Source organism: Diabrotica undecimpunctata, chromosome 2, assembly GCF_040954645.1.
Source record: "Diabrotica undecimpunctata isolate CICGRU chromosome 2, icDiaUnde3, whole genome shotgun sequence".
NCBI classification, from domain to species: domain Eukaryota; kingdom Metazoa; phylum Arthropoda; class Insecta; order Coleoptera; family Chrysomelidae; genus Diabrotica; species Diabrotica undecimpunctata.
In genome coordinates this window covers 18820600-19051888 of record NC_092804.1, presented here as the reverse complement: position 1 = coordinate 19051888, position 231289 = coordinate 18820600, and the positions used below count along the sequence as shown (strand labels likewise).

The 231289-nt window shown below is 32.8% G+C and overlaps 6 protein-coding genes across 9 annotated transcripts; 2 read left to right on the top strand and 4 right to left on the bottom strand.

Moving 5' to 3' along the window:
* Positions 1–23852: 23852 nt before the first annotated feature.
* On the bottom strand, positions 23853–36291 carry LOC140434286 (lysozyme-like). Its single transcript, XM_072522437.1, has 4 exons — positions 36029–36291; positions 31883–31971; positions 30226–30289; positions 23853–24082 (listed from the first exon to the last, which is right to left on the bottom strand). The coding sequence occupies exons 1-4, from the start codon at positions 36168–36170 to the stop codon at positions 23928–23930; spliced, it is 450 nt and encodes a 149-aa protein (XP_072378538.1). The 5' UTR covers positions 36171–36291; the 3' UTR covers positions 23853–23927.
* A 2972-nt stretch (positions 36292–39263) lies between these two features.
* On the bottom strand, positions 39264–59464 carry LOC140434285 (N-acetylneuraminate lyase-like). The gene is made up of 7 exons (XM_072522436.1): positions 59315–59464; positions 55129–55187; positions 47415–47485; positions 45987–46301; positions 45582–45727; positions 42989–43160; positions 39264–39462 (listed from the first exon to the last, which is right to left on the bottom strand). The coding sequence occupies exons 1-7, from the start codon at positions 59315–59317 to the stop codon at positions 39320–39322; spliced, it is 909 nt and encodes a 302-aa protein (XP_072378537.1). The 5' UTR covers positions 59318–59464; the 3' UTR covers positions 39264–39319.
* A 16576-nt stretch (positions 59465–76040) lies between these two features.
* Positions 76041–124307, top strand: Epg5 (ectopic P-granules autophagy protein 5). Its single transcript, XM_072522435.1, has 27 exons — positions 76041–76223; positions 78368–78713; positions 80788–81024; positions 84203–84534; positions 87299–87582; positions 87705–88050; positions 89629–89826; positions 92159–92563; positions 94337–94554; positions 94754–95013; positions 98327–98847; positions 99136–99369; positions 99802–100266; positions 103396–103878; positions 104022–104158; positions 104674–104824; positions 105264–105455; positions 108921–109240; positions 115392–115609; positions 115976–116212; positions 119044–119204; positions 119278–119621; positions 121072–121502; positions 121631–121838; positions 122080–122321; positions 122847–123031; positions 123957–124307. Exons 1-27 carry the CDS (start codon positions 76191–76193, stop codon positions 124053–124055), a joined length of 7287 nt encoding a protein of 2428 aa, XP_072378536.1. The 5' UTR covers positions 76041–76190; the 3' UTR covers positions 124056–124307.
* Positions 124308–126666: 2359 nt separating this feature from the next.
* ZnT63C (solute carrier family 30 member 1) lies at positions 126667–202812 on the top strand. Of its 3 annotated transcripts, none has more exons than XM_072522434.1 (7): positions 126667–127067; positions 183639–183820; positions 191171–191393; positions 193813–194060; positions 196616–196875; positions 196937–197168; positions 199217–199374. In XM_072522434.1, the coding sequence occupies exons 2-7, from the start codon at positions 183644–183646 to the stop codon at positions 199253–199255; spliced, it is 1179 nt and encodes a 392-aa protein (XP_072378535.1). In that variant the 5' UTR covers positions 126667–127067; positions 183639–183643; the 3' UTR covers positions 199256–199374. The 3 variants fall into 3 exon arrangements, with proteins under 3 accessions (XP_072378535.1, XP_072378532.1, XP_072378533.1); XM_072522431.1 differs by lacking the exon at positions 199217–199374 and adding an exon at positions 202313–202812 and having other exon boundaries at positions 126669–127067; XM_072522432.1 differs by lacking the exons at positions 126667–127067; positions 199217–199374 and adding exons at positions 145120–145426; positions 202313–202812.
* LOC140433626 (protein FAM200C-like) lies at positions 146305–147703 on the bottom strand. The gene is made up of 3 exons (XM_072521608.1): positions 147602–147703; positions 147183–147548; positions 146305–146892 (listed from the first exon to the last, which is right to left on the bottom strand). Exons 1-3 carry the CDS (start codon positions 147701–147703, stop codon positions 146305–146307), a joined length of 1056 nt encoding a protein of 351 aa, XP_072377709.1.
* Positions 202813–211746: 8934 nt separating the features above from the next.
* Positions 211747–228814, bottom strand: LOC140434282 (uncharacterized). Of its 2 annotated transcripts, none has more exons than XM_072522429.1 (4): positions 228562–228814; positions 225455–225614; positions 216273–216589; positions 211747–212461 (listed from the first exon to the last, which is right to left on the bottom strand). In XM_072522429.1, the coding sequence occupies exons 1-4, from the start codon at positions 228589–228591 to the stop codon at positions 211769–211771; spliced, it is 1200 nt and encodes a 399-aa protein (XP_072378530.1). In that variant the 5' UTR covers positions 228592–228814; the 3' UTR covers positions 211747–211768. The 2 variants fall into 2 exon arrangements, with proteins under 2 accessions (XP_072378530.1, XP_072378531.1); XM_072522430.1 differs by lacking the exon at positions 228562–228814 and adding an exon at positions 225759–225863 and having other exon boundaries at positions 211748–212461.
* Between the last annotated feature and the right edge of the window lie 2475 nt (positions 228815–231289).

Sequence of the window (231289 nt, the reverse complement as noted above, 5' to 3'; positions counted from 1 at the left end):
TGTTAGATTCTTCTATTTTATCTTTAATTTTCACACATTTTGCTTTAAGGAAAATATATATTGTTAAACTGTCAATTTTTTTTATTAATTTTATTTTAACTTCATTTTCTTATATAATAATTTTATATAGGAATAAGATTTTTGAGGTTAGGACCTCAGGGCTGTGCTGACAATAATAATTGGTAGGTTCGCCTACCATGTCTAAGATAATAAATAGGATTAAGATGTTCGCGTGTTTGTGTGAATGGGTAAAACTGTTGTCAGAAGATATGTGAATAAAATGATCTGTCACTACCTTCAATTTAAAAACATTTAATTAACTGATAAATATTTTTATAAAGTCAAATCTTTACAAGAAGAATATAGAATAAAGGAAGTATTTCTAAGACAATTTTTGCATTACTCTGAGAGGTTTTGCTGTGGCTACTGAAGAGTAAAGAAGTTCCCGCCAAATTTGTAAAAACTAAAGGATATACCTACTAATATGATTTAAAAATAATCAGATATAGTTTAAGGTAGTAATTCTATATAAAAAAGCGTGTACCAGGATTTAACATATTATATCAGTCTTGTTATTGGTGAAAAATGTAACGTTAGAGGAGTATTTCTTACTGTCAATGTATGCTGATCATTGACAATGATTATTTTTGAACAAAATCTTATTTTGTTCATTTATTTTTGAAATATTATATCAAATTAAAGCTATTTTTTTAGTATGATGATATAAGGTTGGCTGAAAAAAAATGATCGCAAATTAGGGTTGCCAGTGTTTAATAACGCGTGGTACCAAAGATAAAGTAAAATAGAGCTAGCGGACAACGCCACTGGTTTGAAGTGTCAGATGTGTTAGTTTTTAAATCATTCGTCGATAGATAGTGTAATATTGCAATATAAACATATAATCACTTGCCTAGTTAAATTAAATAAAAGATTATACATACATAATGGATTTAAACAATTTAAATGAATTTTGGAACAAAAATCTCACTTTAAATAGACCAAAGAATTACATAAAAACGTTCCCTATCTATTATTTTGACATAAAACTGACAGATAGAAGTCAGGAGTTGCCACCAGACAAACTTTGTATGACTTGTTGTAAATACGAGGGATAAATACGTTAAATATACCAAGTGTAAATGGGAATAGAACTATGTAAAACAAATAAAAATTGAAATTTAAGAATAAAGATTGAACAAAATATTTAATTGATAGAAAAGTTGAACGCCAACTATTTTTAGAATAAAAATAGTTGGAATAAAAGTTATTTAATGAATATAATCAAAATACTAACCAACGAAATTTAGACGAGACTGAAGAACATCTTCAGGGGCATCTGAAATAAGCCAAAAACGTTTTTCAAGTAAAAGAAAAGTAGCAAAATTTATAAATTGGAGCCAAATTGTCTAAAAGTTACTAGCCACGTCGCTATTTTTCAAAGTTTATAAAATTTAAGGCCACCACTTTTAATAAAAGTTGTTTTCTTTGTTTGTACGATATCAAAAACGACGAGCTTTTTGCTCAAGCTACAGAAGTGCAGGGAAGAGTTAGGAAAATTGTTTTTACTTAAAAATTGTTACGTAATTTTAGAGTTTAATATCGAAGGCTGGAAAACATGTAACAACTTTTCATACTCTTTCATTGCTCGAACTTCTTTTACCAAAGCCGTCAAAGTCAAATATTTTTTATATTTGTAGATATGTCTAGCTATTTTACCAACTAATAATGCACAATAATATGTCGTACAATCACGGAAGATGTAGAAGTAGCAATACCAAGTCGCGAAATCTGTAAATGATTTAATGGCAGTACAACAACTAAATTGATGATTCATATAGACGTTTTATTCACGTATCTAATCTGAAGAATATTTAAAAGGTATCATGATTGAAGCCTAGCTTAATAAAATAAAGATATATACAATATATTATAGATGTTCGTGAATATTTGTGCAATTAAAAATAATTAAAACCTTATGGTCAGCGTATTTATCAATCTGAAACCAAAATTTAATTAATATTTGGCAATGTTTAATGTACACGATAAAATAAGATTTAAAAAAGCATTGTTGCATTTAATTAATTAAGATACTTTGGAACAAGAAGTAAAATAAAAATTTTTCCAATAAAATCCTTTATAAAAAGGTACATAAAAAGCCCAGTCGGGCTATGTTAAAAAGACAAAACGTTTTCGGAATAAGTATTCCATCATCAGTGTCAATATATTACATGAATGTAGCCACTAAATATGAGAGTAAGAACCCTTTAAAAATTAATATATGAAGTTTAGTTTACATTATGTCGTGTTTACAAATAGGATGGTAAAGTTACCGTTGGATTGGTAACATGGCGACATATGACTCTACATTAAGTTGCAAGTCCTGAGACGGTATGTCTACGAGGACTTTATTAAAGCAACTGTAGACTAAACTTCATATATTAATTTTTAAAGGGTTCTTACCCTCATATTTAGTGGCCTCATTCATGTAATATATTGACACTGATGATGGAATACTTATTCCGAAAACGTTTTGTCTTTTTAACATAGCCCTAATGGGCTTTTTATATACCTTTTTATAAAGGATTTTATTGGAAAATTTTTTATTACATGGTATACAGCCAACTACAGGAACTTAGTTTCCTTGTGGAAGAAGTAAAATAGTCGTACTGACACAATTTATATACTAAAATTTGCGCAGTCGCAAAATTATTTGAAATTTACTTATTTTTGCGAATGGCATTTCGACTCATTTAAACTTTTGCTCTATATATAAAACATTTCTAGTTATAGAGGTTATGTATATAATTTATTGACTCTGGTATCGCAAACAGTAAATCTTAAGGATATCTTTCGCATTACCGCTGATGTCATTCTTCTTTTACTTATTCTATTCAAGGAAATACTATTTCTTCTTGACGCGCAGTTTCATATCAAGATAGTTGTATATTTGCAATTTAACGTTTAAAGTCCAGTTGTGACATTTTCGTACCCACAGATGGTCGATGAATAATCCAACCAACCATGTAAACATCCCTCACCATTATTTTTAAAGCGTAGCTTCTATACTGGCATTGTATTACTTTTTTTCTATACAGTAAAATGCTAAGGCCAGCATCACAGCATAGAATAGTGGTTTTTGACATCGATTCGAACTTAAATGAGAAGTAGAAAATTAAAAGAATATTATGTCAAAAGTTGTTGTGTAATACAATTTCAGCATTTGAGAAGAGTTGTCATCCTGGCAATCGATTTATATCAAAATCATCTTCTTCGCCTCCCGGCTGTTCATTTGTTAGAATATTAGGCTCAATAAATATCTACTCCACACCTAAATCATCTTCAAATGCTATTTGGAGAGCTTCCGGTAAAGTAAACGTCTGAAAAAAATAAAGATATAAATACAAATAATTAAATAGTAGATGATAGTAGCGTATTGACCTAGCGTTGCTATATGGCAACACCGAGATCACGGTCACTATGAATGCACCTCAAATAATAATTTTTGTATTTTACAACATTATTACTAAAGTTTTATCTGTTTGCTTGATATGTGTTGTAAAATTACGCAAAAAAAATATAACTTAACAAAATAATATTAATTACTCGAATTAATTGTCCATTTGAATGTAAACACAGAAATTCGCTGATTACAAAAAATGTCTTTTGCCAACGTATAAATTCACAATAAACAATTATATCAGAAAACACGTGTTCCGACAATATTACTGAAGCGACCTATAGCACCATCTGTGTTACAAAAGACAAATTTTATACACTAGGAATATTTGTATAGACACATGATTCGCGTTGCCGTATGGCAACACTGGGCTGAAATTGGTTGAAGCTTGTTTTATCTAAAATCATGTCTAAGTATTTTTGGATATTTATTATGATCAAGTTAAATGTTTATAAAGTAGACATTACATATAATTGATTTATTTTATAATTTTTATATAAACGAAAACTGGTTACTTCGAATTTAGAAGCTTTAGATTCCAGTTTTTGTCATCGAAGGTAACTTTTCATAATTAAAATAACTCTAGCTCCATAATTCTAGATTTTTAGTCAGAATATCTTCAGTTTTTTGTGAGGATTCTATTTGGGTTGTTTTGTTGTTAAGTATATATTCTATCAATCTGGCTGTGAATTTACAAGCATTAGTTCAAATGGATTTATACGTTACTTCTTCTCTTAACATTGTATCAAATGCAACTGACAGATCTAATAAATCATCAGAACTCTTCAATTTTCGTTAAAATTCGGCTTTTATACATGTACGGACTGATAAAACTGTATACAACTTTGTTTTGATCTAAAATCTACTTGTACAATTGAAGTAGTTCCAAGTGTTATTGGTATTGTTTTATTATATATTATGTTTTATTATATATCTTTCTAGTAACTTATGTTTTCGAAAACATTTTGTGTAGTCAATTGGTTTACCCGGTTTTATTAGACCTATTATTTTTCGGCGTTTAAATGATCGTGCAACAGAGTACGTCTCAATGATGTTTTTAATAAAATGTGCAAGTCATATTTTTGCTTAAATCTGACGGTTAGGAAGTAAGGAGAACACAAGTCTTTTGTCCGATCGTCGCAGCTGAGCTTTAGTTGAAGTTAAAGCAGGACGTTCAATAAACGTATGAAATATTTTATTATTGATAACTAAATAGTATGGTTTGTTTTTTATAATTATGTTAATTTTATTAGTAATATTTTATCGATAACAATTGTAGGCAACCTGCGACTTTTAGGTCCAAGGTACACGGCGTAATTGTTTTAATATTACGGTCTGAAACCAATTATACTCGCAATTATTTTGTTGGAGATTCGCCCACGAGGAAATCCGTATAGGACTAATTTTCCACTAGTTTCCAACAGTTATTTTAAAACAGTTGCGTCGTTGAGCTTAACCTTAGTTCACAGGTAGGTTTTTAAGTTACACAAATTAGTTAAAAGCTCGATAATTTTATTATTATTTTAATAAATTTCGTAATTAAATCATAACATAAACATAAAATCAAAACATGTTCAGATTGATAAATATTTGCTGATCATTCTTAGAAAATATTGTATGTTTATTTACATAGTATCTTTTACAAACAATGGTCAATTAATTTTAGATACTCACATAGTAGTTACATGTGTTTCTCAGTAAACAGCTACTAGTAGAAAACTGTAATTTTTCTTCTTAAAAATGCACCTTTTAGTGGGATAAAGAGATCTTTTCGCAAACAAATTCAGTTTAGCAGTCTCCTCATTGAGTCGAATTAATATACAGGGATAGCCACTCAAAAGAAATTTGACAATATTCATTGGATTTTGTGAAACTGCTAAAACAGGTCGATTTTTGTTTTAATCAGGTCATCTTTTAACGACATAGATATCTGTCAATTGCCAATATCCTTCCTTTCAGTACCCCAACCCTATAATTTTAAATATGTGTACATTGTTAACATGTTACATTATTAGACAGGTATTTTGCTTGGAGAATTTACAAGTCTATTCTTGTGAAAAAGTATCAGTTTCACACCTCTTAAAAACTAAAAGTTACGCCTATGTTTTGCTAGTTTTAATTTCCGGTCATATTAAAAACTACAATAAAACGAAATTTGCAACATTAATAGGAAACTATATTAAATGTAACATAAATAAAATAAACTAAATTTTAAGTTAATGTATCCGTAATTCCAAACAGTTTACTCATCAGCTATAACTATGGACTTAAATGTACAAAATGATATCCACCAACGTCCATACAATTATAAAGTCGCTGTTGGAAATTACGAAAAATATTTTAAAGCATTTTAGAGGCAAATACATTACATTCGTGCAATATTTGTTATTCTAGTGCTTCCAAGGAAGCTGGAATGGTATTGTAAATCTTGCTTTTTAAATATCCCCATATGAAGAAGTCCAGGAGATTTAAATTGGTGACTTATTGAATGGAGAGCAGGATCTCACAAAATCCTATGAATGTTGCCAAATATTAGGGTGGACTATTTTGAGTAGGCAGCCCTGTATATTAACATAAAGAGTATATTATTGATTTAGTGTATTGTTGGCAACTTGTGCTATGTATATAAAAATGTGCATATATTTAATAAATATTAAATAATAAATTTATTGTAATCACGGTACAAAGTTAGTTATATTTTGTTTATTATTAGACTTCATTTGAAAGTAGTAGAGTAGATTGTATTATTGGTCCGTCCAAGTGGGATCTTTTTTAAATTGGATATTTTCCATAGGAGTCTATTTTTTGGCTGAAATCACTTCAGGATGTACCTTGTATCAATAATCACGAAATGTACTAGTCGCAAACCTTATGTTAATTTTTTTAATTAACAAAATCTAAAAAAAACGAAAATTTTTGTTTTTCGCGCCAATAATTTGGCATATAATTCGAGAAATATTATTTCTAAAAATAATTAAAAAAGTTAAAAGTTTTGGTTTTTTATTTAACATAATATTGAACTAGCTATAAATTGAAAATTTAATGTTTATTATGTAAAAATAGCAATAATTAGGAAAAAAACTGCAACAAAATAGAGTTTTAAGTTATAAATAATTTTCTGGCTTATAAATAAATAAATTAACATACCAATTTCAAAATTTGTACACTAATAGAACTTTAAATACAGCTTCTTCAAAAAACACAATACATCTTAAAAGGCATCGGTAGCAAAATGCGACTTACCTTAAATAAAATTTATACTTGTGTTTTAAAACAGGTTTGCAAAATAAGAACTTTCAACTGTTTATGCTGCCATATACTCAATCAGCAGAAGTGAAGCAGAGGCATGGAAATTCAACGAATTTTTCAGAATGGGAGTGGAAGCTCGCTTAAAATGGCCGTGAGCCTATTCAACTAGAGCACTACTTGACTCGTTATTAAAAAAAAAATTCAGTTACAAATGTTCAAAATATTGCACGAAAACCTGAAGTTGTGTCACTTAAATGTTCTGATTATTGACTACAGAGGTTCATGGTCAGGCATGTAAAAATATTGATATAAATAAACAAATAGAAGAGGTCGAACAAATCGGAATCTTTGGAATCTCCAGGAATTTTAGATGAAACTTCAGAAGGAGGGAAAAGAGAAACAGAAACCATAAATATCCAATTCGACGATGGAAGCATTGAGATACAAATAAGATTTTGAGGAAAAAATTAACTCTAAAAATAAAGGGCCCTCTATCACTTACGGTTAGGCTGAAAATGCATGGAAGCTTCAGGCTTCGATATCTCGGCAACCAATAAACCAAATGCATTGTTTTTTTTTTAAGAAGTGTCTTTAGTGTACAAATTTTGCAATTGATATATATGTAAAACTCGCAAGATTATTTTATTTATTTATAAGTCAAAAAATTGTTTATAACTTTACAAAACTCCTAGGCTTCCTTAGTTAACCGAGTTTAATTTTTTAAAGTGCTTTCGAAATCCTGAACCTTTCGTTATGTGTATAAAAATTTTGGGCCCAGAATAATTTTTTGCGGACCCAGGATTGCAAAATTATTGTGCAAAAACTATTAAATCGATCCTAACGATATTTAGCACTCATTTCAGTCCTGTTATAAAGTTTTTCTATGCAGAATATGAAGCCTGTAAGTTATGTTTAAATGGCCTAAAAAATTTAAAGAAGAAACTTCTATCTTTTGCACTCTTCTTCCCAATTATTGCTATTTTTTAAACAATAAACCTTAAACTTTTATTTTTTAACTAGTCAAATATTATGTAAAATTAGAAAACAAAACTGTTCTCTATTATAATTTTTTTGTTAGAGTACTATTTCTCCGGTTATAGACGAAAATATGGGCGCAAAAAACTATAATTTTTGAATTTTTATAGAATTTGTTAAATAAAAAATTAAGCGCAAGTTTTGCAACTCGTAATTATTAATACAAGGTGACTCTAAAGTGTTTCCAGACAAAAAATAGATTTCTATGAAAAACGTCCATTATGCTCTGCTTTTCGACAGATCCCACCTGGACTATTTGGTTGTAAAAGGAAAAAGATCTCCTTATTTCCATTTTTATCTTTGCTTTGAACCTATCTGTTTCATGAAATTTTGAATAAATGTTAGACATTTCTAAACATACCACAAATAATACTATATTTTTAAGATTATCAGTTTAAACAATGTTTAATAATTTTGCTTTTAAAATAAAATACTCTGATAACAAAATAAATATTCTACATTTTGTGGTTAAAAACAATGCAGACTTAAGTTTGTTCTGCGTTTCTAATTAGCAAACAATACAAAATATTATTTGTTTAAAATTTCTCAAAGAAAGGAACTGTTCAAAGTTTTGCAAAATTTGGCAACTATGTAAAAGCGCCTTAGTTCAAATAAATGTTCAAAAACATCGTACATGTTTAAGACTCACCGTTTGTAGTTTAAGCAACCACAGTGGGCAATTTTGTACAAAACTGTATCATGTATAGGATTTAGATCATGGATCCTGGGCATGTATCATGCCCAGGATACCCAAAGGATATCCTGGGCTCACGAAATGTAAAATAAAACCTCCATACTAATATACATTATGCCTATTCTGTTTATCTACTATGGGTAAGGTCGTTTATTCCTTACTGCAAAACAAACGTTTTTCGTTATGCTGGAATGTAAAGTAAGTAGGTGGAGAGTTCACAAAGCGGCCTTCCATAGGGAAGTGTTTTAGTACCAATGCTCTTGAATATATACACAAACGACCAACCTACGCCGACCGAAACCAAGCACTTCCTCTTTGCTTACGATCTTGCAATATGTGCTCAAGGAATTAGTTTTAAAGAAGTGGAGGAGAAATTCGAAACTGCCTTAAAAACAATGACAGCGTTCTACCTGCAAAATTCCCTGAGACCCAATCCTCTAAAACCCAAGTCAGTGCTTTCCACCTTGGCGCAAAGGAATCCAAGCGCAAACTCCAAATTGCGTGGAATGGTAATACATTAGAACACACAAACCAACCTATGTATCTTGGAGTTACTCTAGACCGGTCTCTCACCTACAGACAACATTGCATAAAAACGAGAGGGAAAGTAACAACTAGGAACAGCATACACAGAAAGCTAACGGGAAGTAAATGGGGTGCACGTCCTGGCGTTTAAGAACAACGACACAGGCACTGTGTTTCTCAACTGCTGAATATACGTGCCCCATTTGGGGCACATCTGCCCACACCAAAAATACTGCGCTAAATGAGACATGCAGGATAGTAACGGGGCGCATGAAACCAACGTCACTCTCAAATCTATATAAAGCAGCGGGTTTTGCAGAACCCTCAACACGCAGAGGCGTTCCAGAGCACATAGAGAAAACTAAACAAACCGCGGACAAGCGGCATGCCCTATACAAAGCTCGAACACCACGAAAGCAACTCAAATTAAGGAAAAACTTCCTTGGAACAGTGCAGGATGAACCGCCAGTTGATATCGGCGATAGTTAGGACTCTTTGACATTCCAACATCAACTCAGAGTTAATTCTGAGTGCTTGCAGGATCTTTAAAACCACCTGTCTCTCAGAGAAGATGAAGATGGTCCTACCAAAATAAGCCCTATTAGCTATCTCCTGAGCACATACCGAGATCGCTTAGATTTCAACCTGAAAACCGGGAGTGAAAAAGAGTGAAAAAGAGAGAGAGAAAACTCGACTTAACCCCTACTCCAAGTCTGTATACTCCAGTGTATTCCACCCATCACAATCACTAAACGGAACCAAAACGAAGAATGTAAACTTATTGTGAGGGACTATGCTGTCCTGCATTCAGCGTGGAAAGCAGTGGACAGTACTTGATGGCCTTTCTACAAATATCGTAATGAGCAGTCCTATTGGTCGCTTTCAACTGCTACACAGAACAGTTAAACCCATAGGGAAGAAATGTTTCCCACCCGAACCGATCTATACAGCAAAAGCAGAATCTTACGTGAAATGGAGAAAAGCAGAATCTGTTTATTTTTCCACCGCCAAACTAATCAATCAAAGCTTTTTTATAGGATTACCAAATTTTGCAAAATTTAAACAATATCTTTTACCATTAAGTAGATAAATTAGTCAAATATGTGGATGTTTCTCATAACTTATGTTATATTGTAAGATCATAATAAAATATTGTAAGCCTTTTGCAATTACACAAGCATTCTACTCATACAAACTTCATGTACATTAAATGCGCCATATAAATCTTTCTAATATTTATCTGAAGTAAACTTCAATAATAGTTGTAGTAATTATAGAGGTACATGAATTAAATTTTCGTCTAATAATCGTAGATTTTGTTAAATTTGAAACAATATCAAACTAGATCTTCACCATACCAACGTTGGTTATAACATATTTCAGAATAATAATAAGAATAATTGTTTATATCTGATACAATTTACCAACTACACTCTGAGTAAAAGCGTGTACTTCGGTTAACTTGAGTCTCCATAAGTGACTTTGCGGCTTTATAAGCATAAGAAGTATAGAAGGACCAGACGCATTTGGTTTAGATTTTAGCTAAATTTAGATTTCTGAAGAACTATATTGTTTAAAAAAATTGTATCCAAAACAAAGAAAAACTAATAGAAGAAGCAGGCTGTCTTACAACTATCAATATTACTATTTAAGTTTTCTGTACATGTTTTCATATTGGGTTCTTGTAAATAAGTACTTATCCAATGAATATATATAGAAAGAATGTACGAAACAGTCTTAATCAGAGTGAAAGAGCAACTTGTCTAGTTAATTTTTCTGATTAAACATGTAGTGTCTCTTTTTCTTTGTGAGACTTCTAAATGCGTGAATATTCAACAAGTTTTAGTATATTTATTGTAAATGAATTTTTCAAATATGTTATATTTTCTTATATTCCAGTTATAATTACATACAAAAGAGATGTCACAGATTCTTCTTATATTATTCTGAAAACATTTCATCTATTTTTTTTAACACATTGTATAAGTTTATATTATTTGTATAAAAAAACTTGTAAATATTTTTATTAATAATAATAAAAAGCAACTTTTGCAAATAAAAAATATTTATATTTAAAAACATCCATAGAAGTGTATGTATGTTTTATAAATATATGTACATATTAAATCAAAAATACCTCTGTTTTGTGACAAAAATCAAAATATGGTTGTGTAAATAAATGTAAATCTTCAGTTATGAATTTACTGTTAAAGATAGTGTTATTGTGAATGAAGTTGTTGTGTTAACACAGAAGTACAAATAGGGAACCGATTTGAAGGATAAAACAGGCAACAACCTGTCTAAAGATTTTTTTTGTGGAAAAGAGTTCGATTTTTACTCAAAAGGGGATATCTATTAACGATATAGATATCTGTTATTTGTTAATTACCTCTTCCTAATGTGTTATTATTAGACCAGTATTTTGCTAACTATTTTTTTTTTCATATCAACTCTATTCTTGTAAAAAAATATTCGGTTTATTAAAGTGTTACTACTTATATAAACTAAATGTAACGCTTATGTTATACCAGAGTCAATTTCTAAATTCATCTATAAAACAAATAGTAAATAGAAAGTTTGGAACACTATTTATTAAGTAAGTAAGAAATTTAGCCAAGTGTTGCTACGCCACTGGTAGCAAACAATTTCTAATTTCATAAGATCTACCGAGGTAACTTTCTTCCCCGTTAGCAATCATTCAAAAAGTGGTTTTAGCTACCTAATAGAAATTTCGAAGAAATTTCCCCTGACCCCTGATAGATGAGACAGTGATACTTTGAAAGTAGTCACGTAGTCAGTGTCATATTGTATCCCAGCTTAGCTGGTCGCGTCTTGGTTAGAGTTTTAACTCTCGCATATTATTCAGTGTCAGTTTAGTATTCCATCACAGGAATCGACGCATTTCTAATTATAGAGATATACTATATACATTAATAATCAAATATATTAATACTAAAGAAAACATCCTTGGTTTATGTGACAATTTCATCAGTAACTTTAAACTGTAAGAGTGCTCTCGTGGTGTTTCGCGGACTCGTGTAAATTGGACAGTCATCGGTGGTTTAGATATAAATACTTTGCGCTAAAACTTTGGCTAAATCTGAGCTATCAAAGTTAATCATTAAATTACGTATTGTTTAATGCTTGTGTTCTTATTTCTCACTTTAGTGGGTGGTCCTACGAATTGGAATTAATTATTACTTAGTACACTCTAAATAGTAGTAAGATTTTCTATCTTAATTTTAAAAACAAATCTTCCGTTTATTTCTACCAGTATTTATGAAAAGAAAATCATGGATGCCAGAATTCTCTAGCAAGATAACTCTCTGATTATGTGCCAAACATTGTCTATTTCCCATTTAAAATTAACAGTTTTTAGTACTGGATGGTTGACAAATTACAGATGTCTATATAGATGATCACTTTAGAATAAAAATCTACCTGTTCTAGTATTTTCGCAAAATCCAATCAATATTTTGAAATATTAAGGTAGAGTCTTAAGTGGCAAACTTTATTTAGATTGCATTATTGGACGTTTTTTTAGGAATACACGTTACCAATATTTAATCAATAACATTATCTTAACCCAAAATACTTAAATTTTTTAAAATATTTATAATTAATTCGATTAAAAGTCTTCAAATTTTCGTTTTACTTGTTATTTATTTAAAAGCATTGTTGTTATTTGTTTTGTGTTATTGTAAATTAATTTGTAGATAATACTAGTTTTTATATATAGTTAAGACTTTCATCAATGTGATGTTAAAAATATGTATATCAAAATAATCTTGATGTATAGAACTTTAGAAACTTTAATTAATAAATTTCACCATACTTGAGGCTTATTAAGTCTGGAAAGTTTCGGGTATAGTGAAAGTATGTACAGTGCACTTTTGTCTAAAAAGAGAAATCTGTTAATATTGTTTTCTCATCTTCCAACCTACAAGTATGTTTAAATGAATTTTTAATATGTGCTCTTATTAGTTGTGTATCAAAAAGTAAAGTGTTATGTTATAAATGTACTGTTTGCTCTTTTTATTACGCTAGTATGGTGATATCGTAAGCTTAATTTTCTAAAGCCTAAATTTCTTTTTTATTATTTCTCTTTTTCTGTTTTATCGTACATTTCAAGTTAGTATCGCAGATCGCTGCTGAAAGAATTTGGTATCTTGTGAAAGATATCAATCTCTTTTATCTTCTCCAACATTACAAGCTGTTTACAGTTGTTTTGAAAGGTTTGTCCGAAACAGCGTATTAGTTGTTTGGTGAAATGTTTCAGCATACCATTATCGTTATCATCAGTTATGTAACAGCAATAGTTGAGCATTTTTCCTATCTTATCTGTTTAGTCAGTAATTCCAAACTACTAACATCACTATAAACTATTTATAACAGTACGCATTTAAATGGCTAGAGTGGGAATTAAAGGGTATTAGCATCGATGGAAAGATATTCAATCATCTCAGATATGCCGATGATATTGTTCTCATAACAGACAACTTAGGAGAAGCCAGAGTTATGCTACAACAACTACAGCAAGTAACCCAGAAAGTCGGTTTAAAAATAAACTATGGAAAAACAAAAATGATGACCAATCTCGTCCCCAATGAGCTAATAGAAATCGAAAAGTCGCCCATAGAACTTGTGGAAAAATATGTGTATTTGGGTCACGAAATAAGGTTAACGCGAGATAACCAAACATGCGAGCTACTCAGAAGAATAAGTCTGGGTTGGGCTGCATTCGGAAAAATGAGAGACGTATTTAAAACAAATATACCGATCCATTTAAAAAGAAAAGCTTTTAACCAGTGCGTTCTACCAGTCCTCACATACGGAGCAGAAACCTTAACTCTCATAAAAACATCAGCCGAAAAATTGAGAAGGACACAACGAAAGATGGAGAGATTAATGCTTGGAATAAGCTTAAGAAATATAATAAGAAACGAGGAAGTTCGTAGACGAACCGGAGTGGAAGACATTATCGAACATATTACAAGGCAAAAATGGAGATGGGCAGGACATGTTGCAAGAATGAAAGACGACAGTTGGACAAAAAAATTGCTTGAGTGGAGACCACGGGCTGACAATCGAAGCCGAGGAAGACCCCCAATGCGATGGACCGACGACCTCAAAATAATCGTGACCAATTGGATAGCAGAGGCGCGGAACAGAAGCAGATGGAAAAGTCTAGAGGAGGCCTATGTTCAACAATGGACAACTCAGGGCTGATTGATGATGGTGATGATGATGAACATCACTATAGAACTTTCCATATCAGTTTTGGCCTGCTGGTACCCATATCTCCCACATCGCTGTCATTTGTCATTACTATTTAAATTTGGTATAGATCTCAACGCCATTTCCAGATGCTGTTGTCATAGATTGCATCAAATCTTATTTTGGAGATCTTTCATTCGAAGACGAGTATATTATTCATTTGTTTAATAATAATCTAAGTGTCCGATCTATATGTCAGCACTTCTAGGGTGACTGCCGTTGACACTTTTTATTATCTTTAAATATTAACTTAATACTTCCTTTTTATTTTTTCCATGGAGGAGCTGTCACAGTTTATTAGGTGCATAAATTTGTTTACGACTTTAAAATTGTAATTTTTCACGCTGAAGTATTGACTTTACTATTTACTTGCGAATTTTTTTCAAGTTTAATATTGAATTAAGAAACCTAGAAAAGCTATTAAAATGTAATTATCAATTTTTGTTTGGCTTCCTGATAAAAACAGGTAAAGAAGTCCTCAGGTGACCCTTGCCCCTGAGGACCATTTGAATGGATTTTATTAAAATAAACTTAAAAACAAATGGAAAAGAATGTGTGTACACTTTTTTTATGATGATAATTATAAAAACAGTTTTTGGCATTAGAACAACATAAATGAAGATCACATTTGCTACACACACATTGAGTTTTTGACACTTTGCAAAATTTAAATTTTTTTAACAATCCCCTTGTTGAGCCAAAGTAGAAAGTGATCAATACCGTTGAAGCGGATGTCATCAATGGGATGTTTTGATTTTTTTCCAATGCCAGAAGTAGTTGGTTGCAGTGAGTTCGATTCTGATTTTGATGTTGAAGGTCAAGTACACGTTTTTCACTGAATACAACGAGAGCAGCAGCAATTTGTCTCTGAATTCTGGTAGCTGCAACAACTTTTCATGTTCCTCTGAGATATTGCTCGAATCATTACATTTTTCAGCGTGTATGCGACGGTACAAAATATAAGCATTTTTTGCAGCCATATAAATCAAGTGATAGAAAATTCGAACCATTGCACTACGTATCTTCGCTCTAATATGGTAGCGACCCATCAATCCATCCATCAGATCGACTTCTCCCATATATGTCTGTTGTATTCGCGAATGATCTGCGGACATTTGACTTCGATGTATTTCTTTTTCATTCGATCATATCGTGGTACTTTTGCAATATGTTGATTTGGATTTGCTCTCACAAACGGCTCAATGCCAACGTATGTCGATGCCAGCCGCACGTTCTTGGCATCCTTCCATGACATTGTACTGAAATCAACACCGTACGCAAATCCGAAAAGACGGCCTTTTCTCTAACGCTTGCATTACGCTGTTTATTTCTATCATATCTTGTTTTGCAAAAGTTTAGGAAAACCATAAAACACACAAAAGGTAGAAAAGCTCCAGGACCGGATAATATAAAAATTGAACTATTGAAGATAATTGATGAAGATAATATTGATGTCTTGGTATACCTTTTTAACTCCATATACAAGACGGGACACATACCCACAGAATGGCTTCTCTCAACTTTTGTAACGATTCCAAAAATCACAAATGCTAAAGATTGCAATGACTATCAGACAATTGCATTAATAAGCCACACATTGAAAACCTTCCTTAAAATCATACATAACAGAATCCACATGAAATTAGAACAAGAAATAAGTGATTCACACATGGGTTTTAGAAAGGCTCTAGGAACTAGAGAAGCATTATTCGGAGTCAATGTTCTGACACAACGATGTCTGGATATGAATTAGGACATATATGCTTGCTTCATAGATTAAAAAAAAAAGCTTTTGACAGAGTTCAACATGAAAAGCTTTTAAGTATTCTTAAGACCAAAAACATAGATAGTAGAGATTAACAAATTATATCGAATCTGTATCAAAATCAGAAAGCAAGAATAAGAGTCGAAGGAGAACTGACAGAGGAAGTAAATATACTTAGAGGAGTTCGACAAGGGTGCATACTTTCACCACTTTTATTCAACGTCTACAGTGAAGTGATATTTCAGGAAGCGTTATTGGATATTGTGGAAGGTAGTTTGGTTAACGGAAATAGCATTAATAATATTAGATATGCGGACGATACGGTTATATTTGCAAGTGACATGGAAGATCTACAGTACATAATATAACATGTATACAATGCATGTGAAAGGTATGGACTGCAAATGAATCTCAAGGAAACGAAATCAATGATATTCTCAAGAAAACCACAAAATGTAGATAACCTGATCATCGATAATACAACAATCGAAAGAGTAACAACATATAAATATTTAGGAACATAGCTAACCGAAGATGGAGATCAAACAAAAGAAATCAGATCTAGAATAGAAATGGCAAGAAACACGTTCATAAAATTGAAGAACTTACTTTGCAACCGTAACCTTAATCTAGCGATCCGCATAAGAATGCTACGTTGTTACGTTTTTTTTACTTTGCTATACGGCATAGAAGCGTGGACAATAAAACAGTCTGAAATCAAAAAATTAAACTCCTTTGAGATGTGGTGCTACAGGAGAATCCATAGAATATCGTGGACTGAAAAAGTAACTAATATAAAGGTGTTACAAAGAATGAAGAAAGAATGTGACGTCATAAAAACTGTTAAAATTAGAATGATTCAATATCTGGGTCACATAATGAGGGGCGAGAAGTACGTATTACTTAGGTTAATTATGCAAGGGAAGATACAAGGGAAGAGAAACCCAGGAAAACGTAAAATATCCTGGCTAAGAAATTTGAGAGAGTGGTTCCGTTACAGCTCATTAGAATTAAAGAAAATAGCGATGATGATTTCCAACCTCCGATAGGAGAAGGAATCTGAAGAAGAAGAAGGAAAACCAGAACGAATAGTCGGTTGTATTTAAAGGGTTTTTCTATAATCCTGTTTATGCAGTGGAGGTGGTCGTTAGTGCCAAATTTATTTCTTAAACCTAGGTATTCTAGATATACGGTATACAATACATTATTTAGTTGTGTTAATCAGTTGAGCAAAAAGTATCTTAAACGAATGAAGGCTAATCTAATTGTAGGTGTTTGAAAATTACTAATATAGGGCACATATTTCTAAATGAATTAAGCATAGAATCAATAAAACCCAATCTGACTCTATCTCTCTAACTTGTCAATAAAATAGGTATTCTGAATATTTAGATCGATTTTTCTTCCTACAATCAATACCTATTTGCTTAGATTAAACAAATTCTAATTAAAAAAATTTTAATTATTAGAGTTTGTTTAAAAAGCCCCACAAGATGTCTTTCATAATTTTTTTAATATATATATATATATATATATATATATATATATATATATATATATATATATATATATATATATATATATAATTTTGTTATCTGTGTTTTTATGAACGTTATGTTAAAGCAGTATGTGCTTTTGAGCTTGAACTTGTACTTTTAGTTATCATTATAAAAGAAAGGAAGTTTGTCAAAAGTTTTTGTCAACTTTGATAAATTGCTTTTCTTTATAGAGCAGAATAGTGTATAGGCAATAAATTACGAATATAAAACTATTTAGTGTCGAATTTTTGCATATCTATGTGTTACGAATATAATAGTGTTGTTGTTAGCACAACTGATGTTCAATACCAGCAGAAATATATCTACCCTATACTCGTATAAGCGTTATGAAAATGATTTTTTACGCCACTGTACGATCAAAAGTCGCCACACGACTACTAAATGTTCGTTTAGTTGCCTGTGTTACATACTGGCGTAAAAAATTATATTATTTAAACCTTTCATTCATGAGTTATGAAAACTGTGTGAAACCTTTGTTTTATGTTTTTAATGCGGGTGTTTTTAACAATAATTTAAACCAAATTACATGTTTTCTTGTCCTTGAGTATTCAAGGTCAGACATGTACACTGTGATGTACATAGTGACCACGGAAAAAGTTAAACATAAAAAAGGATAAAAAAAATATTCATTAAGTTTGCATAAAATAATTTATTTAATATGAAAATGAAAACAGTTCTTGTCTCTACTAACAAACGGATACATTACATTTTGTGCATTTTATGTATGGGCGAGATTTACAGTTCGCTTCTTTGCACCTTCTTATTTTCTCACAAAATATGGGGAAATTGCCTAAATTATCAAAACGAACATCTGCCACATGTCTTAAAGGCCCGTTTTCACACTACGTCCTATTGTACGTTTTGTGGGTCATATAAAACGTACGACAAAATGTACGTTTTGTCCAGTGTATACACACTACGTTTTTCCTTTCGTTTTCTACCTCATTTCTAATTCAGAGTCTTGAGTTGTGTGAAGTTTGTTTTTTTTTTATTATGGAGTAAACACGGCTGCTTTCTTTTATTTTTTCAACTATAACGATACTACGACTGAGGAAAAAGGGGATGAAGAGGGAAAAGACAAGATGGTCAGGAGAGTGGGCTTCTAAAAAGACACCAGTATTCCCACGTCTCGTTACTAAAAGAACTGAGAGGCGAACCAGATGACCGGCGAAATTATTTGCGAATGGACACCTCAGCCTATTGTCAATTGCTAGAGTTGGTAACACCATACATATTGAAATAAGACACCTCATGAGAAAAGCCATTACACCCCATGAAAGACTCACAGCAACTCTCAGATATCTTTCAACAGGATGCAGCGTCAAGGACTTGGAGTTCATAATCATAATATCCAAACCAGCGTTAAGCCAAATATTTTCTGAAACCTGTAATGCAATCTACTTGTATTTTAAAACATAACTACTTAAAAACTTTTATACAATTCAATAAATTCCCCGAGAAAATCGTGGGTGTATTGCCGCAAATCTGACATTATTAGTCTTTTTTTGAAAAAAATGAAACGGACTGCAGTGGAACTAGTCGTCAAATAAGTCAAGATCGGACGACTTGTCTGAACATGTATTTTCACGTAACGTTTTATCCTATCAGTTCTCGCAAAACTATGCTTCTCCCATCATTTCTACGATCTGACCTTGGATTTCATTTCGATTCGACAAGACGTACGTTTTGCTGTTTACATGCCACGTTTTATTGAATAGGATTTGTTCTCTCCAACAAAACGTACAATAAGACGTAGCGTGAAAACTGGCCTTAATAAGTGCTTCTATAGAAATTAAAGGGCCACTGAGAGAACTCGCTGGAGCCGAAGATGTCGTCGGTCTTCCTTGTTTCTTTGAAGGCAATTTCCACATAATTTAAGGGTTTCAGCCAAGTTTTGTCGAAAGTTTATTAGACTTAGAACGTGTTTTTTGGATAAAGCAAGATTTTCAGCAATTTTTCTGTATTCTAGCCATGAGTTAACTACTGTCATATCTAGAGCATGTGAAATAAGACGGACTATCCATTTTTTGGCCTAATAAGCGATCTGTAAAGTGAGACCAGAAAATCACACTTATTGACTTCTCTCATCCCATTATTATAGAGTGGAATTACTTTTGGACGTGGCACATTTATATATTGTTTGGTTTTTTTGTCCCATCTTTGACATGATCATCTGGAGCAAAGATAAAATTGGAACCAAGGGCTACGACACTAATATATACCCATTTACTCAAAACAACACCAGAATTTCGACAAATAAAATTTGTCATAAAAGCGGTCTTTTCGAATTATTCCAGCTGCATAGTGTTTTTTGGGTTAGCCACTTAAATAGCCAGCAAGAACTGAAGTAATCGTCAAAGAAAAGTTCAGAAAGTAATGACATATTTTCTAACAAATTACAACAGCAGGTCCTTGACCAAACAACATGTATATAGTTTTTAATTCCGTAGAAGCTCTCTGATAAATTATAAAGTCATAAATAGTCCCAGACACTCCACACAATAAAAACAACTTTACGACCCACTTTTTTGGTGTGTTCTTGATATATTGCTTGATATTTAAAGATCTTTTAAAAGGAAATATTTGCTAATCGACGCTTGTCACTTTTTCGGGATTCAAAAAATTGCACCTTTCTCTTATGGTGTTATACAAAGATTTTCCATAGCCGATCGGCATAATTTTTGTCAGCTTCTGTAGTAGAGTATGAATAATAATGAATACTTTAATATATTTAACCCGTTTCAGTAACATACTTTTCCTCAGAAACTTTAAAATCACACCTTTACAAAAATGTAAATAGCCCTTGATTTTGAAATTTGTACTCAAGATGACATATCGAGTTAAATACAGTCGATCCGTCGAATCTTTGCACATCGTTATCATTCTTATTATAGGAAATAAACCAAAACATGTGAGCCAAACGTACGTCGGTTATAAGAATCATTATAGGAATTAGAAAATGGCTAATATTACAATGGACGTTTTTAGCATGTTAATTTATTGTCAGTAGATAAATCAATCAGCGATCACCGTTCTATGGTTGTGTTTGTTCAATGCATTATATTGTGTATGGATAGCCGGCTTAAGTTAATCGTTTTATTTTCTGTGAGTAGGAAAGATACGTAACATACAAAATAATTTGAGAATAATATCATACTTGTGCAAAGATCCAGCGGATCGACTGTATACATTATAGCACTGTAGTGTACAGCATTACCGAACGGAAGTTGACCAGTTAGCCATACACTGAGGTGTACATCATGACTTTAGGGTTAATTAAAAATTGGTGCTTTCTGTAAAAACATAAAATTTAAAAAAAAAATTTTCTATCGTCTTAAAGATCCTAACCTGCTGTTTAATTTTTTTTTCTGTTACGACATTTTAAATAGTCTTTGTTTTGAAATATAAATATTTCAATTGTGTGACTAATGTTTTAGTTTAATATTATATTATTCTTATCCTCTGGCGCTACGAATCTTGTAGAGACCTGATCAACTACAAAGTCTCTTTTAATTATTACAATCTAAAGTCTGTCGCCCTATTCCTGATACTAATCTGTTGAAAGTCATCTTACTACGGTTACACAATATTAAGTGGTCTATAGAGAATATTTAGTACTGCATATGAGCGTAAACGACATTGACCTTTGCTCTTTTTATTCCTCATAGGTCCTTTTTAAAATTTTATCCTTCCTTATAAAGCAGTTAGTCATGACTCGTGTTTCACAGTCAAAAATTATCAAACGTCTTGTCAATTTTACCATTCTTGTTATCAAATTGGTTAGAAATATCTTCAGTTGTGTACGAGTCTAGATACCTAAAGTACCATTTATTTTTTTTTCTATTATGTATTCTAGATCGAATCCATATTGCATTTTAAAGCATTCACGGCTATCACACCACCGTTGCTATTCTTTCGATGGTATTTCGGGCTTGATCTTTTTTGTACAGAATTTAGTATTTGAAAGATGGCACATTATAGAATTACACTTTCATTACCGAATTAGAGTTTTTATCCGTAAGTTTGAACATAAAAATCCTATTGATTAGAAAAAAACTCTTACTTAAGCCTCAAGAATTTGGTCTTATAGTTCTTACCTGACTTGAATCTACCACTACAAAGCTCTTCTCTATGCTGATCAGGCCTGTTGGTCTTTGCATTTAATGACTTTAATTGATTTAGTGTGCCAGATATTTGAAAGTATCTACTTATAGTATGGTATTATTATCAAAAGTTATATTTTAAGATACGACAACATTACCCAGAAATTTGGTTTTCTTAAAATAATCTTTTATCCAGAGTTTTCTGGTACAAGTTTTATATTGGTACTACTTATATAGTATGTAAACGTCAAACTTTAAATAGGTACCTAATCTGTTTTCGGAAATCTTTTGGATACGTTTTAATAAAATTTGTATGTATCAGTATTTTTTTAATAGCTATCATTCATTTCAAAAAGCTTTAGGACAATTTAAATCTGACATATAAGAACTAAGGTATTTGTATGTCTGCTGGTATAGATAGAAATTTTGTGAACAGTTTTTCTTTATTCCTAATAAAAAGACATGTATATAAAGATGTACTTATATTAGAATTATAAAATTGTGATTGTTATAAATATTTCAGTGGAAATATTTAAAAATAAGTCATATAAATAAATATGTTGCATAAACGTTCATCTTTTTCTTTCTTTCTGTAAGCTGAAGACCTTGAAATAAAATCAGCAGAGTGCTAAGAAAAAAAAAAGTTGCATTGGAAAATCAAGGTGTATACAGAATTCCGTGTGAGGACTGCGATAAATCTTACATCGGACAGACAAATCGAAGGATACAAGATAGACGCGAAGATCATTGAAACGCCATCGAAAGAAAAGAGAAGACTTCATCTCTAGCACAACATGCCATAAACACAGGACACAAAATAAACTTAAATGGAACAACAATGCTAGACAACATCGAAAATAAGGCCAAACGTGTAATCAGGGAAGCCGTAGAGATGGAACATCAAAAAAATTGAAATACCAGAGATGATGCCCAAAGACTCCCAAATACGTGGAAACCAATTCTGCAGAAAAACTTAAACTTAAAATAGCGAAGAATACCACTCTGCGCACAGGACCAATCACAAGAAGCGCTAAAAGGTATTTAAACAGAGAGTGCAACGACCGATAAATCCGTTCACACCAGAGAGAAAACAAAACACCAGAGAGAAAATACTTCAAAAAACAACAACAATGCACAACGAAGACAGTTAGTAGCTCAAAAACACCCATGGACTATCGCCAAATACAAAGTGGGCCCGGTTGCCATAAGGAGGATACGCTCTATATTATTATATTGGCTCAGAACTGAGTCTGGCTCAGAGCGGAGAATTGAGGCCTAAGTAAGCAATTTTAATTGCGTTTTTTTGTTGCGGTTTTTGCATTCGGTTTGTTGGGGTTCTATTACCCAGGGCCTCCACATGAAGAGCATTTGGCTGATAGCTGTGCCTCTATCGCGCATCAGACTGCTAGAGGGGGGAAAGGGATGGAAGATTAACAAGAAAAAGGCCATTTGTGTCAGTTACAAAGGTAAAATAGTAGGCTTTGAAAAAATGATAGTTCAGCACTCGTGAAATTTCACGTCAATATGACATTAGTCAAACTTCATCCTTACCGCATACAGTTACATTAAGAATTATTGACAGTCGATGCTTATCACCGCAGATTAGCTTTTTGTCAATGGTCTCAGCAGTAAGTGCAAAGAGACCGATATTTTTTTTTTTTTCGATTATGTGCTTTTTGGAGATGAGGCTACATTTCACAAAAATGGAACGGTGAATCGGCATATTTTTCATTACTATGCATTAAAGAAAAATTAAAAAACCTGATCTACTCTTCTGGAATACCTACCAAGAGATAATAAATAAAATCAATGAAGCCACTTATGTAGCACTCGGTGTGATCTATAGGAACAAAAAGGATACTCCATTGTGGTGGACAACATGATTACTAAAAAGCTAACGAGAGGAACAACTATAGGAAGAAGAAGCAGAGGCCGACCGCGAATTAGGTAGTTAGATGGAGTAGGGACCGACTTAGGCATATTAAACATCAGAAGATGGCAACGCGTTGCTAGAAAACCGAACAGAATAGCGACTAATCTTAGAGCAGACCAGGATCCACAGAGGATTGTCAAGCCAAAAACGATTATGATGAAGTCATTTCACTTAAATCGGTGACGATTTGTCAGTTTAACAGCCAAAGAAGAAAAAGTAAAAGGAAAGCAATATTTTTAAAATAAATAGTAAATATAGTTTTAAAAGGTCTATATTTAATATACGGAAATAATTGTATGACATATACATTCTATTATTTACTAATCCCATCTATCCCGCGGTTGGAAAGCACAATGGAACTATGGTGGACGGGTATGATCTACCGTAACAGCTTTGAGTCCATCCATCCCAGTACCGGAAACCTAACTCAGCTTGGATTTTTTTTGCACATGTAGCGTCCTTGGTAATTTCATCATCAAGGAAATCTAAAATATAACAGATTATTCCTTTGAAAAATTTCATTAAAAAAAACGGATTACGACTTTCACTTTATTTTATTATGAAACATTGAGAAAGTGGAAATTTTAGCAAACACAACTCGAATAAACTCACAATTTACAACAAAATTTAGAAATAATCTATACACCGACCTTAAAAACCTAATTAAAGCTCTCTTTATAAATATATGACAAAACTACTAGAAATATGCAATAATTCGTTAAATAGAAGAGACCTAATAATAATTATTAATCGACTAAGAAGAGGACAAACTGCAGTAACCCATAACTACTTAATCAAAAAACAATCTTAGCTGACTTAGCTGAAAGAAACTGTTCTCTCCCATTGACGGTGGAACATATTCTGATTGACTGCAAGTAGAGGAAGTTCGCTGAATATGGAAGACCCATTCCTAATATGCACTTATAAATAACAACAATAGAGTAAAAATTAATAATAATAAGGATATGGGTAACCAAATGCATTCACTTTATTGAGAAAAATGTATTTGATAAATAACATGGAGTCGAAAAATAACAAAAATATATTTTTAATATCATATGTCATTTTTAGGCGCTAGAAAACTGGCGAGTAATATGGAATAGTATGATATGGTAATATAAGATAACGACAATATAAAACAAAAATTATAAAGTTGTTTATTTTTTAATTGGCAACGTTATGGACTACTATTGTAACATTTTTTTATATAATTAAAATATTAATTATTTTTAATTCCTTTTACCCATGTGTATGATATGCTGATGGTCGTGTTTACGATCAGAAATTTTTATTGGGAAACTACCGAAATATGACTGAAGAATCTACCTACGTATTTATTTAAAGACGCCGGTTTGGCTAATCCTTAGTTAATCCTTTTCAGGGTTCTTTTTCATAAATTTGGTAATTGTCGTCGAACGCCCGTTGTAATGTTTTTCGGGAAAAACCTAATCTAGGAGATTTTATATTTCATCACGTGTGTAGCTAAGAGGGTACCGTTATGTTCGATGTAGTTAGAACTTTTTACCTTCTCAAAAATACATACAACTGGCCTATGATTTTTAAGTGGGAGATATCCCTTCTTCCTTTTTTTGTAGTTGGGTAAATTTTCTTTATAAGTCTGTTTACACTTGTTTATTTGAGTTTTTTTTTTATCTTATACTATATTAGATTAAATATAGTTATAAAGTACCTTTAATGTTAATTAAATTCAGTGTTTAATACCAGTATAGTATTAACTTCAGTGACTTAATGCAGCAGTCGTCAGGAATTACCGTAAGTTAGCATAATCTTAGTTCTCCACTTATCTGGGCGAGTAATATGGTATGGTATCATATCATCTTCCATTATCTGGACGTATCTAAAGTTCATACATGTCTTCAAATGTAGTTGAGAGTAGCTACTGAATTTTGCAGTCAATTAAAGAACATTCTATATTTTTTTTGTTACGAACCAAATTCCATCAGACTAAGAAATTTCAATAAGTAATAATTATGAACATTTAAGTCTCAAGTTATCATTAAATAATAGTGCGAGATAGCTAATCGACTTAACCAAGTGCGGTTTGGTTAAATTTTTATGTTTTCATTTCTGTAACCTTTCTGTATTTTTGTAAATTTAGATTTGGTTAATTTTTGTTATCTTTGGTGTTTGTTATAATTTTTATTCATTTTTTTTTTAATGTGATATCTCAAGATACGCCAAAACTTTATTTGTGCATGATTGTATTATATATCTTTGTAAAGGTATTTTCTAATTATATTTCTGCTTATTTTTATATGTATACCACCATTTCATAGTTGTTGGTGTATTTTTATTACTTGTGTTGCATTCAGCAGCGTCATAATTTTGTTGTTGAATATATTGTTATTGTTTTATGTATGTATTTTATTTGTCGACTCCTAACAAAGTTTCCTGATATAACCATAACTCTGATTATTTACTTATTATATTAAATTATTATTATACTTTCGACCAGAAGAAAGATCAGGCTGATTAAGTTTAGTAGGTAAGTAGGTATAATACCTAATATATTTATTATTTGTTTATGTAGAGTGTTGACCAAATTTATTGAATAATTAACTGTTGATATCTTTTCTTGGGTTTGATCTCTGAACCTATATATCTTTCCTTATCTCTTTTCTTTTCTAAGGTTTCTTAATTTTCTCCTTAAACCCCAAAAAAATTAATTGGCGCCCTGTTCCCTATCTTATCTTATCTTTTAATTTTACCCATCTATCTTTTTGTTTATTCTGTATCTTTTCCAATATCTCTTATCGTATATTTACTTATTTCGTCCGTTGGACCCATTCCTGGTTCCAAAAGCTAGTTTCGAACCCACGACTCGCTCTCCACCAACCATCTGGCTGCCGTCCGCAGTGTCTCCATTGGTGACCTTTCTAGCACCATCCAAAAAAGGTTTCCGAGATTACACTATTTATAAAAGTCGCGTATGTTCATTTCGTGCTCATTCTCTGTACAGGCTTCATGTGCCCAGTATTCGCACACGACACATTAAATTCATATTTCTCGGCTTTTACTTTTAGAAAATAATTCTTTACAGAACAAACAAATCACATATGAGTTAGGGTCTTTAGAAGTCAAATAGGCTACGGGAATATCGTCGTTCGAAGAATCTTATCTTTTATTCTGAATTTTTTTCCAACTATCTTGGTCAATGGGAAATTGTGATCGGATGATTTTGAACTTGACATTGTTGGCTTGTGTCATTTGCATATCTTCTTTAGTATGTGTAACGTGTCATCATCAATTCTTCTCACAACCATTTCTTTCTGCTTTGAAGCAACTGAAATACTAACTCGTCCATATTTGGTGTCGATGTGAGTATCACCGACTTGCCACATATTCTGCCACGTGTTCATTCTTTTTAAACTGACGTAATGGAATAATATCTGAGGAAAGAACAGTGAGATTTAGGTTCTGGACTGATTCTATTCTTGCTTCGTTTTGCAGTTGACTTTCTGCTAAAAAAGTCTTGTTTCGAAAATATATTACGTCCAACTGGATAAATTCCAGTAGCATTGAAGCCTTTCACTTCTGTTTCTCAAGGTATTCCCGAATAATTAACGTACGTCGAAATGAGTTATCGCTGTATGTATCGTCTCATAAAAACTCTAACTGCTTTACTGTAATAAGTTTTGTGCTCTGTATAAGGAGGCAAACAAATAATTGACACAAAATGATCCTTAGCTTTCAGAATGACGTCCAAGTTTCTCATGTAAGTATGATAACCATCTAATACCAGCAGCATAGACCTGCCTTAAGTGGGTTTGGTGTGTACCAAGAAATGGTCGGTTTAGCACTGGGTAAACAAGCCCAGTAAAGAGTAAAAAAATTATGGGTAAAAGATCCATAGGAAGACGAAGAATTTCCTGGCTGAGAAACCTAAGAGAGTGGTATAGTTGCAGCTCAGTAGATCTTTTTGGAGCAGCCGCCAATAAGGTACGGATAGCTGTGATGATAGCCAACCTCCGATAGGAGAAGGAACTACAAGAAGAAGAAACAAGCCCAGATCCACCCAGATGAGGGTGGAAGCGAAGAGATACCCTTCCTGGGAAAAATGGAATCATCGGAGGAACTAAAGTCTGTAATTAGGGATCCCTTTTCCGCTGAGGAAATTACGCTAACTTGCTGCTTTTCTTGCCTGGCAATGACTTCCGGACATCCACTTTGTAGTATGCATAAGCCTGTCTCGTCGACGTCATAGAGACGATTGGGTGTGAAATTGTGTTTTTCCATGACCCATTTAAACAAGTCAAAGAATTGAAAGACATTTTCCCTATTAAAGCCAACTGCTCTTGCCACTAAATTGCCTATGAGCTTTCTTCCACTGAGAGTGTTTTATTGCCGTTCCAGCAAGGCATACAGCTACTCCTTGTTCTCAGTTTCGTTCAAAAAAGAAAACGTATGCTTTAAATTATTACGTGTGGGCATTCTACATACGTCCCGGTGTGTGACCAAAATATTTTTGCTCCGTTTCTAGAAGATATGTTACCAATTCACTTTCTAGTGCTGGTGCTAAAACTAGCTTTTTTCCAAGTAAAGTTTTCTGAATACAATCACCACCTTCCACCTTTCCTACCAAGAATGCCAAAATTCTTTATCATCATCATCCAGCCTTCATTTATCACGTCCACTGCTGGACATAGGCCTTTCTTAAACTCCTCCATTCTTTGCAAATGTGTGCTCTTTGTTGCCAATTTTTCATGATACGCCTAATGTCGTTAGCCCAACGTCTAGGTGATTTTCCTCTACTACGTTTGTCTGCTCTTGACCAAAATTCTTGGATGCTGCTAAATACCCCATCCTTTTTTTCCTACAGTATCTATTGCTGTGCGCATATTATCGACATTCTAGGTTAGTCTTTTAGCTTTAACAAGCTTCTTAGGTGCCATTATAAGGTCTGTAGAAAATGTCTATATTATAGGTACTTTGAAGCATCGAGTAATATCGGACAATATGGAATATCGGCTAATATTGAACACTCCATAATACCTTCATCACTTGACGTTACATATTCGTATACTGAGGTGATAATAATTGAATTTCCAAATGTTTAAAGTAGCTAATGGATGAACTGATATCTAGAGTGTACGTACCTAATCGCCAAAATAAATTTCTACTTAAAACTTCCAAGCTATGGGAACAAATTTGCAGAATTACCGAAACTCAGAACATGCTCCGTATGCTCACCGAATAAACTTTTGGTAACGGCTTCTCCACGAAAGCAGATCGGAATGATCATGATTCCATATTCACCGAACTTCCTTCACTACTCCAGAAGGAAATATAATCAGATGACATTAAAACCCCCCTCGGTTTTTCGAGCACGACGGCGCTGCCGGAGTGCTCGAAATAGAGCAAGTGTTTTAAATACCAGTTATCCACGAATACTTTACTATTTTTTTTATTGGTACGCTTTGAAATCATGTATTATTACTACAAAAATTTGAAATAAGAGCTAATAATGTAAAATGATTAAATTTGTAATGTACATTAGTATACCTTTCGTTATTATGGAAATGAGAAAAACAAAAATTAATTTGCAATCTGTCACATTAGATTAATTGTTATCACTGGTTGTATATTGCTTAAAAGAAGAATGTTGAACATTATTGGGAGTGCCATTAATGGAAGTACAACCCCATTGGCTTCCGAGTATGTCGGTAGTTTTAATTTGAACAGCATTTACTCTAATTTAAAAAACAGAAGTATAAATATTTCAAACAATACCAACTGTACTTTTCACATTTATTTAAAAGATTAAGATTTCCAAATATTTGAATAAAGCTTTTGAAATATTTGTTAGTAATATTCATCGAGAATCTATGGAGAAGCTATGAGCATATTAACGTATGTACTAAAAACGGCGTAGGTAGGCGTGGCTAACTGTGATATCAATATGGCGGTGGGATCATGGCCGGACTCAATAATATTAAAACTACTATAAAAATATGACTAGTTATTCAGAAGATTTAATCATAATCTAAAAAAGTGCAATACATTTTTAATAAACTATGATTTATTTATCCCGCGGTAAACACTAAAAACACGATATATTATACATAAAGATAAATTAATACAGTCAAATACTATTAATTCATTCTCTGAAGTACGGGCCATTACTTTGTTTACATATTTGTATACTAACCTGTAGAACGTTATTCCTGAAGATTTTTTATTAACATTGCTTCTGCCACTGCAACTACGTTGAGAACAAGAAACCATTATTATGCACTATCACAATATATTATTACAGTTTCTATAAAAGTATTATAAAACTAAAAATATTCGAAAAACAACAAACTTAAATAAACATATACGATCTGTCAAAAGTGTCAAAAAAATATGGCCGAAGTGAGGTCGTTTTTAGTCACGTGATGCCCTCTCCATAGATTCTAACTCGATGGTAATATTTTATTAATATTGTATTTATTTGACTTTACAAGTTATGTACTTTTGTCAGGTCAGATAAATATTTAAAACTGTTGATGTTGCCATGGTAACTTTAAAACACGCGCGTTTTTTAAAGTTGAATTTACGCTACGGCGTACTTTAAAAAATAAGCAAAATGGGGTACCAATAAAAAAAATTTTTAACATGATTTTACCTTCGCATTTAGCATTACATTTTCCTCCCGCTTTTCCAAATGTGCACCAGTCCTTACTATTTATCTAAAAATGAAATATTGTTATTATAATACCTCAGTTGTGTGCTAAATTAAAAATAAAGAATGAGTTTCTATGATGATTAAAACCGAAGATATCGTCAAAAAACGAAAAAACAAGTTTTAATTTTTTTTGGGGTTATGTTTGGGTCTAGGGGTCAAAAATTTTTTTTGTTCAGTGACTTTTAGATATAGAATAACATGGTGTTTTTATTTTTAAATTATCGCTGGGCGCCTTTTCACTATCTTAACCAGCTAGACCCTTTGCATTTAACATATTTCGTCATAAAAAATAACACCAGCACCGTTTAAATAAACATTTGATAGATGTAAACTCTGATAGTTAATTAATATGTTTATTTAAATAATAATCATGGCACTTTGCTGTGCCGAAAAACTACTGATATGCCCATAAATAGAAAAGCGAAGTCAATAAAGCCATCTGGCGTGGCTACTGGGTTATAAGATTTTTTAACTTAATATTTATTTAACCCATTACCGCATATTGTCCCATATTTGGCACAAGTAACTTATATTTAATTTTATAGGAAATGTCAAAACAGTTTAAGGGGGTATGTTCACGCCGCATTTAAAATGAGTGGCATTCAAATAAACTAACGTTTAACAATTCTTTAAGTAGATGGCAGCACGTGCATCATATTCTAATATTTTAATTTTCCCGAAATTCACTGAACAGCGACATTGTTGCCAGCGAGGCCAAGTACTGGGACTTATAATATATATACGATCGGCACAGATCGCTCTCAATCTGCAGTCTTCTTCAATATATCTAAGTTGATATTAGCTATTAGTTAAAGTTTCACAAATTCTAACTTTCGGATTGGATCATTCGATATAATTTTTTAATTTTTGTATTGTGTTGTTTTGTTGTTTATTTACCTTTGGGGTTAAGTTGCTGTTTTGATTTTGTGTGTTGTTTTTTTTTTAGTTTTATAAACATTTTAAAACATTAATTCAAGTTAAAGTGGAACCTCGATTATCGATTTTTCTATTAACCGTCACCTCTGTTAACCGTCAGAGTTCGTACATAAGTTGTATTGACTAGATAAGCAAAAATTGAGTTATCAATTCATTTTGTTTGAGCATTGCGATAAGCTAAACGCAATTCTGTGAAATATACAGTTATGCTTCTACCGCCGCATTTGTTTATATAAATAATTTTTGTTTTTATTCACGGCTCGAGATTCAATCACAATTTAAACAATGATAAATGAGAGCGGTGCTTTTAGAGTTATATTTTTAGAATCGCGATCCGAAAATAAAAACGCACAGTACAATTTACAGTCAATATGTGTTATTGTGCCACCATAATTTAGTTAGATTCGAACGTTGATTGTGTCAAGTAGTCGTTTGATCAATTAAGTTTGGAAAAATAGAACCTTCCACATTTGGAACTCCAAAAAGAAAACATGTTGTTTTATCAACTGAAAAAAAAAATTAGAAATTATTGCAGAACTAGAGAAAGGTATTTCTGCTGTCGCATTGAGCGAAAAGTATGATGTTCCGAGAACAACAATCAACGATTTAAAGAAAAATGCTGAAGAAATTGAAAAGTTCTAGTAAAATAAATGCTGCCTACTTGAAATAATCCTAATGCTTTCCCTCCGTTAGCTTTAGCTTTCTGTTTAGATGTGTCTCTACCACTTTCACTTTCTATCATGCAAACCCCTAAAAAGAAAATATTCTATTAATGTTTAAAAAAAAATTAAATGATTTAAAATGAGAAAATTGTTTTAAAAAATACACTTATTTGCATATTGTATTCTAATCTCTATTTTATTTTCTATACTCGCTAATGCTTGAAGATAACTGTTAACTATATATAATATATGGAAAATCTTAGCAGGCATATTTAAGAACTTTCTAAGATCGAGATGCATACCAGACCACTGGAATGCAGCAAACATAATTCTCATTCATAAGAAAGATAGCAAAGAGGGTATCAAAAACTACAGACCTATAAGTCTACTACCAATCATATACAAGATATCCACAAAGATCACCAACAACAGATTAACAATGCTGCACAGCCGAGAGAGCAAGCTGGCTTTAGAAGTGGATTCAGTACCATGGATCATATTCATACACTTCGAGAAATAATGAGTAAAGTTAAAGAATAGAAAATACCGCTAGCATTAACCTTCATAGATTTCGAGAAGGCTTTTGAATCTATATATCCCAAGACATTAATAGAAGCTTTGACCAACCAAGGCATTGACAAATCATACATAGAAACTTTAGCAAATATGTATAGACAAGCAAAAGCTAAGATACAAATTTATGAAAATATGCCAGAATTTTCCACTACCAAAGGCGAGACAAGGAGATTCAATGTCACCAAAGGTCTTCACTGCAACTCTAGAAAATATATTCACCAAAATGAATTAACAGAACAAAGGAATATCCATTGATGGAGAGTTCCTCAGTCATCTAAGATTTGCAGACAACATCGTTCTGATAATCCTGCAGAGCTACAAGAACTTATAAGCAATCTAAATGCAGCTAGCAATGAAGTTGGCCTAAAATTAACTTGACAAAAACAAAAACCATGTACAACGAGCTAGTGGATGTCCAAGATGTAATAATAAACAACACTGTACTCTTTACTCCTTACTTCCAGATATCAACAGAAGAATGAAACTAGCTTGGATATCGCATGACATACGGCTGCGAATCTTGGACACTAAAGAAAGAGGTAATATCGAAACTCAAAGTCACTCAAAGGTCAATGGAGCGATGCATGGTAGGTGTAACAAAGAGAGATCGAAAAAGAATATAATGGAGCAAACAGAAAACCTAGGTTATTGATGAATTTCATAGAATTAAATCTTTAAAATGGCAGTGGGTAGGACATTTAGCGAGAAGAACTAACAATAGGTGGTCCACTAGAATTACACTGTGGTGTCCAAGAGACGTCAAAAGACCAAGAACACGTCTAAATTTAAGATGTGACTACGACATAAGGAATTTTAGACAATCGTGGGCAGATATGAAGAATGAATATGTAAGGGAGGCTACACCATAAGTTATTGTGGTTTTTTTTATTCAAAGAAATAAATAATTAAATTAAATTAAATTTATAAGTTGTTTATAGTTTGAAATGAATCCGAAAAAACACTTGAAAATTAAAAAATTATTGGGCGCTATTTTTTAACTGGAATATTTGGGGGAAGTCAATAGAAAAGGCGTATTATTTCGCATTTATTTCGATAATTTTCTCTTGAGTTTTCCTTTTCTTAAGAAAATGTTAACGTGTGGTTTGTTCTGATGTGAAACTTTTAGAATAAGAATAAATCGTTAAGGCTTTTTAATACATACGAGAAGGGGCAAACAAATAAAAATGTAAAATACGATTCAGGAACTTAATATAGAGAAAGAAGAAGAAAATCTGGAAGACGAAAAAGATGAGGTAAGGGGAATAGACGAGAGGGAAGAGGAACCACCAACGATTCTTGAAGTTAAAGATGCAGTTAAAAAGCTAGCCAGAAACAAATCATCCGGAATAAATAATCTCCCAGCTAAACTATATAAATAAGGTGTCCATGATACCATAACGGCATTACAGCAGCTATAAAGGTAATATGAACACATAAATCCCTCCCCAATGATTGGAATATTGGAATACTTTGACCCATACAAAAAACGGAAATATCTTTGAATGCTCTAACCACAAAGGAATTACGCTTCTAAATGCAGCGTATAAAATATTTTCCACAGTACTATGTCACCGTATGGCACCATATGCAGAACAAATAGTAGGAATATACCAGGCTGGTTTCAGAGGTGGTAAATCGGCAATTCATCAGATTGCAACCCTAAAACCAATTTTGAAAAAAACACTGGAATATGGCATTGATACTCATTACATATTTATGGACTACAAAGCAGACTCTGTGAATAGAAGAGACATGTTCAAAGCAATGAAAGAGCAATGGAATTCCAAAAGTTGAATGTAGAGTACGAATTTAGGGGGAACTTTTTGAACCTTTTAAAACAAATAGCGGACTGCGCCAGGGAGACCCTCTCGCCTGTATACTGTTCCATCAAAGCCACTGGTTTAATATATAATAAATCAGTGCAAATCCTAGCTTATGCTGATGATCTCAATACTATTGGGAGAACGGAAAACGCTGTACGAGAGGCGTATATAGCATTAAAAGAATCAACTATAAAATGTGTTTAATAATAAACACCAACAAAACGAAGTATATAAAAATAAGCACGCAACCTCAAATCCTACTACCAATTGTTATAGAAAACGACGTCATCGAAGCAGTGAACGAATTTGTATAGCTGGAAGTGTTCCTTAATACTGAAAATAATACTGCCGCAGAGATAAGCCGCAGAATTTGCAAGGCCAACAGATGCTATTTTGGGCTCAATCTCCTCCTTAAATCAACAATTCTATCGAGAAATAGAAAAATAAAACTCTACAAAACAATAATACGCCCAGTCCTAACATATGGGTTAGAGACCTGCACTCTAACAAAAAATAATGAAAACATGTTAGGATGTTTCGAAAGAAAAGTACTAAGGCGAATCTATGGACCAGTGAATGACAATGGAGTGTGGAGAAGACGATACAACTTCGAACTTTATAAAATATACCAGGTACCTCCCTCCTCGATGGATCCATTGGTCAAAGAAGAAGAGGAAGACCCAGAACAAGGTGCCTTAACAACATCGATAAAGACATGAGAAATATGGGAATACGTGCTTAGCGGAGAAAGGCAATAGATAGGGCGAGAGGAGAGACATTATTGAGGAAGCTAGAACCCACGCAGAGTTGTAAAGCCAGAATGATGATGATGATGATATGGCTGTTGTAAAATGGAAAGATCGGGTCGCAAATTCGTTCTAGTCGGCAGTACTATGCATAATTCACTTGAAATAACTAACTGTCCAAAAGCCATAAATGATTACGATCATTATATTGATGAAGTCGATCCATTCGATGAACTTCATGCTTCTTATCCAATTTCATGGAAATACCGAAGATGGTATTTGAAGATTATATACTGTTTAATGGATGCAACAGTGAGATACAATGAAAATGAGTTATAACAAATCGATAAAATGAGTCACCTGTATTTCAGAAGTGTATTGTCCAACGAGCTCATAGGGAATTTTCAGAACAGAAAGAGGCCAAGGCCTAAGGTAATAATAGGAAGAAATAAGCTGAAGAAAATAGCAGCAGCACATATTGATGTAAACGTTGAGACTTAGCGATATTGGTCATCACATGTTATAAAAAGAAACATCAAGACGTTGTACACTCTATTCAACGAGTGCGAAGCCAAAACGTTCAAGTATTAAATGCTCAGATTGCCAGATTGTATTATGTATTGAATGTTTTCTATTATTTCATAATATAAATGTTTAATTATTGTGTTTTTTTTTCTGTGGTCGATAATGGAACCACAACTACATGTACCAAAGTTAACATATCTAATCAGGTTGTGGCCAAAATTTCAACCACCCAAAGAAACCAACAAGGAGTGAAAATAAAATGGAAAGACGAATTAAAGTATAAGTTAATTAACAATATGCAAATAATTTGTTTATATTATCAAAAAATAATTCTGCCCCATACAGGTTATACTTAACAAAGCATTGATATTCGGCAATACTAAATATTCATGATTTTTCTATGTTGTTACCTATATTTTGTCATATTTATATCGTTCATTATAACAGTAAATAAAGAAGATTAATGTGAACTTACAGTTTCCAACCATCGACCGATCGAATCCAATCTTAACCAAATCCTGTGCCAGTCCACATTTGGTATACACTTTGGCATCTACTTGACAAACAAAATTATTAACTAAAAAACAACCAAGCAGAACAACTAAAATCATTTTCATATTAACAACGATTTTATTCGACTATGATACTCTTACGGAAGATATAGTTGTTTTAAGTGTTTTGAGACAAGATAATGCAAGTGAATATCAATTTGGAAATTACAGACCTTGACATTACTGAACTTAATATAAATACTTTAATAAAACCGAAGCAATTCCGCGTACTGTAAACCAACATATTGAAATTAATATCTTCATCGTAAATATAAATATTAAAAATTTGATACATAATATGCTTACAAGGGTGTTCCATAAATACCCATATCTTTAATATTATTCTATTGAATCTTGTATACCTATATATTGAATCTTGTATGTAGTAAATAAAATTATGCACAAATACATAATTCATTATGCGCATATTTAATTTTAGGGACAGTACACAAAATTTCTGAAATTTCAATTTATATAATTAAAATTTTCGGCAAATACTTGGTTCTGCAATTTGTATTTATTTTTTATATAAAAGTAAAGGGGTATCAAACCCAATTTTCCAGAGGGCCATATATTAAATTTAAAATGAGTAGGAGAGCCAGCTTCAAATAAAAAAATGTACTGAATTATTATAACATTTTATTTATTTAATTATTATTAATTAAGTGTAAATATTTTGAGTTCGAGGATCAAGATACCTGATTTCTCTTGTTTTTGACAAGCTAATTAATTTCAGATATATTCATTGTAATTACCTCTTTAAATATATATAGTTTTTAAAACTATCCGATTAAAGATCTATCAACTCCATTTGCAAATGAGCTGGTGCTTATGAAGCTTCAAAATTGACTGGATTGTTGAAAATTGGTAATTCCGTTTCATTCGTTTTGTGGAAGTTGTAACGAAAATATTTTGCCTACCACATGGGGTATTATTGTAAGGGGTAGAACATTGGGGTCAGAAACTACTGGGGGTGGAGATAGGGCAAGCAAAATAATCAGTACTTGTGCGAACGGCACTCAGGGTTTGTTTGGAGAGCTGGGGTCGTGGATAAGTAAATGACAAGGGGTTTGGATTGGGGCAACTACAAAAATATGAAACAAAAGGACATGAATCTCTTGGGACTAGTAAAACAAAACATAGAAAGGAAACAGAAAACACCTCTAGTAATTTAAAAAGGACGCCACTTCGAGGTGCCTAATTAGTACTATTACAACAACTAGTTGTAACTAGGGAAATAATTATTAGAAATGCAGAACATATCTTTTTCAAATGAAACTCAAAAAAGGATTAGTTATAAAAAATAAACAAAATGTTAAAAAAAAATTAACATTTATTGTGTCTTACCACAAATAGTTATAAAAATAATGACACAAATTACTATATAGATTAATAGTTACAGAGTACAAGAATAACAAAAAAACTTACATGTGTCCTAGCCGTTTACAAACTCTGTTGCTACAAATCTTACAAAATTGCTTGGAGGTTAACCTTCTTTAAAAATAAAACAAACAAAGTCAAAAAAAAATAATAATAAAGCGAGCTGTCTTATGTTAACATTAAATTTAAAACAGAAAAATTAAAATGACAGCTAAAGTGAAATCCTAAAATTTACAATTTTGAATATTACAATTTTTTTAAACTTTAATGAAAGCAATATATTTAAAAAAAATGTCTGTCTTTACTTTAAATTTAAACACAAAAAAGTTACCTGGACTGCGTTAGGGTTTTACAGTAAAATTCTGGAACTATAACTGGAACTAAACAAACTTCTTCAGGAACAAAACAGGAATAGCGAGATGGAAGAAGCACTTATGCAACTTTAAACTGAACTTCTTAAAAAAAAACAGGAAACTGGACATCAGAATTGCTGCAGACGACACAAATCTCTCAAATACTTTTTTAACCTCCTCTGTAACTACACATACTTCACACTTTAGCCAAAAAGGAGCAAAAACAGAAAACTTTACAAATTCGACGAATAAATTTGGATGCAGACCTAAGCCTTTTACAGTGACTCAAGTAAGTAAGAATGAGCAATTATCTTCTAAAATTCATCGCATAAGTTAGAATAAACAAAACGCTGGGTATAAACAAACACAAACGGAAATTGAACTAATTTGAAAACGCAGTATCGGGCGGTTTAACAATCAAAGAAAAAATATCGAAGAATTTGCGCCTGTGACATAAACAAACAATAACATGATTTATTATCGACTTGGCGACGTGAAAATAGCGAAATATTTTTTGGGTTTTAACTTGAAAGATACGAACTAAGAAACATGGAAAAAATTCTTCGTTATTATAATGCATATATGAGGGGATTTCAATTTAATACATATACGAGGGGATTCCAATATATATATATATATATATATATATATATATATATATATATATATATATATATATATATATATATATATATATATATATATATATATATATATATATATATATATATATATATATATATATATATATATTCTATAATGAGGGAAATGATCCAAAGTTTGATTTTTTATCTGATTTTCTCACAGTCTCAACTTTGTTTCAAAGCCTGAAATACATTATTACATTATTACAGTTGAGTGACAATCAGATGTTTACCCTGTAACTTTACATTTAGATCATTTAAGTGTTTATTTATATATATCAAAAAGGTACAATCAACCCACCAAAATATTTTGAGAACGATTTCCGAAGTGGAAATTGAAACGTCAATAAACGTACTTTAACCTTTAATTGTGACTTATTCCCATTTAAATAGTAATTACTTTAAAATGCCACAAGAAAATAGCTTCAGAACAATATATGCTTCAACTTCGTACAAAAAGATAACATCTGAGTATGTAAGCTTCGGTTCTGAGTAGTAAATAATGGCTTCTGAAGATATATTTCATCTTTACAAATCCTTAATAACCAAAAACTGTGTATTTGGTATTTCACGTGCACCCACTACCATGCAGTTTGTTTTCATTGTGTTCCGATCCAGTCCTTTCTATCTAATATTAGACACACTCCGTTAACTAATATGTTTGCTGATATTTTTCCAATGCATGCGCGAAGTACGTGCAGAGTATATAGGTTAAAATGTTCCCACTAATAATAAATGCTTAGTTAGGTGAATAAAAATTATAATTAAATCAAACACATATGGGCTGTCAGTTTTTTTGTTTAATAATAACAATAACAAAAACTCTGAAAGGTAGAGCTTATAAAAGATCTAATTTCTTCAATGATTGTTCCATATCGTCAATTTGTGCCTGGGTTAGATTTACAAGTGGTGGTCTACTTTGGCCAACATTGATAGGTGTCAAAAGATTCATCGCTACCTTCATGGTAGGTACCCAAGCACCTAAAATAAAAAAGACAACAATTTATTATAAGTGTAATTATTTTTCATAAATATTAAATATTTTTTATTCACAAAGGTATGTGATACACAGGCCATTGGGCTGGAATATTTTTTACTATTTTGCTTTATTTTTTAAATATTCTATAATGGGACATTATTCCATATTCGTCAATTTTCCTTTATACTATATACACTTTATATTGTAAGTTTATTAAGAAATTATGTGAACATTTAGAAAAATTATTTTCTGTGCATTTTTGCTCTAAATTGCATCCAAAATTATTCGATTTTGTCATATTGTGTACTCGTATTTTATACTCGGCGATAGAGAAAAATAGAAAATTCAAATTAAAAACGCAACAAACACGACAAGCGACGAAATAAAAAGACGCAAAGCAATAGCAAACAGAACTGTTCACGGTCTCCAGAAACATTTAAAAAATAAAAATATAAAACGTGCAGTAAAGCTTAATATATACAAAACCTTAATAAGACCGGTTTTAATATGTGGGGCTGAAATGTGGACCTTATCTCAAAATGATGAAATACTTTTTGGTATTTTTGAGAGAAAAATTCTTACTTCTTCCTCTTCATTAACAGCTGTATATGTAGTTCCTTTATTCTAAAAAACATAACCTCACTTTTCAGTGTTTGACTCATACGCTTTTAAATATGGGTCGTCGCGGTTGTAAAAACTGTCTATTAAATATATTTTGTTACATATGTGGTGATTTTGTTACGAAAAAACATCAGAGAAACATTGCCGAGTTTGTAAAAAAGGTGTATTTTGTATATTTTGGTGTGAAAATTGGTGACCAAGAAAAAGGTTGGGCTCCTCATAATGTATGTTATGTTTCTGTTAATTATTTAAGGAAGTGGTCAAAGAAAAAAAATGCTTTTAGATTTGCGGTGTCTATGGTATGGAGAGAGCAAAAAAATCATACAAATGATTTTTATATTTGTACTGTCGATGTTTATGAATAATTTCAAATAAATAAATTTCTGGATGGATTTCAGATAAGAAAGTGATTGTTTATCCTAACCTTCCGTCTGCTATCCGTCCGGTAGAGCATGGACCTGAACTTCTAGTCCCTGAGCCTCCTCTACGTATTAATGATATTTTAAATACTAGTGAATGAAAATCTAGTGAAAGTGATAGTGAATTTCAGTGTCCTTCAGAAAATTCACAACCACAGCTGTTTGCACAAGCTGAGTTAGATGACTTAGTAAGAGATTTGGGTTAAACAAAGAAAAGATCAGAATTGCTTGGCACAAGATTAAAAGAAAAGAATTTGTTGTTGCCTGGTACATTTATGTACAAATAGAGGTACAGAGATCAACAGTTTGCTCAGTTTTTTAGGTACGAAGGGGATTTGGTGTACTGTTATGATATTGGTGGTCTAATGAATGAGTTTGTTATTAAGCATAGTAAGGATGATCGGAGGCAGCAAAGATTATCACACATCACACATTTGAACATTTGATGATATGGATGGAGTTTATGAGATGTTTTGATTCTTTATTCTTTATTTACTTTATTTCCCATTTCTCTATTACGAAAATTTCTCCGTATTTAAAGGTTTCTTAGCTCTATGGTATATGATCTTTATGTGGAGCGAAGATTGCAATATCGTTTATAAAATTTGATATCCTTTCGTGTAGCTGGATTAACTTATATATCATCATCATTAGCTCTACAGCCCTTTCCAGATTTTATTCCACTTGTTCCATATCTCTAAGTTTGAGTCTTGCCTTAATATGTTCTTTAATATTTTAGAGTAAAGTCAAATCTTGATAAATGTTTGATGGATTCGACCGTTACTTAATGGAAATTCATTTTATGTAACAATAAAACACTGAAAACTTTGTTTTCAAAACTTTCACAAAATTTATTATAAAATCTTATCACTACAGCTGTTTCGGCAGAGTGCCTTTCTCAAATGATGTATTTTTGGCATGCGTTTACACTTTATAGCCTTTAATGAAATAGTTTGAGGAGGGGAGAACTGTTGTCTCAATTTGTTCATTCAGAATTCTATCTGCGTTTTTTAATTTGTTAATTTTCATAGATTCTAACAAAGATAGCTTAAGACCTTTATTTTGAATGTGAAGAATTTGAATTTCGTCATTAAAATGATGATTTTGATCTAGAAGGTAAGATACGTACGTAGAATCTGTTTTGCTATTATTTAAAGGCCTTTTATATCTAGGAATACAAAGGTAAAACTCTACAAAACAATAATAGGTTCAGTCCTAACACATGGTTCAGAGACCTAAAATCTAACAAAAAGTAATAAAAATATGTTAGGATGTTTTGAAAAAAAAAGTACTACGAAGCATCTATGGAGCGGTGGATGACAATAGAGTATGGAGAAGACGATGCAACTTCGAACTTTATAGAATATACCAGGAACCAAAGATCGTAAAATATATTAAGATAGGACGTTTAGGGTAGTTAGAGCATGTAATGCGAATAGAACAAAATGATCTAGCTACAAAAATGCCCCTTGAGATACTCATTGCATAGAGAAGAAGAGAAAGACCCAGAACAAGGTTCGTTGATAACATCGATGCAGACATGAGAAATATGGGAATACGTTCCTGGTGAAGGAAAGCGATGAATAGCGACGACTGAATAACAATTCTTGGCGAGGCAAAGACTCACACATGGTTATTATTTTTGTTCTAATGTGACTATCGGCGAAGATCGTCGTCTTGGACACTTGAAAATTTGGAGACCACCAGCAGATACGCCTGAACAAGTGCTCAGTAACCAAATAAACTATATATGTATAAAGAAATGGTACAAAAACTTAGTAAGAGCAGTAAAAACCTAAAACAGATCACAATATTTTGGTGGGACTAAAAATCAGACTGAAAAAAAAACTTGAAGAGAATGAAAAATGTGTTGAAGGACGTTTAGGAAACAAGATTGAGTACAGTAAAAACAAGTAGAAAACAGAGGTGGATAATAAAAGAAATACTGAGACTGATGAACCAAAGAAGAGAAGTCAGAAATATAGATAAAACTAATACAAGAGAATCCACACATTAATCAAACAGAAGATAAAATATGAGAGCTCAAAATTTTATAGAAAATTATGTAAGTATCAAAATTAAAATACCATGAAAATAAAAATAGTACATTTCACTTGCACAAGAAATTAAAAGAGATTGCTGGCAAAAACCGGTAATCATACCAAAGTTTAGAAGACAAATAGGGACACAGAGTACTAGATATAAACAAACAATTAAAAAATGGAAAAACAACATTTATGAATTATTTGAAGACGAAAGAATAGAACAATATGCATTACCATAACAGGTACATTAATAACAGAACGCGAACTTGCATCGAAGAAGAATAACAAGACAGAACGATGATCTATGAGTATTAGCTACAGTCTGAAAAATTAAAATCTTTATATAAATTATATTGTTATCAATGGTAATATCGTCTCTCTTCTTTTGCGTCTAACAACTTGCCCAATGCCCATGACATTCAGTACATATTTAAATTACTTACCATCTTTAATAACAATGTTAACGGCATCTGTTAAAACATTTTGCAATCTCTTTGCTTCGGTAATGTTATTCTCTTTAACTGCTTTAACAATTTTAACTGCGTGCTGAGGCATCATGTTTAAACTGGTAGCGATAGCGGAGTCAAATCCCATACCGAATGCGCTTGCTAATAACTAAAAAGAGACTTAAATTAAAGCATATCATAATAAGAGAAAAGGTCAAGTGGAGTAAAACTTTAAATAGATATATTAAAATTTAAATACAGGATACTGTAAAACTGCCCAATTGCCAGGGAAGTCCCATTTTTTACTTAAAAGTGGAATTTGATCAATATATAAAAAAAGTTGCTCAAAAGAGTCAACGCAAGACCCAATCCGGATCATACGGGGCGAGCAATGCACTCACCCAAGGTCTAATTAAATCTTTATTGACTCTTGAGTGTAGGCAGCATAGACATACTAAGATTAGACTAGGAATCGTATGCAAAATAGTGAAATGCGTATATTACTTTAATAGATCACGCGCATCTGACAAACAAAGATCTAGACCACTCAAAGTGAATATTGTCGTTTCACCTCTTATCACAGTGCGGCCCATACCTGATCTAGTCTATTCTTATTATATCTATAGTAGGTAGTCGGATTTGTTTCACAGTCGCTTGTATCGCTGAAAGCGTGGATTCAAAATCATCATTGTAGCCGTATTTACTACTATACAATAATACTCTACGCCTAACTCATAAATTAACGCTCTGTACAAACTATTCACAGTACGTTAAGTTTTGGATTAGATATTGCAAACTACTTAAAGCGCTGAAACCGGCAACATTGCCTCGTACGAGGTAATTGTAATTCTCCGATCACCTCCGAAACTCTAGATTCTTAGACTCCTAGACAGAAAACGAGAAAACGAAAACCATTTAGTAACACATAACAATGCAAGCGATATTTATCGCCGTCTGTCGATTTTTGTTTTGCTTACGTACACCCGGTCCATTTCTTATAGCGTAAACTCGATAAAAATACACTGACCATTATAAGCTCTAGCCCCCTATTGGGCTCTAGCCCCCTTATTGGGCTCTAACCTCAGGATGATCGTAGATTATGCTTTCAAAGTATCTCCAAAAAAAGAAGTCCATGGGTGTAAGATCTGGAGATCGCGCAGGCCACTTAATATCGCCTGTTCCACTGATAATTCGATTTGGGAAAGTATTATTTAAGTACTCCCTCCTTATTCTACTAGAGTTGTGAACTGCACAGCCATCTTGATGGAACCAAACATTCTCCAGATTTACATCAGGAAGATTGAGAATAGCGGGAAGAACATGATTTTATAACAAATCAAGGTATACTACTACTACACACAAAACACAATTCTTCACTAAAAACGGCCTATTCACAAACTTAAGCACAATGACTTTTGCTCCTACTACATTGACGGGTACTAACTGATTTTTCATACCATATCAGTTAGCCCTAGACTCCAGCACAGATCAGAGGTAATGTAAGTCGATAAAACCTCACCAGCTACAGGGGGTCATGTAAGATGCCCCCATTTTCAGTTTTTATTAATCAACAAGTTAACAGTCTATTGCATTTACCTTTATAAATACCATGAGGATTGTTTTTGAATATTGATGTCCTTCCAATGTTTTTATGTGGCCATACAATGTTTTTTAACAACTTTTTATGTAAGTAGTAAAAAACCAACGTGTTCTTTCTATATATTTAAATTTTAACTTACTTGTTTTTTAATATTGGTATTTTTACTCTCTCTTTTAGTAAACTGATGATGGAATGATTCAATTCCGAAAAGATCTTCTTTAAAATAAAAATTTTAAGCTTTTAATAAGCATTTTTTATACCTTAATACACACGAACACCACGTGCTTTATATTCAACAGGTATACTAGCCACTCCTGGATATCTCCACTTCATGGTTTGTTCCAGTTTCACTTTTAAGTACATAAAATGTTTTTAATAAAATTGGGTTCATCATTAGCCTTCGTTATTAGAGTTTCCATTCCAAAACTCCATTCTTCGGAAGTAGTCGTCTGGATAAAGTTGCTGCGTTTTAGAATATTTAAAATTTTCGTAACCGTGCTTTTTCCATACTTTCGTTACAGTAACATTGCTAACCTCAAACTTTCTAGCAATGCTTCTACTTGAACGTGTTGAATCTACCTCGATTCTGGCACAAATTTGTGTATCCCGGTATTCTCTATCCTCAACTTTTTCTGGTGACACCTCAGATTGTTTGCAATTTTTTGAGGCAATAACAACTCTCAAAACTTTTAACAATATTATGAACTGACTTTGCGTAAGGAATTGGTCTCCCCTCAAAAAACACAGAAAATAAATCTACACACTGTTGTCCAGAATTACCACCATAAAATCATTTTATTATCTGAACCTTTTGTTGTCTACAAAAATAAATTAAAAATCTACGCTCTTATTGCTTTAGACAACCACTGCATAATAAAAAATTATTGGCGACGGGGCAACGGAGGCTCGTGAAAAGTCGACGGCGCGCAGTGTTGCCATTTATAGTGTGTATATCTAATTTAAAACTTATCGTACTGTATGTATACTTACTGTATCTGCTCCTAAAAATACCGCACTTTTGCCTTCGCTTGCCCTAAGAGCTGCAATGCCTCCTTCTAAATCTGTAGATGTATATTTAATTCCTCTAAAGGTAGGAATTTTCTTTAGAGCTTCTTTTATAAACTTTTCCATATTAACTAAAACATAAAATAATCTTTAAATATTCTGTTGTACTACATAAAGTAAATTGGTAATGTATGTGTTAAGTCATTGCCTTGTTGGGTAAATGTGGACTTCCTGGTCTTTATAGAGAGTCTCTTATTATATCCGAATAACAAGTACGGTACCCCAAGTAAGTAAAGATTCGACAAAGATGAGAATTGTTTCCCACCAAAATTACATTTAAAAAAAAGAATGAGCTGATTTTAGTAATATGCATCTGCAAGATAAACTTACTGTTAATGCCTGTCCATCCAGGAATGTGATAATATAATAACGGCGTCTTTGGTGCAGCAGCTCCAACATGTTGCAAATAGTTCACTAGTTCAGTCGAATTTGTTGGTTTAAAGAATAATTCAGAGTGACAAAGTAAGGAACCAACACCGACGGATTCAGCGTGCCTGGCCATTTCTATAGCATCTGGTAATGGGCATCCTCCAACTTGCACCATTAAATGTTGTTTTGTTTCCCTTACTACCTTCGCCCATACCTCTACGACGGCTTTTCTTTCGGACACAGTCATTGAAACACCTTCCCCTGATGTTCCATGTACTAAAAATAATTTTGTTTATGATATGACGATTCAGATACATAAAAAATTAAAAATAAATTCACTAATATAATGAACTGGGTGTTCAGGTGCTACTTAGGGTTGATCATTCCGCATGTTAGGTTAAATCTAGGTAGCTAGGGCGGGTCATGTGGTCAGAATGGATGACAGGCGGTGGACCCAAAAAATTACAGTGTGGAAACAACGAGCAGATAGAAGAAGCAGAGGTCCACCTAGACGATAGACAGACGACGTCAAAAGAATCGAAATTTGAACGCAGAAGACTATATGATGATGAATCCACTTTTCAGACCAGTAGAAATTCTGAATACCTTTCCTAAACTGGTTGTTGCATTCTTTGTTGAAGATTTCATTTCATTTCTGTTAAAGAGGTGAAACTTGTAGGTGTAACAATAGAATACGGCTTAATATTCAGAGTTATTGCATGAAAGTGCTTTTGATTACTCAAATAATCATTCTCGAAGTGTTATGCAGTTATGCTTCCATCTTCTTAATATAATATGAGCTCTTTAGCCAGATTAAAGCACAATATTCAGCAGCCGATAAAACAAGTGCTAAAGCAGTACTATTTCAGTGTTTTGTTGTGGGTTGTATTTTACATGGGTTTCACCTATTTCTGTTATACTATGGTAAATTTTTAAAAAACATGTTCTATAAATGGAAATGGCAATTGTTGTATGAACGACAATATAATGGCTTTGTTATGAAATTCTTATTTATACAATTCAGATAAACAATTATTCGTCATCATCATTTATTATTCTACAATATATTTGAGCTTTTCCTTAAAATATACAATATTCTCCAAGAGTATTGTAATGGACATAATGAATGGTTCCTTTCGCTGGTTTCTGTTTATTGTTCATGTTTTACCGTGTCACCGTTGTGCTCAATTTGAGAAGCACTTTTCTATACACCTTAATACGCTTACCTGTAGCAAAATAACATATCTATCTAAGAGCAAAGTGCGTTCGCGTAGTTTGTGTTCTCACATAGATAATGATAAATGAGAGCATAACTCAGTGCATCTGGATGACAGTAACACAGTTTATTTATATTAAATAATAGACCTATTAATGAAAAGAAACTCTTACCCAAAACTCCATCGATTCCATTCTTAGCCAAGAAATTTGCATATTCTGGTATGGTTGCTACATTGACCGATCTAAAAGATATATTATAAATTTAGTTTTTGGTATGTTGTTACCTTAAAACAAAAAAAAACGTATTTATATCTTTTTTATTTTCTACCGTAATTGGAACAAAATTATATCCCAAGTGCCACATTTTAGGTTTGGTAAATTGAATTTTTAGCGAAAGCGTTTGGGAGATAGAAAAGGTCATAGCGTTTACAATAAAAACTATATATATATATATATATATATATATATATATATATATATATATATATATATATATATATATTAAACCTACAGCTAAGATTAATACTATTACAGGAATTAATAATCATTACCCCGAAGAGTTTTAACGAAGTATTAACCTGAAGAGTTATCAAACATTTGTGATAAAATAAAAAGTCATCAAGAAATAATACTGTTAAGAGACCTAAATGCCAGAATAGGTTCTCAAATAGATGATGACGTGATGGGACGGCACGGAGAAATAGTTAAAAATGGTTCGGGGGACAGCTTAATTGAGTTCTGTCAACTTTTTGGTTGAAAAATAATGAATATCCAATTCCAACATAAAGATATTCTTGAATATACTTGGGCCCGACCTTCACTCCAACAAAAGTCGATCATAGACTATATAATAATGAGACAGAAATCAAAATTTAAGTGCCAAGACTGCAGAGTAAAAATAAGATCTAAGTAGGGGGCATATCACTACAATCTTTTAGCTAATCTTTTGTGTCCCTTTAAACAATACTACAAACAGGACACCGAAAGTGAGGGAAACAATACTACATAATACAAAACGGAGAGATATAAATTGCACCTTTTATTCCAACAAAGTATTAAACATCATTTTTAATCTAGATTAGAAAAGGAACTAAATGAATGGAGAGAAATATAGATGTAAAACAAGAATTCAACAACCTCAAAACGATAATAAATAAAATTGCTTATGAAGTATTAGGAACAGATAACAACTACAAAAAACACTACGAACCACCATGAATGACAGAAAACGTAAAAGAAATGATACAAGAAAAAAACAAAATATATAAGAAATGGCTAACAAATAAAACATCTATCCATAGAGTAACATATCAAAGGAAAAACGGAGAAGTAAGTAATCAAATAAAAGAAGCAAAAAGCAATTTCTAGAACAAAAATGTGTCCAAGTTGAAAATTTAAATGGTGGTTCTCAGACTACGGAAGCATGGAGAACCATCACTAAAAACACCCATAACTCCTTAGCAACTTAATTCCTATAGGAAAGTGGGAAAATCACTATAAAAATTTACTCCAAGAGTCAAGATTGGAATATATGGGAGAGGAATACAGTTTAGAGAGACAAACAAATAGTAACATTAATACTACTAACAATGAGGACCGTACTGCGTTAATTAAAATGAAAAAGGGCAATCTCCAGGACTTGGTAATATAGCTGTAGAGTTACTTAAAGCAGGAGGCCCAATCCTAATAGAACGAATAACTTTTCTAATGAATCAATGCTGCCAACAAATTAAAGTACAATCTAAATGGAAAACCGCTCACTAAGTGTCCATATTTAAAAAGGGCAATCAAAAAGATCCTAACTGCTACAGAAGATTAAGTATCCTACCTACTTTCGGGAGATTGTTTGGAAAGATAATAAATGAAAAAATACAAGAGGATGTAGCACATCTAATTAGCAAAGACCAAAGTGGATTTACGCCTGGTAGATCTTGCACTGATAACTTGTTTATACTCCAAGAATTAATAAAAAAAAAAAAGAATAGCGGTTGGGGTACCGAAGTACATCTAGCCTTCATCGACCTATAAAAGGCGTATGATATAGTTCCAAGACTTAAATTCTGGCCAGCTTTACAACAACTCTGCATTAGTCCATACTTTTTAGGAATATTCACAGAAGTACACAGGAATAACACTACTAACCTAAAAATCAAAAATAGACTATCAGAGCCAATAAAAGTAACCAAAGGACTAAGACAAGGATGCAGTATGTCACCCTCACTGTTTAATTTATATATTGAGGAAGACCTCCAAAATTAGAAAAACCACTGCCAGAGAATGGGAATGCCCATAGGAAATGGACGTACTGTTCTCCCTGAACTTTGCAGACGACCAAGTCGTCCTAGCTCAAGATTCTTATGATCTAGAATTTATCATAAAACGTCTATACTGGGAATATGTAAAATGGGGGTTACAAGTCAGCATGAAGAAAACAGAATATTTACTCATCAATTCGCATGTAAAGTTTGAAGTGTTGATAGGCGAGGACGTGGAAATAAAACAAGTAGAAAAATTTAGAAATTTAGGTGCACTCATTAATAAGAGCGGCTTGGGAGAAACCGAAATTAAACACCGAATTAGTCAGGGACGTAAAATTGTAGGATATTTGAACTACTTATGATGGGATCGTAACATTTCCAAAAGGAACAAAAAAGAATAGGCCAAACCATGGTTGAATATGTTCTGTGTTATGGCTCTGAAGTATGGACAATTAATGCAGACCTGAAGAGAAGGTTGTTAGTAGTTGAAATGGATTATTTGAGAAGAAGTGCTAGAACATCAAGGCTGGAAAGGAAGACCAACGAATCTATAAGAAATAACAATGAATGCTACAGAAACGGTCATTGGCAGAATAGAAAGAAGAGGTTTAAAATGGTTTGGACACCTATTGAGAATGCCTGACGAACGTTGACCCCAAAAACTTCACAGATGGAAGCCCCCTGGAAGAAGGAAAAGAGACCTCGACGCTCATGGAATGAAGGAATTAGAAGAACGATGGAATCGAGAGGTTTGGAGGAGAAGCATGCCTTGGACCAGGAGGATTCGCGGAGGAGAACGGGAATACGACGATAGCCGTTTCCAAAATGTATTATATTTACAAGTTGGATCCTGTAATATATAGAAATGTAACCATAAGCTCCCCTACTATTGAGACTCAGCAGATTCCGATATCCGACGTTATAAATAGGAAGAAATCAATATTTTTATTATTATTGTAAGTATTATGTTTCAATAGTCAATTTTAAATCATCAAATGTAGTAGTTTGAAGAAATTTTCAAAATTGTAACTTTAAATTTTCGAAATAAAGATTTTTTTGGGAACTAAACATTTTTATATATAATAATACCGCGTAATATTAATAAACTGCGTCGATTATCATTGCGCGACGCTTTCGACATCCTCTTCGATGTCTTCTTCAGGGCTTCCGACCTTTCCTTTATTTATAAAAATAATCGTGGTAAATTTGAAGTTTGTAGCACCAAAAATATTTAGTATATGTCTCATTCCATATATTCACTGTGCAATATAAATATAAATTTATACTTACGTTTTTCTCTCAAAGACAAAATAAAAACAAAATCAAAAAGTTTTAAAAAATTATTAAGCCTTCGAATAGCGTTATTTAAAAGTATGTATACAAAATTGAAACAAAAAGTGATTATTGTTGTACTTGTGAAACAAATAGTTAAATGTATTCCAAGAAAAAACAAAGTTGTAATTATTTCGACAATAGTGTACTTTGTATAGCACTAATAAATACTTCACTTTTTTTTAATTAATAATTATGAATTTTATTTCACCAAAAATAATTATTTTTTTTTAATATATATCTGTAAGTTGAATATTAACATATACTTATCGCGTATTATATAAGTTACTTGAACTTCACATTGATAACGATACATTTGTATAAAACATTGTTAAAAAACTCGGATTTCATTGCATAGTAATAAAGTACTAACTGAATGATAATGTTACAGAAATAGTTATCAAATAATATAGTTATATTTGTATAGGATTTTGCCATTTATTTTTCATTTAATTTTCATTTCTAAATACTTTACAGAAACAGATGGATTTTTTTTCTATTTGATAATGGGTTAGGTTGTCAAAATGTTGAAGTTTCCAAAAATAAGCTTATGCGATAAACCATAATTTTGCAAGCATTCCTGAATCCCGCTGATATACTGACGGAAAACTAAGTCGGTTGATAAGAATTTATATTTGCTGTGATAAAAATAACAGTACCAAAATTAACCACTTCAATAACATTAAAACCGGTATGAATCATACCAGTTGAGTGGGCATTGAAGTACATGAGAGGTCAGTCGTTCTGAACAATCGTTGAGGATCACGTGTTTCAGTAGGCCTAAAATATTTTTGGAGTACCATGGTTTGTTAGAGATAAAAGAGAATCTTAGTAAAAGGAAATTAAACATACCAGAGAGATAACAAAATACCAGAGAGAAAACACTACAAAAAACAATAACAACGCACAAACAATATAGTTCGTATCTAAAAAAACTCAGTGTTATAGTATAGACATTGTACTAATTATGAGTTTTTGTTTCAGGCAACCTACAAAAAAAATCAAAAAAAACACAAAAAGCGGCCTCGGCCACCAAAAACATTAAAAAACACTAACAAAAACCGGCGCAAGCCTACACGCAAGCACCAAGTCTCCGAACTGAGCCTAGCTCAGAGCGGAGACTTGAGGCCCAAGTAAGCAATTTTTAGTTCGCGGATAAGCCACAATAATATCATAGCGACAATACGCTGTCCTGAGTTTGATTTCGGTTAGGAAACCATAATGGAGTTTTATTACCACCATGTTGGACTCACACATGAAGAGCATTTAGCTGATAGTTGTGCTCCTATCGCGCATCCAAGTACTATAGGGGGAAAGGGATGGTCTGGAGCATTTAAGTGCGGTTTAGTGACTCCTGTTTTTACTCGAGTTAATACACCTCGCTGCAATGAATTGTTACACCCGAACGTAGTTCTTAGGGCTGAATATGGCTCACAGGCTGGGTTTAATTAAATTGCTTGCTTGGAAATTTTAATTCGAGATTTGCCATCGTAATAAATTTGAGACATTTCAATGGGGTTTTCGAGTTTAAACTAGAAAAGAAAGGTATTACAATTTACTACTGAATAGTGTTAACACAACACGTTTAGAATTGCGCACAGGATAAAAAATAAGATTTTACGATTTAAACACAACAATGACTTATATAATTTACAATAGTTTCCACATCCTAATACGGCTTTTCGTTCCTAATCGCCAAAAGTCTTGTTCCCTAAAATTTCTTTTAAAAATCGCCTTGTCGTTGCCCTCTATCCATCTTGTTGCCGGTCATCCTTATTTCCATTTTTCTTTGGCGGGTCAGTCTAATATTTTTTGGGGATTGTGCTCTTTACTCTATGGGGGTACTTTTAGGGGGGACAAACTATAGAAAAATTAAATAGATTGGCGGAATACTTCGAAGATCTGTTAAATGCAGACCAACAAGAAGAACTTAAAGAACTTAAGAGAAATGAGAATTGATAAGAAGAGGAAGGAGGGATGTGCGAATAACAAACTTTAAATGAAGTTAATAAAATAAAAAAAAAAAGTGCAGGAAACAGTAATATCTCAGCTGAGATTTTTAAAGGAGGCGGCGAAACACTGAAAAAAAGAACATTTCCCTTGACATTAACAGTTTGGCAAAAGGAAGAAGTGCCAAAACAATGGAATCTTATTTGTCCGATCTACAAAAATGGCAAGAGACAAGCTCTCATCCAAAACGGTTATCTCAAAAATCACATCGATAGTAGTATTCGCAGACATAAATTTCACACTTAATCTCAACCCAACGACTCAGACCCTCACCATACGAAAGCTTTTCTTGCTTACATTGAAGGAATTACTGACAAAATCGACAAAACTCTAAAATCAAAAGGAAAAAAAACATATTTAGCCCCCAATATTAATTTCACGTCATGCCGATCAATCAAAGACAACATTTCAAATGAACAACACGGACTTTATGAAATTCCTTACACAGACTGCCCCTGACCTTATATAGGCCAAATCTATAATACGTATAGGAACAGATACTGCACTTTGATCTTATCCAAAGTCCGAGAAGCGATCTATTTATTATTTATAATGCATATAATGGATTTCTGAAATGCCAAAGCATGGATGGATAAATGGGCAACTACAAAAAGCATTTAAAATGTCTTTTCGTTTCCAAAAACTTTGTGCTTTGTAGTCAAATGACATGATTTGATTGATGGCGAATTTTTTATTGTTAACGTACATTAACTTTGTAATATTTTTTTTCCGTTTTCCGTGTATCTGATAAATGGTTGTAATATCATTTGTAGCCTTTGATTCTGCGATAAGTTAGCGACAAACTAGGATTCTTATCTTATGACATGTGTACCAATACGGTATCCCCGTCCCGAATCCCTACTGTATTTACCAGTTGGTATATAACTACATTAGTGAGGAACTTTCTGAATCTATCTTCTTAGCAAACACCTAACATTGTCTGCAAATACTGCGTCCAAACCAAACCTAACCTAACCCTCTTTTCTATGACTGCGTCACAGTATAGTTGGTTCTATTTAATTTACGTTATTGTGTTTGGCTTATGCTATTTTTATAGAGCTATGATTTATTATATTAAAACTTGTTGCGTAAGTGGTTTCACTTTACTACGGTTGCATAACTAGTAGCAATAATTGTATTTTTAAGTAAATAATATACTTTGAAATCCTCTTCTTAGATTTTCTCATATTTAAAAGTATTCATCGTTGTTTATTATTTTATTTTTATATTAGTTTACATAAATTAGCTGGAGCTGGTAAATTCGAAATTTTACGAGGGGTGCGATAGGGGTGTATTTTGTCTCCTATGCTGTTCAACCTCTATGTGGAGAATGTTTTTGCAGAGGCACTTGAAGGCACTGATTGTGGTATAAAGGTCAACGGGTACCCGATAAATAACATTCGTTACGCTGACGACACCGCAATAATCACAGATAACGAACATGATATGCAGTTGATACTAAATAAAATAAACACCACAGGAAAAACATATGGCCTGAAGATAAATGCTGGAAAAACAAAATGCATGACAATAAGAAAGGGCGCATTTTTCAGAGTACAACTGCACGTAGATAATGCTCCAATCGAGCAAGTGAAAACATTCAAATACTTGGGAATGATGGTGAATGACCAATGGGATCCTCAACAAGAAATAAAATGCCGTACCGAACAAGCAAGACAAGCTTTTCTTAAATTTAAACCGCTACTTTGTAACCGCAATCTTTCCTTTAATCTCCGTTACAGAATGGTTAAGTGCTATGTATGGTCCATATTGTTATACGGCATGGAGACATGGACGTTGAAAATATCTTCCATTAACAAGTTGGAAGTCTTCGAAATGTGGACCTTGCGAAGAATGTTCCGCATACCATGGACAGATAGGGTGAGAAACGAGGAAGTCCTAAGAAGAGCAAATACTGAGAGAGAATTGCTCAGCTTGATCAAGGCACGAAAGATTGGATACCTGGGCCACATCCTGAGAGGGAAAAATACGCATTCCCTCAACTAATTATCCAAGGAAAGATTGAGGGCAAGAGAGGAGTAGGTCGCAAACAAATGTCGTGGCTGCGAAATATAAAGAACTGGACAGGCGTAACTAACACTGGCGAACTTTTGCATGCCGCAAAAGACAGACGTCTGACCTTAAGATAATTCGCCAACGCACTATAGGTGCGCGGCACCATAAGAAGAAGGTATAAATCTTATATTTTAGGTACGTAAAAAAATTAATAAATTTTAGGGAAATTATTCATTATTAGTAAATTTAGTTGTCTGTTGCGTACTTACAAATCTTTATTGAATATTGTGAAAACTGGTGCACATAATCCTCTATACGTAAAAGAAACCTGAAAAGAAAAAAAAAATACAATCAAAATTTATGGAAATTCATGTTAAAAAGTATATGAACATAACCTAAACACTGTGTTGGTTGATAAACATTTAGCTCCATCGGAAGGAGTAGCGTAAACACGAACTTTTGACAGAGGACCAGAAGGCGACAACCACTTACTTTATTCTCTTAAGTCCCGGCATTTTAGTTATCGAATTTTGGCCAGATACCGTCGATTGCATTTTCATTTGCAAGTAATAAAACTTTGAACTTTTATCGATAGGAGTCAGTCTGTACATATTAGAAGACGTTCCATATTTTATATATCACCAAAGTCATAGTTTATTTACATCGTATTGGTCCATGTTTTTCCATCCTATACCTTATTTGTCGTACTAATCATTGGGTTTGAGTTCTGTATAGGGTATGCCGATCCTCAACTTTTACTTCATTTATATGGATTGTGAGATTTGTAAAAACCACTGCTTTATACAAATTTGTGATTAGCTTCGATTTCATGCATCCCGCTATACTCATTTATGTCTCATTTAGCGCCATATTCGGTGCGAAAAGATCTGGTGCCAGCACTGGCACCACACTCGGGAAGCGTGGTGCCAGTGCTGTTGTTGTTTACATACTATTAGATGAATCTCATTCGCTATTCGTTATTTTTATAAGTACTGTTCCTAATTGGTACTTTGTCTTTCATTTTATGCAACGTTTGGCAGATAAGTGACCAATCCAGAGTTGGTCCAAGATATTCAGTTTTGTTCAGGTGTTGTAATATATTTCCATTCCATGTAATTGGAAATTATTGCTTGCCTTCCATTATACGAAGCAGGAATGTTGAAAAGTATTGGCGCTTCAATGTTTCCCTGTATTAGGCCGTTCTTTTTGGTGTCCCCATCTACCGATTTTGCCCACCAATATAATGACAAAAGTTTGTTTTGTAGCAAACAAAGAATGTAGCAGGTAATCAATTTCAATTACAAAAAATTTTCTTCGAAGCCACCTTCAATATGTTCTATTGCTGCGAGAACGTCGTTTGTACAAGACTTGCTATATAGACCTAAATCCTCTTTGGTATAGGATGGGATGATTATCAAAATATTTTCTTATTCTAGACATAATGAGCCCCTTGTATAGTTTGAAGAAGTGACACAGAAGTGATATGGGTCTGTAGATGCTAGGATTCTTTCAAGAGAAAACTGGTACGATCAAAAATATCGGTAAATATGCGAGAAAAGAAATAAAGCTACAATAAAACTGTCTTCAAATAGAAACATAGACATACAGCTACAATAGGCAGCTACAAAAAGAAAGAGATTCTTCGAGAAAATAAACTTCTGTCATGAAACAAAACAGTGCAGTCATAATAAGTTGGTAAATATGTCGTAATGTATAGATAGAGAAAAGGAATTGGTTAGAAGATTTGTAAGAACTTAAAGAGTAATCAATAAAGCTAATCCTTTATTGATTATTTAATCAATAATTTAATTAATAATTATTATTTAATCGATCCTTTGAGCAAACGGAAAAAAAGATATAAATATTCCAGAACCAACTAAGCCAAAAGTAAAAATGATAAACATCTAAAAAACAACAAAATTCTAGGCTCTAGGCGAACCCAGTATTTCGGCTGACATCCAAAAAAAGTAGGTTCTCTTTATTTAAGGTGGTCAGAAACTTAAATCACAGTTTGCTGCAATAACTTAAAAGCCAATAATTACCAAAAATAGAAAATTTTTTTATTAACTCTACCTGATACAGCCTGCTACATCCCACCATTTCTAAACAAAAATGGCACAAGAAATTTAATATTCAACGTAGATTTATGATCACAATTGTCAGACTTAAATTTGTGCATGCTTTCTATCATCAACATCTTTTTATAATAATATTAACACATGTCCCTAAAGTTTATTTTATTAACTAAACACAGGAAATTACGTCTACATATTTAAGGTTTATAATGTACTTTTATAGAACAGAAGGAGGTCCGTGATCTTTGATGGCACGTAAATTTGGTCTTGCATGTGCAATAAGCCTTTGGACTATTTCTAAGTCGATCTCACAGAATTTTTGCAAAATTCTTCGCCTTAGCTGATCTTCATTTTGGACTTCCAGCCATTATTATACACCATTCGACTCAAACCAGCACAGAACTCTTCAATAGGCCTAGTCTGAGTCTGAGGCACATTTAGAGGTTTGTCGAGCTTGGGAACAAAATTTATATTTTGAGCAATTAATCAATCTGTCGTTCTCCTGGTATAATGGCATGACGCTAGGTTGGGCCAAAATATGATTTCATCATTGGGGTGATGAGTATTTATAAATTGAACAAGCTTTGTTAGACACATGTCAACGTAATTGTCAGCATTGAGAGCTTCACACACGCCCAACAAACGGCTCTGAAACATCAGCTTCTGAGATGGCACACCATACCAAAATTTTATCGGCAAATTTCACTTTTCCCTTAAACCAAACTTTGTCCGGTGCATCTTGTACATTGCGTGTATAAAATCCGTTGTTGCCCTTCATTTCGGAATTGGTAAAGTAAAATTTTTATCATCAATAATAAGAATTTTACCAGGAAAATGAATACGTCTCAATGCACGGCAACATCTAGGATTTTTTTCTAACTGGGCTGGTGTGTACTTGGGAGTTTTTATTTTTTTTTCTTTTATATCGTTTTAAATTATTTCTAGAAATTGTTCTAGTTACAGTCATTCGTAAAACATTATATCTTTGGCCAACATTTCACAAAGACTTTCTTAATTGGTTCGCCATATTCTGAATCTCTGTTCCCGATCAGGATTTAAAACTCTTGGTCTTCCACTTTTGGGCAAATTAAGGCATGATATACCATTTTCGCACTCTTTAATTGTCTGGTAAATCGTTGACACAGAAATATTTTAAGCACTAAAAATTCTTACAATATCGCGTTTCGGTACATGTCCAACTAAACGATAAAAAATACTTTGACCAATATTAAGTTTGTACGACATCTTCACGAACTGTGTTTGTCAAAACTGATATTATTTATATTGTTTAAGCTGTTTACTAATGGTTTCCAATGGCAACTTGACCCAATGCTTCCTACCAATAATCCTTTTAAATCTAAAATTTTCTGAAAACTTTAGGGACATACGTTATGTCAACTGAAAAATGTGAATACTGCGATAGAAAAGGAGAGAGAAAAAGAGAGAAAAAGAAACAATAAGATAGATGGACAAATTAAAACATCTACAAGTGACAATCTAAATATGCCGACAAAACCTACACAGTACTCTAAATACCAATTCTTTTAAGAGACAAGCGCCAAATTTAACGACCTCGCTAATCATGAAAATACAAAATATTCATAAAAAGCAGGAACCAACAGAATATGCAGACACCAGAATAAATAGATGAGTAATACTAATTTATTTTTTCTTTCAGAACACGGAAGCAGTCAACGCGTAAGAAACTGGTTGATAAACTGTCCATAAAGGAGGACTGTCCAAGACGAACAACAAAAAAGAGATCTTCTTTCACAGACAAACCATCATACAAGATGACACTCCCCAACACATTAGGGATGGGAAATACAACCTATCAAATAAAATTGGACAAACAAAAAAAAATCCGAGAGAGACAGGTCTTATGGGTGATCTCACAAAGGTCCTTGTACAGAGCGTAAGAGGATGATAGAGTACCTAAAATTTCGAGCCCTTTCAATATGTAATCTGTGAATCATTATTAGTCAGGAGGAGACACGTACGACCGTTGCCGAATCGCTTTTGATAATGTCTGCGCAGCTTCAGAAGAAACGTTGTCAGGAAGAAAGACAAATCCGCCTACAAATACAAATCCTGAAAACAATGTATCATTAGCAGCAACCTAAATCTCTACAAACTTGAATAGAAGTGAAGTTGAAGAATGTATAAGAAACAGGTGGATTAACATAAGAAAGTATGTGTGTGTACGTGTGTGTGCATATGCGTGATATAATTATTTATGACTGCAGATTGCTAGATCCATTCGCCTTATTACGAGAAAGAAAATGAAAGATAGAAAAGAATTGAGGAAGACAATAAAATATATAAAAACACAAATGTAAAACCTTCTTACATATGACAAAAATACAAATAGCAAACTTACCATTTTCAAAGCCTCGTCGAGTGTTGACTGCAGCCACTAATTTATTGAGATATAAGTCGAATAATTTTAATATTATTTATATATACTTGAGAGAATTCAATTACGCAACTATCATATCTTCATTATCAGGTATATATTTAAAAACATTTGTATTAGCTTGTTTACATTAAAGAAATCTTAAAGTAGCTCCTTATCTCACCAAATTTTAACACGTCGAATGCTTATATCAAAATTTTAATAGATATATAATTATATATCAATTTTTATAAATGTTCATTTAGTAACTAAATACCAGATTATATAAAACAAATACACAAATATACGTATTCACGTATAGAAACACAAACATTTAACGATTTTCAAGGTATTTGATAGAAAACCGCTGTAGACAAACCGTAATTTTAAAAATAGACGTAAATTTATACATACAGTAAACATAACAAAAATATTGCGTGTGAGCTTCTTGTCATATTTTGAATCTGTCAGTAATAATATTTTTTGTATTAGATATTATATTATTATTAACACTAATCTGGAAAAACATTTTCCTTATTGTTTTCATGCATGATAACGTTATTTTTGGCGATCTAAACGCAGAATTTACCATGAGAATAAATACAACACATAAACTTTCATATCATTCATTCATATAATGATCATTTAATCAAAAAACCATATTGTTAGAGTAACAACAGCTATAAAAAGTACTATGTTTAAGATTCGCAGTAAAAAATACTATTTTTCAGGTACGGGTCATAAAAGTTTCAATAAATCTATCTCATTATGATGATAAAATCCAAGGTATTTTGCAGTTTTCTTTCTTTGATTTTTTAATTGAAGTTTTTCGTTAAATTTATCAACAAAAATCGGTAAGCATGGCTTCTGACCATTTCCCATTGTAGTGTCTTTATCTGATACAGCACCAAGATTTTCAGGAAAAAAATCTTTGTTCGAATCGAAAAAATTAATTTTAAGTGACATATTTTTCTTGATAAACAGTAAGAAGCCAAGGGAATTGACACATTTCTATTCTTCTTCTTATTAAAAGCTACATCTGTCATAAGCTCTCGTATTTGCGGACCAACAAAAATTCCTTCTTTCAACTTTGTCGCTGATTCTGTGAAATTAAGTTTTAAGATATTGAAAGCCTTTATAATTTTTGTTCACAGTCTTTACGAAATTTTTCATGAATCCCCGCTTTATGTGAAGTGGTGGCAGGAAGATTGTGTGTTTATCTCTTACACGGCTGTTCCGGTCACATTAAAAAACAGTAAAATTATATTCTCCCTGTCATCCAGTATGTATAGATAGTTAGAGGTCGCTGGTTAAATGAATTTAGAAATAATAATGAAGAAAAAATGCAATATTTTGACTGTAAATAAATTGAAGACACAAGTGCATAAAGGATCTATGTAACATTTTTTAAAAAAATCAGTTTTTAGGCTCAGTAGGTCTGTTTTAACCCCTAAATTTGCTTCATAAGATTTATTTGGCTTAAAAACGTTTAGCAACGATTTATTTAGGGGATAAAGGATCTATGTACCAAGCAATATTTTATTACAAAAGTGCATAAAAGATCCATGTGCTCAATATTGTACATAGATCTTTTATGTCTGACCAAACGGATTGCTGTTGTCATGTCATGTTACATAGATCCCTAAAGTTAGGTTATGTTGTTCTTTACATCTAAAATCGTACTGTGTACTTTTATAGTGAAAATAGTGAAATAAGTTGCGAAAATGTCAGCAAGAAGTAGACTTTTACTTAATCTGGGACAAAAACAGTATGAAGGTATGTTGAATTAATAATAAATCTTATTTTTTACTAAAATATGCTTCTTAATATTAATTTGAGGTTAAGAGTTTACTGGAACGGTAACAAAATACCTGCATAAAACTTGTTTTGAGCAATGTTTTTATTATTTAAACATTGTAGAACAACTTGATCAGATAAAAAGAGATTAAGCATAACTTTATTGTCGTAGATATTGCCGAAACTTTACCTGAACAAGATAAAACTCCACCAAGAATCGAGAATATCCTGCATGAAAAGCAGATATCTTCACCGGAGTTGCAAGATACATTTAACGGTAAATATTCATTCTAAAATTAAATTGTTTAAAGATTTTGGTCTACAGATAAAAATTATAAAGTAACCTACCTACCCTATATGTTTAAACAAAATTTTAAATTGTAGATTCTATATCTGAAGATGAAGTAATTTCTCCAGAATATACTTCATACGACTACAATCCAGAGAGTACTGATTCGAGCGAAAGTTTTGAAGATTCTCATTGTGAGGATGAAAGTCATCCCGTATCAGTACCACATGTCACAGCAGAAGATTCAGTTTTACTTATAACTCAACATGAAAATACTGAAAATCTATTGGACAGGAAGGAAAGTCTTTTAATATCTAGACATAATGTTAAGAGAAAGGTATTCAATTTGCCAGAAAAAAAATCAAGAATAAGGAAACGCCGTCCTGAAACATGGAAGAAGAATAAGACTGCCTTAGCGAGACAGAGAGGTGAGACATACATGTCATTAAAAAGTAAAAGAGAGATGCCAAGCAAAAGTCCCGAATTAGGATCTGTATGCAAAAAAGAAAATTGCAAAAAGAAATCTGATGAGCAATTTAACAAGTTTGATAGGGAAACAATATTTCGTAAGTTTTACGCATTAGATCAAAATGCAAAAAACTCATTACTTTTTAAATCTGTTTCGATTATGCCAGTTAATCGCCATAGAAAAAACATTAGTAAAAATAAATCATATATATTTGGTTACACAATAACGTGTCAGACACGTATCAAAACTGTCTGTAAGACTGCCTTTATCTCCCTTTACCAAATATCAAATAAAAAGGTGCAACTCATTCAGAATCAAATCAGGGACTACAGCTCCTTCACCAGATGAAAGGGTTCATCATAATTCTAGATCAAATAAAATAGAAAAAGATGTGGTTGATGCTGTAAAAGGACACATTCTTTCTTTTCCTGCAGAACAGTCACACTATTCGCGAAACAAAAATGCCAATAAAATGTATTTGTCTCCCTTGTTAAATATAACAAAACTGCATGAATTGTATCAAGAATATGTTCAAGAAACTAAGATGGACAAACGGTTTTTGGTTTCAAAAAGTTTTTATACGCACATTTTCTCATCAGAATTTAATTTGTCTTTTGGCCAGCCCAAAAGTGATACATGCAGTATGTGCGATGCCAATTTAGGGGATGATATCCACAAAGAAAAATTTAAATTTGCTTTTGAGCAACAAAAAGTCGATAGAGAACGGGCACATAATAATAAAGAAATATGCTATTTAACCATGGACCTACAACAGACCATGCCTTTACCACGCCTTACTACTTCTAAGGCATTTTATTTGAGGCAGATGTGGTTCTATAATTTTGGAATCCACTCAATAACGTCAGAGGGTGATAAAGCCTACTTTTTTAATTGGACCGAAGATGTAGCAACGAAGGGCAGTCTTGAAGTTGGCAGTAGCTTGCACACATTTGTTCAACTTTTAACAAGCAGAAAGAAAGAAATAAACCATCTTCTCATATGGTCTGACTCGTGTGCAGGGCAGAACAAAAATTTTAACCTAATATGCCTATATCAGTACTTAATTTTAAAGGGATACGTGAAGATAATAGACCATAAATTTCCAGAAGTAGGGCATTCCTTTTTAGATTCTAACAGAGATTTTGGAATAATTGAAAAGAAATTACGAAAAGTTGAGACCATATATGCCGCAGATCAATATAGAGATATTATAAGAGAATCAAGTAAAAAAGGTTCTGTTATTATAAATATGACCGACCATTTTAAAAATATAGCAGACATAGAAAATAAATTACACTTATTAAATAGAAAAAAGAATTGCTGTGGAGATAAAATAAATTTTAGAGTTGATATCAAATGGATACGTGTGGATAGCTACGGTGAATATTACTACAAAAACTCCTTAGACCCAAACACGCCGTTCTTAAAAGTGGATATAATAAAAAATGTAAGGGCGAATTCAGGAGAAGGTTTTGTATTAGAAGTTATACCAAACAAAACGAATACTCTGTCCGTTGAAAAAATTAATAATTTAAAACAACAACTTTGTTTTATAGAGGAAACTTATAGACATTTTTATACTCGTCTATGGGAAAATAAAGAAGGCGCATAAATCGAAAATGAAATAAATAAAAAAATTAAAAAAAGAAGAACGAATTATAAATAACATTTGGTTTTACATCGTTTTATTGTTTCTTGTATCCTTTATGCATTTTGAATTAAAAATGTTTGCCTAAGTTACTTAGGGAATAAAGGATTTATGTACATTTATAATTAAATATTTTTCTTTAGTTGTGAATTATTATTGTTAAATTATCATTATTAAAAAGTGTACTTTAAGGTCTAAGTTTCTTCAAAATTGTATCATTCTAGGCTTATTAGAATATTAGACCCTTAGACACGGGTCTCCTCCATTCTGCTTATGTGGTTATTCCATTCTTTTTTTCTATTTTGTGTCCATTCATTTAAACACTGTACGTTACATTTTCTTCTAATGTCTTCACTTCTCTTTTGATCTCTCAGCGTATTTCCTATAATTCTTTTCAGTACTCTCATCTCTGCCGTTTCCAGTAGCCTTTGCGTTGTGGCTGTGTCGGGTCTTGTTTCTGAGGCGTATGTAATTATTGGTCTTACACTGGCTTTATAAATTCTTGACTTCATCTCAGTGTCAACGTGTTAGTTTCGCCGTATAGTGTTATTAAGGCATCCTGCCAGTCAATTTGCTTTTTGTATTTGATCTCTCGCTTCTTTGTCCAGGTCTCCATAGCTAGACAGTTTAATTCCCAGGTAATTTATTTCCATTACTTGTTCAATACTGATGTCATCTATTTCTATTTTATATCTGGTTGGTTCTTTGCTGATTACTATTGTTTTAGTTTGCTGAGATGAAATTGTCATATTAAATTCTTTTGCTATTATGTTAAATCTGTGGACCAGTCTTTGCAGACTATCTTCATATCAATATTGCGTCGTCTGTGTAACAGAGTATTTTGATTGTTTTGTTTCCCATTCTGTATCCCCTTCCTTTGTTAACGGTTTTGATGATTTCATCCATGATCAAATTGAAGAGACTGGGTCTCAATGAATCCCCTTGCCTTATTCCGCTATCTATTTCTATGCAACTAATTTTACAAGGAAAAATAGGAAGAAAGTGAGTACCAGGAAAGCGAAGGCTTTCCTAGCTGGAGAATATACGTACGTGGTTCAACACAACAACCACAAAACCTTTCACATCAGCAGTATGCAAAGTACAGATTATCATGATGGTCGCCAACCTCCGAGATGGATAGGCACTACAAGAAGAAGATCTGACAACGGTACCTTGATTCCAGCTCTCATTGTTCCATGCAAAATGATTTCGGACGAAAATCAATCTTGTGATTCGATACCTACGTTTAAATGAAAGACCTATACCTATTTATAGTACCTTGATCTAGCTCTCATTATTCCATGTAAAGTGACGAAAACCAATCTTGCAATTTATAGCGGCATTTTAATGATGAGATTCTACTATCTTTCAACAAGAAAATACAGTTATCTTCTTCTTTCAAGAGTCCATTGAGCAGTATTTAAATTTTTAACTTCTGGAAGTCCATATCTGCGAGAGGAATCTGTGAGACTGCAATTTTTGTCACAACAATAGGATTACAGTTTTTGCAGCTGGTAAAACATACTCTACAAGTACCCCTAATTTCTCTAAAAACATTACACAATGGCTTCTATAATTGTCGCTATTTTTATTATTTCAAATAATTAGAATATACTGCAGAGGCATTTAATAACCATTTGTTCAATTACCACCGACATTTCATTACATTTTCTTTTTCTGATCGTCCCTATTTACTCCGGATATTGATGATCAGTAATGCAATTCTCACTTTATGTAGAGCTCCATGGAAGAGTTTGATCGAAATTAGCAAGAACAGTTTTCTAAAAAATTTTAATTGCTGCTATTAAAGTTTAATAATACTATTACAACAAATCTCTTGTCTTATATAATCTACATTTTTAATCATTTTAGAAGATTTTAGAAGGTTATCAATTTTCTTATAACTTGTAACGGAGGTACCCATCTTTAACCTGCTAAAGTATATGTATATAATGAAGGTTAATTTCTATGAATATTTTAAGAATGTATAGACCAATAAGTTTGGTGTTAATGATAAAAATAAATAATATTTTTACTGAATATTAAAGTTAAAAGCTTTTTTGTTTTAATTACTTGGCTAATTAACAAAAATATAAAATGTAAATAAATCAATTGCAGTAATAAAAATGCTGTATATATAAGAATTCACAAAATCGTGACGAAATATTGAGACATAAAACAAATAGAGTTTTATTTCCTACAGACCGATTGCTGAAATTATAAATCAATATATATATATATATATATATATATATATATATATATATATATATATATATATATATATATATATGGTTTCAGTTGTTTTCCGGGTTTGACTCGGCGTTAAATATTTTTGGTTATTGTTTAGGCGAACTGATTTTCCAGGATTTTCCAGGAACATCAAGACGAAGCAGAATTAATCTGACTTGACAATGGCAAGTGTGACCTTGCCGAAACGTCGCCAAAACAATGGTTTTTCTAAAAACCAAAAATATTTAACGCGGAGTCAAACCCGGAAAACAACTGAAACCACATATAGCTCCCGCGCAAATTTCAAATTCAATATATATATATATATATATATATATATATATATATATATATATATATATATATATATATATATATATATATATATATATATATATTGTGACAATTAGGGTTTATAGAAAATAATTTATAAGTTATATACTACATAATATTAGATATTTGGTTGTTTTAAATAAGTTATATACTAGAGAATTTTATAAAAATTATTTATGTGAGGGCATTTTAAGAAATTAGCATATAATAATTGTAAAAAGTTGTATTTTAGTAGTTATGATTTTGTAGATATTTTTCAGTGAGCCATGTGACTAGGCAACACACTATACCCTCCATTCCTAAGTGTCATTTTAAGAATTTTACGAATATAAGTGGGGTTATATTGTTTGAATTGTGTAATTTATTAAATTAGAGTGTTAGTTACTAATTTGAATGTTTATTCTGATCTGAAAAGCCTAAATGTCAACAAAATTATCAATGGAACATTAACGAATTCTTCAGAGTGCAGAGTGTGACCATTGTTTACAGTCGAACATTCTGGAATAATGATTATGTCGGTGGATAGAACAGATATTTTTTTTGAGAACATCGATATCGAAGAAATAGAACAAATTGGAACATGATCTCTTACCAGATGGTTCTGGAATATCCAAAGGGATATAAATACCCGTGATTTGGATTCAAGATGGCAGTTTTTAAGTTTTTTAGTCAGAAGTCAAGCAGTTTATTATGAAAGTTAGTAGATTAGTTAGTGAAGTCAATTGTTCACAGTTTTAGTAAGTCAGTCAAGCAGTTTAATAAGAAATATGAAAGTTAGTTGGAGATAGTCCAATTGTTTAATATAGTGAGTTAAATGAAGATTAAAAATTATGCATATATTTAATGCACATTTATAATTATACACAAATAATTATTGAAGATTATAAAAGTATATTAGAAGAATATTGGATGGACATTGCAAGGAATTAAAATTATATTATGATTGGAGATTAGTATAAATCAACTTATAATAATTGGATATTGGTATATTGAAAAGAAGAATAAATATAAATGGTGTTTGGTTGGTGGTGTATAAATGCTGGTGAAGAAAACTATATCTTAAATTGGTAGAAGCTGATAATTGGAAAAAGTAATTTCACAAAAACAAGGATAACCGAAGTACGAAGACATTCAGTGGTGATTAGAATCTATATAGTGGAAAACAGTTCATTTAGGCATTCAGTGAAAGAAAGGTACAAAATTTTGTTAATATAATTTAGTTAGTGTTATAACAATTTCAATTTTGAAGATAGTTTGTTTAAATTTAACATTGTCTATAGAATTTAATTAGTTTTATAAGAACATCAATTTAAAGATAGTTTATTTTAAATTTACATTGGCTAGGTTAGATATATATGTGTGTTTCATAATAGTTATAATAAAGATAATTTAAAAAAGTACTTACAAGCTAATTCTTTGAGAACCGCGATAAAAACCCTATATTATTAAAAATACTCATTGCTCATCATTCAAACAAAAAATACATCATAACAATTTGGCACCCAACGCGGTGGCTCTCTATTTAAAAGAATTAGTTTGGGAAGATAAGTGCTCTCATATAATTAAATTAATTATCAGTAGAAAGAAAAAAGTATAGATTTTAATTTTAATTATATTTGAACAAGTAAAGTCTCAAAATGTCTCAAGGAAAGAAAGGTACAAGAAGCAAAAAGAATGAAGAAGATGTGGAAGTAGAAACACAACCTATACAAGAGGAGAGTTTAGTTCAAGTTCCACAAGATACTGCAGAAATAAATCCAGAAAGAGAGGAAAATGTCAATATGGCAGCTTTGATGTCATTAATGATGCAGATGAACAAGACAATAGAAGAGAATTCAAAAGAAATCAAAGAAGACATAAAAAAATTGGAAGAGAATTCAAAAGAAGTCAAAGAAGACATGAAAAAAATGGAACAGAAATTGGAAGAGAATTATAGAAAATTAGAAAAGAAAATAGAAGATAATAATAATAAAATTGTAAAACAAATGGAAAAACAAATGGATAAAAAACTTGAAGCTGCAGAAAAAAAAGTTGCAAATGAAATAAAAAGTATACGGAATGACTACAAGAAAAGGATAGACAATGAGAGGACAGAAGTAAAGAGGATTATTCAAGATAATAAAATAGATATAGAACAGAAAATAGAGTTACAGAAATGTAACTTAGAAGTAAAAATTAACGAAGACAGGAGAAACACAGAAGAAAAATTAGACGATATACAACAAAATATCCAAATAAATTGTAATCAAATAAGAAATGTGGAACAGAGAATAGATGATATTTCACAAATGAGAGACATAGGGAGACCTTACTTAAATTTAACAAATGAGACTGGGATTAAATTCTCTGGTAATATAAAAAATTTGCATCCTAGAGTATACATAAATAGTTTAAAACATAAATTAAGATTTGTGAATAATATTAATGATATTAAAGATTATATTAGAGTGACATTAAATGACAATGCAGCAACTTGGTTTGCTAGTATTGAGAATGATTTAGATAATTTTCAAACATTTGAAAATAAATTTTTAAATTATTATTGGGGTGAATTAGAGCAAGCCAAGTTTAGAGAAATTCTATATTTTGGAAAGTATAATCAAAATTTAAAATCAAATATGGTAGATTATGCATTGAAATTGATAACAGTTGCAAAATATTTAGAACCACCACTTAGAGAGGATGAAACAGTCTTAAATGTATCTAGACATTTTGATGCTGATGTTGTGCAAACCGTAACTGTACAAAATATTCAAACAATAGATAGTTTTATTAATTTTATTCAAAGAATACAAAGAGGCAATATGACAAGTAATAATAACAACAGAAAAAACAATAATAACTTTCAATATAATAAAAATGATAATCAACAATATAGACAATCATATAATAATTATAGATATGGTAATAATTTACAAAATTTTAATAATAATAACAGTAATTATAATAAACAACATTTTAATAACAGTACTAATAATAATAGACAAGATTTTAACAATAGAAGAAATACAGAGCGACCTAACTATAACAGACAGGTAAATTGTGTTCGAAGGAATAGAAGCTGCGAAGACAGGGAACGAAATAGTACAAGGCAAGAAAATGTGAGTAGAAGTCATAGTAGGGAAAGACATAGGACATCAGATCCAAGTGGTCAGATACAATCTGACAATTCTAATAATCAAAATTTTGTGCAGTAAACTTTCTGAATTACAATTTAGGCCATTGCTATTATGAAAAACCTTCTGAATTTATTTCTTTAGATGAAGAGAAAATTATTGAATCTATTAATTTAATTTATATAAATGCTTTGGCCAAAAATAAAATGATTAAAATTATGATAGATACTGGTTCAGAAAGTACTTTAGTCTCGGAGAATTTTATTTTGAATACATTAAAACTATCAGATATAATAAAGATTCCAAAAATTAAAATTATTGGTGCAAATAATAAGAAGTTGGGTGAAATTGATAAACTAGCCAATTTTAAAATTAATATTCTTAATAAAGAAATTAATATGCAAGGATTTATTGTCAAGGATTTATGTGTTGATATATTAATGGGAAATGATGAATTGGAAAAGAAGAAAGTAAAGATAGAATTTGAAGAAAGAATGGTAACTTTGGAAGGGCAAATAATTAAATTTATGCAGAAAGATGAGGTAGAAGAAGGAATAAGAGTTGATAGGATATTATTAAAAGAAAATAATGATGTTTATGAAGAAGAAATGTATTTTGATGATAGGGAAATGTCCCAAAAGAATGTAAAGAATAATTATTGTAGTGAATATTTAAGGAATGGAAATTTTAAGCAGATGGATGCCTACGAGGCGGAGTGCGTAAAATTGGAAGCAAGGAATAATGAGTACATATTGAAGAATAATGTGATTTGTAAAGAAGAAGATATGATGAAAGTTTTAAATTGCCCTGAAGAATATAAATCAATAGTCATTTCCATATTGCAGCAACACAAGGGACTTGTCAATAAAGAAAATAGAATTGCACAAAATTATATCCATAGTATAAAAGTTAAAGAAGAAAAAGATTTTAAAACAAAATCATACCCAATACCATATAAATATAGAGAAGAAGTAAACAAAACAATTAATAATATGTTAGAAGATGGAATCATTGAGAAGGCAGACACACGTTTTATTAACCCCATAGTAGTAGTACGAAAAAGATCAGGTGAAATCAGGTTATGTTTGGATGCAAGGAATATTAACAAGATTACTGAAAAACAATTTGAAGCACCAATGAGTATAGATGGAATATTAGGAAGAATTACAGGAATGTCATTTTTCACTAAAATCGATTTACAGCATAGTTTCTGGTTAATACCTCTAGAAAGAAAAAGTAGACAGTATACAGGATTTCAGATAGATGGAGTAGTATATCAATTCAAAGTAGTACCATTTGGACTTCAATCATCTTGCAGTGCTCTATGTAGATGTCTTCATGATATTTTGGATCAATATGAACATTTTGTAATTCACTACATTGATGATATATTAATTTTTTCTAAAACGGCTGAAGATCATGAGAAACACCTAAAAATTATAATAAATAGATTAGACAAAGTTGGACTAAAAATAAATCAAGAAAAATGTACATTTTTTCAAAAAGAAGTCATATATCTAGGTTATAAACTTAACACTAAGGGAATCGAAATGGATCCAGAACGGACACAAGTCATTCAGGAATATAAAACACCACACAATTTAAGAACTTTAAGAGGATTTATTGGAATAATTAATTATTATAAAAGGATGATACCAGATCTAAGTATAAAAGAAATTCCATTACTTGAACTACTGAGAAAAGGTGTAAAATGGAGATGGGATCAGAGAAGAGAACTAGCATTCCAAGAAATTAAAAACATTTTTCTGTCAAATTTGAAAATATACTATCCTGACTACACACAGCCATTCATATTAAGAACAGATGCATCAATAGAGAGATTATCAGGGGTATTATTACAAATACATGATGGGGTCGAATACCCAATACAATTCATTTCAAGAATTACAAAGCCACATGAAAAGGGTTACTCAGTTTCAGAATTAGAACTAGCAAGTATAATACACTGTGTCACAAAATTAAGATTTTATTTGTTGGGTAATGAATTTACAATAGAAACAGATCACCAAGCTTTAACGTCTATATTAAATAACAAATATGGAAACAGTAGAATACATCGGTGGAGTCTAATATTGAGTGAATACTCATTTGAAATCAAATACATTTCTGGAAAATCCAATATAGTGGGAGATGCTTTATCAAGGTTAGAAAATACATCACAAAAAGGGCAGCGAACAATAAAAATTGGATTAAATCAATTAGTAGAAAGTACTGGATTATATTCTAAAGAAGAAATTATAAGAGATCAGATCAATTTGAGTGAAAAACAAAAAGTCCTTAGGAAAGATGGAGTATATTATAAAATAATAAATGGCATAGAAGTATATGTAATAACTAGAACTTTAGCAAAGAAAATATTGAAAAATTTACATAACAATTATATGCATATTGGTTCAAGAAAGCTATGGATGCTATTTAGGGACAATTATTTTGCAAAGAATGACATAAGTATAGCAAAAGAAATTACTAACCAATGCCCAATATGTCAACTAAACAAAGAAAAGAATTTAAAAAAAAACTTACTAATAGATCCATTTCATAGATAGATGGTAGATTTCTTTGTTGTGAATAAATTTGACATCATACTTGTTGAATTTTGTACATATGGAAATTGTTTGGTACCCTAAAAATCATAATTTGGGGTTAGATACAGAATTGATTGTGTAAATGTCTTTATAAAAAGTGTAAAACTTACCAATTTATATTGATGAAAGTTATTTTGAATGGAAATAATTCCTAGATTTTGTCTATAAATAAACAGAACACAATATAGATTATATTTTTAATTAAGGTTATATTTTATTCTCTGATATAGCATCCATTGTTCCATTTGACATGACAGTTTGACCATAGAATAGCCGAACTGTGATCCGTTGTTCTCTGCTTTGATATAGACAGCGAACAGGGATGTATTTAACACATTTTAAATAAAAAAAAAAAAAATTTGATTTATTAAATTTAATAAGGTATGAGAAAATTAATATTTAAAAAAATAATAAGTAAATTATTTATTTTAAATATTATTTTTGGGGTATTGTGACAATTAGGGTTTATAGAAAATAATTTATAAGTTATATACTACATAATATTAGATATTTGGTTGTTTTAAATAAGTTATATACTAGAGAATTTTATAAAAATTATTTATGTGAGGGCATTTTAAGAAATTAGCATATAATAATTGTAAAAAGTTGTATTTTAGTAGTTATGATTTTGTAGATATTTTTAAGTGAGCCATGTGACTAGGCAACACACTATACCCTCCATTCCTAAGTGTCATTTTAAGAATTTTACGAATATAAGTGGGGTTATATTGTTTGAATTGTGTAATTTATTAAATTAGAGTGTTAGTTACTAATTTGAATGTTTATTCTGATCTGAAAAGCCTAAATGTCAACAAAATTATCAATGGAACATTAACGAATTCTTCAGAGTGCAGAGTGTGACCATTGTTTACAGTCGAACATTCTGGAATAATGATTATGTCGGTGGATAGAACAGATATTTTTTTCGAGAACATCGATATCGAAGAAATAGAACAAATTGGAACATGATCTCTTACCAGATGGTTCTGGAATATCCAAAGGGATATAAATACCCGTGATTTGGATTCAAGATGGCAGTTTTTAAGTTTTTTAGTCAGAAGTCAAGCAGTTTATTATGAAAGTTAGTAGATTAGTTAGTGAAGTCAATTGTTCACAGTTTTAGTAAGTCAGTCAAGCAGTTTAATAAGAAATATGAAAGTTAGTTGGAGATAGTCCAATTGTTTAATATAGTGAGTTAAATGAAGATTAAAAATTATGCATATATTTAATGCACATTTATAATTATACACAAATAATTATTGAAGATTATAAAAGTATATTAGAAGAATATTGGATGGACATTGCAAGGAATTAAAATTATATTATGATTGGAGATTAGTATAAATCAACTTATAATAATTGGATATTGGTATATTGAAAAGAAGAATAAATATAAATGGTGTTTGGTTGGTGGTGTATAAATGCTGGTGAAGAAAACTATATCTTAAATTGGTAGAAGCTGATAATTGGAAAAAGTAATTTCACAAAAACAAGGATAACCGAAGTACGAAGACATTCAGTGGTGATTAGAATCTATATAGTGGAAAACAGTTCATTTAGGCATTCAGTGAAAGAAAGGTACAAAATTTTGTTAATATAATTTAGTTAGTGTTATAACAATTTCAATTTTGAAGATAGTTTGTTTAAATTTAACATTGTCTATAGAATTTAATTAGTTTTATAAGAACATCAATTTAAAGATAGTTTATTTTAAATTTACATTGGCTAGGTTAGATATATATGTGTGTTTCATAATAGTTATAATAAAGATAATTTAAAAAAGTACTTACAAGCTAATTCTTTGAGAACCGCGATAAAAACCCTATATTATTAAAAATACTCATTGCTCATCATTCAAACAAAAAATACATCATAACAATATATATATATATATATATATATATATATATATATATATATATATATATATATATATTGGACAACTATAGAACTGTGAGTATACGGTTGGGGAACTCCTCCAGAACTTCAATGTCTATAAAGATGAACTTTCTCAGCTCACAGTAAAGACCATTCTATCGACTTATCTATAAAAGTATTCCCAACCCAAAAGGCAGCTTCTAGACCTCAAAGATTTCACGGCAAAACTTCGACATATCATCGGAGATAGCAATATTTCCATAAATTTAGGATTCAATGTCAAAAACCCAACTAATCCGCAACCTGTGTCAAATTATTAACAAAACTTTTATTTAGTCATTGCCGGCGTCGACAAAAAACTATCCCAACAAATCATCGAGGATAATTTATCCGGAAAACAACTTCCCATTCACTAAAATAGTTCGTAAAATGGCCAGCTCTACAAACCAACCCACCTCTTTCATTAGAGTTTTTACAAACTCTGAAACTAAGTTCGACAATGCACTCTTGAACGGTATTAAGATCGAAGAAGAACGATTGAAATGCGAGATTCCAAGATCCAACAATTCCGTTCCGGTTCGACTAAAATACTGTTCGAAATGTTGCAAAAGCGGACACCTCAACAACGGATGCCAATCCGTTGCAATCCGATGGACGAAAAATCAATTATCTGTCCTTATTGCGAACAACAACACAGGTCTTCTGCATGCCCCACGACAGGTGTTTCCAAATGTCCCAACTGTAATTGAGGACCCAATTACACCCGGCGATGGCGGCCACCCGGCTTTTTCACAAAAATGCCCACACCGAAGAACACAACCAAAAGACACAAAACAAACCCAACCCGTACACATTCCTAAACAAATCCCCTCATACGACCTATCCTCTGACATAAAATCTTTAATCCACTTTACGTCCATGATCCTCTTTAATGTCTTCCCTGAAAAGAGGAGCGACGCAATCCGCTATCTAAATCAAATGTCCAACACATTGTATGGGTACGCCATATCAACCTCCTGCTACAACAATTCCATAAACCAAACCTTTACTCAACTCTGCACATAAACACACAACACAACATACACATTCATTCATATATACACTTACTATTTACACACACATTCTACACCTAGGAGAGAACACAGCCACAGCTATCCTCCACGAACAAAACAAAAAGGCCAACAATCTGACAAGGACCGTTTTTCCAAATGGAACGTATACTTTTGGTAGTGGGCTTGGTCCAACCGGCATCCAAAAGGTAGGAAATCCTTCTGACACTTCTGCTTTACAGCTTCCACTTAGTCCCGGAGAGAGGCAATATGCAGATACACGATTCGAAGAGGAACACTTCTATCAGGACATTCGAGTAATGGAAGAGGGATACCAGGGCCGCTTGGATGTGAATATGCTTGCAGACTTCTGCTGGTGTTTTAAGAGGGACGTTACAGGTGAAAAACATGCCAGAATGTCTTTTGAATGATCAATTATTAACAAATAGCTATTGCAAAAAGATAACTTTGACTTCTACTTTTATGGTCATTATTGAACTGTTTTGTTACATATGTTTTCTTTTTGTCTCAGGGTATGACCATTATTATATGGATGACACTATACCCACAGACTACTAAATACCAGAAAAGTATAGAAGTACGCGAATTATTTCCTTTAAAAACAAGCTTTCAGAACCGATTCATGCAAAGAGACAAAAACTGATTACAAAATTTTTCCATCCTTCATTTCTTGACGGAAGAATATCTATCAAAGAAAGGTGATTTCAATATGGGTTTCAAGCACAAAGGAACCTAATGATATTGATGTCTGGCTGATCCTAGCTGGGTCTGTAAAACCAATTATCAAGATTACGTCCATCGTCGTATTATTACATCAAGATTTAAATTGAGCGTTTACACGACGGTCACGAGGTGATGCTACTACTGTGTGTAAACAATCAAAGTGCTCAACGTGACAATATTGGTTTGCCTATAGAGATATGACACAGTACACTTCTGTCGCATAAATCATATACTTTAAACTATTTTCTCTTATTTTATAATTTAAGTTTAATACTATTAAACATTAAGTTTGTAATATTATTGAACAATAAATATATAACTAAATTCTAACTTTTAGGTTTATTAATAGTGAGGCTGCATATTTATATTAATGGTCCAATTGTTTTTATTCATCCAATTCATCCAATTGTTATCGAAATTATTATCTCGAATTAATTATGAAAACAAAGGCTATAATATAGAAAGTTTAAAAGTTAAGCGCCTCCGCCTATGGAATGTGACAATTGACATCTCACTAAGGAATTTAATTTGTCATTGTCATTCAGTGTGTCAGAGTGTCAGCTGCAGTTGTTTATAAAAAGCAAAATATTATTGTTTAAATTTTACGTATCCCTTCTTTAAAAGTTTTAGTAAAACTAATAGATATTACTTCTAATAGCAAACAAACTTATTGTTTATTAATAAATGAGCCGCATTCGTCATGGAAATAGCTAAAGAGAAGGTACAAACTAAGGTAATTGATTCTGCTGATTATACAATTTGATAAATTGTTTATGGTTGACAATCACCGCTCTTTGCATAAAAATAACATGGAAATAACCTGATATGTTTGACTTACTTTTACGTTTTAAGATGTTAGTGAAAGGGAATACATAAAATCGTATGTGAATATATGCCTTTTGTATGAGACAGCTTCCTTCTTCAGGTCCCTCTTTTCCTGAGGGAAGTTGAAGATTGTTATAGCCATTTTGACGGCATTTTTAAGAACTTTATTAACATATTACCCTATGATTTTTACAATTTACGTGCGATAATATTGTTTCTATATTTATATTCTTTAGTTTGTTTTCCCACTCATAATCAATCTTTAACATTCTTATTCTGAGCCCATTATAATATGACCTTTGTACTGCAGTTTTTTTGTTTTTATGGTCGCATATTCTTTGTTAGTTCTACATAATGTATAAATATCACAATATAAAGTAATCACAAATCCCAAATATTTTGTGAACTCTTTTACTTAACAATTTTCAAATGTATTCATTTTCTTGTATGTATTGTTTAAATTATCATTGTGCAATAGATGTTTAGGCTTTATGGAGTTATTTCTGGAAATCTCAACTCTATATCCAATTTCTTCCAAGTTTTGGGAACATAGTTAAACGAAAATGATACCAGAAAAATAGGTTTAGAATGAACAGATATTTTTATTAATAATGTTATACAAACAATTTAAAGGTGAAAAATATCTGCAAAATTTTAATTTGCAACAATAAACCTAGTTAATATTTAGTAGTCAATATACATGATTGACTGAGGAAATAAATATGTGGCATGTATATTTCCCTCATTTGACTTCAAATCTCTTTGTGAACAGAATTGCATATTACCAAACAATAATCAAGTTAATGGATATTTGAAACAGAATACTTATATAAAGTTTATAAAACTATTGTTATTTGTGACATGAATTCATATATTTTATATCTTCAGAATATCTAAGTAAAATAGTTTTTGTATCAACTATATCCTGGAATTACTTAGTATTCTTATCATTAACATAATAAAGATATGAATAATATTACACAAAGTATAGTCAATATTGTACATAAACATTAAGTTAAATTTATTGATATTAGGAATATACCCTATTTTATTCCCCTTTTGTTACATTTACTTATTTTCAATTAAGTGCAAGAAACAAGTAATAAATTCACAAAATTCATGTTATTGTATTATACAAATTTTACTGAAAGATAGGGGAAACCCACAACTCATTGAATACTGTTAAAAAAGTTTTTTGTGGCATTCTTATCTTAAATAAGCCTGTCCCATTTTAAATTCAAGTGGTATTAGTTATGTAAGTTGCTTAAGCATTAAGTCCTCAACATCAAACTAGTTTTATAGTATTTTTGATCAACTAAGTTGCTCTTATAATGGTGGATACCATCTTCATTAATTTCTCAAATACCTGTGATGTAGTTAATTTTAAAATGAAATATATCACTTATTGCTAAACATAAGGTCTTCAGTTTAAAACAAGTTAAACCGAAGGCTTCAAAGTGTACTGTCTGGGAGTTCAAAGGCTGTACAGGTAGGAAAGAAAGTTTTTGATGCTTTTATAGTAACAGTATGGGTGCCACAGAGATCTCACTGTGCTCCACTGCTCTTTTTATTGTTGATCAATGTCGTAGTACTTCATGCTATCATGCAAATCTGGCCTAAGATGACAATTTGATTTAATCACATTTTATTACTATGACATAACTTGTAGTTGGCATCCTAGAGAAGAATACAATCTATGAGTTAGCTTGTAGTTGGCAGTCAATGTGTTTAATATGTTTTTAGCCATTTAATTTGGATTTTAGCTATGTATTTGTACAAATCTACAAAAACTGCAATAAATGAATTAAAATGCATTATTTATTAAATTGATAAATATAGTATAACTAAATAGTCAAATATCAATCAAAACATTCTCACAACTTAGAATTTTCGAAATTTGTACTAAAAAATGCCAAAACCATGGAAGTTTTCTAGTTGTTTAAGTATGTATACCATTATGTTAGTCCTTCATTAATTTTAACATAGGCCTGGAACTCATATATTCCTCACTGATTGCTAGTTGGTTACATTATCAAACTGTTTTCCTTTTAGAAAAAGAAGAAAAATAAAGCTAATGAGGGCAGTTCAAGTCAAAAAAGCAGTGAAGATTTCTTAAAAACAATTTCTACAAGCACAAGCAATGTTGAAGAAATTCCTGCAATTGAATGTAGTACTTCATCATTGGAAGATGCCAAACAGGTAGAACATGATCAAGGAACAGCAAAAAGTGATCAGGAGTCTATTGAGCAGAACCAAAAACTTGTTGAACAAAAAACAATGCCACCAAATGTACAAGAGTCTTTAGAGATCAACACCACTAATGACATAGAAGATGAATTGTCTGTTGGTATAAAAAATGAAGTCTTTATAAATAAAACTGTTATTGAGGAGACATCCGGTAGGTATTTTAAAAATTGTTTATGTAGTTGAACTTCTGGGAATATATAATAGATGTCAGATCTATAATTAAAAAGTTCGAAAAAATAAAAAATTTTCAATTTATATTATAATTTTCAAGAAAATAATATGTATTGTGGGTGTGGTTATTATAATGTTTAGTAAAAATGTTAATAAAACTAAACTATTATAAATTTTATTGTTAAATTTATTAAAATATAGAAAATACTAATGTGATGTGATGTAACACTTCTTTGTTAACAGCTTTACAAAATTAGTTAGGGCCAATGAGCCAGTAAAGTTTATATTATAACACTAATTAGAAAATAATTAAGTTGTTTATTTTCAATTTTTACTACACTTCTATTATTCATTTTTACTCAAAAATTATTAGACTTATTAAATTTTGGATTTTACTGAGAATTCAGAAGTGTAAAAGTTATCTGACATTGTTGCAAAACGGCTGGTTTCGTATCTAATGCTTTTTAAACATATGGCAATGTTTTCTAGAACGACAACGAAATGTCTGGCCACTTCGTTTTAAAACAAAAATGTCCTCGGCGGCTGTACCTATTCCTGTCTCATTATAACATAGTAGATATTTGACTAATATAGCATAATCACGTATGTCTTATTTATTCATTCTGTAATTTGTATTAAAACAAAAGTAACTGTGGACTTTACATAATTGATAATAAATCTTGTTTGAACATTTAAAGTGAAGAAGAAGAAAACTTTCAATTTGATTAGAATACATAGCAACAATGACACGGTATTTTTTAAGCTGTTTAACTGTATAAATATTTTAATGATTTTAACATTGTGGTACGCTCTGAATATTTGTACATTATATTTTCATGATAATTCAGATTTCCTTGCAGTACTAACCTATTACTTCCTACAGCAGCTGTAGATATACATTTTTCTTCTCTAATATATGTACTTAAGTTAATTTTTTGGCCATATGAAGCAGGTTGTGGTACTAAATGTTGCAGAAAATTTTAATTCCATTACATATAAATGATTAGGTTACTTTGCTCTTTGCTACTTGATTGATAATATAGTATAATAAAAATTCACGAGAAGAATTCATTGTTGGCTCTGACAATGTAAATCAAATGGCAGATAACGATACAGCGTTGCGCGATTTCTTAGTTCACACTTGTCACACAAGTGAAGCAATTTTGACATTTTCAGTATCAAAATTTAGCTAATAAGAAACTGATCCAAACAAATTATTAGATATAGGGTCATATTATAGTCTACCACGGATTCACTGGGTGGTCTGTGTTCGAAATATCCAATTTTTTATGACTGGCGCATAAATCAGGCTGAATTTGACTGATGGCACGGGTTATGTTGGCTTTTGGGGTTACTGTTCTTTGTGGCTTATTCACATAGACGTCTGACTATGAAGAAAACCCCACAAGAAAGCACATGTTTAATGTGGCATGAGCTGTGTGGAATGTAGCACTGTCCTGTTGAAACCACATGTTATTGGTGTCCATATCAGTTCAGATGAAAAAGAAGTTAACAACCACAGAGTTGTCTTGGATTTGTGTCACTGTGTTGAGTATGTAGAAAGAAGGGGGCTCATTTGGATGTTCATAGTAAAAGATTATCGTTGTTGTGCTATTTTCATGGTTAATGTCATCTGTCAAATAAAAGATATCGGGAATTTGGAATTGTGGTCGATTTATGTGGGGTGGACTGGGAATATCTTTATGGATTAGGATGTCATTCCTGTGATAGACCTGTCTTTTGTCAAAATGGATTACATATATTTAGAAATATACCTTAGTTAAGAAACAGCCACCCATTCTACTTGTTCAAACTGATTTTGAAACTGAAATCAATTGCTTTCGGTTTCCTTTGACGAACCCTCATAGGAAACCGCACCTTAACGCTGAATTATTCACGTGAATTTTACTATAGATGTAATATTATGTAATCGACATATGTGTGAGGGTATTTAAAAAAGTATTCTATGAATTAATTTTAACATTTTTAAACCCACCATTTCGACAAATCGTCTAAAATTAAACTAAATAATATTTTGGTCTTATATTTTACAGGTAAAATTTCTGCTGAACTGGAGACAATTTTAAATGAAAATAAAAAACTTGCCAACGACATAAAAATGACTGATAAAATTACAGAGAACTATAAAACAATCACCAAAAATTCTGAGACTGAAGTTCATACTGAGATGAAACCGTACACGGAGACACAGTTAAGTGCATTGTATTATAATCAGGAACTTGAAACGTTGGAAGAGTTTATAGAGCAATACGTTAATGCGGAATTAAAAGGTAGGTCTTTTTTGAAATGCTTTGTAAATACAGACCTAAATTATATGTTCGTTAATACAAGTATTAAAGGAAATGTCAATTTTCGCACTTTACCTACCTTCTGTTTTCTTTTTCTCCATCAGTTGATATGCATCTTTATGCATTTTCAAATCATCCTCTAGCCCTCGATTTCTACATCATACATTCATGCTTACATTGCTTACTTAAAAATGTTGTTGGCTGTTGCTCTGAAAATCCTCATATAAGGATGTATGAAAACATATAAATATGAGAAAGTTCAGGCAATAGCTCTCTTAGTTTTTGGACCTTCTGCCTGGCCAGACGCCCCTTACTATAAGATTTCTATATCTTGGAGGCTTGTGCTGGTTCCTCTCACGCCTTTCTCTTTCGAGACTCTTTCGCTGAATCAACCTTTCTATAAAAGTTTGAGTTTCATTTTTATCAAACCTTTTTCTCACTGCAATAATATGGAATGGTGATGAATAATGCCTTGATGTCGGTCCTTCTCACTACGAGAATGGTAAATATAAAGTTAATTAAAGTGGAATGTAATCACTGACAATATGGAATAAATAATGGAAATGTGGAATAGAAATAATATCGATAAATAAATAGAAATATGGAATAAATAATGATAATGTGGATTAATAATGGATGATGACTTTATGTCAGACACTTTTATCTCCTTTACACTTTAATCCTTCCGTTGATGGATTTAATGCAGAGGAAACAGCGTCCTAGCTGTACGAAGTCCTCTGTAAGGCACCTTTGGGTATGGAAGAAGCTATTTTTGCCCCAACCTCCCAAAAGGTCATACTGGGTATATGTATGTTGTGCGCTGTCCTAGGTCGTACTAACTGAGCAGGACATTATTAAGCTTGTCAAGATGTTAAAGGTGACACTGAAAAAGATATTTTTCAAAAACTTGAAACAATAATTAAAAAAACAATGGTTTTTAGAAACTTAATGGGGTAGCTGACATTCTTGTTGGTAATTTTAGCGAAGAAATAGATTTAGAACCAAATATTTTTGTGAATTTAAAATATGCTCTCGTTGCATCCGTTGATGTGGAAAGAAGTTTCTCAATTTACAAATACAGTGGTTGATCAAATTTTATTAGAGCCACCGAGTAAAATTCAGTTTTTTACAAAAAGGGTATATAATTGAGCTGTATAATTTATTAATGCGTTTGTTTCCATTTCATTATCTTGTAACACTTTATGAAAGTACAGTAAATAGTCTGGCAACAGTGACAACACAGCGGGCGTAGCAATATGTGACTCAGATGCCACTGTTTGTCAGTGCTGTCAAGCCTAGCTTGCAGCATATGTGCATAATATTTTGTATTATTGGTGTTTAGAGTTATAATAAATATTTTCGTTGGTCTCTAGTGATATTCTGAGAGTCGTATACTATTTTTTGTGAATTTAGCAAACATTGCATGTTCGTTACATCAGTGGTACCAGGACATCATAGGCAAAGCCAAAGACATCTCACCAAGGAAAATAGCGGAAATAGAAACTTTATTACTGAACACTAATCACTCCAACAGAAAAATACCATCAATTTCCAAAGTCTCAAGGACAACTGTGCACTGTTTAAAGAAAAACTTGAATCTGACTCCACGGCGCAAACAAAAATGTGGTAGAAAAAAATTACAACACGGCGAGATGAAAAAAGTTCGAGATATTGTCTTGACTAACAGAAAACAACCTCCATGGATTTTAACGAAAATGATGCAGGAATCGGGCATCAATATTTCACCCATGACAGCTCGTCGACGAATAAAGGATCTGGGGTTTTCAACCTGTCGCCCTGCGCAAAAGCCGCTACTCACACCAGCTATGGAAAAAAGGCTTCAGTGAGCCAAAAGACCATAAATATCGGACCATTGCTGATTGGAATCAGGTAAATAAAATGACTTAACATTGTTTCTCTTTTTTATAGTTTACAGTTGATCAATTTGTCCGCAATTCTAAAATTAAAATATTATTCTAGGTTTGTTTTTTGGAAATATCTACCGTGCAGATCCCCATGGATAGAGCTGAATTATTTGTGAGGAGAAGACCTGGGGAAAAATACAAAGTGGATTGTATTGTAAGGACGGTAAAGGACCCCTGGGCATCATGGTGTGGTCTATCATAAGCAGTCAAGGAACCAGTCTAGGAGTGGTTTCAAGGTCCAGGAGTGTTTTCTGAAATAAAAGTTTCACGTTTATGCATAACTTGGCACCTTGCACCTTAAAACTGTTACAAAATTCCTTGCTGACAACCAGATAAAGGTGCTCGACTGGTTTGGCAGTTCGCCAGATCTAAATTAAATAGAAAATCTTTGGAAGCTGATGAAGAAATTTCTAATGAAATTATAGCCACAAAGCGTCAATTGTTCGAGCACTTAATAGAAGTATGGCACAGGAGGGGAACAATTCAACAAAACTGCCAGAAATGCATGAAAGTATGCCAAGAAGGTGCCAGGCAGTCATTGCTGCAAAGATTGACACTACAAAGTATTAGACTTAAGGCATAATTTTAAGTATTTTCCTGTATTTACTTGTTCTTTTTTTTTAATATTTGTAAACTTGATAAGGTTCTAAATCACAGTAAAATAGGATTAAGCACAAAAATATGTTTTATAGCTCAATTACATACTATTATTAGTAAAATTTTACGGGTTGGCTCTAATAATTTGATCACCTACTGTATGTACACAGATAGAAGCCATAAGTTTTTGTAAGAAAATTTTGAAAAACATTTGATCATTTAGTGGTTCCATAATTCTATGGAATAGTATTTTACTTTTTTACTACTTTCATTACAATTAATTAGTACATTACAATTACCTACTTAGTTTTTAAATTTATTTATATTGTTGTCTAATTATTAAAATAAACATTAATTAATATGCCAATATTAAATATGTTTTCATTAACATTATGCTTATTTTCTAAACAAATGCATATTTTATAAAAGAAATGCATATTTTTCACTTTTTTTATTTATGAAGAATGGATGTGTGAGAAAGCGTTTAGATATCTATATGTGTGAGTTGTCTTTTAGTAAACGTTATATCCAAGTGTTCCATTCTGGCACTTAGATGTATTTACAACTAAACGCCAGGCTGGAATACTTGGATCAAAAGCAACCCACTTTTTTGTGTTTATAATCGAATATATTTTTAGGTCTGGCAATTAAACAACATCCTCTATACGAACTTTTAACCAGCTATCTACGCGTCCAAGAAAAAATAACAGGCAACACTCTAGAACTAGAACAAATCCGCAAAGAATACAAAACCTTACAGAATGATCTCTGGACCATTGAAACTGCAACCGTAACCGGCAGAGGAGAATGTCAAGATGGTAGCGTAGTTTCAGCCGCTCATAGCTATAATAAAAGCATATTTCATAGATCTGTTTTTCAAAGTATCGTAAGAATTTTGGGGAATGTTCAGATGTTGACCTATGAAAATCATACGTTGTATTCGTTTTCTGCTGAAGATTTGAGGATACAGGTAGAGTTATTTATATTTTTCCAGATTACTCAATAAGTCTTGGGTGGGTAGGGTCAGTCAAAGTAATTGGAAACACTATTTGAAATTTCATGATGTCTAAGCATTTGAAATTTATTTAAAAATATACTGTTTCATATTTTAATAAAATAAAAGCTTTTGGCTATTATACGAAAAGTTTACGGTAGAGTGTAGTAAGAAAAAGTAACAAAAAAAGAAGATATCCAATGATTTCATTTACCCCACAAATTAAGAAATACACTAAAAAAGGGGATAAATGTAAACAACGCTCTCTGGCTCTGTTAAACATGTAAACAACGCTCTCTGGCTCTGTTAAACATAATCTAAACTAAACTTTAGTAAAATGGTAGATACATGGTTTGTAATCTAAAAATCCTACAAGTTGGTTCCAGTAAACACGCCAATTTTTTCATTTAACCCCGAATATATCAAATGTGCTAAGGAAACTTAAAAGAATTTATCAAAATAAAAAACATAGGAATACAAACGTTCAAAAATATCTAACTTATTAGGAAACTTGTAAAACATTATTTTACCTTTCATAAAAATATTTGGCCCAGGGGCTATACCAATAATTTGTTCGAAGTTGACGAAACTAATGTCAGTTTCCTGTATGGCAAATTGCTTGCAGGTACCATTTATACATTTTAGAGCTATAACCTTAATTTCATTTTCATCCCCATCAATATCTTCGATCTTACAAAGATATCTGTAAGATGTTGTTAGCCCTTTACCGCCCTTGAATTCTACTAATACAAATTTCCCCTTCTAGAGTTTGTGGTGTTATGCAGCCTCTAGTTCTTGTAGCTCTTCTTCTACCTGTTCATCCCATGGACGGTCATCACTCTCAGCATAAGATACTTCTGTTTCACTTGCATCAGATAACGACAATGACTCTTTACGTTTCTTTGTATTTGTATTTTTAGTTGGTACTGGAGTTTCTAACAAATCAGCAATTTTTCGAACTTTATTTCTTTTTTCATTTCCTTTCTACTTTATAAGATCCTCCTGTTCCTTCATTCTGTTCAAAACGTCACTTGCAGTTAATACCTCTTCATAGGCCAACTGTTTTAGCCGAGGGATTATCTTTTTCCCTGTGGGAGCAATTTCTTTAAGTTTGTTTGTTCTTGTTGACTCCACATGAAATATACAGTCCAGAGCATAGCCTCCTGCCAAGTTTTACTTAGAAGTTCTACGAATTTGTCCTTAGATAAACTCCCAGTACCCTCCCCCATTTTCGTCTTTCCATATGCTACTAACTTTCGATCCCATGTATATTTAACTGATTTGAAAACACACTTATCGAGTGGTTGCAATCTGTCCGTTAAATGGCTGGGAAACTTAATAAGGTCAATGTTATGTTTTAATGCTTGTTCAATTATTCGAATACTTATATGACTTCGGTGGCCATCATATAAGAGTACAGCTTTTTGATTTGGTAAATTCTGTATCTCTCGAATTGTTCGCACATGTGGTACAAATCTATTAAGAAACCAATGGTAAAATTGAGGTTCCTCCATCCAACCATTCTTGCTAGAACCGTAAAGAGTTCCTGGCATGGCCTATGGTGATACCCATCTTGCTTGGACAGCAGCACCCTTAAAAACTATGAACGGTGGTAAATATTTTCCATTTTCTGAAACACATGCGAGCACTGTCGTGGACTTCCGTCCAGAACCACCAGAAACTCTGCATATAGCTTTACCCTTTGATCCTATAGCTCTAATTCTGGAGGGATCACTATTAAATCCACTCTCATTAGCATTAAATACAAACATGGATTTACTGATGTCATTAAGGCCATTATTTTGAACAACTTCTTTTAGTTTATAATAGAAATCATAAATGATTTCTGGCTTTCGAGCATCTTTTCGAAGTTTTTGAATACGCTCAGGTTTCTCTAGCGAAAGTGAAGGATGGTGTTTCATAAATGCAAGATACCAATCTTCACCAGAGATGCCATCTTTGAAGCGAGTTTTTGGGCAATTGTTTTTAGACAATTTAAGGATAGCAGACAATTGCTAGGGCTGTTAAACATGTCGCAATATGGTTTTCAATTTTGTCTGACAATGCAGTAGACACACCAGCTCCCATCTTATCAATGAGTATCTTTCTACCCTTTATGCGATTGTAAATAACGCAATGTGGAACACTGTAGTAAGCAGCAGAGTCCCTATATGTTCTTTTTTTTTGTTTTGACGTCTGCCATGGCATTTACTAAATCATTCAAAGAGTATTTTAGTGGTTCTCTCTTTCTTATGTACTTCCTCGGCATTTTGAAAATGGCAAGCGCCCAACAGATGTTTTCATTTACCCCATGCTCAATAATTAAGGGAGTAATTGTAAACACTTAATATACTTACTTCTTGTAGTAAATAACCTTCAAATTAACATTTTAGGCAATATAAGGATTCTCATAGTAGCTATAAATTATATAATCACTATAATTACCTAATACAGAGAGAGGGAATTTGTAAAATATTGGCACTGTTCTAAATCGATTTATGTGTTTAAAACAATCAAGTTTAAGTTGCACAAAATGGGGATTCGCTTGGCCTGTAAACAACTGAATGTCATTTCACAGAATAAGCAAACATGGAATTACAATTCTGTGTATGTGACATTTTTACCATATTTCATTTCTAGCCGTAGGGAATACTGTTTCCAATCACCCCTGTTTCCAATTACCCACACTGACCCTAATGTATAATAATAATTCTTTGATTAATAATGATTTGATTTACAGATAGAATCGTATCTTCAAGGAATTATAATGAACTGTTTGAACGTAACTCATCTATCAAATACCGCTCCAGTTGCGTTAACAGTTCAAGAGGAACCGCCTCATCTAAAACCGTACTTAGGGGAGCTCCGAATATGTATTTCGATTTTGTTTTCGTTCCAAAGGAAACTAATCAGGGAGATGCAGTTCATCAAAGAAACAAGACTTTGGTTGTCGAGACTGGTTGCTGTTCTATTGAGACTGGCTAATTACCAAGACCATCTGTTCGTATTAAATCATGTTTTAAGGTAAGATAAGTTTTCAATGTATTTAATCAAATAATAATAAACTGTTTAAAAACGAAAATAGAGTCTAGTTTCATAGAATTTTAACGAAAACTTTTGACGTTGTTCTCTTGTGTTGCTTTCAGATGTCCAGCTGGAGTTGGTTCCTGGGCGTCTGCCTTTATTCAAACACCAGTACACGTTAACCCATCAATATCCCCATTTGCCAACTTTGAAATCAACCACGTACTTACCATTCTCGCTGCCATTTTAACACCGGTCAGTGGTAGAGAACTATTTTTGGACGATTTAAGTCAAAAGTCTGACACCGCAGTAGAAGCGATTTGGGTTATGGTTGATTCCGAAGGAGAAGAAGACGAGGATAGTCCGATAAAACCGTTAAAGGAGAACGATCTAGTCGCTCTCTTGAATCAATTACCTTTGGATGATTTATTTCGAAATATGTTGGTTATAAAGCAAAAAAACTTTCAGGTATGTAGTACGAGGGTTAAGTAAGAAAATTTCGGAAAAGTGGCGATTAATTTCTCAACGTGGTCCCCTTTTAGCTCGATACACTTGACCTGGCGATGCTAGAACTTATTTAACCTGTCTGCAAAGATGTGAGATTGTGAGAAAAGATATAAATTCTATTTTAATCGGACTATTTAATTGTTTTCCTAACGTGTAAATGTTGTTTATTTCTGTTTCGTTAATATTTAATTTTAATAGTCTGTTTCATCATCATTATCATCCAGCCTTCATTTATCACGTCCACTACTGGACATAGGCATCCCTTAAACTACTCTATTCTGTACGATTTTGTGTTCTTTATTGCCAGTTTTTGGTGATACGCCTGATGTCGTCAGCCCAACGTGTAGGTGGTCTTCCTCTACTACGTTTGTCTGCTCTTGGCCTCCAAAATGTCATTTGCGAAACGGAGATTGTTAAGCTTTTCGCCGTCTATTCTTACTTCTCTGTGGTCCCAATTGACCATCTTAAAGGCATACTCTAATGCCGTTATGAATAATTTCGGTGACAATGTATCTCCTTGCCTTATCCCATGTTTTATTTTTATTGATCGGGTTTTATCGTGTATCTTAACACTCATAGTGGCATTTTTGTAAATATTGTAAATAAGTTCACTATACCTATGGTTTATCCTGCTGTCATTCATTGCTTCTAGAAGGCTGTCTATTTGAATCGTGTCGAACTCTTGACCATTCCATAAATGATTGGGTGCGTTCAGACAACCTCAGCGGCTGGACAGCTGACTAAGCGGTAGCGTTCAGAAGCGTACAGCACAAGCCGCTGGAAGTCAGCAGCTGTCAAATTTACTAAGCGTATTTTATTTCCTCTGGATGAACTCAGCGGTTGTTGTATTTTAAGAGTTAATTAAAAATTTCGATTGATCTAAAAAATTGATTTACAATTGAATAATGAAAGTACAGTTTGGTACTGAACGAGAATATTTATTTATAGACGTATTTATGTAAATATTGAAGTTAGATACGTCAAACACGAAATGAAATGTCGACAAATACGTTCAGAAGTTTTTGTCTGCTGAATCTAAGCCGCTTGGTGCTTAAAGTCAGCCGCTGAGGTCACCTGAACGTATCCATTATGTTGTAAGTCTACGTCTAATATTATTTTTAATTCTTTCTATCTTTTGTTTTAACTCCAGATTTTCTTTTTCTAAATGTTTTTATTATATTCAGTTTCTGCAACCTTTAGTGATAATCGAGTTTCTCTTTGACCTTTGATTACATTTTTTAATTCAGTATTTTCTTTTCTTATTTCTTGCAATATATAATTGTTTGAGACTTTGATCTGTTCCATTATCTAGTGTCTGGTCACCTGTAGACGTTGAATGTACAAAGGCAATTAAGAATGAGAGAGAATGAGACCAATATATGACATCATACCACAAAACGGCCATTACCATTTCATTGTTACTATTTTGTTATGACTGATTGAGGAATTGTTCTAATATTCTATGTTAATTTAATATCAAAAAATTATTTCTTTAGTGACTTAATAAAATAGTCTTTTCTACCAATACTCCTTTTTCAGGATGTTTATGATGTAGAAGCGGTTACCGAACACCACATACTGAGATATTTGGCTTTCTCTACAGTAGTTTTGAGAATATTGCATAAAGGAATACAAACGTATGACCAACCAAGATATAATCAATTTTCAAAGAGATTGAGCCGGTTTATTCGTCATGTGGCGCAGTATGCCACTGATCAGTGGGAACAATTTTTGAAGGTAAGTGAAAAAAATGTACTTTTTAAATAGTTTAAATAGTTTTAAATAGGAATTACAAAATATAGTTATTAATTTTGGTGTGGTGTATTAATAGGTATGTGGTCACCTGTTACAAGCAAGTAGGTTTAAAAGTACTCTCGAAAAAATTGTGAGTTTGGGTATGTACACTTTATATTTCAATTGAAAACTTGCACTCAACCGTTATACCTATAGATGCAAAGAAGAGTTTGAGACTAAGGAAGCCCAGAAATAGAATTTCCTTCATTTTCAATAAAGAGAAGAGTCCAAAATTAATATTTAAAATTAAAGTAAAAGTTTTTATAGTATAATCAATTTTAAACGGACGACATACATTAATTTTTATATTGTAAGTAACGTTTTTGTTCAAAAAAGAAGTTACGGTTCGCTGGAACAGAAAATTGATGCGATCTTTGAAAAACTATTACAAGTTAGATCTACTTCTTCTTCTTCATGTACCATGTCCTTTCAGAACGTTGGTTACCATCATAGCTATCTTAATTTTATTCACTGCCACCCTAAATAGCATGCTTGTATCAATACCATACCAATCTCGCAAGTTCTTCAACCATGAGGTTCTTCTTCGTCCTGGACTGCTTTTGCCTGCTATTTTTCCTTGCATGATATTTTGTAGCAACCTATATTTGGGACCTCTCATTATATGTCCGAAATACTCCAGCTTTCTCTGCTTGATGCTTTTTATGATCTCAGTAGTCTTGCTGAGACGTTCTAGTATTGTGGAGTTTCGAATCTTCTCCACCCAGGAAACTTTTAAAATTGTTCTATAGCACCACATTTCGAAAGCCTCAAGGCGATTTAGATCGATTTTATTCACAGTCCAGGACACCATAAAGCAAGACCGAGAACACGTAGCATCGAAGTAGGCGGATCCTCAATGCCAATTTTAGGTCTCTGTTACATAACACCTTGGACATCCTTCTAAAAGCCGCTCTAGCCTGCTCTATCCTAGATCTAATTTCGCCGTGACTTTCTGCGTTACAATTTAATTGCTGTCAAAGGTAAACGATTTTATCAACTTGCTCAAGTTTTACATATACCTATAGACGGTTTTATATGCTGTTGTTTACTTATTACGAGTATTTTGGTTTTCCGTATGTTCAGATCCAGACCTGCCTCCCTACAACTCTCAACGACACTATCAGTGTTTGCAGATCTTCTTGACTAGAAGCTAGGAGTACTGTATCGTCCGCATATTGCAAATTATTTAGTAAACGTTGAAAAGCAGGAGTGACAAGAGGCATCCCTGCCGTACTCCTCTTTTAATATAGGTGATCTACTGGATCTACTGGAAAAATAAAACATGAGAATGGAAGACAAAATCGACACAATTACTAAATAGATGGCAGAATTAACAGAAGAAAACAGAGATTTAAAGGAAAAGAATCAAGAATTTCATATAATACTGCAAATTCAAGAAAGAAAGGTAGAGCTATTAGAAAGAGAAGTAAGGAAAAAGAATCTGATCATCCAAGGAATAGAAGAGATCAAAAATGAAGACGAAACGCAAATCAAATATAAGATCTCAGAAATTTCAAGAAAATTACAAGTAGAACTAAATACAGATCAAGATATTATAGAAATACGAAGACTTGGTGTCAAAAATATTAATAAGAAAAGACCCATCATCATCGATATTTTATTGAGATATCAGATAGATACTTTTCTATATCATGACGTCACTCTGCAAATATTTGTTAAAAATGTAACCCTTAAGTTAAAGATTATTTTTGAAATTTAATAAAGGGCGAACAAAAATTTCTTGGCTCCATTTTTTAATTGCGGATAAGTGACATACTTTAAAAATTACGAGGCTAAAAATTACTGTGGTATCTAGTGTCTAGAAAAGCAAATGTAGACATGCAAAATGAGGTAATATAGTTCTCACTGTTGTCTTATGGCTATTTTATGAATATATTTTATAATAACGTATTTTCAATTAAAATTGTCATTCTCGTCAAACAGAGTTGATAAAATAAGATAAATGAGATTTTTACCAAGTGGTTGGATGTAAATCATGATTCCAAAAGTACTCTTTATGCTTGTGAATAGCCGCTCCGAAGATTCCTTTTAGGATGAAATACGTATAAGTGGATACACAGACGCACTGTACGTGAAATCAAATCTTAACTGTCTTTCCTTTTACTCTTTAATATTTAAATATATCCTTTCCTTAACCACCTTTCCACAATAGACCTCTTGGGGCGAGTAGAAGGTCCGCCGGCCCATATTGAACCTAACCTAACTTTTATTGCCAAATAAATGTTTACCATACTTTAATAAAATCTTATTCTAGGTCCAAAAAATTGAAGACAAGGCGATGTTAGAACGCCTTCAAGTCGAGTACGACGCATTTTTCCTTCGAGCCATATACTATCTCTATTCTTCCCAAAAACTCGGCGCTTGGCAATTTCTCGCCGTAATTCCATACAATATGGTATCTTTGAAAGGTTTGTGGAAGATTTTCTACTTTTTACACAGCGTAGACAGTCACGCTATAGATATTTTAAATCCGCTCGACACGGAGGATTATAGAAAGAAAATCTGGGAAACGGAATTGAGGAGTCAGTTTGAGGAGAAATTGGGCAGTTTGGAAGATGCCGAGGTGTACTATTTGTTGAATACTTTCGCTAATATGGCTTTGGGTCGGGACAAGGAGGATATGGATTTTATTTTTTCCGCAACGGTGGATTTATTAAAGGTAAGTTTGAGAAAAGGTAAATTTTTACGTTCGTCAAAATCAATTTGTCATTTCCTTTATATTCTAGCTTAGAGTGATCACTGTTAATTTTTTTTAATATTAACTTCAAGGTGTACCACGAGTCTTCGTAGCTGTCAGTTTCTCATAATTTTATATTGCTAATTGCGATGTATTGGTTGTTGTATTTATGTAACACGTTTTTATGTATCTACGTAACAACAATTTTAGAGTATTTATCCCAAGTTTATGTTGGTTATACTTTAAATATGAATATAATATAAATATAAAAAGCCTTTAGATGGTACAAAATTTAATATGTCTTACATTTTATTTAAAATTATGTTGTTATGATTGAATATTTCTCGATGTCTGAGGTTCAGCAGCAACCCCTAGTAGGAGTCCTACGTTGCCATGTAGGTTATCTGAGAAATATTGCTTATATTCAAGCGGATGACACAGAATAAGAACTGAAAAATGGTATAAAATCTCGCAAAACGTAAAATTGTGAAATAAAATTAAGAGAATGGCCGCGCATGTAGTGCTCAGAAGAGAATTTTTGTTTTTCTAAGTTTTACATAAAATTGTGAAATAAAATTAAGAGAATGGCCGTGCATGTAGTGCTCAGAAGAGAATTTTTGTTTTTCTAAGTTTTACATAAACCGTACAATTATCCATATTATGTATTAAACGTTTCTAGGCCATATCGTAAAAGAAAATAAAATGGGCAATTGGAGTTCCTAACGCCAGCGTATCCTAGATAGGAAGCGTAATTACCTATGTCCAGGAGTGTCGCAATGTCCACTGTTTTGTTAGCGACAAATTTGTGAGATCAGTTTACACCTCTCAGTCGGATTTTATATTTCTTAGTTTGTAGGAATGTACCACAAGTAAATTGTAGGCGCATATTTTAATAGATTGACAAATATAGGGGATTCAGCAATAACTGTCGTATATTGTGCACATCTATTGGTCTTTGATACGAGAACAGATGCACCAATTCACCAGGTAGTTCTTGTGTAGGCAACATTACACCAATTTGGATACGAATTGCTTAATCACCTTTCATATTCTCTAGATTTAGCTCCGTGTGACTATTTTCTAATCCCAAAAGTAAATGGGATACAGAGAGGACGGCCTCATTGGTGAAGGCGCCCCATGTTATTTCCTATAGGAAAATGATTTAAAAAAACTAAGGTTAATTTTGTCATTTTTGGCGTGTTTAAGATCATGCCTTAGTGGCATAGTGTAGTGACGTATGAGGTCACGATGGAAAGGGGACGGAAGACCTCGGTATGACCCCTCTGGTGCGAAAATGTCACATTTCTACGTAAAATGTTACTCTTTATGGCGTAATACATTTCTAGAAAATGGTCATGCATTTGTCTCTAAAAACTTGTGCGTCGGCTTCACCATGACATATTCTCTTCTACTTGGAGCTCAGTAGATGGTGGTAGGCTCATGACAAAATGGAAGACAGAAAGATTTTAACAGTTTATAACTAGTTGACAGCAACCCAGCTGTTTCCATTTTTTACATTCCAACATAGATGGCGCCTATATACTGGGAAACATGGGTAAGTTGGTTGCCTTCTCTGTTCGAATTTGTTTTAGACCCATCATTGTCTAACGAGCTATAAGTACGATGAAATATGTTTACACACACATTTTGAACTGAAATGATCGTACATTTGATCGTAAAAAATTTGATTTATATGATCTACTGAATATTGTGGTTCGAAAACTATTTTTTTTAATTATATAAATTGATTTTTAGGTTGGTTTTATAAGTGAAACTACTCAAGAAAACTGTTGTAAATCAGCCAGGATATTACTCACTCATATCACGTCAAAATACCCCCATTTGCTGTCAAATATTTTAAAAGAAGTCAAGGACAATATGGATAAAATAGGGTCTTTATCATTATATCTCTACGAGGAATTACCTTTGTCTGTCTGGAAAATCACTGAAAGTGATTTGGAATTAATATCAAGGTTTGTAAATTGAATAATAAATATAAGTAGCTTTATACTGAGGAATCGAAAAAATTGTAATCGAAACAGGTTGTAAGATTTACATTTAAATGACTCTGACTGACTGTATGACAATTCAATCATTTCGAAATAATAAATGTCAGTATATTAGAAATTAGAACAGTTATCAACTGAAATATACAACTTGTATTATTTGTAGATTACTATTAAACAACTCAATGTCGACTTACGAAAATAAAATGTCGAGAATGATCCTGTCGAGACTAAACTGGGATAAAATACCTTATGAAATTCACTGTGATGTAGCAATCTTAGTAGTTCAGTCTGTCTATCAGGAACCCGGAATAGAAAATTGGGCGTGGCAGACTATTTTGAGGTTAAAGTTGCATATTAGCGATAAGGCTTTTGAGGAAATTGGCAGAGTACAAGATATGGAAAGATACGATATTTTGATGAAAGGTAAATAATTTTTAAATAATCTTTTTGGTAAAAACTTAATAAGCTCATCTCCTTTGTTAATTTATTATCAAAATGTTGGTGCGTTGAGTACGTTGATTTTTCCTGCGTTAGTTACAACAATTCACTGCACTGTAGAATTCAACCATTTTCAAACAGTTATAATAAAAAATAAAAAGCTCTTGAAGGCTGTACTGTCTAAAAATGTTTATAATAATCACTAGAATTTAAATAAAAAAAATTTTAATCACGAGAAACTACCACTATCAATTAAAAGCAAAAAAACAAATCAATCTAAACATAAATTTAAACGTTGCTTACGAAAGATGATGATTTTCTGCTCTGACTAAAGCTATCCTTTTCGTCTCATTCTAATCCCATTCAATTCGCATCGTGCCCATTCCATCCGTATTGAAAGTTCATTCATCCGCCATTACAACTGCTGTCAATGATGTGCGTGTGCGTAGTGCATACTTTTTGGACCAATGTTGTCACATTTTTCAAATATATTGTTTATTGCGAGAATACTAATTCTCGAGTACCATCATAAGGAATAATGATAATGAGGATAATTTCAATTTGAGTATGACATGTTTTTGCGACAGTACTAAAGAGTCCAATTTCCTCTTTGCGCAATTGCTATCGATCTGGTGAATATTTCGTTTTATGTTGTGTTTAATTGGATGCATAGGTTAGTAACTTCTTTTTTAATTTAAATTTTTATATGTGATTGGATTAGGTTAGGTTTTATTTTGTTATTAAAAAATTTAAATTCAATATATTTACTTAGCAAAATGTATATGTGGCAACATTGAACCTGTGCAGAATATTTCATATTTTGCTTAAACGCGCTTGACTTCTTTTTCCAAATGAATGAATTTTGGCCATTTTGCAATATTGTATATTTTTGTATAATTTAAGAGGGAAAAAAATCATTGGTTTATACATTTTATACCTATAACTAAAGCTATTTTGTATTTTGATAACATTTTCGTATTCCTAATTTTCGATTTCTTACTTTTTATAATCTTTTTTTTATTATTTTTTTAATATTTTTACAATTTTCGTATTTTTCCGTAATAAAAAACATAAAAATTTTGCTTTTTTTCCATTTTCCAGGCTAGCTAAAAAAAATTCGCGTTTTTAGCGACCCTTACTAATGTAAACAAATACTCTCTTTTTATTTATACTAAGATTTTTGCGAAACTAGTGGATAGGGGGATATCTAGAAGAAAAACGGAACTTTACTAGTGAAACCATGTGTTCTACATAAATGTATAAAAACCAACAATATGGTCATAATTCTACAGTACATACAGATATATCAGCAAACAAAATAAAATCTGCAAGTTACTCGTCATCGTACACAATCTATTGTATTCTATTTGTGTGTATGTTTGTTAAAAATTCAAAAAAAAAAAAAAAAAATTTTTCAATCTTCAGTTACGGTGCCGAAACATGGACAATAAAATCAGAGGATAGGAAAAGGATTGACGCATTCGAAATGTGGTGCTGGAGACGAATGCTACGCGTCTCGTGGACGGAGCACAGATCCAATCAGTCGATTCTCGAAGAGCTAAACATTCAGACCAGACTCTCCTCTCAGTGTCTTGCAAATGTTTTAAAGTTTTTTGGCCACATTGCGAGAAGAGACAATGACAACTTAGAAAGACTAATTGTATGCGGAAACGTAGAAGGACGTAGAGGCAGAGGACGCTCACCTATCCGATGGTCAGATCAAGTACAGAAAGCCACTGGAGAGACGTTTTCCGAGCCAAAGAAACAAATATTTACTCAATCTTGTTTTATATAAATCAAAAATTGTAGAATTCATAACATAATATAAACAAAATGTACTTTTCTAAAGCTTTATCTTTTTTATTTGAAGCATACAGCATCTACATTATAAAAACATGCCAACACTGCTAAACCGATAATTTTTGTTCCATGTTTGACATTTGCGGCTGTAATCAGCTTGTACTTTCGGTAAACTTAACCGTTAATTTTAATATCAGTTTTTATCTGTAAGTAAAGATGTTTCAAAACCTCGTGGACCTCGTAAATATGCATGCCCGAAAAAATAAATGGACCCTGAAAACATTTTCCATTTTAATTTCATAGGAAATTAGGCGACAGGGTAGGATTTGCACGTGCTAATGATGTCGAGTATTAATTTAATAAACATGACATTTATTATGTTTCTCTAATCTTAAACATTCCAGTTAGTCATCGCATTTTTATTTTATCTCACATTGAAAGATGTAATAAAAATTTACGACTTCCCTTCTTCACTGCCGATAAGAATTACTGTGTAAAAATGTAAAATATTTACATTGCACTAATTTGGCTTATAAATAAACCTTTTAAGAACTGAAAAAAATTTAGAGGACAAATAAATAAATAACAAATCAATGTATTATAGAAAAATAATAGGATTTTGGTTTTAAATTCAGCAAAATATGTTTATACGAGACGAAAAAACCTCGAATTCCTTGGGAAAAATATTCCCATGAGATTTTTTTGCATAATCACTTTCATAAAATACCGCAGAATAATGTTCAAGAGGTCGCTTATACAAAAAGTGGTCCTAATTTATTAAACAGTTTTGTATAAATCCATTTTAGGTTGTAATAAGGGCCTCAAACAACTAAAAACAATGTTTTTAAATTAAATAAGCCCAAACTAAAGTATCAGAAACTGATAGAACAAGGTTTGGTGAATTCAAAAATAATTGTGTGTTTTTTAGCCTTCAATCATCATTTTTCGTTTGTTTTTTTCAATTTTAAATTGTTTATAAGTTTAAAATGATCAACTTTAGAGAAAAATTACAATTAACCGTTTTTATTCAGAATGATCCAAAAAATGATAGAATATTAAAAACGATTGTTCACAAAAAAAATAAAAATATTAAAGCTATTTCACTAACGCAAAAACTAGTTCGTCTCTGTCTGTCTACGATAACGCACTGAAGAGAACTGCATGTTTTTAGCAATGCCTGATATTATTGTTTCGTTCGTAGATCGACGTCACTAAATGATTACGTCAGGTCCACGACATTATGAATTATCCCTACTGGATAACGACAACATGTTTTTATTATACTTTGCCATGCAGCAGAGCTTTGAAAAAGTCATAATTAAATGTCGAAACGTCGGCAGTTAAATGAATTAAAGTGTTTTTCTTCTCATTGTCTCCCTACCCACTACTTTCTGAAAGAATGGGAAAAATTTGGACGCAAATAATGGAAATATACTAAGTACTGAATAAATGTGGTTCCATTCTATAAATCGAATATTTAAAAAAATTTTGTTTTTAGGTGTAAGAGAGCAAAATTGCTTGGCAGTATTCGTCACGCTGTTAATGACCTCCTGGGGTCATCTAGTGCCTTTAATATGTACTAAAGGTCTTCCACAACTGCTTTACCTCCAAACGCAACAAAAACACGAAGCTGTTCTATTTGTTCTATACGTAGTGATACCTTTGTTCATAAACTCACAGGAATGTATAATTAACCTGGAAAGATTCCAAGATATCTTAATGAATTTGCTGAATGCTGATAGAGGATATATTTCCATGGCAAAAAATTTGGTTTACGGCCAAAACACCGTTCTGCAACAATTTGGTAACATGATAGAAAGTCAAATAATGAATTACGGGTACTATAATCTAGAGAGTCCGAGATGTCTTGTGCGATTATGGTGCAACTCTTTAGTTTCGATACCAGGCTGGAATAAAGATATGGGTATTATGTATCTACTAGATGTTATAATCCGAACGGGTTTCCAGCATCCGGACGCCATCGATGCTGTCTATGAAATCCTAAGAGAGCAATCTCAAGTAAGTATAATGGTAAATCTACAGGGTTAGAACTCTAAGAAATGAACATAGAGCAGGTATATCTTGCAACTCAGCAAATCTACCACAGTTTATAATCTGAGAGCTGGCAGACAATTTTTTTAATAAAATTAATGTAAAAATGCTAGTGAACATTCTGTTGTAAGTTAAAACATTGTATCAACAAAAAACTACCATACAGATAGAAACCTTATCTTTTTATTGTTGATGGGAGAGTTAGAAACTTGGTTATTTAGCAATAAACACGTTTTTATACCATTCTTGTTTTAGTGCGGCACACCTCAAGAGAATGTAGGAACAATAAGTTCTTTGTTTAAATGGGTCTCCAGTAACAACACAAACGGCAGCTTAATATCAAACTCGCTATCAACTTATACATGGCTTGCTTATGTTATAATATCAGTAGAACATGAAGAAAGGGAACGACGTACAGGTCTTTGGAATGAGGTGTTAATACAGTTGAGTAAACAAAAAGGAAAAGTCAACGTGGATCAGGCCATTAAGGTAATGTTTGTGTTTTATAGTTAAATAGTTAGAATACGTATATTATTAAATACTTAAGCGATAAAATATGTCTTAGTCAGTCTCTACATTTGAAATTTGAATTCGTTTCCGAAACACAGAAGTTGCTTCTTCTCGACTCCTATTAAAAACTAACAAATTATTGTTTTTGCTTGAAATATTGACAAATGTCATGTGTTGGGGATAACAGGTGTATTAATTGAGATTATATTGTTCTCACGAAGCGCCATCTATCAAAGTTTAGATTAATCTCAAACAACGCTCCTATTCTGGAATCTACAGATTCTTTGTTATTACTTTACCTTGTGTTACAACTTTACATAATAGTGCACAAATAAAAGAGTTCTGTATAAGAATTTTATTTATATTTTAATACTTACAATTTTATATCTAAAATGTTATTTGTTTTTGTAGAAAGCAGCAAGTGCCTTGAAGATTCCTGCCTTTACCTCAGGATATCTTTCCATCTACCGATGGGCTCAACAAGCTTTGGATACACCCTTAGATCACCCTTTACTACCTCTGTTATGGCAAAAATTCTTCACTCTACATCTAGCTCGTATTCCAAACCCTAGCATCGTAGAAAAAGCCTGTGTCGGTGAAAAGTTTTTCGAGGGCATGGTTAACTTTACATTCCAGAAGAAAATTAAGAGGAGACTTCAAGAATCTGTGGATTATTTCATGAGTAAACTTGATGTGAAGGATGAAGACAATCCGGAGTTGAGTAAAAAACCATTTTATCAGAAATCTCATAGGATATTTAAAGCTTTTTCGCTGTGGTTAGAGGAGCCCACACTGCAAGAAAACAACATTTTGTTGAAGAATTTGCCTCCACAGTACGAATCTGGTTATTTGGTTAGAATTATGCAAGGAGAACAAGTAAGTAATATCATATTATTTAGAATATATTTTATAAGATGTATCCTTCCTGTCATGACTTATATAATAGAATTTACTAACCAGTCTCTCATTAGAATAAGTTATGAGAAACGAAGATCTAAGAAGGAAAACCAAAGTAGAAGATTTTGTCGAAGCTATCGTAAAATCTAAGTGGAAATGGGCAGGACATATGGCAAGAGAGAGCGAAGAGAAGTGGGCAAAGAGACTAATACAATGGCGACCAAGAGCACATAAACAATGCAGGGCGAAACTGACACCGGCTAGCTTAAGACAGACGAACATGGAAAGCATAAGGCAATGTATATGTCCAGGAGTAGACCAGAATGAGACATACGCTGCTAAAAAAGAAGAAGATTCAATAACACCAACAGTATACAGTGCGCATGTAAAGTCCACTGCCTCAACTATGTTCTGTGCCATTAAAATTAAATTAATAATTTTTTGGGTAATTTAACTAAAGTACATTACGATGTTTAGAGGGAACTGAGAGCTTGTCGTGTGGAGGGCTTGGTGAGCTGATCACCACCAAGTAGAAGCAAAGAACGATTTAAGATCGGTAACATCCAGATTTCCATTAGCATTCTCCCGAGATGTGGGGCTTTTTCGAGAATAGTTTTCGATTATCTAATTTATTATAGTACAAGAATGTTCTATGAACAAACAAGGAAAAGGAACAGACTCTGGAATTGGATCCCGTTTCAAGCTATAGGTACTTCCGAAAATAAAAGGAAACTACTGAAAAGTATGAAGGAAAATCATTATGAGAAAAAAGAACCAACAAATAAACGAAATGAACGAAAAGAGAAGCGCAGCGAGAAGAAATTGTAAGTTACTGTTGAAGTAAAGCTTGAATAATCAAAATAAGCACAAATGCATATCCGAAAATGACGTATATACAGAAAAAACGGGATGTGGCACTCCAAGAGTGACCGAGGATAGAAAGCATAACTTTCTTATCGTCTACGCACGAAGCGATGAATCTATGTATATGTATATATCAGCAGGGAAAAACAATGGAATGGGGTGAAATCTCTTTCACACTATAACTCTAACTGACTAAAGATATGTCAGATACGGAGGAGAAAAGAAAAATACGCTAAGATGTTAACTATTTCATATATGTATTAGCGGAAACGTTTCTTTTCCTATTTACAAAACAGCATTAGTCCATATCTGTAAGAACAAAGCTGCTCTTAGAAGGAAAAAAGTTCTTTTAACTTAAAAAGAGAATGCCAAATAAAAAATGACATCTCATAATAGAGTGAGAAAAAGATAATTAATGTAAAAAGTGACTTACATGTAAAGTAATACAATTCCGATGGTAAACAAACCAACACAGTTTTACAAAAAATTGGTCATGATAATCAAACATTCACATAATGTATTTGTATTTGAAAGATTAACAGTAAAATTTACTTAATCCGTGTATAAACAGATCTAATCAGATGCAATTGTAATATAAGTATAGCCTTAGATGTTACACTGAAGCGTGAAAAAAGCCGTGTGGCAATTGTTTTATTATTTAAAAACAGAATTATTAACAAATGGTCAAACGAAGCACGTGTCACATTTAAAATATTAAATTGAAAACCAATATAGTAAAAACACAAAACTTTGAGTAGTAAACTTGTTAAAAAATTATTAGATAAACAATTAATATAATATAAAGCAATCCAACAGGTTGACAGCGACAACGAAGCAGAAAAGGAACCAACAAATTCAACAGGTGGGGAGGGATGGCAGATGCCGCGAAAATTTAAAATTGGCAATGTATGTTGAAAATAACTATTACTATCAATTTGAATTAGAAAAGGACCCAAAAAAATGACAGCTGTGATGATAAAGCCAACCTGGCAAATAAGGAGAGGATGATGCCAGCTATGAAAAAAATGGAATGGAACAAGCTCCACCAACTCTACCAAATTCTCAAATCAGCAGATAATTATTTTCATTGGCTAAAATTTCTGTATTCTCAAAATCAGCTTGGTGGTTTGTTGACAAAACGTGTGTGGAGAAAGCACACGTGTGTTAAGGGCGACCAGTTTGCTCAATATAAGACTATTCACAGTTTCGACAAGGGTCCCATAGACTATTTTGGATTCTTTTTGTTTAGATAAGAAAGTGTTAGTGTTGGAGAATAGTTTTCCTATTGATCTTCTTGAACATTCTCTATCCCAATCTTGACAGGTTTAATCTGGGGAAGCCTCGAAATGTAATTAAATTGTGGAAAAAATGGTAAAAAAAATAAACGTTTGAAGTCGTGGGAGATTTCTGAGAGTTAGCTCATGGTGGAGTATTTGAATTTAATAATAAAACATCTGATTCTGCGGCTTCAGCCAAAGTTGGTAAATGTCTCTGGTATGAAACAGTAAAGAAATATTTATTTATGAGACGTAGAGGATATAAGTTTTATAACAGAATTTCCTTTGGCATTAAGAGGGGATCCATTCTGTAAAAAGCATGTGTCAGCCTGTGCACTCTCAAACTAAGGCATTGGAGTAGGTTGTGTTTGAACCTTGTAGTATGGCATGAGTAGTAATTCAAAAAACGATTACTGGCCATATCTTTTCTATACCAGGAGGTCCTTAAAACCTGATCGCAACATCGATGGACATGCATGTTCAGGAAGGGAATACTATTTTGTATTCTCCTTATGGATATATATTTTTTTTTTACTAAAAAAACACGCATGTGACTGCGTTTACTACTCTACGTTGTGGGTAGTTGCATAATCTGACTGACTGTGTTACATTCGTTTCATTTTATCGTTACAGTTGTTTTATTGTTTCGTTTCATTGTTTCGTTTTAGTCGTTTTTATTTTATCACATTTCTGCACGATCCACCGCTTCGTCCGTAGCCTCAGTAAGAAAGCTATGCTTCTAAAAAATTTTTGATCGCAGTGTGGAAAGGTCTACGAGTCCAAGCAACATATTTTTCTTTATCCTACGATTTTTAAAGCGATAATAAGTAAATGTATGAAATTAAAGTAAAATATTTTAAAACGTCATGTCAGGTTGGTTATTTAACAATTACATCTGGATGCACACCGAAGCCTTTTCGGTGGTATCATGATTTACACTATCTTAACAAACTGTAATTCTTTTTAGTTTCCATGGTTAGAATTTTTAGACGCCGAACAATTAATCACAGAACAACAGTACCACATCTGCATATGGAGAGCCAACAATTTCCGCGAGAAAACAAATGTTAACAAACCCTTATTGAATGCAGGAAGTAGAGTAGAAAGTGACGACCCCATAGAACGTATTCTTAGAAGATTAGCCTCTTACGACAAACCTAAACCGCCGCCATCGATTTCTCTTTCAGCTCCAGTTGTTCCTAACATCGAATTTGGCAACAAAGACGAAATGTTTAAATCTTTAGAGCCGTGTTTTAAAACTTTGAAACAGTGCGCGCACAATCACAACTTGAAGTTGTCAGAGCAAAAAGCGTTGGATAGTGCGTACAAGGAGCTAGTGCCGCAGCTGTATAGATCTGTATTGAACAGGGTAAAGAAGAAAGTGCCTTGTAAAGGTAAAAATCAGACGGTGTATTGTGCCGGGGCAGCTGAAATTGTACTGGAAATGCAGGTAATACTACATTTTGTTTAATATTACTTGTTTGGTAACTCAATATAAAACCTTATATTGTCATTATATTTACCATTTGACTGACCTGTTACGATTAGTTGGTGTACTATTCATTTTAATTACAGTATATCATTGTGTTTTAGGAAGCAAGAATAAACGAAAGAATTGATCATCAAATCCAAGCCAACAGAAATACATATGAATCGCTTTTAGGAAAAGCTTTACAGCTATCTTCTCTTAATTTGTGTGTAGCTTCAGTTTCTCTACAAAAAACTATCAAGTAAGTGTTTTAGCAGGCCGTATGTTTTTGAAAGCGTTTTACAGTCACACGTAAGAGTTATTTTCTTACAGAAATACGATTTTTTTGTTCACAAATCAGGTATTTCTTCTTATGCGGTTGTATAATTGTTTACACAAACAATTATTTCTAACAAGAGAATTATGTAAGATTCCTTGTTCCCGATAAGGGAGAGGCGCGTTCATACTTCACAAATCATACAATAACAATCGGTGAAGAAACTCTGTCGAGCGTCCTCAGTGACAGAAGAATCGAGAAGGACTCTATCTTAGGTGGATCGACGAATTTAAAAAAAATCTGAGGAAGATGTGAGTTAGAAAAAGGTGAACAGTGACTGAGATCAATTTGTTTGTAGGCAAATTGGCCAAGCTCTGGTTCACTATGATCTAAGGAGTATTTACTTCTGCTGCAAGTATGACAACACAACAAAACAGCTTTATTATCAACAGCAACAAAGGAATACTTTAAATACTTTATGACATAGACGTATTTTTCAGAACCCTCCAATCTCAATTACATTGCAATCCTGCCACTGCTGAGTTGGGTGTGGAATTGTTCTATTATATTCTCTCGTTACTGAATGAAGAAATAAACTCTTATCCACCTACAAAGACGCTGTTTTCGATGTGTTTGGAGAAATTAGGACAGGTATGTACTTAAATTTTTATTTTCATTAACAGGAAACTTTAGTACATAAACTTATGTCAACAAGTTTACGTGCGTTACATTTTAAAAACTCGACGCGATGTTCAAAAACTAACTGTCCTGTTTAAAAGAAAAATTCCTCTTTAAATATAAAATGCCGCTAGTTCCGGAATCGCCGCGATTCCCCGTCGAAGAGCCCAGAAGGTCGTTCATACTGGTTTTATTCGGCCTGCTTCTGGAAATTTCAAATCGCGGGTGTCTCATCATAATTCAGGTAAACAGGTCTTTCAACTGAGCGCCGAAATAACTAGAACAGAAGAGATATTAGCAATAAATATGTTTACAGTTTTGAGTCATATGACACGTCATTATTTATCGTAACAATATTCTATTAATTGTCGTTATCTGTGATATACTTTATATACAGTTATATTATTTTTAGTCACACATATGCGGTGTTGAATATGAGATGCCTAGACTTCTTCAAAAAATCCTGCAAGACTCGAACTTGGGAGAATATCTTGCCCCCCACTTCTCTCCTTGCAACGTAGGCACTGCCAACTTACTTTTAATGTACTCGACAATATGCAAGGAGGTTGGAAAGTATGACGTAGCATTTGCGTTACTTTCTAAGGTAAGTAAAAATTATTTGATTAAATTTCGTGTGTTATTGAATTTATTGAACTTCAAAATAAAGAAAAGATGTTTAAGAAAGAGTTGGTTATGCCTGCTTGGCATAAATCATAATTTATGACTTACGGAACTATGTTTTTTACTTTCACTACAAAATTCACCATTGTCCTGTTGTTTTCCTACTATAATAATTCTATGAAAGCACAAGTAAGTTTAATGCGCTGGTAGATTTCTCAAAATTCGAACAAGATGGTTATTTGATGCCATTTTTGATGTAGAGTGTTGCCATTAGAACATAAATACAAAATGACAGCTGACAATTTAATATCGTTCTGAAGCTATTTTCTTATGCTATTTTAATTTTATTAACCATCTTTATATTTCGAAAATATGTTTAGATTTCTACTTAAACTGAAAATTGTGGCTAATTCGCATGAAAAATAGTAAATAATGACAATTAAAAATACAATGACATCAGTGGCGGCTTTTGGGGGTAGGCAGGATAGGCCGGGCCTACCCAATAATTTTAAGAGCTTTAAAATTGAAAAACATATATTTAAAAATTATGTTAATGCATGTAAATAACTTTTAAATGTACTAAATCACTCAATACGTTAGCGTCCGTTAAAACAACTAAGTTATTATATTACCACAGAAAGCATCGAATCGTATTCAGGCATTTTAAATATCATTAACAGGCCCCGATCGGAATTGGCCGACCCAGCTCACATAAGATCCCCGTACAAAAAGCGTTTGAAGTTAAGCAGCTTGCCGGACAACGATTTATATTGTCGTGTTTATGCTTGCTGTTTAGGCACCAGGCGATCGGGCCTACGATGACCATCGTTGTCACTTGTAACGTAATTATCGAATTGTAATATAAATTTTCTTTTAAATTATGATAAAAAATATGTAACATAATCTATAATTGTAACATATTTTTGAACAAACAACACAATTGCAAACAAGTGCACGGTTGCCTAAATAAATTTAAAAAAATTCGTAAAATTCGAAAAAAAAAAAATCACATTTACCTCATTTCTATATCGCCTGATTGTATGCAACTTATATACCTGAGATTGTTTTTTAACTGATACATAAAAATGAGTTTTTATGACGCTTTACCAGGTTGCAGTAATAGTATTGTTGATAGTGAGTGTTTGGACATTGTTGTTTCACTATTTTAATCGCCATTATCTAGAAGAACTGAAATTGATAGAAAAAAAATTATTATGAATGAAAGGCCTACTCCAACATTGCGTATTAACCAAAAAGATGGGAAAAAGGCATCGAGCAAAAAGACAAAAGAGGGAATGTAATCCTTATGAAAAGAAGACCAAAAAAGTGGCCTCTGATGGCGGACATATCCGGAAATGCGAATGCGCCAAATTTAAATTTTCCGGCACTTATTAACAGTAGCTGTAAAATATTTTTCGAATGTGTATTAGACGAGAAAGTTTTAATTAAATAATAACGATAATAGTCTAAAATGCGACACAATTGTTAAAAAACTTCAATATAAATAAGATTTCATGTGACAGTTGGGACAAACAATAACATAACCCAACTAAATTTGATGTCTTAAACAAGGAAAGGGACTCTCTTTCCTTGTTTAATGTGGCCTCTCAAGATGACACTTCCTGTCTAACAATATTTTTGCCCTCACTACCTTTACATTCCCTCTATTGTCTTTTTGCTCGATGGAAAAAGGTGCGTACTTTTAATTGCTCTTGGTATGATGTCTACAAATGATTGTCTGAAAGTATTACGAAAAATAGACTATATTGTTGGCCGTGTTTGTTATTTTCTAATAAGAAATGTGTATAGAATTGTGAAGGATACTTTGATTTAAAAAATATGTCTGCCTCCTTAAAAAAACATTCCAGTTGCAAGAAACATTTAAGTAATTTCCTGTCCTTTAAGGATGTACAGAAGAGGGCGTTTTCTGTTCGCGATTTGCTAGATGAAAAATCAAAAATCGCAAAAATTAGATACCTACAATGAAGAAGTTAAAATGAACAGAGAAATCATTAAAAAATTAGTTAGGGGGGGGGGGGTCATGACCCCGTGACCCCTCCCTCTGGATCCGTCACTGATTACACATAGCTATGTAATTTGCTGGCTTGGCCTACCCAAAATTTTACTACACCAGCCGCCACTGAATGACATGAAAATTCACATAAGTACACAATACGTGAGTTTTTATTGTTGAGAAATAAAAATTTAGAAATAATGTAGTTTTGGCAGATATATTTCACAATTTTGAACAAAACATGGACAAACAAGTGATTTGACTTTATTATTTATGTAGACATTAACTGAAAAATTCAGCAAAAACCGGATTAGTTTGTAATCTTACACATTCTGGCAATCCTCTAACAAGTCGTTCAATAGAAAGAAGCAGTTGAAGGAAGTGTAGCCGAGAATTTTATGCCTCTCGATCATGAACTATTAGTGAGGAATAGATGATGGTATCGTAGTCAGAATTCCATGGTTATTTTAGGATTGGCTACATCATCAGGCCATTAGCCTTCAGGAATACAGATAGTAGAGACCATTAAGGAAATATTATACCCAGTAAAACGTATTTGTATAACACTCATCCTACCAGTGCTGACATATGGGTCAGAAACATGGACCATCTCCAAAACAGACGCAAATCTTCTGCTCGTCTTCGAAAGGAAGATACTAAGAAGAATAATGGGCGCATTCTGTGAGAATGGTATTTGGAGAAGGCGATATAATTTCGAATTGTACGAGAAGTATAAAAAAATAGTAAATGGTAGAGATGTAATATCCTTCATAAAAATAGGTAGGCTTAGATGGGCTGGACATGTGTCAAGAGCAAATGAAAATTACCCACCCAGACGAACTCTATTATCGGTCCCAGTGGGAAATAGGAGTAGAGGCAGACCACGACTGAGATGGAGGGACGGTGTGGACGAGGACGCAAGGAAAATCGGCGCGGCAAATTGGCAACGGTTGGCGATGAACAGAAACGACTGGCGAAATAGACTGGGGAAGGTCAAGGCTCAACTAGAGCTGTAGCACCACTGATGATGATGAAAACGTATTTGCTTTATGTATGTCTTTTCTAATCACCTGATATCAATGAAATAGCCCAGATAATATGCTTCTTTGTCCTTTGTTGCTTGGTCTTTCAGAAAATGGTGTATAGAGATATTTGAGAACCAGTTAGTACTACAGAAATTTCTGTTGGTATTTAACCAAAATAGTTTTTTGGGAAATACAATTCGTACGACGTACGTTAAAAAAATAACACAGCAACGGTAGATAGGTATAGAGTAAAAATAATTCATCTATTTTGTGGTTCCGTCTAGTTCTCTCTTGTGGTGATCAGAATTGGTCATCTAGATAGTCCGATTTAACACTGTTGGACTTCCTTGCAGCTTTTTCTTTAAATCTAAAGTTTAGGTTAATTGAATACTGAAATATATGATTTTAGTTTGAAATTGAAAACTGGCTCCGGCAAAAATCGCCCAAAATCAGCCAAAGATCTCAGTTTATTCAATCAATTATTCAAGCATTGACGACACTAGGCTTTGAGCCACCGATGGCCTCGTTAACACTTCACTGCCTTTACGAAAAGCATTTGCTGACTGTGTTCGAATTCCAATTTCCAGAACATTATGGAGAAGTTCTGGTGCTACTTCTGAAATCGAGCAGCGGAAATCCTGAAACAAACCTGGTATCTATTTCAGTTTGGATGAGCATACTGAATTTTTTGGCGCAGCCAGTAGTATTGAATCTCAAACTTCCTTTAAGGTAAGTGTATTTTCATTACCCAACACTACGTGTCTTAAATGTTAGCGTGTAAAATAGTCAATTTGATGGAAACGCTAGATGTGAGAGAAATGTGAAACAAACTAATTTAGTATAACCGATAAAACCAATTACATTAGTCTTCTCAATATCCGATCACAATTTAGTACACTAAACTTTAAATCCTTATACTCCCGTAATTTTCCACCTTTATTCTGTACTAACTTTATAAAATTCAAAGGTTTTAATTCTTTTAAGAACTCTAGTAACATTTGTGTTATTTCTTCTTCTTCATATGCCATTTCCTCTAAGAAGGTTGGCAACCATCATGGCAATTCGCACTTTCGATACCGCTGCTCTACGTTTAACCAGGAGATGCCTCTTCTTTCGCGACTCCTTCTACCCTGTATTCTTCCTTGTATTATTAATTGCAGCAAGTTATAACGCTCGCCCCTCATGACATGTCCCAGATATTGCAGTTTTCTGACTTTAATTGTATTTAAAACCTCTTTATCTTTTCCCATTCTTCTCAACACCTCAACATTCGTGACTCTATCCATCCAACTTATTCTTAATATCCTTCTGTAGGCCCATAACTCGAAGGCTTTTAATCTGTCCGAAACATCCTTCTTTAATGTCCAAGCCTCCAACCCATAAAATAATACGGAGAATACGTAGCATCTCAGAAGTCTTATCTTTAAAGAAATTGAAATGTCCCTGCTGCAGAGTACTTTTTTCAGTTTGTTGAAAGAATTTCTTGCCTGTCCTATTCTTGCCTTAATCTCTTCTGTGTACTCATTATTTTCGTTAATTATTGTATCCAGATATTTATATTTTTCAACTTTTTTAATTTGTTCTCCATGTATTGTTATGTTTTCTTGGCGTTCTTGTGTTATTTAGAAGCTTTAATTTCGCATACTGGTAAAGCCTTTGTACATGGCTCTGGGCCAGGGGCGGCTCGTGATAGTACAAGATGGTGAGGCACACTACACTTAAGGAAAATTATTATTATTATGGTTAGCTTCTCTTTGCTCCAGTCATACCCGGCTAAGGAGGCATTGCTCGCGCCAGCAAACAATGACTTGGCGTGAGAAGGACTTCTGACGATACGCGCGCGGATCAACAAAAGTCATCCTCACCTCAAAGCTCTCCTAAGCCCTCCTCCACCCTCCCTTATGTGCACTGAAGGTGCAACATAAGGGCTGACTGCTTTTTGAAAAAGTCCGCGATTGAGCTGTATTTATGAGCACCATGTGTAATAGGGTGCTCATAAATGTAACTTAAATGATACCCAAGGTGTCGTTAAGCGACTTACTCCGGTTTATCATGAAATCTCGTATCGTGAGATAAAAGCGAACGAAAAACGAGGGACCTCTAATCCTCGAGCCTGCACCTTGGTTAGCTGCCAAGTTGTAGCCTCAAGGATCTAGGTGGCATCTCCCGTGGCCTTTTTTTATTTTTATAATTTTTTTGTGAATTTTTTATTATTTTATATTTTTTTTGAATCTTTATATTTTTTATTAATTTTTTTGGGATTTTTATATTTTTTTGGGGGTTAGTAGGTATTTTTTATCTGGGAGATTTGTTAGTAAGTGTTATAAATGGCGACTGCTAATCTAGTGCCATCTTCTTCACGCTCTCACATATCCCTTCAGTTGAAGCTTCGGTCTAGCATATCTCCATTGATCGTTCTCGTCGTAAGATGTTAGTCGGAAGGTCGATTTTGTGACATCATAAAGTGAGGCCGTTTACGTTAAATAAACTTAAACAAAGGGTTAAATTTTGTTTTTTGGTTTTTTATTTCACGATTTTTAAAAATTATAATTATTTTAGAAAAACTTCAAAAAATATAAATTCTAAAAGGAAAACTGAGTTCTAAAATTTAAAGTTTTTTATAAATTAAAGGAATTCTGCGAGACTTCTGTTCTGCAAAATGATCTATTACATCGTCTATAAAAACGTTCTCATCCTGTGATTTTATAAATGATTTTTCAATTGAGATTTTTGCCATATTACTCAATCGTGTCTGTCCAGTTGTATTTCTGATGTAATTTTTAATCCTTTTTAGCGCGGAGAAACTTCTTTCTGCAGAAGCACTTGTCACTGGCAAAACAACACAAATGCATAATAATTTAAAAACTTCTGGCATACAAAGTTTTAAATCATAATCGTGAAAAAAAGTTAACATTTCATAAGGGCTTGCGCAATTTTCTATTATATCATTCCCGTACATAGCGGATAACTCACTTTTTAGTTGATTTATATCAAAAATATTATACTGCGTTGTCAAGTTTTTTAATAGATCGTGAGGAAATTCTTTAGCAAAAATGGGAAATTTTGATATATTCAACAGATCAAAGAAATGTAATTTTTCAACGTCGCAAAACCTAACCTCTATTTGGGTTGCTATAATGTCAAGAATTTCAAAAAAAATTTGCCTTAATTGTTGAGTTTTATCAGTCATTTCAACTCCCTTACGACGACGTTTCGAGTGTAACGCAGCGGTATCCAGTTTTTCATAAATTGTATCAAAATAAGTACTGTTACTCCTAAATTCACGTATTTTACTTAGTGTATTTTGAAGTAAATTTCTGGCCTTAACAATGTCTGTATTTCTATTTTGTAGAATGGAAAAAACAGTATCAGTTTGATGAAAAATCAACGAAAATATTTCTAAAAAAAATATGTTCTGAGGATCTTCTAAAAAAGCTTTTAAACCTACTGCTTCTCTAATTTTTTTGTCATCAAAATCGCGACTATTAATAATAAAATCAAAGGTCTCAAGTAATTTATCCTTATTATTATTAACTGTGAGAACTGCGCGTGAAGTAAAATTCCAGCGAGTTGCTACATTAGAAGGTATACGATTTCCTCCAATGTGTTCTAACACTTGGGTACGCTTTGTAGATTTAGAAAAATATGAAGAAAAACCGGATAAGGTTGAGAAAAAAACTTTAACTTGTTGAATTGAACTGCATGCGTTACTTAAAACTAAATTAAATACATGTGCATAGCAATGAATGAACATGGCTTGAGGCGCTATAGATTTAATTTTTGCCTGTAGACCATTCACTTCTCCCGACATTACAGAAGCTCCATCGTATGTCTGAGCCACTAATTTACTATGCAAGTTGAACTTTCGAAATTTGGTAGATAAAAATTCAAATAAATCTTGAGCTGAACGCCCGGAACTTACATCGTAAAATCCCATGAATCGTTCGACTGGTTTATCGTTTATTACGTATCGAAAAATAACGGATAGTTGTGAATGGCAGCTTATATCAGTAGTCTCATCCACCTGCCAGGAAAAGAATAATGATTTTGAAATTTCTTCCTCAATTTTTTTATTTATAACAAAAGCAATTGAATCGATTAATTCATTTTGTATGGTTTTAGATGTCCCAGAAAAAACTGATCTAGAGTCATTATCATGTTCTAAAAATGTTTTTAAATTAGTGTCAAATTTACTAACAAGAACAACTAGCTCTTTGAAATTCCCGCGATTTAAAGATTCATTAGATTCATCATGCCCCCTAAACGGTAACTCTTGCATACAGAGGTGTAACGTAATATCTATAAGGCTTTTTAAAATTTGCCGATTTTCTTTAACCCTAGCATTGAAATTTTCAATATCTATTTTACGCGAATTGTCTAGTGCTGTGGCGATATTTTGCTTTTGTTTTCTCATAAGAGTAAGCTTGCAATTCGATGTAATATGTTGAGAACTTTTATTGTGTAACAATAGACTCCGAGACAAATTTTTCAAATCAGTATAACCACTTTTGAACCAAACTTTGTCGCTAGTATTAGCTGTGGCAAATAAAATGCATGGCCAACAAAACAATTTATTTAATGTTATACTACCCGTAAGCCAGTCAAACTTTTCGTACCATGCATTTTGAAATCCCCGATTTGGTTTTCCGACGCCACCGATAGAAACAAGATGTTTACTTAAATCTGGAATAGGTCGTTTTACGACTTTAACTATATATAATTTATCTTCATATGAATGACTTGAAAAATTCTGCTGATTGACTAAAAAATTTACGAGATCACAAGTATTACGAATATTTACATTTACCTGGGAAAGTTGTGACGAAGTGCTCGGTGCTAAATCCATTTTTCACTAAAACGAAAATCCTGCAGACAAAAACAAACAACAAACCCACCAAAATTATTAAAAAAACTTAATTAGAATTGCACTTATTATATAACATGTAATCTTACTGTTTTTTTAATGAAAAACAACACGAGATACGTCAAACGTGATCCTGCCGCACAAAGAGGTCAACAGGAAGTAATTTAACTACTACTTACTCTTACTACAACAATTTTGCAGAAATGTTCCAAAATGTACCAATGTTGCCAATCTGGTAAATGCATAGAAAAAAATATTTTTTGTTAAATCGGAAAACAATAGAACAATATGTATAGTACCATCTACTAAAGGAAAATACTCTACTACAACATAACAATGTTGTTACAATTTTCAAATAAAAATCTATGTTTTATTTAAAATGTACTTTTATACCCCGAGGGAAAAAATGTAGCGAATTGGGTACCTTTGTACCCAAACGGCAACGCTGCTAGTTAAAAGAACTACACCAAACCAGAGCGGCCGGCATGCGGCATGCCTCTCTTGTTCGGTGAAATCGTGGGCAGAAAATAAATAAATCATGTTGAATTTCGCTAGATAATGTGATGTCTAATATGTCAGACAGAGCAATGCCGTGAGGCTTGCCTCGGCGGCTATAATTTTTAAAGAGAGAATGAGATGCACAGATGATATATTAGAAGCTGGCGCGGAAAATTGAGCCGTTGTTTATTTAATATTTTATGGTTTAAACTTGTCCCTTGTCCGGCCCGTAGATTATGAAGAAATATACAAAGATAAGACATCAGGGGTGTACATATTTTAATTTTTTTTTTTAATTTTTTATCATAATGAAAATAAAGTTATTTAGAAAATTCCAAAAAGTTAAATTGTAGTTAAAGAACGTAAATAGTCGATTGATACTGGTGAGGCACTGCCTCACCTGCCTCATAGGACCAGCCGCCCCTGCTCTGGACTTATTTTCTAATCACCTCATTGACGGGTTCCGCATCCACGGTCTTTGCAGACACTAACATGGCTATTTTGACTTTGTTGACTGTTGCTCTAAAAAGTCCGGTAGTGATCAAGTTAAACCGTTTTCGTAGATTATCGTTGCGAAAAATAACAACGGGCGTCCACTAGCACTCGGAGTATTTTATTCGGAAGTTTTTATGAAACAAATTATAACTGTCAAACTTAGTTTGAGAATTATTAGTTAAATAAAGATGTTTTGACACTTTTTTTACACAAAATACTTTGTTAACGTAGGCTTTTCCAAAATCTCTCTTGAAATTGAAACAAAGAAAAAATGAATATGAATAAATTTCGAGGACAATATGAAAAGCTTTCTGTCAACTTATAGACGGCGCTATTACAAATGGAATGATAGTTTTCTTATGGTAGCAACTAAAAATTAACTGAAGAAATGATCAAAAAATAAACTAACAAATAAAATATCAGAAAATAAATGTGTCGATTAAAAGAGAAGATACTCCACTTTTATACGAGGAACTTAGTATAAAGTATTTTGAATTTTAAAAGTATTTATTGAATACTTCTTACCAAATCATTTTAGCAGATTGCAACTAATTTTCTGAGTCTAGTTATTAGTGTAAATTAAACGTTTATATCTAAATAAAAACAGTAACTTAGTATCTGTACCGCAGAAGACAATTTCAACTGTAAAAAGGATATGGCTGATGTTCTTTGCATTTTAAGTACATTTTCTTATGTGACTACTTGATCAAAAAGGGGGATGGTAAAAAAATTAATGAAAAAAGAATACCCAAGTCATTATCACTGTCTTTCTATCTCTTCCTCCCTCTATTTCCCTCGATTTTTTTTTCTTCAATCTATCAATCTAAATTTTGTGTTTAGCATTCTCTGTAGATCTCTTTATTTATTTTATAATGAACCCTACGGGAGGTCATCGCAAGGACTGTTTTGAATAACTATAACTCGCAAGCCAAATTCTCTTAGTTTTACGTATATTTGACAGTTTATGACAAATGAAACTCTATAGATACGTTCTCTCTTGCTAATTCTCTTATTGAATTTTAGAGATCAGCTCAGACAATACGCACAGCACCAGAATATTCTTCAACATCAAGAGCTTCTAGAAACAGCTGAGTTATTGGCTCGACATTTTACCCAAGAACGTCTTCAGTATGGAATTTACGGTCTATATCCAAAATGTCGGAGTTATATGGATGTCTATATGATACTGCTCGGTACGATTGGACATGGGATTATTGTTAGTATGCTGAATACACATCAAGGTAGGTAGCAGCCCCAATTTTATTACTTTATAATAGTTAATCCGAGTTTTATTAATTTTTGAGTCAGAACAACCGAAATATAAGTAATTCCAGCATGATAATTGTTTTTTAATTATGTGCTATCATCAGTAAGATTTATTACAAATTAGTTCGAGTAGTGTCAAGTGGTAGCCAAAACGCTATACGCAATTACTAACGATTTCCAAAGTGTAAATCGAAACGTCAAAATAGACGTATTTTCAACTAAAATTGAAGTTAATTCCCTTTAAAGATATTATATAATTGCTACCAATTATTCGAACACACTTATTCCTTATTGGGCGTAAATTATTTTCTTTTTAATAATTACTATCAATTATTTTTTAGGCCTTCTGGGTGACAAATTATGCGAAAAAATTTGGCCTTATATACGTGATATGTTTGCACCCTGGCTTGTGCCCTATTCAATGCAAAATCTCAAAGATAATATGGCATCTTGGATACAGCAGCTAGCAGATGACAGATCAGTATTATTGCCTTGGATACCAGCCGATACTCAATTTGCTCAGAAGATATTGTGTTCGTTCAAGGAGTGCATCTCGTTTGTGATACACACATTACCAGGTACGTTTAAAAAGTAATTTATCTACTTAATCTTCTTATAGTTAGCCGTTTAGCCATCAAATGTTCATCAAGATATTTATAAGTCTGTATTTTGCGTAGAGTGAAAATTATACGAATGGTTTTGCATGCAGTTTTGCTGATATGTCCAAATTTGAATAAAATGCATCCAAGACTTTACTTTCTGCAGACACTGTATTAAATATAACCTTGAAACAAATTGGCACTAAATCACTTCGGAGTTTTCAGCAAAACAAAATGTTTAAACACGTGTAGTCCAGTAATTATTGCCAAAGCTATTGAGAGTATGCAGTCCAGTAATTAGACCGAAGGTACTTTACCGTTTAACTAAAACACACCACAAAGTCCGAATTGAATTCCCGAAACACTTTTTTGTTACTTCTTTTTAACAAACGATTTATCCTATTCACTGTCTGATATTTCACTATCAGAGTCGTCACTATCTGAATTGTCTATCCGAATAATTAGAGGCCGGACCTCATCCATAACTCGCTTCGTTTGAAAAGACTGAATGATTGTGTCTTCCGTATGCCTTATACAATTTTGCCATTGTTCTGTCTTTATTTGTTCTAGCGATTCTTTCCATAAACTAAAAACGCTAGCGCCATCTGTTGTTTTTGATGCATGTTTTTAAGACAAATTTTTGGCTATACCCCAAACTAACTCAATTGCGTTATAGCGGCAATGGTACGGCGAAAGTCGAAGAACTTTATGGCCATATTTAAGAACCATTTGGTCAGTAATAAATTTCTTTTGAATGTTGTGCTCTCCACACCTTTAAAGTAAATCGACTTTTAAAAATATGTCACTGTGATAAATTTTCTTTTCTTTACCAACCACAACTTTATTTCTTCTTTTGTCCAGCTGTTTGAAGGAAATCTCTCTTTTACTCTTGAGTAGTAGGATAACACTGTTATGGATGGTCGCTCCAATTTTTTTAACAAATTTTCTGCAAACTATTCTTCAATAATATTTGCATCCATATTTCCATGGTAATCACCTGTATTCTTTGTGGACGAAAAAATTAAACTAGCGTCAGGAATAAAACCCTCATCATTTCCAGCATGAAGTATAATGTAGCGTTTACCATTATCGGAACGACTAGAAGAATAACATTTCGTGGTGCCATCTTGCCAGGATGATTTTGACATATTTCCTTTAGCGAAAATCCAAGTTTCATCTAAAGATACAACTTGCCTCGGACTACCAGACGTTTTATTGTTCATGTATTTTCTTAAAAAATGCCACCGTTTTGAAACAACATTAGAGAGTTAACACAATACTTATCTATTATTTGTCTTTTTATATCGAAAACCTAAATGTTTCAGAACTCTCCACAAACTTAAACTAATATCACACAGTTGATTGTCTTTTATTTTTTGTAATTTTTTAATTGTCTTTTATTTTGGGACTTTCATCGGGATAAAAATGGATTCCCAATGGAATATCCTGCGACTAACTTAGGACAAATTTTAAAAAAACCGTTAACTGGGGTCTCAAAACACGATCAAAACTTCTCTTACTACATTTTAATACGTTAATTACGCTGCACAGCGAAAAATGAAATACAATTAAAAAAATATATAAATTAAAAAAAGCATCATTACTTGATGTTTTGGTACTAGTTTAATAAACCGGAACCGTGTCTACGGAGATGAAATTTATATCAATGAATTCTCCTTCACTTACTAATGATTGTGCAATGATTTTTATTCGGTGCAAAGCGTTCTTTTTTATGTAATTCCGATTTTAAATATGCCCGATTTTTACAAGCCACCGCCATTATTCGCCATTATTTACCATGAAACAACAAGAAATGACAGGAATGACAATTGTTTCTTATGATCAAGAAGGGTAATTTTAACCAGTGTTGCCATAGTTATTCAAAATTATGTTTTCTAATGAAAAATAAAAATTTACCTAAAACGTAAAGTTTATAAATTATTACCTACTTTTAACTGAAAAGTATAGCTTTTTTACAAGGGTCAGTTTAGATTTGGTTACGTTACTATACGTTTATTATCACGTTTTCTTATGAACAATAAAAATTTTGATAAAATTTTATTCTTATTACTGCTTTTTTACCAGCGTTAGGTTAGATTTGGTTACGTTGGTTTAGTTTTAATTTCATGTTTTCTTATGAAATATAAAAATTTTGATTTTTAATTATATTATAACATTTTATTTATTTATATTACTGCTTTTTTTTACCAGTGTTAGGTTAGATTTGGTTTATTGGTTTACATTTTTAATAATAAAATAAGACGATGGTTAACGGGTACTCGTTTTGCACGTGGTTATTAAGATTGTATACACCTGTTTTAATTAAGGTAATTTTCATGAAATTTTTAGATCTTTTAAAGGTTAAAACTGGCAACAATGTCAAAAGTACATAAAATTTAACTTCTTGCGCATGGCCTCCATATTGTTTTGAAATCTTGATTATTTTAAACAATTTTACCCATTTTTTCATAATTTAACAGTAAAAAACAGTGAGATTTAATATGTTTTAGTTACGTTTTTTTTATTAAGACATGTATATATACTTTTCTTTGCTTTTTATGTAATTTTTTTTTATTCATTCTACTTTTTTTGTTATTTTTTCTGTATTTTTGATTATTTGGGCACTTTTACTAGTTTAAAGCAAAGAAAACATTAAAATTTGAGGTTTTTTTCACTTTTTCGGCTAAGTCCACAAAAAATTTGGCATTTTTGAGGCGTTCCGGCTTACTAAATAATTACCGTGTAGTCCGAATAGACAGAACTTTAGGGTTCCTACAAACTAAACGTGTTCATAGTATATTGTTTTTTAGCTTCTAGCAGTATATTAAGTTACATTTGGCAATGGTACGTTACGTGTTACGCTCACAAATCAGTTAAGGAACATATCCTAATTGCAGTTCATCAGACATTCTTGACTTTCCCGTGGCACAATTTTTGGCCTTCCGTTATCGATGTGGAGTGCATGTTAAAGGTAAGCTATAATTATTTAAATCTCATCGTTCGAGTCGTACATGCATCTCAATCTAATAATTCCTTGATTTCAGGTGATTGATCAGTATCTACCGGACTGTCACGCTTTCCTAGGACATATCTTTATGGCCATCCCTTGGACAAACTGGTTGAACAATTTGAGCACTGCACCTACACAACTTCGAACAAGGGTATACCAATGTTTTATCAATTTAATCGTGAAGTTGTGTAACGAACCGAACGTTCGGAAAAACCATTCCGAACAGGCTAAATCCATATTGGTGCAAGCGGAAAACTTCGATTGGACGATTTTGGATGCTTCGTTTTATCAGTACGTGTTAGACTGGCTTGTAATGAGCTGTGATTCGTCTGTGATCTTCAAAAATGATCCTTTAGATGTAGATTATAGGATGTTACAGTAAGTTTTTTAATATATTTTCTCTTAAATAATTACTTACTATAACTGGCGTAGCGGTACAGTGCGATAAACTAATAAATCCCTTGCCCTCACTGGACAGCTGGATATTAAAACTAGAATGAGAGAACCGGTCATATTCACCGTTTTCAATTCTTGATCAATTATCTTTAGATGTAAATTGTCCAAAAATAAAAAAAATTCAAACCAAAACTTCTATAGGCAAACTTCAGCCTTGGCGTAAGCATATAATCGATTGGTGTGATTTAAGTTGCATATATTTGGCGCATATCGCGAAACGCTGTAATGATAAGTTGTAATTATTAAGAAACCGACTGGTTTCCTTAAAAATGACCTGTGCACTTTGGTGACCGTGATGGTGTTAAATAAAAATGGAAGAGTTGTCTCATGTCATCGAATCAGTACTCATTCGATCGGATATAGTAAGCGATTCTTTAAGACAAAAGGCAACTTTACATGGTAATAAGGCAGTTACTCAATACACAGATAAAATACAAAACGCTGAATGTGACACTTAAAACGTGGTGTGAACGAATTGTCTATGTTTTACGAGCCCCTTCCCATATCAGTTGGCGCAACGTTATATTGATAAGAAAATTAAATTTTAGAGAACAAAAATAAAAGCGCAGCGTAAATTTTAGAAGTTTTAAAACATTTTTGAATTTCCTAATTATAGGTAAACAGAATAATAATAAATTTAAAAAACGCATAGAATATGTAATATTACCAAAAAAAAATGTGAAAGTTTACCACTGAGTTACACTGGTTATCCCCTTTATTTTTAATGACATCCACAATTCTTCGAGGCATAGTTTTTACCAAGTTCTGACAAAATTCTTGTAAACGCATCCCATATTTCTTGCAATTTTTCCTTTAATTCGTTGACGGACCTGGCAGGATGTTTTCTCAAAGCTTTTTCATTTCGCGCCACAAAGTCTCTATCGGGGACTGTTAGAAGTACGGACTGTTAGAAACCCTTTTTAAACTCTTTTTTGAGGTATGACAACTTGCGCCGTCCTGTTGGAAGACAAAATCTTCCGCTGATGTTAACCAGTGTTCCATAATCGGTAAACGAGAATATTCTAAAATATTCAAATATTTGTCCGTGTTTACAATCCCATCGATAAAATGTAACTTTCCCACACCTAGAGACGACATGCTGTCCCAGATCATGCAGGAAATTTGACTTTTCCCTTCAGACAGTCGGGATGGAAAGCTTAATTTTTCACAAAATAAATAAAAAAATCATAAGGGTAATGTTTTTAATGAATATTAATAAAAATGCCATATTAATTAATATGGGAACTTATAAAAACTGATTTGGGGGGGGGGGGGGGGGGAGCTCGTAATTCTACTCGAGATAATTCATTAGAGATTTTTTTTTTTCCGTAGTTTCTTTTATTTCTATATATAGTTTCTTTTTCTGTTTCAGTTTTCTTAAAATAGTTTCTATGTGCAATGGCCAACAGCCAACAATGTCACCTGAGACATTAAGCAAAAGACTGACCTACGTTAGAACCAGCGTTAAGCTTCTCTCTGTCTATACTAATCGAAACAAGTCGAATATTCCCCGGAAGGAACAAGATATATACACTTTAATAACACGGCAACTGAACGACATTGAGCACATGGTGTCTACAGAAGAAGAGATGATAACGTTATTGAAAGAAATGCTTTGTTGTTTGAATATCGAACCGGTGAAGTTCATAGCTTTGAAAAGTTTCTCGAAGTGGGTGGAGAACAAACCTGGTGATGGACTGATTATAAGATGTTTATTGCAAACAATGGGGACGGCTGTGACTGAATACGACGTTTTGGCAGAGTTATTGGAAGTCACTGTAAACAGCTATTTTCTTAATACAGGTAAGGTGACACCATTATTTGAATAACAGTTTGATAAATACCAAATCGCTTAAGAAAGATGTTTGTAGCTCTTGTTGGATTTTTAATTAAATCTTATACTTAAAATTAATTTTGTTTGTTTAAATCAGTTTTAGACGGTGTTTTACCAAGCTGGAGAGAAATAGGGGAACTTCTTAATATATTAACTCACAAACAAACCGAACTGCAGCAAGCTGCTTTAAATAGAAATTGTTTATTGGCCTTAAACGCTATTTTTGTACAGCTTATATCCAAGCACAATAATACTGAAATATTATTGAATTTGTGTCTAGACTGGATGATCAACATTAAGATTAAGTAAGTAAACCGTTTTACTTGAATTTATCAATGTAGGAATGTTTTTATTTCGACCGTTTTTGGCGTATCCTTCTTTTTCCCGGTACACGCTAATGCAACATTGCATCGATCGCTAGTGAGCGACAGTGAAAGTTTACGTCCACTGCTGTATCGCCTTTCATCTTATCGTCTTATTTAATAATAACCTTTTACTATTTAATACTAATCTTCCTAAAATTGATATAAATTCTAATTTTTTTAGTGAATCAACAGAACCAAAGATACCTCTAATTTGGTGTGGATTTCTGATGCTAGTTTTGCAACACGCAGAAAAGGATGAACCTACATCTGGAACTATTTTGTATAAATTTACACAGATTCTCTTACAAATCTGTGACGAAAAGGGTCCTAGTAAATGGGGCCGCGGATTACTTAATGTCATAGGCCTTTCCAAACAGGGAAACGTTTCCCTCGATTTCAAATTTTTGTGTCGCGCTTTAGCAGGTATGTAAAAATTGAATTTTCAGTAGTTGTATATTAAAAAGCCGTTATATTTTTATTCTTGAAGTTTATAATTCATCATATTACAGTATTCGAATAAATAGTACCGAGATCTAAAAACTAAGAAACTTTCCACGCAAGTTCAAAAAATATTAAAAACAAAGTTGTTGTATGTATCCGGCTCGAATGTCCAATATATAAATGCAACGGAAGAAAATACTCGTCAGTGACCTCAAGATTATATAAAACGGGAGTTTTTGATGAGTTTATTTAAAGACGGTGACGAGTAACAATAAATCAAAACTGCTCAGAAGCTTAATCAATCCAGTTAGAAAGTAGTGATGTCGATATTTTTATAAATGTTTTTGTAACCCTAATTAGACTTTTAGACTAATTGTCTATTCCGAGGAAGCTGTTGTTATAGCAAAACAATATTATGCGGAAATTAAGAAACAGTGTTGTGCTTTTATTGGTTTATTATAGATAATATAAATGTGTATTTGACCTTCTTTTTCATTATTTTTTCAGGATATATCCTAGCTCAACTGCCAGAAATGAAAGGGGAGCCACAAGTAATAAGGAAATTTGCAAATGCTCCCTCCAAAGTTGGACAGTCTGGAGGGAACACTGAATGTGTCAAGGTTTTGTTAACAATGGATTTTGGTCAATCACAAGGAAAAATAAAAGAGTGTGCAGGATTAGCACTAAAACAGGTACGATGATATAGGTAGAAAAGGCAAATTTGTTTAATATAGTTCTTCTTACAGCCTTTTTTCAGTGGTCTTTTTTTTTCTAATACGTGTACTAGATACCCACAAAAAAAATATATTTCCATGATTACAGTGTTATTCCGTACAGTGTTATGGAAGACCCTGTATATTTGTAACTAATTTTAAAATATTGTTACGTTCTTCTGTGGGTTTTGAAATTAAGTAAAGTAAACGTAGTTTATCTAATTTTATTTAACTCACTCAACAAAAAAATCTGACTAAATAACAAATATCTCATAAATAATTATAAATAAACTAATATTTATCGCCGACAATAATATGGGTATCACTTACAAAAACACTTGTCTAATTATTGTCTATTCACTGGAGCCGAGCAGTTTATATACAAGAACATTTGTTCTAGAGTTCCATCGAAGATACGAATGACGAATTAGCACTTTAATACGAGATTCCAGAAAAATACAGATAAAGAGTTCGAGAACTTTGCTGACAAAGTAGTTAATTCGATTTCTAAAATTAATGTTACGCCAAGGCCGCAATTAGAGCATTGTGACTCATAACATCACCCCCTTCTTTCAGGCTGTTCGCCCTGAACAGTACCTAAGTGGACCAGTTCGGTAGATTCTATCCTTCATAAGGATACAGACTGTCTAGATGGACGACCTTCGACTTACTTCGTGGCGTCAGTTGCTGCCTATATAATATAAGGTCGTTTATCTTCTTAGTAACCAGGTACGGTCCCTCCCAGGACCGCTGCAACTTGGAACTTAGACCTTCTAAGGATTCTCTCAGGATTCGAAAAAAATGATTGCATTTAAAAAGCATTGGCCCGAAATTTTGCGCCTACGCTCTTAATAATGTCTAGTAGTGTCTGGTATGAACTAAAAACACCATTTTTTTTTTCCAGATTCAAGATTCCAATAACTCACTGCACAATGCAAGAAAATTCGTAATGCTTATTGTGAAACAATTTTACACGAAGCCTTATTTAACAGATGTTGGATAGTGATGATAAAGAGAACTTTTAAATATTTTTGTTACCATTAGATTTAGAAAGATTTCTATAAACTGTTACCGACATTCTGTACTTTATATCGTATTGTTTTAGTTTTCATCTTTATTTTTTAAGTTCTGGTTTATTATCTTTGTATGTTCTTTGTATTTAAGTTAAGTTTAATGCTAAGTTTAATAAAAGTATAGTGATTTTATTGGTGATATACGTAGAGTTATACGTTGATTAATAAATCTTTTTTACCTCTAGTTTTTATTGCTAACCTACCTATTTTTCCTTGTCTTATTTGTTTAAATGTCAGTAAATGCAATCATTTACTGACGATACTGCCATAACAGGGTCATAATAATCCAGTCAACAAACCAAGAATCACAATATGGCGACTACTTCTAGATAAAATCCTAATATAGGTCCTTCAAAGGTGTATTAAGGTAAAACAATTCTAATCATTATGATATATAAGGTCTTTAATTAAACGTTTAATTTTTTATTCGTTTGAATGGTTTCTCGATGCTAAATGTTCAATTTTTCATGACTGCGCAGAAATCGGGCTCAACTTGACAGATGACATGCGACTTAAGATAACTCCACAAGTATATAGGTGGCCAATTCACATCATCTCCACGTGAGATGCTTCTCGTTGGGAGAGTTTTAATATCGAGTGTATTATTTCACGAACTTAAGCATTCAAGATTTTTAGCTTTACTTTATATTGTGATCTATTTTTAGATTAAACGAACAATTTTCTTAAATTTAACGGTTCTGTACTTTCACGTTAACCCTCTGTCTAAAAATTATTTTTTTATCGCCCCGATTACGTCAAGTATCCTTAAACTAAATATCCCTTAAACTCGGTAACCTCCTACAACGATCTTGGAGTATTTAATAGTGAGTTAGATGGTGTCGGTGTGTAAACGTGCAAATTCAAAACTGTTTTTGATCCGGAAATGTTTTACACAATATGTATATCTCTTGTTAGTAAACTTTACTCAATATACGTTAGACCTATTCTTGAGTTTGCCGGGCCAGTGTGGAATCCAGATCTCGGTCGCGATAAAATCCTACATCTCTGCCGATCTATCTTTATTCGATAAAAAGATGTATTTTTTTTAATAGGGTCTTTCTCTGGAGCCAATAAAGGTCGACAACCTTTTTTGCTGTTTGTTTTATTAACAAGGCTGATATACCGTTGCCTAACCAAAAACGGGCCACCTGTTCCATTTACGGCTGCTCTCTGATCTTTTTGGCATCTGGTACCCACCGATTTGTTTCTTTGACCGAGTTATATGAAAATTATAGTTAATTTTTAACTATTCCATAGCCCATTCAGCGGACGAATTTTGTACGAGTGCAGGCCCAAATCAAGACGCCAAGTTGTGATCTAGGGAAGGCCGAGTTCTTATGAGCGACGTGAAATCGACTGCCTCGGATTCTCACGGACAGAAGCGATGTTTTCGACAAACCTTGCGTTTCGTAGGCGTACGTGTGTTGGATGATTGTTTATTAGACTTCAATTTATCCGCCACACTGCGAATAGTCATCTCTATAGGACGATTATAGACACCGTAAAATGGGCGGAATGCGCAGAACGTTGATCGAGCATGACACCCATATTTATAAAACAATTATATCATTTGTATGTATTGTACGCTATATCTATTCACGCTGATTTGGCAAAACAGACTGAATAAATGTGATAGATGTATCTTTAACAATAACGTCGCTACCAACTGTCAAAGTTGGGACTCTTTATCATTAGTCCCTATATTTACATTGGAAAGTAATCATTTTAATGCCCATAAATGAAATGTTTATGTACAAGTTGTACACATGCTTTTTCTTCTATATTAAGCCAAACCGTTCATGAATAATGCCAAGTCTACGAATGCCAGATAAACCAAATAAATTCTATGAAAATCAAGTTCACATATTGCTAAAAATAAGCAGAATTTTAAAACTAAATATTTAGGCACAAACTAGTATGTATTAAGTTTTTAATTTGGACGCGGATACCAAATTACCAGGTCATGTCATATCGTTTTATTGGTTTTAAGCTTAGTGTAAGGTTTAGGTAAAATAAATAAAACATACATGGTACGCTCTAGTTAATGATGGCAATGTGTGAAAAGTGTAAATTATGTCAAGTAATTTTATATATTAGATTAAAGAAAATTAAAATTCGAGAAACACTAAAATGAGGAACTGTTAGTTGCCTACATTTGCGTACAAAAAAATACAAAGATGTACATATAAAAAATAACAAAAATATTAAAGAAATTATTGATCATCATTCTTAATTTAAATGTAGTTTTCATAACAACGTTTATGTTATATTTTAAATAACTTTCAGATTTGCCCTTTTTGATTTTTCCATGTCAATGACAACAAAATATATACTTCTTTTTAAAATAGAACAATAGATCGATTCTTTCACATAATCGAATGATTTCGCTCCATTGTGTACATTTCAACTCGTATATCACTTTCATATAATCGACAGAGATAGCTATATATTTCGAATCTTAGATTTCCAATGTTCGAGTAGACAATCGATTTAAAATTAATTTCCTTCTTGGAGCAAATAAAACTTCAATGATTTCTGGAATTATTGTGAAGTGAAATGACAGTTGTGACGGATACTCACGGGTGATTACAGTCAGTTTCATTTCTGCAGAGAAAAATTGTTGTGACAAATTTTCCAAATTGATTTTGTTCTTTTCAAATATTTAGACTAAATTTGTTTACACGTTTCGCCTGAGATTAACTGTTTTTATTTTTAATTTATCAAAAATATCAAGTGACGAGTCCACATTTTTTTGTAAGACTTTCTTGGAAATCACATTGTTAATAGAACTGAGGTTCTATTTTAGTAACATTTTACCATTGTTCTCCAATATATCAGGCAGTGCCCTTTTTTGTCGGTAGTCAGATAGATTCGTCTGATTACTGTGTGAAAATATATCTTCAATCTGGATAATGAGACAACATTGACACAAGAAACTTAAGGTAAGAAGGATTTATACTCTAATAATTTATACTTTAATAACATATTATTAATTACTCTGGGAAGTTTATAGAAAATCGGTGATTCATATATTTAGTATTTTACTTTTCTTATTAATCTAAGCAATTTGCAGGAGTACAAAATAATATTCTTAACTGATACCAAAAAGTTCCAGTCTGCATATCTGTACATATAAACAAAGAAAATTTAAAAAAATCGCGATGAGTCTTAGAGAAATTAAAAAGCTTTTCTTAATATTGTTTTTTTTTTAAATTACCTGACTGATATTTTCTACTAAAAGTATCCAACACAAATATTTACTAGTTCATTTAAATATTTTTGATCAAATGGTTTTAAGAAATAAAGGACAGTTACTAATTTCCAGTTTATTCTGACAGGATATTTGAAAAATGTTTAAATAAACTAGAAGAACGCTAGAAGATAAGCTTAATGGTGAATTAAGAATATTAATTATTACAAAAACAGTTTCAACTACTAGTATAGCCCCAAACATTTTTTATAGATTTTTATTTCTCATTAAAGGTTCTGTTTTCATTATAGGGGTATGGCCATTATCAGTTAAAAAATCTGGCATCCTGCACAATCATTTGTACTGTATTATAAATCTCTAGCTCAATAAGAATTGATGAAGCAATTTTAGACCCTTAAAGCTCTATGGCAATTAAATTAATATATACAATAATAAGTTCTGGTTTTCAATAAATCTATTATAAAAAGAAATTACATATAAATCAACTTATACAAGAAGAAATAGGCATGTCCTGTCTAACGTAATTATTATGTGACTGACATAGCCATTACCTAAATTTTTGTTAATGAACTAAAATTAAATTGTGCACAATAATTAAATGGACTTAAAACGTGTTGATTATTAAAATGAACCAACAAAAGGAGTAGCTTAGTTATTTAATTTTTGTCTCCAATCTTGTATTTCTTTAAAACAACTGGAATTGTGTTTGGTCTTTACAATTGAAGCTCTTGTCTTCTTCTTTTCATTCCCTTATGTATTTTCTAAAGATGGGAAGTATCAACAATTTCCAAAAAATCCTTTGTAACTTTAGTACTTGTTAATAATGTGTGTACATATTTTTTTAAGATATTCAACAATATGTAGTTAATTAACAGTCAAACAAAGTTATCACAATACCTGTTTTAGATCATTTTTGGATGATGTGTAACTTAGTGGCTTTAAATTTTGTATTCCAGGATTTAAAGCCAAAGATTTAGATTGATTCAAAGAGCTTTCTACAAAAATGGGAATAGTTTGATGATGAAAAATCATTCCAGCCCACATCATAACTTATAGACCACTATATGGATGAATACCATGTACATACCTCAGTCTCTCTTGACGACCAGGTCCTCTCCAAACTCTCACTCTTCTTCAAACAGGGTAGATACAAAACCTAGGATTCATCTATGAAAATCACAGATATCTATTCTTATAAGCCCCACTGCACATGTTCTTGTGCCTTAATCTGAGTCCATAATTTCCAATATATAACGTAGTAACCCTCAATTGACATCTGGTGTGCAGGTCAGTTTCATGTAATCTATTTCTCAAAGTTTGGTTACATACAGTAATATTGTGGGTATTTTCTAAGGCCCGTAGAGTTCATGTGCAGTTGTATACACATTTTGATGAGCTAATCCTACCACATATCGATCCTATCAAGTAGTAGTTTTACATTGATGACTCATATCTTTCAGTGACATTCCCAAATTGTTTATATTGATGAGACAATTGCCAAATCATGCTCTTCGACACTCAATCATATTCACAGCACTTACCATTTGTTTAGTTATCTTGTTTTAATATTTTTTATTGTAATTTTAAAGTAAATACAGACTATCTTCAAAATTTGAAGTACTATTCTTTACAATTTGAATCAATTAATCATTGTTTTCAAATCAAATGGTATGTATTAACAAAAAATCTTAAACCTTAAACATTTTTGATGTGTGTACTTACTTATTGTAATATGATTTACAGTTTGCCCAAATTACTTCGATAGTGTTGAATTTGCTCTGATAAGGAGATAGTGTCAACACTTTATGGCTGTGTTGTCTCTTAGTAGCTCATTAATTATATACAGATTCTCTTTTCTATTCATTTTCGTAATTTGTAATAATTCAGATTTTGTGTCATAGTTGATCTTGTTTGTTGTCAACCAGGTAATAATTCCCATTCTAATTGAATCAATGGAGGTTGCTTTTCTAAAAGAATACTGTGATATGGAGCATTACTTATCACAATTAATGATGGCTCTTCTAAATTAGGAATCCATTGTTCACTTATCCATTTAGTGAAAATTTCATTGTTCGTTTTCCCATGATAATCAGCTACTTTAGATTTTGAGCAAAATACAGTAAAACCTCGATATAACGGACTACTTGGGGGGAGGGGGTGTCCGTTAAAGCCGAAAGTCCGTTATATAAAAATATGGTTAAATAAATCAAAATACTTTTTTTTGAAAATATATATGTACACTGTAATTAGATATATATATAAAAAATACAACATACAAACAAAATTCTATTTAAGTAATTGTCCTCGGACATTCGTCGTGAAGTGACGTTGCTGTGAATATTGACGAGCTTGCTGTTGGTAATCCTGTTTTGAACAAGTTTCGTTTGCACTTTCCATGTTTGCTGTTTTTCTATGATCAACTCCCTAAAATCAGTTTAACTATTGAATGAATAATCAATAAATGTTGTTAGATCGTCGAGATGCGATCTTACCTCTGATAACTTCATTTTTAACAGTCTTGTTTTGTCGTCTTGTTTGCTATCTTCACTTCCGTTCTCATTTTTAAGGTTCATAACTTCATCTGCTATTTCACTTTCAGTCATGATGTTATACCCAGGGTCACCTTCATCTACTTCTGGCGATTGTAAAACATCTTCCTCAGCTATATGTTCGTCGGCATTATTATGTATTGTCCTACAGAAATTAGTAACTTTCAACCCTTCTAAATCTATGTCTGCATCTTGGCCATCAAACAAATTCTTCCAACCATTTTTTAATGTTTGCTCTTTCACTTCCTCCCATGCTGCAGCAAAATTAAAAATTGTTGATTTTAAATTGTAATACCTTAAGTTTTGCAAGGTACGTTGCGCTCTTGTATCTTCTGCATTATCTCCATCGTACAATACAACCATTACTTCGTCTAAAAACTTTTTGCGATATATTCGTTTGGCTGCCAAAATTATTCCCTGATCCATGGGTTAAATAAGCGATGTTGTATTTTTTGGCAAAAACATACACCTGAAGTTTCCATCTTCTGAACGTAGAATATTTTCAGAGGGGTGAGCAGGAGCGTTGTCTAAAAGCAATAAACATGTCACCTCTTCTGACGGTATTCCCAATTTCTTCTCTTGAAATTTTCTCACTGAAGGTACAATTTCTTTGAAAAAACAATTTTTGAAAATATCGGAGGTGAACCATGCTTTCTTAGAGCTATAGTATGAAAGGGGCATATGATGCATTATGTCTTTTAAAACTCTAGGTTTGCGAGATTTGCCAACCACTACAAGTGTCAATAAACGCGATCCATCAGCGTTAGCATAAAGCAGTGCCAAGATCCTGTCCTTGCTGATTTTTCTTCCAGAATCCGATTTTTCATATTTGGAGGCTTGTGCGCTTTCAGGCAAAGTACGCCATAACAAACCAGTTTCGTCAACATTGTAAATCTGACATTCTAATAACATTTCATTACTTACTTGCTATATTTGCTATTAATTTTTGCCTAAAGGGTTCTGTTTCTTCTTTTGGTGCAGTTGAAGCTTCGACGTAAATTCTTTTATTCATGATTCCGTGCCTTTTACGAAAGCGCCAAAGCCATCCATCACTTGCTCTGAATGGTATGTCCATATGATTTGCTAATTTAATTGCAGCAAATTTCAATTCGACTGCTCGGACCAGGATCCCACTAGAACGTTGTTACCCATACCATTTTAAGATTGCTTTTTCCAGTGAAGTTTCACGAGCCAATTTCATTCGTTTTCCAAGATTGCTATGCTCTCCTACATCACACATGAATGCAAATTTATTTATTTTGTATTTGTTTTTTTTATGTCCGAAAGTTTGCTTTTTTATGTCGTATTGATTACATATATGAGACGCATGTGTAATACTAACAGTATGTTTTTATTTATTTTACATTTGACCGGATTTTTTGTCCGTTATATCCGAAGTCCGTTAAATAGAGGTCCGTTATATCGAGGTTTTACTGTACTTTCATCCGATTGCGAAAATGAAATGAAACTGAGCTTTCATAGTTTTTGCCAACAAGTTTTGGGTCTAATGGCCATTACCCAAATCGACAAAGAGACATGTTTGCTTTGCGTGGACAATGGGGATTAAAATTGATTCGCTTCTCCTAATGACTTTTAATGATCTTTATTTCCCAAAGAATGTGTTTACAATGGAAGCTATTGAAAATTAATAAATATAGATAAGCTATCGACAATGAGTTTTTGATATATTTTACTTTTTTTATAGTGTTTTTCTTCATGTTAAATATAGTTCAACAATGTAACTCTTATTTATAGATTCTTGATATATGATTCTTAAATCCGGTCCTGATGCGCCGCTCGGGGCAAACCGGCAACGTGGTCGGCCGTTCTCCCGTAAGAAATACATTGCCCATCTTACCTGCACTACGTTCTAACTGTGGCTTCTACTATAGACTAATGCCAAACGAGCCCCGAGATTCTTTTAGACTAACCTGTTTTTAACTATGAAGGCATTTTGAAAGACAATATTTTTTTACTTAAGCAATGATTGTTTTTTCTTAAGATTTCGAAATGTTAGCAAATGCATTAGAGATAAATAGTCTGTATTTTTTAATATAATAAATAAGTAATTGCAAATATTTTTCATTGTATTTTTGTTTTCGCATATAAGCACTTGTATCAACATTGTTGAATTAAATGAACCACCTTCATGATAGCAAATAGGTTTAACAATTATGGGCTTTATACCACAAAAATATAGATACTGGTTGTTTGTCTGCGGTTGGTAGTTATTTGATTGTTTATATTTGCCCACCTGTAACAAAACATTTCCCTGCTAGTATGAGTAAAACAAAAATACAATAGGTTTTATCTTCCACTTATTTACTCATGTAGAAATTCTCATTGTGGTTTTTTAACTGTGTTATTTTTCATAGCAAGTGGGTGTATTTCATTTTATAATACTTACATATTACATAACCAACTCCCTTCAATGTAAAAACAAATCTATCTCAAAAAAGTAATTTGAAGAAAAGTAGTTAGATAACAGAATGGATAAGAAATTACTTAAAACGAAACTATAACAAAATGAGAAAAGAGTTTAAGCCAAGAATAGGGATCTGTAAGGATGGAGAAGGAATTATCCTAGTGATACGTCCTCAATCTTGAATTTTTCGACGCAAAATTTAACGGCCATTATATTGAAGAAGCAGATAACACCATAGCAGATCGAAATGATTGGAATCTATTCAACCCAAACGAAAGACCACCTACCACTGAAGAGGTTGTCCAAGCCATTAAAAAGCTTAAAAATAATAAAGCACCAGGAACTGATCAAATTTGTAGTGAGCTCTACAAGAATGACAGCTACACAGGTGTGACAGACAACTACAGAGGTATAACTCTGTTAACAATTGCTTACAAAATACTAGGAAATATTCTCTACTAAAGGCTACAAGTACACAGTTGGCATAGTTGGAAAATACCAAGCCGGATTTACTCCAGAAAAATCAACAATTAACAAGATTCGTTCAATAAGCCAGATTCTCTAGAAAACATTAGAATTTAACATTGAAACCCATCACCTATTCGTCGACTTCAAGGGAAAAGGACTATACCAATCAATACGTTAGTTAGGTATACCAGAAAAACTTATCCGATTAACAAGAATGACAATGTTTAACTTAAAAGCCAACGTTAGAATCTTCTTCTTCTTATGGTGCCCTATCCAATTAGTGGATGTTGGCGACAATTCTGGTATACTCCTCTCGGTCTTGTGTGACTCTAAAGAGTGCATGGGCATCGAGGTTTGTCCAATCCCTTATGTTTTTAAGGCATGAGAATTTCTTTCTTCCGATGCCCCGTTTTCCTTCTATTTTCCCTTCCATAATAAGCTTTAAGAACTGTTACTTAGAATTTCGAAATATATGTCCCAGATAAGCAACTTTTTTTATTATTGACAGCAATTCTCGTTCTCTGCCCATTCGATTTAATACTTCGACATTTGTTGTGTGTGATCTGTCCAGGTAATTTTAAGTAGTCTTCTAAATACCCACATTTCAGAGGCCTCCAATCGGTTCATCACATTGGCCTTTATGGTGCAGGTTTCTACACCATATAGCAGTATGGAGTAAATGTAACATTTTACAAAGTGATATCGAAGCGTTAAGTTAAGGCTGCTGTTGCTTAGTAAAGTTCTCATATTAGTAAATGCTGTTCTGGCTTGCTCAATCCTGCTATGTGTCTCTAATACTGAATCTAGATCTTCAGTTATCCAACTACCGAGATATCTGAACTTGGACCTTTTGGATGTTCTTATTGTTTATTCTTATATTTAATTGCATATTTCGTGTTCTGCTTAATGGGCTTGAAGATTAATACAGACAAGACAAAGGTAATGGTAACCACCCAGTCGTTCTCCTTCATAGTTTATTCTATCTATTAGTTGCTGTAGCGCTTCTTGGCTATCAGCTATTATGACTGTATCATCAGTATCGCGAAGATTACTAATAGTCTATCTGTTGATTTTGATTCCATCTTCAGTGTCACTTAAGGCTCTATCCAAAATCGTTTCAGAGTAAAGATTAAAAAGGATGGGTGACAGAGCACAACCCTGTCGTACACCTTTTTTGATTGAGAAATATTATGTAGATTCCAGTCCTACTCTCACAGATGCCACTTGATTCATATAAAGGTTCTTTATGGTTTTTAAGGTCATTCTCATCTATCGAACGTTCCTGGAGCAATCTTACTAATTCTGAATGATTAACACAATCGAACGCTTTCTGGTAATCTATAAAGCATAGGAAGACATCTTTTTGCTGATCTCTGCATTTCTGAAGTAGGACAGTTAAGCTATAAAGTGCTTCTCTTGTGTCAAATCGTTGTCTGAAACCGAACTGTGTGGGGCTAATGTCTCTTTCATATCTGTTGTATTCTCTTGTGTGAATTATCTTTAAGAAGAGTTTTAAGACCTGGCTCAATAAGCTGATCATTCGGAATTGGTCGCAACTATTAGCGTTTGGCTTTTTTGGGATTGGTATAAAGGTTGATTGAAACATCTTACGATATTGTCATGCGTATGTTGTGGAGACTGCCAGGTGTAGAGTCTCCGAGGTGGCAGTTTGTACCAGGTATTCGCAATGACTAATTTTTTTTCTTGACAGAACTGGATTAGCATATCACCCCTCTCGTTTCGATCTCCCTAAGCCAAAGTCACCCACGACGTCTTCAACAACGTTAGAATACAGGGAGAAACTTCTCAATCCTTTGAGATAAAGGATGGACTCAGACAAGGAGATGCCCTGGCTTGCCTCCTATTTAACAGTGCCTTTAAAGAGGCAGTCCAAGACACACGAATTAGAGACGGCGGTACTATTTATAATAGATCGATACTAGGGCGTAGCAAGCGAGATGTTGAGCAATATTTTCTAGAATTGGAAACGGCGGCGAAACAGTTCGGTCTAGTCATCAACGAAGACAAAACCAATTACATGTTGGTTACTAAGGATTCTATAGCATTTGGAAGTCATATCTTTGAACGTGTTGACAACTTCACATACCTTGGCTCGCTAGTGACTACTACTAATAAAACAAGCGAATACATTAAAAGACGAATAAACCTTACAAATAGGGCATAATAGGGACTCCAAAAACAATTCCACTCAAGAAATATCCAAAGAAAAACTAAAATTATTATATACAAAACCTGTCTGAGGTCGGTCCTCACATACGGGGTGGAAACGTGGACTCTAACGCAGAAGGATGAAAAAAATATCTGGAGCTACAAACAATCAAGGACAGTGGCGCAACAGATTTAACTTCGAATTATACCAACTCTTTTGAACCAGGTGTCATAACGTTCATTAAAACATAGCAACTTATATGGGCCGGACACATAATACGATTGCTAAAAAGCTAACCACATGAACACCTATAGGAAGAAGAAGCAGAGACCGACCGTGAATTAAGTGGTTAGATGGAGTTGAGATCGACTTAGGGATACTAGAAATCAGAAAATGGCAATACGTTGCCAGAAACCGAACATAATGGCGACGAATCTTAGAGCAGGCTTGGATTGCCGAGCCAAAGATGATGATGAGATACTCTGTTGTATTTTAACTGTTATTTTTCATAGCAAGTGGGTGTATTTCATTTTATAATACTTAGATATAACATAACTAACTCCCTACAATCTAAAAACAAATCTATTTATTCTTTTTTATAATTTTTTCAATGAGATTACAGTCGTCTATTTCTGAACGGCGGAAATACTATTTTTTATTTTAAAATCAATTTATTTGAGTAGTCCTGTATAGCTATAAATTATAATATTTTCTATTTCTAGGTTAGTTGTCTATAAAAATATGTCCACACTAATAATCTTATAATGTAAATAGAACAATCTATTATAGGTCACAATAAAATAACATTAATAATAACTAATCGTGTCTAATCAATATTTACTTAACAATTAACAAAAATCAACAACTATATCAGCTATTGGTTGTTTTCTTTTATATTTACAAGATTCCAATAGTGCCAATGTACAACATATTTTATTGAGACATGAAGGATAAATAAAAATTATGATAGAAACAGTCAAATAAATAGCAATACGATAATCAATTACCTAGAACAGCACAATGGGTCGTAAATAATTTATTATTTAATAATTAATTAAAAAATTCTGGCCGCCGATGTAAATACGAGGATAGTTATATACGAGGGTTGTCTTTTTAGTTTTGCATATACGAGCTCTAACAACTAAATGTTCGGACAAACGAAAAGTTATCTTCACGATCTTTCCTATTGAACCAAAGAACGAGATGAATAATAAACTCCTGGACAAACTTAACGCACCACTTTAAATAATCTAAATATTTACAATATTAACACAAAATAAAACTAAGTTACATTGAAATAATAATAAACACCTACAAATAAGTCCAACATGACTTTACCATGACCTTAATTTGCCTTATTGTTTCTTTAAAAATTTGTTTTTGTCGGAAATGCGTAAATAAGCTAGCATAACACCAAATTGCAAAAAGAAAAAAATCAGTGTAAAGTAACACAATAAACGACGCATTTATGCGTCGAAGCATGCTTGATATCAAATGTTCAACAAAAGTTAGCGGAATATTCTCCCATTCTTCAATAACGGCCTCAATGAGTTGGTTGTGATTGGCAATAGGGAGTCTACGACTTCGAATCTTTTTTTTTTGAGATAGTCCCATAGATGCTCTATAGGATTCATGTCCGGACTGTTAGGTGGCCACTCTAGTAATGGAATATCAACATCATTTAGGTAGCCAATAACGCTATGACCTATCACATGAGGACGACCGTTGTTTTGCATGAATAAAAAATTAGGTCCAAGAAACGGAGCAAAAGGCATTACATGTTCGACAATAATATTGTCTAAGTAATAATGGGCATTCATAGACCTCGTACGTATGGGGACCAACTCCGTACGAGCTTCAAAACAAATTCCCCCCCCCCCAAAGGTACTTTAAGAGAGATATTGCAGCTGGCAAACCTTTCTCCTCGCCTTCGTCAGACACGCTCACGACCATCTGGAGCTTTTAGGCTTACTCTAGTCTCATCGGAGAAAAGAACTCGTTTCCAATCATCGATGGTCCAATTTTGATGCAATCTTGCAAAATTCAATCTCTGAACCCTGTGTTCTCTGGTAAGCAAGGTTTTTTGGCCGGTTTTCTGTTGCTCAATTCTGCTTCATGTAAATGTCTTCTAACTGTTCGAGACGATATCGTGACATTTCGAACATCTGGTAGTTCATTTTTTAGCAAATTGCTATAGCAAATTGTGACCCTCTTATCTCTGAGCGCACGTTGTCTCAAAAAACGATCATCAATTTGATTAGTGCAACGTTTTCGCCTTTGCCCTGGTCATCGATGGTACTACCCTGTTTCATTATATCGCCTCACCTTGCGACTGATGCTGGAATGATGTCTTCCTAACAAACCTGCAACGTATCGCATTGAATATCCTTCATCTAGGAGAATCGATGCTCGCACTGCCTCCTCCATCGACAAATTTCTTTGGCGGTTCATGTTTTATTTGATTGTTATGTAAATGAACTTCTAAACATGCATTTAATGAAAAATATCACAATAAAAAGCTTGTTTCTCACAATCACTTTGATTTACTTAATCGGTACTTTTTATGAAAATGTTAAGTCACTTTTAGTCTAAAACGAAGTTTAATACAAATTATTGTTAAAACAAGACTATTATTACCTTACATAACAACTGTCACTGTCAAACAAGGTTTCCATAAACGTATTACGTAAACTTACAGTAAATTATCAATAAATAAAGATTATTGAGAAAGATATGGGTGGTGCGTTAATTTTGTCCAGGAGTTTATATTACTCTATCAATAATAACAAAATATTGAAATGGCTCTGTCCTTATAAACTTTAAATTGCAGCGTTGGCGGCAAAATAAATGAAAATGTTGCATAACATCGTGACAACGATGTTCCCCAAAGAACCGTCGCAGATTTGAAGAGTAAATTAGGTGAATTATGGGATAGTTTCGACCCTCACTTGTGTAAATCCTTAGTACGAACAATACCAGATAAAATTGCTGCGGTTTTAAAGGCGCTTGACGATGTAACCCCATATTAAAGTAGTAATTTCTTGAATTGACGCTGCGATTTAAAGTTTATAGAGACAGAACCATTTCAATATTTTGTTATTAATGATAGAGTTTATTGTATTGTTGATCTCGTTCTTTGGTTTAATAAGCAAAGTTGTGAAGATGAACGTTTTCAACAAATTTTCGTTTGTCCGAACATTTAGTCGTTGCCATAAAGATAAAAATATATAGACTTAAGGTAGTGTATTGCTTTTCAAAATATGTCCCACCAAGATCGATACACTTTTACATACGTTCAAACCAATTGCTAAAACAATTCCAGTCTTCAGTTGAAACCTGCAAAGTCGCTGTTTTAAAATCATCGATGGCTTCTTCTGGCGACTGGAAAGCTCCAAAAACTCTATTGTCTTTTGGGTAGTGTGAGTGTTGTTCGTCGGAAAAAGTAAGGGTCTTATCACCTTCTGATCCTCGTACGCTCTGCAGAGGGCTTCTAATATCGTGTACGAAGGATCCTGTGCCCAAGTCCATTTATGGGTAAGGACTTGTAAAAATTGTAGACTTCGGTGTCTTGTCTTACATGACAAGTTAATCTTCGTCGAAATAGTAACATCATTAATAGTCGAATACGATCTAACCACAGAGTATGAATTGGAACTGGAGCAAAGCCCCTAGAGTACAGACTCTAGGAGAGCCCGTGAGGGACTGACTTGGCTGATCAACGTTGTCTGGTTGTTCTTTTTCTGTTGGTTGTTTTTCTTTGTAGCTTTAGTCCTGCGGAGAAGGTGGTGTCCAGGGTAGTCAGAGGTGAAAGAGTTTGAGCTAAAACGGTCCTTTTCAGAAATTTATTAGTAAAAATTATATAGTTATGAATTGTGAATGAATTTAATTAATAGGACGGCTGCATTGGATAGGATATGTAGAAAGAATGGAAGAAGGCGAAATACCAAACAAAATATTCAAATATATACCAGTAGGAAAAAGAACAAGAGGAAGACCGAAGCTGAGATACTTAGAACAAATAGAAAATGATATAACAACCTTAAAAATAAAAAACTGGAGAAAAAAAGCACGAAACAGATCAAATGGAGAAGAATCCTGGAACAGGCCAAGACTCAAAAGGGTTGTCGAGCCAGTGATGATAATGATAAATGTTATGAATCGCGAAGAGGGCAGCTGTGACTGTAACCTCAACAATAGACAGATATAAATGTGCAATGGGATCGGGATCAATGTATTCATCAGATCGTTGCTGGCAAGAGTCAGCATTTGGTGGGTAGGAATAGAAGTTTGCGTTTGGGGTGTCTGTTGAATACATTGCCAAAAGATGAGCAGTTAGTATTAATGATATTTTGGGCTCTGAAGTTTTGGCCACGGATGATTTTGATTGTATAACTACTGCTCAGAGAGGAGAACCTCTTATTGATGGGCTGGATATTCGATGTATAAGGGCGGAGGAGTAGTCATGCCGTTTGTAATTTACACTACGCAGTATTCCTTGTTCCAATCCCAGCAGTTGTTGTGTAATGCTGTGATTGAACATGGCATAAAGATTTGCTCTATATTCAATCACCGGCCTAATAAATGTTTTGTATGTGAGTATGAGTGTACGTGAGTATGTCCGTCCGACTCTTCTCCTCACGCTGTTACGGGTTGCAGCCATCCAGTTTAGTGTTTCTGTGAATACCATACCAAGGTACTCTATCTGGTTAAGGTCGACCAGGTCAAGGTGATTTTGTTACGAGAGCAGTGTCGTCTGCGTAGAGTAAAGTGAGGGTTGGCTGACCTGAAAATCGCCTATTTTTATATGTGCGTTTCGAGCAATATTTAGGGATTTCCAGGTCGATTAGCCAATAGCAAGGATTCGAGGGTGGGCAATGCGCATCGGAGTGCGCACTAGTCCATAGACCATTGCACTTCATGACATGAGCACTTGCATGGTCCTGATGTATGATGATTCGCCGTTGTGTGTTGCTTTGTCGGAGTTTCTCGATAACTTCTGGTAAACAAACGGTTATATACCAATCAGAAGTAACCGTTCTTCGATCTTGTTGACACACGACCAGATTTTGACACAAAAGTTGAGGCCAGTTTCTTTGACACACTTCGAGAATGGATCGCTTTTGTTGGTTTTTCCTCATCGTGAAACACACAGCGGACTGGCGTTTATTTAGACTATTTTGTTAGCAGATAAAACATCCAACGGAAAACCAAATTCGTAATACCCAGTTTTTCATACAGGATCTTTTGGATCGAGGTCTTTGAAATGCCCAAAGATGTCTCTATCCTTAATTAGATGAGTGGAGACTAGACACTGGAGCAACCACGTTGAAATTCGCAATACCAGCGGGAAATAATTGACTGGTGTGATGCTTTATTTCAAAACAGAGAACAGAGACCATTTCAGTGAGAAAATTGTAAAAAATTATTTCTCAAAAATGTTCTCAGCTAAGATCCATTTTTCGACCGACTTGCTAATTTCAAAAATTCATTGTATGTACACGATTTGTTGTATCGCAATAAAACTCGATTTAAATCAACAAAAGATTGAGGTTACATTTTTGTCGGAAGAGTTTATTGATGGCGTCCTCTAAGCGGCTATATACAAAACCTCGTAAATACAAAATATGTGAAAAATACAGTAGATCCGCTCAATCTTTGCACATTGTCATCATTCGTATCTATTATAGGAAATAAACAAAACAAAACAAATTTACGTCGGTTATAAGAATTAAAAAATGGGTAATATTACAATGGACGTTTTTATATGCTTGTCTTTTATATATTTATTGCATTTTGAAAACTGAGTATCCATTTATAAACGTGATTTTACAATTTTTGAAAACCTGCAGATTGTGGAATAACAATTCCATCAGGTCCATCGATGCTCCATTGTATCGTTTTTAGTTCTGTAGTTGTTCTGTTCTAAAACGATGGAAAGAGCATTTTTAGGAACTCTTAAAAGCGCAGAAAAACAACTCGAACCAGGAGACGAAATAATCTTCTTCCTCTTTATAAGAAATTCTGCTTGTTCATTGGCGAATTAATACCTGTCGTCGAATACTTCTTTTGCCGATTGTTGACTTTTCTCTTGCTATTTTGACGACACGGGTCTCCTATATTCTGCTTATGTGGTTATTTGATTCTTTTTTCTATTTTGTGCCCAGTCATTTTACTTCTCTTTTGACTTATCAGCGTATTTCCTGTAATTCTTCTCAGTGCTTTCATCGCTGCCGTTTCCAATAGCCTTTGCGTTGTGGCTGTGTCGGGTCTTGTTTCTGAGGCATATGTCATTATTGGTCTTACACTGGCTTTATAAATTCTTGATTTCATCTCAGTGTTAATGTGTCTGTTTCGCCATAGAGTGTTAGTAAGGCATCCTATCAGTCTATTTGCTTTTTGTACTTGATCTCTCACTTCTTTGTCCAGGTCTCCATAGCTGGACAGTGTAATTCCCAGGTATTTTATTTCCATTACTTGTTCAATACTGCCATCAATTTCTATTTTATATCTGGTTGGTTCTTTGCTGACTACTATTGTTTTAGTTTTCTGAGATGAGATTGTCATATTAAATTCTTTTGCTCTTATGTTAAATCTGTGGATCAGTCTTTGCAGACTATCTTCATCTTGGGCTATCAATATTGCGTCGTTTGCGTAACAGAGTATTTTTATTTCTTTGTTTCCCATTCTGTATCCTCTTCATTTGTTATGCTTTTGATAATTTCATCCATGATTAAATTGAAGCGCAAGGAGTCAATGAGTCCCCTTGTCCTATTCCGCTGCCTATTTCTGTAGGTTCTGTAAGTTGTCCATCTATTCTGACTTCCATTTTGTTGTTTTGGTAGATGTTTTCGATAGTTTTTATAATATTTAGGGGAACTTCTCTATTATACAGAAGATGGATTACATATTTGAGTCTTACTCTGCCAAACGCTTTCTTTAGGTCAATCAGATACAGAAATGCTGGTCTATTATACTCTAGTGATTTATCAGTAATTTGCTTTATAACGAATATTGCATCTGTACACGATCTTCCACTACGAAAATCCTGTTGTTCATCTGCTAAACTTATCTTTTGATTCATTAGCTCCTGTGAAAATTTAGTTATAATTTCTAGGGTAGTATTTAACAAGTTTCTCTGTAGTTTTCTGGCAGTTTTTTTCTGTCCTTTTTTTAGTAGTAGAATTGTTCGATTATTCGTTAAAAGAGACAAAATAATGCACACATAAAACACAACACAGCAGGAAGTTGAAGGATCCTGCATTAAAAAATAATATATATCTTTAAACGACTAAAATATAACAAAGCGCAGGGCTCCGGAATAACTGGAGAATATTCCAGGAAAAAAACAAAAGTGAAAATATCTGGTAGCATGTTTTCTGCGTAGATCTAAATGGAAAAATTCTATTCAGTCTTATCTTTGTGTATGTTTAATAAAAGATTTGTTAAAATTAATATAAAAATGTTAGCATGTTTTTGCTTAATGATAAAGAAAATTGCACATTACGGAAGAGATTAAAGTTTCAAGGCTGTCATATCAATAACTACATACACTTATTCTTAATATAATTTTGTCCGGTTTTAATAGGTAGTTCTTATTGTTTAGCTAGCTTTTATCATCTTTGCAGTATTAACTAGTTTCATAGTCCTGTCATATGATTTGATATCAAAAATCCTAATGCTTACAATGGAATCTTGTATTAATGTTGAATGTACTTAAAATTGTAAAGTTATCTTGACAAAACATATAAATTTTGAACACATCGTGCTAATTTTGATGTTAGTTTCCCAGCGTGGTTTTTTTTTCGGTCGTGGACGATGCTTTGTTGCACTCCCACAGCTGATGTTTTTGGTCTTCCTTGTTTTCTTCCTGTATTAAGCTACTCTTCGGACCCTTTTCCTTCATTCGGCCTACGTTGTGACCTTTCCTTCATTCGGACTACGTCATTTCTCTACCGTTTCATATACCTACTATTAATGCAGGGCTATCTGATCATGAAGCAGTATATACCAGGTTTAATACTCTCAACAAACCATCCTCGAAAACCCAACGTTTAGGTAGGATTGTTTTCGCTCAGAAACTTTCTTAGAAATTCAGGCCAAAAGTACACCAATGTTAACGGTAATCTTGTACAGGCTTGCTGTTTAGGTCTATCTTGCAATCCATGTAGACTGAAATGTGATGATGTTACAAGAAAGAACACAGATCTTTCTGTCCGTGGTTATAATCCGTGGTTATAATCATTCATTTTATTTGGAAAATCGTGATCAGAAAAGAGAGGGAATGAAAGAGACTTTTCCAATTATAGAGGTATTAGTGTGACGAGCTCTGTGGGCCGGTTGTACGGCAGAATATTAAAGAAGAGGGTTGAAAGACAGATACAAGATATTGAAGAACAAAGCGGCTTTTGTACCGGGAGATCCTGCCTTGATAATATTTTTATCATACGACAAATAATTGAAAAGCGTGTCGAAAGAAGTAGAGAGACCCATTTGGTATTTATAGACCTTGAGAAAGCATATGATAGTGTCCCGTTAAAGAAAATGTTTGAGGTCCTCGAAAGGTCCGGATTGGATTCGACGTATATCCGAGCGATATATAAATTATACGAAAATGCAGTTAGTTGTGTAAAAATTGGAACCAGAACCTCAAATTGGAGAAATAAATGTAGATTTATGGGCATCGAAGTGGGACAATAAACTCTGTATACATTGTTATTTGCAGATGATCAGGTGGTGGTTGCAACCGATGAGGAAGATATAAATTATATGAATCGAAAATTATTTGAGGAATATGCCAAATGGGGGCTTACTGTAAACATAAGCAAAACAGAATATTTAAAAATTGGAGGAAATACCACAGATCTGAGGCTTGAAAACGCAGTTATAAAAGGCTGCAACCAGTATAAATATCTAGGAAGCATCATATCAGCAGATGGCAGAGTTAAGATAGATGTACAAAACCGAATAACCCAAGGGAAAAAATGCATCCGAATACTGAATTCATTACTGTGGTCTAATAAAATAAAGATGCATACCAAACTTCGCGTATACAGAGCAGTTGTAGAACCAATTACCACATATGGTGCTGAATGTTGGACGATGACAAATAATGAACGAGATAAAGTAGACGTTGTGGAAATGGATTATCTTAGAAGGTCATGTCAAGTATCGAGAATGGAAAGAATCAGGAATGAGGAAATACGAAACCGTACAGGAATTAGAGATACTCTTTCAGATAGAATACAAGGAAGGCAATTACAATGGTATGGTCACGTGATGAGAATGGAGGAGGAGCGGTGGCCAAAGAAAGCCTTAATGTATGTTCCGTCAGAAAGAAGGAAAAGGGGAAGACCACCAAATTCCCGGAGAAGAGAAATTACAAAAACAATGCAATCTAGAGGCTTAGAAGAGGGAGATTGGAGAGATAGGAAAAGATGGAGGCTGAAATGCGGGAAGCGGCAATCGCCGTAGGACCCCCTTATATGATGATGATGATGTGATCAGAAAAAAAAAAGAATGTGCAAAAGATTTTTTATATCCACCATTGGAGTTACTAATAGATGTATTCAATCTGTTATTGGAAAGACGGAAAGTGGCTTTATAAGCAACGATCAAAGAGGTAAACATAGCATGCATAAAACATTTTGTAACCAAAACTAGGAACAGGGTTCGTTTCTTGAATTCCGACAATGGAGAGCCACTATTGTCAAAGTCAATATTAGCAGTTTTTTTGCTGTGCCACTAAGTATTGCATACGACCGACGTTATAGTCTGCTTTATTGCATTTGTTAAGTATTTTGTACAGTGATTTGTAAAGACAAAGTGATTTGTTGGTGTCACTTTGGTACTAATAACGAAGAAGAAAATCATTGTTAATTTTATCGGCGATATCTCAATCAATATTTTTTTTTCGAAAAATTTTTTTCTGCTTACTGTTACAATAAATATAAAGACGACATTAAGTTGTTAAGCTACCTAATAAGGTATTTAAAAGACATATTCTGATAACCTCATTAGCTCCCCTCGATATTGGATCATACCAGAGTCCTAAGAATAGACAATTTGGCTATCAACGTTTATCTTTTCAATCTCATAATTCCGAAGGCCGTCGATGCGATTTATACAAAACGATAACAAAATAAATCCCTTTCTCTTTATCTTTGCCAATCTGTTTTTATCGCCGCGTGAGAAAGGACATGCTTTTTGGGGTACTATGTGCCGTGTGTACAAATGATTAATTCGCTCGATTATGATTCGTGATAACGCGTAATACTGTCGTGCCTTGCTGCTATTATTCAAGGCGAAAATAGAATAAATTATATAAAAAGAAGTCTCCAGGTTTATGTTTGTTGTCTTTAATAGACAAATCACTATCGATAAGAATCTATGTATCATCGGTTGCAGTTGCAACAATAAAAAGTGATATTTTAAGAGTTTATTGTGCATTGTTGTTTAATCTTGGTGGAATAATAAATGAGGTAAGATTCTGTACTGTTTTTTTGGACGTCTAATTCCAAATTCAGACAAGTAAAAAAAATTATTGATAACAGCTTTTATGACCCGTACAATTACTTCAGTTTAAATTTTCATTTACGTCTGTTTGGTCCTTCAAACATAACGTGTAGAAGTTTCAAATGAGCTAAGTGCCAAAACCAAGATTTTGGGCTGTTTAGTAAAACCGTTAAGAAAACGCAAGGATTAATTTTGTTTGTTTATTCATACAAAAAATCTGTATATAACAAAACGAAAAACTTAATCTAAAAGTATAATAATGTTATAAAGAAACGAAACGTAGAATTTTTTTTTGTGCTATGTAAGTGCCCACCTACTTTTCTTCAGTAACGGGGCGGAATAATCATTATTCAGCTGTGTTAGCCTTGTTCAAGCAAGGTGTTTCTGAACAGGAGTTAATTAAATTAACGAGTCACTCAAATGCAAGCTCTCTAAAACCATATCTGCAGCTGCTCAGAACAACAAATGAAGCTGGACCTTCGAGTTGCCAAATGCTACAGCAGCGGTCGGGGAACATTTTTAATCATTACCCCAAAATATTTTTGTGTAAGTTGATATTACCCCATGGCGAAGAGCAAGAAAAAACGAAATCGCCTCTTTTTAGCATCTTTCATGTTATAGCCCCCATGATAATTTTGAAAAGAAAACAATAATTAAAAATTTAATTTAAACATCATTTATTCAATTTATCAATGTAATACCTAGTAATCCATAACTTTCACCCCCACAGAAAATATAAGTAAATGATAATTTCTTGTTATTTTGTCATACAAGAAAAATATCATATGAATTACAAAATAACGAGAAATTATCATTTGCTTATATTTTCTGTGGGGGCGAATTTTCATGGGAGAGGTTTCATGTTCGATACAATTGCTTCAAAATTGGGACTTGGTGTAAGAGCGATTTGAACACAGTCTTCAGCGTTTAATCGATTTCTGTTCTTCGTTTTTATGTTCATTAGAGTGGAAAAGCCTTGTTCGCACAAATATGTTGTTCCAAATGGCAACAATTTTTTAACCCCATCTTCATGTACAATTTTGAAAGCCTTTGCAGCTTTTGACATCCAAAAAGATAACAGAGTTGGTTTACTCTCAAATTGAATATTAGATCGAAGTTCAAGAATTGCTTCTGCTAAACCTGAAGGTTCTTCTGGTATCATAGCAATTTCACATGTAAAAGGATCTGCAATGCAACTGAGAGTAAGTGTATCAAGATCTGGAAAGTAATCTGAAAACCGCTTTCTGAGTTTGATAAGATGTCTTACAATTGTATCCTTGATGTCAACAAAAGTAATATTTTCGCAATCTTCCAAAAACAAAGCTAACCTTGAAAAAGTAGCTGTCTTGTTCGGTTCTACTTTCTGTCTCCAATATTGCAGCTTTAACCCAAACGCTGACACTATTTCTCTCGCTAAAATGATATTAATATTCTTTCCTTGCAATTCTTTGTTTAATATATTTATACTCTCAAAAATGCCCGCTAAATATGCGAGATATGCAACCCAGGAAGAGTTTTTAACTTATCTGCGAGAATATTTTTTTAATCGACCATAAAAATTTCGACTTCAGTTTTGAGAGTCCATACTCGATTTAGTACATTTCCGCGAGAAAGCCACCTTACTTTTGTATAATAAAGTAGGTCCGTATATTCAGCTTCACCGTCCTGACATAATTCACGAAATAGCCGCGTGTTTAGTGCATGTCCCTTGATAAAATTTACAATCTTGATGACATCATGCATGACAGCTTCCAGTGTAGGTTCTAAATATTTGACCATAAGGGCCTGGCGATGGATCATACAGTGAGTAACTTCAATATTTGGGTTATTTTTTTTTACAAAAGCCGAAAAACCATTAATATGATCCAGCATAGCTGGAGCTCCATGCAAAGATTCAGAAATACAGTTTTCCCATTTTAAACTTTGCGCATTGAAATATTCATTTACTTTATTGTAGACATCAATTCCACGAGATCTCAACTCGAGAGGAGAACAAAACAGCAATTCCTCTTCAAAATTATCTACACCTATGTAGCGAACATATACCATTAACTGTGAATTGCTACGAAAATCAGTTGTCTCATCAAGCTGAATAGCAAAATATTTAGCCTGTTTAATACGAAAATAACCTGTTCCCTTACATTTTCTGTTAATATAGAAATTTGTTCTTTCACAATTTTCGCAGACAAGGGCACTGAATTCAGTTTCTTTGCTTCTTTTTGACCACACATAATCTCTGCCATTTTTACAGCAGCTGGTTTAACCAAATCTTCACCAATAGTGTATGGTTTCTTATTTCGTGCAATCAATTAGGCTACTTCAGAGCTAGCCCTTGATGCTGGACGCCGATCAAATGTACCAAACAAGTTGCTATTCAATATTTGTCTTTTAACAGGTATTTCTAAATTTGCAAAGTATTCTCGCGGTTTGGAAGACAGGTGTGAATGCAAATTATCTAAATTGTAAATGTTTCTTCAATTGACTTTTTTTGAAAGATTCTGAAGTCAGTACCTTCACACATACAACACACTCTGGTTTCATTGTACCATTGTCTTCTATTTATGTAAAGCCGTAATTAAGGAATTCGTCTTGGTATGTTCTTTTTCTATTTGCTGCCATCTTAAGGGAGACAGAAAATAATAGTTGTAAAATACTTGAATTAAATTTTTAAATTGCGGCTTACCTTGATCGATATATCGATGATTAATGATAAAATGGTGATCTTGTCAGCAACTAATTAGTAAAAACTTGCTCTCTGACTCGTCAACGTATTTGTATCTTGACGGCATAGCACGAAGTGAGCAGGTAGTCGGGGCCACTAATGTCTAGAGCCTGACCCACTACTCTGAGCCGCGTAATGTAGGTTGTCTATTATGAATTTGAATCGGGGAAATTACTGACAGACTCACGCATGACGTCCGACATCGGATAATCTTTTTTTACTAAAATAGATGTTATAATATTTATTTTTTTTCCAAAAACGAATTGTGATTATAGCAGGCAATTTTAGTTCTATCATATAATGATTTAATGACTCCCTTTTTAACATTTATGTTGTGATTTGATTTATAATTCAGATATATGTTCATATGCGCAACAAAAAATATTAAAAGCCAGAGCTTTTCCAGGAACTAACCATCATTTAATAAATAATTTTTATATAACTCTGCTGAATAATGTATTTCGAAACGGGGAAATTATTCATTTATAGATATTACAAAGAAAAGGTCTCTAAAACGTTTTTAAGCAAGTCAAAAAAATCACATTAAAAGGCATGAATGAATCAAATATGTAGCACCTTTTTTGTAGATGCATTATTCAAAACAAACTGAAAAGTTATTACTATAAACAGGGATCTGTATAGCTGTGGCTATGCTTGACTTAAATAAAACAACGATTAGATAGAAAAAAAATCACAAATTTCATTAAAATGATCTATATTTTTTAAATGTTAATATAATTTGATACATTGATTTGTATATGTAATATTTTCTAATTAAGTTTTTATATAAATAAATAGTCTATATATAAATGTACCATTAGATAAAACTTTGAAAACAATTAGGACCAAATTACAAAATGATAGATTAAACTAGAACCAATTTAAATGTATCAGCTATAACGGAACTGTTGACATTATCTACTGACAACACTTATTTTCATCTAAACAATGATTTCTATAAACAAAATTTTTGGGCTATGCTTTAAATCCATTATTAGCTAATATATTGATGGAAGACTTCAAAACAAATATTCCTAATCAAAATTTAAAGCCCACAATATGTTGGAAATATGTAGATGATCTGTTGGACACACTTCTGATTAATATAAATAAAAGGTAAGAAGGAGCAGTCAATAAAACTTACAATGGAAAAGAAATAAAATAAATCGTTGCCTTTTCTGAATGTTTTAATCTCAAAGGAAAATAGTGGATATTATGAGACTCATGTATACAAAAAACCAACACATATGAACATATATCTAAATTATAAATCAAATCACAACATAAATGTTAAAAAGGGAGTCATTAAATCATTATATGATAGAACTAAAATTGCCTGTTCTAATGACAATTCGTTTTGGAAGAAAAATAATTATTAACATCTATTTTAGTCAAAAATGATTATCCGATGTCGGATGTCAGCCGTAAGTCTGTCAGTAATTTTCCCGATTCAAATTCATAATAGGCAACCTACATTACGCGGCTCATAGTAGTGGGTCAGGCTCTAGACATTAGTGTCGGGGCCGGGACTGTGCTTTACCAGAGAACAACCGAACACACACACGTGTGTTCGGTTTTTCTATGGCTTTAAAAGATATAACTCGAGATATACTACGCAAAGATATAACTCGAGAACACTCTAGTGGTGGAGAGTAAGATGGCGTGGCCTGCATATGTCGCTAAATTGTTTAAGTTGAAAAAATACTAACAGGTTTATAAAATAGCAAATTAAGAATATATACTTTTTACTCACAAAAGTTTCATTTTTACCCCCAAAAATTTAATTTTTACCCCATTTGGGGTAATTTACCCCGGTTCCCCGACCGCTGTGCTACAGGGTCAATAATACACAAAATTATGCTTTGGTAGAAAAGAATGGGCAAATTACTATAGCTTTTAATAATAATTGTACATTTAATAATGTTAACAAATAAATAAAGATTATGTTTCGTTGATATGGTGCATTAATTGTCTCGTGAAGTAGTTTTGTCTAATCTCATTCGAGAGAAAATTATTTACCGGCCAAATTTTCTTCTGGTTTTATTCAAGTTTGTTGCCTTTTGGCAATTTTCGCTTATGAAATTTTGACATAATCAATTGACTGACGTCTTGTGTCGAACTGTCAAAATTTAATTCGCTAAAATTGCCAGGCAACAAACTTTCATACCAGTCGAAAATATTACCGGCAAACTTTTTTCTCTTATATTAAATATATACGACAAAAAAATATTTAATTAAAAAAAAACATAAATTGGTTTTCTTTGTGGTAGGAAGTATTTTCTGCGTATATTGATAGTGAAGTACAGTTTTTTATATTCTTCGATTAACCGATGAATCATGCAACGCATACATTTATATTCTAACAATTATACACATTGTATTGACAAGAAATGACGCTATATTAAAAAATAATCTATTTATAGCTATTACTGATATAAATAATAAAAATTTAATGATATTTTAGATTTGATTTCTTATGCGGTTTTTCGTTGAATACTTATGTTAACAGCGAGTAATTCCGAGGTGAATGTTTTCCAGTATACGTTAAAAATATATTAAATATTTGAAGTTTTCTAATCGTTATTTTCTGGAATTTTCCCATTTACACGTACAGAAGAAACAATTATGTAATTATTAAGGTAATTTAACAAAATACAATTTTACGCAAATGTAATTAAATTACAGAAAGTCAGGCGTTGTTGCGGTTACTGGGAACTCGTTTGATTACTGTTTGTTGGAAGCCTTATTCTCCTTCTGGATTACCAAATCACTTGTTTACATGATTCTAAGGCCAAACGGGGCCATAACGTCATTGTTCTGTTGCTACTACAATATTATCTAAAATAAACTATACAAAATTAAAATGGTTACTAAATTGCATGTGAAATATGTAATGTTATGTCAAATATGACATATTTGGCTTATTTTCAGTTAGTTATTGTCGTATTAACATTGCTCCACTATAAAAAATCATCCGGAAATCGTTTCATAAATAGTGTTTATAATATAAAGCAGTAGTTGACAAACTTTTTTAATGCAGTAAAACATTTTTATATTCTCATTCTATTACAGGAATTAATATTAAACTCAGCAGTCTTTCGGGTTGAACCACGTCGATTATCATTGTGCCGAGCTTTTGACATCCTCTTCGATGTCTTCTTCAGGACTTTCGAGGTCTCAGTATCCCGAGCCCCCAGACACTTACTAACCAATGCATTACTGGTGCTGGGAATAGAGGAAGGGTCATTTATACTGTCGATGGTGACGTGGTTTGGGTGGAGGTTGGGGTGGGGGTTAGCGTGTGTGATTGGCGCGAACATTTCTGACAGGATTTTAATTGACTGGTGGAGCGGACGGTATTTTCTTTATGAGAAGTCTTTAAGTCGTAGGTAACCGTATGCCGTCATCTCTTTTATTGAGAAAATTTGGCCTTTTTTTCAATTTCTGTGGCTTTTCGGATAGTTCTTGGTTTATAGAAGCGGAGGGGGCTATGGTTCTTGAGTTTTCGAAATCAATTTTGTGACCTGTATGGAGCTGGTGTTGAACTAGAGCTGAAATTGAATCGGAATTGCGAACAGAAATGAAATGTCCATAAATCCTGTGTTGGATTCTACCATTTGTTTGACCTATATAGGATCGGGAACAGTCTGCACGAGGAATTTCATAAACTCCGTGTTGTTAATTTGGAATGTTGTCTTTGATTGATCGGACAAGAGATGAAAGTTTTTGTTGGGTGGTAAATATTGTCTATTCCTCTTGATTTTAGAATTTTGTCGAAATTCTAAGCCTCCTGCTGGTCTTGAAGCAAATAATAGAGGCACTTTTAGATCAGCTGTCTGGGGAAAATATTGAAATCCTGATTTTTTGTAAACCGAAATCATCGAGACGCTCCGCTTTCATGCTCAAGAGATATCCGTCACAAGTTTCCTCATTCACAACACCGACCTGTCCTTCTAAAAGTGGGTCTGGAAATTCCAATAATTATATCCGTACCTATTAGACCACGATAAAATTTCAATAAGGGTGACTGGAATAGACACATTGTACAGTTAGACAAGTCTGTTAAATGGATCCCTCCAGCAGTCAACAACTGGGGACGGCTTATAAGAGCTATTATATTCCAAGAGGTTAGGAACGAATATATTTATATCAGGCTGGGACGATCATATAGAAGTAATGTACAATCAATTTCAAGAACATGAAAACTCGAATATGGCTTATGAGTTATTATCATTATTTAACGAAAAAAGATCATAAATGGATCCATCAAACTAAAAATCTAGACTTTAGAACAAGTTTACATGTTGTATAACGGACTCTCCTCGTCGAGTAAATGGACTTTTCCAACTATTTCGTCACGATCGCCTCATAAGTTTACTATAGAAAAAAATTAATACGCTAGTATAGAAGTTTCGCTTAAAATTTTGCAAATAATATTTATAAATTCAACGTGTATACAACAATCTCAATTATTTATCAACTCAGTACAACTATTCAAATTAGTTGTACTAGGGTGGAGTATGTACTAATCAGTGGTGTCGTCTAAAACTTTTCATAATCTTTGAGTGCTACTTGTCAAGATAAAAAATTATAACGAAATATACTTGAGTAGAACAAAAACTGATTTAGAGATAATTTTAGAAATTGTAATATCTATTTTTAACAGAATATATCAAAAAATTCAAATTTTTTATTGTGGCACGTATATTCGTGTTGGTAATTTATCACTGGATAAGTAGGTTGTAAAATAAAAACTTAATATTGTATTAGGAATACGAAACTCGTTATTGAAGCCGACGAAACAGATTTTCACAATATTAATACATTTAAAATAATTTAAGTCGGTGGTCTCCAATAAACGCCGTATTCGTGCACCGTATATAAAAATCAGCAGATTTAGAGCGTGTTTGTGTCGAAATGTGGCCGGTAAGAAAATGTGCGCTAACAAAAGAATAGGGGAAAACCTATTTTACTATAGCATTCTTTCATTTCTCCAGTTTGCTACTGTATATTCGTATGTGCAAATAAACATATAACTTTTCAATATAGGCGAGCGGTTTACCCCTAAAAAGACGCTTAGGAACAGAATACTAAATGTTTTTTGGGTTTTCTTCCGCACCAAATCTTTTTTATTCGATTCTATATATTTTTTCAAGTTCAAATGTATTTTTTTTTATTTTTCCATGTGGACCGGAAATTTTTATTAACAAATAACTTAAACAAAAAACAATGTTCCGAATCGCTTCTAAAAAACTGCTAAATGAATTACAATTCTGCACAAAACTTTATGATTTTTAAAGCTTCACGTATAAGTAATAATATTTTGAGAAGGATACGTGGTTTCTATCTTGCTAAAAACAAAATTTTAAATTTAAACAAAGATTTCTAAGCGCTGCGACTGTACACGCTTATTACCATATATGACGGTAGGTTGCTCGCAATGCACATTCGAACTATTTGGTTCCATGTTTTGAGCAAGATGGAATCGCAGTAGACATGTGTTGCTGTCCACAGTATGGACAAGTGATTGATTTTTCAGGGCATTCGTTGCTGAGGTGTCCGCTTTTGCAGCATCTCGAAAAGTACTTAGTATCGGTACGTAATTGCTTGATCTTGGAATCTCACAATTTAAGCGTTCTCCTTCAATCTTGATACCGTTCGAGACAGCATTAACCAACTTGATGTCAGGGTTTGTAAAATCTCTAACGAAAGAGGTGAGCGATTAGTGGAACGGGCAATTATATGAACTTTTTTGGTGAAAGGGAAGTTGTTTTCAGATAAGTTATCCTCGATTTCTTTGTCTGATATTTGTCCACTCCGCAATGACTAAATGAAAACTTTGTTGAGTTAGGGCGGGTTGAGGATTGTTTGGGGCTTGAGATCTGGATCTGCGCCCGGGTTTATGAAGATGTTGGTAACTCCAGTGATTTGCCGTAGTTTTGCCGTGAGATCTTTGAGCTCTAGAAGGTTCTAGAATTCGTAAGAAAGCTGCCTTTTGGGCTAGCAAGACTTTCATCAGCCCTTGATAAAAACAACCATATAACTAGCACCACCCAATGGTCGATTTTTATCTGTGGAATTGATAAACAATTTTGTAACAGAAGAACTTAATTCATTTGAAAATCTCCATGGGACTACAAAAGGTGAATATATATTTTTGCAACTATTAGATGTTTTCAATATGTACTATCGCAAGTGGGAAATTTAAAAAATGCCAGGAGTTACGTATTTTATATGGGATACTTCTAATAAAATATTTTGGCTATAACACCGAATATTGTGCTGAAGGTATTTTCTTGTGGCATCAAGTAATTACTATTGTAATGGGAATAAATCACAATTGAAGTTTAAAATAAGTTTATTGACGTTTTAATTTCCACTTGGAAATCGTTATCAAAATGATAACGATTTTCGATATCATTATTTCCATTAAATAGTAATTATAACACCAAAATAAACGCGTAAATGGCATTTAGGTAAAGGTAATGCTGTTGAAAATATTCGGCATTTTTTAAGGAAAAAGAAATAAATAGCTGGTGATCGATTTGAAATAAGAAAATGTCATTGTATTTCTAGAAAAACGAAAAATCTGACAATTTAAATACTATCATAAAGTCGACCGTATTAGAAAATCATCACAAACCAAAATTTATATAAAGCGTACAAGCTTTATACAGGGTGTTTAAAAAAAGGTAACTTCGCATTGCCTCTAGGATAGGTAAAAATTTAAAATTTATTGGGGTTTGCTTAGTAAACATTTTTTGTAATGCCATCCCTTTTCAAGATAAAGGGTGTTAACGAAAAAAATTTACACTTTAAGATTTTGCCGAATTTACTGGCAACATTGTAATGGAATTTTATACGAATATGTTTTGGAAGCCGATAAATCTCATGAATTTTTTCTGTTTTTATATCTGACTAGAGGGCGCTAGTTACAAGATTCGTACCAAGTATCATTCAACATAATTTTTTTAAGGGTCGAATTGTTATTCAAAATTCCAAGTGAACTATCATACAATTTTACACCAAAAAGGTACTTTTGGTAAAACTCGATATTGTGTACCGTTTTTGGAATATTTTGATTTGTTTTACCAAGAGCACCTTTTTGGTCTAAAATTGTATGATCTTGAAGTTCACTTGGCATTTTGAATAATAATTTTAATCCTAAAAAAGTTATGTTGAATAATACTTGGTACGAACGTTGTAACTAGCGCCCTCTATGAGGGTCTGGGATACACCAGTTTCCAAAAGATATTCGTATAAAATTGCATTACAATGTTGCTAGTAGTTTTGGCAAGATCGTAAAAAATGTGGTAACATTTTTTTTCTTCAACGCAAATGAAAATTTTTACCAAGCAAACTCCATCCAATTATTTTTCAGTTTTTACCTATCCTAGAGACGGTGTTATATTTGTGGAAACACACTGTATATTATGTATCTGTTCCAGTCGATCAAATATTTTTGAAACACCCTGTATATTATGTATCTGTTCCAGCCGATCAAAGTTCTCTCATGATACTATGTAACTCACTGATAATTGGTATCTAAATAATAAAGAAAGTCTCTTAAGAACTCGATTACGATTCTTTTATTGGCACTGATGTTTTTTATAAGATTACTTTTTTGTTGTCACACATTTTTTCTACATATAATACAATTTGCTTGTACTTATCTACGACCTAGTGGTGTTATCTCACTCTTAGTGAAAGAATATGTTTACCAATACCTTGTGTCGTGTGTAAAAATCATTAAAATGAGAAGTGGTGCTGCGATAATTTCTGTTTATATGATTTAATAACCATAAATCGGGGATTTTTGTTCAAGTACGATTATCGATGGTGTAACAATTATTGTGTACACAGATTTTATAAATATTTTTTATAATTTACGTAAAAATTTTTAATCCGCGTTTATTCGAGGACACACAAAGATTAATTAAGTGAGTAATTGAGTGGACTCAAAGATACATAGGTAAATAAAAGGACCAAAATATACAAGTTAGGATAATAATGATACCAACAAGGAAGGAGCCTCCACGAAGATTGCAGTATCAATGAGACCACCGCAATCGGGCGTACCCTGAGCATATAATAATAGTCTCCCTTCACACCTCCAGTGTGGCCTTGGGATTATAGCAGGGTAGTCCGCTATTTCTTGTGCCTAAGTTATACAAGGTATACTTTTTCCATCGTCAATTTGCCAAGCGTCGGCTTTTGAGATTCTTTGATGTCAATGCCGACCATTGGCGTGGAAATTAAGAAAAGGGATCAGTTATCAAACGCATATTTCAAGAAAAATCATATAATTTTTATTAATTTTTACATAATTATATTCAGGAAAATTTCTCAATTTTTGGGCAGAAATTGTTTAAACAATTTTTTAAACAAATTCAAAATATCACCTTTTGTGCTCCAAAAAATATTTTTTAGGTTTTTGGGTGACTCTAAATAAGATCTATGTCATTTTTCTCAAAAGTTAATAGTTTTGGAGATATAGGCGATTTAAAATCCGAAAAATGCAATACCTAATATGCATTTTCGAGGCTTGAAAAATATGTAAATGAGTATTTTTGAGATTCAAGAGTATCTAAACTAAAGTATCAACATTGATTTTGATGAGAAATCGGAGCAATATTTTCCGTAGCAGAAAAAGGTGATCTTTTGAATTTGAATTGTTTCCGGTAAAAATGTCCGGCACCCTTCAACCTTCGATTTGTTTAAACGGGGCATTTTTGAATAGGACTCTTCAAAGGACCGAATCAGTTTTTTTTTCAAATGGGAGCGGGCTCACAACATCGAATAAATAACAAATTAATTCTTTCAAATTAAAGCTTGTTAATTTTAGTGATTTATAAGAATATTGGACTTATTATTTAGTTTTTACATAAACCATAATATTTTTTTACAATTATCTGTAAATAATGGCTCATTCTGTCAGAAAATTTTAAAAGATTGTCTATCCAGCAATTAAGATAGTCAACTGAAATTTAATTTTTAAACACGGCCTACTGTTAATCCACAAACAGGGTGAATCTTCAATATTTTGCTTCGAGTTAGAGATATCTGAAAAAGTTATTTGGAAAAGATGTTCCAAATATTATTATAACCCCACATAACAAAGTTTTATGTCAAAATTCGCACTTTTACTTTTTTCATTAATTGAAGAGCTTATTTCCAAAGTGTCTTAAATCCAAAATTTCGATTTTTTTAATTTTCTTTTTTTAAACTTTATAGATTTCTTCAAGTCTAGAATAAAGTTATATGTACCAAAACAACTTCTTATTTACCATTTAAAAGTGCATATGAAAATTGTAAAATTGTATAATTTGTATGTTAAATTTGTATGAAAATCTGTAATTTCATGGATTTCATTATATGGATTTAAGACACTTTGGAAATAAGCTCTTCAATTGTAGTCAGGATTCTAAAACGGACAGTTGGCTGTCCCGAGATGCATCTTTAGACAGCCAATTGTAGATTTAGGATCGGGATTACAAATAATACTGAAAAACTAAAATTGCGAATTTTGTCATGAAATTTGGTATGTGCGGTTACAATAAGTGGAACAACTTTTCCAAATAAGTTTTTCCGATTTCTCTAACGCGAAGCAAAATATCGAAAATTTACCCTGTTTGTGGATTCGCAGTAAGCCGCGTTTAAAATTTAAATTTCAGATGACTATCTTAAAAAAATGTGCACTATCAACATGTATGACTGTGCAAAATGTCAAATCTGTATGTATTTTAGTAGCTGATATATAGAGGTGTCTTCATCTTAAATGCGACACACTGTATAATAATGAATACTAGTGTTCAAGATGCATCGCGATAGCTGTAAAGAAATTAATTAGAAGGACTGAAAAGAATCGTCAGAGTCTTCTGAAGTCGAATCGTTCCCAGGTTGGATAACTATTGGTGCTATTGCCGGTAAAACAGGATATTCGTTTTCTATTTTTACAACATGAGCTTGGCAATTTTTCCACACATCGCTATTAATGCCACTAATTATTTCTCGAATATTCGCAATGGCCATTGCGCTTAATGTTGGTGACTGATTATATTTTCGCAATCGTTTTTTTACGGTACCCCAAACCATTTCAATTGGATTAAAAATGCAATAGTATGAGGGTAATCGCAAAAGAGTATGGCCGTGCCTGCTGCAAATGGTGTCAATAACGTATTCTTTTTTAAAATTCCGACTTTTGATCATTCTAATTAATTCTTTCTTTACTGGAATCTTTTTAGGAACAGTGATGTTTTTAAGTTGCATAAATTTTAAAATTTCGTCCTTTTTCGTGTTATTATTAGGTATTTTATTTAATATGTGGGAATGATCCGACGCATTATCCATAACAATCACTGAATTCGGCGGAATATATAATTATATTCAGGGAAATCTCTTAATTTTTCACGAATCAGTACTAAAGTAGGCACTCTATTTTCTTTGTAAAACTTGTAAACTGTTCGCTGAATAACGTCTTTTGCAGCAGTGTCAATCCTACCCAATTTTTTATTTGGTCGCTTTCGTTTTAAGGAATGATCTGTAACTGTGCCTAATTTAATAATTGTATATATCGTCTTATACCCGATTTTTGTTAATATATGAATTCTCGAAACAATTGCATTATCAGCCATCCCAATATTTTCTTTTTTCAAACACTCATACATATTTAAAACTATTCTTTGGGATTGTATGTGCAAATCTTTATTTTTTAATTCCGGGCTGTCATTAAAATAATTGTCATTATTTATTGATAACACAGAAGTTGATGCATCTTGATCATTCGTTTCAAACGGTCTCCAAAATGCCATTCTAGAAAAATATAATATTACTTACCTTATAAACCTCCGCCTGTGATATCTGGTTGCAAAAAGGAATATGTTAGGGTGTCACATAGCCAGACACACAGGTGTTCATTACGATTTATCGCTTTGCGCTGCGCTGTTGTCATAATGCATGAGTTTAAAATTACTGAATGTAACTTTAATATAACATATTAATATATCTGCAATTTTTCATGTTTCCAGGTAAGGTATAAAATCAATGAAATTTGGAAAAAAATAATACAATTCTTGTAACCGTTTTTGAGAACTTGGATTCTTAAAAGATGTCTGATTTCTTAAAAGTCGATCATTATATCTATAAGAGTATTACCGCTAAATTCACCAACATGGCAACGTCAAGATAGATCGAAGGTCCAAATTCTCTCCAGACTACAATGTTGCCGATATTCGAAAATTACTTAGAGCATAAGTAATATATAAACGTTCACGGTTGCTTTAATTCATTAGTGAAGAGTCCATGGAAATATTAGTACCTAGTTAATTAATTTATAGATATATTTTTTGGGAATATGTTCATATCATTTTTTAAGAGTGTCGTTCGTTGACTAGCAATTGAATAATAACGAATAGAGAATAGAGAATATTTTTTAAATATAACCTTAGGAATTTTAGGAAATATGTCTGACAACCTTGATTTGAAAGGCGGTCTCTTTAATACCAGAATGAGACATGTTTATGTTGGAAAATTATTAGTGGATGTACTATAACAGGGCCAGTGTTGACAGGCTACGCTTTAACTGCCTATTATTACACCTGGTTTTACAAAAGCTCCTCATGTTATTCAGGCTGAGTCTGTCTGTCGATTCTAACTATTATTCTATCTATATCTAACAATGCCATTATATTTAGTATGCTTCTAGTGCAGGAAACGCATAGAAGGCCGAAACCTAGGATATTCGGTGTGAAGTTGATCGCTGAAAGACTGTAAAGTTTACACTGAAAAAGTTAAATCGATCAAATCAAATTGATACAATCATTTGTCTTCAACAGGTTCGTAACAAACTATATGGGACCCCCGAATTCTCGTCTGAAACTTTGTTAACCGCGCCAAAACAAAGTACGCTATTGGCAGAACGCGCTTTCCCGTTTTCCCGAAAAACGCGAAATTTTCGTCGATTGCCTCCAGTTTGGTCATTATGATTGATAAAGCGCATGCCCTTTCGAAAGACGACGAGTCACCAAGCTCGTTCGGTTACTTTCCAAAAATTTATTTGACTAGTTTTTGTGGAGGTGAAAGTAAACACTTTGTAAATACCGCCATTTTGCATAGATCGTTCTTATTTTGATTTTAAATCATTTTATCGTCTTTATTTTTTTTTTAATCATTTTATTATCATTTTTATTTTAAATCATTTTATAATCTTTTGAATTTTTATTTGAAATCATTTTATCATATTTTTTATCCTTATCATAAATCATTTTATCGTCTCTATTTAAATCAATCCGTCTCTTAAAAAAGGAATTCTTTTCAGGTGTTCACGAGTCACTGGCATCCACATTACTAGTCCCTAGATCCCCTAGATAAAGGCTTGGTAATATAAAATATTTATAATCCCAGGAAAGACTAAGTAGTACCACCACGTGGTTGGGCCATTTTTTTCCCTCTTTGATGGACGTTGTGTAGTTCCATTACCAAGTATTTCTTGCCGTGCGGACTTCTCAGCGGCCTACGCTTTTTAATAGTGGGTGAGGCCCAATATGGTGTTTTTTTATTAATTCCTTTTCTAAAGAACCCCCCATATCTCTTCCGAACTCAGCAACCTGAAAGTAAGGGGATACGTTTCTTATTTGTGTGCACCTACAGGGTGATCTTATCTTCATCCTCTTTTAACATTCCTTTAGTGCCACAAGACCACATGATAAATTTGGAAGTGCTATTTTTACACTATCTGCGTTGAACATAATATTATCAGCTATCAGTGAACTTAAAAACATAGAAATTATTACTATCTGCACACCAAGCTTCTCTGTGACTTCTGTATACAAGCCTCCTGAGGAAGATTTTATTTTCACCGAACCTGACAATTTTAATTACCATAACACCAACCTCATCCTTGGGGATTTTAATTGTCAAAGTACTGCATGGGAATACATTGCAATGTGATGTGCCCTCCAAATATAAACTTGGCAGGACCCTGGGCTACCTAACCTTTCGGCATACGCGCATAACGAAACCTCTGCCCCTACGAGTCCGACACCAAAGTGAAGGTGCCACGCAACGTATACAAGACACGCCGCGTGGGGGCTTCACCCTCCCCGTAGTACCTGTGTTGCGAGTACCTCACCTACCCGTTATTCCCACACCACGGGCGGATAGGTTTGGCAGGCGGAGGAATTTCCACCTCGCACGTAGACAGGTCGCCGCCGAGGATCTCTCCTCTACCACTCTTAGATCTCCCGGTGGGTACGTGCCGGGACACCCACACCACGCCTGACACAAGGTCAGGAGAGGTATGTACGGGCCCAGCTCGTTCAACCTCACCGGGCTCTTTTGGAATGAGAGTAGAGTGGTCCCACGAGAGTCTCGTCTCGGATACTAGGAGTGTAGACCGGTGACCGTGTCGCCGAAGCGACCGTGTGCGTTTCTACAAACCCGACACCTCAAGCGACGGCTCTCCACCTCCCAATTCCTACCCATTAGTCGCCTCTTACGACAGGCAGGGCTTTCTGACCCCGGCCGTATTCTTATCTCCGCGAGCCGGACGGAGTGCATGGGAATACCGTAGTTAATTGTAGATCACTATTCTGAGCAGCAGTAGATAAAGTAAAAATCTTGCAACTGCTTGTCGACATTTGAAGATTGTATGCTACGTTATATGATAAGAAAAAGAAGAATGTTTTGGGTATGTGACTTAATTACGAAAATAGAAATTCGAATAATGTGTTGAGGTACGAGACAAACTTCAGGAGAAAATTACTACTGTGCAATTTAAGATTTTTTTTTTGCTGCGATAATAATGAAATTATAATTTCAAAAAAGGAGTTGTCATAAGTGAATTTGATTGTAAATCCTAAAATATGTATTTCTTGTAATTTTAAGAAACAGTAATATATTCTTAGTCATTGTAGCGTCTCTTTTGAACATATCTACCTGGCAGTGACAGATGAAACGTTAGAAAGAATGGATTCCAGCGCCTGTGAGTCCAGAAATTAATACAAAATGTCAGCCGTGATAGCCTACATGTTGCTTTGAATCAATAGATGTTTCCTTGCCGATTTGCATTCATCATATATATATTTAAATATTCTGTCAATATTTATCGAAGATATTGAAGAACAACGAAAAAATACAGTCTACTTCGTATACATTCTGAAACAATGCTGTACAAAAAGTTGACTAAATGTCAACGACATTGCTACTTTATTTGCCATAGATTAAAATGTTGACCAAAGATTTTTTAAATGTGCTACAATTAATGTAATATTAGAAAAAAATCCCAAGCGATAAAAATCTACATCGCATGATAAATTCGTTTTCATCTATATAAACGAATTATTTAACCTTTCAGACCTGGATTTTTTGTGCAAATTTGTTTAATTATAGTTGTCAAAGGGTTGTAAAACCATATAAACCATAAGCCAAATAAACAAAAAACATGTAGATGTTATAAAACCATATAAACAAAAAATTGATAAATAAAAAAGAATCTCTGCGTCCTGGTTAATTTACTCTTTCTTGGATTTTTGTATACTATATATGTGTATAGCACATACTAGTATATGCTTATCCCAGCAACAAAATTAGACCATAAATCATTCTGTGGTAATTTAGCTCCGGGTGCTTGTGCTGTAGTGCTTTTTCTGAAATGATCAGGTGGTCAATTAACACAAATTTGAATTCATACCATAAAGAAAACGGTTCTTTTCTTTTACGGAGGATAGTTGTGGCTGTATCCTTACTTTGGGCAGGTGTGGTTGTACAATGAGATTGATAACGGCAGAGACCAATCTTCTCCTGTTCTTAGAATTCGGTGGCAAATGCCACATCAGGCTTTTATAATCAACCACCACTTGTTCCCTTCTTTTCCTATTTTAGATATGACATATTTTGTTTTTTTCTTTCTCAGTTTCTTTCATTATTTCAAAGCTGATATAATAATCTAGAACTTATATCATCTAATTTAACAATTGATTATACTAGATTAGGTTAGGGTTAATATGAGTGGGCGGGCCCTTAAGCACCTTTCCACTCAACCTAAGAGGTCTATTGTGGCTCATCCCTAGGTTAAAGTCCGTTCAGCGCAGTCTGTCTAACAAAGTCTATTATGTCATTTGGTTACACTTCTATGAAATCGTAGGGCTCGAGTTTATATTTCTCAAATGTATCTGATCCAACTCTATGCAGTTGCACAGAACGTGTTTCGCCATCTCGTCTTCAGTTTGATGAAATCTGCAATTCGAACTTTCTGGTACTCCAATTTTATTCATGTTCTCCTTGATGCGACAGTGTCATGTTAGGAGAGCTACGATATGTCGCAGATCATTCCTATGCATATTCAGTAGATTTTTGGATCTCATCTTTGAAGGATCGTGTATAAAATGTTTCATATTTGTTCCACCAAGTGCGATATCGTTTTTTTGGTTATACTTCTTGCTATGCAACGAAAGGTTCTGGGCCTACGAATGTGTATTTTGTCCCTCCCCTGGCAAGTAGGTCCACTTTTTCGTTTCCTTCAATACCAGTATATCCAGGCAACCAGAGTAAACTTACTTCTACTTTTTCCTATCCGAATCAGATTCTGACTAAACCTCTTAGGTCGAGTGGAAGGGTGGTTAAGCGCCCACTCATTTGGATCCTCACCTAACCTCCCAGTATATCGATATTTAATCTGCATATCTCTTGTTTCATATTTCTTAATAAATAATAATAATTATACTCCTATAAGATCGTGTAGATCACCAAATACTTTTGGGCTAATTAATTAATGTAGGCTTTCACGTCAGATTTGTTGAAAGGATTAAAAACTCTAGATCTGAGAGAAGTCAAAGAGTTAAGATAGGTTGTCATCTGTCGGCTAGTATCTCAGTAACATCTGGAGTTCCTCAAGGAGGCCACACTTCTTCACTTCTTTTTATTATCTTGTTAAGGACATCACTTCCTGTTTCCTAAATAGCAAATGTCTAATTTTGGCAGATGACTTGAAATTTTGGAAAGTTATAGATACTTAAAAGATCAAGCCTTGTTACAAGATGACTTAGACCGACTACAAAATTGGTTCAATCATAACAAACTCCACTTAAATGTAAAAAAATGGTGTTTTTTAAGTTTTGTCTCGAAAGTATATAGAATTGGAACAAGCTATAATATTAATAATCAGCCACTGAATTATGTTTCTTCTATTCGGGATTCGGGTGGTATTTTCGATGAGCAGCTTACTTTTTGTGATCACGTAAACTCTATTTCAATAAAGGCATCTAAACTTCTTGATTTCGTTACTAGGAATTGAAAGTAATTCTCCATTGATTCAACAAGATTATTGTATTGTTACTTAGTTAGAACTATTTTGGAATACTGTTCAGTTATTTGGTCGCCATATTTTCAGAAAAATATTGATACCATAGAAAGAGTCCAGCATAAATTTTTGAGATATTGTGCTTACCATGTCCACTCTACTATTGAAAATAATGATTATTCTCGTATCGAACAACAATTATTTTTATTCTCACTCTAGAACCGTCGTGATATGTCAGGAGCTATATTTATATATAAGATCATACATGGATTTATTGATAGTCCAAACCTGTTCAGCCAGATTAACTTTAATGTTCCCCATCAAGCTCTACGTTACCAAAACGTTTTCAATATTCTTTTCCACAGAACAACCTATGGTATTCACAACCCATTGGATAGATACATGAGGCTATTAAATGTTCGCGATTTTGATATTTTCAATATAACTTTAACTCAGTTAAAAAGATCTCTGGCTTTGTAATATGTATATTGGGATTGTTGAATTTTGTTCTTGTTATATTTTGTTATGTTTTTTTAGTATGTAAGATTTTTAGTCTCACTTTTTAAACTTTTTAATATTGATTTTATATTATAAGTAATTTCAAGTTTTGAATCCTAACTGTGATATTGTAAATTGTAATTTAAATAGTTACTTAATGGGGTTATCCCGTGTATTAAATAAATAAATATATAAATTGATAATATATAAATTAAATTTAATTATACAATTATATAAATTGATGTATTACCTACTTTAAAATATTCTAATGTTGCGTTTTAATTATGATATAACATTACGACCTTTTCTAATATTCCATAGAGACGGTTAAGATTTTATTACTACCGATTCCGAAAGAATTTAACGAGGATAATAAAATAAATTTCATTTTTAATCTTCAATTTAAAGAGCAAATAATTGATTAACAAATTAAAGTAGTTCATAGGAGCTCAACATAGCAATTTAAACTAATTAGCGAACAAAAGAGGAATGTTGTATTGACCAAACAATACAGTATGGGAACAATGTGTCCAGTTGAAAATAACCGTCAAAACAAGACCGTTCTACATGGGTTTGTAAGTTCGTGAATAATAAAAAACTGTGGGTTTTAATAAAACCTCTTAAATAATAATCCATCTCCTTAGGCATCTAATAAGTTTCGACAACATTGCACTGTTCAAAAATGTTCCGATAGACGAAAACCTAAATATTCTGGAAAGCAAACACTAAGTATATCCAACAATACCACTTATGCTTCATTAATCATTGAATGTGTCCAAGACTTATTTAATCTTTCAAAATCAATTCTATAGACTAATCGGAAGGTTTCCCATTATACTTATCAGCACATGTTGTGTACGATATGTTGACGACACATTCGTCATTGAACTCCACAGCTTTGGTTTCTTTTCAGACCCATCTGAAGGATGGGTCTAAAAAGACTACATCCTATACTGAAATTCACATTCAGATGGCAGCGTTGCAGAGATAGGCCTGTGCTTTTTCTTCTTCTTCTTTATATATAGACATGGCACTGTTTATTTTCCAATGTGCCTCGAGTAAGTTGTCGTTCCATCGTTTTTGTGATCGTCTTCCTATTGGGGAACCGTCTTTTGGCGTCTTTACTAGTCTATTTTTTGTCATTCGGCTTATATGAGCGTTTCATTCTACTCTTCTATTTCTTACCCAGGTCTTGATGTTCTCCACCTAGCATCTACGTCGTATATCTGTACTTCTAGCTCTGTTCCATAGTGTCCTACCATCAATTTTTTTAAGTGTTTTCATCTCTGCTGTTTCTAACATCCTTTTTGTCCTCACTGTGTCAGGTCTTGTTTCTGCCGCGTATGTCATTATTGGTCTGATGACTGTTTTGTAAATTCTGCCTTTCGATTCTTTCCCGATATATTTATTTCTCCCTATTGTTTCATTTAGGCAGGCTGCGGCTTTATCTGCTCTATTCACTTAATCTTCCACTTCAGTTTCGAGCTTTCCGTAGCTAGATAATGTGATGCCTACATATTTAAACTCCATGACTTGTTCTATTATCTGATCTTTCAGCTCCAATTTACAACTTAGTAAATTCACTTTGAGAGAGTAGTATTGCGTCGTCTACATAGCAGATTATTTTAAGTTGTTCTTCTCCCATTTGGTACCCTTTTTAGTTCTTACTTTTTTTATTATTTCATCCATAATCAGGTTGAACAATAGAGGACTCAGGAATCTCCCTGTCTTATCCCATTGCTAGCTTCAATAGGATAGGTTAGTTCTTCTACTTTTACTTTTATTGTGTTGTTTTGGTAGATATTTTCGATCGTTTTGATTATTCCTATCTCTCTTGCGTACAGTAAGTGGATAATGTCTTTTAATTTGACCCGGTCAAATGCCTTCGTCAGGTCCACGAAACATAGATATGCCGGTTGGTTGTATTCTACGACCTAAAACCTTGTTGTTCTTCTGCTAATGTTATAATTTCATACAGTTTATTTGTTATCACTTTGGTTGTTAATTTTAGTGTTGTATTTAATAAATTAATTCCTCTGTAATTTTCCGGGTCCGATTTGTGTCCTTTTTGAAGAGAGCTATTAGGATGCTTGATTTCCATTCCTGAGGAATTCTGTTTTGTTCTAATATTGTGCTTTTTATATGTCAGAAATAACTACAATGTTGTCAAAGTTTTTAATCGTATGTTATGGGCCGGCCACTATAACAGAATTATAATTTGGGAAATATTTATGAATGAAAAATGGAAAAATATTGCACTGTTGTGAAAATTTGTTTTGAATTATATAATTTTTGTGTTGGTATTTTAAAAATAGAAAGTTAGATTTCGGGAATCTGGTCTTTTCGGTTTTATACCTTCTCTTTAAAGTTGTTTGCGTTTCGTGGAAATAAAATAATTATTTGTATAATTCCTTTTTGATCTTTACTCTACAGACATTAAAAAATAATTTATTATTAAGAAAATATTATAAATTCAAAATTATTCTTTAATGTCTGCAATTATAAATTCAGGTAGATAAAATATTGGGTGTCATTAAAAGGATATTCAGTTGATGTCAGACGTTTTTGTCGTGTCAATATCAAAATGGATGCAAGTGTAATAATAATGTCAAAAACAGTAATTTGTTAAATAGCGAATGCAAAAAATTAATCTTAAATAATTTTTAACTATTTGTCAAACAGCAACAATGATAAAGTGTATCAACAATCATAGTGCTGGAAGTTTCTGCTATGACTGGAGTCCTGAACGAACGATATTCCGATATAGAGGTGAAAGTAAAAATGGGTCACTCGTAACTCCAATAAAAAAACGGTTATTCGAATAACCGTGAGAATAAAATACGATGAAGTAACTCGCTCTAGAATAAGACAAGTAGTGCACGCTTTTTTTATGGAGAACATTCCTCCAACCCTTGACGTAGTACTAGAAAAAATTAACGAAACGAAGCGTCTTCCGAATTTGAGAAGATTGAGAAGGCTATTGTACGACATGGGTTTTATGTATGTCAAGCAGAGTAGAAATTCAATTTTATTAGAAAAACAAGAAAAAGTCGCTTGGTGGTCTTAAAGAAATAAAGAAACTGAGGAGTCAGTACCATTTATATGGACGAATCGTGGGTTAATACTGGGACTACCAATGGACAAGTATGGCCAGATACCCCAATAAAAAATAGACGACAGGCTTTCGTTAATCGACTTACTACCTGTTTAAAGACTCCGAGAGGAAAATAACCAGTTTAGCCCATGCAGGAAACAAAGATGGATTAGTTGAAGGTGCTGACATGACTTTTCTTTCCAAAAAAGGTGCTGAAGATTACCATGAAGAGATGGAAGGAGATCTGTTTGAAAATTGGTTTGAAGACATGTTAACACCGAATCTCCCAAAAAATAAAAAGAATGTGATTTTAACGGACAATGCATCTTATCATTCTTCTTCTTCTTGTTCTTCTTCTTTTTATGTTGACACGACTCTGTCTTTTTTTCAATGTGCCTCCGGTAAGTTATCATTCCATCGTTTTCGTGGTCTTCCTACTGATCGTGTTGTGTCTATTGCCATTTTTACTACTCTATTTTTGATCGATTTGATTATTCCTAAACGTATGTCTCTTGCGAACAATAAGTGGATAACGTCCTTTAATGTGACCCGGTCAAATGCCTTCTTAAGGTCCACGAAACATAGATATGCCGTTTTGTTGTATTCTAATGATGTCTCTTGTACGTGCCTCATTATAAATATAACGTCGGTTGCATGATCTTTCCGACCGGAAACCTTGTTCTTATGCTAGTGTTATAATTTTATTAAGTTTATTTGTTATTACTTTGGTTGTTATTTCCCCTGTAATTTTCCGAATCCGATTTGTCTCCCTTTTTGAAGAGACGTATTAGAATGCTTGATCTCCATTCTTGAGGAATTCTATTTTGTGCTATTATTTTTTGGATTAGTTTTAATAGTTGTTTGGTCAAATCTGGTCATCCGTACTTTAGGAGTTCGTTCGGTTTTCTGTCCTCTCCTGGTGATTTTCTATTTTTTAATTTCCATAATGCTTCATTACCTTTTCCTCCTCAATATTTATTTCTTCTTTGTCGTCACCTCTGGTGTTGGTGGTTCATTATCGTCACCTTGAGCAAATAGGGATCGGAAGTAGTCTGCTCGTGTTCTCTTCTGAATCGGTTTCGTTTTATTAGTTTGTTTATCTCTGTTCTTTTCTTTGTCCCCTGATCATTCTTGATAATTTTTTTTTGTGTTCCATAAGAGTCGTGTTTCATTTGTTTTGAGAAACTTTGCCAGTGTTCCCTTTTTATTTGTCTAACTAAAGTATTCGTTTCATTTCTGATTCGTTTATATTGGTTGTATGCCTGTTGTTTGTTATATTCTCTATAGTAAGAAGGCTTTTTTCTTTTCTTCATATTTTGTCCTTACTTTCTCTCTTAACCATGGGGGTTTTTTTTGTGATATGTTTTCATATGTATGAATAAAATAGTAGATACATCCACTATTTTATTTTCCGTTTACCCCTTCCCGGTGAAAGCTTAGTTTTATGGTTTATAGTTGGCAATACGATGTGTAGTACCTAATAATATCAAAATCGTCTGGTACGTGTTAATAACCTGTTATCGGAACAGAACAATGACCCAAAAATAATATTAATCTACAGGAAGTCTGTTACATTTTGAATCATCTACAGGATTCTGCACAAATATATTTTAGATGAGTGTAGAGGTTTACTGATAAGTTCCAGATTATGCATAATACAATTTATTATACTATTCGATATTTTTAAAAAGTTGATGTCTTACTTGAAATTGTGACGGACAATAATAAATTTGCGGATTAAAAGTGCTGATGAAGTTAATAATTTTGAATGAAAATCTTTTATTTTCGTAACACCTTAAAGTACGTAAACCTAAAAAACAATTTAAATGCAGTTTTATTATTTGTTAACTCAATTAGGATTTTTGTATTCAACTTTTAATTGAATATTTTATTTGTACCATCAAATAATTTCTTTTTCTAAACAAAAAGCTTCCCGATTATTTTATTCCATTAGTCGATCGATCCCATACTTAATTCTTATTTAGGATCCTTGACATAAAAAATTGTAACAATCAAATAGTACACTTGACATTCTCTAAATGGAGTTAATTATAATAATGATATTGGCTACCGCGATAATAGAATCGTTGCTTGAATTCTAATTCTAGTATTTAGCTTTTTACATCCAAGAAAGATCAAGGTAAAGAAAAACAGTGCTACGTGCCTTTACATGTAGGAAATTTGGGGATAATATTAGGATTAGTATTATAAGATTAGAAACGTTTGTTCAAACTGTAGGCAGAATTTGTCATATAACTTTATATATAAATGCTGTGAAATTACTTAACTTAATCAAGGTACGAAAAATTGGATATTTTTATAGAACATTTGGAAATATTGAGGGCAAGAGAGGAGCTACGAGAAATGTTGTGGCTACGAAATATAAAGAACTGGACAGGCATAAATAACACTGGCGAGCTTTTGCATGCCACAAAATATACACGTCTGATAATAATTCACCAACGCACTAGAACAGCGCTATAAGAAGGAGTATAGACCAAATCAAAAGATTTGGACTGAAAACGTTCGAGTGGTTTACTATTACTGAAATGAAATGATTCTTATTTATCTATATGTAATTATATATTTTTTTTACTACGTGTAAGGTGGCAGGTTCTCATAAACAAATAAGATTTGTTCTAAAAAAACCTGAAATACAATAAAATTGTTGGATTTTATGTACACAGCTGTTTACTGATTTCAAGGTTATTCATAAATTTGGTTTTTCACATCTACTGTTTATAATATAGAGAACAATTTAAATTTTATACTTAAACTATAACTTATAAACTATAATTTGTCATGTATAATGTCTATTTGAAACAAAAGATAATTCCTAGGAAATGGTTAGATACCGAAAGCCTTGAAATTAGTAAAATCGTAAATGTGCATTTTTACAAATAAATGAAAACGCCTGTCCCGTGTATTTTACCTAAATAATTATTCTTTTTAAATTTGAAGTGTCGTTCACACACCAACGGTTGATTCAGACTTCACAACAGCCACGGGAAGATCAGATCACAGTCAAATCACCGTTAAGAGCGTAGGCGCAAAATTTCGGGCCAATGCTTTTTAAATGCATTTGTTTTTCGAATCCTGAAAAAACTAATAAATATTTTTGAAAAATTTAAACGCAGAATGAAAGATTACATTATTACCGAGGGCCGAAATTCCTATTATACACTCTTAAGTCAAAAGGCAACCTGTTCACACAAACGATCCGGTCAGATCACCGTCAGTCTACTTCAACATTCAGGTTGTAAGGTTGTAATGTAAAACAATTTTTTAAGTCGCTATTTTTTATTACTAATCAATTTAATTTAGACTACTTATACTAACACTCCCGTCGTCAGAGACGTTAATGCCACTGAGCCTTTAAAATTATACGAACAAGCTGAATTTTGTCAAGAATGTCAATTTTAGGACGCCAAAAAAGATGCAAAAAAGTTTACCACTTTTACACTCGGGTTGTCCCCTAAAACCCCCCTCGTAGGAGGGGGAAAACGGAAAAAATCGATTTACCAAGAGTCTTTACGCCGTAGAAAAAAATATATCAGTTTAGCTGTTTAGCTGCAGCAGCTAAACTGAAATGGAAATCGGCTGGACATAACGAACGTGTTACGGATGGAATACGAATAAAGAAATCGGGAATTGGCGGCCATATGAAGTCACGTCTTACAAACAATAGAGATAAATGGCGAGAATTAGGAGAGGCCTATATTCGACAATCCGAATAGATAAAAGGGCTTAAAATAAATATATACATATATATATATATATATATATATATATATATATATATATATATATATATATATATATATATATATAAATTAGTTGTGTTTAGGTTAGGTTAGATTGCGTTAGGTTAGGTTGGGTTAGGTTAGGTTGAGTTCCCTCTCTGGACTGTGAGATGGCCTACCTTCGCCCGTATGCTGTCTTTCGTACCCGTCTTCGATGTGTTGGGTAAGATTTAGTATTTGAGATGTGCATGATCTTCTCGGTCGAAAGCCACTTTATTTATGAGTTTTTCTTCTATTCTGGATGAAATTCTTTTAAGGATCGACAGCTGAAGTATTTTGAATGGTGACCAGGTTTAAGCAAGATAACGACTTTGGCTTGCCTCCGGACGTTGGGTATCTGCATAGTTTGAATACAACTGTTCATCATCTGGAGGAGCCATTGTAGTATTTTTAATCCAAACTTCTTAATTTTTCATTATGTGGATAGATGATCTATGCTCAGTATCGTTGAAAGGTTCGCTCAGCTGACTGGTTTCGTCCTCTCCATTTTTAGTTTTGTTTTGTCTCTTTTTCCAGCGACTCTACTATTTTTAATGAGTTGTAAAGCCACTTTGTTAGCTGTGATATTTGGGAAATTATTTGTTCTTTCACACAGCAGGGAGATTAGTCGGTAGTTGTTTCGTATTTCAGGATCTATTCCTGGTGTAGAGCTAATATTTTTGCTTTGCAGCATAGTTTTGGTGCTTTACCGTATAATATATAGTATAGTAGCGTATTGGTGCTTTTAGAAGACGTACCGTAATTTTAAATAGCTTCAGAACCAGTTTTTAGTTGTTGGGCCACAATGACCGTATATCTGCTCTGTAAAATCGGTAAATATGTTGTTCTTAATAGCAATAAAGTACCTTGGTTCTCAATTTACTTATTCTTTTTTATATTTAGACTTAAAGGAGCTTTGCTCCTTATTTACGTACGCCCAAAATAAGTCAGTTAAATAAATAAAAATGCAAATTGTTTAGAGACTAAATGATGTATTGCATGTATTATTATTAATTTATAGACTAATAAAGAGTGTTAATGCTATAAATACACCAAGTCAATTATATTAACCCATAAAAGCATCTGCAGATATAAAACAATAGTAAATACATATTCATTTGTTACTCTTCTTTCTATTTGACGTCATCCACTTGATTTATCTCCAAGCGTAGTGTTACGAAAATGATTCGATATGGTCAAAAGTTATAAGAAGAGATATGGATTATCTAGTTAGCCTTGCCCCCTTCCTGTCAACAAAAACTGAAATTGTAATCACAATAACAACATTAGATTAGTGTTAGTGTAGCTTCCCAAATTTTTAAGATAATACTACTGAGTTTACGTTATAGGAAATAAATCATATGAAAATTTGATTGTTGTGGAATGTCGATTTGTATTTCGTGGGCTTGGTGCAAAAACTTCACGTGAAAAACTTCAGTCAAAATAGTTCATTTTAAGAAACTTCATCTTAGAAGAAAGTTCATCTAAAAAACATTGTTGTCTTTTATGCCATCTAAGTTATAAACAGTGTTGTATTTTCTAACTTTTGTTATACTACTAGACAAAAATACATTCTTTGGCGTGTTTATGAATATTTTTTCCTCCAGCTGTATATTAATTTCTGTAAAAATCAGAAAAAAGAATTGCAGAGCTTATGTAGAATTTAGAATTATGCAGAATCGAATTATGATATAAAATAAACTTTAAGTACGGCTGCGGCCATTGAATAGTTTATACCCTTACATATCTAGTAGCCGATTTTTGAATTTTTACCTCCTTTAGGACTCCCGCGCACTTAACAGCCTGGCTGCTTCAGCCAAGATGCGGCAACCATTGAAACCCGCTTAAGGCAGCCGCGCACTAGGTAACCAAAAATTCCTGGCTACGGCAGCCACTAGAACGTGCCTGTTGTACCGGCAGCCCGTTGGCTGTCCGCAGCCAAAGCGAGTGAGAATTCTGAATGGAAATGAATATGGCTGCGCACTTCTCGTGTCAGCCAAATGATTTTAAAATGACTTTTGACACCGAAAAATTAATTGGGGAAGTTGAAAGCCATTTTGGTATAAGGAAAGGAGATTTGGGATATATCTTCTGAAGAATTGAATGATCGAGAAAAAAAAACGAGGATAAGAAGAAATTACCAATATAATTTGTGAGGGCAATTTACCAGCCTTTTCTTTATTTTGGGTTTTTTACGAAACAAACCGTAACTAATTATGGCCTCTTCTTCTTATTCTTCATGTGCCTTGTCCATTCCGAACGTTGGCAATCAACATGGCTATTCTGACTTTGTTTACGGCAGATCTGAATAGTTCAGCAGATGACAATCCGAACCATTGCCGCAAGTTTTGGAGACACGAGTGTCTTCTCCTCCCTGGACCCCTTCTGCTGTCTATTTTCCCTTGAACGATCAGCTGTAGTACTCTATATTTATTATGTCTCATAACGTGACCCAAGTATTCCAACTTTCTTTTCTTTATGCTTATTCCCACCTCTCTCTCTTTACCTATCCGGCGTAGTACCTCTTCGTTGGTCACGTGCTCAGTCCAGGATATACGTAATATACGTCGGTAAGCCCACATTTCGAAGGCCTCTACTTTTTTCATCAATGTTTTCATCAATTGAGAGGTAGGGTGAGGCTTTTAGAGGTGAAAATTTGCTTCATGCTAGTGAACGATGCTCTTGCCTTTTCTACTCTTATACGGCCTTATATGGCCTTTTCCACATCCATATCGTTTTATATTTATATTCGCTTCATATTAAAGAACGGACACAAGTGGCCATCGATTGGCTGTTATAACTGGCTGCTCATATGCTCATATATGACTGCTATAACAGGCTGCCTAGTGCGCGCGGACCCTTAAAAGTGCATTTTGCGTGACGTTAATTACCAGTAGCGGATCCAGAATAGGTTAAATAAAATTAAAAAATCAAAATAAAATAAATCTCTTCTACAAAATGTAACAAAATTGAAATTGTAATATGACACAATCACTTGTCACAATCACTCTTTCATCAAGTCATACTTGTTCCAGCATGACGTCACAAAAAAATCACTGTTACTTTTGGCGTTTATAGGAACTGATAAAATGTCTTATTATAGTGTACATATTGTATTCTCATATTTATGACCGTTGTACATATTGTATTTATTTACTGTTATAGAGATATTATTCCAAGCGAATGGCAATTGGCGATTGACAGCCATTATGTGATATTCTTAATTATTTATCCATCATCATCGGAACTACAACCAGTGGTATTCACTAATACACCTCTACCCTCATCTTTTCGTAACATTTCTATACTGACTCACCTGCATCTCTCTCAATTCTTCATTCTTCAATAATTATTTCCATATAACTTTCAGTTAAATTTATTGCTCAGAAGTTAGACAAAAGTTTTTTTAGTTGCCGGAACTGCTATGGTTCGAATTGGTGAAAAATTCTACAAAACAACCTACGGTGAACTTTAAAAATTAATAGTGTACAATTTTAATTACCAAATGGTAGGCACCTTTTATGATAGTAACTTCCTGTCTTATCACATAAAAACAATATTTTAGTTTACTGCAGATAAACAATACAAATTATAATGGTAAATGACAAAGAACTAGAAAAGTTATTGTTTCTTTTCTTTTTATCTTAAACTTTTAAGTTTTTCGTTACACCACAGTCTAATTGTAGATATAGCCCAGTCTGGTTTGACCGATCGGGGGGAAATTTCGCACAAATTTAAAGGACGGTAATTCCTCAATGTTGAAATGTATTAATAACATTTTATTTTGTTAATAAAAAAATTAATTAAATTTATAAATTAGTGCAAAAAAACTGTTTTTTGCAAATATCTCCGTAAATTATTTATCAATTTTAATTGAAAAAACGGAGAAATAAAGATATTCTTGATATAAAAAAATGGTATAAATATTGTTTATTTAAATTATAAGGGAAAAAACTTATAGATAAAAAATCAAATTGTGACCATAAATTATTGCTTAAAAAAAACGCAAGGTAAAACTAGGAGTATCTTTTCATCTATTCATCATCTAGTATCCCCCACCTATGTCTTAAAAGCTTCAGATATCTGCGAAACATTTTTCCACCTTTTTTTTAACCAGACTGGGCTAATAAGAACCAAAGACCCTAGATAATTAACAAAGAAACAAAGCGTATTTTATAATTTAATTGTATATTTGAAAGCATTTACTTAAAAACGCAAAACTACGAATGACTGAAAATCCTACAATCTGCGCGTCCACTTGATGCGCAGCAAAATTACTGGAAATATTTTAGTATGAGAAGTAAAGACCACCTGTAAAATATGCATCAAAATCATGGAGTCCCGGCGTGTTCCTTTCTCTCCGAATACTTTTTCTGTTTGCTCTCTGAGCCGACGGGAAAAAATTTCGAAAGTCATTCCTGGTCTTGATGAATTTTAGCAGTGCCTTTTTATCCGTTTCCCGATATATTTTTTCGACCAAATTTATCGTGCTTGGAATGCACATGTATTGAGCAAGCACATTTATGCACAAGACCACTGAAACAATCTACCAAACAATAAAGTTAAAGTCAGAATAGATGGACAACTTATGGAACTTACAGATATAGGGAACGGAATAATACAGGGGGACTCAGAGAAGAAAAGAAGTTAAAATACTCAATTACGCAGATGATGTAATATGGATAGCCCAAGATGAAAATAATTTACAAAGGTTATTACATATACGTATCGTTTTATCAACTGCACAAATTGTAGTTGATCTGAGCTTACGTATTCATTACCCATTCATTTATTTTTACTTTGGCTTACTTCCTTGTCTGAATTGTCTTATTTGCGATTAGGTACTAGAATTGGCGGTTATATCTAATTCTAATGGTATGGTGACGAATTATCCGTTTTTCTGAAAAAATACTACAACTATTCTTTTTGGCATCTATTCACCGGTTACAATTTTAGAGATGTCTTATGAAGAACCCGTGGAAAGCAATAGTTTTAAGAATCTCCTAGGTAGGTACGAGCTCGTTCCCATATCAGTTGGCCCAACGTTAGATTGATAAGAAAATTATAAATTGTAGAGAACAAAAATAAAAGCGCAACGTAAATTTTAGAAGTTTTAATGCATTTAACAACATTTTTGAATTTCCCAATTTTAGAAAATATTTTATAACGTAATGTTTATGTTAAAAAAAGAAAGTTTACCACTCAGTTACATCCCCTTTATTTTTAATGACATCCACAATTCTTCGAGGCATAGTTTTTACCAAGTTCTGACAAAATTCTAATGTAAACGAATCCCATATTTCTTGCAATCTTTCCTTTAATTCGTTGACGGACGTGGCAGGATGTTTTCTTAAAGCTTTTTTCATTTCGCGCCACAAAGTATCTATCGGGGACAAGTCGGGACTGTTAGAAACTCATTCCAGAAGCGGTATGCCATGGTCTTCAATCCATTTTAAATTCTTTTTTGAGGTATGACAACCTGCGCCGTCCTGTTGGAAGACAAAATCTTCTGCTGATGTTAAACCATAGAATAACCGAACACACATAGAAGCGACATAACGGTCCAAAAGCGTGTACCATTTTTGTATACGCATGCCCGATTCTGGTTGTTTAACTGTCAAAAACACGTGCTTATTCTTTAATTCTGGTTGTTTTCGATAGTCCGTAGGCGCCTATGGTAAATACTCGACACAACAAGTGCATTTGACCATTTATATAATTTATTTATAGTTAAAAGGTTATAGTTATAGTTAAATATATAAGTTTATAGTTATAGTTTATAGTTAAAAGTTTAATTTATATTTAAAATGTCTGGATATATTTGTGCGATTCGCGGATGTTCATCTGTGACAGGAAAAGGAATAAGTTTATTTAGATTTCCTAAGAATAATAACAGGTAATTACTATTGCTTTGTAATTATTATTAGTTATTACATAATAGTATTGGTTTGACTTTCGAACAGTAAGCCGACGCCGACGTGTCTGTCCGAGCTATAAAAAATAAACTTCTGCCAAGGGATAGTTCAAAATGAAAACATTAAATTTGGTGTCAGTGCTATTTCTTTTATTGAAAAACGCAAGTCTCCGAAGGCTCAGGTCAAAAAATCAACATACGGTGGCCTGGTGTCAGCGCGCTCGAAGACAACAATACGAATATAGTATTTTTAGGAAATAAAAATATATAGAGGGTTTTATACACGAGAATATTTGATTTGAGAGCGTAGGCGCAAAATTTTGGGCAAATGTTTTTTAAATGTATTCATTTTTTTCGAATCCTGAAAAAACAATAAGTATTTTTGAAAAATTTAAACGCAGAATGAAAGGCCACATTATTACTGAGGGCCAAAAGGCTCCGAAAACTTCTATAATGTTTATTTTAATAAGTTACATTGGTGAAAAAAAAAAGAGAAAATTTAGTGTGATTTTTAATTTCAAATATCTCATTCAAAAAAACTTTTTGTTTATATTAAGGGACTTTCAGCCCTCGGTAATAATGTAATCTTTCATTTTTTGTTTAAATTTTTCAAAAATATTTGTTAGTTTTCTCAGGATTCCAAAAAAATGTAGCGTAGGCGCAAAATTTCGGGCATTGGCCCGAAATTTTGCGCCTACGCTCTTAAACGAAACAAAGAAATTACTAAAATGCTCAAACTAAAAATTGTTGGAAACATAATTAGACCGATAATTGGTAAAATCTTAAAATTACAACAGAACAAGACTTCAAAATTGCAAAAACATGGTTGCAAATAAACAAACTTACATTAAATTATGAAAAAACTAAATAGGTACTCATCTACTTTTTGTTATATACAAAAGTTGTCTGCCAATTTTTAATTCGTTAAATATAAATAAAAAAGATCAAATATATGGATCGAAGTACATAAAATATTTAGGAGTTTTAAATGGGAATTACAAATAAAAAATAATAAAACTTTATTTGTTGCATATCTTAATATTTAGTGACATTTTTGTGACTTAGTCAGGAGGAAACTGTAAATTTATTAAGATTAGATATTGACAAAAGTTAAATATTTCGTTACTTACAATATACTTAGAATATACTAATACTCTTATAGTTGTAAGTAATAAAGTATTATTTATAAATACAGAAAAAGTTCTTTGTTTAAAATTTGTTCTGTTAAAAATTTGTAGTGCCAAAGTGTGGATAGAAGCTTGCAGACGAGAAGATTTGTTATTCAAAATGGATTCACTTTATAATAATTATAGGATTTGTGAACTGCATTTTGAAGATAATGTTATTGTAAAAGGAAATAGAAGAAAAACATTGGCGCATGACGCAGTACCTTCAATGATCTTTGTTATTTATATTTAACGAATTAAAAATTGGCAGACAACTTTTGTATATAGCAAAAAGTAGATGAGTACCTATTTAGTTTTTTCATAATTTAATGTAAGTTTGTTTATTTGCAACCATGTTTTTGCAATTTTGAAGTCTTGTTCTGTTGTAATTTTAAGATTTTTAGTAATTTCTTTGTTTCGCTTAAGAGCGTAGGCGCAAAATTTCGGGCCAATGCTTTTTAAATACAATAATTTTTTTCGAATCCTGAGAAAACTAACAAATATTTTTGAAAAATTTAAACACAAAATGAAAGATTACATTATTACCGAGGGCCGAAAGTCCCTTAGAATAAACAAAAAGTTTTTTTGAATGAGATATTTGAAATTAAAAATCACACTAAATTTTCTCTTTTTTTTTTCACCCCTGTAACTTATTAAAATAAACATTATAGAAGTTGTCAGGGACTTTCGGCCCTCAGTAATAATGTAGTCTTTCATTCGGCGTTTAAATTTTTCAAAAATACTTATTAGTTTTTTCAGGATTCGAAAAAAAAATGAATGCGTTTAAAAAACATTGGCCCGAAATTTTGCGCCTACGCTCTTAAGAATTTATATTGTGTGATATGCCCACTGACTATTAATTTTCTGGTTGTTAGCTGTCATTGGCGGCTTGGCCACGTAACTTCAAAGGACTGTCGCTTCTCTGTGTTCGGTTGTTCTCTGGTTAAACGGTGTTCCATAACCGGTCAAAGAAATTCTTCTAAAACATTCAAATATTTGTCCGTATTTACAATCCCATCGATATAATGTAACTTTCCCGCACCTGTAGACGACATATTGCCCCAGATCATGACAGATGCAGGAAATTTGACTTTTCTCTTCAAACAGTCAGGATGGAAAGCTTCATTTTTTCTGCGAATGACGCGACTCCTACTGTCTCCAACACACACTTCAAATCTAGACTTATCACTCCATTGTATTGAATCACATTGCGACTGAGTCCAATATTTATGCTCTTTTGACCATTTTAGTCTATTTTTCTTTTGTTATAATTTTAAAAGTGGGTTTTCCTTAGCCTAAAATAATATGAAATTTATTAAAAACAATTCGTACTAATTTTTTAACTATAAAACGTAGTTTGTAAATACCAAATCCTAATTTGTGGGCCTCTTGGTGACATGTTGATCTAAAAACGTGTCTTCCAATAACGTCACTCCATAAAACGCTTAACTCCATATAATTTGCTCGTCGATTTTTTCACTATAATGCGTCTTAATATCCTTCGATCTGCTTCGGTTATTTTACTTTTTCGTACATTTCTACGTTTTGTGACGACCGAACCTGTAGTTTTGTATCTTCTGACTATATTTCTTACACTATAACGTGACAATTGCAACATATTCGCGATTTCCGAATTGGATTTTCCATAATTAAAAAATCTAATAATGATTGAACAAATTTTCTCATCGACAACTTTACTTCGACCCATTGTACAATCCACAAACGGCAAAAAGCTTTACAATACTACAAAATACATTTGATATTAACTGACAATATTATTGTTTTGATATCATTTTTACATAGCTATAGTCCAAGAAATGAAGCATTTCACCTCGCAATTTTTTCGTCCTGCGTGGATTGACTTGAAATTTTAACAGAAGGTAGGTAATAGCCTAAGGATCAAAATCTATATCGAACCAAAGTGCGCCAAAGCCTTGGGGGTGGTTGCCACCCCATCTCGGGGGTGAAAAATTTTTTTTACATTTTAACCACAGGTTTCGATTAAAAAAGTGATTCTAAACAAAAAATGTTCTATACATTTTTTTTTGTAAAACTGATATTTTTCAAGTTATTCGCGATTGAAAGTAACAACTTTTAGACGAAAAAATCGACGTTTTTAATCGATTTTTCGCGAATAACTCGAAAATGGTACATTTTATCAAAAAAATTGTAGAGAACAAATTTGTAGCTTTTAAAAAGACAAATACAATTCATTTTTTAAAATGTTTTTGCGATATAATAGGAACCGAAATACGGCCTATCAATGTTCAGCGGTTTTCTTCAAATGCCAAATTTGAAAGATTCAAAGTCAAATATCGGGAAAATGATGCATTTTTGGAAGAAAACTCATAGAACCTTTTTTAAAGAGCATAAATAGACCTATCATAAAAAAGCTCTAGCTCAAACATTTAGTGAGTTATGATTAAAAATAAGGTCAATACCTCATTTTTTTACGAAAAAATCGATGAAAACAGCCCCCTAACCACCCCCATAATTAAAATCGATCTTCACTCTTCTGCAGTTCTCTTTGTACATGTATTGTTAATACGTCCAAGAAGTTTGACCCATTTAAAATGCTTAGTTTTAGAAAAAGTACAGCTTAAAACGAGAAACGATTTACAATTTCATATTTTTTACCCTTCTTTTTTTAAATATCCCCGAAAATACTGAATATATGAAAAAAATAAAAATGTACTAAATTGTAGCTTTTTTAATGACTAAAATTTTTCTTTATTTAGATTTGTTGTACAATGAATATTTGGCGAGATATAGCCGTTTAAAGCATCGATTTACGATCAAGCACCATCTTTTTCGAGCCCTTTAAACTCACCCCATTTAAAAACCAAGGGTTCCAAAAAGATTTAATTCACAGATCCTTGTAGCTCTTAAAAACCTCTACAAAATCGTTTTTGAAGAAACACTCTATCGTTAAAAATGAAGGAAATACGTTAGAAAAACCAATTAATTTTTTTTCCGGAAAATTCCATTAGTATAGTACAGTACATTTCGGAGCATAATAATCTACAAAACCGGTATATTAGGTAGTGGGGCGTTATACATTCGAAATTTTAAGCGTTCTTATTTTGAAATCTCATACAACAGAATAAAACATCTGCTCATGGGTGATTTTCAAAAGTTGAAAAGTTGCAAAATTTTGGCAAAAAATTGTTTTCACCTATAGCACTCATAAAAATTGATTTTTAAGGGTTGAAAATTTATGAAATTGTATTTTAAAGTATAAAAAAATCGCTATTTAACTAATCCAAACCAAATTATACTCATGTTAAGATTTGTAATGTTATTTTACAATTTTTGAAAATTAGGGGTAGTTTTCACCCCTAAGAACAATCAGGGTTCATCGGCATGACATAAACTATAAAGCAGAGGGTGAGTTGAGCTTAATTACAAATTTTTATGCAAATCGTTCCAAGGCGAAATCATTTTCTTAGCATTACTAATTTTTTTACATTAATCTCTAACAAGGGTCGCTTTTTAAGGACTGAAATATGATGGAACTTTATTCAAAAGCACGAAACTATCATTATTTAATTAATTCAAACCAAATCTTACCCATATTCAGGTTTAATATGTTATTTTATAATTTTTGACAATTAGGGGTAGTTTTCACCCCTCAGAACAATCAGGGTTCATCGGCATGACATAAACTATAAAGCAGAGGGTGAGTTGAGCTTAATTACAAATTTTTATGCAAATCGTTCCAAGGCGAAATCATTTTCTTAGCATTACTAATTTTTTTACATTAATCTCTAACAAGGGTCGCTTTTTAAGGACTGAAATATGATGGAACTTTATTCAAAAGCACGAAACTATCATTATTTAATTAATTCAAACCAAATCTTACCCATATTCAGGTTTAATATGTTATTTTATAATTTTTGACAATTAGGGGTAGTTTTCACCCCTAAGAACAATCAGGGTTCGTCGCCATGACATAAACTATAAAGCAGCGGGTGAATTGAGCTTAAATCCAAATTTTTATCCAAATCGATCCAAAGCGAAATCATTTTTTTAGAATTAGTAATTTTTTTACATTAATCTCTAACAAGGGTTGCTTTTTAAGGGTTGAAATATGATAGAACTCTATTCAAAAGTATAAAATAATCATTATTTAACTAATTCAAACCAAATCTTACCCATATTCAGGTTTAATGTTATTTTATAATTTTTGAAAATTAGGGGTAGTTTTCACCCCTAAAACCCTTTAGCGCACTTCGGTTCGATATAGATTTTGATCCTTGGGCTATCACCTACCTGCTGTTAAAATTTCAACTCAATCCATGCAGGACGAAAAAATTGCGAGGTTTTAACTTTTTTCGAGCTTCATTTCCTGAACTACTACCTCTGGATTTAACGTAATTATGAAAAAAATCAACGTATGTCGACATAAGTGAATGCATAGCCAGGGTTTAGTGATTTTTTTATTGTTAAAAATACTTATAAAAACTTGCAGAGTATAATTTGTTTATGGTAATCGGCTTAAACTGCAAATTCCATAGGTGGGCCAACTGATATGGGAAGGGGCTCGTAATTACGAGATCAAACATGCTATAACTATTTAATGCAATGGGTGTCACATACGATTAGTGTTTTTAAAGATGAGACTTAATAACAATAACTAACAATAGAGTATAACAATATAATTCTTGTAAATATTTGTAGTCTAACAAAAACTTTTTTGTTTCAGCTGATATGGGAAAATTCTCTGGGAAAAAATGTCGCTTGCTGTCGATGTTATGGCTTACGACGTTTTTCTTCTTCGTAGAAATAGTCGTAGGTTATATAACAAATTCAATGGCCTTAGTGGCAGATAGTTTTCATATGTTGAGCGACGTCGCAGCGTTAGTTGTAGCTTTTTTATCCGTTAAGGTAAGTTTTTTAGGATGCATATCTTGTACATAAAATAAAAACAATTCTATGCAATATTAATTACATAGCTTCTTTAAATATCACTATATCACAATATAATACTCTTTCGTTTGAATTAATTGGGAAAAATGAAGAGAAAAACAATTTTTTTTTCTAAAAGTAGACTGAAAAATCTATATATTTAGTACGGAGTATGTTTTCCTTAGGAGAAATGGCATTATTTGACTCTTCAACTCGTCTTGGCAATATCGACTCCACTAGTTTAACGCACATGTTCTTTACTTCATCATCGTAAAACCACACTGTATTGCACTTGTTAGAGGACCCAAAAGTGGGCCTCCATTTGGTTTTTAATTTTTTAAAAATAGGGAGACTCTGAAATTCACGCTTTATGGGCATTTCATGTATACTTCATTTAGTTGTCCATGGCTTCAAGTGATATTTTCAAGAGTTTAAAATCCTTTTCTTATTTAAAAAAAATTCCAAAAAAGTTTACACTTTTTCACTAATTCGGACCCCCTACAAAACTATTCTAATTAGCAATGAAATTGAGTCAAAACGATGCTATAGAGAAATAAAAAAAACAATCGTAATTAGTAATATTACTTTAGTTGAACCAAATTCAACAAAATCAAAGAAATGAAAGAAAACATTTAACTAAAATTTTGAAAATTATTCGTCTATCCGCAAAAAAGTCACAGATGTATAGGTATGTCTTTTTCAGTTCCTGCACAGTCTGTGTGAGCCCAACAAACTGCACATGATGCACATTACTCACAATTCTCCTCTCGTTTCATTGGAAAATTTGCCGAGACAAAGGATGCATTCCACGTCATTATTATTAAGTTCTACAATTCTTGGAATTACTTCAATCACATCCGATTCAATGACAGAACAATTATTAACATTAATTAATAAAATTATAAAACACAATAAAATACCGGAAGAATTGAGAACGAGCGAAATAATTCTACTATTCAAATAAGGAGATAAAAAACAGCCAGAAAACTACAGAGATATAAACTTGTTAAATACTACGCTTTAAATTTACAACTAAAATTTTACAAGTGCTAATAAATCAGCAGGTAACATTATCAAGCTTCCAAAAAAAGGCAACCTCACACTATGCAAAAATTGGAGAGGAATAACCTTGCTAACTGTCATAAATAAAATTTTTGCGACCATCATACTGAAAAGAATAACAAACAAGGTTGAGTTTCGAGCTAATCAAGCAGGCTTTAGGCCAGAATCCTCCTGCATAGACCACATTAATACTGTGAGGGTAATAATGGAACAATCGGTTGAATGGAACACACCCCTATACATGGTTTTTGTTGATTTTGAACGTGCCTTTGATAGCTTGTCTCACACTGCTCTATGGAAAATTTTAGAGCTAAGAAACATCCCGCAAAAAATAATTTCTATTATAAAGTCACTATATACTGATGCGAAATGCAGCGTGACACACAATGGGATCAACAGTGACGAATTCAACGTACTTACTGGAGTTAGACAGGGATGCGTGCTTTCTCCGTTTCTTTTTAACATAGCTATAGACTATGTTCTCTCCAAACTAGACTCCGACACAAGAGGGATACAATGGACGTTAACCACACGCCTAAGCGATCTAGAATACGCGGACGATATCTGTCTATTAGGTCAAAGGTTCCAAGATCTGGCTTACCAATTGGAAACACTTTCCACTGAAGCCAATAAAACAGGTTTGAAAATCAATATTAGTAAAACCAAGTCCATGAGAATAAATGCAAGGAACAACACGCTATTTACTATCGACAATATGCAGATTGAAAATGTGGAAAACTTTACGTATCTTGGAAGTGTCATAACAGAAAAAGGAGGTACAGAAGACGATATTCGTATGAGGATACGAAAAGCTCAACAAGCTTTCACCACGCTCAACCCTGTTTGGAGATCTGGCGAGTATACTACAAGGACAAAGATCCGAATATTCCGATTAAATGTCATGTCTGTTCTACTCTACGGATGTGAAACCTGGAAAGTGACAAACACCCTCACAGACAAACTGCAGGTCTTTGTTAACAAATGTCTACGAAGAATTGTTCGTATATTCTGGCCTAACACCATCAGAAACGACGATCTGCTACACCTGACCGAACAAAAGAGGGTACAAAATGAAATTAAGACCAGAAAGTGGGGTTGGATCGGTCACACACTCCGAAAAAATAGTTGCAGTATCGCAAAGACTGCCCTAGAGTGGAATCCCCAGGGGAAAAGAAAAAGAGGTCGCCCAGTACAAACTTGGAGAAGATCCATCATGGACGAGATAAGAGGCCAAGGAAAGTCTTGGAATGAGGTGAAGGCCTTAGCGCAAAATAGAACCCGATGGCGCGTTTTCACTGAAGCTCTATGCTCCACTTAGGAGTTCAAGAACCACTTAGGAGTTGAATATATATATATATATATATATATATATATATATATATATATATATATATATATATATATATTTATAATAAATCAGAGGATAATTTTAGCAGATGAACAACAGGGTATTCGTAGTGGAAGATCGTGTACAGATGTAATATTCGTTATAAAGCTAATTACTGATAAATCACTAGAGTATAATAGACCAGCATTTCTGTGTCTGATTGACCTAAAGAAAGCGTTTGACAGAGTAAGACTCAAAGATGTAATCCATCTTCTATATAATAGAGATGTTCCCCTAAATATTATAAAAACTATCGAAAACATCTACCAAAAAAACAGAATGTAAATTGAGTCCCTTGCTCTTCAATTTAATCATGGATGAAATCATCAAAAGCGTTAACAAAGGAAGCCAAGATGAAGTTAGTCTGCAAAGACTGGTCCACAGATTTAACATAAGAGCAGAAGAATTTAATATGACAGTCTCATCTCAGAAAACTAAAACAATAGTAGTCAGCAAAGAACCAACTAGATGTAAAATAGAAATTGATGGCATCAGTATTGAACAAGTAATGGAAATAAAATACCTGGGAATTACACTGTCTAGCTATAGAGACCTGGACAAAGAAGTGAGAGATCAAGTACAAAAAGCAAATAGACTGGCAGGATGTTTGAATAACACTATATGGTGAAACAGACACGTTATCACTGAGATGAAGTTAAGAATTTATAAAGACAGTGTAGGACCAATACCGACATATGCCTCAGAAACAAGACCCGACATAGCCACAACGCAAAGGGTACTGGAAACGACAGAGATGAGAATACTGGAAGAATTACAGGAAATACACGAGATCGAAACAGAAGTGAAGACATTAGAAGAAAATGTAACGTACAGTTTATAAATGAATGGACACAAAATAGAAAAAAAGAATGGAATAATCACAAGTATCGGACGACCGCGCAAAAGATGGAGTCACAACCTTCCATAGAGGTATCAATCCGCCAGTGAACAAGCAGAATTGCTTATAAAGAGGAAGAAAAATAAGAAGAAAACATCCTCCTTTCCTCTGGCAATGCTCGCGTCTTTTTTACTAGTTGCTTTCCTTTTCCCGAAGAGATGCCTGGTGCTGAACCGCGACCACGTCTGCCCTTTTCACCTTGACCACGCTGAACTTCTTCATCTTATCTAAATTTTTGGGTTTCAATTGGTTGTGCCTGGTGGGGCGAAGCAGTAATGACTGTAGACGTCAGTAATGGACTTGTTGCGTTCGAGGAGCTAATTTCTGGTGATCTGTGACATGGTGATAAAAATGTTGACGAGTTGCCTGCTGCCTGTGCTGCAGAAGATGTCGATGGCTCGTCTGATTTCAACGTTTGTCTATCACCGGTTTTATACAAAGGAGATGATGGTTTTTTGTTTGCTTCTTCAATATATACTGCATTTGACAACACAGACCTGTTAAGGGGATATATCCGCGTCACCTTAAATCCGTTGATAGCAATTTGAGCTGTTTGGCATTTGATACAGGCAATCTCAGATAAGTCCATTACGCCGTAAGCGCAGAGAGCACGTTGATTTTGCCTCATCCACAGTCTGACTTCTTCACTAGGAGGCAGTGACAATATGGTAACATGGTTTGTTCCACCTAGATTAATGACGCCAATGTTTTGTGTATGGCTAAAGAGCTCATCCAAAATGAGTATTGCTGGCTTTTCCTCTCTAGGACGACACCAATCTATGGAATGTTGAAACCTTTGGATGAAAAGATTGAATTGTATCCAACCAGAAGGATGCACCGCAAATATCAGTACTAGAGAAGATACAAAGAAACCAGCAGCATTCATACAGCAGATAATAGTTACAAAAACTCCTCTTTCTCCTAAAGTCAAAGCACCTATTTGTTTTTCCCCTTCATGCTGATTACTTTCGTAACTTTGGATTGTACCGCAGTGATTCCACTTGGTCTACATTATAAATTTTGTCTGGTGTAAACTTTCCTTTATCGTAAACATCCTCTAAAAGGTTGTAGAACTTCTCTAAATTTTCTATGCTAAAACCAAGGGCTCTGTTGTAAGATGTACCAGACGGTTTCCTTTCTGACAATTTGGCTTCATGACTTTTTAAAAAAAGTCGAATGAATTTTCTTTCTGCGATGTCATTTTTAAACGGATGTTCGATGCTGTTCTTTTCTGCCAACTGAACAGCCATTCTCCTCAGGTCTTTATAAGTAAGCCCAAAAAAACGAAGGCTATTGTTTAAAACTGTACGTCTGCTCCTTTTACTTCTTCCTCTGAAGCGCCGTATTTCATGTTGAATAAACTCATTAGCGTAGTTTCCGGTACATTATACTGCTTACTTGCTTTTTTTCCAACCCATCTGTTTACTTCTAGTAGCATTTATAGCTTCTTTCATTTTTGATGGATTCTAACCTTTCTGCTTTGACTTGGGTTAGGCATTTTGAAACAGAAAACAAAAAGAATACGTTAAGTATATGCGATGGAAACTGACATTACTACATTAAAAATGCGGGGTGCGATTTAGGAACAAGCAGAGGGGTGCGGCAGGGAGATACCTTGTCGCCAAAACTATTTATAACAGTTATGGAGTACGCATTTAAACGGCTAGAGTGGGAATCAAAGGGTATTAGCATCGATGGAAAGATATTCAATCATCTCAGATATGCCGATGATATTGTTCTCATAACAGACAACTTAGGAGAAGCCAGAGTTATGCTACAACAACTACAGCAAGTAACCCAGAAAGTCGGTTTAAAAATAAACTATGGAAAAACAAAAATGATGACCAATCTCGTCCCCAATGAGCTAATAGAAATCGAAAAGTCGCCCATAGAACTTGTGGAAAAATATGTGTATTTGGGTCACGAAATAAGGTTAACGCAAGATAACCAAACATGCGAGCTACTCAGAAGAATAAGTCTTGGTTGGGCTGCATTCGGAAAAAATGAGAGACGTATTTAAAACAAATATACCGATCCATTTAAAAAGAAAAGATTTTAACCAGTGCGTTCTACCAGTCCTCACATACGGAGCAGAAACCTTAACTCTCACAAAAACATCAGCCGAAAAATTGAGGACACAACGAAAGAGGGAGAGATCAATGCTTGGAATAAGCTTAAGAAATAGAATAAGAAACGAGGAAGTTCGTAGACGAACCGGAGTGGAAGACATTATCGAACTATTACATGGCAAAAATGGAGATGGGCAGGATATGTTTCAAGAATGAAAGACGACAGTTGGACAAAAAAATTGCTTGAGTGGAGACCACGGGCTGACAAGCGAAGCCGAGGAAGACCCCCAACGCGATATACCGACGACCTCAAAAGAATCGTGACCAATTGGATAGCAGAGGCGCAGAACAGAAGCAGATGGAAAAGTCTAGAGGAGGCCTATGTTCAACAATGGACAACTCAGGGCTGATTGATGAATGAATGATGAATGGGGTCCGATTTCAGCAACCATCCTATCAGATTTATAAATCTTACCTTCCAGTATCCTATCAGTAGGTTTTTTCTTAATTGTTGGCGCTCGAAACATTTGTTGTCATCTCATTGTTCGACAGTTTGACCGAGTGATGCAAGCGCTCCAATACATAGCGGCGAAAGCATAAGCTAATGTTTAGTGGTATTCCCAACAGAGTGCAGCACATTGGAGAATCAGAAAGGCCGAGAGTCGGCTTTGGGGCCGGGTTCCGAATTTGGTACTTTCTTCTATCATTTTTTCTTTTGTGAAAAGAAAGCTAGCTAGTTTGCTAGTGCAACCTAGCTATAAGATCAAGGTCAAGTGAGTCAACCGTCAAATTGGTGTTACCACCCACCGTTAATTATAAACATTTACAGGTTAAGATCATTTATAATTTTACTTTTGAATTTTGGAAAAATTCAAAACAAATATAAAATGTAGTTCTCATTACAGTCAATTGTGGTTTAATCCCAGATGAAATATTATTTAATCTGAAACTTTTATAATCATCATCAGCCCATAGTCGTCTACTGCTGAACATAGGCCTCCTCGAACAACCTCCATTCAGATCTATCTAGCGCTGCTGCAATCCAGTTGGTACAAATCCTCTTTATGTCGTCAGTCCATCTTGTGGGTGGTCTTCCCGGGTTTCGTCTATCCGCTCTCGGTCTCCACTCCAAGATTTTTTTGGTCCACCTATTATCCTTCATTCTAGCGACGTGTCCTGTCCTTCTTCTTCTTCTCGTGCCACTCCTAGCGGAGATTGGAAATCATCATGGCCACTGCGACTTTGTTAACAGCGCGCCTAAAAAGTTCAATCGAACTACACCCGAACCATTCACGTAGATTACGAAGCCACGATATTTTTCTTCTTCCCACACTTCTTTTGCCCTTAATTTTGCCCTGCAAAATGTGTCAGGGTGTCCTGTCCACCTCCATTTAATTTTGGCTATGTGTTTTATAATGTCTTCTACACCACTTTTTCTACGGATTTCTTCGCTTCTTACCCTATCTCGCAACGTTATGCCTAACAATGATCTTTCCATTCTACGTTGCGTCACTTGTAGTTTTCGTGTAGATGTCCTTGTTAGGGTAAGTGTCTCTGCGCCATATGTAAGGACAGGCAGGACACACTGATTAAAGGCTCTTCTTTTTAAGCTGATAGGTATATCACCTTTAAAAATATCACGCAGTCTTTCATATACGGCCCATCCCAGTATTATTCTTCTTAGCAGCTCAGCAGTTTCATTATCTCTGCTAATTTTTACCGTATGTCCAAGGTATATGTAGCTGTCAACAATTTCAATTTCGACGTGTTCTACCCTTAAAGGATGACTCGGAACTAAATTAGTCATCATTTTGGTAGTTTATATTTAGACATACTTTATAATGCTTTTATAATGAAAGAAAGAAACTTTTATAATGCTATAACATTAATAATTTGAATTTTTCTTCTTTTAGATGTCACCAAAGAAATGGTCGAAGAATACGTTCGGTTGGGCGAGAGCTGAAGTATTGGGCGCCTTGGTCAACGCCGTATTTTTAGTAGCTTTATGTTTTTCTATAACTGTAGAAGCCTGCAAGAGGTTTATCGAAATAGAGTATATTCACGATCCTCAGTTGTTAGTAGTCGTCGGAGGAATTGGTCTCTTAGTTAACTTAATCGGACTATTACTATTTCATGGTAAGTTACTTTTCTTATGTTAGTGCGTTCCATTTACGTTAAATATGAACCATTTTCTTTTCCAATTAATACACCAATCTCTAATTAATGTGATTATAATTAGTGAGCTCTAAGAGATTAACATAAGTGTTGAGATTAACATAAGTATTTATTCAATTCCTTATAGCATGTATTTGGGTTTTTTACCATTCGGAGAAACTGATACCTTACTTTAGCGATACTCTCAAACCGGTTGCAAATTAATAGTACCTAATAAGTTTGTCATAGTAGTACTTGTGATTGGAAAGAGTCTGTTTGTTATAAGACATAAATTAAACTCTTGCTACGCGCCAACATGGGATAGATCGCCGGATAATAAATATCACCCTTCTTTGTACTTACATCTTTATTAAGCAACTGTTAATAAATTAAATAGTACTTAGTTGACGTTGTAACGAGATCCACATCTCGACATTAAGTTACCAACTCTAAATTTTCAACTCAACTCTCCTAATTTGGTTGTTTATCCTTTTTATAAACGTCCTTGCCTATGACGATATCAGTGACGTTTGTTATGCATGTGTAATCATTGCTACGCTTGAAATATTTGCAATGACGCAAACTTGAGTTTGCAAAAGAGAAAATTAGAAAACTAATTGACTGGCGCCCAAGAGAAGACAAACGCAGCAGAGGACGACCACCAACACGCTGGATGGACGACATTGGACGAATATCCAAGAAATGGCAACAAGAAGCACAGAACCGTGAAGAGTGGCGAAAAATGGGAGAGACCTATGTCCAGCAGTGGACAGAAGAGGTTGCATGATGATGATGATGAAACTTGGGTATTTTGTTAAACTTGTCACACTGCGTTTGTCCCCGATTCTGATTCTGAAAACAATTCCCATTAAAGAATAACATAAATAAATAAGAATTTAACAATCATGTATTGTAAAATATTACTAACATTATTTTTGTGAATTTTAATATCTTAAAAAATATATCATATCAGACGTTTGGTAGATACAAATCAAGTAATATTTAAGACTGGTTTAAGGTTCAAAAGGGAAGAAAAGAAAAGCCATGTGTAAAAGAGCTAGCTTTAACATCCCTCAAAAATACATCCGGCTAGTAAAAGCAACAATGCACTCCTCAACAGCAACTGTCAGAGTACAAAATGAGCTCACTAAGAAATTTTCAATAGTCAAAGGATTAAAACAAGGAGGCGAGTTGAGACCGAGACTATTCAACCTGAATCTTGAATAGTTGAAGATTGACAGCTGAATATAGGAAGAGGTAATCTCCTAACAAATAAATCAATACAGATTGCCGCCTATGCCGATGACATTAGCATTATTTCTCGCAGAACACAATTAAAAATAAGGGCGGAAGAGACTGGACTAGAAATAAATATTCAAGAGACAAAAAACTAACACATGCAAGAGCTAGGAGAAACGGACACACAGCAACATCCCATTTAACATATTTAGGGAAGGCAAGAAGCATTGAATACTGCTACTCCTTTTTGAGAAAAAAAAATTGGGAAATGTGAAAAGTTAATAGGTAAATATTGGATGCGTGAAAATCGCATCGAAGCAATTTACACTCATCATTTACACTCCAAATGAACGTACCGATGACAGTGATTATGAGTATGGATCTAATTCTTGATTACATTGTAAGATAATAATTATAATGGTGCAAAAGTGATGCAAGAATTTTCAGAGCTTTTTACATTAGTCGATCAATCTTCATAAATACATACATAGCTTTCATCTAGAATTAATTGTCAGTTTTATGAAAATTTTTGTATGACTGTGTGTCGATTTGGCCAGTGGAAAAAATAATAATAAATTTAAGTTTCCTGTTGAATTTTTTTAGTTTTGCATTATATAAAAAGTTAATTATCATAATTTTATTGTGGGTCTCTTTGAGTATTATCAGTTCTATTAAAATATAATCTTTATGGTTAATATAAATTCCATTGTGTTGGCCGTTCTGAAAATAATATCTGGAGTTTTCCTTGACCTGATAAATATTTCATTTGTTGTAAATTGTCGAAAATATTTTAATTGTTGTAGTTAAACATTGTTGGAAAGTCTTTTACTGATTTTTAGCTTCTTTAAAATCGAATTGTTTGTTTTATACTCGGTCCTACGACAAAGAGTTCATTGGAAATACAATTTACCATTTTCATGAGACTAAAGGCGGTCGTGTATCATTGAAGCTTTTGCAGAATTAATGTTATGTTAATTCTATATCTCTTGTTGATTACAAGATTGTCTGGTTTCTGACTAACGGATATTCTGTGTACTCAATTATTGTAAACAATTTTTATTATAATTTATAAATGCAAATAATTTTTTTGCAGTTTTTAGTTGATAGTTTAGTTTTATAGTTGATTTATTAGTAGAATTTACAAGTTTTTATGAACTTTCAGAACATGGTAGTTCCCATGGTCATTCACACGGAAGACTGTCGCATAGTAGAAATAGACTAACCCAACTAGCGATAACGGACGACAACGAAAACGACGAAACGTTTCCTAGTCCTCCCCCACCGACGACCCAATTAAGCGAGAAAGAGCTGACCCACAGTCATTCGTCTGGTCAGATGAATATGCGCGGAGTTTTTTTGCATGTTTTGTCTGATGCTCTCGGTTCGGTTATTGTGATAGTATCTGCGTTAGTAAGTATACATTTTTGATATTTTGTACGTATAAATGAAAGGCAATGGTTTGGATTCTGAGGAATGAAATACATTATATGCTACACCTGTTTTCCTTACTACAGGATGTAAATTCCGCTTTAAATAGCTATTACTCCTTTGGCTTGTTTCACAGACACATCAAACACTATACACAATTTTTATTTACAAGCAACTCTGCTCACTTTTAGTGCAGACTATGGAGCAACAAAACAAAACAGCTTCTTCAGAACACCGTAAAATCTCCCCCGTCATCTTAAAATCGGCTTGACGTCATTTCCCTCTACCTTTCGAATCTACCAATCAGATTCCAGCATCATACACTCCACACCTTAAATTCCAACCAATCACATTCCATACTTTCTCAGTTAACAAACTCGCTGTCGTCATGACCTTATATCATTTGGTATTTCCAATTTCATAAATAATTCATTTCTTTTTGTTTACAAGTCCCGATATAACAATATAACGAAATATTAAGAATCTTATCTACCCTCATCGTTTACTAAAAGCTTTCTCCTTACTTTCAAAATTCTGTGTGCAAAAGATTTCTATTTTGCATTCAAAGAATTCCTATACCTGTACTTTTATTAACATAATTGTTTAATAAAAACCGAATATTGCCATAATATCGATATCTACCTGCTTTGTCATAACTTAGAGAAACCATTACTCATTCTTATCTATTTGGTTTGGAACTAAGAAAGTGATTCAGAGAGCGAACATCTGTATTTGGATTTTATAAATTTCATGTTTAAAAAGCTGCTTTCACAATGGTACGGGCTTCCATGCATGGAACCCATTCTAAGACCAAATTTTCTTAAATTGGAATAACTTTACTCAGGTAGTATATTGAAAAATTCTAATCCTCTTTCAGGTCTTCCCTGGTAAAAAAGATCTGACTGCAAATCACTTAGTTCCAGTTCAAGATCAGGTCTTACATTTACGACACAGATAGGGAGCGGCTGAGTAAACAGCTAAATAAATTCTTCAATATTCCTGTAGTTCCAAATCGGTTATCATATTCTTCTATAAGTATTTCAATCCAATCCAAATGTGTTGAAAGTGAAATTTCATGAAAGTCCTTCATTTCTTCAAAATGCTGTAGACTTAAAGAGGTTAATTTAATTTTTAAATCCTTTTATATGACCATCATCATCATCACCAGTAGCTCGACAATCCTTTCTGGGTCCTGGCTTGTTCTAGGATTTTCCGCCATTCTGTTCTGTTCCTTGTTTTGTTTTTCCAGTTGGTAATCTTAAGTGTTTTCAGATCTGATTTTTATTGACCATACAAGGTGGCAATATTTTGTTTTCATTGAAGTTTTAAGTTTAATTCATTTAGATGAGAAGCCATGTCGCTTAGAATTGCAAGGTCTGACAAGAAATTTGCTTCTTTCATTTGATTTTTGAATTCCGTAGTGTTAAATCTCATTTATTTCTTAGGAGAAGGACAATTTCCGCCTATGATAATGTTTTTTATTTTAACAGCAACTTTCATGGCATCTGTTTGACGTAAGGATTTTCCACATAAGGCCCCTTGGTGAACAATGCAATGTATAACAGGACAGTTGATATTATTTTGTTTTAAGAGTCGAGCAAACCCAATTTTACTTCCTACCATTGCTTTGGCTCCATCGGTTACCATGCAGGAACATTTATCGAATCCTCCATACGTTTGATAAGATACTGCAAATGTTTTGAACTTCTCAGCGATTTTTCGTTCATTAAATTGTTCTGCCATTTTGATTGCATTGAATTCTTTATAATGAGTTAATCACTAAATGGTTTTTTTGCTTTGGCCGTTTCCATCGCTACTTCAAGCAAGCCGCAAGACTACAGTTTTGATTACTATTTGACTTTTTGAAAAAAAAATGTTTGATGCTTCAGTATTTTCTTATATTCTGCAATTATGGTAGCTCTAGACTCGCCGGTGTATTGTTGAAACTTTTTCTCATGCAAATTATATTCTTTGGGCACTGATAGAACTTGCATACACACAAGGCACTGTAGTTTATTATTGTTTGTGATCAAATAGTCGGTTTTCCATCGGTCATTATACGCTCGGTGTTTGTCCGCTATTTTTCTTTTTTGAGAAGATATAGTTGGTTCCATACAATAATTGTTTACTTCAAAGTAAATTAATTACAATGAGCAGTTTGACCTTATTGCTGGTCACTTATCTCTCATAAAAACTAATCACATCTACAAATATTAATACAATATATCAATGACGGGCAAGTGATGCATCAGAGCAAAGGGACTGTTTACATACAGCGTTGCCAGTTAAAGTAAAAATTCTTTACCTAGTGATATTTTTCCCCATACTGTGTTTATTTTCTTAAGCAGAACAGGCGTTTCGCAAATGGTTTCGCCATTTGCGAAAGTGGTATAACACGACTACCACTGAACTGTTCCGCGCTGCAATAAGCAAAGTGAAGATAGCCGTGATGATCGCCAACGTCCGGAACGGATAGGCACTTTAAGAAGAAGAACAGGCGTTATATTTTGATTTTATATTTATTCTTTTAATTTTAGGTATTCTGGTTAACCGACTGGAAATATAAATATTACATTGATCCAGCTCTCAGTATTCTTTTAGTTTTATTAATCCTGAATTCGGTATGGCCGCTATTAAGAGACTCGGCACTTATTTTGCTTCAAACTGTTCCCACTCACATTCAAGTCGACGCTATCCAAAACAGACTGTTGTCGAAAGTAGACGGCGTTCTGGCAGTCCACGAATTCCACGTCTGGCAGTTGGCCGGCGATAGAATCATTGCTTCAGCTCATATCAGGTTGGTGATTCGGCTTCTTTTTTTTACATCTTACTCATACTATTTATTTCGTGCATTTCAGATGTAGAAATCTTTCTGAGTACATGAAAATCGCAGAAAAGGTGAAAGAATTCTTCCATAATGAAGGGATTCATTCGACAACGATTCAACCGGAATTCATAGACTACACGGATATACCCACCACTTCGAGGGTACAGGAACCTATGACCGAAGATTGTGTATTAGACTGCCCGAAGGGTGACAACCTCAATGACAATTGCGTCAGGAATACCTGTTGTGGACCTTCAAAACAGGTATTGTATTTTATTCTCTTATTGTTACAAATATGTCAATACCAGGAAATATATTTGTTTATAATCACACATTATGTGGTATATTTATTTGAATGAATTAACAAAATTGGGGAATTTATAAACAAAATCTAAATTTAATTTTATTTACATTACAGTAAATTCTAGAGGCAGCTATTATATACATAGCTGCCCTCCGTTAAGCAGTTATCCACCAAAAACCAATTCGGTATGTAAAGATGTAAAGGGTGATGTGGAGCACTTCAAATGTTTCTGGTTTATGCATGAACGAAGTGATCTAAACCGTGATTTTTAACTAACATTTTTTACATCTCAGAACTGATTAATTCTTGCACTTTTCATGTCTATTGTTCATTTTGTGTTCACCTAATCGACATCATTGATTTTCAAAGCGCGGCATTATACAGTGTGATCCATTTAGATTGGAAACACCTCTATTAAATTTGAAGTTGTTACATTTTTGTTGAATTTCCAGGTTCAATTTAAACTTTGTTTCCAAGGTATACTACGATCATTTTTTTTAATTGAAAATGTAGAATTTTTGTTAGCAATTTTATAGTTTCAAATAGTTATAACAAAAATTTCATTAAAATATATTTATTAATAACGAAGTGTTGCTTTCTGCACATACGATGACCTCTATAGAACATATGAGGCTATCAGAAAAGGAGTCTGCATTTGTACGTTCAATTTAGAACCCGCTGGTTTCTTCCGTTCGAATTGAGTATCACAATAGTTTTTTTGTTTGTTTATTCAAATATTAAGGAGGTCTAGTCCAAAAATCACAGCAATACTCCATCGATTTCCATCCTTTTATTGACGGGCGTGTTAGGATATGCCATGTTCAATTGCAAGTCATTCCAGTTAAAAATTGATTGTAAACAGTCGTTTGAAACGGTCGCACTTGGTTTTGAAAATGAGGAAAAACTCGTATCGCTATGTGATACAATTATTCGGAAAAGAAGACTCAGCAAACAAAATTTATCTGCGGAAAAATGGGTGGTCGTGTTTAAATGATCAGTTGAAGTGTCCAAGATAATTCACGTCAACGATCCAAAAACAGTAAGTCCACCAGATATCACCCACAAAGTGCCGACTGGTTTTGGAAGATCGGCGCATATTTGGCGAAATTCCTAATGCTTTATGCCGAGATGAAAAAGTGTTTTGGCAATTCTAATAGGAGATCTGTGCTATGAAGTGTTGGAACATCCACCCTATTCCCCAGATTTGGATTTTTGAGCTCATCTAGATGAGTACTTGGCAGCACTTCCAGAGAAACACTGCAGAGATGCGATAATATCATTAGAACATCGCTGGATGAAATGTAAAGAGGAGAATATGTTGAAAAATAAGCTTTGGGAATTTCTTTTTTGACTTTCAGGCCAAGAACTTTTCAGAGTACTGTTGTAATAATCACTCTTTTAAATATTTACAAGTCTTTAAAATGTGGACTGATAGAGGATTCCTGAAAATACCCTAGACAGATGAGGAGGAGCTTTTTCAAAAACTCAATAAAGGCAGTCTATTTCTGATATAAAAAGAGAAAAACTTGATACCTTGATCGTGTTATAAAAAACAGTGGAACAAAGCTTTTGGCATTTATTATCGAAGGACAAATTTTCGTGGTTGAAAAATTATAAGACATTGGATTGGTTTTCACCATTCACTGTTTCGAGTTGCATGAGATACGACATTATTTCGCTGAGATTGTTGCCAATATTCAATGAAAATAATATCATAAAAGTAAGAAGTAGCTAAACGAATCTATTTTCGAGTTTTATATTTTGACATACATCAAACTGATGAGAACCAAATAGACCGAAATTTTAGTTTACTCTCATATCCGATTTTTGTTATTATTTCATTGCATACTATTATTAATCATTAATTTGTATTTCTTTATACAAACTGTTCTATTAACACTCGTTATTGTGCACATCTCTTTGTGTTGGACAGTTATATTTAAATAGGTTATTATTATCTTAAGTATTTAAAAGAAATTAAAACGCTTACTTAAAAAACTTTTGTAGTCATCAAGAGAATTATCTGTTTCGTTGAAAGGACCTTGAAGATGTGTAAGATATTAATGAAATTAATCATCAATTAATAATGGACTTTTGAACTACGGAGCTAACCCATACTCTTTTAGTGTTTAAAAAACCATTTCCCTGCCATACCCGTCCTCCCAAGCACAATCATAATGTTGTGGATTATTAGCTATAAGAACAAACCTTCTTTATGATAAATGTTCCAGGATATTAAAATGGTAACCCCCTTCTTTGTTTTAAAGAATATATAATTAGAAGTAAAAGAATGGAAAAGAAAAGTATTGTTGAAGTGTCTAAAAATGTTTAATTCCTACCTACCATAAACAAATTTTTTAATGTATTTTTTTTGTGTAGTCCAATGTTCTGCCTTTTATGTGTTTTTTCGAACAAGTTTTTTAATTTTTATAAATAAAAAAAAAAGGAAAATTGTGGATTTTTCCGCCTTTCTTGTAGTGGTCCGATTTAAAACTTGACCATGGCTCTGAGGATGGCTTTGTAAGCGTTAAGCTAGGAATTCAAAATTTTTTACACACTTCAAAAATACTTTTCCATTTTTTTATTTGTCATAAGTGTACAAAAAACATATCAGTCTTTCCAATATATAATTTGGATATTTTCTCTCCCTTCCTATTGAAAAAACTTACTAAAATTGCTATTTTATTGCAATGCAACAAAACTTAATTTAAAAGTTATTTTATGAATGAATAATAAGGTGTCTTAGTTTGTTGGTCCTAGTAAAAGCCAATTTTTTTCAACACATTTCTGCTAGCGACAACACTGTAATTATCGACAGATATGTTTTTATAATAATCATTATTTCCTTCTTGCTGAAGGGCTCGACCCAAGTTTGTTGTATAGTACTTTTCTATGTAGCAGTATCAGGTTCTTTTTCTTCTTCCAGTGCTCTATCTGTTTAAAAATCATGAGCTAGTTTGGTATAATAACCTTCAACTCGTGTTGCTTTCTGTCCTCGTTATACTATAACTACTACTATTATGCAGTATAGAACAGTATTCAAACTGGAGGTATACCAAAATAGTACTCTTTGCTAATAGTGCCATCTATAGGCTAGACTGAGAATTTTTTCAATTCCACCGAAAAGGGTATTTTCTACTCTTGCGTTGATATCTCTGATAATGATTATTCTTTCATTAGGTGGTATTTTGTCCAGTACGTTTGGTAATTGTTCCAAAATACTTCATATTTTTGTATTGATTTGGCGGCATCAGGTGCAAAGTGGTTATAGGATGCATTAATTCATTTTTTATTTTTTTGTCGTTCACATGTATACTGTGAGTACAAATATGTATTCAAATAAATCAGCGCGTACTTTAAGGAAACTTAAAGCATCGATTCACACAGAACCGCGCCAAAAACTCGGAATGGAATATTTTCGCGGTTAGTATGAAGGGCTGCGTTGTCTGGTGACTTATTGAGCACTGCCACAATGAAACAAATTGGAAAATGTATAACACTTACTGGTCCAGAGAAATTTTTCTCGTGACACTCACCCTGGCAGGTAAACGACAGTTCTTTTGAGTAGTATGGACCTTTATAACAAGAACCTATATGTTTCCTGCAGTCGATTTTTTGGACTTCATTAATTATTAACAAATTAAGGTCAAAATACGGTTAATTTTTGCTTTTTCGTCTATCAGCAAAAAGTGAAGCATTTGAAACAAATTTGAGAGTAAGTGACATATAACTTAAAACCTTCAAAATGGATATTACATGGAATTTGAGTCGTGTGGTGCTTAAAATGTATTCAAAATTTCAAAGTGATTGGTTAAATAGTTGGACAGTTTATCCCAAATTAAATTTTTTAGCAACTATATGATCAGAAATAATGAAGTTACAGTATTACTACGGGTAGCTTTCAAAGAAGGAGATTTATATTATCTATATTATTAAAAAAAAGTGAAGGAAAACAATTTTAAATATAGCAAAATCATTTTGCAAAAAATGTCGATTTTTTTGCTTATAAACATTTAGAACGTCACATGACCCAACGAATAAGGATAGAAACATTTAAAAAACGCCATTTTGAAGGTTTTTATATGGCTTATAAATTTCTCACTCTCAAATTTGTTTTAAATGCTTCACTTTTTGTTTTGTGATATTTTGTGTAACGTGTTTCGCTTTTTACAAATTTCATGAACCAACTTATCACGCTTTCTTTTTGGAAAACTATTTTGTGTTCCTATTTCTCGACCAAAAAACTAACAATAATAATTTTTGGATCCATCTCCCACGAAATATGTAAATTCACTGACTTAGCTGACGTGATTTTGACGTTAAATGCGGGTTACGGCATTTAATTCCGAGCTGTAGCGTTGTGTTCCGTTGCCTGCCGGTCCGGTCAAGTGCGCGCCTTCCTTTATAGTAGTCCAATTCCGAATTTGTTTGTTTATCAGTTTTCTTATGACAGAGGAATTTACGGAACCAGATATTAAAATATTCCTTAGATTTCTCAGGATGGCGGTTCAACTGTTCTTGTGAAAGGGTTGCTGGACTATGCAATATAATAAATTCAAGCAGTGGGTGAATCCAATGCCGACGAATTGTTCTCTTTTTCTGATGTTTTTGGAAATTGACAAGATACAATTACATCTTCACTTGAAGACATTTAAAATACTGAAGTGGCAGAATTGGTACGCTCATGTATTCTATTTATGCAATATGCGACATTATCTCATGTTGGATGTTGTATATTGCATGTTGGATATCGCCTTGGTGTACGAGGCCACTTACCTCTACTGCGTCTATGTGGTTTATGAAATTGCGCATATAGCTTAGCTCTTGCTCTTGTCTTTTCATTTCATTAAGATGCAAAGAAATAAAGAAGGTTAATGTCATAGTATCGAGAAGCAACACTATTTACTTATGTATACAGTACAGTATTAAGGTTTAAGGTTGTACGTTTTCCCGCGACGGTAATATTGTTGATGAGATAATGTGATAGTAACTCTCTCAGACCTTTTAGCTAAACTGAACTAATTTTCTCACTATCACTATCATTTTTGTGGTGACTAATAATAGCCAGAACGTATAATTTAACAAAACAAATTTATTTTTTAGGGCAGAGACTCACCCTCTCCAAACAACACGCCGTACATGGTCCGTCAAAGAAACTCAGTTCCCAAACCCAAAGTCGGTAACGAGGAGATGAACGAAATGGAGGAAGGCGTCCTCCTAAAAGAAAACGGACTCCAACCAGACTGTGATTGTACCCTACGTGGCTCCCAATGCACATTTAGGGGATAGATTTAATTTAATATTGTTGTGTAAAGTCGTCCTACAAAATTACGATTTTTGGTGAGACATAGCGACATTGGGCAGTGTATAAAGTATTCAGTGTTTCAATTTGCTCTTGACGGTTATTCAGTGAAATTCTAGTCAGGTCGTGTATAGAATTTTGGATGGTTGTGAAGCTTTCCTAGTTAGTAAGAGCAAAAAAAAGCAACAAAATCTATAAAGCAATTCAAAATAAGTACCGGGACACGTAACATATTAATAAACTTTATAGCCAGGTTACAAAATTTTATTTATAAGATTGATAATAAATTATTAGGAAATTACGTTTTACTATGAATTTAACCTTTCTTAATTTTCTAACTAATTATAACAATAATATAACAAGTGAGATACGGTAAAGGTGAGTATAACTTTTATTTGATGACCATATTAGGTAATTTAGTTTAAAAAATGCTTTAGAATATCCTAAATCCTATTTCGAATTTCGTGAGACCTTATACAGGGTGAGTCATGAGGAACTTTACATACTTCTACCATATGTAGAGTCCCTCAGGGAGCACATCATGTGGCCACTAAAAAATGTCAACTCCTCTTCTTTATTAATTAACAGGGTGATTTGTGTAATTGACCATTTATTTCATTTTACTGTAGTGTTTATACGGCTCATTTGATTTTTTTTAATTTTTCCATGATACTGTACACTACTATCAAGCATTCGACTGGTATTAGCTAAACTAAAAAATTCCAGGACTGGCTTTGGAAAAATTAATTTAGGGATTCGTATTAAATATTACACCCTGTATATATTTTTTTTAAAATGCAATAAGTGATTTTCAAACTACATAAATAGCCAATGAAAACGACATATGCGACAATGTTGTCGCACTTTTATTAAATTTTTAGTGAACGATCAAATCTTACCAAAAATAGAACAACCATAATGAAGTATCAAATTATAAGGTATTAATTTAAACAAATGTTATAAATTTCAAACATTTTAATTAAAATGAGTTCCTACAACATAATCTAATACTTAGAAAATTAACATCTTTACTGTCACTTTGTATTATCTCTACGATAAAATCAATTGTTTTTCAATTTTAAATTTTTACTCATAGATCGTATTGGGGCATTATTTTCGATAAATAATAAATTGAATTGATTAAAAAGTCAAACCTCTTGTATGCGTTAGTTTTTGTTGATTGTAAATGATTAAAATTTTATGTCAAATAATAATACATTGCATCAACTGTACTAAATAAAAATAAATCTAAAAAAGTTTAAAATGAAGGTTGGCGTTGACCGTTTGACGTTTCTTGATATTTTATACCCATTGTCATTATTGTCATTATCAATTGTTATTTATGTGTACAAGAATACATATTTCTTCTGTCATATCTACGTTAAGTACATTGTGTTAGTTTTGGTAGAGCTTTTGTTACTTTCGTTCAAAATGTCACATCAGCTTTCGACCACAGAATATGCAGACCTAATATTTGTTTATGGATTCTGTAATGGGAATGGTAGGGCTGCTAGTAGAGAATATCGCAGGAGATTTCCTAATCGTCGAACTCCCAGTCATCCAACATTTGGGTCAGTTTTTAATTATTTGCGAGAAAATGGCACTTTTCCTAGTGGAACAACAGAGCGACATGTAGATGAAGCGCAGGAAGATGACATTATGAACATCTATATTCTCAAATTGACTATTTCGTTGTGGGTAATATTGTATTTAACAGCGATGCCAAATTTCTGATGCCAAAATGATTGTTAATGAAAGTGGGATATACATTTTCATATATATTTCATGTAAACGGTAAAACACTGAACTAAATATATATAATATTTTCACTGTACCATCATTTTGCACTCAAACATTTTCTGGAATAAACTTATATAACTTAGTATAGAAAAAGAAAAAGAAAGCTGATATTTTAAAGTACCAACAAGGCATCAAATCTCTTACTATTGAGATGATTAGACTTCTTGTAACAAGTACAGGAAAAAAGTTATTGAGGTCTTGTAAAATGGCATCGATATACAGATGCCACTTTGCAGGACGATGCCAAATTGATGGTAAAAGCATAATGTATCGATGCCAAAATGATAGGCGATATATATAACAATATTTATTTTAAAGCAATTTAATTACCAAGACATTAGCAAATTAGAACTATTTGTTGTACAGTAAATAGCATAAATGTTAAGGTCGGATGAGCAAGCAGACCACTCCAGAACAGTGATATCTTCTGCTTCAAAGGAGTCTATAGTCACTCTGTTGGTACGTGAAAGTGCATCATCAGGTATGAGAATTAAATTTTCTACCATTGCACTTCTCTAGAGCCTAACTACATGTTCTAGAATCAAATCAAGATACCTGCGAACTGTTAAATTTGGTTGGATATAAAGAAAGGTGTTTTTTCATCGATCATAATGCCTCCCCAGAACATGACACTTCCTCCTTTATATATGTGAACAAATCTGGCAGTTTCCGTTCTTGCTTGTCTTCCTCGCTATCTAGTATCGAGTAGTACATTTTGTCAATTTCGATTGTTCCAGTTTATCAACTAAATAAATTTAGGCGGTCAATCTTGTGTTGCCTGGATAATTTGATAACTTACCCTATTACCCTACCCCACTTAACACTTACCACTATAACTTAAAAAAGGTGCCTTTGGAGCTGCAGGTGAAAAATTGTTTGGTCTCTTCTAGCTACTTGGACAATGAAACAATCATGGCGAGCCATTATTACTTTTGGTTAAAGTGTCTGCACCTTCGCAACAGAGATGACGTCTAAGAAGTAACTGGAGAAAATTTTCTGAATATGTAAGCATTTTGGGATTGACAAGGCAATTGATGGGAATAATTCTTCCCATCAAATTTAAAATCTGAGTGACATGTCTCTTCTAACAATTAAGAAAAAAATGAAGACTACTGCTTTTGAATCCTGGATTCAAACTGGACTGGATTTGGGCTTGACGCTTTGGACTTTTGACTCTTTGGGACTTTAAGCTCAATAGTATTAATGGAAGTAAACAGCTTTTTATGGCCGTAAAGCAAAATAGTTCATTCTGATCACTTTTTACTCTCCTTATTTTCAACCATTTTCATCCTTGCTTTGTCTGATGGAAGAACGAATATAATATGTCTGATGTATTGTACGTGATTCCGTGTTTTGGAGGTGTGGATATAATCTATTCACAGCCAAGAACATTTTGTCTAAACATTTACACTTAAACAGGTCGTCAGAAACGCAAACAAACACAAACAATACAATAATAATAAAGGGTTTTATTCATCATAAAATAAGATTTACATAAATTAAAATCGGAAAAGGATCCAGGCGAGTTTCAGTTCAGGGAATGTAAATACATTGCGAAGCATGGACATATGAACTTCAAGTCGACTCTCTACCACTATTTTACCAACCTTCGGTCAATGAATATGTCGATTTTGAGTTCATTTAGCTCGCACGATTTCCTTGGCTGTGAATATATTTTTGCCACATTTATTAGAACAAACGGCATTCAATACATAACACAATCATCAACCTACAGTGTAACATACCCGTACTTTATTATGAGAGCCAAATATATTCAACTTGTATATATTTTTATCTTTTTGATGTCTCATCAAATATCGCAATTGAATGTTAGTACGAAACGGTAGTGCTTGTATTGTGCAGGTCGTTGTTGTGTTATTGTTGGATATCTTGAAATTTGTATGAATTGATATAAAATATCGTTTTAATCATTGACAATCTATTAGGTTTAATCTAGTCTGTACTAAGGAAGCAACTAATTTGTAGACTTTTGCTAAATAGCAGTGACACAATGCCAATCTAAACAATTATCGTATCTCTTTTGGTGAACACTACTACAGGTACTCAGTTTTTTTCAAAAACCAATGATTTACAAAAGTGGATCATTCACAAAAAATAGGATGCTTTTGCTTATTCAACTACAATGAAACCATTTCTTTGGGATATCTTTCGTCTCTTCTCCTTGCATTATGTCTTGCGTAATCAATTTCGTTAATTCAATTTTCTCTCATACAGAGCCATAATTACCTGGTAATAAAACAACAAAAGCCTTGAAGGTCATGAGTTAAATTCATTATCATTCTCTGCTTTAACGACTATGCGGGGTCGGCTTCTTCATAAATTTCTATTTTGGGTCAAACCTACGTCAATTCCATTTACAGAGATGTCCTGCCTAAGGGTCTTCCTATAGTCTACAATCGTAATAGCTTCTTTATTTGATGAAAAGCACTAATAAAGGAGGAGAGGTCTCCAGTGTCTAGAATATAGGGACTTTATAGTACTTCATAGTGTGTATTCCCTTTCCCCATTGCCAGAGCACGTTTGTGGACAGGTGCATTATCCTTCAGAGTAGTATTGCCCATTTTTCGTTTCAACTTTTTAGTAATATGACCTCGTCCTTGAATTCGTTGACGCTTAACTAGATTCTATACACTATTTAGTCTGCAGTTGGGTTTCGAGTGTGTAGTACTAACTCCATGTTTCATTAACTGTAACCTGAATACGATATGTAAATGACAGTTATTTTAATGTACAGCTGATTCCTAAAAAAACTGATGCCACTCTTAAAGCGTATTTTGTAGAAAATTGAATAGTGTATTCGGAAGGATAAATATTTATTATTTACATACTGTCCCTATCACTGCCAAATCTTAAAATTTGTCAGATAACTTAGTCTATTTAACCTCAAAAATGGCACCATATGCTAGCAAAGAACTAAAAGCAAGGATTGAAACGAAATTAGATGATGGTTGGTCACTATCTGCCGGAGCGAACCATTTTAACGTAAGCAGAACAACAGTTTTTAATATTAATAAAAGATGATATTTACCAACATAAGAGAAAAAACGATGCGGATAGTACTACAATCTCTGGGTGATACAGAGAACTTATCAGAGTACCCAATTGGAGAAACTTGCATTTGAATTTGGAATCTCATCTATCATTTGAAAATTATACCACTGAAACAGTATCACTTTTTATATAGTTGATTTAACAGTTTATTTTCTATAAATTCACTAATCTACTAAAATATACATTAAATAATTAAGTAAACAGTATGAAACATTTGATGTTACATATTATGTTTAATTAAAAAAAGTACCAACAAATATAGGAAATTCTTTTACTGTTACGATTTGTCTATAAAATCATAAAAAATTAAAAATTGTACTTAATTGGCGCAGTCAGTATACTGATACATGTTTCAAGGTACCGGGAATGTGAAATGAGCACGTTGGCTCCGATTTAAAGTCTATAATATTAGGAGATTTTATAAATAGTCTATTAATGGAGAACCTAAAAGTGTTCATATCCATTTTTTGTTATCACATACACCCGATTATAATAGGAATGTATGTATCATACAGTAACATATGTGCATTTACCGAAGTTCAAAATTGTTTAATAGAGGTTTAAATCTAAATAAATAAGTTTTTTACATTATTTATTAGTATGTTGTAAAATAATTGTATTATATATCAAAATTGCAAATATAAACATCCGAAATAAGGTAGAGTTTTATTATACCATATTTTTAGTATAACCTTCGACGCCAACAGTAACGTAGAGTTATTATTTATCAAAATGGCGTTTTTTCTCCTTTTTATGCTCCTTTTTTCTCAGCTTAAGTTAACCTTTGGCCTCCTACAATATTGGTGGACGCGTGCTGCTCACCTCCACATTTCGAAGTTTATCAAATTAAGAACGTGGCGGGCGGCTACCACATATTTTACGTTTTGCCATGCGTTTTAGGGCTCTTCTTTGCAAACTATTGTTATCCTTATTAAATATACAGCTCATCAAAATCTCTGGAATCAATGAAATATTTAGGTGAACAATTGGTAAAGTTCATAGCATGGTATGATCGGTACAAAGATCTGACTTAGAATTGATCTTTCGAAAACTAGTTTTCTAAATAGATTAATTATTACGATAAAGTTATGATAATTTTTTGAGAATTTACGTCAAAGTTGTCATACATGCAGATATAGGCAACGGAGAACTCAACAGAAATAGGCAACACTCATTCCATCAAAAGACTAGTGAAAACGGAAACATTAGAATCGATGTTATCAGCGAAAAACATGATTATCTGCACACCTGGGTATGTACAGAGCAACATTGATTATGCCTACTGGAGTATGGCTTCCAATCAAGTTTATGACGATATTACAGACGAGAACGAATTCCTAATTACTGTCAAACAGGATATCTTAATAAAATGGGATACGGTGACAATCTGATGACCGAGGTAGACGTAGAGAAGTCACCACCATAAGATATACCTAGACACATAATAAGAAAGCAATTGTTATTTGTTCTGTGACCTAGATTTGAGAAATAATCTGACATACTCAGAAGTGAAGTTGAAATGTGAATGAGAAGATTTAAAAGCCATAAGCTGCTGGTATAGATAATATACCTACTACAATTATATGAGCCGTAGCTGACAGAGTGGATATAATACATCAAATTTGCCAAAGAATATGAGAAACTTGCACGTAGTCAAACCACGACAGAATCAATGGATTCTTTACATATTCTGTCACATACTAAGTTGAGCGGATTGACAAAACATGCCACATAGCCACATCCCGGTTAAACTAAATTCTTATTCTACACAGCACACAACTTGTATTGAAGTTTGAACTTGACATCGACATCTGAGCAGACAGCCAGCTGTCAAACCATCTAATATGAACACATTTAATTTTTATTTATTTATTATTTTCTCGAAAGAGCTTTATAAAATTAGCAAACGTCAATAAATTTATTTATTTTTATATATTAATTCTCTGTGACAATGTATTGTATACCAAACATCAATCTTATATACTAAAAGGCTAAGCCCTTTTCTTGTGCGCAATACTCCTCCTAAACGGTGATAGATAGGAGAATAATTTTTTCGAATAATTAAACAGATTGTTGAGTAGATTCCCCCTAAGGTTTAAAATTTAAAAAATTCGAACCGGTTTAAAAATGGCGGCTATAAAATGAATTTTTCCTATAGTAAAGTATAGGAATTCAATATTATACACAATGCAACGCGTCAATTCTCGAATGCTGGAATGCATCAACAAGTGTTTCCACTTAAGGAATAACGATAATGACCACTCAAAATTCGGGATCCTCCTGTCTCCGATTTTCATTTATGGGGTCTGTTTTACACTATCTGATGAGTTGGTATTTTTTTATTTTTATGTTTAGTTAGAAAGTATTCTGTTTCCAACAAGTGCAGCGTGTGTGAGGTGTTGTGATTGATATTTAGAGATTTAGACTACGTTTTGAGTTTAATACTTGAAGAATTAAATAATGAGGTAAGCATTACTTTGTTTTTATTAATTAATTTTAATTAATTTTTTTATTATTTAATTTATTAGTTAGAAATATATTATTAATTTTGTTGGGAATAAGCCACAATTTTACTTTAAATTAGGTTTATTTTAAATAAATAAATAAAAAATAAACTTATTATAAAGTAAAATTGTGGCATATTCTCAAAAAAGTGGAACAGTAGGCGGTAGTGTAGACTAGCGCGGAGCATCATACTGTTTTCTGTATTTTTTAAATTTAAATAATATTTAAATATAAATTTAGTTAGTTAGTTAGTTAGAGTTCTCAAACCGACTTCTTTTTCTTAAACGTGGCATTTTACAATCTAAAATATGCAAAAAAAAGTTACTTCCGGTTTTACTTCCGTTTTTTATTTAAGAGGGGCGGAGTCTAACAATCATATTGTTTCCGTTTTCTAATATAAATCTTCCTGAAAATCCTAAAAAACTACTGTATCGATTTTCAATTTAAAAAAATTGGCGTCGATATAGTTTATTTTTAGGATTTTTGGAACATTTACACCAGGCGACGGAAACGATGGATCGTTAGACTCCGCCCCTCTTAAATATCAGCAAAACTTACATCAAAACTCGATGTCGAGTTGGTCTGCTAGTTATCAATATAAGTGCTGATATATCGAAAGTTGAATATCGATATAAAAATATCGATAGAATTGTCTAATATATCGATATATTTAATGTATCAATTCTATCGATACATCGTTACCATCCATCCAATCGAGTTAGAATCTATCGCCCACCGCCCTATCTATTAAAATCGCCCATTTGAAATGTCCTATATGCGTCTATACTTTAGTTTAACTATCAAAATATATGTTACGAGCAAAGCCCGAAATTGGACAATCCTAACATTGTACACAAATTATTGTCCACTTCTAGCATTGTACCCCCAAAATGTACAATGTCCGAAATAATCAAAATAATTGTCGAAACGATTATTTTCGATCGGTTCGAATCGATTATTTTTGACAAGCGACACACCAAATCAAAAATTGAAAAATCGAATCGAAGAAGAAATTGTTCTACAATAGAGATATTGTTAGGTTAGTGAAACATTTCAAAGCTTCAAGAGATAGATACATCACTATAATATAAGGAAGATGTTTGTAAAACATCTTAGATTTTCAAGAGAGATGTATGATAATTTAAAACAATTTAATTCTACGAATCCAAAAGTCAAAAACGCTGGTTAGTTATGGATTTATAACCTTAATTGATGTTTGTCTGTCGTTAATAACAAATGGGGAATAATCGTAAAAATCGATATGAATTGATATCTGATATATTATCTCAAACTTTGACGCATGGCTACTTATTGAAATTCGAACATTGTACAGCAATTCTTTTATACAAAGTCCGCCGATTATATATATTTCGGAGATTGTACAGTAAAGGGGTACAATGCTAGAAGTGGACAAGATTTTTTGTACAATGCTAGGATTGTCCAATTTCGGACATTGCTCGTAACATATATATAAAAAAAATGTGGTAAGCAATTTGGACAGTCCATAGCAAAGCAGCTCTCGGATTAAGTAGACAGCTGCTAAAGAGTTTGCTGTGGAACTCTGACAACCTCATCAACTTGTTTATAAATATAAATAAACAGGATATAACAAAAAAAGTGTTTTGAATTATATTATGTATATCGTTTTTTGAACACACTAATGATGTTGAAAAGGAGCAACTCTTCGTTATTGATATTTTATGGACTTTACCGTCGTTAAAGTTTTATGTTTGATGTATTAGTCATGTTGTGACTGGCTGATTGACACCTAGTTTTTATTAAGAGGTTTTATTTTTTTCGCCTAAGAGTTTAGTAAAGCGATAAAAAATAACAATTTATATTTTTTAAATAAAATATATTATAAATAAATATAATTTACGCTAAACAGTCATATACTTTACACAATTTTCTCTATTAACCGGATAATGTAGACAAAAACTTTTTACAGCTTTCTTCATGACATCTTTTACAGTAGTATATTGGTCTGCTCCTCTTAATATCATTAGAATTTGTTCGAAGAACACATGGCAAGGAATCTTACTTTCCAAGTGAAAACCTCGATCGTCCACACTCACTGTATTGACCCAAACGTTCCTGCTATCTTTTTCAGTAATTTCGAATTTGTGTTGGTGTGTAGATTCTTTAGCACTCAGATGTTTAAAATCAGTTTCATCTGCGTTTTGTAAGTCGAAACTTAAGCCACCGTATTGCCATATTTGCAGAACTCGAACGGCAAATATTTGTAATTTCTCGTTTATATATTTGTAGGATGTCTGTAAAGGAGTTCCAAAAAATGTTTGATTGTAGGTTATGGTCTCATAACTAATTTTCGGATATATACTGCCTAGATCTTCTACATTTTTGATAACTTTATCTGTAGTTGTTTGAGTCGTTGCTGACTCTGTAGATTTTATTTTTGGGTCTGTTTTTATATCCATGAACATACCACGCATTAACATATTTAATAATAATTGCGTGTCTTTTATATCTTTCATTCTTTGTAATATCTTTGATTTCTTGGGAGTTGAAGTAGATATACTAGAAGTTATTTCGTTTTGAACGTCGTAGTTTTCCTAAAAAAATATCAAATTACATTTTTGTTTAAAAAGTCAATAAAACATCTTTTTGCAGCCTATTATTACATCAACAAAAATTGTAACTGTAAAGGAAATTAGCTATCTTTTAACTCCTTTGTGAAACAGTCTTTGTGCGAAAAATCAACTAGATGACAAATATATGTTTGCAGGACAGAATAGAAAAGTGAATTTATTTATAAATCTAATTGAAAAGAAGGTTGGAAATAAAAAGTACCGATGACCATTGTTGGGGAACCTAGAATTAGTGAATATTATTGGAATATAATTTAACAGACATATATAAATTAACATTTAACTAGAAAGATTTTAAGGATTTTTCAACAGCAAGGAGTGATAAATGATGGTGAGATTATCGATAGTTCAGGAAATGAAGCTCGAAAAAAGTTAAAACCTCGCAATTTTTTCGTCCTGCATGGATTGAGTTGAAATTTTAACAGAAGGTAGGTGATAGCCCAAGGATCAAAATCTATATCGAACCGAAGTGCGCTGAAGGGTTTTAGGGGTGAAAACTACCCCTAATTGTCAAAAATTATAAAATAACATATTAAACCTGAATATGGGTAAGATTTGGTTTGAATTAGTTAAATAATGATTATTTTATACTTTTGAATAGAGTTCCATCATATTTCAACCCTTAAAAAGCAATCCTTGTTAGAGATTAATGTAAAAAAATTACTAATTCTAAAAAAATGATTTCGCCTTGGATCAATTTGGATTAAAATTTGGATTTAAACTCAACTCACCCTCTGCTTTATAGTTTATGTCATGCCGATGAATCCTGATTGTTCTTAGGGGTGAAAACTACCCCTAATTTTCAAAAATTGTAAAATAACATTACAAATCTTAAGATGAGTGAAATTTGGTTTGGATTAGTTAAATAGTGATTTTTTTATACTTTAAAATACAATTTCATAAATTTTCAACCCTTAAAAATCAATTGTTATGAGTGCTATAGGTAAAAACAATTTTTTGCCAAAATTTTGCAACTTTTCAACTTTTGAAAATCACCCTTTAAAACATTGCAGTTTTTATAAACTTATTTAATAGATATAAATTGAAAAAAGTAGAATTAAATACAAAAAAAATTATCAACATAAAAAGGCACCATATATTCTTATACATTTACATAAATAGTTGAAAATATTTACATTTATAGGTAAAACAATTATAATATTAATTTTATTCGTCATCAATTACATCTTCATTGTGATCTATGTCATCCTCATCTTCTTCAATTATCGGTGGACTATTATTATTGTACCCTTCATCTGAGCACCCAGAACAAGTAGAGTTACAGTATAAACCAACTTTTCTGCACCCACATGAAACGCCGCATTCTTTTTTGCATTGGCAAAAAATAATTTTTAAAAGTTCATCGGGTGCAGGTTGTTTGTTCATGCGTACGGGTAATAACAAACCATCTTTGGAATACCATCCCCAATCTGTTGCTCTGATATTTTCATTGCCAAGTCACTGTTGAATTTGGTAATAGCATCTTTTTGAATGCTCATCTAAGGCATCAACAGTGGGCAGAAGGGATGATAGCTTAACCGCACAGTTTTTCGTTGTAGCTTTGATGAACTGTTCGTACCGCATCTGCTCGAGAAAAGCTTCCAAATCTTTTATTTTTTTTAACTTGGTAAGCTGCGTGTCTTTAACAGTTCCGTACAACATTATTGCACAGTATCTGCCAGCATCTAAAATATCTTCAAGCTTAGCAGTACTACTGTAAAAAATTTCGGCATGTTCCCTCATGTCCGGTCTTTTTTGAAGAATATCAAAAAAATTTTTTTTACCTTTATTGTAAAAAGCAGATACAGTATCACAGCCAGTAAAAGCACGGGAAAAAGCTATTAATTTTGAACTATCTGGGTACCCTATTTCAAAAAATTAATTGGTTTTTTTAACGTATTTTCTTCATTTTTAACGATAGAGTGTTTCTTCAAAAACGATTTTGTAGAGGTTTTTAAGAGCTACAAGGATCTGTGAATTAAATCTTTTTGGAACCCTTGGTTTTTAAATGGGGTGAGTTTAAATGGCTCGAAAAAGATGGTACTTGATCGTAAATTGATGCTTTAAACGGCTATATCTCGCCAAATATTCATTGTACAACAAATCTAAATAAAGGAAAATTTTAGTCAATAAAAAAGCTACAATTTAGTACATTTTTATTTTTTTCATATATTCAATTATTTCGGGGATATTTAAAAAAAGAAGGGTAAAAAATATGAAATTGTAAATCGTTTCTCGCTTTAAGCTGTACTTTTTCTAAAACTAAGCATTTTAAATGGGTCAAACTTCTTGGACGTATTAAAAATACATGTACAAAGAGAATTGCAGAAGGGTGAAGATCGATTTTAATTATGGTGGTAGTTAGGGGGTTGTTTTCATCGATTTTTTCGTAAAAAAATGAGGTATTGACCTTATTTTCATCATAACTCACTCAATTTTTGAGCTTATCTTTTTTTTATGATAGGTCTATTTATGCTCTTTAAAAAAGGTTCTATGAGTTTTCTTCCAAACATGCATCATTTTCCCGATATTTGACTTTGAATCTTTCAAATTTGGCATTTGAAGAAAACCGCTGAACATTGGTAAGCCGTATTTCGGTTCCTATTATATCGCAAAAACATTTTAAAAAATGAATTGTATTTGTCTTTTTAAAAGGTACAAATTTGTTCTCTACAATTTTTTTGATAAAATGCACCCTTTTCGAGTTATTCGCGAAAAATCGATTAAAAACGTCGATTTTTTCGTCTAAAAGTTGTTACTTTCAATCGCGAATTACTCGCGATTAACTAACGAAAAAAATGTATACAACATTTTTTGTTTAGAATCACTCTTTTACTCGAAACCTGTGGTTAAAACGTAAAAAAAAATTCACCCCCGAGATGGGGTGGCAACCACCCCCAAGGCTTTGGCGCACTTTGGTTCGATATAAATTTTGATCCTTAGGCTATTACCTACCTTCTGTTAAAATTTCAAGTCAATCCACGCAGGACGAAAAAATTGCGAGGTGAAATGCTTCATTTCCTGGACTACGATGTCAGTACGTCTGTTCGTGGAGTTTTTTCCTTTAATATGTGACACATTTCCAGGAAGGATCTCTTATAAAAATTATTCTCAGTTCCTAGAGATTTAATATTCTCTAGGATCTAGATCTAGTAAAAGACCCTGTAAAAAATAGGCGCTTTTTTTAAATTACTTTGGTGTCTCTAACAATAAAGTTAACTTTCCATGCTTTTTTCTATAAAAATATTTTTTTTTCAAATTGTTTCACTAAGCTCAATTTAAACAAGTTACATTTTCTCCTGGCTTCATGTTTCGATATATTGTACATCAGCGATAGAATAGAATTATTGTAATATATTATACTGTTCTTGTTAACATATTGTGACATTTTTGTGACTTTTTATTGTTTGTATAAATTTAAAAAACTCTGAATGTGTTTTTTTAACTGTAACTTTTATTATATGTATTAAATGTATTTTGTAACACCTCAACATATGCATTTGACATTGTTTGACATCTATATATGACTTCACAGTGATTAGAACTGAAGAAGTGCAGAAATACTGCACGAAACGTTTTCTATTAAAAGATTGAAATAGTTTTTTCATTTTTTATTTCTCCTTGACCGATATCCTCATTTCAGTGAGATTTTAATTTCACCCACATTGTGTATTTAAATTTAGACGGTCGTACTCCTTTCAATATATGTATATATATATATATATATATATATATATATATATATATATATATATATATATATATATTAACTTACCTCAATAAAATCTTTTTCTATCGTACCAGGTATAATTTTATTCTGAGTTTCTTCTTTCCCAGGCAAAGTCATAACTCTGATATTATATGTGGGATATAATTTGACTAGTTCTTTAACAAAATTTAGTTTTTCTATTTCTTGGTAATATGAGTTATGTACGTGAACTAAATGAATCGTATCATTGGTGATTTCTTCAGCTGTAGCACATCTGGGTAACCTCAAACTCGCCACCGTTAACGTTGAGAGCACCAGTAGCATCATCATAAAGAAAATTAATGCGGAGACTGCTGTGACGACCCAACAAGTTCCTATGTAATCTGTAAAGTAAAAAATATATTGTGAATACTATATACACATTTAAGTAGATTTTTATTTATTTTAAATGGCAATATCTTACAATTGTGGTAGCGGGTAGATACTATTCTACAATTCCTGTAGAAGCCCACGTGGGCCTTAATTCTTTCCCACAACCTATTTTCTGGGGAAATCATGTCCTTAGCTTATCTCATTTCTATTTTTAACTATATATATCTTTATTTTCCCCAAAATCCTCCAATCCTAATTATGAATAATAAAAACAACTTTTAAAACAAGATTACTACATGTTTTTACAATTATATCATTATAGAGAAAACAAGACGATATGGAGCTGAAAGCCATAGTTAAGGAAGAAAGAGGATACGACTCTTATACATATAGTGACAAGACTTGAGTGACATAGAAATTGAGTCATAAAACGCAAACACCGTTGGTGATAGTTGAAATAAGTCAAAAAATAAACATGACAAAGGAAATAAATGGAACAATATTTAAATAACCATAGATAGGAAAGTTATAAGCTATACAAAAAGCAACGTAGTAAGGTGAAAAAATTAATAAAAGAAGTTAAACAGGAATTTTGAAAGGAATTTGGAGCAAAATTAGAACGGCGCAGCAAAAGCAATAAAAATTATTTTTTAAAGTACTTGAAAATTTAAAAAGTGAGAAGAAGGTAGATACAATAAAAATAAAAATTACGGAAGAAGTGATACTCACTGGCGAAGTAGAACTTATGGTAGAGTGGAAAGGTTATTTTCAAAGTCTGCTTGATTCTGGTAAAAATAATCAGGGGCGTAGAAATTAAGGTAAATGATGAACTAGAAAATATATAAGATCGTATTACATACGAGGAACTGGGAAAAGCAACAAGAAGACTAAAAGTGGAAAACCCATGAGAATTTATTACAAAATCTCGGAAATAATGCGATAATTTTGCTATTAGAAGTTTTTAACAAAGTATACGAGAAAGGAAAAGTACCAAGTGACTGGTAATTGGATCTAGTAGTATTAATTTATAAGAAAAGGTCTAACTAGGACTGTAGGAGAATTACTGTAATTAGAACATTAGAATATCAGAGAAGATTTGCTGAGAATGAAATGTTAGAAAATGAACATAATTAACGCAGCAACAGAAGCACTTGGAGAGAGAAAACTAACGAACACCAACGTATTAAAAAAGAAAACCCCATGGTTTAGAGAGAAAGTGAACATAAAATGTGAAGAAAAGAAGAAAGCCTATACCTTTAGCCTAACCTAAGCCTTTACACAATACAGAAGACAATACTTAACCACAACAGGCATACAACCACTATAAACGAATCAGAAATGAAACGAATACTTTAGTCAGACAAATAAAAACACTGGCAGAGCTTCTTAAAATAGATGGAACACGACTACTAAGAAACACAAAAAAAATATGAATGATCAAAGGACAAAGAAAAAAGATGAACCAACTAATAAAAACGAATCACATTTAGAAATAAATATGGTCAGACTAGTTTGGGTCCCTATTTGCCGAAGGTGACGATAATTAACCACCAACACCAGAAGTGACGACAAACAAAGAAGTAAACATTAAGAAAGTAGAGATAAAGGAAGCATTAAGGACATTAAAAAAAAAAGAAAATCACCAGGAGATGACAGAATACCGAATGAACTACTCAAGTACGAAGGACCAAATCTGACCAAACAGCTATTAAAACTAATCCAAAAAATAATAGAATAAAACAGAATAACACAAGAATGAAAATCAAGCATCCTAATACCTTTTTCAAAAAGAGGGAAAAAGCAGATCCGGAAAATTACAAAGGAATAAATAGTTTATTAAACACAATAGTAAAATTAACAATCAAGGTGATAGCGAATAAACTGTATAAAATCATAACACTAGCAGAAGAACAACGAGGTTTTAGGTCGGGAAAAGCGTGCACCGACACTTTATAATGGGACAAGTGCAAGAAAAATCATTAGAATACAACAAACCGGCATATTTATGTTTCGTGGACCTTAAAAAGGCATTTGATTAGAGGACGTTATCCACTTATTAATAATGTTATTACAGCAAATCTACTAGGATATAAATTAGAGCTGGAGGGTCAGATAATAGAACAATTGATGAAGTTTAAATATCTATTCATCACACTCTCTGGCTACGGACAGCTCGAAACAACAGTGGAAGATCAAGTAAATGGAGCAAACCGAAACGCAGGTTGCCTGAATAAAACAATATGGAGAAATAAGAATATCGGGAAAGAAATGAAGGCAGAATTTACAATACAGTCATTAATGGGAATTTTAAAATAATTAGGACAGGCTTAAAGATTAAATCAATAACATAAAGCCTTGCTCATATTAAACAGCAAAATATCTGTCAAGCAAATATGAGAAGGAAAATGAAAAAAATTAAAAGAAAACAAGTCAAAGACTAAGGGGACCTCGCATACCTTCAGTTTGGTAGATTTTAAAATAGAAGGACAAATAACATGACACCACGAAGAGAAAGAAATGTACCAAACAAAAAACTGAAAGACTATATATATATATATATATATATATATATATATATATATATATATATATATATATATTATAATAAAATAATTTATCGTTAGTTCTTCTGGATGAGTTTATAGTAATTCACTAAGTATGGAGTTTTTACTTAAAAAAGTACTTACTGCCTTTTCTTTACAAAGGAAAAATTTATGGCTCGTTCAATATTATTGTATTAACAAAGGACTACTAAAACGAAAATAGGAATAGTCACTATTCAGAGAAATGTTCGTATTCGTAGAAACTGCGCGATTGTGATTCATTTATTCAGAAAACAATGCATTAGGCACGTATTTGAAATTTTGCTTGAATGTTTTGGTAAAAGTTATTAGTATAATTTATGATTCCATCAATTCGAAAATAAGGTATACTAACAGTTTAAACGTTGATTGAATAGAAGCAGCAACCAGCAAAATTTTTGCATACCTAGAAGCAACGGGGCGGTCAAAATGACGGGTACTAGAATTTTCTATTAAAAATTATATTAGAAATTTCCAAAAGTTTTTGTATTCATTTTTACTTGAAAAAAACGTATATTCAGTTAATACCTTCTAATAAAAGACATACATAGTTAATTAAAACAAATTATTTAATTATTGAAGACCAATTTATGCAGTATTATAGTCCAAGAGATTAAATCCCAACGTCTAAGATGGGCTGGTCATGTCCATAGACTCCCTAATAACCGCCTTGCCAAGTTAATATGGGAGGAAGCCACCACAGGAAGAAGGCCCTTAGGACGTCCACGAATGCGATGGAGAGACAATATATGGTCAGATCTAAGAACAATGGGGCTGCCCACTGGCCCAACTATTATGGACGACCGTTCAAGATGGAAGTAAGTTGTGTAGTCAGCCAAAACCCACCCCGGGTTGTACTGCTACGAGAATAAGAAGAAGAATTTATGCAGTAGCAAAATTGTTGCTCTGGAATTATCAAAGTCTTCTAATATTAATCTTATTGCCATAAATTGGTCACATTACTCCTGTAGTGATATTTTCCCAAGTTAATATGTTAAGATATATATAAATATGTAATTTTTGTTTGTTATTATCACAGTTTGATCAATATTAATTTAGTTTCAGCGACCCAGATCTCGGTCTTAAAGCTAAGAGATTTTATGAGTTGTTACATCAATTTTTATTCAATTTCTAGAAAAAAATGAGAAATATTTGATTACTTATACCAGACAGAAGCCGTCATATTATAAGTTTGAATATATCACCCAATAAGTTGTCGTCATTGATTTCCGCCAACAATAATCACGGAAAGAGAATTTTAGACTAATTTAACTATACAAGTGAAAGATAAGATGCAACTGGAAGGAAACAATAGTTAATCTAGAATTATGTCGAAATTAACTTACCCTCTTGTCGAAAAACTGATCATTTTCAAACTATTAAAACGCCGTTGGTGCAATTAATATAATAGTACCGACACTTATTTCCAGTCAATGATCAGGAAAATAATTGAATTTATTGTGCAAAATTATACTTCAGTTGTATATCACATTTATTTTGTAGATTTCGAATTAACCATCTGAATTGAATCTGATTCAAAATATTAGTACAGTAAAGAAGCAAAAATCTAAAGAAGATAAAATACTAAATGACAGAAAAAACGATACTCAGTAATACTGAATTTATTACAATAATTTTTGGTTACAACATATCTCTTAGGGTTAGTTAAGTAATTGATCAACATTTCTGAAAAACCAACTGTTGAAAAAAAATTAATACATAATTATGTTGCACATCCACGATATCTTTTTCATTCAAAAATACATCTGGGTATACTCCTAATGATATGGTCTCTTTTCCGTTGAGATATCTCATCTCAGGCTACTTGTACCTCATGCTGAAGTGTCGCTAGAGTCAGTGGAGGAACAAGCTGTTTTTGTTACAGCTAGAATCACTGTATTATCTGCATAATACGCTATGCACTGCTGATTATTAGAGAATATTTCAATATATATATATATATATATATATATATATATATATATATATATATATATATATATATATATATATATATTTGAAAGTTTGTTAACTGTTCATAGGAATATACAAGATATAAAAACACGTGCTGATCAACATCAGTACAATACAAGAAACAAAAGTCATATCATTATACTATATTCCAGATTGTGTTAAATACAATACAATACAATACAATACAATAGATTAAAATCTGTATAATTATTTTTTAAACCTGAACAAAAATATTGATACGGCAGTGAATTCTAAACAATTCTATAAATTAGTAAAACCCTTCTTGCTGGAACACTGTTTCTATAGTCTACAGGAATTTGTTTGTTTGAGCTGGTAGTGTGGTCGTTTTTATGAAGACTATTTTACACCTACCTAACTGAATTGTTTTTTTTTATATTTGATATTTTAATTGTCACTGTATATATGTTCTCTAAAGCTCTGGAGAGATTAGGAAATGCCGAAAGGTCTTAATCTCGATGAAGGAAAAATCCGAATCTGCACCTCCACGCGGTAGAGGACGGGCAACATCAATTTTGATGGCTAACGCAGATAGGGACCGAGTGATTGCCGGTATAAGCAGTCCCCCACTTACCGACCAACGGCTCCGGGCGGACGAGTTGGTAGGTGGTAGGGCACTCTTTTGTCCTGGGACTGAGAAACCGGCCCCAAAGGCGGAAGAATCAATGGTTTGGTCAACGGCATAAGAATATAGAAGGCAACGAGAAACCACTATATTAAAGATCCCTATGGATATCTCTAGTACAATTATAATGGCTGTACAACTCAATAAAAAGTCGCATACTGATCATGGACATCGGAGACCAAGATCCGGCAAGAGAGGTCATTCCCATGACCACAGGGCCTCTCAGGTCGTTAATATGCAAAATCCCTGTGAAATACCCAATAAAACACCTTTAAGAAAAGTCCACACGAATTGTCTGAAGAGGATATCCACTTGGAACGTTAGGACGATGGCCCAATCAGGAAAAATCCAATGCGCAATTAAAGAAATGGAACGCATGAAAATAGAAATAATGGGCATAAGTGAAATGAGGTGGCCTGACTCAAGTTATTGTGATATAGAAGACTACAGAGTATACTATTCAGGATCAGAAAATGGTAAATATGAGAATGGGGTTAGAATTATCACGCATAAAAGTATAGCCAAACAAGTCAACAACTTCATACCAGTGAACGATAGAATCCTCCTGTTACAAATAAATACGTCACCGGTGAACACAAACATCATACAAGTCTATGCACCCACAGCAGACCATAGTGATGAAGAAATATCAGAATTCTACAAACAAATAAGCAACCTTATAAGAGATATACCGAGACACGAACTCCTTATAATCATGGGAGATTTCAATGCAAAAATAGGTAACGGAAAAGAAGGGCAACATATTGGTCCACATGGATTAGGAGAGAGAAATCAACGCGGAGAAACAATGAGTATCTTTGCAACTGAGCATGACTTAAATCCCTTAAGAAAACAATAGACGACATTAAAGACAATTTTATGAAGAACGAAGAAGGTAAGAATAAGACATGGATGACGACAGAGATTCTGCAACTAATGGAAGAAAGAAGGAAAAACAAGAACGATAACTCCATGTATAAAACATTACAGCGAGAGATACAGAGAAAGATCAGAGAAGCCAAACAGAAAGAACTGGAGAAAAAATGCCAAGAAATCGAAATTCTCCAAAGTAAATACGACGACTTCAACGTGCATAAGAAGGTAAGAGAAATTACAGGTAAATGTAAAAACAGAAGAATAAGTAAACTTGTTAATGACAATGGAGAGATAATCGTGGACAAAGAGAGTATCAATGATACCTGGAAAAATTACATAAGAAATTTATTTTTTGATGAGAGAGAGAACCAGCCCCCAATACCTACGGAAACAGGACCACCTATACTAGTGGCAGAAATAAGAGCAGCCATAATATCACTAAAAGAAGGTAGAGCTCCAGGACCAGACGGAGTACAATCTGAATTTCTTAAACTTCTTGATGATGAATCTTTAAGAGTACTATGTAAAATCTTCAATAATATCTATGACACAGGCAATATCCCAAAAGATTGGCTACTTTCAGAATTTATTACCTTACCAAAGAAACAGGGAGCAAAAAAGTGCGGAGAATATAGGCTAATAAGTCTAATGAGCCATACATTAAAACTTTTTCTTAAAATTATACATCGTAGAATATACAAGCTATGCGAAGAGAGAATACAAGACACACAGTTTGGATTCATGAAGGGCGTAGGTACAAGAGATGCACTGTTTAGTCTACAAGTATTATTTCAAAGATGCAGAGATATGACTTGCGATATTTACACCTGCTTTGTAGACTACCAAAAAGCATTTGATACAGTTCAACACCAAAAAATGATGGATATTCTAACAAAAGCCCAAATGGATGATAAAGATCGGCGTATAATACAAAATTTATACTGGAACCAATCAGCCACAATAAGAACGAATTTTGGAGGTGAACCAACGGAAATGATCCAGATTCTACGAGGCGTTAGACAAGGTTGTATACTTTCACCTATATTATTTAATCTATATTCAGAGGAAATATTTAGTGAAGCCTTGGAAAAATGCGAACATGGAATACTTCTAAGTGGAGAACGCCTAAACAACATCCGTTATGCAGACGACACCGTTATTTTTGCAGACAGTTTGAACAGTTTACAGCAACTGATAAACAAAGTAAATGAAGTAAGTGAAAGATTTGGACTTCAAGTAAATATAACAAAAACTAAATTTATGATCATCAGCAAAAATAAAGTTAGAGACGCTCAACTACTTATCAATAATACACCAGTGGAACGAGTAAAACAGTATAACTATCTTGGAACAACAGTAAATGAACAATGGGATCACTCACAGGAAATAAAATGTAGAATAGAGAAGGCTAGGAGTGCATTCAATAACATGGCCAAACTCTTTAAAAGCCACAATCTTAATCTGGAGATAAAAGTAAGGCTCCTACGATGTTATATCTTCTCAATATTGTATTACGGAGTTGAATCCTGGACACTAACTGAAGCAATGGAGAAAAAAATTGAAGCCTTCGAGATGTGGCTATACAGGCGAATTCTAAGGATATCATGTACAGACAAGATAACCAACGAGACCGTATTACGAAGAGTGGGCAAAGAAAGAGAGGTGATGTATACCAATAAAAGGAGAAAGTTGGAATATCTCGGACATATAATGAGAAACAGCACTAAATACAGATTACTGAAGGTAATCCTACAGGGTAAAGTATTCGGAAAGCGAGGAATTGGGAGAAGGAGAATATCATGGTTGAAGAACCTGAGGAAATGGTTCTCCACAACAACAACGAATCTATTTAAAGCATCAGTCAATAAAATAATTATAGCCAGAATGATTGCCAATATTCGGAACGAATAGGCACTGAAAGAAGAAGAAGTATATATGTTATATTATGTGTTCTTGTATTATTTCTTAGTTATTTCCTATGTATACATAAGTGACTTATTTATATTGTGACATGACATGTAGTGTTTACCATGTAAAAATTGTCAATAAACGTATCTATTGTGGGATTTGCTGACGACAGTCTCATCTGAAGGGAAGGTCTGAAACATCATACGTGAATACTTTTCACTGCACTGGATCTGAATGCTCCCAGATAGAGTCGAAGGAAAGTATTTTAGACTATATATTTAGTGTTTATATTAAGTTTGAGCGGTACTAGAATTAAAAATTGAGAAAAATGCAACAAAAGTAGTGTGGAGACTATTGACGGGACTATTTTATGTTTTACACTAGTTTTAGCAATAATAACTTCCTTCTTACGAGTACATGACAATATTGAACATGCAAGGTTATATTTAATGAATAATCAATTAAAAATAAGATTTACTAAAGGTGTTGTATTGGCTATAGGTATATTATATATATATATATATATATATATATATATATATATATATATATATATATATATATATATATATATATATATATATATATGGGGTTAAACCACAATTGATTGTAATGAGGATTGCATTTTACGTTTGTTTTGACGTTTCGATTTAAAATCCGGTTAGGTCATTAGGGTTTTCTGAGTAATAAATCTTATGGTACAAGACTGTGCACTGACGAGAAATTATCCATGATATGAATATAAACAGGAATTTAAAAAAATCATGTAAATGTCACCATTAAAGGAATGTCACTATTTAATCAATAATAGTGATATACATTATAACAGCAGTCCCTTGGTTTAATAATATTTATCTTGGCTATATAGTTTAAGATAAAAAATCATAACTTACCGGGAAAATGTGTAAACACTGCAGTAGCCCCAGAGCTGATCCCGTTAAATCTGCCAGTGTCAAAATACCTAGTATCTTTAGGTATCCTGTCATCAACCACATATAATAATGGAGCTTTCTCTTCCGAATTATCTTTAATCATAGTCCGGTTTGTTTGGTTCTGAAAATATTTTAAATAAATAAAAAATCTCCATGCCGAACTCTAATTTTAGTCTATCGCATATCTATATATATTTGTTATCCAGATAATCTTGAAAATATGTCATGTAACTCAATTTTACAATATAAATATATTATACAATACCTATTCTAATTCGTACAGTTTTCATTCACAAATCATGCTAAAAAAAATCTACAAATTGACATTAATATTATTTTGACAATTGTCGAGATATCAAGTGAGTGTTTATGTCATGATAATTTCTTTAGCAGTTCTAGTCTTTCGTGTATATTAAGTAAATACATGTATGAAGAAATTTTTTTACGTGTTTCACCCTTTTTTGCAAACCCTTCCGAGTGTCATTCTATCTTCTACGGCCTTAACGGTATATATAAGACAAAACTGGTAAAGTAAAGTAGCAATACTTTAGATATATTTTTAACACAGAATATAACTTAGGATTTGGTAGCCCAGGGGTGGATGTTTGTTCAACTTGCTTGTCACTTACCGAGCAAATAAAAGTATGCAAGGATGTACAGAAAAAAGCTACTCTCAAAAACTAAACGAGTACATAAGTTAAAATATACATCATTTTGTTACCTTCTTAAGGAGGTCGAAGATGACTTGTAGATTTTGAGCTCTAAGTGTCAAAAAAATCAGGCGCTACCGGAAATAACGGAGTTCCAGCTCGTTTTTCCAATGACAGAGTAACAATGCAGAGTAACAAGAATGGATAGAAGTAATGACGAAATAAAGCAAAGAACATCAATAGAAACAGACATACTAACATATATAGGACAAAAAATACTAAAGTGGTATGGACATGTAAGAAGAACTAGCGACAGCAGATGGATAAAGAGAATAACCGAATGAAGTCCCATAGGAAGGAGGAAAAGAGGACGACCCCGAAAATCCTGGAGGAACGAAGTAGATGACGCCATAAGAGAGGCCCAAACGATGGAGAATGGGACAACACAGAGAGAAGGAAACGGTTGAACGAGGGAAGGCAGTGAATACTGTAGAATCCCTGAATATATATAGGTCACAACTTTCTCCCTTCTGACAGGTCATAACTTTTGGAAATATTGAGAAGGAAATCAGAAAGCGTAAAGTAATCTTTAGCCCTGAGGAATATATTCAAATAACAGAAAGGTTTGCTACTGTTAAAAAGCTTGGAGCTGACTTAACAGTTGCAAATTGGAAATCGGTAATGAAGGCCCGAGACTATTGCTAAAGGTAATTGTATAGCAAAACCCCAAAAGAAAGACGACGTAAATTTTTTTTTAAAGAAACATTATGCAGATAAGTGAAGAAAGTTTGAATAATTACATTTTTACAAGCATGTATAAGACGATTCAAAAGAATAAGTTACAACTGAAGAAGATGAAGTGTGCCTTGCTGTTAATGAGATACCTCTTTTCCAAATTAAATTTTTTATTGGCAAGTTTTATATTTTAAAGTAAAATTTGAGCAAAATAAAACACGTTTAAAAAAAAATTATACCTAATTTTTATTGGTAAAGTATTATGGAGCTTTTTTATCTGAACATTCCCATTAAGATTGGTTTCAAAACTAACTGTTTTCACCTTCTTACAGTGCAGACCTTATATTCTCCTGATTTAAAGACCAAAGTAACATTATCCAAATTAATAAGTATTTTTTTTTGTATTCAGCGGTGGATCCCCCACAATATCTTTATAAAAACCATTATTAAGTTACTTTCTAAACGTAAACAAAAAACGGGTGTGGCAGTCCAGTGGGACTGCCGGTGGAAGTTATACTTCTATACACGCATTCGCCGTTACAAATTTATTTGGGAGTCAATCTGCAAAATCATTACATATATGTAATGCTATAGGTAAGACATGGCAGAAAGAGAAACAGAATTAACAACAACTTACTGACAATGAAGGATTGAATCAATATTTTGATGAAAATGTATATTTTTATTTTCATATTATGTATGAAAGGAGTTGAATGCAAAATTTTTTTTACACATACTCTGCAGTAAAATTCATTGTTTATTTTGTTATTAATATAATAATACAATACAAATTAAAATGCAATATTCATAAGTATTTAAAAATGACAATAATATACATAAAAAAAAATACACTAAAATACAGTGCAACATAATTCCATATAATAATACAATACAAATTAAAATGCAATATTCATAACTTTTCTATTTACGCATATATGTTTAATTTACCATGTAATAATATTAATAAAAAAGTCCTCCCCGACTGGGAATCGAACCCCGGTCTCCCGCGTGACAGACGGGGATACTGTCTACTATACTACCGAGGACATGACACAAACGTATTTCAAAATTGACAGTTCTGGATCATACAGTGATTTATTAAGATTATTATTTTGAAATACAAAAGACTAATATAATTATGAACATTTAATAAATAATAATATTAATAAATATTTTATTATATATATAATATTATATGTATATATATCTTAATATAATATATATAATATTAAATTATATATACAAAAGGAACATTTTAATATTCGAGAGAGGAAGAGAGAGAAAATATATCTTCTGTCTCTCTCTTACTCATTATCTTACATATGTAATGATTTCACAGATTCACTCCCATACAAATTTCCAACGTGGAGCGCGCGTATAGAAGTATAACTTCAAAAATTCGTTATGGTTGCCTTCATAATATTGTTTGTAGACATTTTTTTCATTTCCTCTAAAATTTTAAAAAGTATAGAATGTGACTTTTGCATCTATGCCCTTCATTTTGTTTCCTAGCAGTATCCAATTCTCCCCTTAATTTAAATTAACTAATTTTTGCTAAGCAGTGTATTATCTTCATATGTTAAGCGGCTTTGAAAACGTTTTTATAAAAAAATGATTATAGATGATTGTATTTGTTTTTTTGTTGAGTTAAAATTTTTAAAACTTACTAAAAATTGTACTTACGTATAGTTTATTAACACTACCTGGGAACATACTGCATTTTTCTATTGCCAAACCACATTCGCTATTAAATCCTTGACAATAATATGTGACTTATCATTAAACAATCTTTATTTTTCTTTCCGTCTAAATGTAAACATAAACATACAATTATTATATTTTCAATTAGTAAAAGACTCTTCAGGTTAGGTACACAAAATGTATGTACTAAGAAGATAACTAGTTTTTATTAATTTATCGGAAACATTTCACAGCAAATTTCACAAATTGCTATTTTTTAACTCAAATAATATAAGAAGTTCAAACAGCTGTATTCATAAACTACAGTACGAGATCGAATGTTTTTTTAGATTTTAGTAAAGATCCGGATTTAATAAAAGTATTCTAAATATCAAGGATTTCAAGATGCTCGCTCAAATGATTAAATTAATAAGAAATAAAAACGTGTATTTATTTGTCGGTTTCTTGGAGATTTTTTCTGTTTCATAAAATATGCTTTATTTCTTCTTTTATAAGAAGAAAGACGGGGGTAAAAACCTGCAATTTCTACTAGTGTCAATGTAGTGAGAAGTCGTGAAAGAATAAGTATTTTTTGTAAATTAATATGAAAATATCTGTTTAATTTCTTATGAAGAAGAAGTAGAAGTTTATACATAAAAGTAATCATTACACAGTTATTAAAAATATAAAACAATAATAATATAAGATAAAAACACGACTAAAAAACAACTACCTAACTATTGGTGCTTTTAATATGGTTCATCAATTTGCTTTTAAACATTTATACAGATAGACAACTTTAAATTGTTTATGGAAGCTTATTAAAAAGATCAAAACCCTTAAACAACAAAGAGCTTCTTAGAGCCGCCCTTTTTGCTTTCACAATTTGTAAATTGCAATTACCTTAAGTAGGGTTATGTTACAGTAATTACTATTTTAATGGGAATAAGCAATAATTAAAGTTTAAAATAAGTTTATTGACGTTTCAATTTTCACTTCGGAAATCGTTCTCAAAATACAAACATTAATAAATTAAACAGATTTTTTTTTGGTTATTTGGTGGAAAATTCTTCTATTAATTTAATTTTATCTGACTCATTTATACTGACAATTCAAACATATATTATACAACAGAATGACGGTATTAGATTTTTGTTTTGATACAGTGCAGCAACAACCGCTGATACGTATTTCGACCTTCTTAGGTCTCTTCAGAACGGTATAGTCACTGCTCTGAACCAAAACAAAAATCTCTCCCGTCCTAGACAATAGTTATTAAAATAACTATATACGGACGTAACTACGCCATCTAAAAACAAAAGGAGAAATCAAACGATTTCTACTTAGCGAAACCGAATTCAAATCTTAACCACTGTGTTTCCTAAAATTTGCGAAACAAACAGCTGGATAAATTACTCGGCAAGGGAATCTAAAATTGCATTCCACAAGCCGTTCATCCTAGTCAAAATTCGTAGTGAATTCAGTTTCTCGTACTTCCAACGAAGTAAATAACAAAACAGAATGACGGTATTAGATTTTTGTTTTGATACAGTGCAGCAACAACCGCTGATACGTATTTCGACCTTCTTAGGTCTCTTCAGAACGGTATAGTCACTGCTCTGAACCAAAACAAAAATCTCTCCCGTCCTAGACAATAGTTATTAAAATAACTATATACGGACGTAACTACGCCATCTAATTTCGGATTTCCCGGATTTCTCCTTTTGTTTTTAGATGGCGTAGTTACGTCCGTATATAGTTATTTTAATAACTATTGTCTAGGACGGGAGAGATTTTTGTTTTGGTTCAGAGCAGTGACTATACCGTTCTGAAGAGACCTAAGAAGGTCGAAATACGTATCAGCGGTTGTTGCTGCACTGTATCAAAACAAAAATCTAATACCGTCATTCTGTTTTGTTATTTACTTCGTTGGAAGTACGAGAAACTGAATTCACTACGAATTTTGACTAGGATGAACGGCTTGTGGAATGCAATTTTAGATTCCCTTGCCGAGTAATTTATCCAGCTGTTTGTTTCGCAAATTTTAGGAAACACAGTGGTTAAGATTTGAATTCGGTTTCGCTAAGTAGAAATCGTTTGATTTCTCCTTTTATATATTATACATTTTAAAGTAGACGACTTTAAAGTGATATTGCCATAATCGCTGAGTTGCGTTTCTGGGACAACTTTATTTTAAGATAGTTCATTCGATTACATGAAATCAACTTTAACCTGATAATATCCGTCAGAAAAAAATCATAACATGTGATTCGTCTTTAAAAAGATAACTACATACCATGATGACAGCAAAATTCTCCTGTTAGTGATTCCATAGTAAATCATGAGGAAAAAAAGCCAGGAAAAAACCTCATAATACTATTCCGACATGGTAAGTATTTGGTCTTAGATTTAGTTTACTCTCTTCTTCTTCTTCTTTAGCCTTCATTTATCCATTGTTGGACATAGGCCTCCTCCAATTGCTTCCACGCTTTCCTATCTTTTGCAATTTTCATCCACTGCTTTCCAGCTACAGCTGTTATATCGTCTATCCAACTCTTTTTGGGTCTTCCCACTCTTCTTTTTGTTTCTCGAGGTCTCCAGAATATCACTTTATGAGATCATCTGTTGGTGTCTTGTCTTGCTACATGTGCTACCCATTGCCATTTTCGGTTACTCTCAATAAACACCAAATTCTGATTTTAAATGTATGTTATTTAAAAAACATAAATGA

Excerpts from the sequence above, each read along its gene's own strand:
- LOC140434286 (XM_072522437.1), bottom strand. The coding sequence starts at position 36,170 with ATGAAAATGATTTTAGTTGTTCTGCTTGGTTGTTTTTTAGTTAATAAT. Across the intron at positions 31,972-36,028 it reads TCGGTCGATGGTTGGAAACT|GGGTTTGCATGATAGAAAGT; the intron begins GTAAGTTCACAT and ends TTTTCTTTTTAG. Across the intron at positions 30,290-31,882 it reads AAGCATTAGGATTATTTCAA|ATAAATAGTAAGGACTGGTG; the intron begins GTAGGCAGCATT and ends TTTCATTTTTAG.
- LOC140434285 (XM_072522436.1), bottom strand. Across the intron at positions 45,728-45,986 it reads TGGATGGACAGGCATTAACA|TTAATATGGAAAAGTTTATA; the intron begins GTAAGTTTATCT and ends TTTATGTTTTAG. Across the intron at positions 43,161-45,581 it reads TATTTTTAGGAGCAGATACA|TTATTAGCAAGCGCATTCGG; the intron begins GTAAGTATACAT and ends GTCTCTTTTTAG.
- Epg5 (XM_072522435.1), top strand. The coding sequence starts at position 76,191 with ATGGAAATAGCTAAAGAGAAGGTACAAACTAAG. Across the intron at positions 78,714-80,787 it reads TGTTATTGAGGAGACATCCG|GTAAAATTTCTGCTGAACTG; the intron begins GTAGGTATTTTA and ends TATATTTTACAG. Across the intron at positions 105,456-108,920 it reads CATTTGCGTTACTTTCTAAG|TTTGAAATTGAAAACTGGCT; the intron begins GTAAGTAAAAAT and ends ATATGATTTTAG.
- LOC140433626 (XM_072521608.1), bottom strand. The coding sequence starts at position 147,703 with ATGGCAGAGATTATGTGTGGTCAAAAAGAAGCAAAGAAACTGAATTCA. Across the intron at positions 147,549-147,601 it reads TTTCTATATTAACAGAAAAT|CTTGATGAGACAACTGATTT; the intron begins GTAAGGGAACAG and ends TTTGCTATTCAG. Across the intron at positions 146,893-147,182 it reads TGCATGATGTCATCAAGATT|AATATTAATATCATTTTAGC; the intron begins GTAAATTTTATC and ends TTGCAAGGAAAG.
- ZnT63C (XM_072522431.1), top strand. The coding sequence starts at position 183,644 with ATGGGAAAATTCTCTGGGAAAAAATGTCGCTTGCTGTCGATGTTATGG. Across the intron at positions 183,821-191,170 it reads TAGCTTTTTTATCCGTTAAG|ATGTCACCAAAGAAATGGTC; the intron begins GTAAGTTTTTTA and ends TTCTTCTTTTAG. Across the intron at positions 196,876-196,936 it reads ATTGCTTCAGCTCATATCAG|ATGTAGAAATCTTTCTGAGT; the intron begins GTTGGTGATTCG and ends CGTGCATTTCAG.
- LOC140434282 (XM_072522429.1), bottom strand. The coding sequence starts at position 228,591 with ATGTTCCCAGGTAGTGTTAATAAACTATAC. Across the intron at positions 216,590-225,454 it reads AGTGTTTACACATTTTCCCG|ATTACATAGGAACTTGTTGG; the intron begins GTAAGTTATGAT and ends TTTACTTTACAG. Across the intron at positions 212,462-216,272 it reads TAGAAAAAGATTTTATTGAG|GAAAACTACGACGTTCAAAA; the intron begins GTAAGTTAATAT and ends ATATTTTTTTAG.